General features: G+C 35.6%; 23 protein-coding genes, 1 long non-coding RNA gene and 5 pseudogenes across 28 annotated transcripts; 7 read left to right on the top strand and 22 right to left on the bottom strand.

Annotated features, from left to right (window-relative positions):
- The first annotated feature begins 881 nt into the window (after positions 1-881).
- LOC120161776 (60S ribosomal protein L7-2) lies at positions 882-2,884 on the top strand. 2 transcript variants are annotated; one of them, XM_039171984.1, is made up of 7 exons: positions 882-1,012; positions 1,367-1,545; positions 1,644-1,741; positions 1,821-1,878; positions 2,089-2,168; positions 2,260-2,362; positions 2,546-2,884. In XM_039171984.1, exons 2-7 carry the CDS (start codon positions 1,369-1,371, stop codon positions 2,759-2,761), a joined length of 732 nt encoding a protein of 243 aa, XP_039027915.1. In that variant the 5' UTR covers positions 882-1,012; positions 1,367-1,368; the 3' UTR covers positions 2,762-2,884. The 2 variants fall into 2 exon arrangements, with proteins under 2 accessions (XP_039027915.1, XP_039027916.1); XM_039171985.1 differs by lacking the exon at positions 882-1,012 and adding an exon at positions 1,080-1,101.
- A 542-nt stretch (positions 2,885-3,426) lies between these two features.
- LOC120162383 (epoxide hydrolase A-like) lies at positions 3,427-4,097 on the bottom strand. Its single transcript, XM_039172542.1, has 2 exons — positions 3,916-4,097; positions 3,427-3,676 (listed from the first exon to the last, which is right to left on the bottom strand). The coding sequence occupies exons 1-2, from the start codon at positions 4,095-4,097 to the stop codon at positions 3,427-3,429; spliced, it is 432 nt and encodes a 143-aa protein (XP_039028473.1).
- Positions 3,960-8,603, bottom strand: LOC120161946 (epoxide hydrolase A-like). The gene is given in 6 exon segments (XM_039172140.1): positions 3,960-4,147; positions 4,264-4,597; positions 4,599-4,719; positions 6,363-6,598; positions 6,794-7,026; positions 8,087-8,603. Coding segments are annotated over 6 exon segments (1,437 nt in total). The 5' UTR covers positions 8,558-8,603; the 3' UTR covers positions 3,960-4,105.
- Positions 8,604-12,671: 4,068 nt separating this feature from the next.
- On the bottom strand, positions 12,672-21,311 carry LOC120161945. Its single transcript, XM_039172139.1, has 8 exons — positions 21,209-21,311; positions 15,078-15,181; positions 14,811-14,878; positions 14,523-14,595; positions 14,153-14,265; positions 13,939-14,043; positions 13,573-13,672; positions 12,672-12,941 (listed from the first exon to the last, which is right to left on the bottom strand). Exons 2-8 carry the CDS (start codon positions 15,159-15,161, stop codon positions 12,831-12,833), a joined length of 654 nt encoding a protein of 217 aa, XP_039028070.1. The 5' UTR covers positions 15,162-15,181; positions 21,209-21,311; the 3' UTR covers positions 12,672-12,830.
- A 2,939-nt stretch (positions 21,312-24,250) lies between these two features.
- Positions 24,251-25,786, bottom strand: LOC120161944 (epoxide hydrolase A-like). Its single transcript, XM_039172138.1, has 2 exons — positions 25,050-25,786; positions 24,251-24,608 (listed from the first exon to the last, which is right to left on the bottom strand). The coding sequence occupies exons 1-2, from the start codon at positions 25,757-25,759 to the stop codon at positions 24,359-24,361; spliced, it is 960 nt and encodes a 319-aa protein (XP_039028069.1). The 5' UTR covers positions 25,760-25,786; the 3' UTR covers positions 24,251-24,358.
- Positions 25,787-29,476: 3,690 nt separating this feature from the next.
- Positions 29,477-33,619, bottom strand: LOC120161943 (cysteine desulfurase 1, chloroplastic-like). Its single transcript, XM_039172137.1, is given in 11 exon segments — positions 29,477-29,836; positions 30,102-30,260; positions 30,393-30,492; positions 31,168-31,231; positions 31,329-31,401; positions 31,478-31,623; positions 32,183-32,294; positions 32,296-32,370; positions 32,480-32,639; positions 33,184-33,317; positions 33,397-33,619. Coding segments are annotated over 11 exon segments (1,380 nt in total). The 5' UTR covers positions 33,583-33,619; the 3' UTR covers positions 29,477-29,665.
- Positions 33,620-34,561: 942 nt separating this feature from the next.
- LOC120161942 lies at positions 34,562-39,384 on the bottom strand (annotated as a pseudogene).
- Positions 39,385-42,732: 3,348 nt separating this feature from the next.
- LOC120162380 (two-component response regulator ORR24-like) lies at positions 42,733-73,193 on the top strand. Its single transcript, XM_039172536.1, has 10 exons — positions 42,733-42,877; positions 42,962-43,114; positions 43,197-43,319; positions 43,383-43,481; positions 43,741-43,823; positions 43,912-44,407; positions 44,500-44,627; positions 72,670-72,746; positions 72,843-72,948; positions 73,059-73,193. Exons 1-10 carry the CDS (start codon positions 42,733-42,735, stop codon positions 73,191-73,193), a joined length of 1,545 nt encoding a protein of 514 aa, XP_039028467.1.
- Positions 73,194-73,902: 709 nt separating this feature from the next.
- LOC120161655 (60S ribosomal export protein NMD3-like) lies at positions 73,903-75,420 on the bottom strand. The gene has a single exon (XM_039171871.1). It carries the CDS (start codon positions 75,418-75,420, stop codon positions 73,903-73,905), a length of 1,518 nt encoding a protein of 505 aa, XP_039027802.1.
- A 2,536-nt stretch (positions 75,421-77,956) lies between these two features.
- Positions 77,957-84,441, bottom strand: LOC120162538 (protein SMG7-like). 2 transcript variants are annotated; one of them, XM_039172681.1, is made up of 8 exons: positions 84,292-84,441; positions 83,034-83,138; positions 82,352-82,957; positions 82,092-82,214; positions 81,262-81,491; positions 79,235-81,177; positions 78,982-79,122; positions 77,957-78,553 (listed from the first exon to the last, which is right to left on the bottom strand). In XM_039172681.1, the coding sequence occupies exons 2-6, from the start codon at positions 83,103-83,105 to the stop codon at positions 79,287-79,289; spliced, it is 2,922 nt and encodes a 973-aa protein (XP_039028612.1). In that variant the 5' UTR covers positions 83,106-83,138; positions 84,292-84,441; the 3' UTR covers positions 77,957-78,553; positions 78,982-79,122; positions 79,235-79,286. The 2 variants fall into 2 exon arrangements, with proteins under 2 accessions (XP_039028612.1, XP_039028613.1); XM_039172682.1 differs by having other exon boundaries at positions 78,982-79,113.
- Positions 84,442-86,528: 2,087 nt separating this feature from the next.
- LOC120162458 lies at positions 86,529-101,359 on the top strand. The gene is made up of 3 exons (XR_005519551.1): positions 86,529-86,653; positions 88,356-88,361; positions 101,347-101,359. It is a non-coding gene; the product is annotated as an uncharacterized LOC120162458 (long non-coding RNA).
- Positions 86,626-111,295, bottom strand: LOC120162455 (annotated as a pseudogene).
- A 3,438-nt stretch (positions 111,296-114,733) lies between these two features.
- On the bottom strand, positions 114,734-115,372 carry LOC120162457 (splicing factor 3B subunit 6-like protein). Its single transcript, XM_039172603.1, has one exon. The coding sequence runs from the start codon at positions 115,260-115,262 to the stop codon at positions 114,888-114,890; it is 375 nt and encodes a 124-aa protein (XP_039028534.1). The 5' UTR covers positions 115,263-115,372; the 3' UTR covers positions 114,734-114,887.
- A 470-nt stretch (positions 115,373-115,842) lies between these two features.
- LOC120162379 lies at positions 115,843-118,329 on the bottom strand (annotated as a pseudogene).
- Positions 118,330-119,237: 908 nt separating this feature from the next.
- On the top strand, positions 119,238-121,789 carry LOC120162456 (RNA-binding protein Y14-like). Its single transcript, XM_039172601.1, has 4 exons — positions 119,238-119,582; positions 120,507-120,643; positions 121,016-121,167; positions 121,651-121,789. The coding sequence occupies exons 1-4, from the start codon at positions 119,315-119,317 to the stop codon at positions 121,694-121,696; spliced, it is 603 nt and encodes a 200-aa protein (XP_039028532.1). The 5' UTR covers positions 119,238-119,314; the 3' UTR covers positions 121,697-121,789.
- Positions 121,790-126,224: 4,435 nt separating this feature from the next.
- Positions 126,225-146,911, top strand: LOC120162368. The gene is made up of 10 exons (XM_039172526.1): positions 126,225-126,389; positions 126,524-126,766; positions 126,886-127,221; positions 132,133-132,378; positions 132,680-132,886; positions 132,986-133,192; positions 133,450-133,532; positions 145,901-146,171; positions 146,270-146,539; positions 146,744-146,911. Exons 1-10 carry the CDS (start codon positions 126,225-126,227, stop codon positions 146,909-146,911), a joined length of 2,196 nt encoding a protein of 731 aa, XP_039028457.1.
- Positions 146,912-147,482: 571 nt separating this feature from the next.
- LOC120161669 (mitochondrial fission 1 protein A-like) lies at positions 147,483-150,217 on the bottom strand. The gene is made up of 5 exons (XM_039171884.1): positions 150,010-150,217; positions 148,843-148,978; positions 148,604-148,725; positions 147,924-147,987; positions 147,483-147,592 (listed from the first exon to the last, which is right to left on the bottom strand). The coding sequence occupies exons 1-5, from the start codon at positions 150,100-150,102 to the stop codon at positions 147,507-147,509; spliced, it is 501 nt and encodes a 166-aa protein (XP_039027815.1). The 5' UTR covers positions 150,103-150,217; the 3' UTR covers positions 147,483-147,506.
- A 793-nt stretch (positions 150,218-151,010) lies between these two features.
- On the bottom strand, positions 151,011-152,725 carry LOC120162367 (polygalacturonase 1 beta-like protein 3). The gene is made up of 3 exons (XM_039172525.1): positions 152,682-152,725; positions 151,722-152,059; positions 151,011-151,492 (listed from the first exon to the last, which is right to left on the bottom strand). Exons 1-3 carry the CDS (start codon positions 152,723-152,725, stop codon positions 151,011-151,013), a joined length of 864 nt encoding a protein of 287 aa, XP_039028456.1.
- A 2,708-nt stretch (positions 152,726-155,433) lies between these two features.
- Positions 155,434-156,003, top strand: LOC120162364 (BURP domain protein RD22-like). Its single transcript, XM_039172523.1, has 2 exons — positions 155,434-155,446; positions 155,603-156,003. The coding sequence occupies exons 1-2, from the start codon at positions 155,434-155,436 to the stop codon at positions 156,001-156,003; spliced, it is 414 nt and encodes a 137-aa protein (XP_039028454.1).
- Positions 156,004-159,208: 3,205 nt separating this feature from the next.
- Positions 159,209-160,412, bottom strand: LOC120161985. The gene is made up of 2 exons (XM_039172185.1): positions 159,695-160,412; positions 159,209-159,488 (listed from the first exon to the last, which is right to left on the bottom strand). Exons 1-2 carry the CDS (start codon positions 160,380-160,382, stop codon positions 159,442-159,444), a joined length of 735 nt encoding a protein of 244 aa, XP_039028116.1. The 5' UTR covers positions 160,383-160,412; the 3' UTR covers positions 159,209-159,441.
- Positions 160,413-161,484: 1,072 nt separating this feature from the next.
- Positions 161,485-164,343, bottom strand: LOC120161653 (mitochondrial fission 1 protein A-like). The gene is made up of 5 exons (XM_039171868.1): positions 164,136-164,343; positions 162,960-163,095; positions 162,721-162,842; positions 162,041-162,104; positions 161,485-161,709 (listed from the first exon to the last, which is right to left on the bottom strand). Exons 1-5 carry the CDS (start codon positions 164,226-164,228, stop codon positions 161,624-161,626), a joined length of 501 nt encoding a protein of 166 aa, XP_039027799.1. The 5' UTR covers positions 164,229-164,343; the 3' UTR covers positions 161,485-161,623.
- A 687-nt stretch (positions 164,344-165,030) lies between these two features.
- Positions 165,031-166,208, bottom strand: LOC120162358 (BURP domain protein RD22-like). Its single transcript, XM_039172518.1, has 2 exons — positions 165,860-166,208; positions 165,031-165,728 (listed from the first exon to the last, which is right to left on the bottom strand). Exons 1-2 carry the CDS (start codon positions 166,206-166,208, stop codon positions 165,031-165,033), a joined length of 1,047 nt encoding a protein of 348 aa, XP_039028449.1.
- A 7,153-nt stretch (positions 166,209-173,361) lies between these two features.
- On the bottom strand, positions 173,362-175,666 carry LOC120161643. Its single transcript, XM_039171858.1, has 2 exons — positions 173,848-175,666; positions 173,362-173,641 (listed from the first exon to the last, which is right to left on the bottom strand). Exons 1-2 carry the CDS (start codon positions 174,533-174,535, stop codon positions 173,595-173,597), a joined length of 735 nt encoding a protein of 244 aa, XP_039027789.1. The 5' UTR covers positions 174,536-175,666; the 3' UTR covers positions 173,362-173,594.
- A 667-nt stretch (positions 175,667-176,333) lies between these two features.
- LOC120161641 lies at positions 176,334-177,762 on the bottom strand (annotated as a pseudogene).
- Positions 177,763-181,640: 3,878 nt separating this feature from the next.
- LOC120162349 (anaphase-promoting complex subunit 11-like) lies at positions 181,641-184,543 on the bottom strand. The gene is made up of 4 exons (XM_039172510.1): positions 184,436-184,543; positions 184,024-184,076; positions 182,945-183,063; positions 181,641-181,927 (listed from the first exon to the last, which is right to left on the bottom strand). Exons 1-4 carry the CDS (start codon positions 184,541-184,543, stop codon positions 181,812-181,814), a joined length of 396 nt encoding a protein of 131 aa, XP_039028441.1. The 3' UTR covers positions 181,641-181,811.
- A 3,319-nt stretch (positions 184,544-187,862) lies between these two features.
- LOC120162515 (protein CHROMATIN REMODELING 5-like) lies at positions 187,863-201,206 on the top strand. 2 transcript variants are annotated; one of them, XM_039172659.1, is made up of 31 exons: positions 187,863-188,133; positions 189,037-189,870; positions 190,064-190,131; positions 190,907-191,338; positions 191,693-191,917; positions 192,045-192,128; positions 192,952-193,011; positions 193,111-193,214; positions 193,377-193,428; positions 194,041-194,104; positions 194,282-194,375; positions 194,486-194,573; positions 194,656-194,790; positions 194,994-195,185; positions 195,317-195,384; positions 195,576-195,669; positions 195,772-195,896; positions 195,979-196,042; positions 196,271-196,483; positions 196,700-196,942; positions 197,041-197,151; positions 197,300-197,386; positions 197,560-197,739; positions 197,843-197,923; positions 198,044-198,286; positions 198,797-198,952; positions 199,070-199,247; positions 199,342-199,523; positions 199,856-200,209; positions 200,306-200,399; positions 200,550-201,206. In XM_039172659.1, the coding sequence occupies exons 2-31, from the start codon at positions 189,135-189,137 to the stop codon at positions 201,047-201,049; spliced, it is 5,307 nt and encodes a 1,768-aa protein (XP_039028590.1). In that variant the 5' UTR covers positions 187,863-188,133; positions 189,037-189,134; the 3' UTR covers positions 201,050-201,206. The 2 variants fall into 2 exon arrangements, with proteins under 2 accessions (XP_039028590.1, XP_039028589.1); XM_039172658.1 differs by having other exon boundaries at positions 187,863-188,228.
- Positions 201,207-204,081: 2,875 nt separating this feature from the next.
- On the bottom strand, positions 204,082-208,073 carry LOC120162549 (hexokinase-3-like). Of its 2 annotated transcripts, none has more exons than XM_039172690.1 (9): positions 207,398-208,073; positions 206,203-206,350; positions 205,926-206,102; positions 205,728-205,802; positions 205,305-205,463; positions 205,107-205,205; positions 204,898-205,025; positions 204,700-204,781; positions 204,082-204,620 (listed from the first exon to the last, which is right to left on the bottom strand). In XM_039172690.1, exons 1-9 carry the CDS (start codon positions 207,667-207,669, stop codon positions 204,237-204,239), a joined length of 1,524 nt encoding a protein of 507 aa, XP_039028621.1. In that variant the 5' UTR covers positions 207,670-208,073; the 3' UTR covers positions 204,082-204,236. The 2 variants fall into 2 exon arrangements, with proteins under 2 accessions (XP_039028621.1, XP_039028622.1); XM_039172691.1 differs by having other exon boundaries at positions 205,305-205,460.
- A 6,314-nt stretch (positions 208,074-214,387) lies between these two features.
- On the bottom strand, positions 214,388-220,418 carry LOC120161607 (annotated as a pseudogene).
- Positions 220,419-220,494: 76 nt separating this feature from the next.
- Positions 220,495-221,345, bottom strand: LOC120161606. Its single transcript, XM_039171830.1, has one exon. The coding sequence runs from the start codon at positions 221,203-221,205 to the stop codon at positions 220,579-220,581; it is 627 nt and encodes a 208-aa protein (XP_039027761.1). The 5' UTR covers positions 221,206-221,345; the 3' UTR covers positions 220,495-220,578.
- Positions 221,346-232,804: the final 11,459 nt, after the last annotated feature.

Raw genomic sequence — 232,804 nt, 5'->3', positions numbered from 1 at the left:
TTCTCTTTCTTCTTCACTGTCTTTTTGGCCAGCGATCACACTAACGCACACCAGAAAAGGAAATTTGACTAAACAATCACACTGGCAAAGCCGATAATTAGACTACTAATGTACAGATTGGAGCTAAGCCAAAACACAAGAATAAAACTACTTGAATCTCGATCCCACTCAATTTGTCTAGTTTATCTAATAAAACTGAATTTGATCATCGTGCTTCACTTCAAACTCTATTATCCATGCTTAATATTTACAAAAATATAAGACAAATTTGATTTAGTTGGTAGATTTCTAAAAATATAACTTAAATTCCAGTAAATGAACCTCAGCTATAGCAGAATGAGGTGGATCAACTTTCCCACTAAACCCCGACAGCTTCCCCAGGGAAGCTATAAAAAACCATTGAAAACAACATAAGCTTTTTGTTATGATAAATGGGAATATAACGGCAAGTAAAACAAGATAAAAAACAATAACATTAAGTTTTCCGGAAAATTCTAAAAAATAAAAAATCAAGGTAAAAAAATGATAAATTCATTATAATGTCGAAATCATAAAGGTTTCCATTGGATTCTAAGGTTTTAACCTACTATATAATCAATATATTCTCTAAATTCAATCAAAGTCTTTCATTTTCATTCTCCACCGATCATCACCGTCAATAATGATTCAATCTTAAATTTTCAATTCACCCATTTTTATATATTTTACCAGAAAAATCATAGACTCGATAAATTTATCATAGTACTATTCGCCTTAAAAAAATGAGATTGGGCTTAGAAAATGAGATTTTGAGTTGGATTTTGGCAGAAATATTGTATTCCTTCTTTAATTTATTTATTGCGTTTTTTAGCCCAAAAGCTTAAACCCAGCCCAAAAATGGTCGCCGCTAGAATCTCATACAGTACTTTTAATAACCCTAGAGTCAGGAAGCCTTTATACTAGTTGGCTTATATACAAAACCCTAAACTCCTCTTTAGCTGCCGCAGCTGAGATCCAACACTCTATAACAGAGGTACTCGCGTTGATTCATTCATCTTATTAACCCTTCATAGCTAGATTCAGTGCATATATTTTATTAACAATATATATATCTCTTCATTGGTGTTGCTCTATAGTTAATGAAATCACTTGGTACTCGCTCAATTTTTATTTTTTTCAATATAATTGCTTATTAGAAAAAGTGAATTTTTCCTCCGTTAATTATTTTGAAGATCTTATGTAGTGATAAGCTTTACTCAGATAACCATCTTCCTTGATTCTTGTTTGTGCTTACGTTTTTGAGGGCGTCCTTGTTTAGGGACTATCAGATATTATGTGGAATTTGTTTTCTGATTTGTTCTATTTTTTTTATATGATTTTTGGGTAGAAATGGGTGAGGAAGTTAAGGTTTTGGTTCCGGAGTCACTCTTGAAGAAGAGAAAGAGGAATGAAGAATGGGAGCTTGCCAAAAAACAGGGGCTTGAAGCTGCCAAGAAGAAGAAAGCTGAGAACCGGAAGCTGATTTTCAATAGGGCTAAGCAATATGCAAAGGAGTACGAGGCTCAGGTAAGAATTGTGACGTTCTGTTTCTGATTTATGGATATTGTTTTCATCGTATCGTAGAAGTGTCTGAATCATATTTTGTGTGGTCGTTAATGTGTCAGGAAAAAGAGTTGATTCAATTGAAGAGGGAGGCAAAATTGAAAGGAGGGTTCTATGTTGATCCAGAAGCTAAGCTTTTGTTTATTATTCGAATCCGTGGGTATGTGTTTATTGTGATGTTTTATCGGTTTATGAATCTAAATTCTAACATGTAATGTTTTATGAATGTTCGTTTTCAGTATCAATGCCATGCATCCTAGGACAAGAAAGATTTTGCAGCTCTTACGATTGATACAGGTACTTGTTGAATCTATGAAGAAATATGGTTTGTGAGAACCAAATTCCCATTTCCCCTGTGTTTGTTATTTGATTGAATTAACCTCAATTTTTTTAATATTTTTGGTATAGTTTTATGGCGTATTTCTTTCCAACACTGTAGGGTGATGGTTGTTAATGAATTTGGAAAATCTGAATCTAAATTGTTGTGTTTGTTCTTATCAAATACAGATTTTCAATGGTGTTTTCCTTAAAGTGAACAAGGCAACAATGAACATGCTTCACCTAGTTGAACCTTATGTGACTTACGGGTATCTTTTACCTTATGTGCATCCTTTCTTTCCATTTTAGTAATTTTATATGCTTGCCCTATCTTATTTCTGAATGATCGCATGGTTCTAGATACCCGAACCTTAAGAGTGTTAGGGAATTGATTTACAAAAGAGGTTATGGGAAGTTGAACAAGCAGCGAATTGCATTGACTGACAATGAAGTCGTTGAGCAGGTCAGTATCATTTTTGCTTTCAGGAATTTTATGTCATTGGGACTTGGATGCAAGTAGTAGGAGAGTTTATGTTTGAACATGTCTTCTATCCTTGCATCCATGTTTGTATGCGTAAAAATCGAGTAAGAGACAAAGTGACACGGTCAATTACTAAACAAGCTTTTGTATTGTATTGGTCATCAGGCTTTGGGCAAATTTGGCATCATCTGTGTAGAAGATCTCATCCACGAGATAATGACTGTGGGACCTCATTTTAAGGAGGCCAACAACTTCCTCTGGCCATTCCAGCTCAAGGCACCATTGGGTGGTCTAAAGAAGAAGAGGAACCACTATGTTGAAGGAGGAGATGCCGGCAACCGCGAGAATTACATCAATGAGTTAATTAGGAGAATGAACTAAAATATAATTTGGGTTTAATCCTGTCAGGACTAGTGGTTTTTGTCTATTTGGAAGGTGTCTGATCTTAATTTCTGTTGGAAATTAGAAACAGTTTTGTTTAAGAAAAACATGGATATTGCTTTGTTCTGCCATTGTTCTACTTTGGGATTGAGCTTTCTCGATGTTCTTTGCTTCTAGTTTTACTGTTGATACTTGATATATAGTATTTATTATGCTATTTGAATTTTGAAGAATTTTTTTTATAAATAAACGTTATAAATATTAAAATTATCCAAAAGGATAAAAAAAGTAAAAATTAGTTAAGATTTAAACAATAATTTACATCTAATTTGAGTTTCTTTTATTAAAAAAATCAATTAACTTCCTAAGAATATTTTTTCAAGTGCTTACGTGTGTAATTTTTTAATTTATTTTAAGTTGGATGATTATAATTTTGATTCTTATATATGTTAATGTATCAGGAGAAGATTCAGCAGCTACCGCAGCCCTGCTTCCTCAGGCGGAACTTCGGGAAGGATGCTAAGATAATGAAGACGAAATCTATTTTTTCCCTTAAAATAGTTCAGTTTTATTAAACCCGGTCGTCCTGCACTTCGATCTTAGCCAAGTTTCTATTACACAGGGCTTGAAATACATGGAAGGGAAGGGACCTTAAAATTACATTTTCAATCAAACTGGCGAAAGAAGTTATAAATGTGATTGTTAATCTCATCTGGTTTTTCCATGTTGATGTAATGAGCAACACCTTCCATTACCACCACTTCCTGCAACAACGGCACATCTTCTTTGAACCCACCATTGTGAATGTAGTCCTTCATCCCAGCCATATGATAAACCAGGTCCTTATCGCCTGTTATGAACTTGGCTGGTGTCTTGATCTCACATCCTGTCCATGGTGCCAACAGTTCCCAATTCCTGTCATCCAAAGTTAGACTTTTTATTATCGGATTAAAGTTTAGATCGATCGGATTGAATTTTCAAGATTAATCATAAACCACAAGTGTAGCCATATCCAAAATCAATGTTAATTTCAATGTTAAATAATTTGATCCCTCGTAGATCAATCATAATTCCGTACCGACATAGATTCAAACCCATATCAACGTTCTCGTGAATGATTAAAGTTGGAAAGGGAAATTAAATATATAAATTACCTGTTAAGGTTTCGGTAATAGTTTAGTGGACCAGTGAAGCCGGTTTTCTGGAATTTAGTGACATAGTAGTTAGCTTCTTCCTCAGACAGCCAAGAAGGTAGTTTAAGTGGGACAGCAGGTGAACGCTCGAAGAGTTTCCCTTTCGGTAACAAAACTGGGAAATCGATCAGGTATTCCTTCATAACTCTATCTATCCAATCTCTGCAAATTCAGCTTCAATTTCTCCAGGTGCCTGTAATATATATATCAAACAAGCTTCTCAATTCTGATTTATAGGTAAAATTCATACATATGTAAGCTCCGAAAAAGTTTAAACCTTGTTTCTAAATTGTATGTTTGATGATTTACCTGAAATCTAGATATGTAATGATCACTGCCATAATAAGATCTCCAGGCATCAATGGGCTTACTTTCCCGACTGAACCGAGAATACGGCACGCTCAAGTTCACCAAAGCTTTCACTTTATCAGGCCTAAACATGCACAAATACCAGGCCAACACAGCTCCCCAGTCATGCCCTACAACAAACACCTTGCGTTCATCGGGAGCCACCACGTTGACGAGCTCGACCAAATCGCCGACCAGGTGGAAGCAAGTGTAACTGTCGATTGAGTCGGGGGCGTCCGAGTCGCCGTATCCCCTCAGGTCGGGGGCCACGGCTCGGTAACCCATTGAAGACAGAGACGATTTGGTGACGCCATGAATACCAGAGCCCGGGGTAACCATGGAGGAAAAGAATCACTGGGCCATCCCCCTTTTCAGCTAAATGCATGTTAATGCCATTCACTTTAACTGTTATGTGCTCTATCCCTTCCATTTTTCTCAACTATTGACCTTGATTTCTGGCTTTCCGCGTGCTCTCTTGCTAAATAAAACTGATTATTGTATAAATTCATTATATTAAAAGATGATGCTCCGAATATTCTAATTTCATTGTTGAAAAGGACCGAACAACCTCTTTTATCAACGGTTCAATAGTCCACATCTTTACCAGCTTTTAGTATGCTTACAGAGTATAAAAATAAATTCAAAGAGGAAATCAAACCTTCTTTCTTTGCAACTCTCTCTACATCATATTCAAATCTTATCCAGTTCCATTTTCTTAATGAGTTTGTCAATACTAAATCAAATGGTTGTGTTTTTCATACTTTGTCCTATTATTTTTGAATTTTTTTCTTAATGACGACTTTAACTTCCTTAATCATCTAATTTAATCATTGTATATTTTTTAATATTCGATCATTGAATATCCACATTTTATATTTTTTGTCATTCGACTACATGACGTGAAATTATTTAATATCAAACTTTCAATAAATAATAAAATAATTTTGTTTGGTTCAATATAAATATTTGGGGTCAAAATCCCTGACGTGGAATTGACAGCTTCACCCTCTCATCGGCGGACAGTGACTCATCAATGACCTCACCTGTGAGATGGGTAATGATGGACGGTGGCTCCCGCTCCTCCTTTTTTTCTTCTTTCTTTTCTCCATTACTAAATTGTTTTGTAATTTGATGCTTTTGAATTCAACGTACATTTCTAATGCAAACAATGAATGCCCTTCTAAAATTTCAGTGGTGATTGATGCACTGTTTCTAATGCATTTCTAATGTTATTGTGTTGTTCGTGACTCGCGAGCACCATGTATAATTTAGGAGCCATGATGAGCCACGGCCGCCGGTGAGAAGGTGAGAGTACGGTGGGGGTTCTAATTTGGAATTTAGGGATTGATTATAATTTGGGATTTAGGGTTTGAGTGTATAATTTAGTATTTTTAAATTTATTTTTTATTATAATCTTATATAATATTAAAATATTAATAAAAACATGACATGTCATATGAAAAAGTAATAAAATAATCTATGAAATCATTTATGTATTCTACGTCATAACAGTGTTACTAAAAAATTAATGTTTTCCTCATCACTTGAAAGGCACACTAACACAAATATTAATGTTGTTCCGATAGCCAATCATTTTTTCTTGAAGATTCTGTGTCTGAGACATTTCCAGACACGGGGTATGGGGACATAAATACATAATTCTCTATGGACTCTCCAAACACATGGAAAAACATAGAAAATATTTAACCCATCCATGTCGGACGCATACCTATGTCCGATACTCGCATCTTAGATATAGTAACATAGAATAAGAAGAACGAGTAAAAAGCACATAAATACTCCTTTAGTCTGATTTGTCAACAGAGGCAATTTGGCATGTGATGCATTTGCCACACAATCTTGTTGAGGAAATTGAACATTGACTTGTTTTTTAACCTTAAGATACGAACAATTTTTAATATATATATATCTCGAGACGGGAAGAGTCTCTTTTACTCACGTTCAGCACTTGGATGTTAGCCAAGTTTTTATTACACGAAGGGCTTGAAATGCATGGAAAAGTATGGGACCTTAAAATTACATTTTCAATCAAAACTGGCGAAAGAAGTGATAGATATGATTGGTAATGTCGTGTGGTTTTTCCATGTTGATGAAATGCCCAACTCCTTCCATTACCACCACTTCTTGCAACAACGGCACATCTTCTTTGAACCCACCATTGTGAATGTATTCCTTAATCCCAGGCATATGATAAACCAGATCCTTATCACCCACAATGAATTTGGTTGGTGTTTTGATCCCACCACCTGTCCACGGTGCCATCAGTTCCCAGTTTCTGTCACCGAAAAACAACATCAACACGAGCTAGGAAACAACATACGGGTACATGAAAGAACACGGAAACTTATTCATGTTAGATGCATATTACATAATCGTATCCGACACTCATCTTCGAGGATAACGTAAAGGGTCACATATGCATGGATTCAAACCCGGATCAATTTTGTGAATGTTAGAGAGATATATATACCTGTTTAAGTTTCGATAATAGTTGAGTCCACCGGTGTAGCCACCTTTCTGGAATTTACTGACATAATAGTTAGCTTCTTCCTCTGACAACCAAAAAGGCAATGTTATGGGTTCATCTAATGGACGTTTGAACAGTTTCCCTCTAGGTAACAGTTCAGGAAAATCAGTCAGCAATTCCTTCTCAACTCTTTCCGTACCAATCTCTGCAAATTCAGCTTCTATTTCTCCAGGTTTCTGCAATACACATTATCAAACAATCTTCTTAGGTCTAACAATAACAAACCGTGTCAAATCCAATGCTAGATCTTAGTGAACTGAAACCTGGGTTTAAATTGTGGTTTAATTAAGATAAAACATCGATTCTGTAGCAAAAAAGTCCAAAATCACAAAATAAGGACCTTGTATCTTGTTGAGGGATCTCTCCATGAACAGTCGAAAACCCCAACAACAACAGGAAGATATTATTTTCCTGACTGCCCGTTGGCTGTTTTAGTTTTAAGATTTTGTCTCCTTACCCTACAAAGGGTCCCAGGAACGCCCTCGATTAAGGAGGACATGATCGAAGATTGTGTTGTAGTTATCTCATTTTTCGAGTCACTTAAGTGGTTCATTCTGATTGATTTAAACAAAGAGTCGTGAAGATCCAATTGAAGAATTTAGCAACTTGGAGTAACTTGATTGCTGAGATGACAAATCATAAAAGATCAATTAGCAAATTATTGAAGAAATAACCAAATTGAAGAACAAATGACCCTTAGGGATATAAACCGCGCCCTAAGGCCTAAAGTGCGGGTTACCTCGTCTAAGTCATTTGTTCTTCAATTCGGTTATTTATCCAGTAATTTTTTCAATTGGTCCTCCAAAATTTGTCATCTCAAAAATCAAGACCCTTTGTCATTAAATACTTCAATTGGATTCTTACGGCTGTCCGTCCAAATCAATCAGCTGCTCAGAATACAAGATGCTACACGATCTACAGACCATGTCCTCCTTAATCGAGACACTCGCAGGATTCTATGCCCTACAAACACAGTACCTTCTGATATTTGAGAGTTCCGACTAACCATGTAATCGGAGATCCCTCAACATATCTAGCCTGTTAAAAAATGCTTCTCAGTTCAAACAATAAAACCTTGCCGAATCTAATGAAAAATGGGATTGAAACACAGGATTTAAATTATGATCGCGGAAGCGAGAATATTGGTCAGTCTAGACAAATATCGATTCTGTAGCCAAGTAAATTTGAAACTCTAAAATAACGACGACTCGGTATCTAATATGTTAGATAGTATACCTGAAATCTAGAGATGTAATGATCACAGCCATAATAAGCTCTCCAGGCATCAACGGGCTTAATTTCCCTACTCATCCGAAGAAACGGCACACTCAAGTTCACCAAAGCTTTCACTTTATCAGGCCTAAACATGCACAAATACCAGGCCAACAGAGCTCCCCAGTCATGCCCCACAACAAACACCTTGCGTTCATCGGGAGCCACAACGTTTATAAGCTCAACCAAATCGCCGACTATGTGGAAGCAAGTGTAACTGTCCACTGAGTCGGGGGCATCCGAGTCGCCGAAACCCCTCAGGTCAGGGGCCACGGCACGGTAACCCATTGAAGACAAAGCGACGATTTGGTGACGCCATGAATACCAGAGCTCCGGGAAGCCATGGATGAAAAGAATCACCGGGCCTTCCCCTTTTTCAGCAAAATGCATGTTTATGCCATTCACTTTAACAATTCTGTGTTCGATCCCTTCCATTTTCTCAACTCTCTGAACCGTGATTTCTGGCTTTCCACATCCTCTGTTTTATAGTTCTAGGTACCGTAAACTAAGGGGCAGTCGGTTTCGATCGGTTTTGGGTTAAAAATTCATCTGCTGAAAATTTAAATGTTTACGGTTTAGATATTTTAAAAAAAATCTGATCTAATCCGATCTAATTAAGTGCGACGGTTTGGATTTATGCGAATTTTAGATTTTAATTTTTTAAAATAATTCTTGAATTTTTTCATTAAAAAACATGACATTTATAACAAAATCAAATTGTGAAGTTTACAAAAAAATATATATTTTAACAAATGCAAGTTTGTGAAGTTTACGCACATTAATAGTTTCAACGAAACATACAGAGTAGTGAGGACCAAGAATAGTAAGGACCAAGCATATAAAGAACTGAACCTGCATAAACGAAATTATAGTCTCAGATCTCGCATCACAGAGAAATTATTAATGCATAGTCTAAAGAGAGAAAAGAAAGAGTGACATACACTGCAACAACCATGGCGAAAACAGACTCCGAGTGGAGGGAGCAAAATCGTGATGAAGTGAGGGGTGCCAAATCGCGACTGGGCTGTGAGCCGAGGATGATGCGGAGGTAGAGTCGTTTGGGTTGTGAGTGAGGGGTTGTGCTCGAGGAGGATGAGAAGAGGCAGAGTAAATTGGGAATGAACGAAAGTAGGCTAGGGTTTTAATTTTTGGCCAATGAGTGAGTGCGAGCCAATAAAAGGGTTTTATTTTTTATTGAACTTGAAACGGTATCGTTCTTCGCAGGGAGATAGTCATTCATTGTAAGAGACTATCGGTTCGGTTTAGATCGGTTCTGGATTTTTAAACCAAAACTGAACCGATCGTTTTTAAAAAAACAAACAAACACTAAATCGTTTTCGATTTTTTTCGATTATCGATTTTTTAGATCGATTTTCGATTATTTTTTTGGATCGGATTAGATCTGAACACTCCTACCATAAGCTAGTTTTTCTTTGCCTTTTTTGTTTCATAGTACCTCAAACTAGTTTAGACTTTACAACGATAAAAGTCTCTTTCTCATAATATTGTTTTCTCTCCTCCCCCCCCCCCTTTCTTTCTAAGAATTAGGATGATCTACTTTTATATATGAACATAGAAAATGCTTTCTCATAATATTGTTTTCTCTTCTTTCCCCCCCCCCCCTTCTTTCTATGAATTAGGATGATCTACTTTTATATATGAACATAGAAAATGATATTTTTCTCCCGTTTTCTTTCTTGTTAGACATATTTAAAATTCATTTAACCTAACAAAAAGTAAATATTTCATATGAAATTTATTCAACTTATTTATTTTTAAACTAATCTTTGATATCCGATTTAATTGTACAATTTTTGGTGATTGTTCTTTATTTTGCAGCAGCTAATTAATTTATATGCGGAACTGTAAATCTTATGGATTTTTAATCTAACTTGTCAGATCTAATTATTTTATTACTAACAAAAATTGATTTAAATTCTTTACCTTTGGTACTGACAATCAGGAGACGATTACCAATATGATTTTGGTTGCTGCAGTTTTTCCAAGTGAAAAAATCTGCTTTTCCAGATTCCTTTCCCGTGGTTTGACTTTGATGTTTTGTTTTGTTTCTATTAAATTATATTTCTTCAATTTTCAAGTGATTGGTCACTGTCGATTGTCTTGATTGGTTTGTATTATTTGTAGTCATTGTTTTTATTTTAATTGAACAAAAAGAATCTGCTCACGGCTCATATCCGACAAAAATCAGCTTTGGGCACGGGTGTTGCGCTCCAAATACAATATTGAAGATATAGTTCCGGCAACCATTAATCGTAGGGTTGTGTTTGGATCGACGATCTTGAACCCTTAAAGGAGTTGTGTACATACCCGAGCTACTGCTTTACCAACGCAACAAAAGTTCGTGATATTGTGAACAATAATGGGGAATGAAACTGGAATTTGTTAACTACTTTGTTACCTCAATCGACCCCCTTTTACATTGCTGTCGTTAGACCCCCGTGGATAATGGAGAACTGGATACCCCGGTTTGGAAATGGGATAAACATCGACGTTTCACAGTTTAGAGTGCTTACAACCGGAGGATACATGATGTGGCGAATGACGAGAGAACACGGCGTTGGAACCCAATCATACATTACTGGGTCCTCCCGCCTGTTAAGATGCTCATTTGACTGTTTTATAAAGATAAGGTACTATCAAATGAAGAACGTAGGAGGAGACACATTACGATGGACAAGCATTGTGCAGTTTGTGGAGCAACGGTAGAGTTAAACTTACACTTCTTTAGGGATTGTGTGGTTGCTTGAACCGCCTGGTAAGGAGTGATCAATCCTTCACGGATTGAGGAGTTCCATAGTTTGGCGTTAAAAGATTGGATCGAAAGGAACCTCACCCAACATGAATACTTCCCCATTAACTCTGCTGATTGGGTCCTTTTGTTCAGATCAATTCTTTGGTGCATGTGGCTACGCTGGAATCGAATTTTGTTTGACAACAATTACATGATTGAGGATAGCATACTCGTACAAAGCAAGCGCCTACAGACTGAAGCAACTTCTGTGTTGGCTAATCGACAAGTATGTTTAACAGGGCGCAGGAGTATTGTTCCTGGCAACATCCCTTGGCAATATCCGCCTGATAATGGTTTAAAGTGGACTCGGATGCAATATCCGCCTGATAATGGTTTAAAGTAGACTCGGATGGAGCACGTCAGACTGATAATGGTTTTGCTGCATGCCGAGGAGTGATCTTGTATGACGAGGGGAGATGGATCATGAGATTTTCTAAAACCATTGCAAAATGTTCGATACTTGATGCGAAATTATGAGGAGTTTTCAAAGGATTATCCTTTGCTTGTAACCTGATTTTGCACTCAATTATTGCGGAAACAGATAGCAAAGAGACTCTTTATGAGGTTGGCGTCAGGACAGGGCCGAAAAGTGCTTTGTCGATGACCCCTCACACGAACTTCATCGGCAGAAACTGAAATCTAAAGTTCTCCTTTGCACCTCGGGAGATCAATAAGCTGGTGGATACCATGGCTCGACTGGCCTGATCTCAACCATTTGGTCTTCATACGTTTCACGCACCTCCGACTGAAATGGCTACCGCTCTCCAAGACGATATGTGGGGAGCATCTCTGCAAGCTATTGGCAGCTACTTCATACGTTCATCCTTCGTTTTAAATAAATAAAATATATATATATATATATATATATATATATAATCAATTTGATCTAAATTTGTAGTTTCCTTTAAGGTAAAATATGTTAGAGATCAATAAATTATATAAAAATGATTTTTTATCGATAATCTTTCCAACGTCAAATTACTTTTAAATATTTTAATTGACTAAAAGGAATCCATATATGTTAAAGTAATAAAAAAATCAATTTTATCAAAAAGTTTTCTTCTAGGGCAAAATAGATTAGAGACTAATAAACAATATAAAAATAATATTTTCCAAAAAAACAACACATTTATCATGAAATGATTGTAAAATAATATCCTCTAATGTTAAAATAACAATAAAATTTTAATAAATTTAAAATTTATTTTTATAATAATTGGATAAATTTAAAAGTCACTTTATAACAATATGATAAATTTTAATAATCGTTTTATAACCTCTCAAAAACGTTTAGTGATAATTCTATTAATATTTGAAAAGTCTCGCACCCAAAAAAATATTTTTATATAATTCAACGACTTCAAGTATTCATATAACATGGAATTAAAAAGCCGGTACACACGAATGCACCAAAGGCGGACACGGCTCAATTTCGCCAGGAATTTGGAGATGAATGCCGAATACAATTGACCAAAATCGATAGGCGATTTCAGTACCATCTCCACTAAAACCATTACTAGTTAAACCGAAATCAATTCACATTTACGTAGAACTCACTCTGAAAGGAAAACTTTCGTTGACGAAACACATTAATTTACAGATTTTCATAGGATCGTAGACGACATCATTATTAGAGTACAATAATATATACGACATTTTATATCTTTAATATGTAAATTTAAATGCTCAACTGCCATCAGCAACGAACTACATACAAAACTTCGTTCACTGCAACACATTGATAGAACATGAAAAGGAGATTGCAGGCATCATTTCAAAGGTAGAAGCATTTACCTCGTTGGTCTTCCCAGGTCATTCTCGAGAACTAGTTTATGCTACACGAATCAGAAGCACAACCATGATGAAAACACATGTCATGGCTAACAGCAGAAGCCACTAGAAACAACTAGTCTTAGAGGTTTCGGAATATATCTTCATTGCACGAACATTAGTATGTCCGGTGGTAGCAAGACTCTGCTCGATAGCCGTCTCGGTGGAATCAAGTATCTGCAGTACACCAGAATAAGTGTATAAGACAAGTAACAAGCAGCTGTAAAACACAACATGAACAGCAAGATTATTATATCTCGCACACACTCATAAAATACGTGTCTATGCCTGGATGTGAATCAGAATCCTCCATTTGTTGAACAAAATGGATGGAAGAGATGCATAAACTAGGCAGGCTTGGCTTTTGCACTCGAGACTTGATCAAATAGTGTATAGAAGCTTAGGATACTGAGACCCAATGGAAGCATTGAATGCAAATGCATCACTTCAATAATGTCATGCTATACCAAATAAGGAGAGAAAACACTGGGAGAAATAGACAAACAATTAACATGCAATTACAGCATCCTTTTACACCTTTAAAATGTAGAGTCAAAACCACAGTGGTAGTCATTTCTTAGAAATACCTATTTTGTTATAAATCTGAATTAAGGTAATTCCGTCGATATAATGTGACCTAATCTAGACTTGCACCAGGTAAAGAGGACAATCCTAACAGCTTCACAGGAGATATTCAACTCAAGCTCATATTCTCCAAAACATATAAAATGCTGAATCTCACAGCTTATAAAGAGTAAGAAATCAATAAGAAATCATGTAAATATTAAAAGTACATAATTGATCTTACATTTTCAGTGTTCTCCAAGGACCTGCTCATCATGAGACTACGCTCTTTAAGCTGCTGAGCCAATCCAACCATCTCATCAGTTAAATCCTCTTGAAGCTTTCTGTTTTCAAGGAGAAAATAAATTAACAGATACATTGGCAAAATAAACCCAGAAAGACATGGGGATATCCTCAAGCATTATCATTCAGGCTGACTCTAAAATAGCTTTGACATAACAAGTACAATTGACAGACGAACCATTTACAGATCTAGTCTTATTTGCAGTTCCTCCCAGAAGAAAGATATCACAATTTATACTTAAACAAATCTTAACTGTGTAGTTTCGACTCAAAAGTATCAATAGGCAATAGCAGTAACAAATGATACCTATGCTTCTGTATGTGCGCTTCTGCTGCTGCATCCAGTTTGATAGATGCAGATGTATCAGCCTCAGTGGTGTCATGAGTTCGTTCTTTGAAGCTTGAAGTAGCTCTGTTTATGGCTCAAAGCAATCAAAACAATCTTTATGAAATAATAATAAATTCATTATTCAAGAGCTAATATGAACTACAGTCACCCTTAGTACTTAAGATTCACTTACACAACTCTCCTTCTTAATCCAGGAGAGGAAGGCATGTGGTTTTCTGAATCCAATTTTGGACTCTGCTTAAAAGAGTTACTTGCGACAGGCTCCTCAGATACCTTGATGTTTGGCTAAAAATAGCCATACAAAAGAAGTTAACAATGATATAGTCTATGAATAAGAATCACAATTCACAAGTCAGTGGACAAACACGGACAAGCACACATGCATATGAGCAAAATGCATACACGTAGATGTTTCTATGAAGAAGAAAACCATTTCTCATACATTTATACTTCCTGCATTAGAAATTTTGGATTTCTATTTTACAAATTCTGGGAATTCTTTAGTCATTATAAGATAATCCTTAAAGAACATAAGAACACACCGTTGTGGCAGTTAATTCTGAAGCAATATCCTCAATCATTTTTGAATAATCATTGACCACAGCAGTTGAAAGTCTGGGGAAGAAAACAAAATTAAAATTGAAAAGTTAATTAGTTGCCACAGAAACAAAACAGTTAAACCTGTTGCGTAAGAGAAGTAAAGAAGAATCATTTATCAGAAAGCAACATGATCTGTTTTTCTTATATTATTGTGCTCCATAAAAATTTAAAGTGAAAACCAAGTAGCATCTCAATCAAATTGAAGTATAACAAGGGAAGAAAAAATCAACCTAGGTAAACCTTTTGGTGTTCTCTCTTCAGCTAACTGCTCTAAAAGCTCACGTAAAGTAGCAACATACTGCAAATGAAAAAAAAGGTGAATTCTTTACATCGTTTTCGAATTTAAAAGGAAAGAAAGAACCAATAGAATGGAAACAAGATTAAATAAAAAAATATCCAGTAAAGAAAACCAATCAGCAGTCTATTATAGACATGGAAGTAAATTTTCTACCAGATAATATAATTAATAATTAGAGTTGAAACATGAAAGGACATACATGAATGAGTTTAGCATGATTTTTTTGTTGGAGTGCAGCTGCAAGTAACCTTCGAAAATTCACTTCTGTTTTACTGATTCTCATGTCTATGCCTGTCCTGTAACCTGTTTTTAAATAATTGATAAAGAAAATAGTAATAGAAGGAACAATTAAAGAGCAGTTTTTTTCATCAGTCATCAGTGCACATTTGTACTGTTTCATTACTCTCACTAGTCAATACATGTCATCATATAACCAAAGTATTGAAATGCCAGCCAACAAATGGCCAAAGAAACTTTCGGTGCACATGCAATTAGGTGGCTAAAATTATTGATTTTTTTGGAAATAGTAAAATCATTTTTAGTCATTGTAATTTAGGGTATTTATAAATTAGTTCTTAAGTTTCAACTATAAATACTCTAACTCATTTAGCTTCAAAACCATCCCAAAGCATTCTAGCTTTCTTCCAATACTAGAGAGAATTTAGAGAGTTTCTTGAGAGTTGTTTTCTCCTTTTTATCAAGAGAGAATTATCATTATTCTCCTTGGTAGATCGAGAGAAGTTGTAATTCCTATTTTCTCATAGTGAAATTATTCTACCGTTACCCGTGGTTTTTACCCTATATTATTTAGGGGGTTTCCAAGTAAATTTTATGTCTCTTTTATCTTCAATTTTTATTTTCTCAAATTATCAGTTGTATTTTTGCTCTATCTGATAGCCGTCTTCCGCAACAATTGGTATCAGAGTCAGATTTGAGTGTATAATATCTGCTTATTGTTTTTGTGGTTGTCACCCAAAGGTGGATCCTCCAACATAAAAAAGTAAGAAGATATTACTCATTCTTTGAAGATTCTAGAGAACTATTCACGATAGTGAAATAGTGAGAGCTATCCGTAAAAGAAGCTATTACAATGAAATTTGATATTGAAAAATTCAATGGGAGAAAATTCTCATTGTGGAAATTGAAGATGAAGGCTATCCTGAGGAAAGACGGTTGTCTAGCAGCTATCAGTGAAAGGCCGGTGGATTTCATAGATGACAACAAATAGAACGAGATAGACCGAAATGCTATGACAAACTTTCATCTAGCATTAGCAGATGAAGTATTGTCAAGCATCGAGGAGAAGAAGACAGCTAAGGAGATATGGGATCATCTCACCAAATTGTACGAGGCCACATCGTTGCACAATAAAATTTTCCTTAAGAGGAAATTGTATACTCTCTTGATGTCAGAATCTACTTCAGTGACGGAGCACTTAAACACACTGAACACGTTATTTTCTCATCTTACATCCTTAAGATGTACAATAGGAGAACAAGAACGTGCTGAACTTCTACTTCAAAGTCTACCGGATTCGTATGATCAACTCATCATCAACTTGACAAACAGTAATGTCATCAGTCTAGTCTTCGATGACGTTGCAGCTGTTGTTCTACAAGAAGAAAATCGGCGTAAGAACAAGGAAGATAGACAAATAAATCTGCAACAAGTAGAAGTGTTGACAACGATGAGAGGGAGATCAACGGAACGTGGCCAAAGCAGCAGTCACAAACATGGTAGATCGAAGTCGAGAAGCAATAAGAATTTAAAGTGCTACAACTGTGGAAAGAATGGTCATTTGAAGAATGATTGTTGAAGTCTAAATAAAAACTCCAATCCACAAGGCAATACTGCAAACACTTCAGATGATGGAGATGCTCTATGTTGTGAAGAGTTAACCACCGTGGAAGGTAGAAAGAGATATGCATACATATGACTCATTGATTCGGGAGCAACATATCACATGACCTTAAGAAGAGAATGGTTCCATCATTATGAACATGTCTTAGGAGGATCTGTGTATAGTTGCAATGATCATGCCTTAGAGATCATTGGTGTGAGAACCATCAAATTGAATATGTATGATGGAACAATTAAAGTTGTTCGAGATGTGTGGCACGTGAAAGGCCTAAATAAAAATTTATTATCTTATGGATTGTTGGATAATAATGCAAGCAAGATTGAAACATGTAAAGAAATCATGAAGATAGCAGCAAACTTGTACATGCTGAAGGGAGAGACTTTGCTAGAAGCAGAAGCCTCTGTTGCCTCATGTAGTTCAGATTCTGCAATGCTATGACATCAGAAACTTGGACATTGTCAGAACAAGAGAACAAGGAATGAAAGTCTTTGTGGAGCAAAAACTACTTCAAGGCTTAATAAAGGTATAACTTCCTTTGTGTGAGCATTGCATAACAAGTAAGCAGCACCGGTTGAAATTCAACACATCAAATTCTAGAGGCAAAAGTGTTCTAGAATTGGTTCACTCTGACGTATGGCAAGCACCAGTTACATCCCTAGGCGGAGCAAAATATTTTGTCTCATTTATTGATGACTATTCCAGGAGATGTTGGGTGTACCCTATTAAAAAGAAGTCGGACGTGTTTTCAACTTTCAAAAACTTCAAAGCGCGGGTGGAACTTGATTCTGGAAATAAGATCAAGTGTTTCAGAACAGATAATGGAGGAGAATACACAAGCGAAAAATTTGATGAGTTTTGCAGGAAAGAAGGCATCAAAAGGCAGTTCACAGTGGCGAACACTCCTCAACAAAATGGAGTGGCAGAGCGGATGAACAGAACCTTGTTAGAAATAACAAGAGAAATGTTGAGGGATGCAAGCCTAGAAAAATCATTTTGGGCAGAAGCAGTCAATACCCCATGTTATTTGGTGAATCGAGCTCCATCAACTGCAATAGAGTTGAAGACACCAATGGAGATGTGGACTAGTAAACCAGCTGATTATTCAAACCTCCATGTATTTGGAAGTATTGTGTACGTGATGTACAACTCCCAAGAAATCTCAAAGCTGGATCCAAAATCAAAGAAATGTAAATTCTTGGGGTATGCTGATGGAGTAAAGGGGTATCGTTTGTGGGATCCCACTGCCCGCAAAGTAGTTATCAGTAGAGATGTTATCTTTGTAGAAGATAAACTACAAAGAAAAGAAGACGATGATAGCGCTGAAAAGTCAGAGACTACTCAAATATATGTGGAAAAAGAGTTTGAACAAGGAGATTATTCTGAAGCAGAACCATCACATGTTAAACAAGAACCAGAGAGTGTTGAAGCTCCAACAACTCGTCAATCAGATCGTGTGAGAAGACGTCCCAATTGGCACTCAGATTATGTTATAAAAAGTAATATTGCATACTGTCTTTTAACAGAGGACGGTGAGCCATCAACATACCAAGAGGCAATAAACAGCTCAGATGCTTCACTGTGGATAATGGCGATACAAAAAGAAATCGAAGCCCTTTATAAAAATAATACATGGGACCTTGTGCCACTACCACAAGGAAGGAAGCCATTTGGTAACAAATGAGTCTTCAAAATTAAGCGAAATGGTGACGATCAAGTTGAGAGGTATCGTGCAAGACTAATGGTCAAATGATATGCTCAAAAAGAATGTATTGATTTCAATGAAATATTTTCTCCTGTAGTTCGACTAACAACAGTTCGAGTAGTTTTGGCAATGTGTGCTACATTGAACTTACATCTAGTGCAACTAGATGTTAAAACAGTTTTTCTTCATGGAAATTTTGAAGAATAGATTTACATGCTCCAGCCTGAAGGTTTTGAAGAAAAAGAAAAGAAGAACTTGGTTTGCAGGTTGAACAAATCTCTGTACGGTCTAAAGTATGCGCCGAGGTGTTGGTATAAGAGATTTGATTCCTTCATTATGTGCCTTGGATACAACAGACTTAATGCAGACCCTTGTGCTTATTTCAAGAGGTCTGGTGATAATGATTTTGTTATATTGCTGTTGTATGTGGATGACATGTTGGTTGCAGAACCCAACAAAGATCATATTGAAAAATTGAAGACACAACTGGCTAGGGAATTTGAAATGAAGGACTTGGGATCAGCAAACAAGATTCTAGGGATGCAAATTCACTAAGGCAGAAGTAATAGGAAGATTTGGCTTTCACAAAAGAATTACTTGAAGAAGATTTTGTCACGATTCAGCATGCAAGATTGTAAGCCAATTTCTACCCCTCTTCCTATTAACTTCAAATTATCCTCCAATATGAGTCCTAGCAGTGAAGAAGAGAGGATGGAGATGTCTCGAGTATCGTATGCATCAGCAGTGGGAAGTTTAATGTTTGCTATGATATGCAAAAGACCAGACATTGCACAAGCAGTGGGAGTGGTTAGTCGGTACATGGCGAATCCAGACAAAAAGCATTGGAATACAGTAAAGAGGATCTTGAGATACATCAAAGGTACCTCAAATGTTGCATTATGTTACGGAGGATCAAACTTACTTATCAATGGGTATGTCGATTCTGACTATGCAGGGGATTTGGATAAAAGCAAATCTACTACAGGATATGTGTTCAAAGTTGCTGGTGGAGCTGTAAGTTGGGTTTCAAAATTGCAGTAAGTTGTGGCTACATCCACAACAGAGGCAGAATATGTAGCAGCTACACAAGCCAGTAAAGAAGCAATTTGGTTGAAGATGTTATTGTAGGAGCTTGGGCACAATCAAGAGCATGTTTCTCTGTTTTGTGACAGTCAAAGCGCCTTGCATCTAGCAAAGAATCCAACATTTCATTCAAGGACAAAGCACATACGGGTTCAGTACCATTTCATTCATGAAAAAGGTGGAAAAAGGAACGATAGATATGCAGAAGATCCATACCAAAGACAACATAGCAGATTTCATGACGAAGGCAATCAATGCTGATAAATTTACCTGGTGTCGATCCTCCTGTGGCCTGACAGAAACATAAGCAACATGAAGGTACAAGGTATAAAGAATGGTGTGAAGAAGAAAGAATGCATCAAAAGACAGTTCACAGTGGTGAACACTCCTCAACAAAATGGAGTGGCAGAGCGAATGAACAAAACCTTGTTAGAAAGAACAAGAGCAATGTTGAGGGACGCAAGCCTAGAAAAATTATTTTTAATCATTGTAATTTAGGGTATTTATAAATTAGTCCTTAAGTTTCAACTATAAATCCCTAACTCATTTAGCTTCAAAATCATCCCAAAGCATTCTAGCTTTCTTCCAATACTAGAGAGAATTTAGAGAGTTTCTTGAGAGTTGTTTTCTCTTTTTATCAAGAGAGAATTATCATTATTTTCTCCTTGGTAGATCGAGAAAAGTTGTAATTCCTATTTTCTCATAGTGAAATTCTTCTACCGTTGCCCGTAGTTTTTACCCTATATTATTTAGGGATTTTCCACGTAAATTTTATGTATCTTTTATCTTCAATTTTTATTTTCTTAAATTATCAGTTGCATTTTTGATCTATCCGATAGCCGTCTTCTGCAGCACAAAGTTGTACATGAAGGCTCTCTTTCATGTTCTCCGTTTGATGCTTTGCAGATGTGAACCAGTTCTACTGGGCTATTTCGCCCGGACACTCAACTCAGAAAATAATAAAATTAGAAATGAAATTTGAGCCAATGTCTGACACGAGTACTCAAGAAAAATAAAAAGTGGAAGCAACATAGATTCAACTATCATGTTGATCTCGACAAAAATGTAAGAATATGGACACACGTAGATTTCAACAAACAACGTACCAATTGCCAATCAAGCAGGCAAACACCAATTATCACAATTCCCATCACCCAAAATCCAATAAGGAAACATGATTAGTCAAAATAGTCACCCAGAAAAACAGCTGAAATGTTCATTCCTCAATTTGGGAGTTCCTCCTAAAACAAAAGACTGATCTTTTGCATACATAAATAAGAGCCCAAAAAGTCCTGCAGTGCGATATATGAACCTGGTTTTTAATTCAGTTTTCACAAACTACTAACACAATTACCAACGTGATACCATTTTGTATAATTGTAAGAAATAAAAGTTCACGTATAACCTTGACAATATACAAGTCAGATTACATCTTAGCTCAGAGACCATAAAAGAAAGCTTCCGTGAGAACACGGAAACTGTACTAAAAACGCAGGAAGCCAGGAAGCATTCTAGAGGGAAAAGATATGTATCTCCGACCTAAATACTGTCAACAAACGATAAATGAAGCTCGTTCTGCATAATTTATCAAAGATATCGAGGTTGGCAAAGAAATGCAGATTGATTTTCAAAATAAATAAAATTCAAGTATAATTGAACGAGTAGAACCATATTCAAAGAATACCTGGAAAAGGCTTAGATATTAGTTGATTTTCAATTCAGATTCCAACAGTTTCCCTTTTCTTCTCTCGCGGTGGAAACGCCTTCGCGTGCTCTCTTTCTCTTTTCTTTTGGTGTCGACTCGACCACAATATGAAACAAAACTCCTTACCATCATTCATTCCTTTATTGGGTAAACTACATTTCAAGTTTATCTTATTTTAATTATAGGTTTTGAAAAAATAATAATTTACGGACTGTTTGTTTGCTTTTTAATGGAATCATTTAGTGTTGAATGTTTCAGCGCATTTGTTTCGTACCTCTAAATGATTCAATGTTGACTGATTCAGCAAAACAGTGCTGAATGATTCAGCATAATGATTCAGAGCCAGTAAACAAACAACATGTCACATTCAGAGTTAATTCATCCAGAGCCTCTGAATCATTCAGCGCTTAATCATTCTGAAATAAACAAACAACCACTTAATCTTTTCTAATTTTTCATGTCTTATTTTGATCAATGAACTATTACTTCTCGTTAGTTGATAATATGTCAAACAAACAAAAAAATAATTGATTTTAAATTTAAATCTTAAACTTTTGAGAATTTATATTTTCACCCTCTTCAAAATCTACAACCCTAACCTTAACTATCATCATTATTTTTATCGTCATCTCAACCACAAATCATGTTATTTCCCATGAAAAGAAAAGTTTTTTTTATCATATACACCGATAACTGCAATAAAATTCATCTCTTTAAATGAGATATTTGGATAATATTTCTCTATTGTATTGTGAACTCTTAACAATGACATAATTTAATTCCTTAGGATACTCTCTATGATTGAAAGAAATGTCAATTTCTCATATTCGTTAATTAAACACTGTACTTGAGAAGAATACAATAAAGTCTACACCATTCTAGTATGATTGAATTTAGACCTGAATTTTAAAACTACTAACACTTTATAAATGATTTATAAGTTGATGAACATCCACATTATTTGTACAAAGATGAGCTTTAATCAATTTTTCATAGTCAATGTGAGTATGAACAAAGTCTTTTTGAAATATAGAAATCGTGAAAGAAAACGAAAACTAGACAGTTGTTGAGGTTTAAAATTATTAACTTCTTAGATTTAGTACGAATGTGTAATTGTCTGCACAATATACATAGATGTAAGTACAAGGACATTGAGATTTGAACAAAAGGTGTACTACGATTAGGGATAGAGCTAAAATATCAGTTTAAAAAGGATAAAATACAATTAATAATAGAAAATAAAGAAATAAAATCAAAATAATTGAAATCTAAAAGTATTTGCCTTGTATATATTTTATAAAAAAATTAAGAGGTCAATAGCTCCCGAGATAAAGTATGACTTTGTCACTGACGATGATAGTGTTTTGAAAATCGGATCGGTCGATTCAATCGAGAATTGTTGTCTTGTCCGGTTTAATCTAAATCGATTGAACCGCTATTGGTGAACCGGCCAGAACCGCTGAACCGTTCGAACCGGATCGGCTAAAAACTGGAAAAAACCAGAAATTTTGTTTTTTTTTTTAAAAAAAAAAATTAAACCAAACAACGTCGTTTGTTAAAAGAGCCAAGTTGAACTCGAGTATTGCTGAGCTCGACTCGAACTTGAAAACTTTAAAAGTAAACTCAACTCGACTCAAATTCACAAACTAAAAATTATCAAGTTCAACTCAAACTCGAAATATAATATTGAAACTTGAACTCAAAAAGGCTTGAACTCAACAAAAATTTAGAAGCTCGATTGAAGCCTAAAATTCGAGCTTGATTGAAGTGAAAGAATAGTTCACTCAATGCTCACCAAAAGGCTCCATGATTTTGAATGTCAAATTACATCTATTATTTATAGAAGTTAGTTGTGATGCTCTTCTATGTTTCTTAGCAATGTGAGATTGTTTTGTTATCATATTTTCTCTTTAGACTTTTAGGATGCTCTTCTATGTTTCTTAGCCATGTGAGATTGTTTTTTAAAAAAATTAAACCAAACAATATCATTTTGTTATGATTTTTTTAGCTCCAAATTTATTTTTTAATTATAGTTATATAATTATATTTATTATTTAATATGTTTTACCTTAAATATTATGTTGTAGTTAATTTGAATCATTTTGTTTCACTTGATTTTATGGTTTTTAACTTATATATGTTATGATTTGCTTTGAATATGATTTGTGATATAAAAAATTATTTTTTATTAAATATTTTTAGTATTTTTATTTAATTTTTTAAATAATTATGACGTCGTTCGGTTCTTCCGACCGATCGAATCGATTCGACCGGTTAAACCAGTGAACCGGTAGCATGACCGGTTCACTAATCGATCCGATTCTGAAAACCATGATGATATCAATATTAAAGTTGAGAGTTGAAACAAAGGTTAGTTGAAAGAAATATCGAGATAAAATAAATTTTAATCTTTTTTGTTTTGAGAGAGTAAAAAATAAAAGTTTAAAAATTTTATGATTAAATTAAAACTTAATACTTTTTATATATCACATCATCAAATTAATGAAAATTAATAATTTAATCATTAAAATATAATAAATCAATAAATAATCAAAATATTATCTTTTAAAATGACTGACAAAATAAAACATACCAAAAATAAAAGAAACCACTGGTATAATTTACCCTTATTTTATGATTTATTTTTTTTACCAATTTGTTCATTTAGACAAAAAGTAGATACATGGAAATCATAGAATAAATCCATTTGACAAATAGACTATCCATTTGATAACTCACCTATTCTCATATTTTTATTTTAATATCTAATTATTATTTTAATAAAATTAAAACAAGCTTTACATTTTATTTTTATTTTTATTTTGATACCCTTTATTAATTTTGAAGCTTACCTATTATTCTAAAAAAAATAAAATAATATTTAACACTAGTAATCCTAATAAAAAGTTTTCGTTTTTATGATAAAAGGGCAAGTATTCCGAATATTTCTAAATATTCAATGACTATTGGAGTGATTTATCCATAAAATTATAGATTCAATACTATAACTATAAACAATTATTAAAAAAAACACTCAAAAGTAATATTACTTTGAAATATCCGGAAAGAAAAATACAGAGCTTGAAGAATAATAAAAACAAAGTTATTTTGAGAATACAACACATGATTTCAATGGAATTTGGAGAAGAAATGGAACATGAGTTGATTGATTTGGTCAGGAATTTCTAGGTGGATCCAATGGGTAACTCCTTCAATCACTAGTGCTTCTTCAAGCAACGGCACGTCTCTTTTGAACCCTCCCTTGTGTATGTAATCCTTCATCCCCGGCATCGTGTACACAAGATCAAGGTCACCCATTACGAATTTCACCGGCACCTTTATCTCACTCTTCCACCATGGCGCCGACAGTTCCCAGTTTCTATCAACCCAAACCAAAACAAATAAAATCACTTCAGTCATGATAACTCGATTATTGAATCTTGACTTGTGCTAAAAGAACTTGAACTCCTTAGGCTAATTTGATTAAAGATCAATCTCAAACTTCTGAATTTTAAATACATACAAATCTTACAATATATTTAGAAAAAAAATATAAATATTAATATTATTAAGAATTAAATTTAAAAAATAAAATTTTAATATATTATTTTTCTATGTTAATGGCGAAAGTCGAATTTGAACTCAAATCTATTCAAATCAATATTGATCTAACTTTATCCTAATCAAATTCGAATATCTTAGGATTTATCTCGTATTATTTAGATTCCTAATTAAGAGCATAATTAGAAAACCAATTCAATGATCTAAATGTGTTTTAGACTCGAAATAGTTCAGGGAAAAATAGGAATGAAAGAGATACCGGTCAAAGTTGCGGTAATAGTTGAGAGCACCAGTGATGCCAGTTTTCTCGAACTGGGTGGCGTAGTAGTCGGCGTCTTGCTGTGACATCCACGGCGGCAAGTCAACCGGAGCATCCGGTGGATGTCCGAACAAATTTCCCTTTGGTAAAAGAAGTGGGTCGGGTACCCGGTACGATAGCAGATCCAACACTGCTCTTCCTACACCAATCTCTGCAAACTCCGCTTCCATTACTCCGGGTTCCTGAAACCGGACGATGTAATGGTCATTCCCAAAGAAAGCTTTCCATGTTTCGACCGGTTTAAACCGTGGATTGTAAGGGATGAACGGCACACTCAAATTGAACAAGGCTTTCACCCTGTCCGGTCTGAACAAGCACAGGTCCCAAGCAATGATGGCGCCCCAATCATGACCCACGACGAACACCTTATCCTCTGGCGCAACCGCATCCAGCAGCACGATGAGGTCCCCCACCACGTGGAAGCAAGTGTAGTCGGAGACAGAATCCGGCGCATCAGTACCGCCGTAGCCGCGGAGGTCCGGCGCCAAGGCACGGTAGCCGAGGGCGGCTAAGGCAGTGATCTGGTGACGCCATGAGTACCAGAGATCAGGGAAGCCATGGAGGAAGAGAATCAGTGGGCCTTCTCCTTTCTCTGCAACGTGCATGTTTATGCCATTGACGCTCACTGTTCTGTGCTGAATCCCCTCCATCTTAATCTCTTATTCACCGTCTATTACTTTCTTAAGCTTAAATATGAGCGGTGGTAGGGATGGTATACAGACGGATCGAGTGCGGATACCCCTTCTCATCCTCATACCCACCTAATATTTTTCAATTCACCACCTATCCACCATTTATGATGGGTACAAATTTTCAAATACACCCCGCTCACGCGGGTACATTTTCAAATCTATCCCCATACCCACTATCCACTAGCGACATACCCATCTATACCCGCCTGACAACAAACTAATGGGATGTTGGAATTGATTCCCAGACAGTTCGTGATGAGGTAGCAGCGTATGTTTCAATTTGTCAAAGGAGTAGCTCTACGAATGTTATGAAGAGAGATTGTAGGGAGCATGTAGTCGTAGAGCTTGATTGTTGTGTTACTTTCGATGTTAATGCTCATAGTGCATCTAATATGAGTTTTGAGGGACTAAAGAACATGGAAACTGCTGCTTTTGATGTTAATGCTTATAATACGGCTAATTTGTGTTTGGATTGACAGCATGAGCTAAAGAACATGAAAAGTGATGTGGTTAGTGGGATTATGAGTTTAATCAAAGAGCCGAATATTTCCTTAATTAAAGATTAAATATCCTTAATATTTGGATAAATTATATGTTATAAATTATACAATATTAAAATTTATAAATTAGTCTCTAAAATTACACCTAAATTTATAATGGTCTAAAATTTAATAGATATTTAGCTGGGTGGGCGGATGTGGGGCAGGCGGATGCAAGGCGGATGCAAGGCGGATGCGGGGTGGGTAATGTCTCAAACCCATTACCCGCCCACGACCCACGACGGGTACCACTTTATAAATCCACACTCGCCCACTACCCGCTAAAATTATGCCCATCTCCGTTTTAATTAGAACAGATACGATACGAAATCTATAAAATTATACCCGTTTACCATCCTAGTGTGCAGCCGATCCTTATCCTTTTAACAGTGGGAATTGGAAACCAAAGTGAAATTTGATTCTATCCATTTACAATTTTCAGAATAAAATAAAATAGGTAATAGTTTTGATTTTTGTGTCATTTTGGCCAAATTGCCGTGAACCGTCTATATAAGAAAAAGGAAAGAAGGAAGAGAAATTGTCTGAAACGTTTTCAGACGGGGCCTGCTTACTTTTTGATAGGCACGTTTTCTTCTTCTTCTTAGATTTTTGGGTAAACTACAAGTTTAGTACTCCAATTATAACTTTTATTTTATTTGGTAATCTAACTATTTCTTTTTAAAATTATACATAATAATTTTAATTTTATTTTGATCATCTGCTGTTAAAAAATAATCAGTGATCCTAACTTGTCACTATAATATAATGTTATATCACTATTAAAAAATAAAAAATGTAATGTCAGTAGTTATGTTAATTTTTTAACGATAGATGACAAAATGAAACTAAAACATAACGTTAGATGTGATTTAAAAAAATAATTAGGTGACCAAAATGAAATAAAAGTGATGATTGAGATATTAAACATATAGTTTACCCTATATTTTATTGGGGAAAAGGTTAAATTATATTTATTTTTTTATTTTAAATGTTTAATATTTTTAATTAAAATAATTGTTCAAAATTTATTTTATAATTATTTTAAGATTGATATGTTTAGTGTTAAAATAAATTATTTATTTAATGAATGTCTTACATATGTCTTAATAACTTTTATTTTTTATTTTATTATATTTTTAATATGAATTTCCTTTTTTTTTATACATTTCATATTCAATCATTCTCTCAAATAAATCTTAATCATATGTTTCATTTTTCTATTTGTTGAAGAAATCCTAATAAAATTTGTAACATTTCTATTTGTGGAGGCTTAATATAGAATTAATGGCTTAAATTATACTATTTTTTTTATTAAATTAGTGTATACTTTTTTAGACTGATCTAGATGTCCAACGTTACAAATATTATTTTAGATGTATCGACTGTAATAATCATTATAAAAGCCTATTAAGTGACATATCACATTCAAACAACTTTAATTTTTAAAAAGAACTTAAAAAATTATTATATTTAGAAAATTTTAATTTCTCTTAAATTATAAAAAAAAAACTCAAATTCCTAAAAAATTAGAACCCCTAACCATAACCTTAGATCCCTTGTTGGCTACGGTCATCGTCGCTGATGTAGTTCTTGCCAACTTCTTAGGGGACGTTTGGATGGGGGAATGTGGGATTCCTATGGGAATGAAATCCACATTCCCCGTTTGGTTAGTCTGGGAATCCCATTCCCGGTAATGTAAAATTACCAATAGTGGATTTTTTGGAATATATTACCGGGGATGTCATTACTTCCCTTTCCTTAGGTATTGTTGGATTACCGGCGTTTTAGACTAAAATGCCCTTAATTTTTTTTTCCAAAAATATCATTCTTCTGTCATTGAATAATAAAAATTTTACGAAGATTAAATTACAAATTTAGCCTTAAACTATTTTAGATTTACAAAAAAATCTATAATTAAAATTTTATATGAAGTTCAGGGGTTAAAATGAAATTTTACTCTTTCATTAAACCTTTTTATATCTTCAATTTTGTAAAAAAAATTATATAAATTTTATAAATTTAAATTTTTTAAAGAAAATATATAAATATTTTTCAACTTGTTAAAAAATAAATATATAATAAGGACAATTTGGTCAAATATACATTCCAATAATCTTTTATTTCTTTAACCAAACATAATAATCTTACATTCCTGCTAAGCCAACCAAACACAAAATACAACATTCCCAATAATCCTATTCTTTGATAATTTTACATTTTCACTGGTAATTTTACATTCCGTGGACCAAATGCACTCTTAGTTAAACATTATCATCCTTATCGTCGATTAAATGTCAAGATCGCGTGATGTCACAATTTGTAACTTTGTTATTTGTTGGGATTATGTGATTCGTCAGCTCCATTTTTGATTCGTTGACTAATGTTCTAGTGACTTTTTGTCAAGTAATTGATCGTCTAGTAGATGTGTGATCAGGTGAAAATTTGTCGACAACTAACATAGATTTAGAGATTGAAATTAGAATTTTTTAAATTAAATTTTTAAAAGTTTTCTTTGAAAATTTTGATATATTTTTTAAATATGTATATATTTAAAATTATATAAATGTGACGTGAGATTCTTATCCTTTTTCAAACTGAAAATTGGAAAGCAAAGCGAAATTGGATTCGATCCAACTACTTTTAGAATGAAGTATATTTTATGTATAGGGTTGGCAAAACTCACGTGAACCTTCGAGATAAGAGAAGGAAAGGCCGAAAATAAATAGTCTGAATCATATTCAGACGAGGCGCTTACTTTTTATTTATCTGTTAAAATAGATAAAATAATTATTTTGATAGGCGTTTACTTATAAATAAATAGTCTAAAACATTTATATTTAAAGTATTACCTTATTTAATAATATTTTTAATAATTTTAATAAAAAAATATTTCTCTTTTTTTTTAAAAAAAAAATGAAAAATTATATTGATAAAAATAAAAACATAATTTTAAAAAATCACTATTTTTATAGTCATTATATCAATAATCAATAATAAAATACTTTTTTATTAAAATAATTTTTTTATAATCATATTCAACACATTTCCAAACACAATCGTCTATAATTACTAAAAGAATCTCCAAATACATGAAATTATTGAGAGAGAAAAATTAAACTCATCCCTGTCGGACATTTAAAATGAAGAGATTGTATAGGTTCTGGGTATGTGTTTGACCGACTTGTTACACAATATTCTCTCAAACACCAAACAGACCGTACACTTATACATTGATTCACTGTGTAAAGATGTACTTGTTCATAAGCAACGTAATGTAGTATACAGGAATGGTTGACGCAACCCTATGTTGAAAACAAGAAAATCTCTACTTGAAAGAGTTAAAGAAGCTGACAGTGTCATCGAGGGATCGGATGAATTCATCGACATCTTCTCTGGTATTGTAGAAATAAAGGCTTGCACGTGCGCTTGCGTTGACTCCTAGGTGGCGATGGAGAGGCTGGGCACAATGGTGACCTGATCTGATAGCCACCCCATGCTGAGATTAAACGGAATATGTTATCATTCAATATAAAAACATCCTTTTTGAAATCTATTCTATATAAACTAAATTTGCATCCGAAAAGGGTGGTTCAAGCCATAAATTCTAGCCCTACAAGTTCTTTATGGGGTTTCCAATCAGAGTTTCACAATTCATAATATTTCGACGGCAGTTGTCGAAACTAACCACAATGCCAAACAAAACAGATAGGATAAGAAAAACCAGACTGTATTATACTTCTATTCTTTATATATTATGCTACCTGTTGGTCTAGAAAAGTTGCAAGATCTGTAGGATGAATATTCTCGACATTGAAAGAACAGAGAGCAGCACGGTGAATGTTATCAGAAGGCTTTGGACCATAGATCCGAATATTTGGAACAGAACAAAGTTTTTCGTATAAATAATTGACCAGCTCCATCTACAAAATTAAAACTACAACATAAGCACAGGAAAGAAAATGTCACAGCTTACCAGAAAGTGGCTTTTAAGTTGGTCTAGCTGCCTTATGATTAAGGAACAAAATGTGCAAACGGCAAAAATTGTAACTCACCTCATAGTCATGAATCTTCTGCATGCCAATCCCAGACAAGTAATCGATTGCAGCCCCTAATCCAATTGCCTCACCGATTGCAGGTGTTCCAGCCTCAAATCTAATCAGGTTGAAGAGCAAGAACAGAATAAGCCATTATATGCAACAAAATATAAAATACTTAGGATGACAACATTGTCTGTTTTTCATTTTTTTTTTCTTTTGAGTGTCTTCTCTGGACTTTTAAAAATTTGTTCACAGGTGAAGATACATTGGCAATATTTTCAGAAGTCAGAACACTCCATATTTTAGTTCTTCAACTTTGAGCAATCATGTGTATGTTGCAGTACGTTAGTCTCTTGATAATATGTTAAGCTCATTGCCCTTGATCTCTTTAAAGTTACATGTACAGTTCTCACCAGTCACCATAAATGGATCTTACCAGTTGGAGCACCCTAGAGAGGATTCATTACAGTGTGGAAAGTAGAGAGAGAAAAATCAGGTAGTTAAAAGTGAGATTAACTCAGACCTCATACTTATAATAATAATAATAAGAAGAAGAAAAGTCAAGGTATATCCATGACATTGATCTTAACGTATTTTTTGTCCATGTTCAGTGACTTTTAACGATGTAACAGTTTAATGGGAAGGGGGGAGGGGTATAGGACTCATATTCAGCTCTTCAGAAAGCCAATTTAACCACACATACACAACTCGAACAAATTAAAAACTGTCATCCTTGAACTCTTTAGACTTTATCAAAGAATACTTTTAAGATGAGGATAAGATCACTAACCTGGACGGGGGTTCTGCATATGTTGAATGATCTAAAAATACATCAGAGATCATTTCTCCACCACCTAAAAGGAGAAAAATCATTCAGGATCAGCTTTACACTACTTCCCGACCCTATTCTCATAGCTTTAGATACTCAGAACTGTTATAATAAGAACTTACCTAAGAATGGAGGCATGCCTAACAACAGATTGCTCTTCCCAAATAGGAATCCAATGCCTGTAGGCCCACACATCTGAAACATGTTTATTCCTTAACTATGTATACTTGTCCATATATGGCTTATATCATACATAAGGCAACACACAAACCTTGTGAGAAGAAGCAACAAGAAAGTCAGCATCAAGACCTTGGACATCAACCGCCATATGGGGAACACTTTGACAAGCATCTACAAGCACTTTTGCTCCAACTGCATGAGCCCAGATCACAATGTCTTCAATAGGAAGAACTGAGCCTGCAAGAAAAATAAAATTTTGGTCCAATAAATATAATCATGCTAATTATAATCCCATGTTTAGAAAACTGTTGATAATGATGAAAACGAGATCATCCATCAATAACTTTAGACGAACAAAGTATGATCAGATGATTTATTCCACAATAATCTACTTTTTTCTGTTAATTCCAATCTTATTACTTTTTTCAGCGGAAGGGGCGGCAATATGGCATTGCATGGGTTATTTGGGGATATTGGCCAATAAAAACGATTACATGGAAACTAGAAGCACCTCCAATAAGCTGCATTTCCATAAACTTGTTTTCCAACTCTCAACTAAAAATACATATTGACTTGATCTGATTGAGTGTTCTCAAACAGAAAGGGAAAATGCAGGTACTTCATGTGCATATCCAATTCGTCAAGACTCAAATAAAACTTGGCCAAGTTCAATTCACAAATGAAAATATTTATTAATGTCACCAACTCAAAAAACATGAGAGGAAGAAGATTAATTTGTATTCTTTAGAAGTATTCACATGCAAAACTGGGACAGCAGATGTAAACAGAAACCTACCAAGCACATTAGACACATGATGAATAACTACAAGTTTTGTTCTTTCAGAAATCATCCCCCTCAGCTCCTCTACATCTGGAACCTCGTTCTCATCTAAACTTACAAATTTCAAAAATAGCACCCGTTTTTTGTGCCACAATTTGCCAAGGAACAATAGCACTATGATGTTCAGCAATAGTAAGTATAATCTGCAAACATAAATTACCAAACATCATGATTCAATGAACACCAACGACTACCCTACATGAAAAAAAAAGAAAAGCTATATTTTTCAAAAGATTGATCACTTAACACAACCTCATCCCCATGCCTTAGATTGGACAAACCCCAAGAATAAGCCACTAAATTAATAGCCTCAGTAGCATTTCTTGTGAATACAATCTCAGTAGAATCTGATGCATTAATAAATGCTGCCACTTTCTTCCGTGCCAACTCGTACTCATCAGTTGCCTTGGCACTGTATTTATAATCAATGTAAAACAAAGGAAAAAGATACATATGTTTAGATCTTTGCTTCCTATAAAGTTGCTAGAAAGCAATCAACTAGTCTTACAAGAGGACATATAACTAAGATGCAACAAGGTTCTAACAAAACTGTTGTATTTGAAGTAAGATGTTAGTACATGCTACCTTGCACCCTTACAACATTTCTATTGCTAATCAATATGCTACAAAAATATTATTTTTGTATTAAATAAAATAACTAACCACTTCATTTATGATTCGAACGTTGAGAAAAGATAGTTAGTTTATATGGTATGATTTTGAAATAGTGTGCCATGTGGTACTTTCTAAAGATGCATTTGAAAACGACAAAGTAAATTATAAGCTACTGCAGTTAGTACAATGTTAGTGCAATAAATAGAATATCAACTAACGCCATAAGGGGAACAGTTAACAAAACTCCATAGTGTAACCTCAAAAATGCCCTATCCTATTCACTTGTTTCCTAGATTAGCTTCTGAAAAGAATTCATAAGAGAGGAGAGGAAAAGGGAGTACCTCAAATAATGGATTCCTCTGTGAACATTTGAATTGTAAGCTTCGTAGTAATTCTGCAGAGCTTTCAACACTGCCGTTGGTTTCTGAGAGGTTGCCGCATTGTCTAAGTAAACAAGTTTCGACCCATTTACTTCCTGCCAAATTTAAGAAAAACTTAATAAGCTGAAATTAACCAAAAAAGAAAAGAAAAAAAAAGAAGGAAAATTGAAGGACCTGGTGGAGTATGGGGAAGTCGGGTCGTGTTGAGTGGCCTAATGAGACGGAGCCTTTTTTAACGGCGGCGGAAAGCGAAGCCGAGAAGCGGCGGAAACCTAGACGACAATTCGAGTAAGGGGAAGAAGGTGAAATAGTAGGGCTTAGAAATGGGAAAGAAGGGAGTTTTACAACGACGCCTTCCATAATTGTATTTGTCAAAGACAAACTGCAAATTTTTATTAATGGCTGCCATTTGCTTATCTGTGTGTCCATTATATTCCACTCTTTTACCCGGTGAGAGAATTGGCGGCTTTAAATTATTGGGCTTGTTCAACTTAAGCCCTTAGGCCTGTTTTTTAATTTCTTCTCTCTCTCTTTTATAGTTCAATGCACAAAATAGAGGTTTTTTTCATTATATATCAAAATAAAAGTTGTTTAGGAAAAAAATAATTAATTATAAAAGGCTTAAAGGTGTAAAACGACCTTCAATTGTTTAAAAAATTAAATCAAATTTTTTTTTGCTTTGAATTGTAAAATATCATCAAATTAAATTTTTAGCATAATGAAAAAAATATCCTCCGACATTCGTACAAGTAATCATTTTGCTGTATATTCTTTTTTTAGAACATTTTAAACAAACATTTTAATTTTACATCAAAACATATATATATTGGATGAAAAACGGTTAATTAACTAACAGTCAACACATGTTGCTGACGTGACATTTTCACATGAATAAAAGGTTATCCTCTTCTCCAAGGCATGGGGAAATCTGGCTGGGACGGTTGACATCTCCGATTAAGAGCATTCACATGTATTATCCTAATTGAAATGGTTTAAGTGCTAAACCAACAATGAGATTGACACCAAATGGGACCAATTGTGGGATCAACGGACAGCGTAGTGGCTACGGCCAAAACTTCAACTGCAGGTTCACATGCGTGGACTTCACCATTTGAAGGGAAAGATCTATTCAGCTTTTCCAGGCAATTTGTTTCTCCTCCATCATTCTAGGGTTGTAGGGCAAAAAGGTTTTATGAAATAAAAACGAAAGAAAGAAATGACTTAATGTGCCTGTGGATTGAGCATAAAATGTGTAAAAAGCACGACAATAATTCGAAGGAGCAAATGATAAATTAGATGAGATTCACCCTTAAAAATAATACAACTATTTTTTTTTACATAAATATGGAACAACAATTTTTAACGACAATGTACAATGAACAAAATTGCTTAATGTTCCTACCAGTGTTTTCCAGTCAGCAACATGGAAGACAAACTTTTCTCAAGCTGTACAAAAGCAAACGTCAATATGGGTATCTACTTGAGTAATCAAAAGATAACACATTAAGCCTCACTGTACAATCCATTAACCATATGCATCACCGACCATCGTCAATCCGAGGACGAATCAGTTTCTGCATCTTCACTGAAGCTAGACGGTACATCAATGGAAGATCTAGGTGAGATAAGAAAAAGTTTCAAAGGTTGAAAACTACTATAAAATGCAATAAATATGGGACAGAGGGAAGACTGCAAATGCTTGGATTCAGACCCTGACCCGCTTGATACCATCATACCACCTCATAAGGATGGATGCATAAATCAACTAAGCTAAGCTTTTCACTAATAACAAAAATGTTCTAGTTTACAAGGTTTATGGCTGTTCTGTTTACGTTCTCAGCCTACGCGAAATTGGTTTTCGATAGGTAGGATGCTTAACTACGACAATTGGGTTACGTTTTCCTCATCACTTGAAAGGCACACTAACACACGTATTAATGCTGTTCCGATAGCCAATCATTTTTTCTCGAAGATTCTGTGTCAGAGACATTTCCAGACACGGGATATGGGGACATAAATACATAATTCTCTAAGGACTCTCCAAACACATGGAAAAACATAGAAAATATTTAACCCATTCATGTCGGACACATACCTATGTCCGAGACTCGCATCTTAGATATAGTAACATAGAATAAGAACTAGTAAAAAGCACATAAATACTAACCCTTTAGTCTGATTGTCAACAGAGGCAATTTGGCATGTGATGCATTTGCCACACAATCTTGTTGAGGAAATTGAACATTGACTTGTTTTTTAACCTTAAGATACGAAACAATGTCAAAAGCAAAACATCAGTACATGATATTCTTATTTACCAAAAGCCATCTAAAGCGTGAGCTTACTCTCAAGTCATTTTTCAGATCGGTTTTTACTTTAACAGGACACTCCTTTTTTGTCTTCCACTCTCCACCAAGTTTCTCAACCTGCACATTATGTGATACAAATCAATTTCATGACTAAACATTCTCCACATAAACTGCTGAATGATAAAAGCAGTGAGCAGAAATAAGCCAAAATATGACACCTTTGCAACCCTTGAAGATGACCCTCTCTCAGTGCACAGGGATACATTGTACCCATGTATTGAATTTGAAGTTCTATATAGGTTTCCATTCTTTAAGGCCTTATAGGTATGATTATCATCATCATGCAACCATGGCTTTTCTTGTTCACTGGAAGTTTCCACACCATAGGGGTCGGGATGATTAGAAAAAGAAGCCGGTCCTGACTTTTCAACAGCAAGCTTTGAGCTTGTGGTTCTTTTGCAATCACTGAGAGTATTTTTTTCGGCAGAACAGTTGTAGATATCTAATGAAGACTTGTATTTTAATTGATGACGAGATTTTCTGTCCTGCCTTTCTGATCCATGCACAGTTATAGACTTGGCAACCTCCATATGAGAATCCTGAGAACTAATCTTGGAATTATGTACATCTACCTACAAGGCCATTAAAAAGAAAAAGGACATATGACAAAAAATCACTTTGAATAACATTTCTTGAGAAGAAGATGATACCCACCTGGTTAAATACGAGTTTCTAACATAACTAAGATCGATATATCTTCTAATTGGATGGATTGGATCGACTTCCATGTATCCTTTACCAAGAATAAAGGGCACTCAATGCTCTTACAAAGCATCACAGTGAGCCATTTCAAGCTGCAATGTCAAAAGCTATAGCTGGAATTGTTTGTATTGCAGTTCAACTAAAAGATCTATGATATAATTATAGCTTGAGCGTCGATTAAGTATGCTAAAATGGGAAAATAAAGCATCGGAGAGTCCACTTACAATGTTACGGCTGGGCTGCTTTATAACGCCAGAGATATCAAGAGAATGGGTCTGTCGGGAATTTCCAAAGCATATTGGTTCTACCCAAAGCAATAAATTGAAGATACAAATGAGGTTTTGAATATTTTTAGATTAAAGATGCACGATCGACATTAAGCAAAAAGACCACACTCGCATGCAGACAAAAGGAACGCTTACAGAAGAAAGAAGAAAGAGTATGGCACAGATATTCCTAAGTAGCTATTGTCTCATTAGTGCAGTATGAAAATATGTCATGCTTTAGACAAACATGTTTTTGTTCACGCAAAGCCTCTACTTAAGATTCAAATATATCTATCCTATTTCATTGTCAATTCCAAGCTGTTAATTTAGAGATTTTTTCTATATAGCTTGGACTCTTCAATCTTCATTTTTCTTGGAGTACCCATGTCCGGCACATATTCAGACATGAGTACAGGGAAATGATCCTTCAAAAGTAAAGAAAAATTTAGGAAATAATTGAATATACCGGTGTTGGACACAGACCGGCATCCAACACTAACACCTGGGTCCCTATAACATGGATAAGAATCTTGAAAGCAAGCTAACAATATTTCAAATATAATAATGAAACACTTCTATTCTGCTTAATCTCTAGATTCCAAAGCTTAGGAAAAAGACTTCCATGAAAATAGTTGGTATAACACAAGTATCTCGGTACTGCACTTACCATGGACCGGATTGCTACTTGGGAACACAAACGTACGAGGTGGAAGTGGATCGAATTGAATACCAAGTAGCGGACCTTTGTCTTTGTAATGCCTCTCTAGCTGCCTCTTCACAGCAGTGATAGCAGGATTTTCAGTTTCACCCTTAACCTTCAAATATCCTGATGACTTATAACCAATGCTTTTAGCACCCCTGGAGTTTATTTTTGTAATTGCTCTATTTTCAGTAAGTTTAGAAGAAATTTTCATTTCACAAGGGTCCATACTTTCAGAAAAAGGCTGATCATGTAAAGACAAACTACTTTCAGAAGATGTATCCTCCATATGATCATCATATGGATTTTGATGACTCCTGCCCTTGTATTTGAGGTGAGCAGAAGGAAACTCTTGGCCATAAATCCTTTGACTTTCAACCTCTCTCGGATCAATATTCCGATAATCACCCTGCTTAATACTGCCACAAGAATCTTGCCTGAGCCCACTACCACGATCCTGAATAACACCACTAGAATGTTTTTTGTCACCCATTAGGGTAGGATTCATCTCTCCTTTTGTCTTTCAACCTTCTGTGACAAAACCAACTAGTATCTGCTTTTCTGTCAACCCAATCTGTACTGCCAGTTGTGCTTTCATTTCATCCGAAGGAAATTTTTGCTCTGGAAAAAGAACCAAACTCCTTCTGAAACACTGAAACCTAAGAAAAGAAACATTTAATTAACATGCAAAGGGAAGAATTAGTACCTTTGTAGGCATCCTCAAGAGCCGACACTTGGGCCGGTGTCTTGAGCGTTCTTTTCTTGTTCACAACATCTAGAGAAACTTTATTCTCTTCAGTCTGCAGTTCACCCAAATCTAAAATGATTGCAGAGAAGTCATAAAATATATTAGATATGATGACATTAAGCATGATAGAGATAAAAATAGTTCAAAAGTTCTCATAAGTTTTATGTCATGATACAAATCAGAGCCATCATGGATAAGTATGCTTGATAAATTTCTATCAAGGAGATGAAGTACAGCGGGTAAGAGCCAACTACATGAATTAGTGTAACACAAGGAAGAGGGAAATCCGATTAACAAAAAGTAAAACAAAAACAAAAACCTCATCTAAATTACTAGGAGTTAAACAGAAAATTTTCAGTATATTCCATCAGCCGTGGCCATTTTATTCACCTACACATTCACACGCAATGTTCTTGATATTTCACTCTTGTTTTTAGAAGTACCTCTGGTTATGGCACTTTTCGTAACCGGAAATTCCCTTGGATCGCCCTAAATCAAAACCTAAGCAAGCACAGGTTCTAAAAACAGCTAGCTCGAAAAGCCATGTCTATATATCATTAAAGACCACTAAAAATCATTACACCAGAAAAGCAAATGTTTCAAGGTTAAATCATTACACGAAAATTTATAGTTCCACAACTTACTACACATGCAAAGCCATTAGACAATCACACATTAGGGTTGTATTAGCTGTTGTTAACTTCTTGTACCTCCCTGTAATATAAGCCCAGTCCCCAGTTTCCACTTCCCTCTAATGTACCCTAAACAACATTAAATCATTAAAAATAAAACTTAAAAACAAAAAAACTCTAAAGCAAACAAGACTACAATTCAAGAAGAAAATCATAACCTTTTTGCTGGAAACAAAAATCACGGTTAGAATTTTACATTTCTTCATTTTCCGAACAACCAAACAACCCACCGGGGGCCAAAAAGCAAATTTACAAAAGCTGCTAGGTTTTTTGCCCAAACATTCCTCCATACATGCAAATTTATTTACATATTACAGTGAACTCACAATTGATGAACTTCAAAAAAACCTTAATACCAAAAAGCCAAAAGGGAAAACGTTAATTAACACAGATGTAAAAAAATCTCAAAATTTTGATCCGAGATTGAGGAGCTTAACCTTCCATAGCTTCTGATTTTTTTTTCTCTGGGTACCCTTTGTTTTTTTCAAAGCTTTGTCCTTCGATTAGAACTCAAAATAGGAACACCGATTTTTGCAAAGCAAAATCTGGGTTTTCCATTGCAAATGCTTTTACAAGTCATGAACATTTCCTGACTTCTTTCTTGTTGTTTTCGTTACATTACTGTTCTAATTAATTTGCTCAAAGAGAGAGATAGAGATATAGAAAGACAAAAGAGAGAGATAGAGAAATACAAAGAAGGAAAGAGAGAGGTAAATTCAGATGAAAGAATGAAAAGACAGAGGACAGGAAAACTGTTTTCTATTTTCTTCTTTTCCTTCTTGTTCCGTTCTAGTTTGCTTATTTGATTCAATTACTAGAATTTGTAGGTTGGGGTTTTGGTGTTCTCTTAATTAAATAAAACCCACTTCTTCTTTTTTCGTTTATTTTTTTTGTCTAGTTTTTTAGTAAATTGTAAGAGTAAATTGCTTTAATTTTGAGTGATTCTTGTAATCGTTTAATTATAATGTTTTTAAACTCAATCTTAACTTAGTCAAACCTTAAAAAGATTATAGTTAAATCTGCAATGGAAACATTGATTTACGTAGGATAATAATTTGATTCTAACTCGATAAATTTCGATTGAATTTAGTTGTATATAATATTTTTTTATTAAGCTAAAGTGATTATAACGTAGTATATGTTCTAAATATTTTCAATCATTTAATAATGAGCGTTAAATCATCATTTACAGTCACTGGTACTCGAACCTATGACCTCTAAGAATAACAACGATTTCTTTAACAATTAAGGTAAGTTGGTTCGTGCATAGAACCATCTTTTATAAATAGAAATTTGGTTTGAATACATGTTATATCTTACATAAAAATTTAACAATTATTAATAATCTTATGTCTCCAGTAGAACCTAGACATAAAAACTATTTGTGTATAGGGAGTCGGAGAAAAAAATTGATAGATTACTTTACGGACAATTCTAAATATATAAATAAACTGTCATAAAAAAGGATTTAATTATAAAATACTATCGACATTTTTTGATTAAGGGATACATATTAATGAATGTAACACGAAACGTCTGTTTATTATAATGATAGAAAAAATCGTGCTATAAAAGTATATGAGCAAATATACAGTAAAAGTAGATAAAAATTAAACTCCTAAAAGATATGTATATAAATAAAAAAAATTTAGGAAAAAAAAAAACAAGAAAGGTTATAACACTTGATATATCTTAAGTTAATAATCATAACATAAGAACTATAAGTATATAATTTTAAAAAATTATAACTTAAAATATCTATAAAGGAAATATAATATTGGATTAGATCAAAATCAACCTTCCTAATTCAACTCATTATATATTGGATAAGATATGTTTATGTTGGATTCATAAAAATAAAAATAAAAACAGACGTTTTAGTAAAACATTATACCGTGACAAATTATCCATTTAATATTATATGATATTATATTTTAATAAAATATTTAAAATAATATGATTCTTTTATTTTGATAAAATATTTAATGTAGTACTTGTACTTATAAAATATTTAATTTCATATCTTTACTTCGATAAAATGTCTAATGCAGTATTTCTCATAAGTTAATTTGATACTTGGTAATATTGTTAACTCTGAAAATAATCTTATGGTTAAAAGGAGTGTTGTTTTTCTTCGAGGTTTTAGATTCGAATAGATGTATTTGTAGGATGTGTGCACATTGTCAATTATTAAAAGAGATTCTAAATAGATACTACATTGTAATCATCCGAAATTATTAAAAAAATTATTATGGTTAACCTCAAGTATCATAATAATATAAAGAATGATAGTTCAAATATCATATCGAATGTTTTGACAAAATATACCACATTTGACATTTTAAAATTGTATATATATATTACATTAGACATTCTCTCAAAGTGTAATATCATATTGAACTTTTTTTAAAGTGTATGTATCAAAGGTGATATTATTCTTTAATAGTTAATGATACAAATATGAGTATATAAGATTATTATTTTTTAATAGTTAAAAAAAATTATTAAATTTTTAATAAAAGAGTTAGATTATAAAAAAATAATTATTTTGTTTTAATTTATTTAAAAATATAAATAAGTATTAACTTATAATTATTCTAGACTATTTAAAAAATAAGAAAAAAAATTAAAAAATAGATTTTACTTTCATGTAAATTTATCGTTCAATGTCATTGAATAATTATATAATTACAATTAGTATATATTGAATTTAAACATTAAATGTATTATCGGAGTAATTATTAACTCACCAACAAACTAAATTTAAACTAAATCAACTAACTAACCCGTCCATATATGATTTACATAAATCTAACATGAAAATTTTACTTAAAATTCTAAGTGCATGAGCTCTATAAATATAGTACGATTTTACGAGTACAAAATTAAATTATACAAATATGAGGCATATAAAAATTATAAATTACTTACATTAATACAGAAAATGGTTTCCATCTACATCTATAATGCCTCCAATAAGCAATCTCACCACCAATTGGTGGCAGAGTATTTCATTGACCTTAAATTAATGTTGAACTAGAACATGTATTGAACCTAAATTAGAATTATAAATAATAAATTATTATATATATTACTAAAATTAATCGACATATAAGGTTTAAAATTTAATATAACGAACAAAAAAAATTCAATTGAAAGTTATCTTTATAATATATCCCAATCAATGTATAAATGCCTACGATTGTGTTACTCCCAAATGTACGTCCAAGCCAACTTGATGGTTTGAACAAGGAGAGAATTATCCTTCAAATTATTCACAGCCTTTTATGGTTATTTTTTTAATAGATTATGATTCAAATTAATGTTAAGAAAGTAAATTATTTTAAATGTATTTAATGAGTTTTGATTATATGATAATGTATAATTAGTACAATAATAAATATAATATTTATTATTTATATATTTAATCGATTTAATTATAATTATATAAAGTAATCCTCAATGTTTATTGTACCTTTTTCACTTTAATCCGAATCATCATTTTTGTATCTCCATCCTCACCTCACCTCTTAAGGAAAAAAAACTAAAAAAACTGTCAAAAATTTGACACCCTTCCATGAAATCTTAGGGAATTAAAATCATATTGCAACAAACGAAGAATTTATTCTACAAATTTTATGTTTATTTCAAATGAAGAAATTATATTGTTTATGTTGATAATTAATTATATTTTTTTGAATAGAAAAAAATTGATAATTAATTATATAATAACCAACAAGGTAAACTTTACTCATCCCAACTTTTTAGGGAGAAATCTTAATTGAAAAAATTAAATAATTAAATCAAGGGTAGATTCTGTTTCCAAAATTAGGCCAACCGTGATTCAATAATTAATTAATTTATGGTATTGATTTTGTCACGCCGCCTTTAAACTCCGTTCTTCACATATGCTTTTCTTGAAACCCTAACACTATATAAAGCTCCCCTTGGCTTATAGTTTGTCGAAACGCGCTTTTTCATAAGATTAAATTTCTTCATCAGAGTTTCTTTCTTCTTTTGTAATAAGTTGCATATGGAAGATAATTTTCTTAACAAACCCATTGGATCTCATATTGATGATGATCTCACCGTCGAGAATTTACGAGTTCTTGCTTGTGATGCCGATATTAACAGCCTTACGTATCTTTGTGCTGTGCTCGTAAACTGCAAATATAAAGGTATGCTGATTATAAAATCCTAACACTAATATTATGTGTTGATTCGTTAGAAGGAGAGCAAGTTTAATGTATTTTGAAAAGCAGTTAAACATGCAACAAGTGCGGCTGAAGCAGTAGGGATACTGAATGCAAACAAAGAGGGATTTGACGTTGTATTTGTGGACGTTGATACTCATAGCTCAGATGCCTTTAAGCTTATGGAGACGATAAGACATGAAATGCGGTTACCGTTGATAAGTAAGTAAGCTTTATTTATAATTTTGTTGTAACCGAGTATATTAATTAAAGAGATTTTGTTTTCTTTCCTCTTGTAATGCAGTGGTGACAGGAGATGTCAGCCCAGAAAACAAAACCAAGGGTCTATCCCACGGGGCTGTAGATTGCATCAGAAAACGCCCTGAAAAGGAGGAAATCATGAACACTATTCGACACCATTTTACTCGTAATAAGACGACAAGGGATCACTAATATCAGAAGCGTTTGCGACGTTACAATTCTCCTACAGAGGATGGTCCGTCAGAAAAAGATGGGAAGAAAAAGAGGATGGTTTGGACCCCGGGGCTTGATGCAAAGTTTGTAAAAAGCGTTCAGACGTTAGAGAAAAGTAAGTACTTGGCTATTTAAATTTCAGTTGCAGTTGCGTTTTTGGCTATATCACGATTGAAAATATAGCGGGTGTTGTTGTTGTCATTGACGGTATTAAAGTTGTACAATGACGAATTTAGATGGTACCACTACCGCTATATAACGGCCACTTTTCTGATAGCGGAGCTATTTAAGACTTTGCTAGCTACTAATTGTTCCCGAGAAAGATTTCCTTTGATGTTACTGAAACTGTGATTGTGTTTGTATTGGATTTGTAGAAAATATGGCGCATCCCATGAGGATACTGGCCATGATGAACGAACAAGGACTCACTCGGAAACATGTTGCTAGCCATCTACAGGTAATTTTCAACTTTCTCCTACGCATCTTGCTACTTGCACATTCATCCCGATTCTTTCTTTCCTTATTCTTTGTTTTGTTTGTAATAGAAATATAGAATTTCGTTGAACAAGGCCAAAGCTGCTAAAATGAAGGAACAAGGTTCCCCATTAGAAGCAACTAGCTGTCGTAGAAGATTGGAATTTGAAAACTTCAATGCTGATCTCGGTCTACCTGTTAATGAGGTCCACTCCTTGAACTCTTCTCTCGGCCCAACAATGGGGGACACGGCAATGCCGTCGTCCGGAAGCTCATCGGTGCCGTTCCAATCCCATGATCTTCATAATTGCTTAGGTGGTCAAACGCCAGATGTTTTCGATAATTACTTGTTAGAAACGAACGTTCAACCTCATAATCTTGAACCGGAGGCTGTTTCCGGGACTACTTATCAGTCACAATCTCCATACCTTCAAGGTGAGGGCCCTGTGACTATCCTTCCTAGCGGTCCTGAGTTCTACGTATTCCCATATAAGTTTTTGAAACGAGAAAGAATTGCAGCTTATCGTCTTCCTCCTGCAGTTAGTCCAGTTTCATATAATCTTAATGGTACTAAATTGTCATCCTTTTCCTCAAATTTGATTATTTTATCACTTAGCTCAATGGTTAGTTGTTAACATTGGCATCTCAAATTATGCAAGGGATTGCAAACAATGTGCACTATCCAGTTTCCACAGTGAATGGCGTGACCGAACCTTCAGTGGGGAATGGAACAACCGAATCACCATCGGGTACAAGTTCCAGGCTTAATTCTGAGCCCAACAATCAAGTCTCTTTTGTGGATAACAACCATATCCACAATGGTTTGAGCGAGGAGAGCTTTGATTATTGTTCTTTTTTAAATGATAACTACCTTTATGGGATCTAACTGAAACTATTTAATTGCGTTTATTGATTCTTAACTTAGTTTTGTTAAAAGTCAAATAATTTAGGCGCCAAATTAGGCACCAAATGGTGCTTTGTCAAAGTCAAAAATTAGACACCTAATTTTTATTGAAATTGGGTAATGGGATAATTAATTTTAGTCATTGTAATTTAGGGTATTTATAAGATTAGTCCTTAAGTTTCAACTATAAATACCCTAGCTCATATAGCTTCAAAATCATCCCAAAGCATTCTAGCTTTCTTCCAATACTAGAGAGAATTTAGAGAGTTTCTTGAGAGTTGTTTTCTCCTTTTTTATCAAGAGAGAATTATCATTGTTTTCTCCTTGGTAGATCGAGAGAAGTTGTAATTCCTATTTTCTCATAGTGAAATTCTTCTACCGTTGCCCGTGGTTTTTACCCTATTTTATTTAGGGGTTTTCCACGTAAATTTTGTGTCTTTTTTTATCTTCATTTTTAGTTTCTCAAATTATCAGTTGCAATTTTGCTCTATCCGATAGCCGTCTTCCGCAACAATTGGTATCCGAGCTAGATTAGAGTGTGTAATATCTGCTTATTGTCTTTGTGGTTGCCACCAAAAGGTCGATCCTCTAACATAAGAAAGTAAGAAGTTATTACCCATTCTTTGAAGGTTCCAGAGAACTATTCACGATAGTGAAATAGTGGGAGCTATCCGTAAACGAAGCAATGGCAACGAAATTTGATATTGAAAAGTTCAATGGGAGAAATTTCTCATTGTGGAAATTGAAGATGAATGCCATCCTGAGGAAAGATGGTTGTCTAGCAGCTATCAGCGAAAGGCTAGTAGATTTCACAGACGAAAACAAATGGATCGAAATGGACGGAAATGCTATGGCAAACTTTCATCTAGCATTAGCAGATGAAGTATTGTCAAGTATCGAGGAGAAGAAGACAGCTAAGGAGATATGGGATCATCTCACCAAACTGTACGAGGTCACATCGTTGCACAATAAAATTTTCCTTAAGAGAAAATTGTATACTCTCCGTATGCCAGAATCTACTTCAGTGACGGAGCACTTAAATACACTGAACACTTTATTTTCTCAGCTTACATCCTTAAGCTGTAAAATAGGAGAACAAGAACGTGCTGAACTTCTACTTCAAAGTCTACCGGATTCATATGATCAACTCATCATCAACTTGACAAACAGTAATGTCACCAGTCTAGTCTTCAATGACGTTTCAGCTGCTGTTCTACAAGAAGAAAATCGGCGCAAGAACAAGGAAGACAGACAAGTAAATCTGCAACAAGCAGAAGCGTTGACAATGATAACAATGATGACAACGATGAGAGGGAGATCAATAGAACGTGGCCAAAGCAGCAGTCACAAACATGGTAGATCGAAGTCGAGAAGCAAGAAGAATTTAAAGTGTTAAAACTGTGGAAAGAAGGGTCACTTGAAGAAAGATTGTTGGAGTCTAAATAAAAACTCCAATCCACAAGGCAATACCGCAAACACTTCAGATGATGGAGATGCTCTATGCTGTGAAGTGTCAACCACCGTGGAAAGAAGAAAACGATTTGCAGATATATGGATCATTGATTCGGGAGCAACATATCACATGACCTCAAGAAGAGAATGGTTTCATCATTATGAACCTGTCTCAGGAGGATCTGTGTATAGTTGTAATGATCATGCCTTAGAGATCATTGGCGTGGGAACCATCAAATTGAAGATGTATGATGGAACAATTAAAGTTGCTCGAGATGTGCGGCACATGAAAGGTCTAAAGAAAAATTTATTATCCTACGGATTGTTGGATAATAATGCTAGCAAGATTGAAACACGAAAAGGAATCATGAAGGTGTTCCGTGGAGCGCTTGTGGTACTGAAAGGTGAAAAGATAGATGCAAACTTGTACATGTTGAAGGGAGAGACATTGCTAGAAGCAGAAGCCTCTGTTGCCTTATGTAGTTCAGATTCTGCAATGCTATGTCATAAGAAACTTGGACACATGTCAGAACAAGGAATGAAAGTCCTTGTGGAGCAAAAGCTACTTCCAGGCTTAACAAAGATATCACTTCCTTTGTGTGAGCATTGCATAACAAGTAAACATCACCGGTTGAAATTCAACACATCAAATTCTAGAGGCAAAAGTGTTCTAGAATTGGTTCACTCTGACATATGGCAAGCACTAGTAACGTCCCTAGGTGGAGCAAAATACTTTGTCTCATTTATTGATGACTACTCCAGGAGATGTTGGGTGCACCCTATTAAGAAAAAGTCAGTCGTGTTTTCAATTTTTAAAAACTTCAAAGCGCGGGTGAAACTTGATTCTGAAAATAAGATCAAGTGTTTCAGAACAGATAATGGAGGAGAATACACAAGCGAAGAATTTGATGACTTTTGCAGGAAAGAAGGCATCAAAAGACAGTTCACAGTGGCGAACACTCCTAAAAAAATGGAGTGGCAGAGCGGATGAACAGAACCTTGTTAGAAAGAACAAAAGCAATGTTGAGGGATGCAGGCCTAGAAAAATCAATCTGGGCAGAAGCAGTCAATACCGCCTGTTATTTGGTGAATCGAGCTCCATCAACTGCAATAGAGCTGATGACACCAATGGAGATGTGGACTGGAAAACCAGCTGATTATTCAAACCTCCATATATTTGGAAGTATAGTGTACGTGATGTACAACTCCCAAGAAATTTCAAAGTTGGATCCAAAATCCAGGAAATGCAAATTCTTGGGGTATGTTGATGGAGTAAAGGGGTATCGCTTGTGGGATCCCACTGCCCGTAAAGTGATCATTAGTAGAGATGTTATCTTTGTAGAAGATAAACTACAAAGAAAAGAAGACGATGATAGCGCTGAAAAGTCAGAGACTACTCAGATACATGTGGAAAAGAGTTTGAAGAAGGAGATTATTCTGAAGCAGAACCAGCACATGATGAACAAGAACCAGAGAGTTCTGAAGCTCCAACAACTCGTCAATCAGATCGTCTGAGAAGATGTCCCAATTGGCACTCAGATTATGTTATAGAAGGTAATATTGCATACTGCCTTTTAACAGAGGACGGTGAGCCATCAACATACCAGGAGGTAATAAACAGCTCAGATGCTTCACTGTGGATGATGACGATGCAAGAAGAAATCGAAGCCCTTCATAAAAATAATACATGGGACCTTGTGCCACTACCACAAGGAAGGAAGCCAATTGACAATAAATGGGTCTTCAAAATCAAGCGAAATGGTGATGTCGAAACGATTCTTTTCTTAAAAGGTGAAAAACGGTGAGATTTTAAAAACCACATTAATCCTTAATTATCTCTTTTTAATTTAAAAACAAATGTGATTTAAAAGACCTCTCGTTTCGAAAATTTTTTAGATTTCCTTTACGATCGAAAAAATACAATTCAAAGAGTCGCCACCAATCTTTGATTAGGGTGTGATTGGGCACCCAAAAATGATGTCATTTTAAATAAAAATTAATTTTAATTAAAACAACAAATTGAGGTATGCGTTACCAAAATCCGAGTTCGGGAGTCGGTTACGTGTAGGGAAGGATTAGCACCCCCACAACGCCCTAAAACGGTACCTAGTCGATTAATTAACGTCTTTGCAATGAACTTTACAAATTCGAATTTATTTTAATTTTTGATCCCATAAAACAAAAATGTAAATTTAAAACATTCAAAAACACCCAAACAAATTAAATTAAAATTACCAAGTCATTTTAGAAAGATAAAGAATGTTCGATTATTTACAAATATCGAGACCAGATCTTAAAGATATAACAACCTTTTCTCGATATATTTAAATAAACGAACATTTCTTTTTCTCTCGTTCCCAAATTTTAGGTGACGAATCAATTTTTTTGGTTTCACTTTCGGGATACACTTTTAATTTAAAATCATTAAAAGCGGACCTCAAATCAGTTATGACTGCCCACTTCAACAATTTTAAATTAAAAGGATATTACCCTTAGTTAAATTATGTAATAGGTCGAGTTATGCGCGTGAGGCTATCATGCAAATTATGCAGAATGATTTCAAGAAAACCTATACCTAGATAAATACACTAATGAATAAAAATGCCATGTCAAACAAACATAAGGACTGAAATGGAACGAGCCATAAATTTTAAAGTTAAAATCATAAATTTAGCATAAATAAAGTCCTAACATATAAAACCATCACATTCCGTGTACCAAATTTGAAATAAATACCTAAACATATGTAGGACTGAAATTAAATTCGCATAAAATAAAGGAACAAAATTACTAACATGAAAAATTCAGCCTAGGGATTCAAACGAAACATGCAAAAACATAGAAGCAAAATGCCTAAAATAACAAGAACTAAATGACACAACATTTGGGACTGAACTTAAATACGCATAAAACTATGAAGATCAGATAATAAGATACTCTATTCATGGATTAAAATGAACTAAACCGAATAAATGCATGACTAACTAAGAAATAAATCCACAATTACATGCTGGACCAAAATGTAGATTTACAAAACCACATAGCAAATGTACAAACCAAGAATAATTCAAAACAACTATGTTCAAGGACTAAAATAGAACGTGCAAACACTTGAAAACCAAATGTGCAAACGAAAGAAAATGTATACCATATCATTCAGGACTAAAATAAAATGTATATGAAAGATGAAGTCCAAATTACAAAACAAACAAGACTCGATTGGGACCAAAATGGAAATCAACGGCAGAGGTGTAGTGACCTTAAAGAAATTATCCCTAAAATTATAATATAAAACCTACTTTAAACTAAACCTAACCCTCATTCTTCATATTTTCTTCTTCCTCACAGCCGCAATGCTCCCTTCTTCTCCCTCTCCCTGCGCAGTTCTCACTTCTAACTCACAAACTCACACAGCCATCTCTCGACCACTCATCTCCTTGAACCACCGTGATAGTCACCGACGATGAAGCACCCGAACCGACCTAATGAGCCTAGACGCCTCTTTCCTCTCTAACCCTCAACCAAAACGAACAACCAATGCCGCCTATAGACTCCGATGAGGGCCTAAACCAGTAAGGTAAGCTAAGCTGAACCTTTCCTTTAACCTCTCTTCTGATTTTGCTTCTAGTCTAAACAAGATTTCAAACCGTACGAAACCAACATGATTTGGTGTTGAACCAATTTCAGACCATGAACTCGAGAATTTCGGACCCAAAAGAATGGCTCTTTGCTTGTTATTGCTTTCCTGAAAAACAATGATTGTTACAATGCTTGACCTTGTAATATGGAAATATTGTTTTCCCCTATGCTCGAATTTCCTCACTGAATATTGATGGAATTTCTCCTTGATTAGTTTTGAACCGGACAGTAGAACCCCCTTTCTTTCTTTTTTTTTTCTTGTTTCTGGTCGTTTTTTGTCTTGATCCCCCCCGTAATACTTTCTATCTTTTTTTTATAATCCTCTGTTCTGTTCCCGTGAAGTATCCCCTTTCTGATGGTTTCCAGTAGTTAAAAAAAACTGACCTCCCCTGTTCTTTTTTTGCGTGTCCCACGTTTCTGGTAGTTAATTGAAAACTGATACTTTACGGTTTTCTTGACTGCTCAACATATCTCTCTCTATTGCTAACGGTTCCCCTCACGTTTTGGTGCTGCCTTGGTTATTATCTTTGTTTGCAGTCCTTTCATTTTCAGTTGGCAAACCGTTCATGCAGAGGCTGGGAAACATTGTTGCTGGAAGCTGAGCTCGGTTCTTAGTTGTTGGGCTGCCAGTTTGGTTTTGATCTCCCACCAATTGAGCACTTTGAGTTGGACCGGACAAATCAAGCATCTACAGCTGCCACTCTTTACTTATTGTCGTGTAACGAGAATAGAGCAAAGATCAATAGATGATTGAGTTTGTCAAGTCATTAGAACTTTAAAAGATTAATCCATTCCACTGTTACTTCAAGAGAAATGATACTTGAAAAATCTTCAAATAACGGGTCTGCTCCCTTTTCTTTCAAGGAGTATAAGACTCGAACAATCCTTGGCAAACGTGTCTGCTCCCTATTCGTTCAAGGAGTATAAGACTCGAATAATCTTCGACAAACAGGTCCGCTCCCTATCCGTTCAAGGAGTATAGAACTCGAACAATCTTCAATAAAACGGGTCCGCTCTCTATTCCTTCAGAGAGTATAGAACTCGAAAAATCTTCAATAAACAGGTCCGCTCCCTATTCTTTCAGAGAGTATAGGACTCAGTCTTTAACAAACGTGCTCGCTCCCTATCCGTTCAGGGAGTATAGAACTCGAAAATCTTCAACAAAACGGGTCCGCTCTCTATTCCTTCAGAGAGTATAGGACTCAATCTTCAACGAACTTGTCCGCTCCCTATTCATTCAGAGAGTATAGGACTCAATCTTCAACGAACTTGTCCGCTCCCTATTCCTTCAGAGAGTATAGGACTCAATCTTCAACGAACTTGTCCGCTCTCTATTCATTCAGAGAGTATAGGACTCAATCTTCAACGAACTTGTCCGCTCCCTATTCATTCAGAGAGTATAGGACTCAATCTTCAACGAACTTGTCCGCTCCCTATTCATTCAGAGAGTATAGGACTCAATCTTCAACGAACTTATTTGCTTCACTACTCTTTCGTGAAGGCTTATAGATGATTTGCTTCAAAGGTCAAACCAGTTATCTTCATCTCGATGCTTTCATATCTTCAATCTTCAACTATCCCTGGGAAACCTGTAGATATTTAAGCCATCATGCGATTATGAATGCCATGATCCTACTCATGCCTAAAATGTATGCAATTATGCAATTCAATGTGTTTTCTTCTTTGTAGGAACTCTATCTCCTTTTGATCTCGATGGAACTCGGCTTCATCTTGGGCCCATAACGTTTAATCAGTTCACCCCAGTTGACAATCTCAATTCCATATCTCTCGCCTTAACAGTACCTTGACGTATTTCTTTCTTGAAACCCGTCAGTATCCCTGACCAACTTCTCGACCAATGATAACCTCCTTGGGTCATCTTTTAATGGCTGAGATTTTCTTTGAATTTGAGGATTTTAGTTTCCCATGGCCACACAAACTTACATGTTTAAACCATTGTCAACTTCAGAATACCTGCATTTTCCAAAATCTTTTGCACAATAATACAAAATGATCTCATGTACTTCAAGTTAAGCTATATGTTTTAACCTTTCAAAATAAGATGTTTGCAAAAGGGAAATTATCAAGAAAAGACATCTCTTTATTTATATAAATACAGAGAATTTTAGGCAACTAAATGGCGAACTTTTAACTGGAAACAGTAAAAGAACAAAAGAGTAGGCGTCTTCAAATATCAATAATGCAAATGCTTTTGAACTGGCACGCCGTTAGAATGTCTCGAGCGTAGCTTCTGTCAAAAAGATCTTCAAAATTATGATGCTTAAGAGTATGAAGCTACTTCTAAACTCCCAAATCTCTACCATTGGATGCCCTAAACCAGTATTGAATCTCATGTGCATTCAATATCTCTCCTGGTTATTTCAATCGAGACTCATTAATCTTTAGTCTCATTCCTGATCACCAACTGTCATTGTTACTATCCATATCAGGAGCTCTTTCCACTTCCAAAATTGATTCAGAACCTCCACCATGCACAAATTCTGAATTTCAAATTCAACTCAAGTCGCCCTTTGCGGGTTTTCAACTTGAGACTTCATTTGGTTCCAAGACGCCCTTTTCGGGTTTTCATCCTGAACCCTCCTTTTATTTCTTCTTCTTTTTTCATTTTTCATTTTTTCTTCCCTTTTCCATTTTCTTCTTTTTCTTTCTTTTTGTTTTTTTCATCATTTTTGTTTTTTCTCATTTTTTTCATTTTTTCTCTTTTATTTCTTCTTCAAGCAAAATATCTCTTAATAGCGTCGGAATTCACTGGATATGGTAATTCTGATCCGTCCATTTCAGTTAGGACTAGAGCTCCCCCAGAAAAGGCCTTCTTGACAACATAAGGTCCTTCCCAATTGGGCATCCATTTTCCTCTGTAATCTTTCTGAATAGGCAAAATCCTTTTAAGCACCAAATCTCCCTCATGGAATTCTCGAAGGCGAACTTTCTTACCATGTGCCCGTATCATACGTTTTTGGTACATCTGACCATGACAAATAGCTTTCAATCTCTTTTCTTCAATCAAATTCAACTGGTCATACCTAGCTTGGACCCATTCTGCCTCATCAAGCTTTACCTCTGACAAAATCCGAAGTGAGGGAATTTCCACCTCAATAGGTAAGACAGCTTCCATCCCATAAACCAAAGAAAACGGAGTTGCCCCAGTTGAAGTTCGTACTGAAGTTCGATAAGCAAACAGAGCAAAGGGCAACTTCTCATGCCAATCCTTATAGGTCTCAGTCATTTTCTCTATGAGCCTTTTGATGTTCTTATTGGCCGCCTCTACTGCCCCATTCATCTTTGGGCGATAAGTGGTGGAATTATGATGTTTTATTTTGAACTGTTTACAGACCGAGTCCATCATCTTATTATTTAAATTCAACGCATTATCAGAGATAATCCTCTCGGGCAAACCATATCTACAAATGATCTCTTTCTTCAAGAATTTGCATATTGTAGACTGGGTAACATTTGCGTAAGAAGCCGCTTCTACCCACTTGGTGAAATAATCTATGGCTACCAGAATGAAGCGATGACCATTTGAAGCCTTGGGCGAAATTTGTCCAATAACATCCATGCCCCACATTGAGAATGGCCACGGAGCTGTCATTACATGCAACGGATGAGGAGGAGTATGTATCCTATCTCCATAAATCTGACATTTGTGACATTTTCGGGCATAATTGATACAATCTGTTTCCATAGTTGACCAATAATACCCAAATCTCATAATCTGCCTAGCCATAACATGCCCATTAGCATGGGTACCACATATTCCCTCATGCACTTCTTCAAGAATCAATTTGGCTTCTTTCGCGTCCACACATCTTAACAAAACCTGATCCAGGCTTTTCTTGTACAGAGTCTCACCATCAAGCACATACCCTGATGCCATTCTTCTAATGGTTCTCCTATCATTCTCAGTAGCCTGTTCTGGATAACTCTGATACCTTATATATTGCAAGATATCATAATACCAGGGGTTTCCATCTTCTTCCTCTTCAATATTAAAACAATGGGCTGGATACTCATAAGCCTTCATTTCAATGGGCATCATATTTGAATGCTCGTTCATCTTAAACGCTGCTGCCAGTGTGGCTAAGGCATCTGCCATTTGATTCTCTTCTCTGGGGAGGTAATTGAAAGTTACTTCATCAAATTCTTCAACAAGTTCCATAACTAACTTACGGTATTCTACAAGCTTGGGATCTTTTGTCTCCCATTCTCCTCTGAGCTGGTATATTACCAAAGCTGAATCCCCATACACTTTAAGCATTTTTACTTTGCGTTCAACAGCAGCTCTAAGACCCAGAACACAAGCTTCATACTCGGCCATATTGTTTGTACAATCAAAATTAAGCCGACTGGTGAAAGGATAATGCTCTCCCTCTGGTGAGACCAAAATTGCCCCGATTCCATGTCCCAAGGCATTTGAAGCACCATCAAAGTTCAACTTCCAATATTTGCTAGTGGATGCCACTGCTTCTTCTACCGAAATAGCCATTAAATCTTCATCTGGGAAATCAAAGCTCAACGACTCATATTCTTCCGAAGCCCTGCTTGCAATGAATTCCGCTATAGCACTTCCTTTAATTGCCGTCTGGTTTACATACTGGATGTCAAACTCGGACAATAAGATCTGCCAACGAGCTAATCTTCCAGATAATGCAGGCACACCCATTAGATATTTCAAGGGATCAAGCTTGGATATAAGCCAAGTAGTATGATACAACATATATTGCCTAAGCCTTCGGGTAGCCCATACTAAAGTGCAACACAACTTTTCAATGGGTGAGTATCTTGTCTCACATTCAGTGAACTTCTTGCTGAAATAATAGATAGCCCTTTCTTTCTTCTCAGTTTGGTCACGTTGCCCCAGCACACACCCCATTGAATTTTCATAAACTGACAAATAAAGAATCAAGGGTTTGCCTGAGATGGGTGGTGCTAAGATTGGAGTGCTCGACAAATATCTCTTCACTGTTTCAAAAGCTCTTTGACAGTCTTCACTCCATTCCCCTGAGTTATTCTTGCGAAGAAGGCGGAATATGGGATCACACTTTTCCGTCAGCTGTGAAATAAACCGAGCTATATAATTCAATCTCCCCAAAAATCCTCTGACTTCTTTTTGTGTTCGTGGGGGTGGCAAGTCTTGAATAGCTTTTACTTTATCTGGGTCTATTTCAATTCCTTTTTGGCTTACTATGAATCCCAACAACTTTCCAGATGTCACCCCAAAAGTACACTTATTTGGGTTGAGTTTTAGTTGGCATCTTCTTAGTCTTTTAAAAAGCTTTCTCAAATTCACAATATGTTCTTCCTCTGTCTTGGCTTTGACTATCATATCATCGACATAAACTTCTATCTCTTTATGCATCATGTTGTGAAATAACGTCACCATGGCCCTTTGATATGTTGCCCCGGCGTTCTTCAGTCCAAACGACATTACTTTATAACAAAACATTCCCCACATGGTAACGAATGTTGTTTTTTCCATATCTTCAGGGTTCATCTTAATTTGATTGTAGCCAGAGAAACCATCCATAAAAGAGAACAAAGAATTTCCAGCAGTATTATCCACTAGAGTGTCTATATGTGGCAAAGGAAAATTATCTTTTGGACTAGCTCGGTTGAGATCCCTGTAGTCAACACACATTCGAACTTTCCCATCCTTCTTCGGTACTGGGACAATATTAGCCACCCATTCAGGATATTTGGCCACTTTAAGAAACCCGACATCAAATTGTTTTTTCACTTCCTCTTTAATCTTGAGTAGCATCTCAGGTCTCATTCTTCTCAGTTTTTGTTGTACAGGTTTACATTCAGGCTTTATTGGCAGTTTGTGAACAACCAACTCTGTATCTAAACCCGGCATATCTTCGTATGACCAAGCAAACACATCCTTGTATTCTTGAAGCAATTCTATCAAATCATGTCGACCTCCAACTGACAGAGTGGTACCAATCTTTATTTCTCTCTTATCTTCATCTGTCCCTAAATTCAAACTTTCAGTAGACTCTTTATGAGGTAGAATCTGCTTATCTTCATTCTCTACCATTTTCAGCAATTCAGAAGGTAATTCACATCCCTCATCATCATCACAATCTTCGATTTCCCCTTGACATATAGGCTTCTCAAAATCAATCTCCGGGTCAGAGTCATTGGCATTCATATTATTGATATCTGAGCTCCTGAAAAAAAATAATGAAAGAGAAGATATATATACATATATAAATATGGGAGAATCTTTTCCCATATAAATAAATAGAAATAAATAAATACATACATATATACAACAAAGAATGAATGAATGAAATGAATGGGAAAATGTTTTCCATTTGGAACTAACAGAATGCATCTTTTATTGAAAGCAAGAAAAAACAAACAGCTTAACCCTTTACATAAAATCACCTATTGCCCCAGGGTATGAACAACAGGGAGAAAGTTCCAGTGCATTACTCTGTAACAGATTTGTAAACTACAGGCAGTTCTTCCGCGGTCCAATTGTTCAACACGAAGCCCGGTGGTGCAGGATAAATGCCCATAACTCTCATTTCCTCGGATTCATCATCAGTTATACCATTAATGCCTAAATCTCCCAAGGCATTCTCAACCATCGTCTCAGTGTTCCTTGAATTCCCTTGAAACATATGCCCCCCAGACATGAAAATGCTACTCAACGGCGGGAAGGTCATGGGTTCCCAACTAAGGTCTTCACCAGCCAATCTGGCCTTTCTGATTTCTTGGCCCTTCTTAATTCCCCTCATCTTATCCCTCGAAGTTGGCTGATATCCCAAACCAAATCGATCTTTTTTAGTAATAGGGCATATGGGATTCACCGGTCCTTGCAACTGTCGGCCTAAACCCTTTCCAACTTTTGCTCCTCTTCCAAGAGTCAATCTAAGCCCCATCTTGGTACAGTTTGACAATCGAGGCTTTGGTATCTTCTTGCCTTCGGCCACAAACGTAGCATTGACAAACTCCAACGATCTGAAAGAACACTCGACGGCTTGCTCATCAACTTCAATATACGGAGCAGTAGTAGAAACAGAAGCAATAATGTCCTCTTCAGCATGAATACATACCAACCTTCCATCAATCACAAATTTCAGTCTCTGATGTAATGTGGACGGAACTGCACCGGCCTGATGAATCCAAGGCCTTCCCAACAAACAATTGTATGTAGGCATAATGTCCATTACAAGAAATTCCACTTCATAAGTTGCTGGACCAATATTCAGAGGAACATCAATCTTGCCCAATACTTCTCTTTTAGTCCCATCGAAAGCTCGAACCACACTTTGACAGGTCCTCATAAGTGTACTATCTAATGGAAGCTTCTTTAGAGTCACTAAAGGCATCACATTCAAAGCTGAACCATTATCAACCAAGACCCGGGACAACACATGCCCTTTACATTTAACTGTAATGTGCAAAGCCTTCTGACTACCCATCATCCCAGAAGGGATTTCATCCTCAGAAAAAGATAAAAAATTATCAGCTTGTATATTGGAAACTAACCGATCCAACTTTTCAATGGGCAACTCTTTCGGAACAAAAGTCTGGTTCAAAACCTTTAACAGAGCATTCCTATGGGCCTCTGAACTCAAAAGTAATGATAAAACAGAAATACGGGCAGGCAACTTGTGTAACTGTTCCACAACACTGTATTCACTGTGTTTCAGAAACTTCAAAAATTCTACCGCTTCACTCTCGGTTACTGGTTCATTGATAACATGCTTATCCTCTTCTATCTGCACATCCACTTTTTTCCCTTTATCAACTGCAACCTTCTTCTCAGACTCTTTAAGTGGATTAAGAGAATAACACCTACCGCTTCTAGTAAAGCGTCTCACCTCATCTACTTCCTCATTCTCTTTTGTTACATCTCCCATCTGGCAATCATATCTCCAAGGCACTTGTTTATTATCCCGATATGGGAATGGAGATGGAGGTGTAATAACCACTTTCGGGACTACCTTCTCAGCAACTCAATTTTTGGGAGTAATAATTAGGGGACAACTGGCATTGTATACCCCTTTAGACGATCCTTCTGAAGCACAAACTTCCGCTTCCTCTTCTTCAACAATCTCTCTAAAGAACTCAATTTCTTTACTGTCCATCATGTCTTGTACCAAAGATAGGAAGTCAGGACATTGCTGAATACTGTGTCCTTCACTGTTATGATACTGACACACCTCTCCACTGTTAAACTGTTCACCCATCAAACTGGGCTTCAACAATCCTACCTTGACCATCTGGCACCACACCCAACTCATGGGTGATACCACCTCACTAACATTCTTTACAATTATCTTTCTTTTTTCTTCAGTAATCGCATTAACTCCTGCCCCTGCATGGCTTGGCAACGGATTCTGAGCTATATTTGGCTGCTCACTGTCACCAAAGTTGATGACATTCCTCGTTCTCAAAGCTTGGACAACCTTCTTAAAAGCAGTACAATTCTCAATGGAATGCCCAGGGTTCCCTGCATGGTACTCACACTGAGCACTAGCATCATACCATTTGGGAAAAGGAGGTTGCATTGGTGTCACGTGATATGGTGAAACCACATGCCGATCATACAAAATCTGAAACAATTCCTTATAAGTCATCGGAATTGGATCAAATTGAGGCCTCTCTCTCCTCTGGTCCCTTGCCCCTTGTCTATTGTCATTTTGTGTTGATGACCCTGCTCCTTGAGGACGGGAAACAATGATGTTATTAGAATCGTACTGCCTCACATTACTGACTTCGTTTTCCTTTTTCCTCGTTGGTGGCCTCTTACTAGACTCTCCTCCCTCGAGCTTCCCACTCTTAACAGCCATTTCAATCATTTCTCCCGCCGTAACTACATCAGCAAAACTTCGATAAGGATTACCTATAAGATGCGAGAAAAAAGGAGCCTTTAAGGTGTTGACAAAAAGCATATTTGTTTCTTCCTCTTCCAATGGCGGGTGGACTTGCACTGCTACATCTCTCCATCTTTGAGCATATTGTCTAAAACTCTCGTTAGACTTCTTTTCCATTCCTTGCAACATCATTCTGTTGGGTCTAACATCCTTCACATGTTTGTATTGCTCAAGAAAGGACTTAGCCAAGTCTTTCCACGATTTAATATTAGCTTTACTCAGCTGGTTATACCACCGGATTGCCGAGCCAGTTAAGCTTTCCTGAAAGCAGTGTATCAACAATTGATCGTCCCCTATGTATCTGGTCATCTTCCTACAAAACATTGTGATATGTGCAGAGGGGCACCTGGTACCATCAAACTTTTCAAAGTCAGGAACTTTAAACTTTGGAGGCAAGACCAGATCGGGAACTAGACTTAACTCATTTGCGTCAAATCCATAGACACTGGTATCTTCCTTTATGGCTCTGACCTCTCTTTCTAACTGCTTCCATTTCTCTTCCAACAGATTGTTTTGATCCTTCTTGGCTTCTTCATCAAGGTCCGGAACTTGATGATATTGATGTTCTTCCTGATACGAACTAGATCCAGGCTGTACGTTAACAGAAGCACCGACTGGATTAATGTGCACCTTCTCGACATGAACAGGGGTCACTTGAACATTCTGAGATTGTTCTGGGGTTAACCCTGGATGATGAAGTGGGTCCTCAGTTACACCTTCTGGCATAGGACTTTTCCCATGTTCTGGATTTCTTCCTTCCAACATACTCGCAAACTTGGCAAACATCTCCTTTTGGGCATTCATCATATCTTCTTGCATTTTCTTGATATTATCTTGTAACTCCGACTGAGCCTTCTCAATTTGGGCAAGTTTGTCTTCCATAACTTTCTTCCTGGTTCTGTAGATATGCTTGGGATTTTCCAGTATTACTCTGTCACAGAGTCATTTTGTTATCGCTGATATTTATTAATGAATATGAAATATATGATTATGAATGAATAAAATGCGATGCAAAAATTAAATGCATTAAAAAATGCATATGCAAAATGCAGGGTGTTGATCCTGGAACGACTCCTTAGAACAACTCTTTATATTAGAACGACGTTCAATTACAAAGTTGAAACATATCACAAATAAATTTGCACCATCTCTCCTATTTCTTGTACATGTGCTAGTAACTCTACAATCTTCTGGTTTTCTTCAGCCTCAGGATCTAGTTCTTCAGTCACATCAGCGGCTTCCTCAGATAGAATGACCAAATATTGAGCTATTCCCCGCGCGTGTTCTAGGTAACAAGCAATAAAGTCTTCTCTTTGCTTAACTCTCGCCTGAGCTCGCTCCCATCGAAAACGCCATTGTATATCCCCCTCATAAGGAACTATCGATAACTCACTTGCTTGCCTCTGAAAATCTTGAACCATGGCTTCAAGCTCACTCACTTGTTTTTTCAGACTTTCAACCTCTCCCTGGCTCGAGCTACCTTCCTTGTTTCGATATTGTCGTAATGCAGTCTCTAAACTTGAAATTTTCTCCTTCAACTTTTCATTCTGGGCTTGACTCTTTTGTAACCGCTGCTCTAAAGAATCCTTTTCTTTCGATAAAATTTTCACTTGGTGCCTGCTTTGCTTGAGCTCTTCTTGACTCTCTCCGGCTACTCTTTTGAGGCTTGCCACCTCTTGCCTCAATTCGACCGACTTACTCGAGCTAGAACCTACTTGAGCTTTTACCATTCGCTGATAAGTTGACCGAAGATCGTCAAAGTTTAGCCGAAGTTGCTTCTCTACTTTTTCAATTCGATCTGCTCTACTATTCTGAATGTCAATCTCCAATCCCTTTTGATACACTTCATCTTCTAGCTTCTGTAAAGTCATTCTCCATTGTCTCCGTTCTGCTTCGAAATCGCGCTTGGCTAACTCTAATGGAGATGGCACCACTCTCAACTGTTCCTCCACCGGCTGAATATTTTCAGGATTCACCATCGGGATATTGTCATTTACTCGACCGCTTCTCCACTGCTCGTACTCTTGAGACAACTCGAGATCATAGGTAAACAAATTCACGCGACGAGTTTGCTTCCAAGCCTCAGCAACCCCTTTAACTTTACCCTTATACTGATCTCCTTTGAATGCAAAATCCGACCCTACCAAGTCCCATGTGGCTGGAATGAACTGCCTTGACCCATACTGTCTGGAAACTAGTAGCGGTGCATACCCAACAGAGCCCCATATACCTGGCAAAGGAACCCAATCTCGCTCTCCACATCGGTAAAGTATATCCGAAGAGGTATTCCACGAAGCTCGCCACAAAATATCTCCATCTCTGATATCCTTAAAGATGACCATCCATTTTTCTTCAGTGAAGCCCCCAGGCCATTCTTTAGAAAGAAAATCTTTCAAAGGCGAGAACCCCTCTAGAAACACTCGTCCTGGTGCTCTTTCAACATGTTTGAAATGACTCAGAATCCACACTAGCAGCAAAGGCGCACACACTATAAATCGTCCTTCTCCCTCGCGCCTACAAGAACTCAAAGACCGGAACGTCTCAGCTAGAATAGCTGGAATTGGATCCACACGCTTGTCTAATCTTTCAAACAAGTCAACGACTGATACGTCTACATATCCTAACACTTTTGGAAAAATAACGAGCCCATAAATCCCTAAAGCAAACAAGTCCAGCTTCTTTCTCTTATCAGGATGATGAGCAATTACTTCTTTCAGCGCAGCCCAAGAAATGCACTCGTTGTCTCCTTTCTTCTTAATGTTTCTGACTACCCAATCTTCACTCATTCCGGTCATCAATAGTAATTTCTTCTTAAATGAAGGAGTGACTGGCAGCTTGGTATATATTCTATCTATCTGGGACCTCGGACAACGGACCAATGCTTGATACTCCTCTATTGTTGGTGTCAGGTCTACTCTACCAAATGTGAAACAGCTATAAGCCGGATTCCAGAACTGTGCCAACGCTCTAAACAGATTTCGGTCAATAGAAACATCCAGAAGATAAGGAATATCGCCGTACAACTGATAAAACATCTCCTTATCGGCTGCCTCCCATCTTCCCCATATCTCTCTTAGCTCACTCATATCATTCTGGCGTACGTTGATGTGAGTGTAACCAAATAACTCTGACACATATCCAGGCATCACGCTGTCTCCATTGGTCAATTGGGAATGTTCCGACCACCTCAAAACATCTGCATTGTCCTCAACCTCTCTCTGAACCGTTCGTTCCATATTACTGGCCTTCTATATGGACATCGACCCCAAATCAACACCATGTAATGGATCGTGCAATGCAAAACATAAAAAAAACAAGGCAAATATAACAAAAGATCGGTTAATAAACATGAAGCAATTAATTCAGGATAATAATTTGTTCAAAAAATCCTACCCACATATGCTGACTACCCAATCATGCTTTATCAGATCCTACCCACATATCCGACGAGGGCCTAAACCAGTAAAGTAAGCTAAGCTGAACCTTTCCTTTAACTTCTCTTCTGATTTTGCTTCTAGTCTAAACAAGATTTCAAACCGTACGAAACCAACATGATTTGGTGTTGAACCAATTTCAGACCATGAACTCGAGAATTTCGGACCCAAAAGAATGGCTCTTTGCTTGTTATTACTTTCCTGAAAAACAATGATTGTTACAATGCTTGACCTTGTAATATGGAAATATTGTTTTCCCCTATGCTCGAATTTCCTCACTGAATATTGATGGAATTTCTCCTTGATTAGTTTTGAACCGGACAGTAGAACCCCCTTTCTTTCTTTTTTTTTCTTGTTTCTGGTCGTTTTTTGTCTTGATCCCCCCCCGTAATGCTTTCTATCTTTTTTTTTTATAATCCTCTGTTCTGTTCCCGTGAAGTATCCCCTTTCTGATGGTTTCCAGTAGTTAAAAAAAACTGACCTCCCCTGTTCTTTTTTTGCGTGTCCCACGTTTCTGGTAGTTAATTGAAAACTGATACTTTACGGTTTTCTTGACTGCTCAACATATCTCTCTCTATTGCTAACGGTTCCCCTCACGTTTTGGTGCTGCCTTGGTTATTATCTTTGTTTGCAGTCCTTTCATTTTCAGTTGGCAAACCGTTCATGCAGAGGCTGGGAAACATTGTTGCTGGAAGCTGAGCTCGGTTCTTAGTTGTTGGGCTGCCAGTTTGGTTTTGATCTCCCACCAATTGAGCACTTTGAGTTGGACCGGACAAATCAAGCATCTACAGGTGACGATCAAGTTGAGAGGTATCGTGCAAGACTGGTGGTCAAAGGATATGCTCAAAAAGAAGGTATTGATTTCAATGAAATATTTTCTCCTGTGGTTCGACTAACAACAGTTCGAGTAGTTTTGGCAATGTGTGCTACATTGAACTTACATCTAGAGCAGCTAGATGTTAAAACAGCTTTTCTTCATGGAAATCTTGAAGAAGAGATTTATATGCTCTAGCCTGAAGGTTTTGAAGAAAAAGAAAAGAAGAACTTGGTTTGCAGGTTGAACAAATCTCTGTACGGTCTAAAGCAGGCACCGAGGTGTTGGTATAAGAGATTTGATTCCTTCATTATGTGCCTTGGATACAACAGACTTAATGCAGACCCTTGTGCTTATTTCAAGAGGTCTGGTGATAACGATTTTGTTATATTGTTGTTGTATGTGGATGACATGTTGGTTGCAAGACCCAACAAAGATCATATTGAAGAATTGAAGGCACAACTGGATAGGGAATTTGAAATGAAGGACTTGGGATCAGCAAACAAGATTCTAAGGATGCAAATTCACCGAGACAGAAGTAATAGGAAGATTTGGCTTTCACAAAAGAATTACTTGAAGAAAATCTTGTCACGATTTAGCATGCAAGATTGTAAGCCAATTTATACCCCTCTTCCTATTAACTTCAAATTATCCTCCAGTATGAGTCCTAGCAGTGAAGAAGAGAGGATGAAGATGTCTCGAATACCGTATGCATCAGTAGTGGGAAGTTTAATGTTCGCTATGATATGCACAAGACCAGACATTGCACAAGCAGTGGGAGTAGTTAGTCGATACATGGCGAATCCAGGCAAAGAGCATTGGAATATTGTAAAGAGAATCCTCAGATACATCAAAGGGACCTCAAATGTTGCATTATGTTACAGAGGATCAAACTTACTAATCAATGGGTATGTAGATTCTGACTATGCAGGGGATTTGGATAAAAACAAATCTACTACAGGATATGTATTCAAAGTTGCTGGTGGAGCTGTAAGCTGGGTTTCAAAATTACAGTCAATTGTGGCTACATCCACAACAGAGGCAGAATATGTAGCAGCTACACAAGCCAGTAAAGAAGCAATTTGGTTGAAGATGCTATTGGAGGAGCTTGGGCACAATCAAGAGTATGTCTCTCTGTTTTGTGACAGTCAAAGCGCCTTGCATCTAGCAAGGTATCCAACATTTCATTCAAGGATAAAACACATACGAGTTCAGTACCATTTCATTCGTGAAAAGGTGGAAGAAGGGACAGTAGATATGCAGAAGATCCATACCAAAGACAACATAGCAGATTTCATGACGAAGGCGATCAACGCTGATAAATTTACCTGGTGTCGATCCTCCTGTGGCCTGTCAAAAACATAAGCAATATGAAGGTACAAGGTAGAAAGAATGGTGTGAAGATATTATTATTCCAATCAAATCTTCAAATGGGAGATTGTTAAAAGTCAAATAATTTAGGCACCAAATTAGGCACCAAATGGTGCTTTGTCAAAGTCAAAAATTAGGCACCTAATTTTTGTTGAAATTGGGTAATGGGATAATTAATTTTAGTCATTGTAATTCAGGGTATTTATAAGATTAGTCCTTAAGTTTCAACTATAAATACCCTAGCTCATATAGCTTCAAAATCATCCCAAAGCATTCTAGCTTTCTTCCAATACTAGAGAGAATTTAGAGAGTTTCTTGAGAGTTGTTTTCTCCTTTTTTATCAAGAGAGAATTATCATTGTTTTCTCCTTGGTAGATCGAGAGAAGTTGTAATTCCTATTTTCTCATAGTGAAATTCTTCTACCGTTGCCCGTGGTTTTTACCCTATTTTATTTAGGGGTTTTCTACGTAAATTTTGTGTCTCTTTTTATCTTCATTTTTATTTTCTCAAATTATCAGTTGCGATTTTGCTCTATCCGATAGACGTCTTCCACAACAAGTTTTAAGTTTTATATATTGAATTTAGACATTACAAGTATTGATGGAGAACTGGAAAACTCATAATTCAATTCTTTAAATGCTTTACCTTTTTCCATGGAAGTCGGGAAGGACATCTTTATTATGATTGGTGTAATTTACTATTGATTTAGTTTATTTATTTACTAGGGTAAATTACATGTTTGGTAACTAAATTTTACTCTCTTTCCTAGTTCACTTTCAATTGTTTTCAATCTAATCATTGAATTTTATACATTGAATTTTTTTCCATCACTCGACAGTTAACTTCATAACAATGTTATGATATGGCTTATTTTAATATTAAAACTAGCCACATGTTATTTATATTTAATATAATAAATATTAATACATGAAATTTGAGTTTTAGGGTCAAAATCCCTAACTAGCGTGAAAAAGGAAATTTGACTGAAAAATAAGAACATCTCCGCTCCATCGGTTAGTCCTTTCTCCGATGGAACTACTACTGCTATGTTCCATACTTCCTTCTGCATAGTTTTTGGCATCAAGTGTGAACAACCTCTCGGTTGTTTCAATGAGTAAAGAGTTCTTACAGTTGATGAAGTCTGAAGGGAGTTAACTTTGTGTTAGACGAAAAATCCTATTAAGCTTCTACCTATTATTTGACAATGCTTATATGGGTTTCTCTGATCCACTATAGTTTGCCATATCCGAGTAGCTAAGTTAGGTTTTTTATGAACTAAGCTAGTTTCCTTAATAACACGGAATGGAACGAATTCTTTTGTTTTTTTCATTGTTAGTTTGTGGTTAGCATCCTAGACTATACTGCAGAGGTGAGACACTAGTATTCAAAGTTACTTGTGTTCTACAATGGAATTACATGATGAGTAATGAGCTCTTTCATGTACATCATGAGTGAGCTTTAGGAAATTGAATGAGATGTTTCAATTTAAGGTCCTTAATAACACTAGTGTTCATTGTGGGAACGGAGATTAACGATGAAGCTCACAGCCGAAGCAAGATGGCAACATTTAGCTCTCATAACTGTCGTCCATGTGGTGGACGGCCATGTCTGTCGTCGTCGACTGTTCGCTTTGCCTGAGGTGGGGGACGAAGAATAAGTTATGATGGTGGCTGCAATGGCTACTACAACGGCCTAGAGGAAAATATAGAAGGGAGAACTTCAGAAAGAAATCTAAATTGTGGCAGATCGAAATATAGAAGGGGAAAATCAAGAACGGGAAAGAAAGATTTTAAGTGTTATAATTGCGACAAGAAGTGTCACTTTAAAAGAGATTGTCGAGCACCGAAGAAATATACCAGCGCACAAGAATCTGCCAACATGACAGAGGAAACAGGTGATGCCATGATTCTAAGCGTCAACAGTTCGATTGAATCATGGATCTTGGATTTAGGGGCATCTTTCCACGCCACCCCATGCCAGGAAATAATGGAGAACTATGTCAGTGGTGATTTTGGGAAGGTTCATCTAGCTGATGATGAAACCTTGAAGATCGTCGAAAAAAGAGACATCCTATTAAAATTGCCAAACCAGACCACCTGGAAGCTAAAAGGAGTGAGACATATTCCTACCCTCAAAAGAAATTTGATTTCTGTTGGACAGCTTGATGGAGAAGGATATTGTACAACCTTTTCAGGTTGTGAATGGAAGATTACCAAAAGAGCACTCGTCATTGCTCACGATAAGAAGAATGGTACTCTCTATGTAACCTCAAATATGGAGAATATCATTGCAGTAGCAGATGCTGATGGAAAATCAAACCTATGACACCAAAGGCTTGACCATATGAGCGAGAAAGGGATGTAGACACTTTTGTCAAAAGGGAAGCTTTCAAATCTAAAGAATATAGATGTCAGACTATGTGAAGATTGTATCTTTGGCAAACAAAAGAAAGTCAGTTTTGCAAAGATTTGCAAGACACCAAGGCTGAAAAGTTACAGTTGGTTCATACTGATGTATGGGGACCATCACTAGTTTCATCTCTTGCAGGCTCACTATATTATGTCACATTCATCGATTATTCTACAAGGAAGGTGTGGGTTTATTTTCTGGAGAAGAAATCAGAAGTCTTTGATACCTTCAGAAAATGGAAGGTCATGGTGGAAAACAAGACTAGTTTGAAAGTCAAGCGGTTGAGGTCTGATAATGGAAGAGAGTACAAAAATAGTAGATTCAGAGATTTTTGCACAAACAATGGGATCAAGATGGAGACAACAGTTCCCATGACACCGCAGCAGAATGGAGTAGCTGAGAGCATGAACAGAACTCTGAATGAATGTGCCAAAAGCATGAGGATACATGACGGCTTGCCCAAATTGCTATGGGCTGAAGCTATCAACACTGTAGCTTACTTGATCAACTGTGGGCCCTCAGTTCCCTTGGATGGTCGAATACCAGAGGAAGTTTGGAGCAGAAAAGAAATAAACCTTTCACACTTAAGAGTGTTTGGTTGTATTTCTTATGTACACATAAATTCTGCTGAAAGAAGTAAACTTGATGCTAAGTCCAACAAATGTGTCTTTGTTGGTTATGGTGGTGATGAGTTTGGTTACCGTTTTTGAGCCTATGAAAATCGAAAGATCATCAGAAGCATAGATGTCATTTTTAATGAGAATGTGATGTACAAAAACAGGTCAACCATAGAATCAAGTAGCTCCAAAACCGAAGCTGAAACAAATGATTTTGCTGAGTTTGAGGAGATTTCTGAAAATAATGTTCAGATCAGTCCTGAAGCAGTTCAAGAAGAACCAGGCAAACAGAACTGAGACGCTCCTCCAAAATTCCTAAACCAACCCAACGTTATTCGTCTTCTTTGGACTACTTGTTGCTGACTGACAATGGTGAACCAAAGTGCTATGATGAAGCAATGCTGGTGGAGTATTCAGTCAAGTGAGAGTGTTCCATGAAAGATGAGATTGACTCACTTATGTCAACAAAGACGGTGACTACGAACAAACTGAAGTTGTATTCAGCTTCAGTTGGCATGCTAGAATAACAAGACCAGAAATGATGCTGCATTGATCGAGGTGTGAAGACAGATTAAAATTAGTCTTCAAGTGGGAGATTGTTAAAAAGTCAATAATTTGCAGCTTTCAATGGTAATATTTTGCTGCAACCACCGTGAATTTGGTGGTTCAAAGTTGGCAGCGAGTTGGTTGAAAGTTGGCAGCTGAAATGGTGGAAAATTGGTAAGGGAAAATTAACAAATTTAGTCCATGTACTTTAGGGTATTTACAAGATTAATCCTTAAGCTTCAACCATAAATACTCTAACTCATTTAGCTTCAAAATCATCCCAAATCATTTCTTTCTCCCAATACTAAAGAGTTTAGAGAGTTTTCTTGTGAGTTGTGAGTGTTTTATAAACACCTGTAAATTTTCTCTCTTTAGTAAAAAGATCTGCAACAGTCTGGAGATGTAAGCATAATTGGTCGAACTCCGTTATCAATTTCGGGTATTATTTTTCGCTTTTATTTCGCATTCTCACTAATCTGGTTATATGGAAATTACTCATTTAATTACCCAACAGTTGCCGAAGAAAAAATTGAGACCCTGATCCCTTTGCTTGATATTGATGGCATGAGCGGCAACATCGTGCTTCAAAATGACATGCTCCAAGTAAAGAAAGTGCGACGGTGCAAAACATGCTGCCGTAGCCGCACAGAAGCCAACCCCTCCCCCGTCCGTCCGGGTTGGCTAGAAACCGAGTACAAGATTGGCACACGTGATCTCGCTGAACATACAGGACGGAATACAATTGCTCTAGAATCACTCCATTAATAACCTCTTTCTGAACTCTCAGCTTCACCTTGATTCTCTTAGAATGAGGCTCGGTCCAAATAAATTTTGCATCCACTAGCCTAACTTCTTTCAAATAAGACTGAAGTCGTTTAACACTATGTCAATAGCTCCTTCGATTCCGGCTGAGCTTTTAACCAAATTCTGGGTGGGCTTCAAGTAGCAAATCGCACTCTGGACAATGCACGATTGAGACATGCTTTCGTACACCTTCGGTAATGTCGACTTCAGACCTCAAACATGTAACGCACATGTTTTCGGGATTTGGCGCCATCAAAATTCCACATTTGCAACACGAGACTGTGCCTTGTGTCTGAGGAACCACGAACATATTTGCAGCCATAGCTACAAGTCCATGAAGAAGAGAACAAAATCAAATGAACCATGGTTCAACATACTATTCAACAAGACACTCCTATTGTTTTAGTGATCACAAACATATTTGCAGCCAGGAAGGAAAAAGAGAGAGCATGTATATATATAAACAGGTCAGAGGAACATAAATTAAAGCAAAACTCGAAATTTAAGGAATATTTAAAAAAAAATCGATGAGACAGTATCAAGCAGGGGAACCGAAAACAGAAAATCAAATATAGCAGAGAGCAAATAATACAAAACGAACCGTAACTCAGAATCTGATAACTCACGTAGAAATCAATCATCAAGTAGAGTTCAGAATTTAAAAAATTACCTGTATTTGATTCGTCGGAAAATCAGGGACTGGAGGAGAAGGAAAAGATTGGCTTGTTCGACGGCGGGAGAAGCGTTTAAGAAGACGAGTGGGTTGAGAGTTTTAAAAGAAAATTTCGTTTAAATATACCAAAGGGAATAAATTAGAGTTTTATTGTGAATAAAACTCGACTGACTGAACTATTTCAGCTTTTAATTTTCGACCTAAAATATCATACTATTTAATGAAATAACTAGGATTGAAAAAATACATATTATAAATTAACGTATAATAATAATAATAATAATAATAATAAGTTTTAAGTTCATTAAGGAGAAGTAAATACATAAATAGTATATATATATATATATTAAAATGTTGCATATATAATTGATGTTATAAAAAAATAAAACTATATCAGATATTATTTAATTTTGTTCGTTGATTAGTTTATATTATTAAATTTTTAATTTTATCAATTATAAATATTAAATTTTAGTTTTATATTTAAACATGTCACTCCTTTATTAAGTTACTAATTAGATAATGACATGATAAATCATTGTTGACACTATTTTTCAAACCAAAATAACGTTATTTTTATAATTATATCCATACTACTTAAAACGTAAAATTATATTCTTACTATTTAAATCACAAGGCAAGACAAACATATTAATATAATCGAATTAACAAAACCAATATGATTTTAATTTCATATACAAATCAACTATCATTATACATGTCATATAAAAATAAGTAAAAGAATATCATAAATCATTCGAATCAATTGCACCTGAATAAAGTATTTTCTTTTGTTACCATACATTTATATTATCAACACTTATAGAAAATATTTTACTAGGTTAATCTTATATAAAGTATTTTACTAGGTTAATCGTTAAAATTTTTGAATATAAATACATGTAAAAGAATATCAAAAATCATTTGAATCAATTGCACATGTACAAAGATGGAGCTCTGTTTGCGCTGAAAGGAGTCTCAACCCTTGTAAAAAATTTATATATTCGATAGTTTTTGATCTAATAGTATTTTAGTTAATGTAAAAAGTATTCAAATTAATATAAATACAATAATTTATTAAATATTTAATCAAATACTAAAAAAGGATAATCTCATGTTCTTAATTTTTTTTGTTTAATAACAATATAGGTCGTTGTAAGTTTAAATATTAGACAAATTAGATATTATCTTATGAATTTTGAGTTTAAATACCTAATAAATCATTTTATTTTTCTTAAAAGATTTAATATTTTTACCTCTATCAATATTTAATCATCAAAACACTCTCCTCAAACTTTAACGCATCGTATAATAAAGCAACTTATAAAAAAACATGGCCCTTCTAAATGGAATAGGTAATTGCCAAATCTACGACAATTGATCCCATCCTTCCCATTTTCATTAGATATTAGTGCAATATAGGCTGTTTGGGTAGTAAATAAACCATGGCCAGTATGCTTCCAAATATAAGAGTCATGCATATATATATATCCGAAAATTTCGGAATAGGGTATCCCATTATAATATTCGCTACATCCATGGGAAGTAGAGCAGATATTTTTTCTATATCCCACTTCTTATCTGATGTTATGAGATCACAGACCTTGCTCTTCCACAAAGTCAGGCGAAACGTCTTGAAAATGACAAACTGATTGCCCCCACCCAATTGCCCGTCCAAAAAAATAACTAGACAATGACATAATTAGACACAACTTGTCGTACAAAAATAACGTTATTTTTATAATTATAATCATACTATTTAAATCGTTTAATTATATTCGTATTATTTAAATCACAAGGTAAGACAAATATGTTCGTATTATCGAATTAACAAAATCAATATGATTTTAATTTCATATGCAACTCAACTGTCTTTAAACATATCATATTTTTTATTCTTATATATGTACTAATACCAAAAGTTCTTTTATTACTATACATTTATATTATTAACACTTATATAAAGTGTTTTCAAGGTTAACCGTTGAAAATTTTGAATATAAAGATAAGTAAAAGAATGTCATAAATTATTTGAATCAATTGCACATGTATCATAAATTTTAAAGCACTCTCCTCAAACCTTAACACATCTTAGAATAAAGTAACTTATAAAACACATTTTTTATTTTTAAATTCATATTTTTATGATTTTATATTAAGAATATTAAAATATAAAAAAATATTATTATATTTTCAGTTGAAAAATTAACTGATAAACAACATGAAATTTAAATTGATATGAGATGATCGATTTCAATAAGTACTTTCAAAATCTATAATTTAGTATAAATTGATTGACTTTAGTGATAAAGAGACTTGTTGTTATCTCTTCAGGTCTCTGGTTCAAGCACAAAAAATATCGGGAGAATGAGTGTTTATTGTTAAATGATTGAGAGTCCTTGAACATATATTGCATTGTATTTATTCCATATTTATCAATTTAAGATTGCAATATTACCTTCTTCTTTTCAAATTTTTTAATAGTATTTATAATATTTCATTTTATTTTTTTATATGTAATTGTTTAAATATTGTCAAACTAAAATATTAGACTTTAAATTAATATTTTGATATTCCTAAATACATTTATTAATACAATAATAATTTGAATGTCTTTTTTAACACTGAAAACGAAAATTTGATGTTTGTGCCCTAAAGGCTGAACGTGAATGAAGAATTGTCTATGCATCCATCTCTCGGGGAGCTGAAGTTGAAAAAATGATACAGAAAAAAAGCAGTCCCTGAAATGAGCAGCAACAAATTGTCCATAGATTTATTGATTGCATTGCAAGTAGAGAGTGAGACCCTAAAGGGGCAAAAGAAAATAGTTTTTGTGTTGCACCATTTCTTAACAATAGCATAGTGAATATGATGAACCTAAACAAGTGTCTTCGGTCCTTAAATATATGTAATAAACATGAGCACAAATCACAGACTCAGAAGCACCACCAGTCATAAATATATATAATTCCCGCCCAAAAGCGGTTACAGAACCTAAAACTGAAACATTTCTTCCGTTTCTCTCCCAAGAAGTTCCACTTGTTTTCCTTCATTTACGATGCCAGTTCCTCGAAACTTCATTACATTTGGACAGGACAATCAATTTCTGTGCTGCATGATATGTAGAAACCACATTCTCAACATCACCAACCGTGGCTACACCATTGTATCAAATCTCTCTCCTCTCTCGAGATATATATGCATGTGTGAGAGATTAAAGAATTCTTGAAAACTTTGAAACAAATTTTCAGGTAAGCCTGTTTGTTGATGACCCGGAGTCACCTATTGGAGTAACAATGCTACTGGATGGAATTTTCTGCTACAGCCCGTAAGATATCTCTAACTCAATAACCCAAACTGTTTTCCAAAAAAGAGAGTATAATAATCAACTACAATTTAATCTTCGTGCTTCATTAATATATAGGGTCAATGTGCGGTACGATGATATAGCAAATGCTAGGTATGTCCATGGTCTGCCGGTGGTGGAAGTCCATTGCATGCGTTGCCCTTCTGTCCTTGGCGAGCAATATGTATGTTCTTTACATTTTCCTTTTGGTTATGCATTGATACCTTGGCAGTGGAGCTGATGTCTGTTCTATATATATATATATATGATATGTTTGTTTTGTTTTATTTTCAGATTTTGCGTGGTCAACCCGGGACTGTATCACCGAGTCCGTGGGAAGGACCGGTCATATTAAATCATACCGCATTGCTGTATTGGAATGGAAGTGGTTTCTTTTTTGCAGATGACGGCACACCTTTGGATGACTGAGACCTAGTAAACGGAATCTATGCCACTGGTTTTTAAAACAGTGAGTTTACTGCCAAAGGTAACTGATTCAAGTGAGAATCTTAGATGTGCTTTAAAACATAGTTTTACAGTCTGTTTAGAATTTAAATGCTCATATAAAAGTCAACATGAATTTGTCTGAACAAGTCCATATGTCGGACACATACTTATGTCCGAGACTCGCATCTTAAATAGAATAACATTGAAAAATTTAACCCATCCGTGTCCGAGACTCGCATCTTAGACAGAATAACATAGATGCACTATCAACATTAAGCAAAAAAGACCACACTCACATGCAGACAAAAAGAAGGTTGACAGAAGAAAGAGTATGGCACCTATATGCCTAATTAGATATTCTCTCGTTAGTGCAGTATGGAAATATGTCATGCTTTAGACAAACATGTTTTTGTTCACGCAAAACCTCTACTTACGATTCAAATTTATTTATCCTACTTTATTGTCAAATCCCAGCTGTTAATTTAGAGCTTTTATCTATATAGCTTGGACTCTTCATTTTGCTTGGAGTACTCATGTATGGCACATATTCGGACATGAGTACAGGGAAATGATCCTTCAAATATATAGAAAAACTTAGGAAATAATTGAATATACCGGTGTTGCACACATGCCAGTAGCCATCAGTCACACCATCAGACAATTTGAAATAAATAATACTAGCTTTTTATCATCATTCTTCCATGCCATCTTCCTCGTATTCTTCTTCGGTCAACTCGAGATCGGCAAATAATTCTTCCAACGGAACAAAAGGCACACCTTCACCATCGGATGCCATTTCCGATGGTTGATAATCTTCATTGTGATACAACGATAAGTTAAACCTCAGTTCAGGGTTCTCTTCTAGATCTCTCAAAAACTCTTCATACTCTACGTTCATCTTCTCCACGTTGGATCTGCCTCTGGATTCATCGAGTTCGATATTAAGGGACTTAAGCTTCCAAGGACGAGGCTTCCCGCGCTTCCTATGGGGTTTCTCTTCATAACTCTTCTTCATCAATATTACTTCAGGAAGTATGAAATCTCTATATTTGTCTACATCATCGTCATTCAAATTGACTCCATAAAGGTCATAACCGAGAGCACGATCTCCGGGCTTTAATATATGACCCAAATGAGTTCTTACGTAGAAGAGCTTCCCGTAATCAGTTACACGTGCCACCTCGACATCAGCTATAACATATTTGAAGCTGTCGACATTATATTCTGGAGAAACAATTTCGACATTGAAAACATCGTATTCAACTAGCTGCCTACTACTAAGTAGAGACTTAAAGGGATACCTCCAATACTGGTCCTTGTCCAAGAAACATTGCCTCAGAGTAAATGGATCGAGCAGAGTAATGTTGTTCGTCACTTTCGTGCAGATCACGAGTGGGCCGAGATTCCCCAAACTAACAGCAACTCTCGGAGGCAAACAGATTAAATCCTCACGACAAATCGGAGATATTTCAACCGAGAATGTGTACTTATAGTTATAAGTATTATTCTTAGTATCATGTGAAACAAGCCGCTCGGAACGTTTACTTTTATCTGTTGGAGATACTTCACCCAAAAATCCAACAAATTTCAAGGCATGACTCTTGTTTCCAAAGAAAAAATCGATACCCTGATCCCTCTGCTTGATTTTGATGGCATGAGCAGCAGCATCGTGCTTCAAAAGGACCTGCTCCAGATAAAAGAAAGTGCGACGGTGCAAAACACGCTGTCGCAGCTGCACAGAGGCCACCCACTGGTCCGGGTTGGCTTGAAATCGAGTACAAGATTCGCACATCTGATCTTGCTGAACATACTCGACGACATAAGATTGCTCTAGAATCACTCCATTAAGAACCTCTTTCTGAACTTTCAGCTTGACCTTGACTCTCTTAGAATGAGGCTCAGTCCAAATGAATTCAGCATTCACTAGCCTGACCTTTTTCAAATCAGTCTCAAGTCGTTTCACACAATATGTCAAAAGCTCCTTCGATTCCAGCTGAGCTTTTAACCAAGTTCTAGGTGGCTTCAAGTAGCTATCACACTCTGGGCAATGCACGATAGTGACATTCTTTCGTAAACCTTCGGTAATGTCAACTTCAGACCTCAAACATGTCACGCACATGTTTGCGGGATTCGGCGCCATCAAAATACGACATTTGCAACACAAGATAGTGCCTTGTGTCCGAGTAATCAAAAACATATTTGCAGACATAACTTCCTGTCCATGAAGAAGAGAACAAAAAGGAAGATAATGAGTATATAAAAGTTCAAAGCAATATAAATCAAAGGGCTGAAAAGACTAATAAAAGTCTTTTAGACATAAGCAAGTTATCCCTTAGCCTTATGTTGTTCCAACAACACAGTTGACTCAAAACCTGCTGTTTTTAACAAAATCCCAAGTCAAAACAAGAGAAAATCAGATTTTTTTTTTAAAAAAAAGCGTAAAATAAAGATAAAAATACAATGAAACCCCTAAAGTTAAACATATTATTCAACAAGAAACTCCCTATTGTTTTAGTAACCACTAACCACGTACATATTTACAGCCAGGAAGAAAGAAAAGCAAGTTCATATATATAACAGTTCAGAGCAACAGAAATTTAACGAATTTTTTCAAAAGAAAAAGAAAAATGAGACAGTATCAAGCAAAAGAACCGAAACAGGAGATCAAATATAACAAAACGAACCGTAACTCAAAATCTCATGATTTACGTATAAATCAATCATCAAGTTAAGTTTAGGATTTTAAAAATTTACCTGCAAAAAGAGAGCTTGTATGAGAGACTGGAGGCAGGCTTGTTTGGCGGGAGAAGTGTTTAAGGTAGACGACAGTCGGGAAGTAGTTTTTAAAGAAAAAAATTGTTTCAATATGCTAAAAGAGCTAAATTAGGGTTTTAACAAGAATAATTTTTTAACAGGAATTTGATATAACTTTTTTTAAAAGTGACTTTTAAATATAATGTCATTTTTATTAGTTTCTAAAACTACTTTTAAAAAATATTATCAAACGGACTCAAACTGATTGAACTACTATAACTTTTAATTTTTAATCAAACATATTAAAATATTTAATATAAAAATATATTTTATATAATTTTATCTATTTTAATATTAAATCTTAAAATTTAAAATCATAAAATTTAAACATCAAAATTATAAATAAAATAGATAATATTATGCAAATAAAACTTCACATATCTTTTATCACATAGGTCAATATAGGATTTGTGCTATTATTTTTATAGATATTATATGGTCATTAGTTTTACAATAATCTTATTCTATCAAATAAGGGATAATATAAGATATGATATGTTTAAAAAACTCAATATTTGATAATAAATACTTATAAACCCATACTTATGAAATGCTTGAAGACAGAACTCCAAGGGATAACAATTATCTTTCACTGAGGTTGTCTGGTTTATACATTTTACAATAATCTTTAATATAAATAATCTCTTATTTATTTTCTCATCATTTATTTTTGTCAAAAAATTAATAGAGAAATAACATAATATTTAATAAAATAATAAATTTGTTTCTTAATTTTTATATTTTATTTTAAAGTTAATACTAATTCTAAAAAAATCTTAACATCAATGACAACACTAACCACTTCACGAAACTTCGAAAACAAAATCTTGAACGACTTCTTCAATCCCATTACCTTCAAACTAGTGTAAGGTAACCTGGAAAGTGTGGCAAAACTAGTGTTCCCTTTGGAAGGTGACCTTTGTTTGTCCCGGCTTGTCTCGGCACTGTTCGAAATCTAATTTTCGCTTGGGAAAATCAACCGATTAGAAAAGCTCTTAAAGCCACCTGGAAATTAGCTCTTTTTGGTATAATTTGGAGTATTTGGTTATACAGAAATGGCCTGCTGTTTAATAAAAGCTGCTGTGAATTACATCTAATTGATCTGATAGGATTGGATTTTGATGCAACAGTAAGTGGCCCGCGTTGTATCCTTCTATTTCCAATTTCTCTAGATGTCTTTGCTTTCCTGTTTAATCATTGTGTATGGCTGGATTTGGCGTGATTTATTGCTGACTTTCTGTTGAAGTCTGGATTGTGTTGGTGCGTTGATGCGTGCATGTATATATTGTGTTTTGTTGTTGGAGAGATGATATAATTTGCTCATATTTCAGTGGAATAGTGCTCGGGAAAGTGATTGGAGCAGGGGGGTGTCCATGCTTTTGTATTTCTGTGTGCTTTTTTCAGCCTGAGTTGTGGAGGTTACTGCTTGAAAGGCTCTTTTGTGTTAATCACTGTTTTAAAGTGGCTTGGTCAGGTTCTTACCATTGATCAACTGTGGAAGTGTGTTACTGTCTGGTTTTGGCTATTCCATGTACTATTGCTACTTGTTTCTGCTGGCAGTTTAATTGAATTACGGATGCTTTTGGCTGCTGTGTTTTTGGTGCCGACTTAAGTGGTTCATCGTCCAGTCGTGTCGCCTGAAAGAGAGGATGGTCGCCAGTTGTGGTTCTCTCAGTCTGCTCCTTTGTGCAATGTGTTGCAGTGGTTAATTTGGGGCCTTTGTTCTTTTATATGTATGTGTTTTGCAGGTTTATTTCTTTTAACCGTTCATTACCTTTACAGATATGTACCGAACCAATTGAACCACTAATTCTATACTGAACCGATTCAACGAGTCAGTATGATCTATTTTTTTTTTTCACTGATTTTATTCTAGTCACTGTAGTTGGTAAAACTAGAAGAGACTGAACGTCCATAGAAGCACTGCTAAATGAAAAAACTGTCGTTGCATTTCTCGGGAAGCTGAAGTTGAAAAAATTATACAAAAAAAGTCCCTGAAATGAGCAGCAACAAATTGTCCATAGATTTATTGATTACATTGGAAGTAGAGAGTGATACCCTAAAGGGGCAAAATAAAATAGTTTGTGTTACACCATCACTCAGTGAATATGATGAACCCAAACAAGTGTCTTCGATCCTTAAATATGTATAATACGTATTTATCAAACATGAACACAAATCACAGATTCTGCAACTCAAGAGCACCACCAATAACCCCAACCCAAATCCAAATGACCAACGATTGTATGCACAACATAATTGCGGTAGACACCACTCGGCAACACCTCTGAAGCTCATCTTCAAAGTAACTGGGTTGAGCAAACTGCCGGCTGCTGACTTTTAACAGCAATATAGGCAGAGAGCATTGGGTAGTTAATAGGATAGTAAACCAAGTTTTTTTTCCTCCACCAATTCCTCAAGAAATAGCCTCAAAACCGATATTAACACATCTTATCTCCGTCCCAGGTATCCAATCAAGGCATTTTTACTCGCGAGTTTCACATGGTTTCCTCAATCTTCCTTGAAATCTGCAAAATCAATTTTAAGAACTTCTATTGAGATAAAAAGGAAAACATGAATGCATCTCTAAAACCCCCCACTAACTTCCAGCAAATATCAATGTGTGCACCAAATTCAGCCGTTACAAGGACATTCTACAGAGGCAAATATTTTTCAGCACTTAAAATAGAATGGCTTATATTGCATCTATTGAAACCAAGTGAATGCGGACAAATAAATTTCAGTGACCAATATTGTTATGGAACGGCTTACAATAGTTATTGTTACCAGGTGCTTAATGTATAAACACAAACAAGAGAGAGAGTGGGTATCTAAAAAAACACACAAACAAGAGAAAGAGGGTATCTAAAAAAACACAAGTCCACATGAACAAACACAAAAAGGAGAGGAGAGTACTTGGTGAATAATCAGAGAAAGTAACTGAGTGCGTACTCACTTGCTTAGCATCAAATACCCACTAGAAACCAAGGCCAGCCATGCTCCAACAAAAACTCAATACCGAAAATGTTTCAAAGATGGAGATGAATTTGGCAGCAAACAGATGCAATACAACGGGAATCATTCTCAACTCAAGAACCTCCAAAACAAAAGAAAGTTTAGATGGAAAAAAGATTTATGAAAAGATATTTAGCAACAAAAAATAAATTATAAAATCAGGAGGCACAAACCTAGTAAAAAAGTGAAGTTACCAGTTTGATCTCACACAAAGTAACGACCTGTCCAGACTGACTGTCCTTGATACTATTCGGGCTGTGCAGTAAACTGCTGGTTTCCATTCATGAGTTGCTGTTGCTGCAACTTCAGTTCTCGATTTTTCAGATGCTCAAGCATATGGTAATCCTGCCAACCTTTTTGCTTTTCCATTTGAAACTGCACTGCTGGACCCTGTTTGCCAGGGATAGGAAAATTTGCTGTTCCATTCATGCCATTGCTGCTGTGATTGACATACTGGGGTTCTGCATGAGCCGCATGATTGAGGGAATTATCAAGCCCAGAGTTTTTCAGTGATGATGTTAACTGATATCCATCCAACCAACTATAATCATCCATCAGGGGGTTCTCCAATTGTAAAGCAGAAACAGATTCACTCGGTAGTTTTGAAGGAACATGGCTAAAACCAGGTGGAGGACCAAGATGCCTAACTGGGCGGCTAACTGGATTCTTCCGCATTCCAACTTGCAAAGCAGAGGAAGTCTTAGAAGCCAAAGCATCAGCAGTAACTCCAGATGACACAACAGCATCAATTCTAGATGACAACACAGTATCTAGCACTTTCATTTGACTGTAGTACATACCGCCAGCACCAGTACCGACTGGTAATTTTTGGATACCAACTGAATATGCAGCGGGATTAGAAAGGACTGCATTATCTTGCATCTCATGTTTTGTTAAATGGCCATTCTCCAACATTGTCAAACCTTTCAAGCTATTAACCAAAGAAGTAGCTTCTTCCACTGACCACCTAGATGATTGCAACTGAACAGCCTGTGGAATCCGAGGGGTGATACTACCAACGGATACAGACAGTGGAGAACTAGCCTCAAATGTATTATGCTGATGAAGATTAGCAAGAGGAGCAGACATGGCACTGCCATAAAATTTGGCATCATCAGCAGAGCTACTTTGAACAAGCTTCAAAGCGTCAGAGGGTGGCCGGTTAGGACCAATCAGTTTGTTTCTCTTCTCGCTCACAGCTGGCTGGAAAACAATCACTTCATCATCATCGTCCTCTTCCTCAACCATTCTAGGTTGTGGGATTGACTTCATATTTGCAACATTAATCATCCTTTCAGAAGAGGTTTCATGCCCCACACCAATTGTTGCCAGTTTTGTAGAAGAGCTGAATGTGACATCTTCAGAAGTCTCAACACCAATAAGAAATTTCTTGCTTTTTGAATCAAAACAAACATTTTTCTGATAAACTCTAATGACATTAACTAGAGTCTTCCCAGCTGCTAATACTCTCTTGAGACGTGCTTTCTTTTCCTTGTCCCCGTCGCTTAAAAAGGAACATTTTCTTGAGAAGTCCAAAATAGCGTGTGCTGGAACAAGTGGCAAGAACCCTCGCAACTCAAAGTCTTCCCACAATGCAAGACGGTTTTCTGTCTCGCCTTCGATGTACCTGCTCATATTGAAAAAGCAGGTCTCATCTTCACCATCATCAATGCCCATTGGTGCAATCGACAAGATCTTATTCAGAAATGATAGGCATTGTTTCCAGAATAGTGATCTAGTAATAGATTGTTTCTCATCCACATCACTGCCAGCTACTGAAACATCTGGGCAGCAAGCAAGCCACTCTAAAAAAACAAGACTAGCAGGTAAGGTGTAGCTTGATGAAACATCCTGGAGCTGTGAACATCTCTGTACTACATGTCGCATCAACTCAAAAATGGCAGTGAATGCATTTTGAAGTAGGGCAGCACGCGGCACAATTTCAGTATATGTTTGACCATCACTCTCCCTTTTCAGATTGTGAACTGTAAATATGAGAATGGAAACAAGCCTAACAAGGAAAATTGCATTCTGAGCGGCATCTGCACCAAACTTAAGTTCCTCTTCTGGCCCAGAAGAGAGAAGCTCACATAAATCACTACTAACCAGAGAGAGAACATCGGCAAAAGTCTCCAGGCTGCACAAAGGAAGCTTCAATAAAAACACAAAGCCAGGAAACTTGGTCGATAACAAAAGAGAATAAATTTCTGAGAAAGTATACCTTGTGCGTGTAAAAAGAATGCCAATTAGACAGACAAATCGAATGCAGAAGGACTTAAAAGTATCCTGGAGACCAGATACTTTCTCCCTGGGGCTCGTTTCCATGTTGTTATCTTTGGATGAAAGTTTTGCTTCCACTTTCTCTCTACCTTTTCCTGATAACCGTACAGCAGGCTCCTTGACCAAGGGAGCTTTAACATCACCAGGAAGTTGCGAGTAATTATGATGGTTCTGCAAATAAAAATGCACATATTTAACACAATTTCTATAGTCAAATACATATCCACATACTAACATAAAAATAATAAATCCACTCAAAACTCAGTTTTCAAGAAGGTGACATTTAACATACAAAAATCACACTCTTACCAGCAATTGCAGAAATCTTATGACATCAATAGTAAATTTCAAAGTTGTATTACCAATTAACATGTCAGAAACTGGACATGAAAAAAGGTGAAGTCTTTGCCATAGTTAAAAACCCTCCCAAAACCCCATAGTTGAAAATATAAAGTAACAGATTGACATATTTCACATTGTAGCTTTAGCTAATCTATACATAGCATTAATGAGCACCTTTGCAGAAAATCATCTGAGACATGGTGTGTTTATCTAAAATTTTCAAAAGACCTACAAATAATGCTTAAGAAAGTAAGACAAACATCAAAGTGTTCAACTAAGCCAGCGACTTCATGTCATAGATGCAAAAACATACATTAACCAATCATCCACAATACAGATCCACATGGCCAAAGAAAGGACAATTGCTACCTTAAATAAATAAAAAATAAACACGCATTTCAAAATATAAACTAAAATTTGAACTTATACCTTCTCAAAGGCCACAATCAAGTTATCTCTTGCAGTTGAAAAGGGATTATCCAGTGCCAAACTCCGGAAGTATCGATAAACAACCACCAGCTCATCTCCAGAATATGAAGCCAATATAGCTAGCTGAATAAGAAGATCATAGTCCATATTAGGAACCGGAATACAGTCGAACAGCTAAAATTCAAGGCAGGTGCAAAAAGATTACCGGGGCATAAAAGTTAAGGATAATCTATTAAAAGTTAAGGAAAATAAAGAAAAACCTGATGATGTGGATTCCCGCTTGATGGCAAAATTGATGCAGCTTGCAAGTAGTAACTTGAAGCTGCTGCATACTCGCGTGATTTAGAGTCTCCATCTCTATATAATCCTTTGTACCGTGCTAGGTCTCCCAAGTATATCAAACAACGGTGACAAGACACCAAACCTTTTCTCATGTCAGTAGATTTCTTTCCATCTTTATCCATAACAATTTGGCTTTCTGAATCATCAGAAAAGTAGCCAAATGGAAGTCCATATTTTGCTCTTATTTTCAAAATTAGATCATGATAAAATCCTGTTGCCTCTGAAAGGAAAGTCTTAAACTGCAATCTTATCTTTGTAAGTCGGTCAGGTCGTGGAGGAACTTTCACACCCTGAGACGTGTTTGATCCTGCAGAAGCTAGCGCAGCACTATAATGTGCTAGTAGTTCCTCAATCCGCTTGTAATGTAACTGCCACAAAGCATATTCAATATTTTTCTGCTCAGAAAAAGCATGATCCTCAAGAATTATAGCCTCGTAATTCTCACGCATCTGCTGCCAGGCATTGGGATCTAAAGGCACTCGTGCCTGAGCTGATCTCCTACGATTATTTTCCAACTCTATGTTCTGCAGAGTGTACCAAATAACATCATGAAAAAAATCTATAAAATGGAACCTCATTTCTAAAGAATAGAACATATACCTTATCATAAAGACGCTGTGCACGTTTCCTGGATGATGGAGCAGACACTTTATCCATCTCAACTATCATCATCCATCCGAAGTATTTTGTTAAAATTCATTCAATCTGCACAGTGCACACATCGCCAGCAATTCAAACTAAGCCATATATTATAGGATAAACAAAATTCAATTAATTGCAATAAGTTATAATGATAGGTGGCTGGGAAAGAAGCTGGTCTTCCAAAATTGAGTAAGTTACTAAATTCATTAAACTGCAACACCAATAAAACAGATAAAATTAAAGCAGATTATCAGATCAACGATAGGTTAAATTTCTAAGAGCCAGGATATTAATAAGAAGAGAGTAACAGTTCGTCTCAAACAATAAGGCACCTATTAAACCATTCGACTTATTGAAAAACAACTGACCAATATTGATAAAATCATCAAAGAATTTAGAGTAAACTCTCACGAAACATAACAATGCTCTAGAAAGTGCAATTAAGAACTATAAACCAGGATGTCTTCTTTGAATAAACCAGAAAGGGCTTCAGCCTCAATGGAAGCTTCATTCAGTCCAAAAACATCACACAAAAAAAATTAAATCCTTCCAAAACCATGTGTTGCTTATCCTCTCATGACCAGTTAAAGATTGTTCAAAATTTATTACAAAATCTATGATAATGCTGGAGCTTCTTCCAAATGACAATAACATCCTAAAACCAATATTAGCCCAAGCCTAATATACTAAAAACACAATAGCAAACCCAGACATTGCTTCTGTTCTTCAAAATAGCTAGCAAACCCACACATTTTACAAATCAGTAAAGGAAAATATCCAAACACTTACTTAAAACCGAACAATTTAAAAGCCTCAAAAGCATAGTATTTCTAATAATTGAAGTTCCCCTAGTATCGAGAAAACAAAGGAAAATCATGTCCTCTCTCATCATCCCAAATCAATTTATGAGGTAACTAACGGGAAAGCAAAGGAAAAAATAGTTCATTTCGATTGTGTTACATTTACATTGTTTTGGTCTTCCTTCCATTCTATCTCGAAGAGAAAAAAACCCACACAAAATTACATTAATTATTAAATTCCATAACCAAAGAGAGGGGGGAAATAATCAGAGCTGGTCACAAAACAAGATGGTTACGAAAATTACATCATCAATTCGCCAAAGCCGCCAGAAAAAAAAGGAAACCGAATAAGATAATATAAAAACCAAAATCAAGTCAGAAATAAATAAAGAAAATAAAAGAAAAAGGGAACTCACCAGAGGTGGATCGGATCGGAAGAGAAACCTCAAACTAAATCATCGCCAATAGAATTAAGGAGGAATAAAAGAAGTGTTGATTAGGGTTTGGTCGTTGAAAAGAGAGAGAAAGAAGAAGAAGAAGAAGAAGAGAGATACCGTTTTGATTTTGGTCTAATTTGGGATGAGGTTAGAATTTCAACAATTTCAATTTTTTATATATCATATTTTTCTTTCTTTATTTCTTGATCAGCAGTTGACGGCTTGGAGCGGTGATACCCAAACGGCACCGTTTCTGTTACTTTTTTTTTCCTTATTAAGAAAATTATTTCATTACCCTTTTAACAGCTTCGTTTATCATTCTAGAGAGGAGTGGACTTGACGCGCTAGGAAATCGCATTCTCAACCTTACTCGATACCAGTTTGGAAAACCATGTAGAATCTTATCAAATTAAACATATAAACTATCAGTTAAATTAATAAGATAAAATGATAATTTTTAAAACAAAAATAAATTTATTATTTAATGTTCCCTTTCTTAATTAAATAAATTTATATATATCATATATAAAAAATTACGAATCAAAATCAGTTAAAGAAGCCTACTAATCTTTACCACATTATGAGTATTTGACACGCGGGTTGCTATTGATTAGTCAAGCATTGGTAATACCGTAATAGCCACTCCAATCCTATAAATTTTACACCGGTGGTTCCATTTGTGTTGTGACACGCTAATGTAATAATCATAGCCATCCCTTTTGTTTTCCGTTTTATTTCAACGGTCAACGATTTCATGTTTTTCGCGAAAAATTTATCATCATCATCACTCATTTGTTAGGTAGGCCATCAACCCTCGTTTTAATGATATATTTGAAAAGATTACTTACGGAACATATTTTGATGATAAATACAGGTTAAGATCGTGTAATGTAATTTGAGAATTTATAGAAAATTATTTGAATAAAATAAAACTTAAGAAAGTCTTTTGATTTATATAATGATTATTTTATTTTTCATTTTTCTAAAAATTTAGTTATCTTTTTTTAATTAATTGAATAGGTATCATATTTTCAAGACACATATCAAGATTTAAATCTATACAAGATAGAAAAATATAAACATATTTAATAACTCGATCCATTAATTATCTTTTTAATTTACCACTGATAATTTCAAGGAAGAAAGTTATTTCTTCAAAGAAATTAGGAGTCGTGGTTATTGACAAGACAACATGGAAAGTGAAGGGACGATGTGAAATTGATGTTAACCACGCTCGGGGAGAAAGGATCTCCATGTCGAAGTAGGAAAACAGACCCGCTGTAATGACCCACGACACTGAAAATGAAAGAATCAACAGCAAACTCTCCAAAAGTCTAGTCGAGACTAGAGAAAACCAAATTTTTTGCCCTACATAACATTCGAGCTTGATGCTACTGATGCCAAAGAAGTGAAATTCCAAACAAGCAAGCCAAGCTCGATCCTACAGGCTTCGGAGAAGAAAAATCCCAAACGAACAAGCCAATATACAACTCTGAATGGCCGAAATCCAATGAAAGGTTATCCCTAACACACAAATGGTTACAACTTCGAGAGATAAAAGGAGAGGCAGATCAGCAGATGCTGTCATGAATAGAGAAATAAAACAGGAAAGGCAGAAGGAAAGAAGGGAAACAGGGAAGGAGTACAGCCGAAGAGCCAGCAGACGACAGTCAACCTGAACTAGTGCCACCGCAGGCGAAAAAGAAGAGAAAAGGAGGCAGGGGAAATGCTGCATACTAGGAAAGGGAGATGAAAGCCGGGGTTCTTTTACTTCTCGTGCCAGAACTCAAGCACATTTAAGAACACAACATCCTCCATTTTAATCGGAGGTTTGGAAGTTTAGATTAGTTTAAGAAATGAACAGTATAACCCCCTCCCCCTTCAAAATATGCATTAAATGCAATCAATTAAAATATAACATGAAAATAATAAATGAATTTTCCATAAATTAAATTAAGTAATGCATTAAAAGGAGAGAATACTATATATTTTAGCAGTGCACACTGCACAGATGACCATACATTGGTCAACAATGTTCGTTCAAATAATACAACAAACCTCCAGTTCCAAGCTCCACCAACCATTGACAGTCTCACTGCTTCTCTTTACAATGTGTCTGACAAAATTATCAAAACATTACGGTTATAAATCCACCTTTTCTCTTATAACCCAACTAAAAAATTGAAAAACAAAATAAATAAACTTGTAAAGAGATAAAAGAAATACATTTATATGCAACAACATAGTATGTACAACAAGGCACAAAGACAACAATGTTCCGTCAGATTTCACTACACTCCCGCTTCTTTTTCGGGTTATGGTTAGTTCCATGGGGGTGATGGTCCTGATTTGTATACAAAATCCTGAGAGGATGTCCCATAGTTCAGATCAAGGTTGTGGAGTTGTTCCATTAATTGGGAACGCCTTTCCTTGAAGAAATCGAGATGAGTTGTTAATTCCACCAGAGCAGAAGATGCTGTCGATGAATGTCTCTGATAATCAGTCACCTGCAAATTAGAACGCCATTGATTTCAGAGTTGAATTAAGCTAATTCGTACAAGAATTAATCAGGTTTGAAGTGATTTAAGATTCGGATAATTAGATTCTGGCGGAAGACAGATCTTTCAACAGCCAAAACAATCGGTCTTACCTCGGCTGCTCTGGAAGTGGAAGGGATAGAGGCAGAGCTGACTGCACCAAGCTCATTCATAGACATATTTGCTGATCCCTCAATACTTTTTGGATCACTCAAGCTCGGTGAATCCATAAACTGCTTTCGAGTAGGCGGCCTGCTGATGTTGCCACCTGCCAATCCCTGTCCTTTAACATTTCTCCAGTCTGGCCCTAACAAGTTCTCCTGCATAATAGTTTTAATAAGAATACTTTGAGTGCATAAAGTGAGGACTGAGCAAAAATATCTGAAGGGAGAGAACTAAAACGGATGCATAATTGCTTGAGTTCAAATGTAAGAAGAGGATCAGTTTGGCGGGAACAAATGCAGAAAAACTTGTGTATTAACTGATCCGATCATCATAAATTTACTGCTACCTACAGTCATTATTTAAAAGAAATACACTGAACACATACCTCTGTTCTTTGTTTCCTCTCATGATTACAAAAGGCAAGGGTTGTGTCAAAATCCTGCTGAAGAAACCTCCTGCAAGCATACCAAATATAACATTTTACCATTTGGGAGACAAATTTCAGACATCTATATTTTTCGATTTAAGGTAGTTAAAAAAAGCCCGGTAAAAAAGTGCATAAAAATGATGAAAACAATGAATAAATATTTGATAATTATAAATCCTTCAAAAGCATCCTATTACATGTAATAAATTTCATTCCAAGACATTAAAAACTGTTCATAAACATGTAGCAAAAGTTCGGCCCTCGGTAGACTTTGGTTGTAGAGTTATTGTAAATTAAGTAGTGATTTCCCATCCAAACCTTGAACCCTGTCCTTTTTAGCAGAAAATTTCGGCATTAATGATTTAGAAGCTACTAAAAAGATGGGTTTCCTCCCATACTCCACTTAAGAGCCAGCAATAGAGAAACCTGTTTTCAAGCATATTGCAAGAATTTCATCTTCTTAAGGGCTTGAATTCTATGTTACTCCAAGACTTCATTTTTCTTGAAACACCCGTGTCCGAAACATACAAGGTTATGATGATATGATCCTCCAAGAACCCCCCAAATACATGGAAATCTTGGAAGAAGTTGAATCAATGTCGGACACATACCCATGTCCAACACTACACTAGGATCCGAGTAATATAGCTTGATTTCACCTTGATAACTAAAAAGCTTCAAAAGAGTATTCGAAAAATATTTGTCGATCACCTGAAGGAAGCCCAAGTCTTGAGTTACCATATTATCTGAACAGTAACTGTGGGCTATGGCATACATGCATGACAACAGAAAAGAACAATATTCATGCATGTTATATTTTGGCTAAAATGATCATTTTAGGGTTCCAGAATGTTCCAGAGAAAGCTTGAAAGAAACTTCTGACACATGGAATCAACAGAAAGGAAAAAAGCCAGATGATGGTTTCGTGTGCCAATACGCAAAAAGATAAAAATGCATCAGAAAAAGGTAATTTGAAAGCTTAAACTAGTATTGAAACGATTCATTTTATTTGGTTCCTTGAGAACAATCATCATGACCTCGTTTTAATCGGCTGTGCAACTGCCTAATCAGTTTACTAGCTTAGACATGTTGAAACCAGTATGGAAAAGAATTCCATCAACTCACTGCTGAGAGTTCAGATTTTGGACATGTTGATAACGATCACATGCATCAGAGAGAGACCCGTAGTGGTGTTGCCGCTGCTGATTCAACTGATGATGGAGTTCAGCAACTTTTTGCTTCAATCTAGCCACATCAGCTTCAGCAAGAGCAATTTCCTCAAGCTCGGCCCTCGTCTTGGAATCCATTTCGTGGGAACTAGAAAATTGTCCAGATGACATACTCGATCCAACTTCTAGTGCTACTCTAAGATCCCGTTCAGCTTGTAACTGCTCTTGTAATCTAGAGACCTACAGAGTCATTTAAAGGTAAGTAGGAACACAACTGCAGGAAGATAATTCTTCAATAAAAGGTTAAATGAAAATTGTCCAGATGTTTCCTGTTAGAGTTTTGGCATAACTCATAATTCAGCAGGGATCAAAATTATGACCTCCCGTAGTTGTTCTATAGTCTGCAAAAGTTGCACAAAAGTTCAGCTCTGCAAAATTTTGTGTATAACTATTCAATGACATGTGCAAGCCACAAAGAAGATGCTTTAGAACTGCAAGAGACTGTTGGATTGTAGTTTCAAGAAAATTTTAAAACCTTTTTTTTTGTCAAACATGCCCAAGAAAGTTCAGAAACCAAAATCTTCAACATCAAATTGAAGAGTAAAACTAAATAGAATAATCAGACGCAGGCAGCCTAAGAAAGGCACAGTTGTGGTTTTGGTTATAGGAATAAATTTAGAATTAAAGGACGGATCCTTCCTTTTGCTAACTTTATTCCTCATTACATTAAAGAACAACCAATAAAATGTATAGAAACGAACCCAAGTAAACCATGTACAGGCATTTGAGGCTGATGTAAAATAAATAAATAAATAAATAAAAGAGGGAATAAGAGTCGGTAAGAAAGAAATACATCTTGTTCAAGTGCCAAACGACGTTCGTGCAGAGCTTGTTTTCTTCTTTCCAAGCTAGCTTGTAAAATTGCATTTCCTCTAGCCTACAACAAGTAATGAGCAATCCGTCAGCAGAAACAAAAAATATTTCGCCACTTGGGCCTGATTTCAGGAAAGTAGAGCTACCTCTTTTGCTATACGATGTTGCAGGTCATTCTTTGTAATCTCAAGCCTCTGTATAGCAAGCCTAGAAAAATTGAACAAATTGATTATGCAAATGTGACAGACATGAGATCAGAGCTATATTTTTTTTTTGATAGGAATAAAAGGCCTCAAAAACCCCCTTGGTGGTTAACGGAACTTAAAAATAGTTCCTTGACCCACACAAGGAGGAAAGGAGTGCCCTAGGATTCAATAAATTCAAATAAAACAAAGTATACAACCCATCTCCCTCAAGAGAGATAAAACCAAAAAGAAACAGCCCTTAACAGAGCATAATTCACCCAATACCCGCCTTAGCTAGGACATCCGCCTCTATATTGGCTGTCCTACTAACCCACCTAATAAAAACCTTCAAAAACACTAATCTTTTGAATAATGTCTTTAACTATTTGAACATAAACAACAGGACAAGAGACCACATCCTTAATCCAGTCAACTGCCACCTGACTATCACTCTCAATAATCAGTCTATCTTTAACCCTATGACGAATAGATTCAAAAAAATCTAAACCCTTTAGGATAGCCTTCAATTCCATTAAAGTTGGGGGCCCCGGACCAGCCGGCTCTTTGAAGGAACCAAGAATCGAACTAGACATGTCTTTCAAAATACCACCTAAGCCACTCCTCTTCCAATCACTCGAGGTAGCCGCATCCACATTAAGTTTAACAAAACCTTTTGGAGGTGGGGACCAAGGAAACACGGTTGAAACCCGATAAGAATGGGATGAGTAGGAATCCACTATGGACGGGTCAGCAATAATATCATCCTTGGAAATACTAACATGAGTTTCCTTAGCTAGAAACCATGAAGCAAGCCTGCACCTTGCAAGAAAGAAAATCTCTGCTCGATCAAGCTTCCCTCCTTCAAACACAATAAAATTCCTGGTCTTCCAAATTGTCCATAGAACAGCTCCAGGAATGAATGGCCAGATAAGAGAGTTGGACTTCAAGTCATTCCAAGCCAATAGGAATCTTTTAGCCTCTGTATGAAAAACCGATTGAAAATTCCAATATCCCAAGAATTTCATCCAAATTGGCCAAACAAACGAACATGAAAAAATAAATGCGATGAAGACTCTTCTTCAAGATTACAGAAAGAACACAAAGTATCATTTATGCCCTGAACACCTCTCTTAACCAGAGCTGTCTTGACCGCCAACTTCTTTAATATAACTTGCCAAAGAAAAGTCTCAACTCTTGGAGGCAACAGACCCCTCCAAACATTAGACTTCCAAATTTAGCTTCCTCTGAATCGGGAGAACCCGAATAAGATAGGTTGACACATGATTTCACTGTATAAACCCCTTCCCCATTCCCCTTCCAAACAATCCATCAGTGGCATCAGCAGAAATAGAGAAATCAGAGATCACAACCATCAAATTTGCCCATTGCTCAAATTCCCAGTCATTCAACTCTCTCCTCAACTGAACGTTCCAAATCCAACCCCTTGAACTGAACTCCCCAAACTGAGTTAATCTTCCTTCTTTATTTACTGCAATAGAAAATATTCTAGGGAACAATACCATCAACGGATGATCCATAGTCCAATTGTCTTGCCAAAACCGAATGCTCCTCCCATTGCCAATTTTAAAGCTATATTTACCTCTGATACTACAGCCCAACGAATCAGCATTATAATGGTTTCTCACCATATCTCTCCACATCCAGGATAGTTTAGGAGAGACTTTACTGTCAAACTGCATCAAGGAAGGATCCAATTTATATTTGATGCAGAGCAATTCCCTCCAAACCGCCTCCCTCTCAATAGCAAACCTCCAAGCCCATTTTTCCATGAGTGCCCTATTCACCACCTTTAATTAGGAACCCCCAATCCTCCTTCAATTTTAGGTTTACAAACATCGGACCAGCTTACCCAATGTATCCTCTTTCTCCCATCACCACCTCCCCACAAAAAATTTGACATGATAGAATTTAGAGTCTTGTAAACTGATGCTGGAACCTTGAACATTGACAAAAAGTAAATAGGGAGTGAGCATAGCACTGATTTAATTAGAACTAGCCTGCCTGCCAGTGACAGAGAGGAGCCTTTCCATCCCGCCAGCCTCTTATTAAAGCTTTGAACCACTGGATCCCATAGAATGTTGGAGTTCCTATGTGGACCTAGAGGGAGTCCCAAATATTCTGAGGGAAAAGAGCCCACTGAACATCCAATCATAGATGCCCAACCCTTAATTCCTCTTCCTTTAAGTTCACTCCAAATAATTTACACTTCTTTAAATTCACTGTAGACCAGAAATAATCTCAAACACCCGAAGAACCCTCTTTACATTCAAGATCTGTTTTTCCGACGCCCCACAGAACATAATAAGGTCGTCAGCAAATTGCAAATGGGTTAAATTAAAATTCCTCTCCTCCTTTCTAATGACCAGACCCGAAAAGAGCCCTCGTGAAACAGCCTTCGCTATTAATAGATTCAATAGTTCCCCAACTATATTGAACAACAATGGAGACAAGGAACAGCCCTGCCGAAGACCCCTCGCCATAGGAATTTCCTCAGTTGGGACTCCGTTCACCAAACTGAAACAGTCGCTGAAGTGACACATTTCGAAATCCAACCTATCCATCTAGAACCAAAGCCCATTTCCTTCATTATTCTGAACAAAATAGGCCAGTCAAGAGTATCATATGCCTTCTTGAAATCAGCCTTAAAAACACACCCTTTCAAACCATTCTTCCTCCAAAAGTCAATCCCTTCATTTGCTATAAGAGAACAGTCCAGGATTTGCCGACCGGGGATAAAAGCGAATTGACTTGGACTGATCAAATCTGAAATGCAGCTCCTAAGTCTTCTTGACAGACATTTCGATAGTATCTTATACAATCCACCAACAAGGCTAATAGGTCTAAAATCGTCCAGTCCACCAATGTTAGAAATCTTAGGAATAAGAGTGATGAAAGTGTGATTTACACCATGTTCCCATTCCTTCCCCAAGTAAAAATCATGAAAGAATTTCATAATATCTACCTTCAGGACCTGCCAAAACCTCTTAAAAAATCCCAATTAAAGCCATCAGGACCCGGAGCTTTGTTGCTGCCACAAGATTTCACCACTTCCCACACTTCCTCCTCAGAAAACTCCTGTTCTAAGAACTGCTTCTGCTCCAAAAAAATTCTGGGAAAATCCAGATTCAAATCATCAAGCTCTAAAGTAGTTCGTTCATTATAGATCTTAAAAAAATACTCTTTAACTATGGCCTTAATTGCCTTTGGGTCTTCCACTGTTTCCCCTTTGAAGTTTAAAGCAAGTAGAGCATTCCTTTTATTCCTAATCGTAGCACAAGTGTGGAAGTATTTAGTATTGCGATCCCCATCAACAATCCATTTAGTTCTCGAGTACTGAAACCAGATCTGCTCCTGAATCCTGTAAAGCTTCCACAATTCTGCTCTTAGATTCTTCAATTCAACTAATACCTCACTGTCAACCGTTCCTTGCTTCTGTTGAATATCATCCTCTATCAACGAAATTTTCTTCTCTAACTCAGAATCAAAGCACCTGGATATTTCACTCTGTTCCCAGACCACTTCTTAATTGCATGTTTGGTGTTCCTCATCAGACTAAAAACGCCTGCCTCGTTCTGACTACCCTTACCACTCTGAAAAGAAGAAACAACCAGATCCTCAAAACCCTCCTCATCCATCAAATAATTGAATAATCTAAAGGGTTTTCTGCCCCAGTCCACCCCTTTATTCTCCAGAACTATAGCATTATGATCTGACAAGGATCTTGGTAGAAGCGACTGCACAACGCCCGGAAACAGCTCTAGGAAGCGACAATCAACCAAAAAACGGTCCAATCTAACAAAAGTGGGATTATCTTGGTTATTACACCAAGTGAACCTACCCCCGTTCAAAGGAAGATCAATCAAACCCGTATGGAGAATGAACTCATTAAAGATCTCCATTGAACTCCTACTTTGACCCCTTCCCAATTTCTCATCTTCTTGTAAATATACATTGAAATCCCCTCCGACACAAATGGGATAAGTCTGTCCACTAAGAAAACTGCTTAATTCTTCAAAAAAACCAGATTTCTCCTCCTCCACTGATGGACCGTAGACATTGATGAAACCACACCCGGAATCAATACTCCGAAATTTACCGAAAGTAGCAATGAATCTCCTGCTAACAAACTGATTTTCCAGCTCAAAAACATTATCATCCCAACAACACAACAGGCCCCCCGCTGATCCAACTGAAGGAGATTCCAAAATTCCTTTAAGTTTATTAATTCCACTTCTCCTAAAAAAAGACTTCCTAAATTTCTCAGTCTTAGTTTCTTGCAGCCAAAGAAAAGTAGGATTAAAGTTGGAGACTAAATTCTGAACAGCCCTCCTTTTCTCGTTTTTCCCCAAACCCCTAACATTCCATGAACATATTACTAGCTTTGTCATCATCAAAAAGGAAATAGGTGCAGACACACTCCTCAAACAACCAATCCTTTATTAACCCCATTTACGCCTTTCTCTAAAGCTATGATTTTATCCAAAAAGGCTTCTTTCCCTTCCTTAAAAGACACACCCAAAAGCTTGCTAACCTCCCAAGTTTCCACCGCTTCTTTCAACAGAATCGAAAAAGCTGAGGAGGATGCTGTATCAATGCTCACCTTGTCAAGGGCTTCACGATACAGGATCCTTTTAGTTCTTCTCTTCCTTCTAATCAGCAAACCAGATTTGGACTTTAGGCCACCACCTTCTGAAAAGTAACCTTCAATCTCCCTTCCTACACTCCCACCCCCATATCCTTTGTCAAGATAAGGATCAAGACTCCCCTCAGCAATGTTCTCTGCTGATAAACAGAGCTGAATATTCGTACTGGAATCAACATCTAACTCCCTCTGCTTAACTACGGCATCCCCTGTTTCAGACGAGATGTTCAACAAATCCCCATACCAGTATCTTCTTTCCCTCGACCTGTTGTAAACCCTTTTACAATTGCTCAGACTTCTAGTTTCCAGCACATTACTCTCTGTTGTAAACTCCCTTCTAGACCGAATTAACTGCCTCCCCCTAGAGTTGTTATTTAAACCTGTTCCGATGGTCTTAAGTTTTCTTCTTCGGGGTCTATCTCCACACTGAATGGCTTCTCTACAATTGGACTCGATTCCATTCCCTTGGACACTCCCCTGCATTTTCCTGATAAATGGATGTTTTCAATAAATTCCCCAAACTTATTAATTGTATATGCTGGCCCAGAAATAAAACCCGAAAAGTATTTTGACCCAGTCTGCCCAGATTCTTCAGAATGGGCCTGAGATCCATCAGCCGAATAATTTTGACTCCTAATCCCCAAACCTGCATACTCACCAACTTTAAACTTTCCAACAGTCTGACTTTCTGACAGACCACATTTAATATCTTTCCTATCTAAGGAAAGTCTTGCTAGCTGTCTGTCCTCACTAGCTCCTCCAGAAACATGAAACACTCCCTGGTCAACCCAATTGTCCACTGACAAACGATTTTCCCCTGCTGCGCAAGTCTCACCTTCCCCATGAACTGACAACAATCTGTCTTCATCCTTCTCAGACATCCTCTCTTCAAAAAATATCTCACCGGAATCCTCCACCGGAAAATTACTGAAAAACGAACTAGAGTATTCACTTGCTGATCCAATCTTGATACTTACTTTGTATGATCTTCCATACGATCCAAGAGTAATAACCTCTGGAACATCAAAAGGACTTTCCACCTTCAATAAGATTCTTGCCATGGTGAGATCTTCTCTTTTCCTTGTACTATCATGGATATCTACCACACTGCCCCATCTACCAGCCAACTTCTCGAAGAAGGGTTCATTCCAACACAGCAAAGGAACACCTTTTAATTCCGCCATGCAGAAGGCAATTGGTTTCCCAGCTTCATTCAGTAGAGGTTCCACCCGCTCGAACCACTGTTTTAAAACTTCTTCCTTTCTTACTCCATAACTCCAGCATCTCCTCATGAGATTTGAGGATTATCACACAAGAATTCCAGACATAGCCCCATCTCGCAATTTGAACATCGTGGCCTTCTTTTAATAATGCCGTCCGAATGAACTCCGCTTGAAAGGAGTATTTGATAATCCCTGTTAACGACCTCTTCACCCAGTTGGCGCTGTCTGTTGGGATATGCATCTCAAATATAGAACTCAACAAAATCACCGCTTTAGTATATGGGAATCTTATAAAACAAACAAGTCAAAATAAGTTTCAAGATAGATACTAAAAGGTCAAGGCGAAGCTAGGGATATGCAGGAGTTCCAAAAGCAAAGAGGCTGAGTAGTAGTTTTGAAATGCAGACACTAGTTAAAAGGAATGCAAATTATAAAGAAGACTCAATGAGTATCTTACTCTTCTTCACCAGAAGAATCAACAGATTCCATTGATGGTGTCTTTCTAGCCTGTAACAAAGTCGATGAACATTAAAGTAATTACGGTTTTACTATGTGAACATTAAACAAGCGAAACATAACGAAAAGATGCAACAAATAAAGCCTTTAACTTAATTTTTAAGACCTCTCAAAATCAATTTCCTAATCCTCATGGTTGGAAAGTGTACCAAGGTCATAGATCTTATTGAATATAGTCAACAATATCTAAAATCCATTCAAAAGTGCGTGAATCAGTCTGACTATCTAATGCATCTGATGTGAGAGTTCCTTGCAATTAAACAGTGCATCAAAAAAATGGTAACTCACGTTGCTCCTCCCCCAAAATGTTGATTTCTTTGCATTAAGACTGGAGCCTTTAGCTTTACCAATTGGCTTCTCGGTAGAAGATTCAAGCCCAGGCGAAGATACAGGATGGCCAGGATCCATCGAAGACAGGATCTCACCCATTGATTGGTAAGATTCACCAGTAGGTAGCACACTTGGGACATTTGTCTCATCAATTTTATTTCCTTTATTCTGCTTACCTTGTTCCTCCAGCTGAGCATCGGGATCTCTCATCCTTGGAGGATCCACACCTAAGCTTGAACTCTCAGCACGAGTATTATTGTCTCTAGGGGATTCAACATCTGAACCATCAGCCTCAAATGCCTGTACAAAAAAAGGATGAACGTGCCAATAAGCTAGAGGGATCATCAATCAAGTTCTGCAACTCTTTTGAGTATGAAGGAATGTACAAATCATTGTTAAACTTAGCATCAACATAGTGAACAAAGTCTACATGGATGATTGAATGGACAACCTACAACACAAAAACAAGAAGGTTTCAATCATTCGATCTCAATCTCTTATAAAGCTATAGCCTAGTGTGCAGCAGTAACCTTAAACTAATGGGAAACATCTGTAAAAGCATGCTTATTATAGGATACTTGGAATGAAAATTTTGCTTTATTACATACGATTTTAAACTCAACTCTTTTCTTTTTCCTTCTTGTGGCTGCAAATTATTCAATGGATTTGAGCACAAAATGACACTATCTACATTCTACTCTGGTTCTCCTAATTACTCATCACTACTTCATAAAATGCAGATCGACCTCTTTTTCATTTTATGCTGTTTATATTACCATTAAATGAAAAAACCCATCTCAAATACACATTTAAACTGAAATAACTCAAATTCTATGAAATAGTATGGTCTACCAAGAATATCCTTCAGATGTAAATATGAGCCTAAATCTTCTAGTTCGCAGGACACGACTGTTATAGTTAAACAATCACAATGACAACACTCTGAAAGAATCAAAACATATAATGTACAACAGCAGAGCATGCGCAAAAGAGCAAGGAAATGGACTGTTGTTACATATGAAGCCTTTCAACCTCTCACATTTAACACGAGTACTATTCCAACAATTAAAAGAATCTTTGTCAGTTAATTAATCATGCAAAATTTGGGAGAGCAAAAAATGAGTGAGAGAGAGAAAAACGTAGAGAGAGAGAATTTTAAAAAAAAGTCAGTTCCCGATGAGTGTTGGTCGGCGTTTATCGACAACCTGAGTAGGAGGGTTTCTCGTCATACTCTTAAGGAATTATTCTTAGTCCATGGTCCGGTTATGAGAGTTTTCATTCCCAATCAAATTAGAAATCCTAAGTACAGATTTTCCACCTTTGCTTTTGTTCATTTTAAGAGGGAGGAAGATTTAAGGAGGGTTGTTGATGAGTTAAACGGGGTTGTGATTGATGGAAGGAAGATCTTAGTTAGTCCTGCCATATTTAAGGATGATCGTTCAAGGTAAAGGGTGGTGCATACTTCTTCAAACGAGGCTTCTGGTCAGATTAATGCAGATTCTTCGAAATCAAGAGAAAGAGAAAATATTATCAGAAGTAGAAGGGACGATAGAACTTATAGGGATGCTCTGATGTCAAATGGGATTACAAGGGGGTACAAAGAACTATTGTCTGAGGATGTCCAAAGGAGGAATGTCAAGAAAAACATTATGGAGATGCATATTCCATCAGAAAGTGCCAATTGGGTGAAGAGGTCGTTAACAGGGATTATCAAATACTCGTTTCAAGTTGAGTTCATTCGGAATGCCTTATTTAAGGAAGGCTATGATGTTCAAATTGCTAGATGGGGTTATGTTTGGAACTCTTGCGTTTTAGTTCTCAATTCCCATGAGGAGATGCTGGATTTGTGGAGCAAAAAGGAAGAGGTTTTAAAACAGTGGTTTGAACGAGTGGAACCTTTACTGAATGAGGCCGGAGTTCCCATGGCCTTCTGCATGGCAGAATTAATAGGGGTTCCTTTGTTATGCTGGAATGAATCTTTCTTCGAGAAAATGGCTGGGAGATGGGGCAAAGTGGTAGGTATTCATGAGAGTACAAGGAAAAGAGAAGACCTTACAATGGCAAGAATTTTATTGAGGGTGGAAAGCCCCTTTGATGTTCCAGAGGTGATCACTCTTGGATCTTATGGAAGATCATTCAAAGTAAGTATTAAGATTGGATCAGCAAGTGAGTATTCAAGTTCGTTTTTCAGTAATTTTCCGGTGGAGGATTCCGATGAGGCATTTTCTGAAGAAATTAGGTCTGAGGAGGATGTAGACAGGTTGTTGTCAGATCATGGGGAAGGGGAGGCATGTGCAGCAAGGAAAAATCGTCTGTCAGTGGACAATTGGATTGAGCAGGGTGTGTTCAGTGGTTCTGGAGGAGTTAGTGAGAATAGACAGCTAGCAAGGCTTCCCTTAGATAGGAAAGGTATTAAATGTAGTCTGCCAGAAAGTCAAAAGGTTGGGAGTTTAAAAGTTGGTGAGTTTGCAGGTTTGGGGATTAGAAGTCAACATTATTCGGCTGATGGGTCTCAGGCCCATTCTGAAGACTCTGGGCAGTCTGGGTCAAAAGATTTTTCGGGTTTCATTTCTGGGCCAGCATATATAGTTAATAAGTGTGGGGATTTTGTGGAGAACCTTAATTTAGCAGAAAAAAACAGGAAAACGTTTAGAGTATTGGAGAAGAGCCCAATTACAGAGAAGGTGGTTAATGCAGAAATAGAGGCTGAAGAAGAAAGTTTAAGGTTGGTTGAACCGGTTACAACTAATTTAGGAAACATCTCAAGGGGGAGACAGTTACACCGTTCTAGAAGAAAGGTCTCAACTGAGAGTGAGGTGCTGGAAACTAGAAGTTTGAGCAGTTGCAAAAGGGTCTATAGCAGGTCGAGGGAAAGAAGATATTGGTATGGAGATTTGTTGAACTTTACGAATGAAATAGATGGCACCAAGGTTGGGCAGAGGAAGTTGGATGTGGACTCCAGCACTGCAAAACAGATTTGTTTTTCAACAGAGCTCATTGCTGATGGGAGTCTTCTTCCTAGCTTTGTTAATGGTCTTGGGGATGGGACCGTAGAGCGGGAGATTGAAGGTTACTGTTCTGAAGGTGAATGCTTAAGACCCAAATCTGGTTTGTTAATTAGAAGGAAGAGGAGAGCTAGAAGGATCCTGTTTCGAGAAGCTCTTGACCAGGTGAGCATTGATACAGCATCCTCCTCAGCTTTCTCGAGTTTATTGAAAGAAGCTGTAGAAACTTGGGAGGTTAGTAAGCTTTTGGGAGTATCTTTTAAGGAAGGGAAAGAAGCATTTTTGGAAAAAATCATAGCTCTAGAGAAAGGCTTGATTGGGATTAATCAAGGTTTGGTTGATTGAGGGTTTTGTTTGTACCTTGTTCCCTTTATGAAGATGTCAAAGTTAGTAATATGTTCATGGAATGTTAGGGGTCTGGGGAAAAATGAAAAAAAGAGGGTTGTTCAGAATTTAGTCACTAGCTTAAATCCTACTTTCCTTTGGTTGCAAGAAACTAAGACTGAAAATTTAAGAGGTCTTTCTTTAGGAGAAGTGGGATTAATAAGCTTAAAGGAGTTTTGGAATCTCCTTCAGTTGGATCAGCGGGGGGCCTGTTGTGTTGTTGGGATGACAATATCTTTGAGTTGGAGAGTCAGTTTATTAGTAGGAGATTTATAGCTACCTTTGGTAAATTTCGGAATAAAAACTTCAGTTGTGGTTTCATCAATGTATACGGTCCAGCAGTGGAGGAAGAAAAAGCTGGTTTTTTTGAAGAATTAAGCAGTTTTCTTAGTGGACAGAATTTTCCCGTTTGTGTGGGAGGGGACTTCAATGTTTATTTACAAGAAAATGAGAAGATGGGCAGAGGCCAAAGTAGGAGCTCAATGGAGATCTTTAATGACTTCATTCTTCATACGGGCTTAATTGATCTTCCTATGAATGGGGGAAGGTTCACTTGGTGTAATAACCAAGAGAATCCCACGTTTGTAAGATTAGATCGTTTTTTGGTTGACAGTCAATTTCTAGCGTTATTTCCGGACATTTTACAGTCTCTTCTACCAAGATCATTGTCAGATCACAATGCCATAATTCTTGTGAATAAAGGAGTGGACTGGGGTCAAAAACCGTTTAGAATGTTCAACTATTTGATGGATGAGGAGGGTTTTGAGGATATGGTTATTTCTTCTATTTAGAGTTCTAAGAAAAGTCAGAAGAAGGCAGGTGCTTTTAGTCTTTTAAGGAGTGCCAAACATGCAATTAAAAAGTGGTCTGGAAACAGAGATAAGTATCCAGGAGACTTGATTTCTGAGTTAGATAAGAAAATTTCGAAGATAGAGGCTGATATTCAACAAAAGCAGGGTGTTGTCGATAGTGAGGTATTAACTGAGTTGAATAATTGTAGAGCAGAATTGTGGAAGCTGCACAAGATCCAAGAGCAGATTTGGTTTCAGTATTCGAGATCTAAATGGATTGAAGACGGGGATCGCAACACTAAATACTTCCATACCTGTGCTACGGTTAGGAAGAAGAGGAATGCACTGGTGGCACTTAATTTTAGAGGAGAAATAGTTAAAGACCCAATTGCTATTAAGGACATTGTGAAGGATTATTTTTTTAAGATCTACAATAACCGATCTACTCTAGAAATTGTTGAATTAAATCTGGATTTTTCCAGAATTTCTTTGGAGCAGAATCAGTTCTTAGAGCAGGAATTTTCAGAGGATGAAGTTTGGGATGTTGTGAAGTCTTGTGGAAGTAACAAAGCTCCGGGTCCTGATGGCTTTAATATGGGTTTTTTCAAGAGGTTTTGGCAGGTCCTTAAGGAAGATATTATGATCTTCTTTAAGAAGTTTTACTTGGGGAAGGATTGGGAACATGGAATAAATCACACTTTCATCACTCTTATTCCGAAAATTTCAAACATTGGCGGTTTGGACGATTTTAGACCTATTAGCTTAGTTGGTGGTTTGTACAAGATCCTCTCTAAATGTCTGTCAAGGAGACTTAGGAGCTGCATTTCAGATTTGATCAGTCCATGTCAATTCGCTTTTATTCCCGGTCGACAAATCTTGGATTGTTCCCTTATAGCCAATGAAGGGATTGACTTTTAGAAGAAGAATGGTTTAAAAGGATGTGTTTTTAAAGCTGATTTCAAGAAGGCATATGATACTCTTGACTGGCCTATTTTGTTCAGAATTATGAAGGAAATGGGATTTGGTTCTAGATGGATAGGGTGGATTTCAAAGTGCATCACTTCAGCAACTGTTTCAGTCTTGGTGAATGGGGTTCCAACCGAGGAAATCCCAATGGCTAAGGGTCTTCGTCAAGGCTGTTCTTTGTCTCCGTTGTTGTTTAATATAGTTGGGGAACTATTGAATTTATTGATACTTAAAGCTGTTTCAGGGGGTCTCTTTTCGAGTTTGATGATTAGAAATGAAGAGAAGAATTTTAATTTAACACATCTACAATTTGCTGACGACCTTATAATTTTCTGTGGTGCGTCGAAAAAACAGATCTTGAATATGAAGAGGGTGCTTCGAGTGTTTGAGATTATTTCTGGACTTCAGTTGAACTTGAAGAAGTGCAAATTGTTTGGGGTGAATTTAAGGGAAGAGGAAATTAAGGATTGGGCAGCTACGATTGGATGTTCAGTGGGTTATTTTCCCTCTGAATATTTGGGACTCCCTCTTGGTCCACACAGGAACTCTAACATTCTGTGGGATCCAGTGGTTCAAAGCTTCAATAAGAGGTTAGCAGGCTGGAAAGGCTCTTCTTTGTCACTGGCGGGCAGGCTGGTTTTGATTAAATCAGTCCTATGTTCACTTCCTATATACTATTTGTCATTATTTAAGGTTCCAACTTCAGTATACAAGACCCTAAACTCTATTATGTCAAATTTTTTATGGGGTGGAGGAGGTGGGAGGAAGAAAATCCATTGGGTAAGCTGGTCCAGCGTTTGTAAACCAAAAATTGAAGGAGGCTTGGGAGTTCCTAATATAAATACGATGAATAGGGCTTTACTAGAAAAGTGGGCTTGGAGGTTTGCTATTGAGAGGAAGGCAATTTGGAGGGAAATGATTTGCACTAAATACAAAATGGATTCTTCATTGATGCAGCTTGATAGTAAGGTTTCTCCTAAATTTTCTTGGATATGGAGATCTTTGGTGAATAATCATTTTAAAGCTGATTCGATGGGCTGTAGTATCAGAAGCAATTATAGCTACAAAATTGGCAATGGGAGGAATATTCGGTTTTGGCAAGACAATTGGGCATTGGATCATCCTTTGATGGTCATGTTCCCTAGACTATTCTCTATTGCAGTGAACAAAACTGGAAGATTATTTCAGTTTGGGGATTACAGTTCTGGGGGCTGGTTTTGGAACGTCCAGTTGAGAAGGGAGTTGAATGACTGGGAATTTGAACAATGGTCAAACTTGATGGTTGTTATTTCAGATTTTTCTGTTTCTACTGATGCTGTTGATGGACTGTTGTGGAAGGGGAATGGAGAAGGGGTTTTCAATGTTAAATCATGTGCCAATCTATATTATTCGGGTATTTCTGATTTGGAGGAAGCTAATTTTTGGAAATCTATTGTTTGGAGGGGCCTGCTGCCTCCAAGAGTGGAGACTTTTCTTTGGCAAGTTATCTTAAAGAAGCTGGCAGTGAAGACAGCTCTGGTTAAGAGAGGTGTTCAGGGCATAAATGATTCTATGTGTCCTTTTTGTAATCTAGAAGAAGAGTCTTCATCTCATCTATTTTTTTCCTGTTCGGTTGTTTGGCCAATATGAACTAAATTCATGGGTTATTGGAATTTTCAGTTTGTTTTTCATGAAGATGCAAAAAAATTCCTAGTAGCATGGACTAACTTAAAGACCAACTCTCTGATGTGGTCATTTATCCCTGGAGTGGTCTTATGGACAATATGGAAAACTAGGAATTATATAGTGTTTGAAGGAGGGAAGTTTGATCGAGCAGAAATATTCTATCTAGCTAGGTGCAGGCTTGCTTCATGGTTTCTAGCTAGGGAAACTCATATTTCTATTTCCAAGGATGCTCTTATTGCCGACCCGTCCTTAGTGGATTCTTGCTCATCTCATACTAATCGGATTTCAACTAAGGTTCCTTGGTCCCCTCCTCCAAAGGGTTTTATTAAACTTAATGTGGATGCGGCTACTTCTAGTGATTGGAAGAGGAGTGGTTTAGGTGGTGTTCTGAAAGATAGTTCTGGTTGATTCTTGGCTCCTTCAAAGATCCTGCTGGTTCGGGACCTCCAACTTTGATGGAATTGAAAGCTATCCTAAAGGGGTTATTTTATTATGAATCTATTCGCCATAGATTTAAAGAGAGATTGATTATCGAGAGTGATAGTAAGGTGGCAATTGGTTGGGTCAAGGATGTTGGTTCTTGTCCTGTCGTTTATGTTCAAGTTGTTAAGGAAATTATTCAAAAGCTTAGTGTTTATAAAGGTCTTATTAGATGGGTTAGTAGAACAGCCAATATAGAGGCGGATGTTCTAGTTAAGGCTGGTATTGGTTGAGTATTATGTTCTGTTAAGGGCTGGTTCTTGTTGGCTTTTTATCTCTGGAGGGAGATTAGACTTTGTATTACTTTGTAATGTTTTAAGATTAATGAACTCCTAGGGCACTCTTTTCCTCCTTCCGCTGATTAAGGAACTATTTTCAAGTTCCGTTAATCATGAAGGGGGTTTTTAGTGAGGCCTACTATTCCTATCAAAAAAAAAAGAATCTTTGTCTAACTTCAACATCAAACATATCCTCATGTTGTTTCCATACATTGATCACCACAACAGACGTCATAACAGTTTCTCATGTCAAGTCAATGCATGTGTCTGTTTATGTGCATGTGCAAAGGTTTCCAGCTGCAGGCCAGTCCCCAGCCCAGTGACACCACTAATGTTCAGTCATGGATGTATAAACTTTATGTTTATATATTTGAGAAAAGAGGTGATAAAGAACCTTGTAGTCATACAGATCACTGCCTGCATACCCACTGCTTTCACTTGATTTCCTTCTGAGCACACGTTCAGGATCGTCATCTGTGTCTGGATTGGCTTCATTTTCTACATCATGGTAGCCATTGTCTTTCATATCTGGATTTTCCTCATCAGTGGAATCTTCGCTGGCACTATTTTCAATCCGAGAACCGGCTGAAATAGAACATCTTTGTAGATTTTCATCCTGAAACAACACAATCATCACCATAAATAGCACTATACGAAAGGAGACCGCAAGCATTGGCCTCTGCTTATGCAAAGGAAGACAAACTTTTTAAAAAACTAGAATTATGAAAAATAAAGCTTCACTGTCATTATAGATATTAGAAGGGGGAGACAGATTGGAATTGCTCAATAATAAGGCATAAATGACATTATCATCACACTCAAAGCAGCTCTGATAGCTGATTACTAAATTCATCCAAATCAAAACAGATGTAAATCAATTTTAAGCTGAATTAATATTTATAGATAAATGTTATAATTTCAAGAATCCTAAGTTAATATAACATCTTCATGACATGCCATTTGAATACAAACTTCGGTATGAATAAAAATGTTTTTTTACGAAAGATACATTCAGTTTTACCATGTCTCATCATAACAAATCATAGAGATATCATCTAGACAGATACACCATATCAAGCAACAATGAAGGTGGGAGCATCTTACATCAAAAATATTCTCATATTCCTCCAAAAGAGTTGTAATGATGGCTTGAGCATTATTAGCAGCATTTGCAGCAGCAAGAAGCTGGGCCGAATTATCACCGTTGACATCAAAATCATCCTCCAATTCACATTCACCAGCTAATAAGGGGCGTAAAAGCAGGGGTGCCATGCAAGCAGCCACAGCAGATGCAGTCATTCGATTCACATGAGAATGAGATGAGATTGTATGCATCGTCTTAAGAATCCTACAAAACATGATGCATATCGAGTTATACAAATCAATAAATATTAATAAGATTCCTATCAAAAATAAATAAATATTAATAAGATATTCCACGTTTATTCCAGAGCACAACCAAATAAGATATCTAGATAGCTAATGGTATTCTTAGCAATGAATCACAACTTAGCACAACCATTTAAGTTTACCTTTGCAATAGGCGCCGGTTTGGTTCAGGAAATGTCTCTAATATAGCAGAGCGCAATGCATTTATTCGAGCTTTCTTCTGATCAATTTCTTATCAAATATAAACATAAATCAGTATCAGTTTATATAGACACGTGAAACAATTATTTTGCTAAAATGCAAAATAATTTTAGAAGATAAAAATAAAAAGAACGTGAAAATAATTAAACTGTTGGGACAGAAGCATGTATGTGAAGAATCATAACTTCATAAAACAAGGTTTTTTAAATACACACGCACGCATATAATGCAGCAGATTTTCACAGAAGCATGTATATTGAGGGTTTATAAAAACAATCCTCTAAAAGTTTAAAGATGTATTGTCCAAATTCAACATGAGACAAACTTGGGAAAACATGGGAAATAGAAAGAAAATAGTTAAACATACTGTAAGCCTCCAGCAATGCAGTACAGCAGGATGCAGAAACTGGAGATGAGGGCAGCTCTCTTAGAACATGCTGTAAATCAAACATCGTGACTGATTAAGGAACACTAACCTGAAAATTATAAATGGCTTAATGTACTAATAAAACTACCTTAACACAGTCTCCCACAACATGAGCATCCTCATCAGAATCAAATTCAGTCTTGCCTACCATTAGGAAAAGGAAAACAATTACACAGCTTAATTTTGGATGGCATGCTACATCATAACTCACCCGCCAGTTAGGAAATCCAAGTCAGCAAATATGTGGATATTCTAAAATAATCATCAATTAGAAATGAAAAAATACCTTGGTCATATTCTTGAATTCTACAGTCAACCTCCTCAACATCGGCAGACTGGCGTAGAATTCCTTCCACTTTAGTTCCTGCAGTAGAAACATCATACAATAAGTAAAAGCCAAAATAGTAACAAAGCATGAAACATTCTTCACTATATCTCCTCAACATCGGCAGACTAGAGTAGAATTCCTTCCACTAATGAAACATCCTAAATATCCTAAACGCGATGAATACCAGTAAAGCAATTGCTAATGTGGGATTGGGAAATCTAGCATATGTTATAGCTCGGAAGGTCAGACCAAATCTGAAGAAACTATAATATATGATCAAAAGGATCTCCGTTGACAGAAACTTTCTCCGAGGCTCATCACTATTTCAGATTACAAGCACAACATAAACCTCAAACTACATTGCTAGTGGTGAATCTTAATTTGCTTGAACCAGAAAGCCATAGGACCTTATGCTACAGAAATGAAAAAAAAAAATATCAGTGATTACATAGGCAGAAAAAAAAAGGACCAACAAAATCTTATTGCTATCTGCTAGTTTCATTTTAATCCTTAATAATTTTACTTTAAGCAACACCACACTTATAGTTGACTACCACTACAATCTGAGCATTTTTGCATGTTGTGTGTATGTGTAAGGCTACAAACATCCCCAAACTGTTTCTTTAAGTTACAATGTACAAAGAGAAAAAAAAAAACCAGGGATCAATACAGCAGAATATTGTTTTAATACAAAAGCCATGGATTTCAATGCTGTAATCAAATGGATGGTCACACATCTTCCCTACTATTATGTTACAAGTATAAAACCAATTTCGAAGATTAAAACTACAAAAAAATCTAGATAAGACAACTGTACGTGAGGACTCCACCATCTATCAGACCTAATGAAGAGCTCAATTGACGTAAGTAATAATCACAATTTAAAACCACAACTTACCAAACTTTTCAAGAAACTGCAGAGCTTTCTCTAGGAATGATGGGCTTCCATCAATATCTTCAAGCGCAAGTAAAATAGGTCTTCCAACAACCAGTGACTTAGCAGTGCGCTTGTCTCTCCCTAAGAAGTATTAAAAACCTAATAAAATAAGTTGAAATTTTGCAAAGAAAAAGAAGGTAGACAATGAGTGATGATCATCAAAATTTAAGAACTATGGGAAACAAACATTGATGGAATGCCCCTTCTATTGCATCAGCTGTGTCATTTCGGAAAATCCCATTGTGCCCCATGACAAGTGCAGCACTCGGGGGCTTGTGCAAGGGCGTGTTCTAGAGCTGTCTTCCACTCAAACAAATCCTCAGATGTCTCCGCCTGAATTTATAAAGCAACAAGATATTAGCTTATTTAACATTTTCTTGAGGAAAATCACGTAGTACAAGTCATTAAAATAAATTTTAAAGAAGGAAAAAGAAAGTACATAAAATAATAGCTGAAAACAATATTCAACTATAGATGATGCACCTTAAGAGTGAAAGCCCGTCCATCACGCCCATCAGGAAACAATACAGTCAACAATTTTTTATCTTCTCTAACAACAACACTGCGAACAAGACGAGCTATAAGCAAGACCACTGAGACAGCTATGACATAAAACATACAATGACTATCCATACCTTCCAGAATTATTCAAATCGATGCCCCCCAAAGTCAAATTAACTTCACCACCTCGTTGTGGTAGGGCATTCTGCAAGAAAATTAAAGCAGCTTGTTTCAATTAAATCCCGAAAAAAAAACTTTAAAATATCATTCAAAACAGAAAAACAAGACAATGATTAGATTATCCTTTTCTGTGCGGGAAAATAAATCAATAAGCATCTGTCTTCATGAAGTCCTGGAAATAAAATCTCTAGGAAACGTTTTAAGTGAAACATGAAAACTATCAGTCTCTCCCCCTTCCCCTCTCTCTTGAAAGAAATTGAGGCGAGGAATACATAGAAAGATCAAATCACAAAACCAATTGCACACTCAAACATTTCACCTTCTCTATACCTGCATGCAAAAGTTGACGAAAATCCTTTTTGCATCATAGTTGACTGATGTGAAAGATTGACTTCCATAATATGGTAATCTCAAGAAATCTGAAGCTTTTTCTCATCATTACCTAGGTAATACACCTCAGCAGGAATCTTTCGGCCTCTAAGATCCCCTCTAACAAATTGGATTTCTTAAATCCTTACCAGTTAGTACCACATGCAAATGTTAAGGGTATTGGTAAAGATATGACACAAATATTAACGAATGTTTATGACACAATTGCCTTTATACTTAGATTGCCCAATGGAAAATGCCATCCACGTATTTCTTTCTTTCAAGGCAACGCAAATACCAAGCCTCTGCTCATAAATTATTATTTTTCAAAAAACATAACCAAACATGTATAGAGGACTCATAAGTCATAATGATCATATCCCATCATTTAAGCATCAACAGTCCCCAGCAAGCTCATACACTACTACCAAATAAAAGCATATCACGTCAAGCAGTGAGGAGATATAGAGTGTTCCAGAACCACTCTCCCCAAATTGCATTGATGACTGCATAGTCTTGCACAAAATTAATCATTATCCTAGTCTATGTACAGCCACTTTGAATAATTTAAAGCATACTATTAAACCATTACAACAACTAAAGCATCAAAGGGACAATATATGCACAGAAGAACAGCAAGGTGAGTAAAAAAAGAATTTTGAATTTGATGCAGTTTTTCTTTTAATATGAAAAGTCTATAACCATTATCCTCAATTCCTGTTTTACAAAGCAAATAAACATCACATTATGAACTTAACAATCAATCAACAGATTACTCATACTAGCATGTCTTTGGCAGCACATAAAAGTTAATAATCAGTACAACAGAAATATATATATGGAAAAAGGAATAAGCTATGCTATAATTACTCATATAATGGAAAGGATGACAAGAACTAACAGGATCATTTTTAAAGAACACCAACGAAGTACGTGTGAGGATAAACCACCTCTTCTTCCAAGACTTCCAACCAATCCCTGCAGAAGCTTGAGACAAACTTATATAAGCTACACTGAAGTTGAATCAATGGAGTACTTAAGTTATGTAATGGCATGAACAAGCCCTACATATATGAGAGGTCATTTAAGGTGCATCTAAAAGAAGTAATGGAGGAGATTGCAATCCTTATCTCAATTTAACAAATATACTATAAAAGATGTGTGTCCTCCAAGAGTTTTGGATATAATAACTGATGGGCTAAACATGATTCTTCACTTCAGGTAAATTTTGTGCAAAATTAGTATTGTGACCATCAATAAAAGAACAGCAAAAAAATTATTTTATTTTTTTTTTTAAAAAACTGAACTTTACCATCTTGTTAAGATAAGTCTGCATTTTTATTACACTTAAATAAGCCCTTAACCTTCAACTTGTACCCAAATAAGCCCCTAACCTTTAATCCATACCTAAAAAGACCCTTAAGATAAACTCACATTTAAAACAGGGGTTTGTTTAGATCTAAATCAAAGGATAAGGGTTTATTTGAGTGCGATAAAAATTAAGTGATTAGTTAATAAAAGTGAAATAATTCAAGGGTCGTTTTAGTATTTTATTCATGAAGACACACAAGTATAAGTATACAGACACAGTCACAAACACAGAGGCTCATACAGAAAACAATTTAAAAGCAGGGAAGAAAATTAAAAGTGATACAAAAAATTGCGAACCTTTTGATGATATGAAAAGAGGGCCACTCTTACAAACCTGCAAAACTCACATGTCAGAAGTCATGGATGTGCACCAATTGACTTGTGTAAAAAGGTAATTATACTCTTGCAATAAGAGATTAATCAACTTAATGGTGCATATATGGCATATCATCACTGTAGGTACCACTAAAACCCAAATTCTAATTCTATGAAAAGTTAAATGATTGAAACAATGTTTATATAAGAAATGGCATAGGTGTTTTCTTGCTACCATTGAATAGATCAAACAAGAGTTATTTACATAATGAATTAGTTTGTTTTTCTCACGAATTATGAACTACCCCAAAGTTGTGGCAGTGCATGTATCCAACAGTTGACATTCAAATGTGACTACAGGCAGCGAATCAAATACCAAGCAGTGTAGATCCTGTGAATCAAAAATTGAGGCATCCAACATCTATAGGGAACTAAGATCTCTAGAATGCAATGGAAGAGCAGCTTACAGCTCTTAAATTTAAAAACTGTAGCAATGAGAATGGAATAAAATGTAGTCAAAGATTTCACAAAGCTTTTGGTCCGAATTTCCTAGCTCCTCCGAATATCTTTTCTTCTCTTTTTTCCATTTTTATGTGATCCTACTCATCTGGATTTCATTAAATTTTCTGTTCCGACATGACGCAATATTAACTTCGTTTGAATTAAAGTTCCCAACACTTCCAACATAATCCAAACAACACCGTTAATCACTATTTTGTTTTCAAGTTTTCAAATTTTTCCCTATTAGAGTTCTCTTAAAAGCCTTTCTTTCTTAGAAATTGGATGATGATAACATTACTAAGAGAAATTAAATTCAATTTAAGAAACTAACATTTTTTAAACTTCTAGCAATATAATTCTTTAATTAAAAGTTGAAAATTAAATAATCAGTCCAAGCAATTCACGATATAAAGATCCAAAACTTTAGTTTTCTATTCTCATCTTTCCCAGAAACCAAACAAATAAAAAAAATCTGAAAAACAAAATGGGATAAATAGATTTTACCGTGTTTGAGGCTCCCCCTCTAGGCCGCTCGAATGACGCCAGCGAAGCCGACATTTTCGCAGAATAACATTGAAATATTTAATCAATCAAAAAAAAAGTCGTCCACACTTCAACCTCTCAGCGGAACTCCCAGTGCTCGGCATTGACTCGACGCAGTAGATCGGTGAGTTAACTGGAATCGAAGTAAGATCTAAAGCTTAGAACAAATACTAAGTGAATCTTCAAGCTTAGGGTTTTTCTATAAATATACCAAACTGCGTTTCCCTCAAATACCTTTGTTTCTTTCTAATTTATCTTATTTTGTTTGCTCGGTTCCCCCCCCCCCCTTTTCATATATATTTTGTTCTATTTTAGAGTAGGTTGAAATAGAATGTGTGCTTTTTCACCTACTCACGTCAGCTTATGGGGATATTATTTTAAAAAATTATGAATTATATTTCATGATTTAGAGTTTGGATTTTTTTAATAGTCAATCTAATTTTTTATAGTAAATGTTAATAAATGAAAACAAATGGTAGCTAAGCAAATAAAATCCATTTAATTAATATGATATTATCGCACAATTTATATACATTAATGTCAATTGCTTCTATTGGTTAAGATTGAGAGAATAAATACAGTGGTTAGGTTAATGCATAAATTTATGTGTATGTATTCTTAATTGATATATATATATATATATATATATATATATTGAGATTTTATTTTCATCAATTTATATAAATACTTATATCTAATAATTCTTATGATTTTGATTTAACCTTAAATATAACAAATTCTAAATATTATTCTACGGTGATTTGATTGAAATCGCTATCTAACAAATTGGAGCTTCTGAACTGTCACAAGAGCCTATGCTTCAAAAGTACTTTGAATCCAATGATTTATTTGAAAACACGAATTAATTATATACTCGTTTCATTTTAAGATTTTTCTTTAACAACTCAAAATTATTATGCTTGAACATGAACTTCTCAAATTCACATTGTTTATATATATGTGTGTGTTTTTTAAGTGTTTGAATATAATGTTTTAAATATGTACTCATCAAGTGATAGAAGACAATGCTAAAACATACATGTTGTTCGTCTAGTGACCGTACAAATATTTTCTTTACAAACATCACGTGTGTTCTCTTTTTTTGGACAAAATCATATAATTTTTCACATTTTTAATATTTTTACTTTTCTTTCATTTTAGTTCAGACTCTTATAATATTTTATATTAAGTACACATAAGATACTCCCACGTATATCGTGACACCTTTAATATACGTGACATAAGATAACACAATCCAAAAGCAAATTAAAACAAACAATAATCTAAAAAATAATTTATGTCATTTCAACAAAAAGTTTATATAATTAACGTTCACGTCTGTGGCATTCTTAATTTTTATACAAATAATTTTTATTTATATATTTAAAATACTTTTTATTAAAATAGATACTTAAAATATATTTTCTTTTTATCAAAGTTAAATAAATATCATTAATTAAAAATATTATATATATTTAAGTAAAAATAATATACTTTAGATATTTATTTTAATAAAAAAACATTTTAAATATAGAATATACTTTAATAATAATTTTTGAATTAATCCAAGAAGTAAAAAATTTCTTACGGTCGCGGTATAGAAAACCTACGTTTCAGTTAATAACAGAAAGCACGCGCTATGATCACGCGCAAAAATCACGAGCGAGGAAACGAACAGTTGGCGGGGGACCACATTTGGAGCACTTATTTGCTCGTTCGAGGGGTTTTTTTCTTCCAGCTCACATGTAACGGTAACACTCTTGTTACGAGATAATAGCACAAATGCCGTAAAAAACTTACTCCTAGTAAATATTTTAATACGACCTGTATTTAATAAAATATCACTTTGATACAAGTTTCATTCCATTTTAGGAATAACAACAGGTTAAATGTTTACATTTTTATTTATCTGGATTCACAAATATAATTTTATGAATTTATGCTTGTATTTACTTACTAATGGTACCTCTTTTGTTAAGAATAATTTGTGAATTTAGATTCTGATGCGTGATAGGCATCTACGATGAAATTTTTATTTATTTTTTATTAATCTAAGGTGATTACAATGTAATATATGTTCTAAAGATTCTCAATTATTTGATAATAAAAAACTCGAACACCCTTGTAATCTCTAGAGCTAAAACTAAGGACTTTTAAATATAACAATCATTCATTTAATCGCTGAGGTAATTTATTTCATGCACGATAAAATTTCTTATTAGTTGCGGCTGGCATGGTTCCATCCGATTTCTAGATTGTAATATATCATAATCATCGTTTATGTTATTTTCTTATTTTTTATGACTAAATATCTATTTTTGATACATATTCGACATGGATGCAAGACAAACATTGAGGATACTATTAGAATCATACACAGTTACAACACTCACTCTTGAGTTTGAATATCGTAGGTGCTCATTACTCGAATTACATGAGACGGATGTAAAATTTTATGTAAATTGACAAATTTATAAAATTATAGAAGGTCAAAAACAGTTTTTTAATAAAAAAATACATAAAAATATTAAAATATATAATAATTTTAAAATTTCAAGGGACAAATGCCTTCATTCGGCCCCTTGATCCATCCTAGCATGCTTATACGTTATTCCACCACGTTTTTACTTCTAAGCTTTTGTTTTGTTTTTCAGTCGTGTGATGTGGTGCGTAAAGAAATATGGTGCCGTCCTGATATGTTCTTTTATTGGGATATGGCTTATGATGCTTTGTAGAGATATATTTGAGATAAATTCGATCAAAGCTCAATCAATACTTAAATCGAATAAACTCGACTCAATCTCGAATTCAGCTCGAATCCTTAACGAGTTAAAACGAACTACTTAATATTGCTCAAAATGTTCACTAACAATTCGAAAAAATAATATATTAAATCTTTAGATTTTTAAATTAAAAATATTAACATTTATATGATATTTTATTTAAATGCAATATAAGATATATTTGTACTTGAGATTCAAGGTAGATCTCGAGTTTTAATTTCAGCCGAACAAGATTTGAAAATGTTTGAGTTAAAAAAATTCGAGCTCAAGTCGAGTTTTAATTTTTTATTTCGAGTTCGAATCAAACTTGCTAATATTAAACCACGAATTTTCGAGTCGAGCTCAATTTTAAATTTTTTTAGTCGAGTTAAACTCAAGAATACTTGAGCTCGATATGCTTGTTTAAAGCCCTAATGCGTTGTCCGAGCATATCTAGATAGAGGCTACCGAAGGGGGGCAAGGACATATACGATGAAATGCAACGATCCCCTCACCTTCCTTTGTCCCCGCCTTTTTGAGTAATCCTTAAAATGGCTCATTCCTTATCCGGACTTGAGAGAGAAGATCAAAGATTGAATGCGAGTAGGGTTTGCTTATTGTTCAGTATGTTCAAAGGACTGTTTTGATCATTAAACTTTTAAATTACGAAGTAATTAGTATTGAGTTTATCAAGCTACTACAATTTAATCATTAAATTTTATTTAACTTTTATACTCAATAATAGATCATTTTATAAATTCTTTTATGACCAAAACCACAATGTGAACATAGGTTTGATTGACATCTATAAGCTATCTATCCTAGACATTGCATATACTAAGAACAAAACCTAAAAAATAAGCCTTTACTAGATTCTAAAACGCCAAGTAAATTAACATGCTGTAACTTAAGGTTCCATAACAAATACAAATTTCAAAGCTAGTTTGTAAACACATGCCAATCGTTAAGAAAACTTTAAACACGAGTCAAACAACATATGCCATGGGTTTTAGATATTAGGCTCTTCATTCGAATAGTTCATACAAATCCCTAAAATCCCAAATCAACCAACCATCCCCATGATATTTAGGTTTTCACTTATCTTTAGTAGATACGCCGTATTTTTCTTGCATCTTAGCGATTTCCTCTTCCTTCTTCTTCTGATCGAACTTCTTGCTCATCTTGGCCTGTTGATAATACAACACGATCAAGTACCTATTGGCGACGTTAAAACCCGAGAGATGATCCACGGCCGTTTTGGCATCGTATATGTCCTCGTAAACGACAAAAGCGGTGCCGCGCGTTTCTTTGCTGGTCCCGATGCGTATCTGGCGAATGGCTCCGTATTTTCCGAATATATCGTACATCTCCTCGCTCGATATGTTGAATGGAAGGTTTCGAACGTAGAGCACCCGGTTGACTTCTGGCGGTAGGCGGGTGTTCGCCTTGCGGAGACTAATTGATGCCATTTGGGCTGAAGAGAACAGCCAAGGTTAAGGTTGAGCAGAAGAAATTGATAAGATCGGCGAAGCAGAGAGGGCTTTATGGGCGGAGCTTGGAGGTTACAGGCGGAGGATTTATTTCATGGATAAATATGAGATTATTGGGCTAATAGTCCATGAAAATATGGGCCTGTAAAGGCCTCACAGTTTTACACGATACAATCTTTTTTTATTTATTTGTAAAAATCTGAATAATTATAACTAGAGTCGAATTAACAAAGTGTAATCGGAATATACAATAAATTTGACAATCCTTCATTTCACTCCAAAACTTTTGTTTTACATAATAAGGAAAAAGAAAAAAATCATTTAAGCCACCCCCTCAATATATGAACATACACTCCCATTCTCTTGGTTTTCACATCAGATTTATGTACGGTTAGTGAATATATGAAGTTATGCCATTTAATCTTTGTAAATACCCGATTCACTAACGACTTGCATAAAACCACACGTGTTTCATATAGATGGTTTCAAATGCATCGATGCATGCACATATCCATTTTGTACTGTTTTTTTCACTCTATTTTAACTGATGATGAAAAATTCAAATGAATATTCCACGTCGCTTCTTTAGGTGTGGTTCAGGGTTTCCTTTCCTCATCATTGCCACAAATTCATCATAATTTATCTTTCCATCCTGCAAAAATACCAAAACATTTGAACATAAACTTGTTCTTTTGTCCATACGTTTATCTAAGATTCAACGCATAAGATCAATACGCTTTAATATCATATTTACACATTCACAACAGATGTAATCAAAACATAGAACAAGTATAAACTGATGTGAATACTTTAACGTACGTTTGTATACATATTTAAGCAATGAAGTCTATGCATGTGTGTGCCATGAATTTATAGTTTGAAGTGATATATATATATATATATAGCTTACATTATCAGTGTCTACTTCAGAAAGAATTTTCTTGATGTCTTTATGATTGATTATGCCATATTCACGAAGAGCTTGTTCTAATTCTTCATTCGTGATGTACCTGAAACAAACACAAAAGTATATATATATATTGTGTTCAGATTCTTAGGAAAAGGGAAGAAGATAAATGTAATAATTAGGGTTTAGATAATAATGGGGTAATTAGTTTTATGAAGATTACCGACCCGCTATTGTCTTTATCGAAGTGCTGGAATGCATGGTAGAGATGTTCTTCTCTATCCATTCGGTTCATATGCATTGTTGCTGTGATGAACTCTTCGTAGTCTATCGTTCCATTCCCGTCTGCATCGGCCTATAATATTCGAATCGAATTAAAGTTAATCGGTTAAATCGATATATATATATATATGAGATTCGTTTGGGAAAGAAAGACTTACTGCTTCCATCAGCTGTTTAACTTCATATTCCGAGAGCTTTGTCCCTTGCTTAGCAAGTCCTTGCTTGAGTTCTTCAAGTGTTATCGTCCCACTGTTGTCGGTATCCATTCCCTTAAACATCACCTTCAATCCCTTTATTTCTTCTTCCGATAAACACCCTGCGATCACCTACGAATTTCGATTTTCGAGTGCGAGTGTTGGATACCAATATTTAAGTTTTTTAAAATACTCGTACGATCTAGTACCTTCAAAGCGACTTTCTTGAACTGGTTCATTGCTTTGAACTGCTTGAGCCTGCTTAGCACCTCGTTGTCGAGTAGCTTATCAGGTGCTTCACCATCTTCTTTCACCCATGGATGATCTAATTACCAAAGCATATGGCTCGACGTTATTTAACGAATTCAAAGCACAAAAAACATTGAGGTATACGTACATATACTTACTTAGAACCTGGACGGTTGTTAATCTCGCACTGGGATTTGAGTTTAGCATCTTTTTCACAAGATCTTTTGCTTGTGGTGAAACTGAAGGCCATGGCTTGCTCGAGAAATCAACGTGGCCTCGCAGTATTGCATTGAATATCCCGGTTTCCGATTCTATCAAACAAAATATAACCATGTAGTTTCAAGCTCCATGATTCTATTCATTACTATACATATGGAATATTGAAAAAAAAAACTGTTAGCTAAGACTGAGAATATCATTAACTTACCAGCCCAGAAAGGAGGAGCACCGGAAAGAAGAATATACAATATAACCCCAAGACTCCATATATCAGCTTCAGGTCCATATCCCCTCTTCAAAACTTCTGGTGCAATGTAATATGCACTTCCAACAATGTCTTTAAATACTTGTCCTGTTCGAAATCAAGATTAAATCTTAGGTTTACTCGCAAGGGTTTGCACGGTTGAAGTTTATAATTTAAGTTCCATTGATTCGGTTAGAAAAGTTTAGAGTGCAATTCTATTGGTTGAATAAATAAAATTATGAGACAATGAGAATCGATTATGGATGTGAAGATTGTCCGTTTGTCACGCCTTCGTAATCTAAAATTTCTTTATTATCTAATAATTAATTTTATAAATAGATTATAAGATTAAGGTTAATTCTATATTATATGTAACTTGTAACATAAATAAAATAATTAAGTGAAAATTAGGTCATGTGAAAGAATACCTGGCTTGAAAAAGATTGAAAGACCGAAATCCGTGGCTTTGAGGGGAGAGTTTTCTTCCTTGCTCAACAACAAGAAATTCTCAGGCTTGAGATCCCTATGGATGACTCCCATGGAATGGAAAGTGTGAACAATTTGAACGATCCTTCGTAGCAAAGCAGCCGCCGCGAGTTCTGTGTAATGTCCCTTAGATATGATCCGATCGAACAGCTCTCCGCCGCGGCACAACTCCATCACCAAATGAACCGACTGCTTATCCTCGTAAGCTCCTTTGAGATCCACGATGTTCGGCTGTCCCGTCAAATGGTGCATTATCTGAACCTCTCTTCGAACATCCTCCCTATCCTCCTCGTTAATCAGTTTCCTCTTGGCTATCGTCTTGCAAGCGAATTGCTCCCCCGTTGCTCTGTTCGTGCACAGATAGGTCACCCCGAACTGTCCCCTCCCCAATTCTTTCCCGATGCTGTACGTTGCTCTGATGTCTTCCATTGGCCTGCCTAACACCGGCCCGATCGCTCCCATCCTGGTCGAGGCTCCTCCTTGAGACGACGAAGGCACTGTTTTGTAGGAAGTCTGTTGTGAATTGGAACAGGTGGGGTTGTCGTTTCTAGTGCCGCCGAGCACGGTGGAGGAGTCTTTGTTATCACCCGATTCGCCTTTGCATTCTCGGCTCGAACAACAGCCGCCCATTTTGATATTCTGGTAGGGTTTAAAGAAAAGGTTACTAGAGGAAGAAGATGTATAGAAAAAAACTCGGACTTTGGTGTAGAAATTGTAGGTGATTTGATGGGGAAGGGTTCTAGGATTTTTAAAGAACATACATTGAGTTTTGTCATATGGAATCTGTTGGAAATGCAACGAAAAAATCTGTTGGCCAAGACATGTTTTGCTGTCTGTTGAAGAACATCCAACAAAGTTTAATTTCTACCAATTTCTTTGTTTGAGCTGATTTTATCAACGGGATTGCTGTTTTTTTTAAGATTTATACTGGGGTTATCCTTTTAATTTTATTTTTTTATAAATTTTTTATTTGTTTCATTTATAATATGAAAACTTGAAAAAATTGTCTTCTTATATTTAAAAGATTTAATATTTTATCGTATTGAATCAATTAATTATTAATATTGTGATTGTTGTCTTTACTTTTTATTACTTCATATCATATATTAATGTCTCATCTAACAAAATGTAGATATTGTCATATAATATTGTTATATTAACCTGATAAAAATATTTAAAAGATAATAAATAAGTTGTCGATAAGAAAAAAAGAGATGACGTGATTTTTTAAAATTATTATATTATTGTAGTTGTTAAATTTTGTTTTAAAAATTGATTTAATGACTAAAATAATAAATTAATAAGCTAGTGACTACCGGTGTGTAATTTACCCTTATTTTAAGTTGAGTTAAATTCTTAGAAAACTCAATCTGCTTAGGCTTCAGGGACAAAAGTACATTTACATCTTGCGAGAGTAATAAAGGGCAGAATCGCACGTTAAGATCTCGTGATGGCGAGTGCTGACGTGGAGGCTTTGGATTTCGAGCCGGAGGACGACGATCTCATGGACGAGGACGCCGGCGGCGGTGACGCCTCCCCTCAAGCCTCCATGCCTAAGCTCAAGTCAGCCATCACTGGCGGCGCTTCCATTTCTCTTTCTGGCCCTAAGAAGACTAAAGGCCGTGGCTTCCGCCAGGACGACGCCGACCGCCACTCCCATCTCGCCTCTCGAGACTTCGACTCTATCGGCTCTGATGGTGGCCCCGGTCCCCAGAGATGTTAGTTCCTACACTAAACCCTAAGTTTTCTTTCTCTGTTTATTTATGTTTTTTTAAGATTTTTCTTGCCTATAAGATGAGATAATTTTGAAATTGGTCAAAAATTTTGTTCATTGATTTTAGAATAATTTTGGTTGAAATTACTTGGGAGTTTTGGCAGTTTTGCTTAATGTTAAAGCTTGAATAGGTTTCTGATTTCATTTCTTTGTGTAATGGTTGTGAGTATCTTTACTCGAAGAAGTTATTTTTTAATTTTATGAAGTTATTTACTCTAAGAAACATTTCATTATAAATTACGGTGATTTGTAACGGGGAACTTAAACAGTTCATTTTTTATAATACTCATACAGCATTATTTTTTATTTCTCTAATTCATGGATTTGTTGGATGCTTCATGAATTTTCTGTCCATTAGTGAGACTAGAACAAGTTTAATGACAGATGCTTCATGAGTCCACATTAGATGAGCAACCGAAGAACTGTAAGGTGTGATATCATTAACCCTAAATTGATTTAGGGTGACTGTTGAGGGTTTGGGTTAGGGTCATTCTGTTGATTTATTCTATTGTTAGAAGCTTGGAGCAGGGATAGATCCTGTTTTCTTGATGGAATTTGGTTGGGACATCATTGTTGAGGTTTATAGATAGGCATATGCTCTTCCTTGAGGAAAACAAAGTTACCTGTTTCAACCTCCAAATTGCTTGCGTTAGACATTTTATGTTGTGTTCTGAGAAATCTTCTGCCTGTCCAACTGTTTTAAGATATGCAACCTTTTTGTGTACGGTCCTTGTTTTGTTACATGATGTCAATTTAAGACAAAAGCAATTGTGTCCCGATTGAAGTAGGATTTTCCATTTTTGTAAACTATTTTTCTCTCATTCTATGTAGTAATATTTCCTTTCATTTATCATTGATAAACTTGCAGCTATTGAAGGATGGATAATCTTGGTTACTGGTGTACAAGAGGAAGCACAAGAGGATGATTTACACAACACATTTGGTGAATTTGGCGAGATCAAGAACTTGCATTTGAATCTTGATCGTCGCACTGGATTTGTCAAGGTAAGCAACGAGTAAAGTGGTGTAGTTCTCTTAGTGACCATTGGTTCGGGGAACTGTGTGTTTCCTTGCACATGCATATATATATATATGCGTGTGTCTATGATTCTTTTGGAATGTTTTGTCTGTATCTGCATGTTTAACATTTTATTTTTTGTGTTTATAGTAAGATATTGAGCAGTTAAGTGTTTCTAACCACTTTCAGTTGTTACTTGGTGCTGGTTTGACACATTAGAATACTGTTATTTGATAGCATTGATTGAAGATAAGAAACCAAAGGGAAATTCTTGGACTAATTTTTGCCTTCTTTTTCAGTATTTTTTTATTTTTGTATAATTTTGTTCAAGGAAAACTAATGTGCGTGTTTCCACTTAGGGATATGCACTCATTGAATATGAAAAGTTTGAAGAAGCAAAGAATGCCATATCTGCAACGGATGGAGCAGAACTTCTTACACATACTATCAATGTTAATTGGGCCTTTAGTAATGGACCCAGTATTGGAGCCTCCAAGAGAAAAAATATGAGGTTTGTGTATTAATATGCTTTTGACTGTTGCATAATCTGTTAAATTTATCGTATAGAATCAGTGGAAAGAGGATCTATTCATTCAACCCAACTGAACTTGAGTTAAATTTATAACATTTTAAGCCTTTTACCGAAGCCATCCAAATTTGAATGACTTGAATGTAGATGGCATGTGCCAGCCAACCTAGTCTGATTCTCGAAACTTGGCCCAAGCATTTTCTTTTCCTTTTAAATTAATTTTATTTGAAAGGTAACAAACACAGATAACAACTTTGTGCAGAAGGCATGCTTGATGGTATTTTTTTCTTTGCTTGCATGTTTACATTCTCCTTTATACTACCCAAACTGATACATCTCAAGCCATAATGACCTGTCATTGCTGATTTGGTGCTAATGCCATGGTTTTTCTGTTTGAAAATAGATACTTTTAGCTGCTGAATGGAAACTGTTGTGCTTAATCTAACAATACTCTCTACCTTGCAGAGCCGGACGGACACATCGCTCTCGGAGTCCTAGAAGAAGATTCTAACTTGATCTCTATTTATGAAGGTGAATTTGTAACGAGAGATTTGAAATTTGGTGTTTGAAATTTACTGAGCTATGAAGTTTTATTTGTCTACAATGGTGTATGCATCAATCCTTTTTTTTTTATACGGTGCCGAGTGGTGAATGGTGCTTGTGCTTTAGTCTTCAGTCGCAGCTTTTTGTCTCTTATTTGTGATCATCGTTTCATTTGGCTCATATATCTAAGTCACAATGCTTGAAGCAAGGAATGAAAGAATAAAGGTGAGAAATGCTAAACACAAAATAAAATATTCGTCAGCACAGGTATCAAGTATGGCAGTCAAGAGTAAGAAAGTAATTCGCATTTTTGAAAAACTTAAAACTTTGACAGCAATTGATGCGATGATTAATGTAAATGCATATGAATCTCTACCCCAAGGCAAAGATGATAGACTGTTGAAAATATAGAAGAATTGGTAATACAAATGAGTCGCAAAACAAGCATTCAACCCGAGAGAGTATTGTGAACTGATTTTCGAAGCATTAAAAGATGGCTACTTTGAACGTGATCGGCGTGCATGGTGAAACTGGCATTGAGAAGACTGCCCTCATCAATCGAGTAGCTAAATTGGCTAAGGCAGTCAAGGTGTTCGATTGGGTGGCTCTTGCAGATGTTGAGAACAGTCAGAGAGATTGCAGAGTGTATTGGTCTCAAATTTCAAGAGGACACAGCAGCTGCAAGAGCACTACAGGCTAAGCCCCACACCGGGGAAAGAGAAAAACGTTCTAGTGATTTTGGATAATATTTGGACGAGTTTAAAGCTGGAAGAAGTTGGAATCCCTTTTGGAGATCATCAGCATAGTGGGTGCAAGATTCAGGTATCATCAAGAGATCCCGGTGTCTTATTCGAAATGAATGCCGATAAATCTTTCCCTGTTCATGTTTTAAATGGAGAAGTCTGGAATCTGTACTAATATATAGTGAAATTAACAATTATTCTTTTAAACAAGTGAATGAATTTAATACTTATTAAGATAAGAATAAACTCATGACTAACTTAATTCCTCCATTGGAATTCTCGATAAATCATAATGCATGAAGCAAAGAATGACAGAATAAAGTCTAGACATACTAAATACAAAATAAAATATTCGTCAGCCCAGGTATCAAGTAAGATTGTCAAGAGCTAGAGAAGAATTTGCATTTTTTAAAAATTTACAAAATAATGCGACGACTAAAGTAAAAGCAAGGAAATTTCTCCCCCAAAAGCAAAGATGATCGACTGTAAGAAAAGAACAATGGTAGCTTTAAAGTTACCGCAATTCTATTCTATATATATCTTGTTGCCTAATTAGTAGTTTGGGGCATCGCCCACAACATTATCTGCTACCGTTTTGCTTTCTGACATTGTCATTCGTTTTCCTTTCCATTTATTTGCTTTCTCACATTGTTTCTACGGGTTTTTTTCTCAAAAGTTATTTGTAGTCACTGAAAGAGTGGGGGATGGAGGTTGTTCCTGCTAATGTAGCTTTGAACGCTGTTCATGCTATCATCACACCCCCCAAACGTGAAATTAGTTTCATCTTTTCCTACAAGAGAAAGACTGAGAACCGTGACCTTAAATTTAAGAGGCTGAAAATGGTATGGGAGAGAGTGCTATATGCTGTGGATTTTGCTGACAGAAACGGAGAAGAAATCTTACAGGATATGAGATAGTGGCAGAAACAAGCAGGATCTATGGTTGAGGAGCTCCCGGAGATAGTGGCATACGAGGAAATGTACAAGAGATTAGACACCAAGGAAGGACAAAACGACATCTTCAGGCTTGCAAAATCTAGGGAGAATAGGAAAAAGGATCTAGGTAGCATTAGGTTTATTAAGGACAACAATGGTGTTCTTTTAGCGAAAGATCATGATATTATGAGGGTTTGGGGTAGTTACTTCTTTGACTTATTTAATGATGGTGCCTCTACATGTAGAGATAGTACCGTTGATGGGTCAGCCGACCATACTACGGCCAATGACTGCCCTACAAGTAGGATTGGGCTTGAGGAAGTCAAAATGACTCTTAGAAAGATGGGAAGGGACAAAGCTGTCGGTCCTGATCAAATTCCTATCACTGTGTGGTTGGCCCTAGGAGAAGAGGGAGTTAAGTGGTTGACCAACATCTTTAATATTATTTTAGAGACTGCCAAGATGCCAGAGGAGTGGAGAGAGTCTACGGTGATACCAATCTATAAGAATAAAGGAGATCCCCAACGTTGTGGTAACTACAGAGGTATTAAACTACTCAGCCATTCCATGAAGCTATGGGAAAGGGTGATAGAGGCTAGGTTGAGACAAGTTACTAGGGTTTCGGAAAACCAATTTGGCTTCATGCCAGGTAGGTCTACCACGGAGGCGATTCATCTACTTCGACGGCTTATGGAGAAATATAGGGAAAAGGCTAGAGATCTTCACATGGCGTTCATTGACCTTGAGAAGGCTTATGATAGCGTTCCCCGTGATACGATCTGGAAGACTTTGGAAACGAGACGGATCCCAACTGCTTATATCCGGGCAATTCGTGATATGTATTGTAGATCTACTACATACGTCAGGACTACAGTTGGCGACACCGAGGCTTTCCCGGTGGAAATCGGACTCCACCAGGGGTCGGCTCTTAGCCCATACATCTTCGCCTTGATTATGGACGACATCTTTTGTGCGACACCAGATGGTGTTCCATGGTGTATGCTTTTCGCTGACGACATTGTCCTAGTTGCTGAAACAAAATCTGAGTTGAATAGTAGACTGGCTACCTGGAAGACTGCTTTGGAAGAAAAAGGTCTAAGGATCAATATTGAAAAGACAGAGTATTTATGCTCAAACTTCAGTGGTGTCCAAAATGATGAAGATGTAGAAGTATGCTTAGAAGGACACGTTCTTCCCTCAAAGGATTGTTTCAAGTACCTAGGGTCTATGATACATAAAGATGGGGGTGTAGATGATGACGTTACACACCGTATAAAGGCGGGATGGCTAAAGTGGAGGGCCGCAACTGGAGTTTTGTCTGACAAGAAGGTGCCTCTAAAACTTAAGGGAAATTTTTATAAAATGGCAATAAGACCAGCGATGTTGTATGGATCAGAATGTTGGGCAACTAAGAATGATCACGTAAGGAGGATAGAGGCCACAGAAATGAGAATGCTTCGATGGACATGCGGTAGGACTTTGTGGGATATGACAACAAACTCTGCAATTAGGATGTCCTTGGGGGTGGTGCCTGTTTCTGAAAAATTGAGGGAGTGAAGACTACGGTGGTTTGGGCATGTCCTTAGGCGACTACCGTCGGATGCGGTCAGGAGGGTAGAGTCGATTACAGTCGACGGTGTTAGAAGGAGAGGACGACCAAGGCAGAAGTGAGAAGACTGCTTGAGATCTGATATGATGGATTTAGCCCTTTCCGAGGACATGACCTCTGATAGGAAAGTATGGAGACTTAAGACTAGGGTAGTCGAGTAGTGTGGGTCACATCTTTAGGGTGTAACATCTCTGTCTTCTTATATTACCTTTGTAGTAATTTTCATGACTTCTACTTTTTATACGTTTCTGTTATTGGTATTTATGAAGGCTTAGAACTGGGCTTGCTACCGTTGACTTCTGTGTATCATTCTCTTCACTTTTAAATTTAGTCGGGTCTTACTTTTCTATCTATATGCATAGATCTTTTCGCAGGGATTTATTTGCAGGGATTACTTCCCATTATAGACGCACATACGTTATTAATGATTGCATATGAATACTGTTCAATTATGTATTTATGTATTTAGTTATACATGCATTGCATTTTATCTATATTTTTATTTTTCTGACTGCCGGAGGTCTTCCACGAAAGCTACTCTCAACCTGGCGTTGGGGGCAGCCTACTACTCTACCTCCCCCTTACCCCATTGCATATGGGAATTGGGTTTTGTTGTTGTTGTTGTTGTTGTTACTTCCTCAGCAAGAAAGCAGATGAGGATGCACGTGTCCTTGATAAGCTTCTAGATCTTCATAGTGCATTCGAAGACAATGTTTCTCACCCTTATTATCCACAGGTGAGATGGGTCACACCATCAGAGAGTTACGTAGCCTTCGATTCAAGAGAGTCTATTTTGAATCTGATTTTAGGGGTATTCAAAGATGATACTTTGAAGCTAATCGGCGTGCATGGTGAAGCTGGCGTTGGGAAGACAACACTCATCAATCGAGTGGCTAAAATGGCTAAGGCAGTCAAGGTGTTTGATTGGGTGGCTCTTGCAGATGTAACCCAGACACCAGATGTTACGAACATTCAAAGAGAGATTGCAGAGTGTATTGGTCTCAAACTCTCAATTTTCAAGAGGACACAGCAACTGCAAGAGCATACAGGCTAAACACTACACTGGGGAAGGAGAAAAACGTTTTGGTGATTTTGGATAATATTTGGACGAGTTTAAAGCTGGAAGAAGTTGGAATCACGTTTGGAGGTCATCAGCATAGTAGGTGCAAGATACTGGTATCATAAAGAGATCCTGGTGTCTTACTCGAAATGAATGCTGATAAAGCCTTCTCAGTTCATGTTTTAAAAGAAGGAAAAGCTTGGAATCTGTTCAAGAAAATTGTAGGCGATCGTGTTAATGCCGACAGCGTCCAATCCACAACTATTGATGCGTGTAGGTCCTGTAGGACATTCCAGGGATTGCCACTCGCCATCGTAACAACCGCAAATGACTTGAAGAAGATGCCTTCGAATGGGAAACTGCTTCAAAACATCTAACAAGTCCTTCCTCGGCAGTAGAGTTGAGTTTTAATCATTTGGCAAATGATGAACTTAAATCTACTTTCCAGATTTGTAGTTTTATGCCATACAATGCTACCATTTTCGACTTGCTGAAATATGGTAGGGCCTTCGGTTTGCTGCGAGGAATCAAATCAACAGAAGACGCACGACAGAAACTACACAGACTGATACAACACCTCAAATCCTCATGTTTATCATTTGATGGTCGTACGCCTGAGGAGTTTGGGTTGAATGACGTCATTCGCAATGTTGCTGCATCAATAGAATCCAAGAGAGGGGGAATTTTGTTGGTGAGAAACAAGATCGGACCAAGAGAGTTGCCGAATGCGGAATGCTAAGAAACTACACTGCGATCTCGCTGTTTTACAATGATTTCATTAGACTTCCTGATCGGCTCGAATGTCCACAGCTTAAAGCTTTTCAACTTTACAACAAGAATCCTGCTTTGAGAATCTCTGATCAGTTTTTCTCAAAGATGAAAGAATTGAAAGTCTTGGATGTGAAAGGAATGCAGCATTTGTCGGTGCTGCCTTCTTCACTTGGCTTGTTGCAAGACCTTCAGACATTATGTTTGGAGTCGTGCTTGTTGCGACAAATAGAAATGGTTGAAAAGATGAAGAAACTAGAAATCCTTAGCTTCTACGATTCCTTCATAGAAGAGTTGCCTGAAGAAATCAGGCAATTGAAACAGTTGAAAGTGTTAAACTTGGATTATTGCTCCCAACTGAGCGTGATTCCCCCAAATGTAATATCTGTTGGGGAATAAACCAAGTACAAGCAATTTCCTTATAACCAGATTAGTGAGAATGCAAAATAAAAGCGGAAAAATAATACCCGAAATTGATAACGGAGTTCAGCCAATTGTGCTTACGTCTCCGGACTGCTGCAGATCTTTTACTAAGAGAGAAAATTTACAGGTGTTTACAAAATACTCACTACTCACAAGAAAACTCTCTAGTATTGGGAGAAAGAAATGATTTTTGGGATGGTTTTGAAGCTAAATGAGCTAGGGTATTTATAGTTGAAACTTAAGGACTTAATCTTGTAAATACCCTAAAACCTAGGAATTAATTGTGATTATCCCATTATCATTTTTCAACAAACATCTACCAAACTTTGAAAAACTATTTTTCAAAGAAACATTTACCAAACTTTGAAAACCATTTTTTCAAAAGTTGGTTACCAAACTTGAAAACCATTTTAATACTTTCAACAATCTCCCACTTGAAGACTGATTTTAATCTGTCTTCACACCTCGATCAATGCAACAGCTTTTCTAGTCTTGTTACTCTAGCATGCCAACTGAAGTTGAACACAACTTCAGTTTGTCTGTAGTCACCGTCTTTGTCAACATATCTGTCGGATTTTGAGCTCCACTGATCTTTTCAAGTTTTAAAATCTCATCTTCCAGAAGAGACCGGATAAAATGATATCGTAATTGTATTTGCTTTGCCCTGGAATGAAAAGACGGATTCTTTGCTAGATGTATAGCACTTTGACTGTCGTAATACAAGACATTGTTTTCTTGTTTCTTGCCTAACTCTTCCAAGAAACTTTGGAGCCAAACCATCTCCTTGCTAGCTTCCGTAACAACGACATATTCTGCTTCAGTTGTAGAGAGAGCAACTATCTTCTGTAGTTGAGAAACCCAACTCACTGCGGTTCCTCCTAGAGTATAGACATACCCTGTAGTGCTCCTTCTGATATCAACATTTCCGGCTAAGTCAGCATCTGCATAGCCTATCAGTATCGTATCTCCACCTTTGAAATAAAGTGCTTTGTTTGTGGTACCCCACAGATATCTTAGGATCCATTTGACTGCTTCCCAGTGTACCTTGCCCGGATTATTCATGTACCTGCTAACAGCTCCCACTGCTTGAGCAATATCTGGTCTGGTACAAACCATGACATACATCAGACTTCTAATCGCTGAGGCGTATGGCACCTTCACCATGTGTGCACGTTCTTCCTCCGTCTTTGGTGACTGTTCTTGGAGTATGAATGAACACCTAAAGGTGTTACTGGTTTAGCATCTGCATGTTGAACCTGGAGAGTACTTTGTTGATGTACTCAGCCTGTGATAATATCAAAGTCCTGATAATCTATGATCCTCAGATCCAAACCTGACTTTGCTGCTTTGTCAGCTGCCCATGATCGTCATAGCAAACTCTTTGACAATTTTTGCTTCAGTTTATAATTCTTGCATGTCTGAGCTTGTTTTAAACCATACAAGCTCTTCTTCAACCTGCATACCAGGTTTTTCTTGTCTGCCTCTATGAAGCCTTCTGGCTGCCTCATATAGATTTTTCCTCCAAATCACCATGAAGGAAAACTGTCTTTACATATAACTGCTCAAGATGTAAATTCTCTGCAGCTACAATTTTCAACACCAGTCTGATTGTAGACAGTTTCACGACTGGAGAGAAAATTTCATGTAGTCAATACCTTCTTTTTGCTGAAAACCTTTGACAACCAATCTCGCTTTGTAGCGTTTGCTCCCATCGTGCTCTTCTTTGATCCTGTAAATCCACTTGTTGTGAAACGCTTTCTTGCCTGGTGGTAATTCAGCTAATTCCCACGTCTGATTTGACAAAAGCGAGTCCATCTCATCTTTCATGGAAGACTCCCACTTGATTGAATCCTCCACTTGCATTGCTTCATCATAGCACTCTGGTTCACCATTGTCAGTCAGCAACAAGTAGTGCAAAGAAGGAGAATACCGTTGGGTTGGTTTAGGAATTCTGGAGGAGCGTCTTAGTTCCGGTGTGCATGGTTCTTCTTGAACTACTTCAGGACTAATCTGAACATCATTTCCAGAAATCTCCTCAAACTCAGCAAATTCCTTTGTTTTAGATTTGGTATTGGAGCTGCTTGATTCTACAGTTGACTTGTCTTTGTACATCACATTCTCATTGAAAATGACATCTCTGCTTCTAATGATCTTCCGATTTTCATAGTCCCAAAACCGGTAACCGAACTCATCACCGCCGTAACCAACAAAGGAACATTTATTGGACTTAGCATCAAGTTTACTTCTTTCAGCAGAGTCTATGTGTACATAAGAAATACAACCAAACACTCTTAAGTGTGAAAGGTTTATTTCTTTCTTGCTCCAAACTTCCTCTGGTATTCTGCCATCCAAAGGAACTGAGGGCCCACGGTTGATCAAGTAAGCTGCAGTGTTGATAGCTTCAGCCCATACAAATTTGGGCAATTCGGCATGTATCTTCATGCTTCTGGCACGTTCATTCAGAGTTCTGTTCATGCGTTCTGCTACGCCATTCTGCTGCGGTGTCATGGGAACTGTTGTCTCCATCTTGATCCCATTGTTTGCGCAAAAATCTCTGAATCTCCTATTTCTGTACTCTCCTCCATTGTCAGACCTCAACCACTTGACTTGCATACCAGTCTCGTTTTCCACCATGGCCTTCCATTTTCTGAAGGTATCAAAGACTTCTGATTTTTTTTTCAGAAAATAAACCCACACCTTCCTTGTAGAATAATCGATGAAGGTGACATAATATAATGAGCCTGCAAGAGATGGAACTGGAGATGGTCCCCATACATCAGTATGAACTAACTCTAACTTTTCAGCCTTAGGTGTCTTACCAATATTTGCAAAGCTGACTTTCTTTTGTTTGCCAAAGATGCAATCCTCGCATAGTCCGACATCTACATTCTTTAGATCCGGCAGCTTCCCTTTTGACAGAAGTATCTTCATTCCTTTCTCGCTCATATGGCCAAGCCTTTGGTGCCATATGTTTGATTTTCCATCAGCATCAGCTACTACAATGATATTCTCTAAATTTGAGGTTACATAGAGAGTACCAGTCTTCTTACCACGAGCAATGACGAGTGCTCCTTTGGTAATCTTCCATTCACAACCTGAAAAGGTTGTACTGTATCCTTCTCCATCAAGCTGTCCTACAAAAATCAAATTTCTTTTGAGACCAGGAATATGTCTCACTCATGTCAGCTTCCAGGTGGTCTGGTTTGGCAGCTTTAGTCGGATGTCTCATTTTTCGACGATCTTCAAGGTTTCATCATCAGCAAGATGAACCTTCCCAAAATCACCACTGACATATTTCTCCATGATTTCTTGGCATGGCGTGGAGTGGAAAGATGCCCCTGAATCCAAAATCCATGATTCAATCGGACTGTTGACGCTTAAAATCATGGCATCACCTGTCTCCTCCGTCATGTTGGCAGATTCCTGTGCGTCGGTATTTTTCTTCGGTGCTCGGTAATCTCTTTTGAAGTGGCCCTTCTTGCCGCAATTATAACATGTAAAATCTTTATTTCCTGTTCTTTATTTTCTTCTTCTGAATTTCGATCTGCCACGATTTGAATTTCTTTCTGAAGTTCTCCCTCTGGACTCCGTGTGCAAGGCTGAGGAGGTTGATGCTGCACCCGATTCTCTCTGTCGAATTTCTTCGCTCAGTACCAGATCCCGAACATCGTCGAATTTTAATTTGCTGTTTCCCGACGAACTGCTGACTGCTGTAACAGTAGCATTCCAACTGTCTGGTAAAGATGATAAGAGAATTAAAGCTCGAACTTCATCATCAAATTCAATTTCCACTGAACTCAACTGGGTTGTGATTGTGTTGAGTTCATTTAGGTGTTGTGCCACCGATGCCCCTTCCGTCATCTGCAAATTGAATAATCGCCTCATCAAATGAACTTTATTTGAGGCCGATGGCTTCTCATACATATTGGAGAGAGCCGTCATAAGACCCGCCGTGGTCTTTTCCTTTGCTATGTTGAAAGCAATATTGCGGGATAACGTCAGTCGGATAACTCCGAGGGCTTGTCTATCGAGAAGAGCTCAGTCTTCATTCTTCATGCCCTCTGGTTGTTTTCCTGAGAGGGGGTTGATATAGATTTTTCTGGTATAGAAAATCTTCAATTTGCATCTTCCAAAATCCAAAGTCCGCACCATCGAACTTTTCAATTTTCACATTCCCTTCGTCTGCAACCATCGCTCCCACTCGAACCTGGCTTCTTTTGGATCGTTTCTGACAATTTTTACAAACCGCCGTGTATTAGAACACCTCCGTCGACAAACTCGTATCGTCGACCGAATTTCACTATTCACGAAATTCACTATTCACGTGAATAGTAACCTAAATAGTAACCTCGCAAAAAATTGACAAAATTCACAACCCAAAAGCTCTGATACCAGTTGTTGGGAAATAAACCAAGTACAAGTAATTTCCCTATAACCAGATTAGTGAGAATGCAAAATAAAAGCGGAAAAATAATACCCGAAATTGATAACGGAGTTCAGCCAATTGTGCTTACGTCTCCGGACTGCTGCAGATCTTTTACTAAGAGAGAAAATTTACAGGTGTTTACAAAACACTCACTACTCACAAGAAAACTCTCTAGTATTGGGAGAAAGAAATGATTTTTGGAATGGTTTTGAAGCTAAGTGAGCTAGGGTATTTATAGTTGAAACTTAAGGACTTAATCTTGTAAATACGCTAAAACCTAGGGATTAATTGTGATTATCCCATTATCATTTTTCAACAAACATCTACCAAACTTTGAAAAACTATTTTTCAAAGAAACATTTACCAAACTTTGAAAACCATTTTTTCAAAGTTGGTTACCAAACTTGAAAACCATTTTAATACTTTCAACAATATCAAAGTTGTCTCAACCGGAAGAACAACTTATCGGTAACAGTTTTGCTCAATGGGAGGATGGACAAGGAGCAGGACGCCATGCTAGCCTCCGTGAGTTGAAGCAGTTGTCTGATTTAACCAGTTTAAACTTGCATGTCCTTGATTATCGTAACATGCCGAAGCGAGTTTTCTCTGAGAAGCTGCAAAGATATAAGATACTGATAGGAAACATGTGGGATTGGTCGGATAAGCATGAAGCCTCAAGAACATCTGTATCTTGACGAACTAAGGGCATTGGAGATTTCTTATGTGATCTCGGTGAGAGTAGTACAGGCTTTCCACAACTGAAGTATCTCTATATCCAAAATGGTTTGGACACGAAGCACACATTAACTTGGTTGAGGAGGTTACTCTTGTTTCCTTTCCTGTCCTGGAGTCATATCTTCAGAAGTCGATTAACTTGGAGAAGATATGTAATGCACAGCTCAAAAGGCAACCCTTCGCAAAGTTAAGAGAGATAAACGTGGGAAGTCGCTATCGATTGAAGAATTTGTTTTCATTCTCCATTGCCAGAGGTCTGCAACAACTTCAAGAAGTTCAAGTGGTGGATTGCAAAACATGGTAGAAATCATTACTGAGGGAAGAGGAAGTGATGTTGATGAAAATGAAGCAACAACCATAGTTGAATTTGAGCAATTGCGATCTTTGAAACTGCAACAATTACTGAGGCTGACCAGTTTCAATGCAAGCAGTACCACCGTAGCCCTTTCCAATGAAAGGGTATTACTTCTATCATTTTCTATTTATTTCAGATAGTAGTTAAGAACAAACGGGAAGTCGCTATCGATTGAAGAATTTGTTTTCATTCTCCATTGCCAGAGGTCTGCAACAACTTCAAGAAGTTCAAGTGGTGGATTGCAAAACATGGTAGAAATCATTACTGAGGGAAGAGGAAGTGATGTTGATGAAAATGAAGCAACAACCATAGTTGAATTTGAGCAATTGCGATCTTTGAAACTGCAACAATTACTGAGGCTGACCAGTTTCAATGCAAGCAGTACCACCGTAGCCCTTTCCAATGAAAGGGTATTACTTCTATCATTTTCTATTTATTTCAGATAGTAGTTAAGAACAGAATCCAAGATCATTGCTATGTGTCATGCACATGCTATCATATCATAGATATAGAAATAGAGAGGCACACGTGCACATGCGCACATATATATATATATATAGATTTGAAAGGATATATATTCTACTAATGTAAACTAAAGAAGGGGTTTTAGTTTCTTATTTCAGGTTACATTTCCTAAGTTACAAAAATTGAATTTGTCCTCTATTAGCGCATCACGGATATGGCAGGAGCAGCCATTTTCAGTGCCTACTTGAGTTCAAAATTTAACCAGCATCACAGCGGAGGGTTGTGGTAATCTGAAATTTCTATTATCATCCTCTATGGTGGAAAGTTTAGAGCAACTGATCCGTATGGAAATAAGTGACTACAAGCTACTCGAGGGAATCATTGAAGAAGTGACAACGGAGGAAAGAATGGAGAATATATTGCTCCCGAAACTTAACTCCTTAAAAGGCCTTCCAAAGCTGACCAGATTTTGCTCAGCAAAAGCAGTCGAGTTTCGTCTTTGAAACAATTGCAGATAGACCATTGTTCTAAACTAGGGACATTTATCTCCAACTTAGAGAAGAACGAAATTCAACCTCTTCAACAAAAATGTGAGCTATTTATTTGTTTTCCGCTTTCTGTTGCTATTTTTGCAAATGCACATCAAGTGATGAATTGTATGTCAAATGATTCGTCATTGTAATCAATCATGCAGGTAGCATGTCCTAGCTTGGAGAAGATGGTAATCTCCAACTTGAGAAACTTGAAAATGTTTTGGAATGATTAATTACCTGAGAATTCCTTCTGTGAACATAAAACAATGGAAGTTGAGTACTGTTCACAGCTACAGACAGTGTTTCCATTTAATATGGTTGAAAGATTTCAAAGGTTGCAGTCCCTGACCATAAAGGGTTGTGCTTCACTGGAAGAAGTTGTCAATTTGCAAAGGCTCAATGTCGAATAAAATGAAGCTGAGGTAGCAATCCGTTGAAGAAACTCTACATATATGACTTACCAAATTTGAAACATGTGCTGAGTAAGGATCCCCAAGAAATGATCACTTTCAAGAATCTGACATTTGTATATGCGTTCGGATGCGAGTCTGAAAAACCTCTTTCTGGCCTTCAGCAACTTAAAAGTGTTGATATAGACACTTGTGGGTTGGAACATATTGTTGCAATGGATGAAATTCCTCAAGCAAGAAACTGAATTTGTTTTCCCTAAACTTGCCTTTCTGTGACTTTGGAAGCTCATAAAACTCAAAAGTCTCTATCCCAGAATTCATTCAACCAAATGGCCTGCGTTGAAGAGAATATTGACCTACCATTGTGGTGATATGAATATATTTAGTTCAGAACTTCTCAGAAATAAGCGGATGAAGAGTGTTTCTCAGCCGCTCTTTTTGATAGAAAATGTAACATATACGTACGCGATAACTCCGTAAAAAGAGTATATTTTAATTCTTTTTACTTAATTTATTGATTGTCTAAAAATCATTGACAAAGCATTTTAGCTGCATCTAGTTGCATTTAGTACATATTTGCATGTGGTGGATAAATTTTGACGAGACAGTTTATTTGACTAAACTGATGATGCTGTGGAGAAGGGTTGTTTGTTGGTTGTGATGATGCAAGAAATAACTGAGGAAGAATTTATTTGCCGAGACAAATTAATTTGCTAGGGCTAATGGAACAGAAGACGACTACAGTGAAGAACAAATTTTCTTGCCAAGGCGAGTTTTTATCTCACAAGTCTAACACAACACAAGACGGAACTGCTAACGTCACTTGGCCAGCTGTCCAATACACCTCACGTGAAACCGTATCCCAGTTAAGGAATTTGGGACCACTACCAGCTTTCATATTATTCACACAATGGGCATGAAACCAATGGTATTTAGAGAATTTCCAAGGACACTAAACCCTAGAAATTCCAACTATGAATATCTCATTATACCACCCTAAATGAGAGAAAATACCCTAAAAGTGATGCTTGGAGAAAGACGACTGCAGAACATCCTTTTTCACCGTCCCCCACTCGACTATCATTGGTGTTCTCCATAGCCAGGCTTCGCTGGAGCAGCGGCCATGTCCTCGAGAGGGGATGGTTTCTGGAACAATCATGGTGGTGGTATGATGTTACGGTAGAGCTCTGTTCTGAGAGTTTTTTTCCTCTTGTTCTTCATTTCCATATCATTTAAGGGTTTGTATGTAAAGATTATTTTTGGGATGATGTTTGTCACAACATAAACTGTTTTATTTAGTGTTGGAAATGCTTGAATGATATTTTATTCAATTGTTAATGAATGATTAAGTATATTTTTGCTGAATGTTGTTTTGTTTACTATTTTAATATTTTGTCTTGGCACTCTAAGAGCTTTTGAAAGATTTCCTGGTGCCACGGCAAAACATTCCTAGTATTTGTAAGAGCTTTTGAAAGATTATTATTTTTCTAGGAGTTGATACATAATATTCGAAAGAGGTAGGTTAGAACTACGTGAACAAGGGAACTAATCCGGGATGGTGAGGTTCTAATCAGCCTTTGAGATAAGGAGAGAGTTTTATTCGACTAAGAAGGGTAAATGCTTGAGTAGATAGGCTAGAGTTATAGTTTACGCTGAGAGGTATTATCGCAGCAACAATTTGACAAACCAATGGTTGCAGTTCACGCTGGGTAGTCTTGTCGTAGCAAAAGTTCTAGGAACACTCTAGTAAATCTTGTTGGGCTGCATAGACATAGCATACTAAATCATCATAGACATAGAATAATTTATTACCGTAACGAATCCAACCCAAGTGCTCCGTTAGAGGTCTGATTGTGTGAGGTTTTTCAGAATATATTGAACTAAACATTTTTCTTTGTGTTGACAACTTTTATTTGTTTAACTTTGCATATTTTTCTCGCCACGACAAAACTTTTCTACTCACTTCACTTTACAATTTTTCTTGCATCGACCATACCTTTTTTCATATGTTTGTTACTACTTGTTTTTCCTTTGTGAATACCATTAGACAATAATTTTAGGACTAGTTAGTGACACCTAGTTCTAACTATAGCAATCATAAAAATTCTCATTGATCCTTGTGAAGACGATAACTCACTACTACTATATTACTTGTTTCAATTGTGTATTGTTAGGTATGTCTCATAAATATACTAGTAAAGAGAAAAATCTCGTAATGGGGGTTACGATTATGTGGGTTGGGGTGCGGAGTTGTGCCCTGTGGTACGGTATAGAGTTATTTTTGTAAATATATATCAGGGTTTATTTATTATAAAAGGAGATGTAACATAAACCTATGAGACATTGAATTGAATAAAAATTCTAGCGCCGCCTAGGGCACCAAGGACGTAAGCTCATTGCTGAACCTCGTTAAAATTCTTGTGTTATTTCGTTTTCTTTATCCAATTATTCAACAACTGATATCAGATGTCAGGAACCAAATTCGAAGTTGTGAAATTCGATGGTCATGGTAACTTCGGATTATGGCAAACAAGGGTGAAAGATCTGTTGGCGCTGTAACACCCTCAACCCGTATACGACTCGAATACGAGTTTGAGGTGTCACATTGACTTTTCAAACTTTGACTCTTGACAAAAATTCAAGGAAAAATTTAAAATTTTCATTAAAATAAAAACTGTGTATTTACATAAATTGACCAAAATCGATCAGAGCATATTCAGCTCAATCAATTAGTACATGCCAACTATATTCAGATTAACCATACACATTTAAATCATCTATTTTCTGATATGAAACTTTGTAAGGAAAATGCTGACCTGTCTTGCTCCTCTTAGCTCTTTACTCTTCTCACTTCTGTAACCTACGTGTAAAACAATCACACGCTAAGTCGTTGACTTAGTGAAGCATAAAACATATAATAAAACTCTAACTCGTAATCATGCTTGAACAATTTCTACTAACATATCACATACAAGCATCATACTCACATATATATGTAATAATTCCTACTATGCACCTTTCATATATATATATATATATATATATATATATATATATATATATATATAGATATATATATATATACATATACATATACACGCATACATATAATTATCTTCTTTCCTATCATTATCATATTATCACCTTTCATATTTCTATTCTCTTGTTTATATGATCAATTAAGCTCATATCATATATCTTATAGCATATACAATAATCACTAACACAAATGTATCATACACAGTACATTCCATGTTATCTCTTATTAGCCTATGTGCACCTGTGAGAACTGTAGATATGTGAGTCTATTGAGGTTGTGCACCACTATGCTATCACCACAGCTCATATAAATGTCACGAAAGACCTATCCAGAGGTCACAAAGACCCCGGTAACTATCCAGAGGTCATAAAGATCCTCGGTAACTGTCCAGAGGTCATAAAGATCCTCGGTAACTGTCCATAGGTCCCGAAGAACCTAGGTAAACTGTCCATATGTCTCGAAAGACATAGGTAAACCCTCGACTCTTGGCATGCCAACTATACCCCTAGCTCTCATGACACATAACATGGGCATTATCTTTTATATCCTTTTACATATTCATGTAACCATATCATATATTCATATAAGCTCATGGTTTCATTCACATATGCATGTAATCACGTAGTTCATGCCAATTCTCATATGAGTTCATATTCATATAAACATAGGATTCACCCTCATGTATCACATATACTTTCTCTTTCATATGGCTCATAACATTTCTCATGTGTTCATATGACATGTAAATCATTGTCATCTTATCATGTTATCACATAAACATATCATCTTATAATACATACAAAACACATCAATACCTATATTCACATATACCTATCATTTCATTATCCTTATTATTATTCTTATCATCACCATTAATCCCTTTTACTTACCATATTCATATCAATAACAAATACATACTTCTATGAGTTCATGTTTTTCACTATTGGAAATAGACTTATCACAAGTCTTATTTTCCCTTGAACCTCATATACTAGAGAAGGTGCACTCACCTTAGCTTTGCTTTGATTCGATTATAATCCTTCAATTGATCCGGAACGGGATCACGTTCTATATCTACATCATCATACATAAATCTATATTAGTATTATAACTAATATACTCTAATGGTTCACTCTTTAGACTAAGAGAAAAGACAATTTCATCTTTTAATGAAGGTATGCATCGATGCACTACTGATGCATTGGTGCATAAAATGCATTCGATGTTTGTTTATTACTGGGATGCATCGATGCATGCCTTATGCATCGATGCACTAATTGCATTCGATGTTTCCTTATTAATGGGATGCATCGATGCACTACTTATGCATCGATGCACGAATTGCATTCGATGTATTTATTTTAAAAGAGTGCATCGATGCACTAACAATGCATCGATACACCTTCAAACAATTTCTGGGTTTAACATTGATACATCGGTGCACTATGAATATGCATCGATGCACTCTGCCCAGAAACTCTTTTTGAACCCGAAAATTCCTTATTTTTGGATTAAATCCTTCATATTTCAACCCCTTTCATATTCCTAACTTTCATATACATATTTAAACTCATTAATATTCATTTATCTCATCTTTAACCTCTAAATTCCATCTTTCATATGGAAATTCAAGAATCATACTCAATTTCTAACATGTTCCAAATTCCATTCAATTGCTTCTAACTTCTTAATTAGACCCTTGACAAGTCAAATCCAACTTTAGAACTTCAAAAACCTTTCTATAACAAAAGTTCATTTATAAACCCTTAATAGAAATTCCTTTCTAATTCTCTCTCTTTTGTGTTTTAAACTTATATAAGCTTTCCTTAAGCTTATATAACCCTCAAAGACTCAAATCCAACTTAAAACTTTCAAGAAATCAAAAGCTAAATCAAACTTACCTTTGCTCTTGGCTTCCACGTAAAGAAGAAAAAGAAAAAAGAAGAGCACTCTGGAGAATTCTCTCCCTTTCCACGTGTATTTATCCTTACCAATCCCATTTTAATTCATTTCTTGGTCAATTGACCTTTTTACCCTTTATTTCCTTTAATAATTACTAAATAACCTTCATCATATGTATCCAATAATCATTGAACTATTTCATTCTTCTATTTTAGTCATCAAATTCTGAAACTTTACAATTTGGTCACTAACCCATAATTTGGGATGTTACAAATCTCTCATCCTTTTAAAAAAAATTCGTCCTCCAATTTTCACTGCACATCCTGAGAAGAACATATCTTTTAACGTTCTCATGCTGCTTTCTGAACTTAATCTTTTGTATCATCTTTAATAACTTGGTTTTTATCTTTTCAATTATTCGACTACCTTTTTACTTTATATCTCCTATCATGTCACTTATCAGATAGACAATAACATTAATTCTTATTACTCAAACTCATAAATCAATCAAATTCTTTGTCAATCTTCAATTGTCTTTCAAGAATCACCAAACTTTTATTTCATCCTTACTTGACTGACTCCAAAACTTCCTTAATACATATAAATCTTTATTCATTTCTCTGACTACATCCACTTGACCAAGAAACATAACCTTAAATCTTCATCATAACTGATTAAACATACACTTTGCACAACTCAACAATTTCTCATATTACCTGACATACCTTTCTTACTTCTGGTTAAACTTAACCTATCTCAACATAATCTTTATCACATCTAATTCTTTAAACTTCATCCTTTCATTTTCTTCATAACTCAAAATCTTCTTATACACCAATCATATCTTTATAACTTTACTAATCAACTTCACTTATTGAACCCATACTCTCATTTATATACAGTATTGTGCCTTGTCTCCTTTATTACCTTTCATTTCAATGATTAAAATACATAACCATATCTCAATCCACACCATACATAATTAGCTTACCCTGAATCATCTTCTAATCCTTTAACTTTAATACACTACTATTATAACTCTGTTAGTCACATCGATTCTTCCAATCTAAAACATAAACCTTCATGAACCATTCATATACCTTCTTTACAGTCAGAATTATTTCAACAATAGTTTACTCACTAATCAAATAAACATTCAATCTCATACACCATGTCACTTCCCACTAACTCTTTCCATCTTAATACAAAAACATTATCTACCTCACTTGATACATTTAAATACTTCTTATCCTTCACATTATTTAATTTCTAGCAAACACTTATCCATTCCTTGATATTTATCCATTTATCCTTTTATAATCCGCATTGTCTTATACATAACTAAACCATATCATGTTCTTCATACTCCCCATGCTCTTTTATATCACATATATTATCCTTAACTATCACTCCTTATCACATTTTCATTACTTGATAGTCAACTTTACTTGCACAAAACCTTATTATTTACCATTCTTATACTTATATTTTCTCCACTTGTTAAAAAAAATATCACCAGATTTCAATACTCATCTAATCCATTTAAAATACTTTTTCTGCTTCGATTTACATAACTTCTTAAAGAGCTTTTAACCCAATTCACCAGGGTTGTCTTTAACCCTGACTTCCTCAATTAACTCTTTGTTTAATCTTTCAAGATCAAACCTACTGTCAGAGTATGTCGAACTCTCATCATTGATTCTCTGATGGAGAATACAACTAATTCATGTCTGGTTTAAAGTTGAACCAGAATCTCTACCTTTCTTTAATGGTGCTAAAATTCTATGAAGCACTAATTCTCTTAATCATCTGAGATTTTATTTCTCCAAACTTTTTGTTCTGAGCTTTTTCTCTTTAAAGCTTTAACATAATTAACCATTTCTTGAAACGATAACAAATTCAAAACCAGTAACACTCTTTTAATTTAAGGCGCAAGTCCTAATAACAAATCACATGTATCATTTTCAGTTGGAATTAACTCAGCAGCAATTCTGCTTAGCTTAATAAACTTATAATCATACTCATACAAAGTGTAATTCCCTTGTTTCAAGCTCGTGTATTCCAGTTTCGTCTGTAAACTAGTCATCAATGCACTTATTCTTGAACTTATACAATTCTAATCACATCATTTAATCTTTTAACGTTCTTATGGTGACAATTGTCCACCATACTCTAACTTACCAAAGTAGTAACAAACTACTCAATTCAACATCTCCACTTGAAGAATGAAAACCTTTTATTATATCATTCAACCAAAAGTCTATAACAATAGAACCTTCCTCAAATCCACTCTTGAACTTGGGTGCTCGCAACTTTATCAACTAATTTGATACATTCATTCTATGAGTTAAAGAAATATAAATTGAAAACACATCATAACATTCTTCAACATGAAGAATAATTTTCTAAATTTTATACAGGCATTTCCTGAGGTGTTCGCTCTTCTCCCTGCCTGGCCAGGGCAGGTGAATGCTATTACCTTCAGGTTTATTACCTTTTTTCAAAACTCTTATTATCATACTTCTATTATCACATAATAATCTATTTTTATTAGCAAGACATCATACTCCTTACACTATCAGATCAGATTTTTGTTTCACTTTGAGTTTGCATGTATACTTTTTAAAACACTTCTGACTTCTATTTAAGCCTAGAATCGGCTAAACTGTAGCTCTGATACCATTAAATGTAACACCCTCAACCCGTATCCAACCCAAATACGAGTTTGAGGTGTCACATTGACTTTTCAAACTTTGACTCTTGACAAAAATTCAAAGAAAAATTTAAAACTTTCATTAAAATAAAAACTGTGTATTTACATAAATTGACCAAAATCGATCAGAGCATATTCAGCTCAATCAATTAGTACATGCCAACTATATTCAGATTAACCATACACATTTAAATCATCTATTTTCTGATCTGAAACTTTGTAAGGAAAATGCTGACATGTCTTGCTCCTCTTAGCTCTTTACTCTTCTCACTTCTGTAACCTACGTGTGAAACAATCACACGCTAAGTCGTTGACTTAGTGAGGCATAAAACATATAATAAAACTCTAACTCGTAATCATGCTTGAACAATTTCTACTAACATATCACATACAAGCATCATACCCACATATACATGTAATAATTCCTACTATGCACCTTTCATATATATATATATATATATGCTTCTCCCTGCCTGGCCAGGGCAGGTGAATGCTATTACCTTCAGGTTTATTACCTTTTTTCAAAACTCTTATTATCATACTTCTATTATCACATAATAATCTATTTTTATTAGCAAGACATCATACTCCTTACACTATCAGATCAGATTTTTGTTTCACTTTGAGTTTGCCATGTATACTTTTTAAACACTTCTGACTTCTATTTAAGCCTAGAATCGCTAAACTGTAGCTCTGATACCATTAAATGTACACCCTCAACCGTATCCACCCAAATACGAGTTTGAGGTGTCACATTGACTTTCAAAACTTTGACTCTTGACAAAAATTCAAAGAAAAATTTAAAACTTTCATTAAATAAAAACTGTGTATTTACATAAATTGACCAAAATCGATCAGAGCATATTCAGCTCAATCAATTAGTACATGCCAACTATATTCAGATTAACCATACACATTAAATCATCTATTTTCTGATCTGAAACTTTGTAAGGAAAATGCTGACATGTCTTGCTCCTCTTAGCTCTTTACTCTTCTCACTTCTGTAACCTACGTGTGAAACAATCACACGCTAAGTCGTTGACTTAGTGAGGCATAAAACATATAATAAAACTCTAACTCGTAATCATGCTTGAACAATTCTACTAACATATCACATACAAGCATCATACCCACATATACATGTAATAATTCCTACTATGCACCTTTCATATATATATATATATATATATGCATATACACGCATACATATAATTATCTTCTTTCCTATCTTATTACATACCTACTTTCATTATCCTTATTATTATTCTTATCATCACCATTAATCCCTTTTACTTACCATATTCATATCAATAACAAATACATACTTCTATGAATTCATGTTTTTCACTATTGGAAATAGACTTATCACAAGTCTTATTTTCCCTTGAACCTCATATACTAGAAGGTGCACTCACCTTAGCTTTGCTTTGATTCGATTATAATCCTTAATTGATCCGGAACGGGATCACGTTCTATATCTACATCATCATACATAGATCTATATTAGTATTATAACTAATATACTCTAATGGTTCACTCTTTAGACTAAGAGAAAAGGCAATTTCATCTTTAAATAAAGGTATGCATTGATGCACTACTGATGCATCGGTGCATAAAATTCATTCGATGTTTGTTTATTACTGGGATGCATCGATGCATGCCTTATGCATCGATGCACTAATTGCATTCAATGTTTCCTTATTAATGGGATGCATCGATGCACTACTTATGCATCGATGCACGAATTGCATTCGATGTATTTATTTTAAAAGAGTGCATCGATGCACCAATGCATCGATACACCTTCAAACAATTCCTGGGTTTTAACATTGATGCATCGGTGCACTATGAATATGCATTGATGCACTCTACCCAGAACCTCTTTTTGAACCCGAAAATTCCTTATTTTTGGATTAAATCCTTCATATTTCAACCCCTTTCATATTCCTAACTTTCATATACATACTTAAACTCATTAATATTCATTTATATCATCTTTAACCTCTAAATTCCATCTTCATATGGAAATTCAAGAATCATACTCAATTTCTACATGTTCCAAATTCCATTCATTGCTTCTAACTTCTTAATTAGACCCTTGACAAGTCAAATCCAACTTTAGAACTTCAAAAACCTTTCTATAACAAAAGTTCATTTATAAACCCTTAATAGAAATTCCTTTCTAATTCTCTCTCTTTGGTGTTTTAAACTTATATAAGCTTTCCTAAGCTTATATAACCCTCAAGACCAAATCCAACTTAAACTTTCAAGAAATCAAAAGCTAAATCAAACTTACCTTTGCTTTTGGCTTCCACGTAAAGAAGAAGAAGAAAGGAGAAGAGCACTCTGGAGAATTCTCTCCCTTTCCACGTGTATTTATCCTTACCAATCCCATTTTAATTCATTTCTTGGTCAATTGACCTTTTTGCCCTTTATTTCCTTTAATAATTACTAAATAACCTTCATCATATGTATCCAATAATCATTAAACTATTTCATTTTTCTACTTTAGTCATCAAATTCTGAAACTTTACAATTTGGTCACTAACCCATAATTTGGGATGTTACAGGCGCAGTAAGGGATCCTGAAAACTTTGCGACCTATAAAGCCAGCGTCGATAGAGGAGGAAGATTAGGAAGAATTGTCGCAGCGAGCGGCAAGAACTATACGATTATGTTTGGCGAATGAGGTCATGTATCACGTCATGCATCTGTCGTCTCCAGATGAAAGTTGGAAGAAGTTGGAAAGTCAGTTTATGTCCAAATCCTTAACGACTAAACTGTATCTAAAGCAGCGACTGTATGGGCTGATGATGCAGGATGATAATGATTTGGCGCAACATGTGAATGTCTTCAATCAAGTCGTTTCTGATTTAGCTCGACTTGATGTGAAAATTGAGGATGAAGACAAAGTGATGATTCTGTTGTGTTCGTTGCCTCCCTCTTACGAACACATGGTGATAACTCTTACATATGAGAAAAAGACTATCAAAGTTGAGGAGATTATTACAGCCTTGTTGACACACAACCAGCGGAAGCAGAATGCAGGGGAAAACTCTCAAGCTGATAGCTTATATGTCAAGGGTAATCGAGACCGTGGACGGAAGCCAGAGAAGGCATGGTCTAGGAAGCGGAATTTCATATCCAAATCTAGGGATAAGAAGACAATTAACTGTTACAAGTGCAAGGAGGCGGGACATATGAAACGAGACTGGCTGAAGTTGCAAAAGAAGTTTTATGGCTTACTGGTTTAGTGAAGGAGTTAGGTGTTTAACAAGGTGGAGTTCAGTTGCTTTGTGACAATCAAAGTACTATTCACTTAGTTAAGAATCAGATATATCGTGCTAGAACTAAGCATATTAATGTAAGGTTTCACAAGATCAGAGAGTTGGTTGCATCTGGATTTTGTTTCAGAAGGTACATACTGATGAGAATGACACTGATATGTTCGCCAAGCCAGTTACGACACACAAGTTCATGCGTTGCTTGGACTTGTTGAATGTTTCGAGTTGTTAAAGAAGTAAGGTAACCCAACCCACATTGAATGTTTCCTAAGGGGGCGGAATATTCGCCAAGGTGGAGATTTGTTAGGTATGACTCATAAATATACCGGTAAAGAGGAAAGTCTCGTAGTGGGGGTTACGATTATGTGGGTTGGGGGGGCGGGGGCTGCGCCCCGCAGTACGGTACAATGTTATTTTTGTAAATATGTACCAGGGTTTATTTATTATAAAAGGAGATGTAACATAAACCTATGAGACATTGAATTGATTAAAAATTCTAGCGCCGCTTAGGGCACCGAGGACGTAAGCACATTGCTGAACCTCGTTAAAATTCTTGTGTTCTTTCGTTTTCTTTACCCGATTATTCAACATGTATACTTGTACAGAATTATGTGCCACAACACACACTTATACATGCGATCAATACATTTCACATATCTACACTTCTTACTCAAAAGAACCTATGCAGTACTGATAGAGTCCTTACATGATTGTTATTTAATCTTACCCTGATTGTGTTCATTGACTTGTTTCTTTTCACACTTTCTGCAGGTTGTTGGATGAACTTACATTAGATAGCCGAGACATGTCAATGTTAAGTAGGAAGACTTGCCACCTAACCTTTTTAGCGACAATAAAGTTCTGTAAGTGCATTGTTACCATGAACCAACTATTTTCCATCATGTTCATCCAAAGCTTCACCAATTTAGACAAGATTTATGTTGGCTGTTGTAGATTCAGAGAGCTCTTCCCATCTGAAAGACTAATTGGTAATCCAAAGAAACCTCTCGGGACCCTTTCAAGAGTTCGAACCTTGAAGTTGGTTCTCTTTCGAATCTGCGTCATATATGGAAGCCAAACTCAGAACCGGACCCAATTCTTTCCTATCTTGAATCTCTACTCGTTTGGCATTGTAACAAGTTGGTCACTTTGGCTGTATTGAACTGCCATGGCGTGGAGCATATAATCTCGTCCTCTACTGCCAAAACACTTGTGCAACTCACCAAAATGAGTGTAAGAGAATGCCTTAAGGTGACTGAAATTGTTGCAAATGATGAAGAAGCAGTTGAAACATTGGGAGAAATCATTTTCCGCAAGCTCGTGGTTCTGGAGCTAAATGAACTACCTAGTCTCCTATATTTCTGCTCAGGGAATTATGCCTTGAGGCTCCCATATTTGGAAGAAATAAATGTGATTCAATGCCCAAGTTTGACCTATTTCCATGAGCACTCCAAAGTTAAACAAAGTTTGGTTGACAGAAGAAATGGATCGAAGTTGCTGGGAAGGTGACCTTAACAACTGTTCCAAGAAAACGTGTTTTTCTTATGCCCATAATTTCTTATATCCTTTTTACATTTATGAGATGGTTGAGAATTGCGCTGTGTATGATGACAGGCTTACTCAGAAGACAACGCATATAGAACTGAAAGGTTGCCGAGAAATGCCATTACTAATAATATAGCAAGTTATTGGATAAATGCTGTTCATGGATTACAAGACAGACAACTTACTGAGTACGATAGAGGTTGGGAGAATATAACAACATGGACAGTGAAACAATGAATATTTGAGGCTACACGAGAGAATGGGGGAAAACATTTAGATGAGCATCCAAAACCTCGTTTAAGCAACATGGTTAAAGATATTGATAAATAGGCAGAACCACATGAAAGAAATTGGGCGATGAGAGAGCTATTGATATTCTTATGGACCACAGCAAGGCTGAGTTCTTGCCTTTCACCTTAGAAGAAATGGATGCTGAACAGGTTAAAGATATTAGGAAGGCAATTGAATTATGTTCACTGCACTTTTCCAACTTATTGAATTATGTTTTATGTTTTGCGAGTAATTAAATCAATAGAGTATTTCTTTCATCTTCTATGGAGCAATATATATATATATATTATTATATATATATATAATATATATATATATATATATATATTATATATATATATATATAATATATATATATATATATATATTAAAAATTTAGCATACATCAGTAAATCTGAAAATATGACATTATGATCTTGCTCTTTTGGTACATGAGAGAATAACAAATGTATTTAGGTAGCATTTCTTTGCTTTTTGATCATTGAAAATATTTTCAAGATCTGTTCCAACATATATGATATGATAATGAGGAGATGGGGCCTTAGTTTTTGCGTGAAAGAGCAGCAGCGATGCCACCAGCAACCAGCCCAGCAGCAGTAACAGCAATGCCTATGCCAATCACACCATCTGCACCAAAAAGATTCATATTATTTGTGTTCTATTCAAGACAAAAACCAAACAATTTGAGCTAACTCGAGTTCCATTTTCAAATTTGGTTGTGTATTTGAACCTGTGCTCGACTTGAGAATTTTCCAATATTAACTAAAATGGAAAGAAACCTCGATAAAGCTCAAAAGATGCTTAAATCAACCATTAAGATATTCAAATAACTTGGTTGTTTTCAAAACTCAGGCTCAAGCTCAAATGAGTTATGATCATATCATTTCGCCGAATGAAATTCAAGTAGCTTGAAAGTATATGCGTCTACTTTGCACCCTAATCATAAGCGCTGAATCACCTTTTTTAATCCGCTCTTCAATTGCCTTCTTCAGACTTTGTGCCTGTCTCCATTCAGGTTCTACCTGCAAGATTCAAAGAAAAACCATGTCAATATACATGGACAAAGAATTACAATTTTCAATTTGTCACTTTGACTCTTCATTTTACATGAAGCACCCGTGTCCAACACATTCAGATACGGGGATGAGGAGATAACCATTCAATGATCTTCCAAATATATGGAAGAGGGGAAAAAAAGAACAAACCCACATCGAACACATACTAATATCCAAGACTTGCACCGAACGCAAGCAATATAGACTAGGATAAAAGTTTCTAGAAAATTTTTCTCTAAGAATACATCATCTTCAACAAAACCCAACATTTCAGGGATGAAGAAAACAGGTTTTTAGTAGAATGACCCTACATGTTTAATAAATACAAAATTAGTACAATAAACACGAGATGGAAGGTACAACACAAATCATCTTTGTGTTTAAAATTTGACACATTCAATCATTTCTGTTATGTTTATATTTATACAGGTCCACAGGAAAAAAATATGACATACGACATGCATACATGGATTACCATGTTTATGTTGAAGGTGCCAAATACAAAATAATGCAGCATGTGCAGCAATAAGAAATGTCATAATATCTAGAGTAACATTAGTGAATAAGGATAGTAAATATCAACCATTAAACACTGCTCCACAAGCTCCCTGCTCCTTGAATAATCACCCCTTCGGAAATGTCCAACAGCCAGAAGATACAACTTCTCTCGCATCTTCAGTGGATCGGCAGTGCTGGCCAATGAAGCTGCAAATAACAAATATTTTAATTCAACATAATTGGACATGTAAAGATTAATCAGAAATAAATCTCAACAGCAGCTTGCAACTGCTTTTGTGGAAAGTCTGAAGGAATCAGTTTGACCTTCGAGCATAGCTATCCCACGTTCTACATCTTCTGCTCGCCGCGAGTGAACAAGAGCCCATGAAAATCGAGTGAGACATTCATTTTTTAACCCTTCAGAACCTTTATCAGCCTTCGCAGCCTCCTTTTCACATCCCTGAGAATGGTTTTAAAGACAAACGAAAAAAATATCAAATCAATTCTAGTCTTTACCATTATGTACAAAGCCAGGGCATTTAGTCAGCTCATCAAACTACGAATCTACGTTTTAAACATTATTTCATCATGCAGGAGAAAAGATACATATATTATAAACAATTCGATGGGGTGAATATTAATGTACATGCCTCACATCAATAGTGAAATCCAAGAATTAAATCAGAAAAAGGGCAAGCCACAAAATAGTTCCAGTACCATGAAAACAACCATTATGATCCTTTTTCATCGGCTTAACCATTATGGATACTTTCTCTTTGCTAATTCACATATTATGTTTTTCAAGGAGAAGAAGCCACAACAAAAAATTAAGGCCAAATGGGGTTCCAAAATCCAATTCAACATGATACCGAGGTTTTCAAACAAAAACAGTCGGATTAAGAAACAAAAATGAAGGTCAAAGGGGGTTCCAATTCCACATGATACAACAGCCCTCAAGTATTTTTCGGACTCTCCCTCCTAGATGCTCTTATTTCCAACCCTGCAAAGCAGATGAGGCAAACAAACAAGGAGGATACCAATCACTCGATACGGGCAGCAATCCGAGGCATATGCTTTAAACAAATAATCAATCAGGGAACAATTAAAGAAACGGGTACATGAATTGCCTTATAATACAGAAATTTCTATCAGCTATTAATTAAAAGCTGCCTCACAAATCACAATAAATGATAGCACCAGATGATTCAAACTAAAAGGTACCCATATTCATCTAAAAGTTTAACAGTAAAGACAACTACAAATTTATAATCTACCGCAATTGCTTTGTTTACATGAAATTACTCTAAAATTGACAAAACCCCACACCCTAAGAAAACGAATTTGAGAAGGAATACGAATCATATTGAAAATTATTCCAAAGCCCAGAAATCCAAAAAAAGTCAATCCGTAGAATTCAAGGCAATCAATACAAAGATCTAGAAGAAAATCTGAAATTTAGAGAGATAAAAAGGGGTGAAGCACAGCACTTACTGCAATGATATCAGAATCGCACCAAGGAAGCTGATCTGAGCCGGAGAAGAAGTTATTCACCGACTCGAAGAATTTCCCTACCTTTGCTTCCATTTTTCTAGTCAAAGCTCGGTCTGTCGTGTTTTCCTTCTCTTTTTGGGTTGCAAAGTGAAAACCCTGTGGATTTTCTCGGGGAAATGGCCGTCACTCACAAGACAGCGTTTGGTAATTACTTTGGTTAAACGCTACAATGACTCAACGAGATTCTCAAAATAAACTCTGAAAATAAAGAAAATAATTAAGTATATTATTGTTTTGACATTTTACATAATATTTTTACAAGAAAAAATACTTATTTTAAAAAATATACTACCAGATACCAATCAAAATAAATTTTTACATAATATTAATTATATTGATTAAAATAATGAATGAATTTTTATTAAAACATTTATTCTTAGCGTTGGAGTGAGTCATTTTAAAAAAAAAATACATGTTAACATTTTGAGGAGAATAACCATCTACTTTTATATCTTTAATGTATAATCTATCTTTTAAGGTTCGAAATTAAATTTTTTAATCAAAGTATGGCACATCTTATTATTGCAGCTAACATATATATGATAAATAATTTAATTTATATAATTTATTAATAAAATCAGACGTACGGGATAACTATATCATGTATGAATAGATAATAGGTGATTATTCTCAAAATAATTAAAAATTGGAATATGTAGAACACTAACCTTAATTATATTAGTTTATCCAGGAACTAAAGGTGTCTCCAAGTATATAAACTTTATTCAGTTAACTGAATTTGAATCAATCTTTGTGTCCAACGTGACACTTATTGCAATTTTGACATTATTCAGTTAACCATGCATGTAATCTTTATACAAGCAACTCAGTTGGGGACCCAGACGAGTGTGTCACGAGCAAGGAAATGGCAAACCGGAACAGTTCCCGGCTTCACTTTAGTGTCCTGAACGCCATATGGTTAGGGCTCCAAGCCGACGTATCTAGATGGCAAACCGCCACGACGTTAGCCTTTGTCCCGTCGTCGCTTGCGAGTGGAACTTTATAAACCACGGTTTTCTCAATCGCATGGCATAATACACTGCATACGGGTACTTCATCTTGTGGCAAACGATATCGTTCTCTCCTATTTTCCGTACTTTACCGATCGTAAACGACGGGTTCTTCGTTTCGTCCCCAAGCTCATGCCAAATCAATCGAATGTTTTCCCCGAAGAGCGAAACGGCTAGATCGACGAAGGATTCTAATGATGAGGCGCAATACTTAGTCTCGCCTCTCATTTCATCTCTCGCGCAGTTCGTCAATGCTATCTTCACGTAACCCGTGCCCTTGGATTCGGCTTTCAACGAGAAGTTTTTCAAGATCTCCGGTAATAACTTATCGTCTGACATCGGCAGCGAGTCTGCAGTTTGCTGGGCAAGAATGTGGTCATGTCCCTCTTCTCTAAGAGTCTTGGTAAGTTCACCTTCGTACCGGGGAAAAGAGTCTCTTCAAGGAAATAAATGGTTTCATTTGTAGCTGTATTTTCTTGCTTACTCTGTCCCCCCAAAGCTTTTCTATTTACTACATTAGTGTTTAAAAAAATCATTAATTACAATTTTGGTCTCTTTACTGTACTCAAATTAAAATTTTAATCCTTATACTTTAATTTGACATAATATGATTATTGAAATATATAATGTTAGCACACGTACCATTCTTGTTTATCGGAGTATATTCTTTGGGATCATCTCTTACTTCTTTTGTCGGAGAATTCTCGGTGTTAGAATTTTTACCTGAATCTCCAGTTTTGGATTTTTTGTATGAATAATCGTACCAATAAGCACCAAATTCAGGATCATTGACTCCTTTGTTTGTCGAAGAATCTTCGGTGTTTGATTTTTTGTTTGAATCATCTTTGGTTTTGGATTTTTTGTAGGAATAATCATACCAATAAGCACCAAATACAGGATCATCAATTCCTTTGTTGTCCGGAGAATCCTCGGTGCTGGATACTTCATCAGAAACACTGGATCCTTTACTCCTTTTCGACCTGTATACATGATTTGTTAATAAAACTATGGGTTAATTAATTCATATACTTAGCGTTATGTTTTATTTCTGTTTTCATTATAGAAATATGAAAATAGAGGATTGATTAAATAAGTAGTTTATCATGATTTGGTTGGTTATATTATTCTCTTAAAAGAGATTGATATTGAAAATGAAACCAGGTATTGGCAGAATGTCTTGCAAAACAGCGGGCATTGGAGAGTGTGGAAACACAGACATCCAATGAAGCTCCTCTTTTGTCCGAATTGCATGCCTTCCTCCAAATCCAAACTGTAAATTTATTATTATTATTAAATGTAAAACGGATAATAATCAATTAACAGACTAATCCTATATATATATATATATATATATATATGTATAACTAGAGCAAAAGATGGTGAAGGCATACACAAAGTAAAACGACGATGAAAAGGGAACGAAACGCCATGAAAGACTGCAGACAAGCTGTCTGGAACTTTGGATATGTGAGGTATGCGATCTTCGAATTGAAATGTAACATAATACATGTATATATATGTATATACACACAGAAAGAGACGCACACAAAAATTGAAAGCTTACAAGAAAGAAGAAGCTGTAATGGTGTTTTAAGGATATACCGTGAGAAAATTCCCAAGTGATATACACTAGTGCTTGGAATCATCGCAGGCCACTACGTAACATACATAGTCCAGCACAAACTTGTCTGTAATTTCAATGACAACAATGAAATCAATTTCGTATATTAATGGTTATATACTTTATCTATTTATAGATACAAATTTAACTGGATAAATATTCTTTATAAACTACATACTTTTAAGAAAGTGCTTTCTTTCAAAAAATTTATCAAGATTTTTCTCGTATAATAAATTAATACCATCCAATAAGATAATACATGACATCATTTTATCATAAAAAAAGTAAGGAAAATATGAAATTTTATATTTTGAAAATTAAATACCACTATCCACCTATTGTACTTACTAGCACAAATCAAGCGATTTCATTGGTTAAAAAATTGTTGTTATCCCTTGAGGTTCCGGATTTAAACACCGTGTATGTAGGGTATGAGCGTTTAATATCAAATGATTGAGAGTCTTCGAACATTATCCATCTAATTTCAATACTCGAAGAAATCTAAAAGTTTGTCAATCCTTTTTTTTATGTGACATGAACGAGATCAATCCAATTTTGAAGATGGATTTTATAAAGGATTGCAAAAAAAGAAGTATTCGACGAGTATTGACTCAATTTGGATCGTCATGGTTATTTTTTTTATTTTATAAAATTTAAATTAGATAGTTATAAAAGTATCATTTTATGTATTTATACATTATTAATTAGGTTTTGATGAAAAAATATAAAAATTAACATATAAGATATTAAAATTATGATATTATATTAATTTCGTGTTATTAAATTGTATAAATTAACACTTTATTCAATTATTCTTTTTTGACAAAAAAATATGTTAGACTAAATTAAATTGAGTTAGAGTCGAATTTTTATTTAAATTTTCAGTGCGACTGTGCGAGTAAATTTTTTTTTTAAAGAGTTGATGTCGAGTCGGGTTCAATTCGACCAAAAACTCATTCCGATTCACCCAATTACCATTCCTAAGTGCGAAAACAGATTCATCAATCCAAGAACAAGTCTTAACAATTTTTGAATCGTACTCTCTTTGGTTCAGAAGTATTAATAGATAGAAGATTAACTTATTTCTTCAAATCAAATCTCGACGATTATCAAAACGAATCTCATCGACCCAAAATCAATTCTCGACCATGTCATTTTCAAACAATCTTAAGATCAGCTGTCGACCCAAAATCCATTTTTAAGATCAGTCCTAAAACTTAAACCTGCATTGTAAGTCAACTCCAAATTCAATTATTTGTGGGGAGGAAGAATAGGGACAGATGGACATTCTTTTATTGACAAATTGTCATTTTGGTTTACTCTTTAAAGGGCTATAAATTAAATCTTCTCTCTCTGACTACTGCTTCGTCTCCATCTCCCCACACCTCCAATCATGTCCTTATAAGCAATTATAATTAATGGACTAAATCCGCAAATTACGTTTAAAATGAGGTCTTTCTAGAAAATTGGACCCTGTATATATAGAGAGAGTTTCATCCCAAGGTTCCACAGAATTTCAATGGATCACTTCCGTTTCATTCTCTTCATCGTTCTATTTGTCAATGTAATAAAATATATTTTTCAGAGCTATTCATGTATTACAGATTAATATCATGGGTCGATGGATAGGGGTGTTAATTTCATATTCATTCGATGGATTGTATCTTGATTTGATCCAATATAACTGTTTTTTTAATTAAATAATTAATTTTGAGTTGGATCAAGTTGAGTTTTATAAATGGTGAAATAGGGTCGAGTTTTAGATTTAGTTTGAAAAATCTTTGACTTAACACGACTCCAAATAATAGTATAATTTTCTTTTATATATTTAAAATTAATTGTTATAATACTCTCTTTATATTTTTTAATTAGCTCCTTATTTTATCAAATAAAAAAATTTTTTATATATCTATATTGAGTCGGATGCGGACTTTATTCTAAAATTTTAGTCGGGTTTAAAATAAAATGAAATTTCCATAAACTCGGATCGGGTTCGAGTGGATGAGTTGTACTTCTAGGGTCATGCCAATACTTCTCGAGTCAGGTCGATTCAACCGATAATCTTATATAAAATTTTTAAATCCTCGTATAATTTAGATTCTTTTACACATATTTATATTAATTTTATAATTGTATATCTTAAAATTTTTAATATAATTTTTTATATACATACTTATAACATAAAATCAAATGCCTATTTTATATGGTTTGAACTTAATTTGTTGTAGCTGATGGAGGTGGTTAAATTTGGTTTGTTTGGATGCAGGTATCATTTGCAGGGAATGTAGATGCTGCTATTATGCCTCCACAAAAATAATGGGAATCTGTGTTCCCAAACACCCCAATGCCCAAGTCCCTGCAAATTCTCTTAAACCCTTCTCCGTCTGCAGTAACCACGAAAGCATTGGCGGAGATGGTCCATTCCAACACCAACATCGTTGACTTCCTCGGCATCTATTTTCATTAAAACAAACATCAAACATGACATATAATTCTAATTCTAGTCCTTAAAACTTATATATTACATCAATTTAGTCTTAATTCAAAATAGTTCATTAAATTTAGTCTTTGTTTAAACTTATTCAGTTGTTTCAAATTAGGGCTAAATTGGTATAGTTTATAAATTTAGAATATTAAAATTATTATTATGTCAAGTCATATCATTATTTTATCTAATATTTAATTGTCAGTGACTTATTTGTAACAATATTTTAATTAAACGACTCCAGTGTAATGTTTAGAAAAAGTGATTGGTTTGTTACTAAATACATAATTAAGAGACTCAATATATTTTACCCTAAATTTTACAAAATATAAATAAATTATATCCTATCACCTATCATCCAATCCCATATATATATATTGGAATACTATATGCTAAGTTGCTAACTGAATATTGTAGATAAAGAGGCTGAAGCAAATGGCAAAGCTATCTTTTTCTTGGAAAACCAACTACCCGTCGGTAGGACGTTGAAAGTAAACGAGATCTTGAAGACAAGGAACAAGGCTTCGTTCTTGCCTCGTCAAATTGCACAATCAATACCCTTTTCCAGCCGGAAGTTCCTAGAAACCTTCAAGTATTTCTCACTGGAACCAAAGTCCGGCGAGGCTAATCTAATAAAACAAACCATTCAAAACTGCGAAATACCAGCCATGAAAGGTGAACAAAGGTACTGCGCTACATCTTTAGAATCCTTGATCGACTGGACCGTTTCCAAACTCGGGAAAAACTTCCACGTTTTGTCCAACTATGTAGAGAAAGAGATCGAAAACCGAGTGTTTGCCCTCGTCGTGTTAAGATAGCCAAACAGATATCATAAGAGTGATCATAACAGAGAGGAAAGGAAAACTTCTCGGAAATTTTTATTAGAATTAAGAGTATTTTTCAAAGTCACACAAAAGAAATTTATATATACAAATCTACAGTCACAAGTCAAGACTGATAACTGACTCAAAACAACTCTGGAACAAACTCTTAACAGAAGACGTGCCAAACACCCAAACCATACAAAACCATGCAACGCACACTAAACTCCAACATTCTCCCTACGTTTCAACCCGTCGAAGACTTTCATTCTTCAACATTCTCCTTGCTGCTCAACACGTCGAAGACCAACGTGTCCTTGAGTTCAACAACCAGCAGCCTTTGTAAATGCTTTAGAAATAAAGGAGCATACAATGGTTTAGTCACTACATCGGCAACCTGCTCAACGGTTGGAACCTCATGAACCTGCAATTTTCCAGCAACTCGGTAAGCAAGGACGTAAGCCACACCATATCAGCCGCAGCACACCCAACACTCCGGTATTCAGCCTCAGCAGTAGACCTGGCTACAACTTGTTTCCGAGAACTCCACTAGACTAAGTTTCCAGAAAAATAGATGCAATAGCCAGAAGAGGAGCGCCTATCATCCACATCCGACCCTCAATTGGCATCGACGAAACCAGTTAACGTCAACTTTGAATAAGGTGAGAAGCGCAAACCAAAATCAATAGTACTCTAGAGATAACGCAGGATCCGTTTCACAGCTTGAAAGTGAGCATCAAGAGGAGCCTGCATGAATTGACACACTCGGTTGACAGCAAACGCCACATAAGGCCGAGTAATGACTACATAATGCAAGACACCAATTATACTTCTGTAGTGAGCAGGATCTTCAAAAGGAGACCCATCCTTAACCGACAACTTACAATTTGACACTATGGGTGTAGGAAGACCCTTAGCACCAACAAAACCACTTCGCTGTAACAAGTCACCAATATATTTCCGTTAGCACAACACAATAACGCCTGCTTCATAACAGACCTCGACCCCCAAAAAATAACTTAAAGAGCCAAGATCTTTTAACGAAAATTGTTTGTTCAACTTGTCAATAAATAGTTGCACTTCATCAACAATATTCCCAGTGAGAATAATATCGTCAACATACACCAACAAATATATTACACTAGAAGTCGATTTGTGAACATAAAGAGATAATCAGATTTTGCTAAAACAAAACCCTCGGATTCCAAATACCCTCGGAGTCGCTTAAACCAAGCTCTAGGAGCTTGTTTAAGCCCATAAATGACCTTGTGAAGTTTACAAACAAGATTACCATTACTCCGCTCGTAACCTGGCAGCTGAGTCATATACACTTCCTCAGTAAAAATCCCATTTAAAATGCATTATTAATATCAACTTGTCGTAACTTCCAACCACGAGTCAGAGCAAGCGAAAGAATAACGCGTACCGTGGAAGACTTAACTATAGGACTGAAAACTTCATAAAAATTAACACCAAATTGCTAAAGAAACCCCTTTGCTATAAAACGAGCTTTATACCTGGCTACGGAGCCATCTGCATTTCTCTTCACCTTAAACAACCACTTGCAAACGACTGCTAGCCGATTAACGGAAAGATAAACGAGCGACAAGGTCTCATTCCGAACCAAAGCATCGTATTCTGCTTGCGCAACAGCCTTCCAATGAGGATACAATAAAGCTTCATTTATATTTCGAGGCTCTCGATCAGAACTCGCAACCTGAAAATTTTTGGTTTCCAAATTCAACTTTTACTTCTAGTGAGCATGGGATGAACATTAATACACGTATCACTCGAAGCAGCTGGTAAATCAACACTATGACACGTATCTTCAATCGGTGGAATAATAAGAGCCCCGCAAGGCCGCAACCTCATTTTGAAGATAGCACAAAACATGCACATTGTCCAAAGCAAAAGGCACCTGTCTAGTCGAAGCAGCTGGTAAATCAACACTATGATACGTATCTTCAATCGGTGGAATAATAAGAGCCCCGCAACCTCATTTTGAAGATAGCACAAAACAAGCACATTGTCCAAAGCAAAAGGCACCTGTCTAGCCGAGGCAGCTGGCTCCTGCTCAGTCAAGACCTCACGTGAACACGACTCCCTTTGACCTCTAGGTAAAACCATCTCATGCTCCTCTGGTACAAAAGCATTATTATCACCAGCAATTAAAATATTATCATGCACTCTGCCCAAAGCAACCACATCATCTCTTACATTAACAGGTAAAATAGGACCTCGTTATTCTTGCATGAAAACTTCATTAACACCACTAGTCAACTCTTGGCCAGGTACAACATTCGGAGTGGGTAAAGACACTCGTTCATCAGCAGATAAAACATCACACACAGCTTGGACTGGAGTCAAACGCACTTCATCAACACCCCTGTCAACCGGATACATATCTTGCGAAACAACCACCACATGCAACATTCCATTAGAAACCCCATGCTCATCACCATGCTTACTAATAATCTTGAAAACGTTATACAGAAAAACGGTCCCATAAAAAATTACATGACGAGGGATAAATATCCGATCATTATCATCCAAGCATTTATAACCCTTATGAGACGAGTTGTACCTAAGAAACACGTATTTTCAAGATCGAAACCTCAACTTGTGCCAATTAAAAGGCCGTAGAAACGGAAAGCATGCACAACCAAACACTCTCAAATCAGAATAATAAGGTGATGTTTGATAAAACACTTCAAATGGAGATTTACCAGCTAGCATATCAGTTGGCAACCGGTTTATCAAATAAACCACCGATGTAAACGCATAGCTCCAAAACTTCAGAGGCAAATTTGCTTAAGCCAGCAGAGTTAATCCCATTTCAACCACATGCATGTGTTTTCTCTCAGCCTTTCCATTCTGCTCCGACGTATTCGGACATGAAATCCGATGTTGAATCCCATGAGTAAGAAACCACCCATAAAGTACCTGATATTCACTGCCACTGCCACCGTCACTTTGAACAGCTTTGATTTTCTATCCAAACTGAACCTCAACCATCTTATAAAATTTTTAAAAAAAAATTGCCCCACTTCAGATTTACGCTCAAGTATATAAAGCTAAATATGTCTGCTAAAAACGTCAATAAATGGCACATGATACGCAAAACCATCAAAAGAAGTAAAGGGTGTTGGCCCCCACACATCAGATACAACCAATTGAAAAGGTGTTGTATATTCAGTCAATGAATTACAAAACGGCAGCTTGTGAGTCTTGCCTTACAAACAAACTGTACAAACTTGGGACAAATTATTTGCATCAGAAAACACATTATAAGATTTCATAACAACCTTCACAGTCTTAATAGAATAATAACTTAAACGTCTATGCCACAGGTCCAAGAGAGTTTGCGATTTTGACATATTATTCACAAGACAACGAGGTTCCTTTTCCACACATGGAAGCAAATGATACAACCCTTCATCCGTGAGCTTCACTCACAACAGAATGGTCCGAGTCTGAGCATCCTTCACAAAACATTCAAAAGGGTGAAACTCGAGAAACACATTATTATCACGCGTGAATTGAGAGACAAACAACAATTTATTCTTAATGTCAGGAACGTGGAGCATATTTTGCAAAATCAAAGGCTTGAAACTATACTGCAAGCAACCTTGACCAATATGAGTAATCGTAACACCCTTACCATTACCCATAAGAAGTGTATTATTACCTGTGTAGGCAATACCTGAGTCAAACACCGAAAGATCATTCGAGACATGATGAGTTGTACCAGTTTCATGATACCAAAGAGCATCAACAAACTTAGACTGAGTTGGCACAACCGAAGAAGCACCGGGTAAGGCAGAAACAAATGATGTCGATGGTGTAGTCACAGTAGACGAACTAAAATGGGTATCAGCAGGTGAGGGTCCAAACGGCATCGCAACAAATGGATACGCCATCAAACCAGACAAATAAGGAAACCCATGGTAAAAGGAAGCTGACATACCTGGAACTCCATAATAAAGAGAAGCTGGGTATACCAAACCAGCCGGATAAGTAGAGTAATGATAAGCCACAAAATGAGTGTAAGCTTGCACTCTATTGGGATACGAGTGACTATCAACACTCAAACCCAACGACCGCTTCCAACCGTCACCATTCGAAACATCACTAGTAACGACCCCAATAAAATCCCTGTCAAACCGATGATAGCACTTTTGAATAGTATGACCAAATTTGCCGCACAACTGACATTGAAGTTGATTTGAGCCATTAAATCTTCCTTGACCTTGACCATGATAACCGCTACCTTGCTGCCCTCTCATTTGAGAAGATTGTTTCTCAGAATGACCACCTTCGGAGGAAATCTTTGCAGGCACATCACCAACACGAGTATCACTTGAATGAACTGTCATATCAGCCGAAATACCATCGCTAAGAAAAACTTTTGCTCAGCCTCACAAATGAGAAGCATATTAGTAAGCACATATACAAGACTTCACGAGATGCAATGGCAATATTTGACTCAAACTCCATGGATAACCCAGCAAGCACAACACTGACCTGCTCTTGCTCGATAACAACATACCTAGCCGCATTCAACATATCACATATAGACTTCACTTTCGCCAAATACTCGACATATCACAAGTTTGACCTAGTCTCCTATATTTCTGCTCAGGGAATTATGCCTTGAGGCTCCCATATTTGGAAGAAATAAATGTGATTCAATGCCCAAGTTTGACCTATTTCCATGAGCACTCCAAAGTTAAACAAAGTTTGGTTGACAGAAGAAATGGATCGAAGTTGCTGGGAAGGTGACCTTAACAGCACTGTTCCAAGAAAACGGTATGTTTTCTTATGCCCCATAATTTCTTATATCCTTTTTACATTTATGAGATGGTTGAGAATTGCGCTGTGTATGATGACAGGCTTACTCAGAAGACAACGCATATAGAACTGAAAGGTTGCCGAGAAATGCCATTACTAATAATATAGCAAGTTATTGGATAAATGCTGTTCATGGATTACAAGACAGACAACTTACTGAGTACGATAGAGGTTGGGAACAGAATATAAGCAACATGGACAGTGAAACAATGAATTAGTTGAGGCTACACGAGAGAATGGGGGAAAAACATTTAGATGAGCATCCAAAACCTCGTTTAAGCAACATGGTTAAAGATATTGATAAATAGGCAGAACCACATGAAAGAAATTGGGCGATGAGAGAGCTATTGATATTCTTATGGACCACAGCAAGGCTGAGTTCTTTATTGTAATGCCTTTTCACCTTAGAAAGAAATGGATGCTGAAACAGGTTAAAGATATTAGGGAAGGCAATTGAATTATGTTCACTGCACTTTTCCAACTTATTTGAATTATGTTTTATGTTTTGCGAGTAATTAAATCAATAGAAGTATTTCTTTTCATCTTCTATGGAGCAATATATATATATATATATATATATATATATATATTAAAAATTTAGCATACATCAGTAAATCTGAAAATATGACATTATGATCTTGCTCTTTTGGTACATGAGAGAATAACAAGATGTATTTAGGTAGCATTTCTTTGCTTTTTGATCATTGAAAATATTTTTCAAGATCTGTTCCAACATATATGATATGATAATGAGGAGATGGGGGCCTTAGTTTTTGCGTGAAAGAGCAGCAGCGATGCCACCAGCAACCAGCCCAGCAGCAGTAACAGCAATGCCTATGCCAATCACACCATCTGCACCAAAAAGATTCATATTATTTGTGTTCTATTCAAGACAAAAACCAAACAATTTGAGCTAACTCGAGTTCCATTTTCAAATTTGGTTGTGTATTTGAACCTGTGCTCGACTTGAGAATTTTCCAATATTAACTAAAATGGAAAGAAACCTCGATAAAGCTCAAAAGATGCTTAAATCAACCATTAAGATATTCAAATAACTTGGTTGTTTTCAAAACTCAGGCTCAAGCTCAAATGAGTTATGATCATATCATTTCGCCGAATGAAATTCAAGTAGCTTGAAAGTATATGCGTCTACTTTGCACCCTAATCATAAGCGCTGAATCACCTTTTTTAATCCGCTCTTCAATTGCCTTCTTCAGACTTTGTGCCTGTCTCCATTCAGGTTCTACCTGCAAGATTCAAAGAAAAACCATGTCAATATACATGGACAAAGAATTACAATTTTCAATTTGTCACTTTGACTCTTCATTTTACATGAAGCACCCGTGTCCAACACATTCAGATACGGGGATGAGGAGATAACCATTCAATGATCTTCCAAATATATGGAAGAGGGGAAAAAAAGAACAAACCCACATCGAACACATACTAATATCCAAGACTTGCACCGAACGCAAGCAATATAGACTAGGATAAAAGTTTCTAGAAAATTTTTCTCTAAGAATACATCATCTTCAACAAAACCCAACATTTCAGGGATGAAGAAAACAGGTTTTTAGTAGAATGACCCTACATGTTTAATAAATACAAAATTAGTACAATAAACACGAGATGGAAGGTACAACACAAATCATCTTTGTGTTTAAAATTTGACACATTCAATCATTTCTGTTATGTTTATATTTATACAGGTCCACAGGAAAAAAATATGACATACGACATGCATACATGGATTACCATGTTTATGTTGAAGGTGCCAAATACAAAATAATGCAGCATGTGCAGCAATAAGAAATGTCATAATATCTAGAGTAACATTAGTGAATAAGGATAGTAAATATCAACCATTAAACACTGCTCCACAAGCTCCCTGCTCCTTGAATAATCACCCCTTCGGAAATGTCCAACAGCCAGAAGATACAACTTCTCTCGCATCTTCAGTGGATCGGCAGTGCTGGCCAATGAAGCTGCAAATAACAAATATTTTAATTCAACATAATTGGACATGTAAAGATTAATCAGAAATAAATCTCAACAGCAGCTTGCAACTGCTTTTGTGGAAAGTCTGAAGGAATCAGTTTGACCTTCGAGCATAGCTATCCCACGTTCTACATCTTCTGCTCGCCGCGAGTGAACAAGAGCCCATGAAAATCGAGTGAGACATTCATTTTTTAACCCTTCAGAACCTTTATCAGCCTTCGCAGCCTCCTTTTCACATCCCTGAGAATGGTTTTAAAGACAAACGAAAAAAATATCAAATCAATTCTAGTCTTTACCATTATGTACAAAGCCAGGGCATTTAGTCAGCTCATCAAACTACGAATCTACGTTTTAAACATTATTTCATCATGCAGGAGAAAAGATACATATATTATAAACAATTCGATGGGGTGAATATTAATGTACATGCCTCACATCAATAGTGAAATCCAAGAATTAAATCAGAAAAAGGGCAAGCCACAAAATAGTTCCAGTACCATGAAAACAACCATTATGATCCTTTTTCATCGGCTTAACCATTATGGATACTTTTCTCTTTGCTAATTCACATATTATGTTTTTCAAGGAGAAGAAGCCACAACAAAAAAATTAAGGCCAAATGGGGTTCCAAAATCCAATTCAACATGATACCGAGGTTTTCAAACAAAAACAGTCGGATTAAGAAACAAAAATGAAGGTCAAAGGGGGTTCCAATTCCACATGATACAACAGCCCTCAAGTATTTTTCGGACTCTCCCTCCTAGATGCTCTTATTTCCAACCCTGCAAAGCAGATGAGGCAAACAAACAAGGAGGATACCAATCACTCGATACGGGCAGCAATCCGAGGCATATGCTTTAAACAAAATAATCAATCAGGGAACAATTAAAGAAACGGGTACATGAATTGCCTTATAATACAGAAATTTCTATCAGCTATTAATTAAAAAGCTGCCTCACAAATCACAATAAATGATAGCACCAGATGATTCAAACTAAAAAGGTACCCATATTCATCTAAAAGTTTAACAGTAAAGACAACTACAAATTTATAATCTACCGCAATTGCTTTTGTTTACATGAAATTACTCTAAAATTGACAAAACCCCACACCCTAAGAAAAACGAATTTGAGAAGGAAATACGAATCATATTGAAAATTATTCCAAAGCCCAGAAATCCAAAAAAAGTCAATCCGTAGAATTCAAGGCAATCAATACAAAGATCTAGAAGAAAATCTGAAATTTAGAGAGATAAAAAAGGGGTGAAGCACAGCACTTACTGCAATGATATCAGAATCGCACCAAGGAAGCTGATCTGAGCCGGAGAAGAAGTTATTCACCGACTCGAAGAATTTCCCTACCTTTGCTTCCATTTTTCTAGTCAAAGCTCGGTCTGTCGTGTTTTCCTTCTCTTTTTGGGTTGCAAAGTGAAAACCCTGTGGATTTTCTCGGGGAAATGGCCGTCACTCACAAGACAGCGTTTGGTAATTACTTTGGTTAAACGCTACAATGACTCAACGAGATTCTCAAAATAAACTCTGAAAATAAAGAAAATAAATTAAGTATAATTATTGTTTTGACATTTTACATAATATTTTTACAAGAAAAAAATACTTATTTTAAAAAATATACTACCAGATACCAATCAAAATAAATTTTTACATAATATTAATTATATTGATTAAAATAATGAATGAATTTTTATTAAAACATTTATTCTTAGCGTTGGAGTGAGTCATTTTAAAAAAAAAATACATGTTAACATTTTGAGGAGAATAACCATCTACTTTTATATCTTTAATGTATATAATCTATCTTTTAAGGTTCGAAATTAAATTTTTTAATCAAAAGTATGGCACATCTTATTATTGCAGCTAACATATATATATTGATAAATAATTTAATTTATATAATTTATTAATAAAATCAGACGTACGGGATAACTATATCATGTATGAATAGATAATAGGTGATTATTCTCAAAATAATTAAAAATTGGAATATGTAGAACACTAACCTTAATTATATTAGTTTATCCAGGAACTAAAGGTGTCTCCAAGTATATAAACTTTATTCAGTTAACTGAATTTGAATCAATCTTTGTGTCCAACGTGACACTTATTGCAATTTTGACATTATTCAGTTAACCATGCATGTAATCTTTATACAAGCAACTCAGTTGGGGACCCAGACGAGTGTGTCACGAGCAAGGAAATGGCAAACCGGAACAGTTCCCGGCTTCACTTTAAGTGTCCTGAACGCCATATGGTTAGGGCTCCAAGCCGACGTATCTAGATGGCAAACCGCCACGACGTTAGCCTTTGTCCCGTCGTCGCTTGCGAGTGGAACTTTATAAACCACGGTTTTCTCAATCGCATGGCATAAATACACTGCATACGGGTACTTCATCTTGTGGCAAACGATATCGTTCTCTCCTATTTTCCGTACTTTACCGATCGTAAACGACGGGTTCTTCGTTTCGTCCCCAAGCTCATGCCAAATCAATCGAATGTTTTCCCCGAAGAGCGAAACGGCTAGATCGACGAAGGATTCTAATGATGAGGCGCAATACTTAGTCTCGCCTCTCATTTCATCTCTCGCGCAGTTCGTCAATGCTATCTTCACGTAACCCGTGCCCTTGGATTCGGCTTTCAACGAGAAGTTTTTCAAGATCTCCGGTAATAACTTATCGTCTGACATCGGCAGCGAGTCTGCAGTTTGCTGGGGCAAGAATGTGGTCATGTCCCTCTTCTCTAAGAGTCTTGGTAAGTTCACCTTCGTACCGGGGAAAAGAGTCTCTTCAAGGAAATAAATGGTTTCATTTGTAGCTGTATTTTCTTGCTTACTCTGTCCCCCCAAAGCTTTTCTATTTACTACATTAGTGTTTAAAAAAATCATTAATTACAATTTTGGTCTCTTTACTGTACTCAAATTAAAATTTTAATCCTTATACTTTAATTTGACATAATATGATTATTGAAATATATAATGTTAGCACACGTACCATTCTTGTTTATCGGAGTATATTCTTTGGGATCATCTCTTACTTCTTTTGTCGGAGAATTCTCGGTGTTAGAATTTTTACCTGAATCTCCAGTTTTGGATTTTTTGTATGAATAATCGTACCAATAAGCACCAAATTCAGGATCATTGACTCCTTTGTTTGTCGAAGAATCTTCGGTGTTTGATTTTTTGTTTGAATCATCTTTGGTTTTGGATTTTTTGTAGGAATAATCATACCAATAAGCACCAAATACAGGATCATCAATTCCTTTGTTGTCCGGAGAATCCTCGGTGCTGGATACTTCATCAGAAAACACTGGATCCTTTACTCCTTTTCGACCTGTATACATGATTTGTTAATAAAACTATGGGTTAATTAATTCATATACTTAGCGTTATGTTTTATTTCTGTTTTCATTATAGAAATATGAAAATAGAGGATTGATTAAATAAGTAGTTTATCATGATTTGGTTGGTTATATTATTCTCTTAAAAGAGATTGATATTGAAAATGAAACCAGGTATTGGCAGAATGTCTTGCAAAACAGCGGGCATTGGAGAGTGTGGAAACACAGACATCCAATGAAGCTCCTCTTTTGTCCGAATTGCATGCCTTCCTCCAAATCCAAACTGTAAATTTATTATTATTATTAAATGTAAAAACGGATAATAATCAATTAACAGACTAATCCTATATATATATATATATATATATATATATATATGTATAACTAGAGCAAAAGATGGTGAAGGCATACACAAAGTAAAACGACGATGAAAAGGGAACGAAACGCCATGAAAGACTGCAGACAAGCTGTCTGGAACTTTGGATATGTGAGGTATGCGATCTTCGAATTGAAATGTAACATAATACATGTATATATGTATATACACACAGAAAGAGACGCACACAAAAATTGAAAGCTTACAAGAAAGAAGAAGCTGTAATGGTGTTTTAAGGATATACCGTGAGAAAATTCCCAAGTGATATACACTAGTGCTTGGAATCATCGCAGGCCACTACGTAACATACATAGTCCAGCACAAACTTGTCTGTAATTTCAATGACAACAATGAAATCAATTTCGTATATTAATGGTTATATACTTTATCTATTTATAGATACAAATTTAACTGGATAAATATTCTTTATAAACTACATACTTTTAAGAAAGTGCTTTCTTTCAAAAAATTTATCAAGATTTTTCTCGTATAATAAATTAATACCATCCAATAAGATAATACATGACATCATTTTATCATAAAAAAAGTAAGGAAAATATGAAATTTTATATTTTGAAAATTAAATACCACTATCCACCTATTGTACTTACTAGCACAAATCAAGCGATTTCATTGGTTAAAAAATTGTTGTTATCCCTTGAGGTTCCGGATTTAAACACCGTGTATGTAGGGTATGAGCGTTTAATATCAAATGATTGAGAGTCTTCGAACATTATCCATCTAATTTCAATACTCGAAGAAATCTAAAAGTTTGTCAATCCTTTTTTTTATGTGACATGAACGAGATCAATCCAATTTTGAAGATGGATTTTATAAAGGATTGCAAAAAAAGAAGTATTCGACGAGTATTGACTCAATTTGGATCGTCATGGTTATTTTTTTTATTTTATAAAATTTAAATTAGATAGTTATAAAAGTATCATTTTATGTATTTATACATTATTAATTAGGTTTTGATGAAAAAATATAAAAATTAACATATAAGATATTAAAATTATGATATTATATTAATTTCGTGTTATTAAATTGTATAAATTAACACTTTATTCAATTATTCTTTTTTGACAAAAAAATATGTTAGACTAAATTAAATTGAGTTAGAGTCGAATTTTTATTTAAATTTTCAGTGCGACTGTGCGAGTAAATTTTTTTTTTAAAGAGTTGATGTCGAGTCGGGTTCAATTCGACCAAAAACTCATTCCGATTCACCCAATTACCATTCCTAAGTGCGAAAACAGATTCATCAATCCAAGAACAAGTCTTAACAATTTTTGAATCGTACTCTCTTTGGTTCAGAAGTATTAATAGATAGAAGATTAACTTATTTCTTCAAATCAAATCTCGACGATTATCAAAACGAATCTCATCGACCCAAAATCAATTCTCGACCATGTCATTTTCAAACAATCTTAAGATCAGCTGTCGACCCAAAATCCATTTTTAAGATCAGTCCTAAAACTTAAACCTGCATTGTAAGTCAACTCCAAATTCAATTATTTGTGGGGAGGAAGAATAGGGACAGATGGACATTCTTTTATTGACAAATTGTCATTTTGGTTTACTCTTTAAAGGGCTATAAATTAAATCTTCTCTCTCTGACTACTGCTTCGTCTCCATCTCCCCACACCTCCAATCATGTCCTTATAAGCAATTATAATTAATGGACTAAATCCGCAAATTACGTTTAAAATGAGGTCTTTCTAGAAAATTGGACCCTGTATATATAGAGAGAGTTTCATCCCAAGGTTCCACAGAATTTCAATGGATCACTTCCGTTTCATTCTCTTCATCGTTCTATTTGTCAATGTAATAAAATATATTTTTCAGAGCTATTCATGTATTACAGATTAATATCATGGGTCGATGGATAGGGGTGTTAATTTCATATTCATTCGATGGATTGTATCTTGATTTGATCCAATATAACTGTTTTTTTAATTAAATAATTAATTTTGAGTTGGATCAAGTTGAGTTTTATAAATGGTGAAATAGGGTCGAGTTTTAGATTTAGTTTGAAAAATCTTTGACTTAACACGACTCCAAATAATAGTATAATTTTCTTTTATATATTTAAAATTAATTGTTATAATACTCTCTTTATATTTTTTAATTAGCTCCTTATTTTATCAAATAAAAAAAATTATTTTATATATCTATATTGAGTCGGATGCGGACTTTATTCTAAAATTTTAGTCGGGTTTAAAATAAAATGAAATTTCCATAAACTCGGATCGGGTTCGAGTGGATGAGTTGTACTTCTAGGGTCATGCCAATACTTCTCGAGTCAGGTCGATTCAACCGATAATCTTATATAAAATTTTTAAATCCTCGTATAATTTAGATTCTTTTACACATATATTTATATTAATTTTATAATTGTATATCTTAAAATTTTTAATATAATTTTTTATATACATACTTATAACATAAAATCAAATGCCTATTTTATATGGTTTGAACTTAATTTGTTGTAGCTGATGGAGGTGGTTAAATTTGGTTTGTTTGGATGCAGGTATCATTTGCAGGGAATGTAGATGCTGCTATTATGCCTCCACAAAAATAATGGGAATCTGTGTTCCCAAACACCCCAATGCCCAAGTCCCTGCAAATTCTCTTAAACCCTTCTCCGTCTGCAGTAACCACGAAAGCATTGGCGGAGATGGTCCATTCCAACACCAACATCGTTGACTTCCTCGGCATCTATTTTCATTAAAACAAACATCAAACATGACATATAATTCTAATTCTAGTCCTTAAAACTTATATATTACATCAATTTAGTCTTAATTCAAAATAGTTCATTAAATTTAGTCTTTGTTTAAACTTATTCAGTTGTTTCAAATTAGGGCTAAATTGGTATAGTTTATAAATTTAGAATATTAAAATTATTATTATGTCAAGTCATATCATTATTTTATCTAATATTTAATTGTCAGTGACTTATTTGTAACAATATTTTAATTAAACGACTCCAGTGTAATGTTTAGAAAAAAGTGATTGGTTTGTTACTAAATACATAATTAAGAGACTCAATATATTTTACCCTAAATTTTACAAAATATAAATAAATTATATCCTATCACCTATCATCCAATCCCATATATATATATATATTGGAATACTATATGCTAAGTTGCTAACTGAATATTGTAGATAAAGAGGCTGAAGCAAATGGCAAAGCTATCTTTTTCTTGGAAAACCAACTACCCGTCGGTAGGACGTTGAAAGTAAACGAGATCTTGAAGACAAGGAACAAGGCTTCGTTCTTGCCTCGTCAAATTGCACAATCAATACCCTTTTCCAGCCGGAAGTTCCTAGAAACCTTCAAGTATTTCTCACTGGAACCAAAGTCCGGCGAGGCTAATCTAATAAAACAAACCATTCAAAACTGCGAAATACCAGCCATGAAAGGTGAACAAAGGTACTGCGCTACATCTTTAGAATCCTTGATCGACTGGACCGTTTCCAAACTCGGGAAAAACTTCCACGTTTTGTCCAACTATGTAGAGAAAGAGATCGAAAACCGAGTGTTTGCCCTCGTCGTGTTAAGATAGCCAAACAGATATCATAAGAGTGATCATAACAGAGAGGAAAGGAAAACTTCTCGGAAATTTTTATTAGAATTAAGAGTATTTTTCAAAGTCACACAAAAGAAATTTATATATACAAATCTACAGTCACAAGTCAAGACTGATAACTGACTCAAAACAACTCTGGAACAAACTCTTAACAGAAGACGTGCCAAACACCCAAACCATACAAAACCATGCAACGCACACTAAACTCCAACATTCTCCCTACGTTTCAACCCGTCGAAGACTTTCATTCTTCAACATTCTCCTTGCTGCTCAACACGTCGAAGACCAACGTGTCCTTGAGTTCAACAACCAGCAGCCTTTGTAAATGCTTTAGAAATAAAGGAGCATACAATGGTTTAGTCACTACATCGGCAACCTGCTCAACGGTTGGAACCTCATGAACCTGCAATTTTCCAGCAACTCGGTAAGCAAGGACGTAAGCCACACCATATCAGCCGCAGCACACCCAACACTCCGGTATTCAGCCTCAGCAGTAGACCTGGCTACAACTTGTTTCCGAGAACTCCACTAGACTAAGTTTCCAGAAAAATAGATGCAATAGCCAGAAGAGGAGCGCCTATCATCCACATCCGACCCTCAATTGGCATCGACGAAACCAGTTAACGTCAACTTTGAATAAGGTGAGAAGCGCAAACCAAAATCAATAGTACTCTAGAGATAACGCAGGATCCGTTTCACAGCTTGAAAGTGAGCATCAAGAGGAGCCTGCATGAATTGACACACTCGGTTGACAGCAAACGCCACATAAGGCCGAGTAATGACTACATAATGCAAGACACCAATTATACTTCTGTAGTGAGCAGGATCTTCAAAAGGAGACCCATCCTTAACCGACAACTTACAATTTGACACTATGGGTGTAGGAAGACCCTTAGCACCAACAAAACCACTTCGCTGTAACAAGTCACCAATATATTTCCGTTAGCACAACACAATAACGCCTGCTTCATAACAGACCTCGACCCCCAAAAAATAACTTAAAGAGCCAAGATCTTTTAACGAAAATTGTTTGTTCAACTTGTCAATAAATAGTTGCACTTCATCAACAATATTCCCAGTGAGAATAATATCGTCAACATACACCAACAAATATATTACACTAGAAGTCGATTTGTGAACATAAAGAGATAATCAGATTTTGCTAAAACAAAACCCTCGGATTCCAAATACCCTCGGAGTCGCTTAAACCAAGCTCTAGGAGCTTGTTTAAGCCCATAAATGACCTTGTGAAGTTTACAAACAAGATTACCATTACTCCGCTCGTAACCTGGCAGCTGAGTCATATACACTTCCTCAGTAAAAATCCCATTTAAAATGCATTATTAATATCAACTTGTCGTAACTTCCAACCACGAGTCAGAGCAAGCGAAAGAATAACGCGTACCGTGGAAGACTTAACTATAGGACTGAAAACTTCATAAAAATTAACACCAAATTGCTAAAGAAACCCCTTTGCTATAAAACGAGCTTTATACCTGGCTACGGAGCCATCTGCATTTCTCTTCACCTTAAACAACCACTTGCAAACGACTGCTAGCCGATTAACGGAAAGATAAACGAGCGACAAGGTCTCATTCCGAACCAAAGCATCGTATTCTGCTTGCGCAACAGCCTTCCAATGAGGATACAATAAAGCTTCATTTATATTTCGAGGCTCTCGATCAGAACTCGCAACCTGAAAATTTTTGGTTTCCAAATTCAACTTTTACTTCTAGTGAGCATGGGATGAACATTAATACACGTATCACTCGAAGCAGCTGGTAAATCAACACTATGACACGTATCTTCAATCGGTGGAATAATAAGAGCCCCGCAAGGCCGCAACCTCATTTTGAAGATAGCACAAAACATGCACATTGTCCAAAGCAAAAGGCACCTGTCTAGTCGAAGCAGCTGGTAAATCAACACTATGATACGTATCTTCAATCGGTGGAATAATAAGAGCCCCGCAACCTCATTTTGAAGATAGCACAAAACAAGCACATTGTCCAAAGCAAAAGGCACCTGTCTAGCCGAGGCAGCTGGCTCCTGCTCAGTCAAGACCTCACGTGAACACGACTCCCTTTGACCTCTAGGTAAAACCATCTCATGCTCCTCTGGTACAAAAGCATTATTATCACCAGCAATTAAAATATTATCATGCACTCTGCCCAAAGCAACCACATCATCTCTTACATTAACAGGTAAAATAGGACCTCGTTATTCTTGCATGAAAACTTCATTAACACCACTAGTCAACTCTTGGCCAGGTACAACATTCGGAGTGGGTAAAGACACTCGTTCATCAGCAGATAAAACATCACACACAGCTTGGACTGGAGTCAAACGCACTTCATCAACACCCCTGTCAACCGGATACATATCTTGCGAAACAACCACCACATGCAACATTCCATTAGAAACCCCATGCTCATCACCATGCTTACTAATAATCTTGAAAACGTTATACAGAAAAACGGTCCCATAAAAAATTACATGACGAGGGATAAATATCCGATCATTATCATCCAAGCATTTATAACCCTTATGAGACGAGTTGTACCTAAGAAACACGTATTTTCAAGATCGAAACCTCAACTTGTGCCAATTAAAAGGCCGTAGAAACGGAAAGCATGCACAACCAAACACTCTCAAATCAGAATAATAAGGTGATGTTTGATAAAACACTTCAAATGGAGATTTACCAGCTAGCATATCAGTTGGCAACCGGTTTATCAAATAAACCACCGATGTAAACGCATAGCTCCAAAACTTCAGAGGCAAATTTGCTTAAGCCAGCAGAGTTAATCCCATTTCAACCACATGCATGTGTTTTCTCTCAGCCTTTCCATTCTGCTCCGACGTATTCGGACATGAAATCCGATGTTGAATCCCATGAGTAAGAAACCACCCATAAAGTACCTGATATTCACTGCCACTGCCACCGTCACTTTGAACAGCTTTGATTTTCTATCCAAACTGAACCTCAACCATCTTATAAAATTTTTAAAAAAAAATTGCCCCACTTCAGATTTACGCTCAAGTATATAAAGCTAAATATGTCTGCTAAAAACGTCAATAAATGGCACATGATACGCAAAACCATCAAAAGAAGTAAAGGGTGTTGGCCCCCACACATCAGATACAACCAATTGAAAAGGTGTTGTATATTCAGTCAATGAATTACAAAACGGCAGCTTGTGAGTCTTGCCTTACAAACAAACTGTACAAACTTGGGACAAATTATTTGCATCAGAAAACACATTATAAGATTTCATAACAACCTTCACAGTCTTAATAGAATAATAACTTAAACGTCTATGCCACAGGTCCAAGAGAGTTTGCGATTTTGACATATTATTCACAAGACAACGAGGTTCCTTTTCCACACATGGAAGCAAATGATACAACCCTTCATCCGTGAGCTTCACTCACAACAGAATGGTCCGAGTCTGAGCATCCTTCACAAAACATTCAAAAGGGTGAAACTCGAGAAACACATTATTATCACGCGTGAATTGAGAGACAAACAACAATTTATTCTTAATGTCAGGAACGTGGAGCATATTTTGCAAAATCAAAGGCTTGAAACTATACTGCAAGCAACCTTGACCAATATGAGTAATCGTAACACCCTTACCATTACCCATAAGAAGTGTATTATTACCTGTGTAGGCAATACCTGAGTCAAACACCGAAAGATCATTCGAGACATGATGAGTTGTACCAGTTTCATGATACCAAAGAGCATCAACAAACTTAGACTGAGTTGGCACAACCGAAGAAGCACCGGGTAAGGCAGAAACAAATGATGTCGATGGTGTAGTCACAGTAGACGAACTAAAATGGGTATCAGCAGGTGAGGGTCCAAACGGCATCGCAACAAATGGATACGCCATCAAACCAGACAAATAAGGAAACCCATGGTAAAAGGAAGCTGACATACCTGGAACTCCATAATAAAGAGAAGCTGGGTATACCAAACCAGCCGGATAAGTAGAGTAATGATAAGCCACAAAATGAGTGTAAGCTTGCACTCTATTGGGATACGAGTGACTATCAACACTCAAACCCAACGACCGCTTCCAACCGTCACCATTCGAAACATCACTAGTAACGACCCCAATAAAATCCCTGTCAAACCGATGATAGCACTTTTGAATAGTATGACCAAATTTGCCGCACAACTGACATTGAAGTTGATTTGAGCCATTAAATCTTCCTTGACCTTGACCATGATAACCGCTACCTTGCTGCCCTCTCATTTGAGAAGATTGTTTCTCAGAATGACCACCTTCGGAGGAAATCTTTGCAGGCACATCACCAACACGAGTATCACTTGAATGAACTGTCATATCAGCCGAAATACCATCGCTAAGAAAAACTTTTGCTCAGCCTCACAATCGAGAAGCATATTAGTAAGCACATATACAAGACTTCACGAGATGCAATGGCAATATTTGACTCAAACTCCATGGATAACCCAGCAAGCACAACACTGACCTGCTCTTGCTCGATAACAACATACCTAGCCGCATTCAACATATCACATATAGACTTCACTTTCGCCAAATACTCACTCAAATATGAACCAACCTTTTGTTGAGAGACTATGTCAAAGTGCAAAAATTTTAGCATTAGATCTAGCTCCAAACAACCGTGTTATTGCATTCCAAATAGTAAGTGAAGACGTAATACCCGTAAGATGAGGTAGAACATTCGCACTAATCTTCGTCAATAACCAAGATGCTAGAAATTTATCTTGTTGTCTATACACAACAAAGGTAGGATTCTCCTCAATCTGACCAAACTCATTCGTGATCCACTAACTCGGAACAACACTATCAGGAGTAATATATTTCACTAAACCATAACCATCAATAATAAGAGACACTTGATGCTTCCAAAGCAAATAAGTATTTTCAGCAAGTTTAACAGTGTCATGTTTAGGAATATGTTGAACACTTGATAAACTAGGAGAAAGAACCAAGTAATTCCCGATGGAATTCACCGGAGAGACAATCTGCGGATCAACCATGCCTCTCACCACAACAAACAAAAAAAAAACCATAAATAGTCAACCACTAAACAATTACTAGTTTGCTCATCTACCAATGAATCAACGCGAGACAAACATGTTTGCAATCAACATGTAGACCTCGTAAACAAATCAGAACAGAAAGAAACCAAGCATTAGTCGAAAGAGAATCAAAACAAGAAACAACACACCAGATCTGATTCATCTTGCTCAAGCGCTTGATTGAAAACTGCAACAGATGAGAACCGTTGAAACTCTACAAATCGCAACAGACAAGAATCAGCTCAACAAAACACACAGCGGACAACGAACCACCAGGACATGGCAAATGATACCATGTTAAGATAGCCAAACAACTATCATAAGAGTGATCATAACAAAGAGGAAAGGAAAACTTCTCAGAAACTTTTATTAGAATTATGAGTATTTTTCAAAGTCACACAAAAGGAATTTATATATACAAGTCTACAGTCACAAGTCAAGACTGATAACCAACTCAAAACAACTCTTTAACAAACTCTTAACAGAAGACGTGCCAAACACCCAGACCATGCAAAACCATGCAACGCACACTAAACTCCAACACGTTGGGGAAACGAAAAAGGTGGGGGGAACGAAGATGGTGTGCCACAAAATGAAATATGCATATGCTGTGTTGTTATGTCATTCAATCAAGAAAACAACGGCCTATACTGTTCCGTTGGTGATCGCCGACGGGTCAGGGAAGGCTAAACTATTGGCTATCTGTCACGAAGATACATCAGCTTGGAGCCCTGATCACTTTTCTTTTCAGATTCTTAAAAGTTAAGCCTGGAACTGTTCCCGTTTGCCATTTTCTCACCAAGGAGACCCTGGTTTGGGTCCCCCAAGTGAACAAATTTCATCAAATATCTGCAGAAAAAGATGGTGATATATATATGTGTGTGTGTGTGTATAACATGTAAAATAAGTTGAAACTTATCATAGTTTCAGCGGTGTGTGCTCAGTCCTACCTGATGTAAGCTTCGTTCCTCTGTTTTAATAATAATGTTAAGCGTCCAATTTAGAATCAATTAGCAAGCTGAAAATGAAAGCACATATACAAGGAAGTTCTACACGTTTTCATATGAAGTTTACTACTTCCTACACGTCCAAGCCCATACCGAGAACAGTAGTCGGTCTTACCAGCAATTCACGACGCATCCGTTCTGCTCCATCATTTTATACCCGTCACAGTTATAACCTTGCAGTAATCTCCTTGCCTGCAACATCCCGTAGCAGCTCAAAGGAACGTTTCCGAAGCCGGCTAAATCGAGCCTTTGAATCCACTTCTCCAGCTTTTAGTGTCTCTCCTTCCTCTCAACTCCCTCGCATGATATTATGTTCTTTATTTCATTCCCGAAACGCATCTTTTCGAGTTCAAGTCTCTCCAACATCGCTTTCGAGACTGTCGAACTCCATCCAAACTATCGAACAAGGCTGCGTACGAGTAAAGAAACTCCAATAGCCTTTCCATCATAGCAGATCCGTTGTGATTAGAATCTTGTTCTGTTATGACCATGAGTTTAGGAGACAAACCCCACAATGCATTAAGAAAGCTATCTACCTTAGCCGACGCCTATGAAGATAGCGGTGATGATGAGGCGGAATCTGGGCTAGGACTACATGCATTAACCGCATCTTTCTCGAGCAACTCTCCTTGGGTGTTCTGGTTCATTTAGAGGGATCTTTACATGTGAATTCCATTCAATTTCTTCGATGCTAATGTCGACTTATTCCGGACGAGTTCATCGTTGGAAGCCAAAAGGGAATGCAGTTGGAGAACAGAGCTGATTGCCAGAGCCTCCCCGGTTTTAACACGCAAATTATCGATGTCAAGATCTTCTAGTTTGCTAAGCATGGGATGGGATTAAACTGAAACGGGATATCCAATTTCTCAGCTTCTTCAGTCAATCTATGAGCCATTTGATCCAAAACTTCTTTCTGTTGATGGATCCCCGTAATCCTCAAATGTGGCGGCCCTTCAGGCCTAGCACTCAAAGCTTGAATAAGTGCGATCCACTGCATAGGCTCAGCTGTATTCAGATATGAACCATCTTCTCGCCTTTCATCGCTTCGATTATAGCTTGGTTAGTAAGAACAAACGCCACCTTCAGAAAGGGGAACATCTCAAGAAACAGCTTCCGAACGAGGATTTGTTCCGAAACGAAAGTCACACTAATGGAATTAAAGGCCTTGTGGAGACCAGGCTAGGTTTTATGGATTCGATCCGCAAGCGCCTCGGTGAAGTACGCAGCGATTCGTTGCATTGTATCGCCCACAGGAGAAGCAAGTTGGGATATTTGCTCCAGCGTGATATTTGCATTCTCGAGGCTACCATTCGCCACGTGATTAGCACAAGTTAGCAACAAATGGATCAAATACAAACCCATTTCTTCAGATTTCAGCTTTCTAAGCCATGGATACGGTGATCCTAAGTTAGGTGAGAGTGAGATCATGGAGAAAACTTGAAGAGGCGATGATTCGTCTTGGGACATTGGCACCATTAAAATACAAAGCTCAAAGCTTCTTATGCAAGATTCAGATTTCCATGAACTCAACAGTACCCAGAATTCATCGGAAAAGAAGGATAAAAGTATAGAAGCTAAGTAAATTAAGAAGAAGGGCTGAGCCAAACCCTTAATGGGTTTTGCAGTTGATCGTCATTCTGGGTTCTTTTGTGAGAATCAAGAAAGGGGTTTCAGAATCCGAATTAAAAGCTCTAAGCTTAGAGTTATGAAAAAGGAAGGGAAAATGCTTGGTTTTGGTCATTGCAACAACAATGGGCAAAACAAGAATTTGTCGTTTCATGATTTGTTGTCGCTCCCTCTATGAGTGGAATATGGAATTTTATCTAGGGTAAACTACTCAAATGGTCACTAATTTTTGGGTAAGTTTTTGTTTTCACTACTAATGTTTCAAAAGTTACAAATAAATTATTAATGTTATCGTTTGTTACAAATTAGTCACTCACCGTTAACAGGCGTAATGAAAAATACACATGAACTATTAACATTCGTTAATAGGCATACATGGATGCTATAATTACACAAATAATCTATATTATTTATATATTCTTTCAATTTGATCATAGTTTTAATAAATTAAAATAAATTTACCTACGAATTAGGAGGTGTTATATGTCATTGGTTACACACCTATCATGACACATGTTATCATTTGATTGGAATATTAAATTTATTTTAATTTATTTTTAATTTAATATATTTATTTCTACCAACCAAAGGGTTCCCTCTGGTTGGAATAAAATAAAGCAACAAAGAAGCAAGTAGAGGGATTCGAACTATTGAGCCGAGGCAACCATTTGACATATTTTGAACAACAAATGGTATATATCTTGTATCTTAGTATGTAAATGTTTTACTCAAAATTAATAATATGTTATATATCTTAAATTTTAAAATTATCTCTTTATTTTTGTTTTAACTTATTAAATATTTTTATTTTTTGTCTTAATTTATTAAATATATTTTATTTTTATTTTAATGTAAAAATATATATTTTATCTTTATCATCACTTAAAAATATTTTTTTTAAATATCTTAACTTGAAACATATTTAAATATTTTATTATTAATTTAATATAAAATATATGTTTTACTCTTATTTTAAATTAAAAATATATATAATATTGTATTCTTATCTTTACTTAAAAATATATTTTATTCTTATTTTAAATTAAAAATACATTTTATTATTATCTTAACTTTTAAAAATATATAAAAATAGTATATATATTTTAAATGAAAATAAGAGTAAAATATATATTTTTAATTGATGATAATGATAAAATATATATTTTTACATTAAAATAAAAACAAAATATATTTAACAAATTAAGACAAAAATAAAAAATTAATAAGTTAAAACAAAAATAAAGATATAATTTTAAAATCTAAGATATATATCATATTAATTTTGAGTGAATCATTTACATACTAATATACAAGTTATATACTATTTGTTGTCCAAAATATGTCAAATGGTTGCTTTGGTTCAATGGCTTGGCTTGCATTACTTCCTGAAGAGTCTTATGTTTGAATCCCCCCACTTGCTTCTTTGTTGCTTTATTTTATTCCAACCAGAGAGTGACATGTGTCACCTCTTGATTCGTAGGTAAATTTATTTTAATTTATTAAAATTATGATCGAATTGAAAGAATATATAAATAATATGGACTATTTGTGTAATTATACCATACAGGTAAGCCTGTTAACGGCTGTTAACACTCCACGTGTGTACTCTACGTGTGTTTTTCGTCACGCATGTTAACTGCGAGTGACCAATTTGTAACAAACGATACCATTAGTGATCGATTTGTGACTTTTGAAACATCAGTAGTGAAAACAAAACTTACCTAAACATTGATGACCATTGGAGTAGTTTACCATTTTATCTAGAACTGAGCCTTTTCTTTTTGGGTGAAGTACACAAATGGTCCCAAGACTACATATTACTATATTTTTAAATCTCTCGATTATTAAAAGTTATAAAATAATTTTCCGACTATAGGGTGTTACTTTGGTTAGTCTCTTAACTATTAAAAGTTACAAGATGGTCGTCCGACTATTCATTATGTTCCAAACTCGTCATTTTTCGTTAGAAAATTAATAGTCCTCTGAGTTGAACGTTAATATGGTGGTTGAGATATAATAACTTTTGAGATTATGAAATTAGATTTTATCATATCTCAATCAGCAAGTTAACGTCCAGCTCATATAAAAATAATGAGTTTATAATATAACGAATAATCAAATGATTATTTTATAATTTTTAATATTCTAATGATTCAACAAAATAATAACCTACAATGCGGAGACTATTTGTTTCTCTTTTCTACTTCGCTTTTGTCTTTTACATCCTTATTTTTTACCTTTTTCTTTTCTCTACCATCAACCCTACATTTTATTTTGTATTACATTTTTTTTTGAATTAATTGTATTACATTTTTTTGAAATATGATAAAAAAATTAAAATACAATACAAAATAGAAATAATGTTTTACATGTTTTGATCGTTTGGATGTGTTTCAAATCGTTGTTGACGATCTATACGATCCTTTTTGTAATTTAATTTTTTTTAATGCTCTTATCTTAATTGAAGTATATTTGAATCTAGATATACTTTATATAAAATATTCAAATAATACATCCAAATATATCGGTACCAATATGAATTAATTTAAAAACAGTACGAACCAAACGATCTCAATGGTTCAATGATTTATTATTATCTCTTGAGATTTTGATTTCAAGCACCGCATATATAGAAATATAGGTGTTCATTGTCAAATGGTTAAAATTTTTTGAACATATACTACCTTATATTCATCAAGATTTATCAAAACAAAAAAAATCAATTTGTCTGGTTATCAAATATTAACTGATTTTGATGAAGTGTCTCGATTCTCATTTTTTTATATTTTAATATTAATACACTAAAAATTAGTAAAATAAATTTTAGCCCAAAGAAACATTTATTTTATCTTTTCTATTCTAAAAAGAAATAAAATAAAATAAAATATATCATAAGTCGTTGAATTATATTTAAAAAAAATATTTTCATCATTAAATAAAATATTATATTTATTATAACATTATGGTAATTATTTTACAGTAATTTGATAAAGTTTGACGATCATATTATATTTTTTATCAGTTAAATGATAAAAATGTCATTTGAATATAATTAAAAAAATCGTAGTATATTTCATATAAAAAAAAAGTTTACACTAACTTGATAACTTTTGTCATGACATTAAGTGGACAGGAATCTAAAGGCAGGCCTCTTTAAAGACATTTTTATTTTTTATTGTTACCTTTAACATATTCCTAAAGGTTAGAAGGAGCCAAGCATGCCCTAACAAAGACAAAACAAAGGCCTCAGTTTTGTTTCATAGTGGGGTAAATGTGGGAACGGCAAGAAATCTCTCCAAAGTGATTACAAAACATCGTTTTGTTTGTTTTTGGTTTCAAACCAAACAAAAGAAAGACCATAAATTTGGTATTTTATCTTCATGCAACAAGACAGAGACAACAAATGTAAGCAAAGGAACATCCAAATGCATATAGATAGATCCCTATATGTGGAGTTTTAGGTGGTGTAGATAATTTCTCCAATCTTAAAACTACACTATGAGTCGATTAATCCTTTATCGAGTACTGTATAAGTCCTCCCAACCTAATTTTCTCTGTTCACAAGACCAAAATTCGAACTTTCGACTTTACTTAAAGGATCTAACATCTCTTCTTGTTAAGCCAACTGATAATTGATAAATCACACTTGTTCTAATACAATTTAAGTGTTGATAAAAAAACAAGATATTATATCACAAAAATACCTCCATGCCATAAATTGTTGATTAAACAAACCATTTATTCTCAATTCAAGCAGTTGGTCCAGTGTGTATTTTGAATTTATATTCCAAGAGTCAGAGTAATAGCCATTTGCCTAAAGGGAGGGAGTTTGAATTGAGTATATGTAGATCAAAAGGAGAAGAGTTAAGTACATGTTTTAACACCTGCAACATAAGCATCGATGAATGCATTGGGTGGTCATCCTTTAAACTGCCACTCCCGACGGCACATTGGACAATGTGCTTGAGCAGTCTGTGAGTTCACCCATTTCAGGATGCAATGAAGATGGAAAGCATGGTTGCATGCACCCCAAACTGCAATTGAACAACCAATAATCATTGTTGAGGAAACGGCAAACATAAAGAAACACTTGTTCAAGATAATGAAGTGATGAACTCCAAACATATACAGATAGAATAAAATAAGCAACCAATGATATAGAAATGAAATAATGGAGGAGGTAGAGATAATATATGTTACTTGGAGTTGGGAGAAAGTATCAAAACAAGCATGTCCATTTTTTCTAAGTTTTTCAAATTTCATGTATTTTGGAGAATTTTTAGTGGGTTACATACTATATTTGTATGATGTATCCTTGGATATATGTCAAATATGAATACTTCCAAAAAGAAAAATAAAGAGTTGAAGTAAAATTGGAGACAAATATGCGTCATATTTGACGATATATCATATATATGATCTATCATTATATAAGCAAACCATGTAGCAGGTTCCCCATTGAGCATTACTGCCTGCTATCAAATCCACGTATAAATTTCAAATCTGTGTCTCTTTCATTTGATCTATTCTCCTCGGACTTGGGTGTGAGTCTCAAGTATAGACATGTGTCCAACACGGATTTGTTCAATTTCTTTATATGTTTTCCATATATTAAGAGGGTTATCTTCATACTCAAATGAGCCAAATATGAGTATTGGACACACGTAAATCAACCATAATGAAGAATCAAAATAAAAGAGCTCTTGATCAACAAGGTGCTATAATCTCTTAAAAATTATAGTAATTCCTAAAAGGTTATATATTAATGAAGTATTCAAAGAAAGGCAACTAGACTTTTATATATTTAACATGAATGCTGTTTAGCAAATTTAGTAGAACTGTCCTCAGATTTTTTTTTTTTTTCCTTAAAGGAAAAAGGAATAGGAGACACTAACACATAGTAACATAGTCCTCAAGAACCAAAAGGTAAGAACTATTAACAAGCACAGCATCTCATAGAAAATCCATTAAGGAACTAAATAACGACTCAACAATATGAGAAACTATCGTAACAGTACCGCCAAATATGAAAACTCAAAGTAAATACTCACTCAGTGGGCAATCATCCCCAGGGAGTTTACAATCAGAACAGCAACCATCGAAAGCCATCCTACAAATTCCACAGGTCTCATCTTGGGCATCCCAAGTCCATGAAGCAACAGCATGCCATCTGTCATCAAAATGACAATAGTTAAGAGATTTTCATCATTAAAAAACAAGGAAAACCCAACAAAAAAACACGATCTATTTTTAGTAATTAAATTGAGATGCAATTGGTAAAGAGAGCTTACTCTGTTTATAGACAAAAGATAGAGGAAGAGAAATAGGTCAAGTGAAAACTGCTTCTTCTAGTAAAAAACAAATGTCATATTTAAACACAAGCAAGTCCGACTCTTTATTTTGCTTGAAATACCCATGTCCATCATGGATGTGGGAATATGACCCTCTAAATACATGAGAAAAAAAAACTTTTAAAATGAAAAATTGAGCATAACTATGTAGGGCACATACAAAACCAACACTTACGTAATACCAGTGTTTGAGTAACATAGCTTCGTACCATTTAACCCACATATGATATCAATCAAGCAAAAAGCAAGCTGCAAGCATTACTTACTTCCCCATGCATGATAAACAAAATTTTAGAAGGTTGAAGCCGAACATAAAAAATGTTTTTTGCCATAAATCGAAGGTATATACAAGAAAAAAACATAAACCACACTTTGACTCTTCAGTTTTCTTTAAATACCACATTTGACAAATTTCTCAACATGAGTATAAAGATACGACAATCCAAGGATCCCCCAACTACATTTTAAAAAGAAGAAACAAACTTGCAAAGTTGAACTTATACACGTTGGACACATAGCTGCATCCAACACTTGAAATAAATCATTTAATCAAGATTAACATGAAAGACCCATAAAAAATTCATGACAACCATTCTCTTGAAAGATCTGGCAATGGCATTGACGACCTTAGAGTTTGGTCACAGGATGTCATGAATAATTCTGTTAAAACCAATGTAAACATAATATCTAAGTTGCAACAGGTTCGAGTAAGAAAAGTTTTGACAGAAGAAGATTTTGAAGGGGTAAAAAAATAATATTATAATTCACGACAAGGATACGTAGCAGCTTGACTTTCATCTTCTCCTGCAAAACCAAGACCTATGTGAGAGAACTTCCCCCATATAGAAATTATAAATTCACATCAAAACTACTCAAATTTTAACCATCATTGATACTACAACAAAATCAGCAAGATTCGATCTTCGTTTTCTACTAATTTCTATTTGTTAAATTTTCTCAACGACCAAAGAGACATAAGAGCAGATAGTCAGAGTTTTGCTAGATGAATTCCATGTTTTCTGTTCATTGCCATAAATAAGAAATACTACATTAGGGCCATAAATGAAGACAAACCCGAACAGCTTTCATTATTATTATTTTAAATTGAGTTTCAAAATAACGAGAGTGTAGCGCCGCCGCGCTATTTCGCGGTAGTGCCGCCATGCACCGCTAAAGATGAACAAATTTTACATCGTTAGCAGCGGATCGCAGCCGCAGATAGCAGCGGTTACGGTCCCCTATTTCCGCTAAACCGGAAGCTTTAAAATGAAAACCATCCTTCTCAACAAGTCTACACATAGAATATGAGATGAAACAGTAATAGGCGGTAAGATCCTAAACATAAAATGAAATATAGCATATAGCAGCTAACTAAAAATCCCGTTATTCAAGTATAAATTAATCTTTAAGTTAAGTTTAGGGTTTCAAAAATACCTTTTTTAATTTCCTGCTCCGTTGGAAACTTGAAGGGAAGAGAGGGTAGGGGTCAAGGACATGAGGAGGACGATACGGGGAGGCTTGTGTCGGGAAATTTTAAAGGTTGTCGTTTGGTAATTTTAATTTTTTAATATACTTCTTTTTACATCCTAAATTTACCTTTATCTCGCCTCACTTACTGTAAATACTGTTATAACAATCTAAATCTAATTTGATGGGTTTTGATATAATTTAATTCTTTTAGATTTAATTATAGGGTAAAGTATAGTAATGGTCAATGAACTTTTGTAAAGTTTTCATTTAGGTCTCCCAACTTTTAAAACTTGCAATACAGTCCCCTAACTTTTAAAACTGTAATACAGTCCCCCAACATTTAGTCCGTTTGCATTATGGTCCCCGACGTGACACTGCCGTTAGTACATTTGTAATATGATCACTAAACTTTTCAGGTACTTGCATTTAGGTCCCCCAACTTTTAAAATATATAACATAGTCCTCAATTTCATTATAAACCCCAAATTCCTTTCCGATCTCGAATTTCATTTTTCGCTTCTCTCTTCTAATTTCCATCATAACTAAGTTTTGTTAGAAATGCATAGTTGACAAATACTACTAAGATGAACTAAGTATCATTGTTGAAAGTCACCAACAAAGCTGTAATTATTTTATATAAATGGAATATAATAATTTATTCGTTTAATCACTGTGGTTAAAGATTTTCCAACAGATGATCAAATATAATGAAATCTCAAACAACACATTCACCTCTCATCTCTTTCGCAACTCGAAAGGCATCATGAAAGGGTCAAGTAGCTGCTCCAAATATACTACCATGTCATGATGTCTTTCAAGTTGTGTGCATGCAGAATTGTCTTTTAAAGTTATAATTCAATACAATTCAATTATAAAATTTCCAAAACATGTAAAAAAAATCCAATTCGTTCATGATATATCAATCCCATAATCGACATGGACTTATTAAAAAGAATACGAGCTCACAAGACGTTAAAAACCACATGTAAGATCAATACAATTCCAGTAAACTAGTACCAGTAGTATCTCGTATTGAGCCTGGCGATTTCACTATGTCGATACTCACAACCAATTCCCTGATTTAAAGAAAAATCAAACAAGAAGATCAAAAAATTGTAGCCTAGGACCTTATTTCACTTCTATTCGGATGGACTGGATATATTTCATAAGGAGTAGTAAAAGTTTTGATTAAGAAGAAAGAAAGAAAATTAGATGGTTTTGGTTCAAAACTAACACTGAATATCCAGATCATTGACATGCAGTTCTAGAAACATAAAATTTTCAACAAAAAAAACACAATGCGAGTTGAAAATGGAAAAGTGCGAAAGAGGAAAAACTTACTTCCGGATAGCCCAAAAGATAAAATAAATACCTTATTGCAAGTGAGGGGAGAGGCTAAGAAATAAACGCAATCAATGTTGCGTTCCAACAATTCTTCCTCCATTTTTTCTTTGTAAATAAAAAGCTGAAAGACAAAACAATGCTTGGGTTTACAATTTACATAGTGGAAAATTGAAGAACAAAAACCAAACGAGAGTGCATGTGAGCGAAATAGACTGAGAGGTGAATGACCTGTTTGAGATTTCATTATATTTGATAATCTATTGGAAAATCTTTAACCACAAGGATTAAACAAAGAAATTATTATGTCATTTATACAAAATAATTTCAGCTTTATTGGTGACTTTCAACAATGATACTTAGTTCATCTTAGTAGTAGTTGTCAACTCTGCATTTCTAACCCTATTTTTTTCTCACAATCATTTCATCTAACATATATGCTTCACCTGAGATGACCTGTATCTAACATTACACCTTGAATCGTTGATGGTCTCGATAGTCCCTTAGTCGGGTCGTCTCTCAATGGACCCTTATTCAAGTCAACATCTCTACAAAATTCAAAGTTAGATTATATTTTTCCATGCATCCCCGACTAAAAAGTTACGCTGAAAATGAGAAGAGATAAGAAAAAAACGGAAATTCGAGACCGAAAAAGAATTTAGGCTTTAGAATGAAATTGAGGGATGTGTTACAAGTTTTAAAAGTTGAGGGACCTAAATGCAAGCACCTAAAAAGTTCAGTAATCATATTGCAAACGTACTAACGACAGTGTAACGTCGGGGATAATATTGTAAATGGACTAAATGTTTGGGGACTGTATTGCAAGTTTTAAAAGTTGGGAAATCTAAATGAAAGCTTTAAAAAAGTTCAGTGGCCATTACTATACTTTACCCTTAATTATATTTGAATTAGATCAAGTATTTTGAAGGTTAAGATCAATTTGGGTTTATGATAAAAAAAAAATATCTGACTCAATAATTATAATAATAGTTTTCTATATATTTTCTAATTATATTCATATTTTATCTAACAACATAGAACTATATATGTATGTATCGGGTCGATTGTAATTTTTATCGCAAAAATTATATCAAATATAGTCTTTCTAAACTTTGATAGGATCAGATGAAAAAAATAAAATACTTGAATCTAAATTGGATTAACTAAAAATGTGACCTAATTTATTCTATACTCATCCCCAATTGTTATTCAAATTCATATGCCTGCAAAAGAATAAAAAATTAAAATCATCAATAAAGTAAAAAAAAATATAATATTAGAATTATAATATAGTATTTGTACATAACTCTTTTAACAATTAACAATGCACATGCATTGTGCAACCTAACTGTTCGAATCTAAAATCTCTAGAAATAATGATTTTTTAGTTTACACATAACAAAGTGTCATGTTGTAACCGTTTTGGTAAATTTTTAATAATGAGATACAAAAATGAAATAAAAAGTAAACATTAAGTATGATTTTAAAATAAATAAAAGTTTAGGTACTAAAGTAAAATAAATTTGATAATTTATATACTAAATGAGTAGTTTATCCTATTATTATTTACGAGGATTTTTTTTTTGCTTAATAGTCTAGAATACCCCTCAACACACGACACTACTACCACCACGTGGCCTGATTGCATAGGCAGCACGCAAATTAAAAAAAATACAGAGTAAAAGAAACAAAAAGAAAATAGGGGTATACTTATCATTTAATTTTAGTTTTTTTACATTTTAGGTTTTATTAAATTCTATAAAACACGTTTATCGTAACTAGAAATTAACCTACCCTCTTATATTGCATCTCAATACACTTATTTTCCTAAAGAAAAAAAAAGGAACTTCTCTATTTTTCTCGATCGGACGATTAACCAAAAAAACGCGTTCTCTTCCTCCTTTGGAATCGGGGTTTTTCACCGGCTACTCAGCACATCTTACCCACCGGTGCCGATTCAAAAGTCCCGAACCACCCTGAAACCCGTAAAACCGGGAGAGACCCGAGTGAAAACGGTCTCTTCGTTTTCAAAAATATTTGGCGGCCGGTTGTGTTTGATTTTCCCGGCGATTTAAAAGGTGTTCGCGATTATTAACTTGCGCATTATTTCCAATTTTACCCAATGAATTCTTTTCCTTATTAGCCAAAAAGCTCTCATTTTATTTTCATAAAGGTCAGCTTCTTTGTTTCGATCAATAAGCGGGTTTCTTTGGCGCGCGATTTTTAATTTTTTAATATTTTATCCTTGAGGATACGGATTTAGGAGCTTGGATTGTGAATCGTTGCTTGTACTCTTCATTTTAGGGTTTGTTAATCGATGTATCTAATATTTGATTTTTTTTGGTTCCGTGTTTGGAGTGACTGATCTATTGTTCGCCTTGTTCAATTCTGGCCTTTCTTCCCTTCTTCGGGTTAGAGTTTCCTTATTTTGTGGCTAGTTTTGGTTAGAAATTTCATCCTTTATGTGTTCGAATTCATTTGACAAGTGTGTGTGAATTTGAGTTCATTTGGTTTGAAGTTTGACTTTACACTTTCTTGTTCCTAGTTTTGCATTTCTTAGTTATTTAGAATTGTATTTGATGCAACTGAGTAATTGTTATGTGAAATTTGCAGTTTTGTGTAACGAGTTATGAAGTTTTCATATGGTCTTTCACTCCTTGAAACGTCAATAATGACTTTGAATTGGCATTTAACTAAGTTATTCTCATTGAAATCTTTGCTTGCTCAGAAAATGTTGCAAATTGTAAAGGGTTTTAACGTAGGACATTGAATTGTTTAATTATTCAGCTGGGTAGGGATTGCCAATTTTTTTTAGTAAATTGTATTATTTAGTGAAATATTATATTTTCATTTGTCTCGAGGTTCTTGAACAGTACCTACTTTTGTTTTCCACCTCCTTTTATATTCCTCTCTGTCGATTGTGAGTTCCGGCTTATCTCAGAAGGACTAAAATTTTGGCCTTTGGCTGATTGACTATCCAGGTTTTCAGCAAATATTTTGAAGATGCTTTGTATTCCCTAATCTTTTTGCGGAGTTGTTGAAGACGGGAGTTATATGCCTAGGATTTTAAAGTGAGAGGATGGCATGTTTTAGGAACCATTCAAATGAAACAGTCTCACATGGTGTCTTGGAAGAGAAAAGAAATGGGCAAAACATTGGTAGGGTTCTGAGATCAGCAGAGAATGAGGACATAGATGGGACTGATAGTGAAAGAGAATTAGGTATTAACAAGGATGCACAATATCAAAGTGATGTGGCTGGCATTTCAAATTCTGAGCAGATTAGGCTGCATCGTGATATGGTTACTGATAATGGGGCTGGTATTTCAAATTCTAATTTTCAGCCAGCAGGAAGAAGAATAGCACCTGGGAATTGGGGTTCAAATTTTTGGAAGGACTGCCGGCCATCAGGTCGCCAGGGTAGATCTGATTCTGGGTTGGAGTCAAAATCTGACCATAAGAATTTGGAAGGTTCAATGTATGATTCATCAGATGATAGGGATGATAGATTAGAATCAGATGTTGACGAGGCACAAAAAGATGCTGGCAAGGCTCAAAGGGGTCACTCTGATGTCCCAGCAGATGAGATGTTATCTGATGAATACTATGAACAGGATGGGGAAGAGCAAAGTGATACAATGCATTACAGAGGCTTTGGCAATTCTACTGGGTTAAATATTAGATCACAATCAAAGCATGTTTCTGTCGGGCCCAATGTGTCCAGGAGTTCAAGACTGTTAAATAACCATTACTATGATGCTGAAGATGATGACGATAACAATGTTGATGTTGATGCAGATTATGAGGAAGAAGATGGTAATACACTTTCCCTTCCTGTATTCATTTGCTGCCTTATTTCTTAGTACAACAATTCTTATTGAGTGGTTAAGACTTAATAAATCAGTGTTTTTTGATTGATCGGTTATATATAATCCTAGCCTTTAAATATACAACAGTCTTTTTGTTTCCTTGATTTTGAGATGCCAAGCTTTTTCTGTTTTATTTGCAGAAGATGATCCTGATGATGCAGATTTTGAGCCTGACTATGGGCTTGCAAGTTCTTATGCAGGGAATAAGGTTATTAAATTAGTTTTACTTCTCACCTTCTTTTGTTCTGGTTTTAATTTTATGATTTTTATGTTATTCTCCTTCACGTTTGAAGCTTTCTAAAGGCATATTTTATTCAATCCTTTCTTTGGCATACGGGAAAGATAACCAGGAAGAAAGGAGAATGTGAATTATAGGATTTAGATTGATGTTACATGGGCTAGGGATAGAGTGCCAGCATAAGTATCTGCTTGATAAGTGTAAATTACGTTTTTTGACAATCTTTTACTTTAACTTTTAAGAACAAAGTGCCACATCATACCTGTATATTAGTGAAGTGTCCAAGAAGTAGGTATGTTAAAGTGAAGAGTCCATGTAACATATTGTAGATTCATGTCTAAGATGATTGGCTCTGGTGTACATTATTGCATTCAAGTTTTAGCTGCCATGGTCCTCTGGTAAAAAAGAAACCATTTTAACCACTTAAAGATGGAGCTTTTTAATACCATGAATTTAATTGCACACTGTAAGAGAACATATTAGTTATTATGCTGGGGCTGAGAGTTAGGAATTTCTTCCTCTTGTAGAATGTAGGAAAACAGGGTTTCACAACCTTTTCTTTTGTTTTACTGGAAATGGTGATGAATACTACAGTCTAACAGTATTCAATTATAGGGCTACAATTAATATTATCCATAATAAATTATATTCTTAGTTGGTCATGAAGCTTGACCCTTGATGGTTGTGTTGCTTATGCTTTACAATCTGCCTGATCTTTCTCCCCACTAATTTAGTTCTTAAACAGGATAAAGACTGGGATGGTGAATATTCTGAGGAAGAAGACAATAGTAATGGTGATGATATAGATGTTACAGATGAAGACGATTCTTATCATAGAAAAAAACCTAAGGGTAGGCAACATATTAAAGTTGAGCTTAATAATGCAAAACCCACTAGAGAACATAAATCCTCCAGTCGACAAAGAAGAGGGAGATTGTCTTTTGACGAGGAGGATTACACAGCTGAGGATTCTGACAGTGAAAGCGATGGGGATTTCAAGAGTATGACAAGGAGAAGTGGAAATCATCATAAAATTAATGCTCATTCTAATATGGCGACAAGCATGGGAAGACACAATGAGATTCGTACTTCTAGTAGGTCAGTCAAGAAAGTATCATATGCTGAGAGTGAAGAAAGTGAAGAAATTGATGAAGGCAAGAAGAAAAAGATGCGAAAGGTGAAGTCTGTTATTTTGTTATGGTTGATACCCTATATTGTTTTTTAGTAGGCATGTTTGATTTTCATATTTGATGTAATTGCTTGTAAATTTGAATTTTGTGATGTAGATCATGCAAGTATCTATTAGCTTCGCAGATACATTATTATATCGACTTAGCATTTTAGTTGTATATTCTTCATATCCATCTTATGTGATCCTGTCTAATTTGTTCTGCACCAACATTATTGTCACTTTTGCAACTTTACATTTAGATATTAGTTGGGTTTTTCATGTTGATGCAATTATTTGATTCTAAAATGCTCTTCAAGTGATTTTATCCTTCTTTTTAAAGTTTTATATATGCATGTTTAGGATGAAGCTGAAGAGGAAGATGGAGACACCATTGAAAAGGTTTTATGGCATCAACCGAAGGGCATGGTTGAAGATTCTATTAGAAACAATAGATCGACAGAACCTGTTTTGTTAAGTCACTTGTTTGACTCTGAACCAGATTGGAATGAAATGGAATTCCTGATAAAATGGAAGGGCCAGTCTCATCTTCATTGTCAGTGGAAATCATTTTCTGACCTACAGAATGTATGTTTTTATTATTATTTTTATAATGGTTGATATGTCTTTTAAGAAGCATAAGTTTTATATTGCTTTATGTTACTCTTCCTATTCTGATGACTTATACTTTGTGTTTTCTTATATGGTTTTGCAGCTTAGTGGTTTTAAGAAGGTTCTAAATTACACTAAAAAGGTGATGGAGGATGTGAGATACAGGAAAACGCTTTCACGTGAGGAGGTACATTTGCATCTGTTAACTTCTGTTTATGAAATTCTCATTTCAACTTGTTCATGATCATCTAAAACGCTTTGGAATTTCTACTCAATCTGTGTTGATGAATTTATTATTTATCTGAATTCTTATGAACATGCACTGTCTATTATTCTACCGTGCTGAAATTTCTTGGGTCTTTGTCCTGGTAAATGAACAGTAAGTTCACCTATAAATGCGGCACCTATATTTAGTTCTTTGAGGAGTAGCTATTTGGAAGAACAAAGTTGTTTTGGAATTGGAAAAATGTAGTAGGACAAATTTGTACTCTGTTCATTGTATCTTTTCTTGATGGTAGACTGTAATTCTACCAAGCTTTTAAGCTAGTCCTAAAAAATGGTTTATATCCTTTTGTAAATAGATGAGTTCCAGATTCTATAGATCAAGGGTAACCTATTAACTTTTTGTTTGCTGTGGTCATTATCTATATATTATATACATGAGAGCCTTCCTTGTTTGGAAACTGGGATTATTGCACTCTTTTATGGTGGTTCCTTTGCCAATACATATTCCTATCTAGCATATGGTGGAGTGTAGTACATTATGCTATTATCAATACCTAGCTCTCTTTTGTATTTTTTTCAAAATGGTTCTCGCTTCTTCAGAGATATCATAAATCTAATTGATCTTGTGGTAAATTGTCACTTGATTTAGGGTCCTTGACTATGTAATAAGTTCTTCCTGCTTTGGCTGGGAGAACATAATTATATAAGCTTGCATTACAGAAGTTCTATGACTACTGTTTTTCTGGTAGTAGCTCATATTTCCCCTCCCCCCTATTACCTGTTAGATTGAAGTCAACGATGTAAGTAAGGAAATGGACTTGGATCTAATCAAGCAAAATAGTCAGGTTGGTTTCCATCTATTTCTATTTCTTTCATTGTCATGTTTTGTTTTCTGAGTTTTCCTTTGCCAGTTTATTGTTATTGGTTGACCATGTTTGTTTCAGGTGGAGAGAGTAATTGTTGATCGAATCAGTAACGATGCCTTTGGGAATGTGATCTCAGAGTATTTAGTCAAGTGGCAGGGATTGTCTTATGCAGAAGCAACCTGGTAATGATCTGGATTGATAGTTCAATTAAATGTCACCAATTAAGAAAAATGTCTATCCGTGTGTGCTGCTGTTGAGCACTGTGTTATACCTTCTAGTTGTTGCTTCTTCTGCTTTGGGCAGCCACTGTATTTATGATTGTGGTTACATATTTGTTGTTTCAGGGAAAAAGATATAGATATTCCATTTGCTCAAGATGCTATTGATGAATATAAGGTAACACATCCTGCGATTTTTCTTTCTTTGTTTTACCTATTCTTACTTTTGTCCGTAATTATCTTCATAATAATTGTGATCTGGGTTTGTCTGCATCTGTGCACACCCTAGGCCAATTAAGTAAATTATTCAGTGGCAGTGTTTAAAATACCCTTGCCTTTCCACATAAAATGTCATTGTAGGCATTGCTGGCATGGTCCAATGTCCATATTAAACATCTTGCAGTTATGTATTAAAATTGATCTCTTAGTAGGTTAAAGCCTATGAATACAAGCTGTTCGTCTGATATGGAGGATGTGTTCATTGTGCACATATGTTCCCTCCTTTTCATGTTAAAGGATGTCACGATAGCTAAGTTGTATTAGAAATTCTAGATTTTGGTAAATATTCTTGGAGATAGATTTGGGGCCTATTAATCTAGGCAATCGATGAGTTGAGCATCAGGTGGTATATGTTAACTTATTATGTCCATTATAAACCAGCATATATTATTACATTGTCCAGTCATTTGATTTTCCTGTTTTATGTAAATTTTCTTGAATATGCTCAGATAAAAAGTAAAATTACCTCGTACTGTTATACTTAACGATGTGTTTCTCATTCTGGAAACAGGCTCGTGAAGCAGAAATGGCTGTGCAGGGTAAAATGGTGGATCACCAGCGTAAGAAGGGCAAAGGTATGCACTGCTACTAATGGTCTCCATATGCATTTATAAATTATGTCTTGCATCATACAGCCGCTGACCTCCTTTCCCCTTGAACTGGGTCTTAGTTTGTGCTGGATTTAATTTTATTAGTCTCACAATTAATCATGTAAATGGATCATTGAACTGGGCTACATTTTTCATCTTTAGAAAGTTTGCGGAAACTTGATGAACAGCCAGAATGGTTAAGGGGAGGAAAGCTTCGTGATTATCAGCTGGAGGGTTTGAATTTTCTTGTAAACAGGTCTAATGCTCGTCTCTGTTACTTTAGCTTAGCTTTTTTATTTGTACTTGAAATGATTGTTGAGAATACTTTTTATTTATTAATGCATGTTTTTCATATTCACATAACAGTTGGAGAAATGATACTAATGTCATCTTAGCTGATGAGATGGGTCTCGGTAAAACTGTTCAGTCTGTATCTATGCTTGGTTTCTTACAGGTACTCCATGGACTTTTAAGAATAGCTATCTTTTATGTTTTATTAAGTTTATGAGGTTTTCATTGATATATTTTTTTTTCAGAATGCTCAACAAATTCCCGGCCCATTTCTTGTGGTTGTACCTTTATCCACCTTGTCAAACTGGGCTAAAGAATTTAGAAAGTGGCTTCCTGATATGAATGTTATTGTTTATGTTGGTACTCGTGCAAGCCGAGAGGTGTGTAACATTTGTCTTGTCTATATGCTCTTTTTTTTTCTTTTTCTTTTTTTACAAAAAGGCTTGATATTTACATCATGCATTCACTTCAATATATATTTTATAAATTATCACGTTGTTTCCATCTATATATTTGATGTGGCGTGTAGCTCTTTTTAATCATTTATGTGCTTAACTGATATCTTTTCTTCAAATGTTGGCAGGTTTGTCAGCAATATGAATTTTACAATGACAAGAAAATTGGCAGACCTATAAAATTTAACACACTGCTGACTACATATGAGGTAGTTCTGAAAGATAAGGCGGTACTGTCTAAGATAAGATGGAACTACTTGATGGTTGATGAAGCTCATAGGTTGAAGAACAGCGAGGCACAGTTGTACACAACACTCTCAGTATGCCCTATTCTGTACCTTCAACTTTCTGCCTTGTATAATTGTATTGTTCTTTTTGGAACAAATTGTAATGGTCTTGTAGCCTTTGTTACTATGTTTAATAATTATATGATGCCTTTCTGTTTGATCAGGAATTTAGCACTAAGAACAAGGTGCTAATTACTGGAACTCCATTACAGAACAGTGTTGAGGAGCTATGGTATATTTCCTTTTCCTTGTACTCGTATGAGTATTGGAGGTTTTGCGCACTTTAGTAGCTGTTTTTTATTTTCTATTAAAAGAGGATTTTATTAAGGCTATTTTCTTGTTCATTATTTTATTTCCTTCTGGTATCAACATTATTTGCTTTACTTGGCTAAGTTTATTCACATCCATGAAAATATTTCACAGGGCTTTGCTTCATTTCCTTGACCCTGACAAGTTCAAAAGTAAGGATGATTTTGTTCAAAATTATAAGAACCTTAGCTCGTTTAATGAAATTGAGGTATGACATTATGATTCATTCCATCTTTTTATCATGTCTCCTAGGTTAAGATATTTATTTGACTTGATCTAAACAAAAGCCTGTATTTAATTTGCAACACAGCTTGCTAATCTTCACATGGAATTGAGGCCTCACATTCTTCGAAGGGTTATCAAGGATGTAGAAAAGTCTTTGCCTCCCAAAATTGAGCGTATCCTTAGGGTTGAGATGTCCCCACTTCAGAAACAGTAAGATTCATACATTTCTTTTGTTGTGAAATTGTGCTTTTTTTCTATTGCATAAACATGGATGCTATTTGTATTTTCACAGGTATTATAAGTGGATCTTGGAACGCAACTTCCATGACTTAAATAAAGGTGTTCGTGGCAATCAGGTTAGTATCTCTTATTGTTTTGCTGCTTGGAGATTTTATTTCTGCAGCTTGTATGTGGTGTTTGTCTTCTTTTGTTTAGTTTTTACTTATATTTATTACTGATAAACATATGTTGTATATAGACAAATTATGTAACTGTAAAAACAGTTTATGTTGTTTTCTTTCCTTTCTGTTTGTCAAGCAGTGTTACCGGTTTTAGAAGATGAGGTATTTTCTTTTAAATCACAGGTGTCACTTTTGAATATAGTAGTAGAGCTGAAGAAATGCTGCAATCATCCTTTCCTGTTTGAAAGTGCTGATCACGGTTATGGTGGGGACTCTGTCATGAATGATATTAGTAAACTGGAGAGAATTATATTAAGCAGTGGGAAGCTAGTTATACTTGACAAGTTGCTTGTGAGGTTGCGTGAAACAAAGCATCGTGTTTTAATCTTCTCCCAGGTTTGTATTGGATGCTTATACATAATTCTGAGCCCCATGATTGCTTCAATATTTTTATTCTCATCATGTATGGTTGGGTGAGTTTGACAGTTGTCCTTTGGATTTTAGGTTCTATGTGAATCTGAGTTTTTGTTTTTAATGGAGGATATGCCTGATTAAGATATGCAATCTGGTGTTTTACATGTTCATGTTCTGATAAAATGATATAAATTCCAGATGGTTAGAATGCTGGATATATTATCCGAGTACATGTCTCTCAGAGGATTCCAATTCCAGAGACTAGATGGTAGTACAAAGGCAGAGTTGCGACAGCAGGCTATGGATCATTTTAATGCACCTGGAAGTGATGATTTTTGCTTCCTTCTTTCTACTCGGGCTGGTGGTCTGGGTATCAACCTTGCAACTGCAGACACTGTTATAATATTTGATTCCGACTGGAATCCCCAGAATGACTTACAGGTGTCGAGCTTGGCACTGTTATTCCCTGCATCATTTTTCCTAGTTTCCTATGAAAATTGTAGTATTTTATTCATGCACATTGTTTTATTTTGCTTCAGGCAATGAGTAGAGCTCACAGAATTGGGCAACAAGAAGTTGTCAACATTTACAGATTTGTGACAAGCAAAAGTGTTGAGGAAGACATCCTGGAGCGAGCTAAGAAGAAGATGGTTATTCCCATAACTTCCATGAATTTGTCACATGCATATGCATAAATGCATTTATTAGTGTAAATTGTTTGCATGTGAAAAGAGCTCAATTTAATTTGTTTTGATTCTAAAGAGTAATTTTATGCCTTTTTTGTTGTGCTTTCTATAGGTGCTTGATCATTTGGTGATCCAAAAATTAAATGCAGAGGGTAGACTGGAGAGAAAAGAAACAAAGAAAGGGAGCTATTTTGATAAGGTAAGGAAATTTCTTGACTTGATGTGATTACTCAAGTTGTGTAGGCGGTATTAATATGTTGTTTGTGTCGGTTTTTGTTGTTGGAACCAAGCACATGATTGACCACTTCATTCCTGGAAATATCATGTGGTTTTTCTGTGAAATTTTTTGATAATTTCTTATATTTCTTCCAGAATGAGTTGTCAGCAATTTTGAGATTCGGTGCGGAAGAATTGTTTAAGGACGATAAAAATGAAGAAGAAAGCAAAAAAAGGCTGTTAAATATGGATATTGATGAAATCCTTGATAGGGCAGAAAAGGTTGAGGAGAAAGAGGGTGCAGAGGAAGGGAATGAATTGTTGAGTGCTTTTAAGGCAAGCTGCTATTATGTTGTTATAGTGGTGGAGTATTGTTATTAGGTGTACATATTCTTTCAAGTCTTATGAGATTGGTTTCTATTACATTTTTCGTGGTCAGGTTGCGAATTTTTGTAGTGCTGAAGACGATGGGACATTCTGGAGTCGTTGGATAAAACCAGATGCCATTGCTCAAGCTGAAGTATGATCCTGTTGTCTCCCGTCAATAAATTTCTTGAATGTTGCTTGTACATTTTAGGTTCTATGTTCCAATTAAACAATTAGTTGGATCCAATTGCCTAAGTTATTCTTTTTGCATTAGGATGCTCTAGCTCCTCGTGCTGCAAGAAATACCAAGAGTTATGCTGAAACAAGTCAACCTGAGAGGAGTAGCAAAAGAAAGAAGGGTTCTAATCTTCAAGAGCTTCAGGAGAGAGGTCAAAAACGTCGTAAAGCAGAATATTCTGCCCCTGTGGCACCAATGATTGAGGGAGCAACTGCTCAAGTGAGAGGATGGTCTTATGGGAATCTGCCTAAGAGAGATGCATTGCGATTTTCTCGAGCGGTATAGTTTCTAGTCTTCTGGAATTTGTCATATACATATAAGAGTATATTCCTTCACATCTCTTTCCGTAAACAGCTTTGCTGCATTTTATGGATATTGGTACTTGAATAGAATCTGTGGCACGTTTTCTCTCTTTAGAGCAATCCATACAGCATTAAAGTTCTCTAAAGTTAAATTAAATCTTAGATGTGTTCTCACCTACTTCTTTCTTTTTAACCAGTAGTAGCAACTTAATGTATTAGTTAATCAAAGCATTACTTATTTTTTATTTTTTCATAACTACGGGTTATTAAGGCATTCGGGTTATTAACTTCTAACCACTTAAATTTTCTTTTGAACCTCTGTTAACCATTTTTGCTTCATTAGTCCATTCCTCCCAATTAGATAACACAGATGTTATATCCTTCTGCATTTCTTTAATATTTAGCATTCGCCTCTTCAATTATTGTAAGTAGTTTTGACCGTTTTCTGTATTTGTTTTGGCAATTTCTTTATTGCTTCAAAATTCAGGTTATGAAATTTGGGAATGAGAACCAAATCACTTCGATAGCAGAGGAAGTTGGTGGTACTGTTGCAGCAGCTCCACTTGATGCACAGATTGAGCTTTTCAATGCCCTTGTTGAAGGGTGCAGAGAAGCTATAGAAGTGGGAAATGTAGAACCTAAGGTTCGTTGAAGGAGTAATGAATTGTATTTGGTTGCAATTCTGTACTTTCATACTTTATCCAATGTAATTCTAAAGCCTTTTAGTGATTCTTATATTTTATTTGGTAATTACCTTCAGGGACAATTATTGGACTTCTTTGGTGTTCCTGTCAAGGCAAATGATCTGTTCAATCGTGTCCGAGAACTTCAGCTCTTAGCAAAGCGAATAAGTCGATATGAGGACCCCATAAAACAGTTCCGCGTGTTGATGTACCTTAAACCCTCTAATTGGTCTAAAGGGTGTGGGTGGAGTCAGAGTATGTCTATTCCATTTATATTCTATGTTCTTGGAGGGTAACTAAAGGAAAATTGTTATGGACTTATGATATTTTCTCCTGTTAATGTCTCTAGTTGATGATGCAAGATTGCTTCTGGGAATACACTACCATGGATTTGGGAATTGGGAAAAGATAAGGTTAGATGAAAGACTTGGCCTCACAAAGAAGATTGCTCCTGCGGAACTTCAGCACCATGAAACCTTTCTGCCACGTGCCCCTAATTTGAAGGAGCGTGCTAATGCACTCATGGAAATGGTACAGCCCATACTTGCAATTACTATGATATGCAGAATAATTTTATTGTTTTAATAAAAAATGAATTCATCTTTTTCCCATCTCTTTAAAGGAATATTTTATTTTAAATTAGACTTAGTGGATTTGTTTCATTTTGGTTCTGTTGGAAAATTCCGTAATTGGTTTGTGTTGTTAGTGAATTAATGACTGCAAAGTTTTGGAATTTTTTTGTTAATGTATCTGGTTGAAATTTCTTTGATGGTTTTATTGCATATGCATCTGTGTTTTTTGCATGCTTATGCTTTTAAGCATCGTGCATGAGCCAGGCCTTATATTGGAACCTTTCTTCACAGGAACTTGCAGCTGTTGGTGGTAAGAATCCTGGTGTCAAATATGGGCGCAAGGCTTCAAAGAAGGAAAAGCAGAATCCTCTGAATATATCAATATCACATGTCAGAGACAAGAAGGGAAAACCGGGTTCTACTAAGGTCAGTTTTAAAATGGGTAGGGACAGATCTGAGAGGCCTCAGAAAGTTGAACTTTTAGTTAAAGAGGAAGGTGAAATGTCGGACAACGAGGAAGTATATGAGCAGTTTAAGGAAGTGAAGTGGATGGAGTGGTGTGAAGATGTTATGATTGATGAAATAAAAACCCTCCGTCGTCTCCAAAGATTGCAAACTACCAGTGCAGATCTTCCCAAGGATAAGGTTTAGCTATTTCTGTTCCCAGTCCCTTTACATTTCTTTGTATTTGTTTTTCTTTCTTTGTGATTGTGTCCATAAGGTTTTTCTCTTTTCTTCCAGGTGCTTTCAAAAATTCGGAATTATTTGCAGCTTCTTGGAAGGAGGATTGATCAAATTGTCTTGGAACATGAAGATCAGCTCTATAGACAAGATAGTATGTGGTTTTTTTCATACCGCAAGATTAAGTTTTAGTTTACTAATCTCCTTTCGAACCTATGTATTTTGTATTTCTGATGTACATATTCACAGTTTAGAAACTTAAAATAGGATAAATTATTTTATTTAATGTCAATCCTCATTGCAGGGATGACTCTGCGTTTATGGAACTACGTCTCTACATTTTCAAATCTTTCTGGTGAGAGGCTTCAGCAGATTTATTCGAAGCTTAAGCAGGAGCAGGACGAGGATGGAGGTGTTGGACCGTCCCATATCAATGGTTCCATGCGTGGTCATGTTGAGAGAGATGGTGATCCTAATTCCTTCCCTCCTTTTTCACGTTCTGTTGAGAAGAAACGAGGGTACAAGAAGAATGCAATGGCACAACAAACGTCACAACCAATTCACAAAGGCATTGATGCCGCAAAGTTTGAAGCTTGGAAACAAGGGAGAGCAGAAAAGGGTAGTCATCCCCAAATTCAGCCCCCAAGTCAAAGACCTCTCAACAATGGTACTCGTGTAGTAGATCCAAACTCGTTGGGGATTCTTGGGGCAGGACCATCCGATAAACGCCTTGTTAATACTGAACGACCATATCAGATGCGTCAAACTGGATTTCCACAAAGGCAAGGTTTTCCCTCAGGCTAAGCCCTTTAGTGCTGTGCTGGATGATAGTCGATAGAACGAGTTTTGCTGATTTGGTTCGACCGAGTGTGCTATTGACTGCTTCAGCCATCGAGTATTCCCTGTGATTCTTTTTTCACCATGGGAATAATAAGCTGTTATTTGAATCTGACTGTTTATCGCTGGATCAAAGAGGCTATCTGCTAGGTGGGAGTTGCATCGATGTAAAAAAGGTGGCCGAGGAAGAACACAAGAGATCGAACAACACGAGCAGGGAAGTGCGTGCAGTGACTTTGCAACCATTTGTTCCCGACGTTTATGTTTTTCGAAGTCAGTCCAGTATTTTTGTTTACGTATATAGCACAGGAATAGCTGAAAAAGAAACAAAAATCTCGATTCAATTTGGAAAATACATGGATGAGATATGTTTGCCATGGCAGAAGAAGTGTACATTATTAGGTATGTATTTTTGGTTTCAAAAGGATGCAAATTTTGTTAGCAATAATAATATAAGCATAAATTTGCGTCAGGTAAATTACCAAGTTTCACCATTCAAGATAGTATTGAAGCTCAGCATGGAGTTCGTATTTTTGATACATTATCGATGGAATTTAGCTTCGTGTTTGTATTTAATATACTAAGTTACTAACATAAAGAGTTTTTCTAATGATGTCTGGAGTTTGTTTTTGATACACTAAACGGAATATTTTTATAATGATGAAATATTATATAAATATGAATGTTTGACAAAGCACCAACTTGGCAAGAATATATGGTATTCTCTATATATTTTTAAGATTATATCTGGACAACATGGTCCTATAAAATTATAGGAATACGAAAAATAATAGGTTTAATGAAAAAATAAATTTTCAAACTATATCACTTGTTAAGTGTTTAACGTTTTCGACGTTTTTTTTAAGTGTTTACATCGTAATGATCGTTAAAAAAACATTGTTAATCGACATGTCATCTTTTTGTTTCTTTTTAAAGATTGTTAATTAGAATTTGAAAACGATATATCAAAACATATGTATATCCATACGAATATCATTAGTAATATTGGAAGGAGAGGAAGTTAATGCAGTGAGTGGTTGATAGCCGATTTGGTTTTTTTCTCTTATCTGCTAATGTCTTGAGCCACTGCCACTGACTCACCATTAACGTCCGTTGCCCTTCCTCTTTACAAAACTCTATTCTTCATTATAAAGAAGATTCTCTAAAAACCACATTTTTCCCCTGATTTTTAGTTGTTTTTAATATATCGAAACACATTGATATCCATCTATACGAGTTCCATCGTATTGGATGTTTTGTGAGTATCTTAAATATAATACATATCATCATCGTTGTTATTTTTCTTTTCTCCATCTTAAAGGTCAAATTAAGAATTTGTTTATGATACATAAACCAAAATAAATATTAAGAAATAAAATTTTAATGATTTAAATTTAAATTTTAAAAAATCGGCAATCAAAATACAAATGTCTGTAAAATTAAAAAAACTGTCGGTGTAGTTTAATGTAAAATTAGATTAGTTCAACATATATCCATAACTTATATTATTTATTTATTTATTTAGATAATTCAATTGTTATATATTTTTTAATTATATACATTTATGGTAGTTGAGTTATGAATAAATCGAAATTGAGTAATTATATATATATATAGGGATTAGAAAATGTCAAATGCTTTATTATTATTATTATTTAATTTCATTATTTACAAGTTTCCTTGTAACAAGTAGGGAGGTAGTTCAAGTTACCAGCGTCATTTCCCCGATACGAACAAGATGGACTATGTGTACGGACCAGGGAAGAACCATCTCTTTGTTCCGGGTCCATTAACATCGCGGAACCTGTTATTCGGGCCATGAACCGAACCCTTCTCGAGGATGTCAAGAAGATCTTCAAGACTACTACCGGAACTCCCTTTTTTTATCCCAACTACAGGTGTTCATTGGTTTCAACTGTGGTATTTTTCTCACTTCATCGTCACCAAATTTTGTTCTATAGCTGCTGCAGTACATTTCTGAACATTAGCCGATTTAAAATCTCGTTTAATCGACAAAATATGTGTGTGTGCCTTTTCAATTGCCTGGATGGAACAAGAGTCGATCTGAAATTTACCTAGGCTGTGGTGTTGGGTGCTTTGCAAGTTAGTATGGGTAAAATAATAAGTATAAATGGATTGGATCTCGCCTGTATTAATTCCAAAAATATTGAAATAATATATATATTATCAATACTCCATGAAACCCAAATTATGCCGGTTTCAGTTAACCTAGGATTTAATTGAGTTTTGCTCATCGTGTTGCTTGTTGCCTCAAGCATTCTCTGTCTAATTGCATTTCCTTGAACCAAACCCCACGTGGTCACTCAATTGTGCTGCAAACTGGATTTTTGACAGATATGGCCTCACATTGAAAAGTTGGACTTGGAGGTGTTCACTGAAGATGACCATCCTCTTTTCCGGAAAGCTTTTCATTCCGGCCTCCGCCGGCTGAGCAACGAGTTGTAACCTGCATGATGATTTGCTGTGACTTAATCCATTTTCGACATCAATCGGTACCACCCCCCTTTCACCCTTCAATTTTTTCTGTAAAGTAAAGAGAAGTGAGAAAATTCTGCTGAACTATGTGTTCATGATCGGTCACCGTAGTTTAATTTATTTCGTCGGAAGTAGATGCACATTTTCGATACTTTAGGGATGAAAACTACCTATTCGATGTCAAGATGTGACCATGAAATGTACCAATACGGCAGGCTAAGTAGTCGAGTAACCTGAAAGTACCTATTAATGATGACAATTTTATGTGTTGTGATATCATCTGATTAATTTTTTTTCCAAAATATGGATAAATTTAATTTTAATGAAATGATAATCTAATTCATTGATGTCATTAATATATTAAACATAAATTTGGTCAAATTATTTATTTTAATTTGAAACCCCCTAAAATCTCAAAATGGCGAATTTTTTAACAGACCTAAAAAAAATATACAATTTGGGCACTTTTCAATTAAGCCTTTTCAAATTGCCAAGCATCAATATACAATAACCTTGATTTTTTAAATAAAAAGAAAAGAAAGAAAGAGCCTTAGGGATACAAAGAAAGACGAACCCTTCTTTTTTAAAAATTTATAAGGAAATTGAATTCTACATTTACAGGGGCTATATCATATATGTATATTAGGTAAACATATATTTATACCGGCTGTATGTTATCCACACTTCCCGATGATGAATGCGAGGCAGCAAGGAGAGCCGCTCCAGTCCCTGACCCATCTTCCGTAACGTTAATCACAACATGTCGCGCAATATCCTCCCCCAGTATTTCGTGCAAGGCTTCGTGCAAGTACTCCCTAAACATCGTGCATTGTGTGTATAAACTCCCCTCCACCGCCACCACGGTTCTTCTCATCTTGATATCACTTCTACTTCTTCCACCCGTGATGCCACCGCTTCCATCCCGACCAATCTTTTTCAAGATCCCGACAATGCCTGCAGCTGCCAATCGAGCAGCCCTGCGGGTTACCACATCACATATCTTCACAACAAGCTTCCTAGCCTTCAAGGGAACATCTGGAATCTGCAAAAGATAAAATGTCATCCTAACAACGAACTATGGTTGTGTGGCCGAAAAAATGAACACCGAGTGAGTGAGTTACATCAAGAACATCATTTAAGATTCTCGCCACTTCCATCAATTCAGGGGAGTCATCCCCGTGCATTGCAGCCATCGCAGGCATCCTGATATTTGATGTGGAAATTGTTAAATTTAGTAAATGAGTAGGATATTTGGAAGCAGATCCCATGACAAGAAACACAAGTAATGGAAACCCGGAAAGGGGAACAAAGAAGCATACCTTAAGGCAAAGGGCAAGTATAAACTGGAAGAAACTGGTCCAAAAATATCCGACTGTTCTGACATTCTTAGAATCACTCTCCGCACAATGTCACCGAGATACATGCCTGATATCATTTTCTCAAAACCCTGGAGAAGATTTTAAGAAATTAGATCCGACCCTTCATTATTATCAGTCAAGAAAAATAATATAATTCGACCAGTTCCTACCTGATCATTCGGATTTGGACTCTCGGCATCTAATTTGATATCATATGAAGTTCTTGGCAGATGAGATGACCAAAAATTTCCCCATTCCATATTGACAACCTAGAGATGAGAAAAATAAAATAATGTAAATGATGATATATGCAAACGACTACTTCAGCAGATGAAGTAAAACGAAGCCAAAGACGACAGAAAGGATACCAAGCCTCCAGAAGTCGTAAGCAGCCCTTGGCACTTAATGATGGCATCGGTCCTCTCCCAATAGCAGGCATTTGTGCCTGTTCCAATTATCACTGCAGCAACAGTGTCCGCATCATGATAATGTCCAAGAGCTAATGTTCCAACAGTGTCATTCACCTGCTTAAGAAATCCATGAAATTTATTCAAACATGTAACTAAGTTCAAAGATATATATATATATATACATACATGTCTCATGAGCCATCACATGCTATAGATATTGAACAAATTATACGACTGAGAACTAAAATTAATGGTCAAATGATGTTTCTTTCTTTTATCAATTCCTTAGTATAATACAGCATGTGTACAGTAAGAAAAAGACACTAGAAATATCATTTAGTATCATACAAATTAACCCTACAATGAAGAATTAGCGCTCACCAGCACAGCAACTCGCATATTTAAACCTTTCCTGTCCAGTGCTTGTTGTAAAGCTCCAGCAACCTCTTTTCCCACCTACAACCAATTATGCCACAAATTTATATGAAACAAAACCCTGGCCTTAAATTCATACATAACTTCCAACCTAGTTACTAGAACTCAGGTACAAGTGTCGTAATAGAAAAAAACAGCACTAACCATGTCTTTGATTGCAAATGCCTTTGTCCATTTGATTAAAACCCCTGACGAAACAGATGTCTGTTTTACTGGAAAAGAAAAAGTAAATCCGAGTTCTTTTGTAACCAGAGATTGCACTGAATCATTTCCCTTTTCGACAAACTGATACAATGACGAAGCTATAAAATCGAAAAGATCCTGCATGAAAGCGAAGCATGTTACTAAGTTCATCTTGTATCGGCAGATGATAAGATTCAATACGTTTGCCAAGGATTGGCGAGCAGAAACCTTCAGTTACCTCACTTTTGCCAGTCATCAACTGCTCGGGAATGGGCTGTTGCACCACATCCGGATCCAAATCAGATCTTTGGCCTCCTAGTTCAACCCGTAAGACCCTAAAATTAGTACCTCCAAGATCTAGAGCATAAAAAATCCCTTTCTCACTCCTGACGGAAAAAAGGTACTTCTTTTACTAACATGACTTATGCAAGATAAATAAGATAAGTATATATAAAATCGATACGTGAACGGACAATAAAACCATTCTCAAGCCTAACCTGTAAATCTATATGAAAGTAACCACATTGCAAACATCATTCATATAAAGGCCGCTAAACGCAAATCATAAATCAGCACCCAAAATTCCACAACGAATCAGAAATTTCAAATAAAAGGCTAGTTCTAGTTCCTTCATCTATTATCATTCATTAACATCAGACCACATTTGACATATTAATCAATAGATTCCATCCGCTAACTTAGTTTAAACATGATAGTACCTCAAATAGTCGTTACACATCTATATGCCAAGAATAGGTAACCAAAGCAGAAACCACTAAATCCTATAAACTACCCGAATTAAGTTTAGGTACAGAATTAGATTCCCTATTCAAAGCAATGGAATGTTGAATGAAAAAGGTGAAAACTACATATAACACTATCTCAATGGTATTAAACTTCAAGTAGTAATCACGTATCGTTCATACACACACGAACCGGAAACAGGGCAAAGAAAAGCAAAAGGAGCAAGCAAACATCAAATAGAAAAGAAAAAAAAGATGTAACTTACAAATTTCATTACCATGGCAAAGAACAAAAACAACTCACAGTGGGCAAGTTGGAATAAGACAAAAACTGATATATCATACAATAAACAACAAATGAAGGAAACATCACCAACTATCATGAAACAGTGTCTTAAATTTGAGGAAGAAAAAAAAATTGGCATGAGATAATGCAACAGGCAAACCATAAATTCAACAAACATTTTGAGTGGAAATTTCGACAATCTCAACAAACCCCATTATTAAATCAGGCAAAAGCAATTATCAAAAACTTGGTACAGGCCAACCAGCATATACAATCTCAACAATGTACCAATAGCCAGACAGAAAAGAACCCATCTTTAATATCCACACAAATCTACAAAATCTAATCTACCCAAAAACCAAAAAAGAAAGCAGCAAAGAAAGAAAAGGTTGAGTCTTGATTACCCAGATGGTAGATCATCAACAAAAGTGAGCAGCATTTTGAGTTTGGATCCTCCTTCAGAAGCTAAACCAGCATGCATCTCAACAGCCATAGCATCCACTACTTGCCTTAATCTCCCGACTGTGGTCTCACAACTTTCTTCCAACTCTTTCAAAACCCCAACCACTCTCTTCCATTTCTTCCTACTCCTTACTCTCCTTCCAACCACCAACGCCGCCACCGCACACGCGGCCACCGCCACCCCTACTGCCACCCCTAATACCACCTTTCCCATCAAATAACAACGCTAAAAACAATATATAACTACCTCCCTTTCTATATATCCATTAAAACATCCACCCTATCATCTTTGCTCCATCGAAAAACCATGCTTTCTTTAGCTTTGATCGAGCAAACCATCGAAACGCCGCCGCTTAACATCTGGGTCCTTCTTCCATCTCTTTGCTGATCGATTTTCTTCCACTAAAAAGCCGTAAAATCAAAATCTTTGAAGATGTTCTTTTGATGGCTTAAATTCACAACTTTCCAAGCGTTTTCTTTTTTTTCCAGAAAGAATCGGTAATTAATTTTTTCCCCAAGAAATACAAAAGAATTCCTTTGTTTTCAAGAACATGGATTGCCTGGGGCCAAGAAGAAATTTTTAAAAGAGAGAGCTTTCTAAACAGAATCGGTAATTAAATTTCCTTTTTTTTAAGGGTCTGTAATTAGAGTAACACTGGGAAAGCGAAGGGTACTTATATAGGAAAGAAAATGACGGATTTGGGCTTGAGGAATTTCAGAAATGACGGATTTGTTAAGTAAGGGGTAATTATTTTACCGTTAATGAAAGATTTTGGTTTTGGTTTTTTTAATAAGGTTAATAAGAATTTTGACTTTTTGTCTGGTTTTTTTGGCTAATATAATTTGCCGTTAAAGTTGGTGATAATTACGGTTTTGGTGGGGAAATGATGACGTGGCCGTTTCCGCCTTTAAAAAAAAATTGGTTGGCTTAAGTTTGATTGATCTGATTAAGAGATTTTGGACATGTTTTTGTTTTAGAAATCTTTCTCAGTGGAGATGTGAATCACTAATTGGAAAATTAATCATAATTAATTTATTAAATTAACTAATACTACTATCTTTTAGTTATTTTTTAATAATTTTACTCGTAATTTTTAAGACTATCTAACTTGGTGTTGGGGTAACCTACTATACTACCTCCCCTTACCCCATTACATATGGGAATAAGGGTTAGCTAATTTTTTTTTTAACTTTTTAGATATTGTATTTTTTAAATTTCAGCTTTGGTCTAAATGGTAGGTATTAAATATATTAAGTTAATTTGAATTATTAATCAATGTGTTACGTGCATGTTGTATATTTATTTCATGTTCTTTAATTTAATTATATTCAATTTTTAATTTTTTCAATGAAAAATTATTTTGAAATTTTAAAAATAAAGGTTAAAAATAATAAATTTAAAGAATAAATATTAATTTTATAGTTTACGCGTAGTATAAGAACTGATAATAGAATTTGACCCTACTAAATTTAGATATTAAGTGATTTTTTTTGTTTAGAGACATTAAGTGAAATTAGATATCTAACAAAAAGAGGTTATTTAATTTGTATTTGGCAAGATGATATTTAAATTTAATGTGAATAAAATCATAAATTATAAATATAGAATGAGTATATGGTCGAGTTGAGTTGAATTTAATGAAAAATTTTAAATTTGTCTAATTGTCAAGTATTGTTTTAACTTTTAAATTTTTGTAGTCGGATCAGATATTGTTTTAGAGTTTTTATTCAAATTTTACTTGTAATTATTTATAATTGTATTGTACTAATTGATTCTAAATTAAATAACTAATTCTAATTATATATGATATACACGTATATTCTTCGTTATTTTCACATGTATAAGTAAGATTTTTTATTTAAATTTGACTTGAATTTGAAATCTAAACTATTAGTACGAATTTACTCATATTAAAAAACCGAGTCGAATCAAAACAAGTTAAATATATTTATTAGAGTTTTTGTTCAAATTTAGTTGTTCCAGTTTATGATCTAATTTTTCTCTGTTAATGATCATACTACTTATAGTAATGCTTTATTAAAGTGGCATTACAAACAATTTACAGAAAACTAGTGTTCCAGTTTCAATGGACAATCTGTCCCTTTGCCAAACAAGTTGAATTTCAATGGTGTTGTAAAGCAACTTGTCGGAAACATACATAAACTACATTTTGCCCAAATATTGTTAGTTAGGATCAACCACCAAACATTGATTAGAACCTAAGATTTCATGGTAATTTCATGATATTATAATTACTTTCGAATCTAAAATAAAATTAAATTACAAATTTTACATTAAATTACGCTCTCGAGGCTTTTAAAATTTATTTATTTTAATTCTTATTATGCATAGATATCATATGTAAATTCCTAATCTGAATTTTATTACATCTCAAGTCATATTACATGTAAATCTTTAAGTATTCTATTCATTCCTCTATCACTTAATCTAGATTTAGAGAGATTATATTTAATAAAAACTCGATCCGATATCTAGGTTAAAAACTCACAGCCTACCATAAATATGTATATAAAAATAAAATATGAAACTAATTGAAAAAAAATGAGATAAAATGGTATTGTTGTAATTATCCTTAAATACTAAAGGGATAATTATATTATAGATCAAGTCTAGTCAGAGATTTTTACTTTAAACTCGAACTTAATTTGTGATTTAAAAAAAATTAATTTTATAAGATAAAATCAAATTAAAACTTATTAGATCGGAACATATGTCGCTTTTATCCTTAATAATGATTAATTTAATTATAATAATATTTTTATATTATTTCTAATTAATTTTAATTGTGGTTATAACGAGTAAAAAGGGACAAGGCATTTAAGTAAAATAAGGATGGGAAATTCCCACATGCCATACAAAAACACCCAAATCATTTAAAAGCCTGACAAAATCCCACATAAAATCTAAGAGGACCCAATTGTCATTAAGTACAAAGAAAAGGGTAAAACAATAAACATCAAGAAGGGTGAATAAAATTTGCCTTGGATTTTGATTCCAAGTAAATAAAGAAGAGAGAGAGGTCCTTAAAAAAGGAAGGGTGCCCTTAGACAAAGACCCCAAAGAAGAATAAAAATTAAATAAAACGGCGACGGTAGCTACGTATTTGTTCCGTACCCTACCCCCCCCCACCCAAAAAAAAATGCCAGCTGTGTCCCGCTAATTCCAGCTGTGCTTCATAAAAAAGCTGTAAAACTGTACCATCAAATTTGCGTTTTTAACCTTTTGTTATTTAATTTTACAATGCTGTCATTTTTTTTTAGTTTTTTCATAGTACAGTTAATTAAAGGCTGTCAACCAATGAGAGATGTTTCGTTAGTATTTAAATTATTTATTGTATTTTTCAAACATTATATATTATGGTTATGTTTTCAAAAAATAAAAAAAAATTAGTTGTTCATTACATTACCGTTTTTCGAAATTAATAAAAAATAACATATTTGAATTTATTTAGTTTAATTTAGTTTATTGCAATTATTTTGTAAATAAATTTAGTGCAAGTTTAGGGAAATATTAATAGTAGGAAATATTTAAAAAATTAAGATATGTTACATAATATATAATAAAAAATTTCAGGTGCTAATGAATATGTTAAAATTATTATTTATTGATGATTTCATAATAGACAACGATAACTTTTTCGTAATTATATTAAAATGGGAGACATGAGAAAATAGATTTAAATGAAAAACAATAAAAAATGAAAATTGTATATATTTTATCCAACAAAATAAATAACATGAATATGACACATATATAAATTTTAACTTTAATCATTCAATAAAAAATATAAATATTATATTTAAACAATTAGTAAATACTAGTACTTGATCAATATAACAAAACTTTACTTTAAAAAATTATACAACAAATAACCATTTCAGTAATGTCCTCCGTTTCCAATAAGAAATATAGAAAATATCTCAAATCATTAAATACATTTTTACTATTTATATTTTTATTATTTTAAATTAGAAAATTAACTTAAATTTAGAATATTAATGTATTTAAATTATTTAAAAAATACCATTAATTGAAGCCCTTCATGTTCTCGTCCTGAGCCGACACATACGGCTTACCAAACTCCAATATCTCGTTACTCACGATACCAGTAGATACTTGTAAGGACTGAAATTTGATCTGAACCGTAAATTTTACTGTCAGTTCCCAGGAGTGATCTCAGCCGTACAAACCGGTTATATGTTTTAAAGAAAGTTGACCCGACTAGACAGTGAAAAGGTCGTCGTTTTAATATGTTTTATTGTTTTTACACACGTGCGTTTAACCTCTTTTTTCTTTTTAATCTCGTGGGGCTATTTATCTCACGGCATCGCTACTACAAAGACAAATTTATATGAGCTGGCAAATGTGGTTAGTATTGTCAACTTGCAAATTTATCACGAAAAAATACTATTATTTTGTATATTTAAATATCTGTTTTTCTCTTTTTAATAAGTATTACTTTTTTCTTATAAAATAGTGTAAATTTTTTATTTTGACTTGTATAAATTATAATATTATATTTTCAGTTTTCTCTCTTAAGATTAATTTTATGGTTATTAAGCTAGCTGATAGGTATTCAATTTAATTTTAACATTTTTATTAGATCCAATGAAATAAGAATAAAGCGGCTCATATCTTAATTATGGTAACCTTATTTAGAACATTCTCATAGTAATCTTATGATATATAAATAAAATTACTCATGTTGATCTAAATTAATTAAGATAAAATTTTGAACACTGAAAAAAAATTAATAATAATGATAATAATAAATTGAATAACGTTATATCTACACGAAATATTACAATTCAAATTATATTTCATTTTAAAAAATTATTCTTCCTTCTAATAATAGACATTGAGGTGGACCGACTTAATATTAATTTGAATAACACGTAGTATTAAAGTAAAGCCGTCCATATCATAATTAAAGGTTAAAACCCTAACAAACATGAAGCATATGGTCCAATCAATCAGGCCGAAAAAGGGTTTGACCATTGTATCAGCAGTTGCAACTTACTAATTTTTTAATTAAAATTGGCTAACACTAAACCCAGTCACAATTCACAATCATGGCTACTTATAGGATTAAAATGATTACTTCTGGTTCGTCTTTTTAAAATAAAATGGCAGAATTGTAAAACCCATCTTTCTTGGTTTTTAATTTTTTTTTAACTTTAGAGTATTGTTGTAATACACTTTATATATTTTTTATTTTGAAAATATTTAATTCATATGATATAAAAATAAGATTATCGAACTCTATGATTACTTGACGCATTTCTAATATCTTATTTTGGATTCAATGTCTTGTCCCTCTCACATTCATTACAAAACACAGATTAGAAATGCACAATGCATGCCATGCAATTCAACCCCTTTCTCTTTTTAAAACACAACCACTTGCTTCCCAATTTAAAGCTACCACAAATCAGATTCTTCACATTTCTGGTTAGGACCAATATTCAAATTTCTTTTTGAAAAAAAATATAAAAATGTAATATCACAATTGTAATTATGATACATGATTCCAATAATCATAATCAAAATCAATATTTTTAACGTACAATCAAACTGGAAAAATCAATACACTTGAATCGGTTGAATCAAATCTCCAACTAATTCCACTTTTGATTTAATTATTGAAGCATTGGCCGAGGTATCAACTTTACCGAGGTCTGGGTAAAATTTCTTTCTGTACAACTTAATTAAAAAGTTTAAAAAATATTTAATAAAATTTGTATTTGTTGATTAATGTTTTCGTTTTTAGTGTTAAGATATTTAAGGTTTAAATTTTATCACATATAATATTTTTTTCATACAAATATTAAAACATGTTTATAGATTTTTTAAATTTTAAATAAATAATATTGACAAGATTGGGGAAGTCCAACTGTAAATCATTAAGCTTCAAAGTGTTAGCCAGCAAAACCAACCTGGAAAATCATTAAAACTATATTAAAATAATATTGTATAATATCTCATCAGGCTTACACAAACAAAATTAACTCTAATAAAGGACATGTCCTAATTTTAATTTGTAATTTAAATTTGATAACTCATTCGGGTATTTTGCATTGGAAAATAGTATGAAAAAACTGGAGTTGTTATTGATGGGACCACAATGGGCTAGAGGCACGAAACGTGTATTTCCCCCCACATCGACAGCTCATCATAGTGATTTCTGTCTCCGGTTTTGCCCCCCTCGGTCTTTAAGTCTTCCTGCAGAGTCGTTCACGGTTTTCCGCGTGCCACGTCGGATTTTCCCATCCTCGACATCTTTAGTCACGTGATTCGCACACGTCATACCCCTCTCGCTTCTACCTTTCCTTTCAACCCATTCTTTTTCCTTTCAATTTCATGTTTGCTTTATTTATTGGGAAAAATAAATCAGACGTCACTGAACTCTGTTAAAATGGTCGTATTGATCATTTTTTTTAAACTACCGAATTATCATTAAATTTATTGAACTGTAATCTAACTATAATGAAATGAAATTTATCGAACTGTAATCTAACTATAATGAAATGAAATTTATCGAACTGTAATCCAAATGTAATGAAATGATATCTGTTTCGTAATAATTCAATAAATTTAATGATTATTTTATATATATTTTTTAAAATAATAATTAAAACGATCATTTAAGTATGTCCTAATAATATGTTAATTGTATTCTAATTTAAATGTTTATCATATGTGATTTCGTCCGGATTCTTTAATAATGATTAATTCTTGTGATAGTCGCATTTGTGTTATTTGCAGTTACTACTTGAACTTCCTTCAAACTTCGATTTCAGATGCTGAAACAAACTGTACACGATCAAAACATTTTTCACTTCAAAGCTTCACTCCACGAAAAACTGGCAAAGAAATCAAACAAATCAATCAAGAAATCAAAACTTGAACGCTCTGAGCTTGTGATCAATTTAAAAAAAGAAAAAAAGAAAAAGAAAAACTGCTCTCGAATTTAATGTCGGCCCAACGAAGAAAACTGCAAAACCATTGAAGCTTCCATGGTTGAACTTATTTCATCTCAATGGCTTCTATACTTTCAACTTTCTTAGTTCAAGTTTTGTTGCCATTCACAAGCTATTAGTTCATGCTGCTGGCATTTACCCATTACTTGCAGCAAGGCTTTCGATTGGTACTCCTTCCGTGTAAGAACACACACCTAGTTCTTGACAGTGGTCAGAATGAATTCCGTTCTGCGGAGTTCTTAACCCGTGTGCGAGTCTGTTAGCCATCGTTTGTATAACTTGGTCAGATATCTCAGGATTATCTTCCAACGCATGGCTCAAAATTGTCAATAGAATCTGTTCGATGTGGCTTCTGTTCCTCTGGAGGTTGAGTAGCCATACGCTCTTCTGATTTCGCTTCATGGTTGCCTACTTCCACTTCTATCTACCGAATAACTTTGAGCATCTGTAGCTGTTCTGGATGTGACTCCGGTATGTTTCTTCTGCACATTCCTCGACTCTTCTTCAAAGACGTACCTTGAGCGCTGCAAGAAGACATCATTGAAACAAAAGGAAAAAGAATAAGAAAGAACCTAATTCATTTAATGATATGGCACAAAAAAATTATTTGGAGAAAACATGAAATGGTGATCAAAAGAAGACAACGGTTTCACTATTTTATTCATAAAGGAATTCCCATTAACCAATGTTACTTGTATTCGGATGCATCATACACGGATATGTATCCGACAACATTTTACAAGTTTTACCTTGACAGGGTCGGAAAGTATCGCATATGCCTCTCCAATTATCTTAAATAGTTTGTCAGCATTCTTGTAGGCCTCTTCTCTTATCTCCTTCCAAAGCCTGTCATCTCCATTTTCATGTCTTACAAGGGATTGAACAGCCTACATAAATAAGTAATAATAAATTGTCAGATTGGCACCAAACTTCTAAAAATATACATATAAAAGATATAAGAAACCTTGCCCGGATGATGTCTAAGAGCAGCTCTCCGATACGCCTTCTTAATTTCCGCTGCTGAAACAGTTGGTTTGACCCCCCTGCCATTACAATTAAAAATAAAATATATGGTAGATCGTAATATAGTTCTTGATCCATAGTCCATAAATATGGCTCTGAAAAAGCTAAATAGGCAACAAAATATTGCAGAACTTGTTACTTTTCCTCTATTATATTGCCCAACAAAGATGACTAGAAAACTTTGAACTCCCTTCTTGAAATCTAAAATTTACGACCCAGATAATAATATTTGAAAAGGTTTAAAGAAAGAGGGTTGTTGTTGTTGTTGTTTAAAGAAAGAGCAAACAAATGAATATGTTTTTAAGCCAAATAAGTGGCCTCAAGAATCCATGTTCATATGAACCTCGATGCATTATAGACCCCAATTATAATAACAAATGAAAAAGAAACTTACAAAATCAGATAGAAATCCAGAGGGGCTTCCTTTTTGCCTTCTTCCTCAGTTTCAGAAAGCCACAAACGAGCTTGTCTCAAGTCATTTGCAAAGTTCTTTGGTCTGTCGGATGCTCCAAATTGACTGGTCTTTGTTTCCATTTGAATCATGAGAAGAGAAATAAATCTTTCAATATCAGTGGCTGCTTGCCATAGTCTCTAATCATCTGATATAAAGTGGCTCGTCTAGAAATCGCCTGCAAAAATGTGAACCCACAAATTAAGATTTACATTTCTTAATTCCATAAATCACTCTCTTAAGGTAGAACCTTAGTTAGTCACTACAATAATGCCATCCAGGTAGTCCTATAAATTAAGCTTCAGCATGTGCTTAGTAGCCAGGTTTAGATTCTCCGTTTTTATATTTACGTGCAATGACCATTTGATTTGAGATACTTTTAGTTTACTCTCTCAACTCAAATTCCTCCTTCCATTTCTTCTCAACTAATGCATATGTATGAGCGTAAAGATAACATCAGTTTTCAGAACCTTCAAATAATTTCCATCAAGTGCTATGGCAAGGCTGTAATCAGTGATTGCATCAGTGATTTGACCCAGAGCTTTATACGCCACGGCACGATTGCAGAAACAAATAGCTGCAAAAGGCCAGCACTCTATATTGCCGGATAAAGCAGCAGTATAATGTTCAACAGCTTCTAAGTGTCTTCCTGACTGAAATGCTTTATTCCCTGCAGCCTGCAGATAAAATAAATAACTGCATTATGATACCAAACTTTTTATCTATACATCATAAAGCAGACGAGACTTCTGAAAAAAAAAGCATAGTTGTAAGATGACACCAGTGTTCTAGGGACCAGTTGGATCTAGTTAAAAATTGTTAGTACTAGTTCCACTTCGGGATGGCAATGGGTCATTTTGTTATCAAAAAACAATTATGCTTGCCTTTTGGTTCTGAAAGAAAAGAAAAACAGTAGTGAAAGCAATTTCCCAATAAAAGCCAACTCCATGTAATTTCCACAAATTTAGGTAGCAATAAAGTTTTGGAAATCCTCTATAAGCAAGTGAAGAAATAATGCTTGTATACGTTCTTGAATGCTCAAAAGTCAATCCCACAGCCAAAAGAACAAAAAATGGCAACCACACGAGCAAAAACACAATGTGGTGCAGAACTGTACAAAAAGTATATCAAGGAAATACCTTATGACTCAAGAGCTCGCGGACAGTAGCAGCCAAAGGAATTGATGATTCCAAACTATTGTTTCCATCCCTGGACAGACCCAAATTGTATAGCAAAGTTGTATTACAGTGCATTAATTAATTAATATATTGAATGAGTGAAGGACAGTGATTTTTACCTATCGGTAGAGGATTGCTCTTGCTTCTCCAGCAAAGCAATAGCCTCTTCAAGCTTTCCCAGATGAAAGTAAGATTTGAAGATCATGAGACATCGCCAAATTCTAAAGGTCGAGTCCTTTGAGAAGCCAGAACTATCCAGATTGTTCATTTGCCCATTGCTATCAAATGATAAGGAATTCCTTTCAGCCAAATCAAATGTCTGCTCACACAGTTGAATTACCTCTTCATATTTGCGCAGCTGCAAGATTGCAAAAAATGTTATTAGGATTCCAAGAATCTTCCTGAGATTCAACATATGCTTAAATAAACAGTAAACTATCTACTTTCATATGCTCTTTTAGACAAATATATATGAATAAACATACAATGAAAAGGGCTTCTGCTTTCATTTCAAGTAATTTTTCTGAGTACAAGCTTATTTTGAAGGCCTCGGAAATCAGTTCCAGAGCACTATCGGCATCATTAGATGTTCTTCTTTGCAAAAGTTCAGCAGAGCGGTGCATGCATTCGAACAATTTCTGTAATAGAGGAAACCAGTCATCATCACCTCAAATAAACCAGCATTTAATCATTTGTGTCTATTGCAAACTCCAATAATCTTCATGCATCTAAAGAATAAACTGTAAATCCCAATTAATGTCACAATTAACATCAAGTTGTATCACCTGAACAAAAAACAAAAAGGGCCAATAGTTTATTAGTTCCTCTCAAAATAATACTAACAACAAGCACCTGTGACTTTTGCAGGCCATCAGAGGCTTCTAATGCAATTTTTCGGTCCACACAAACGCCTGTTCCAGATTGTAAGCACTTCCTGAAATATCGCGTCGAGTTCTCAACTTCACCAAGGGCAAGGTAGCAACTTAAAGGAAAAGATCAAAAAAGAGGCCCATGTTACGAGAGATAAGAGAAAGCCAATGACGAGCATGAATCAAACTAATCACCGGAACTGGATAACAACACAGGGAAGCATCGACTCCAAAGAGACACAGATATGTACAAAAGGAAAAACATGGCTGATAATTTAACTGCTTGGAAAAGCATATTTATACTACAAATAGGGCAATTAAAATGAAAGGTTAAGATTCAAATAAACATCAGAGAAGAAACTGTAAACAGTTTGAAAAAAATACTTAAAATATCTTCATACAAAAAAGACTTAAAAGCAAAAAGGGATTTCTCAATCTTAAATAACTAAAATGTATAAAAGAATTTATACAGCTGAAACAGAATCACATATAAAACCAGAACTGTGGAGACTCAAATTAAAGAAAATGAAACGAATGCAGAGTCTTACTTAGCTGCTCTAAGTTGAACCCTTGAAAAGTTGGGATCTATTGCGATGCCCATCAAGCAATCTCCTAGTGCATCTTTCATTCTTCCAAGAGACATACATGGATCTGTTGCTATGGCACAGCATCAATTCCCGAAGACAGCTTTTAGATGTCTCACTTGCAGGAATACAACTTATCCCCTGCGTATAATATTCCTCAGCTTTGGATGAATATCCATTTGCATATGCTTCGTTTCCCCTGGTATATATAAGATGGATTTATCAGTGGAAGGGAATCAAGCACAAACAGATGTCACATCATCAAATTACAAGATGGATCAAATACAATCTATAAGAGCACGAGGACCATTAATCTACTTAGAAACAATATGCTTTAAAAGAATGAAGGTAAATTATCAAAAACGAATAATAACCTTAATCGCCACTTTTTACATGATTCCTGAGCTGCAGCGCTTGCAGCAGTCAAATTAGGTTCATGCTTGATCTTTGGTCCTTTGTCCGCCACAGAATTCCCTCCAACCTTGCTTTGCAAAGTAGATAAATTTGTTTTCTGGCCTTGCCAGGGAGATAAATGTGCTGAAGCCCCAGGGTAAGGAGGAAAATGTACAGAGGATGATGCACAAGGAATTTTTGCACTTGAACTGCAATAAGGAGTATCAAAAGAAATTTTAGCCAAATTCTTCTTTCTGTGTTGGTGTTGATATTTGACTCTGAACTGAAGAAGATGCAGCAAAGGTGAAGTCAAACCCACTTATATGGTCTGGATTAGAACTGGCAGAAAAGTACATCTGGGTGTCACTATCTTGCCTCTCAATAGTTGTTCTAGAAGTAACTTCCTTTCAGCTGAGCTAAGAGTAATATCGATGTTATCATCTATCTCCTCGGCTGCGGATATAAAACTTTCAGTTTCAGCCCCAGACATAGAATCTTCCTGAGGAGCTTCAGTAGCAACATCTTTATCATAAGCATCTCCATGACCCTCCATTTTTATTTCTTCATCTTTCTCCTCACCTTCATTTATAATCATATGCTGTGTTGCAGCAACCAGATCCTCGTCAATTGCATCATTTGAAACCGCTTGTTGTGAACCACTGGATGCAGATTTAACACCAAGACTGAAAGACTCATCTGAAGCTACAGAAGATTCTCTGGAACATCGAGTATCAGCTAGGATTTCCTGATATGGTGAGACATCCATTGGTGAATATGACTCGGAAGCCTCTGCATTATCCTGTGCACCAGTTTTACTGGAAACAAAGTTTGGTCCATGCCATAGTTGGACTGGCGTAGGGTGTTTCAACTTTCCTTTCCTTTTCTTGACAGTTGTGCTTTTACCAGTTCCTTTTTTTGCACTGAATTCTAATTTCTTATTTGGGCCAAAGAACATATTTGCCTGTGACTGTGGAGTTTTGAATTCTACGAAGGGTGTTTGACCAGCATCTTGTCTAGCAGTAAAACATAACACCTTTTCTGGTTTATCAGAACTAAAGCCAGAGGAACTTACACCAGGCTGGAAATGCATTGCACTTGATGAAAGTGAAGTTGGTAATACTGCAGCTCCACCTGGTTCAATATTACTTTTTAGTTGATCAATATGAACTTTACTACTTGGATATAAACCCGGTGTTGCTGCCCGGAAAACATATTCTTTTTTAACTGAATTAACAAACACTTCAAGCTTCTTATCATCCAACTTTTCAATTCGCATATCCTTTCCAAAGATTTGCGAAGAATAAAATCCTCCATCTGTTTGACCAGTAGAATCTCCTGTTACACTTCCGATATTCAACTTCCTCTCCATATCAGTTGACAATACCTTTTCTCTTTCCCCGCCAAGATGACGAGAGCTTTCACCACTACCAAAGGCAAATTCATCTCTCTCATTGGTATTGTTATCATCAGACCCCTTTACATTCAAATTCTTATTCCTATCTTGAACTGCATCTGTCGAGTTTCCGACAGAAGAATCGCTACCTTTTCTGCCTGTAAATACCTTCTTACTCCCACCATTGACATCCTCACTGCTGTTAATATTCAACTTGCTCTGCAACTCATTCAGAAGTTTTCGCTTTCCACACCTCTTCCAACATAACTACCTACATTGCTATCATTCTCATTGCTCTGATCACTCTTAGAACCATCATGGATGTTCAAGTTCCTTATATCATCCGGAAGCTTCGAAACTAAACTTTGATCATTTAAACCAAAACTCTTCCCAATTCTCAAACTTCTCATTTCCTCCGCAACTCCTCCCTCTAACTCTAAGTTACCACCCAAATTACTCCCATCGGATGGGATACGGCCGGGAACATTGCAAACAGGCGGAAACGGATTGAAACCAGGTCCTACCCGAGTTTCTAAACTGCCTGAAGATTTCAAATTACCGGAATTCAATTGCTTTCTAATTTTGACAAGCCTTGGTCTAGCATGGCCGGCCGATGGTCGTTGTGAGGAAGGCGTATTGAAGCTAAAATCGGGATTATTCGGGGTCGAATTCGAAAACCCAGAATTAAAATCACCTCCAAAACCAAAAATAGAAGATGGGTTCATTGTTTCTAGTGAAGATTCCGATCGATGAACAGAAAAAGACCCAAACGAATTCAATGCAAAAGGAACATAAGAAACCTGACCATAAGGTGCTGAAGAAGCTGCTACTCCAGGGTCTATTAACGCCGGTGACATGTCAAAATAAGAGTCATCAAATCCAACGGCTATCAATCTGTTCGGACTGAAAGATGAGATTCCTTGATCGATCAAAAGGTCCGTTGATGGTGGGGTTGTTTTTTGGTTCTTATTTCATTGGATGAACAACAAAATAAATCAAATAATGCCAATTTTTAATCAAATATAATTAATAGCTTAAACAAATAATTATTTTTTAATTTAAATTTTCCATTTTAAAGTTTAATCCTTTAATGTTGCTTTGAAAAGCTTCTTTTGTTTCACTTTGATTTTTAATTTTCTTTCTTTTTTTCTTTTTGAAAATAGACCATCATTCATTCAATACCAATTGAGCTAGAGAGTGGGCTACTCGGTTTGCCTTCCGTGCACATACTAGACAGTGAAATTTGGATGTCTTGCAAGAGTATGCTGAGCTTTATCAAGGAGGAGACCTATCACCGAAAAATCCTCTTGAGATTTGGATAGTTTGTTGACTATCGAGATGACATCTCCTTCCACTATCACCCAGTCCCAGCCATGTTCAATAGCCATTCGGAGACCAAATGAGAAAGTCGTTGCCTCTGCCGAGACTGAATTGTGAGGAGTATCAAGTTTCCGAGCCATTCCTCCGATGACTGGCCAAAGTGATCACTCCCAATAATCTCTACTGCTGCCTCCCCCGTCTGAAGGCGAAACGCGCTGTCAACATTGATTTTCACAGTGCCTTCATTTGGTTTGCACCAACAAACCTTTGGTGGATTCTGCTGCAAAATGGAGTTGCGAACAGTCGAGTTTGCCACCGCATTGAAAGCATTTCTCAATTCCTATGACCTCTCTATCTCCTTGGATCACTTTTTCTTGAACGGCTTTGTTTCTACGATTCCATATGTTCCAGATTAGCGTGAGGAAACTGCTGAAGCCATCTTTGTCCAGGAAGGAAGCCACTCTCTCCAACCAGGTTTTGCATGAGTGAGCAGCATCGTGAACGAGTTCATTCCTCAATCCTGAGACTTCCAGAATTTTCCGAGAGTGGATGCAGTCTTTTAGAGCATGAAGGGCCGATTCAACTTCTTGTTTACATAAGGGGCGGAGACTCTCCAACGAAGGTTTTGATTTTGGGAAGGGTAGGAAGCTTACTCAAAATTCTCCAGATTCTAAATGGATCACGAATGGTCCCTTTCCTCATTAACAACCAATTGTACCCTGATTTAACAGAATATTTACCTCCATCGTTATGGCTCCAAAGCAATCTATCTTCCTCCACCGGAGAGATAAGGGTGTTGAGGACCTCTCTAGCATCCGCACAATCGAAAACCGTTCTAACTTTGGCATCATCCCATCGAGGGAGGCCTTCGAGCATAAAATTCTAAGCAGGGGCTGATCGGAGTTGCTCAAATAAGCTGTGGAGAAGACCACCGGTTTGGAGCCTCCCCAACTATCCAGGAGAATGTGAGCGTGTCCGTTGAAACCAACTCTCCAAAAGAAACCTTCACGAAGAGCTTCTAGGTCCTATCTTCGCATCAATAAGGCTAGAGCTAGGGAAATATTTAGCTTTAAAAACTCTGTACAGTAAGGAGTTCGGGTTTTGGATTAAACTTGCTTGCTGAGGAGAGCAAGGTTGAAGAGTTTGAGATCGCGAATGCCTAAACCCTGGTCGCGTTTGGCTCAATATACCTTGTTCCACGCAACAAGGGCCCAACCCCGAGAACCATGACGTCCTGACCACCAGAAAGCTCTTATCAGAGAGGTAATAGAGTCGATAATTCCGTCCGGGAGTAAATAGCATGACATGATATACGTTGGGAGGGCTTGCGCAACTGATTTGATGAAAACTTCCCTTCCTCCGAAAGACGAGATTCTTCGACAATCCATTGAATATGTTGCTGACTTTTCCTCTAATAAAATTGAAATCATTTAATTTGCTCCTGTCGGTAATGAGAGGAAGACCCAAATACATTCCAGGGGACTCTTGCTCTTGCACTCCAAGAATATTAATCTGCCTTCGATTATCGGGAGGGGTGCCGAGGCAAAAATAAACAATGGATTTTTTATAATTGATCTTTTATCCCGAAGAGATCTCGTACAAGCTCAGCACTTTTTTTAAACGCTCGGCTTCCTTGAGAGAATTTTTCAAAAAGAGAAGGCTATCGTCAGCGTGGAACAAATGGCTGATTCAGGGGCCGCTTATGCTCGCTCGGACACATTTGATCACACCATTGCATTGCTCTAAAAGAAGGGCCGTGGAAAGTCCCTGCGCACAAAAAAGAAACAAATACGAGGAAAGGGGTCGCCTTGGCGAAGACCTCTTTCCGGTTTGAAAGTTCTCGAGAGTTTGCCATTTATTCTAATGCAATAAGAGATCGTGATGATACATTTCATAATAAGATGAATAAAGGACGAATCCAAACCCATTCTCTCCATCACACTCGAAATAAAAGTCCAGTCGACCCTATTGTAAGCTTTCTCCATATCTAATTTTAATGCTGCCCCTTTGCTTGGGCCATTATTAGGGTTTTTAAGTAGTGGAGAAGCTCGTGAGCCACAAGAAAGTCATCGGAAATTTGTCTACCGGAAACGAAGGTACATTGATTATCAGAGATACAAAAAGGCATGACACTTTTTAAACGATTAACAATCGACTTTGACACGACCTTGTAGCTGACCGAGCAAAGGATAATCAGTCTAAATTTTTTCATTAATCTTGGGTTGTCAATTTTCAGGATGAGTACAATAACAATTAGATTAACAAAATCAAAATCAAAATCAACAAGCCCATTAAGCAAACCAAGACAAAGGGAAACAACATCATCTCCAATAACATGCCAGAAGGAACGGAAAAAAGGAACCGGACATACCATCTAAACCTGGAGCTTTGTGAGGATTGATTTGAGAAAACGATGTCTGCACTTCCTCAGCCGTGAAGGTCCGACAGAGCTGGGCGTTTGTTTCGGGAGTAATGCACTTGTCAATAGCGTTGAGGATCTCGCTAGCAAGTTCAAGATTAGAGGAGCGAAACAGATTGGTGAAAAACTCGGTGGCAGTGTCGAAGATCCCGTCCTGGTTCTCGGTCCATATTCCATTAGAAGCAACCAAGCCTTTAATCCAGTTTTTCTTCTTGCTCCTGTTTGCTATTGCATGGAAAAACCTAGTGTTTCTGTCCCCGTGCTTAAGCCAGTCAACCCTCGACCTCCGTCTCCAGTAGACCTATTCTTTTGCATATATATCACTTAGTTCTTTTTTAGCAGCTCCCAGTTGTTGTGCCATCGAGTCCGAGATGGCCTGAGATTCAAGCCAAGAAATGCGTTTGTTGAGGAGAGTCTCATTTTTTCTATCAAGTGTATTCTTCCTTTTTTGCCAGCTTGCCAAACTCGCGCCAACAGCCTGGATTTTATCACAAACCGACCCTTAAGCCCACTGATTTTTAACAATGACACCACACTCCTCATCATCAACCCAACACACTTTGAACAGTTGAGGCCACGTGCGTCACTGTTTTTTCCCTTCAATTTCAGCAAAGTCCTTGGGTTTATTTCAGTACGCAATGGCATCGGCATATGGTGGGTGCCATTCACTAGTCCTTACCGGTAAGTTTTTCATAGTAATCATGGAGGCCGACATTGTCGAACCTATTTGCCCAATACCCTTAGCCCACGAGCCTCATGTACTGTATATATATTTAACTTTAAACAAATTAAGGATATGATATATACATACATAAATATTCCAAAAATATTTTTGAGGATGCAAACATATGTTAATAATATAATTTTTTTAATAAGATAGAAATAAATAGAATTTTAAAATGAGTAATATCAATAAAATAGACAACTAATCGAATAAATTCAAATTGTAGGATCAATTCGAGAAACTGTAGATCCGTCACTAAGAGGAAAGAAATTTTGAATTTTTTAAACTTCACGAATTATTATTCTCTAATTTCTTTTATTGTCATGTTAAATGTTTTAGTCTCGTTGTTTTTTTATCATTTTGTCAGTTTATTTTTTAAATGTCTTTTAAATTCATGAAAGTAAAATATAAAAAATTATCATTTTTAGATAATATTTTTTTCAAATTTAAAAGAATGTATCTTGAATAAGTCTATTATAATAAAAAAAATCAAGGATGGTACAATGATTGAATGGGCCAATCATTAAAAAATTGAAATCATTACTTAATTATGTAGGAAATACTAAAGCTATAAATTGATTTGATAGGTTGGAAGTTCATATATTGTAAATAGTATTTTAAATTAAAATTTTGTAAATGGTTAGAAAAATAATTTAAAGTGAAAACTTTGTCTAAATATTGAATTTGATTTATCTTTTATAAAAAGAACATGCAACTAATGATAAGATAAGAATTAGATAAATAGCCCAAAAAACATAAATTATATTTCAAATATATCAAAGTTTAATACTTTAAATAAGAATTAGAAAATTACGAAACATGCTACTAATAATTAACTACTAATCACCTGAAGATCCAACTATTAATTTTGATTAGGACCACAGACAAAAACAACAATAATCACATTTCATATTTCCTCTCACATGAAAATGTTTAATGATTTTGACTTTATAATAATCTAATTTTTTTAAAATAATTTAGAGTGATTATAATATAATATAATATATGTTCATATTTTTTTAATTATCGATAATGTATACATCTTACAAATATAACTACTTAAATTTAGAATCTAAAAAAATAATTTTAACCACAAAATCCACTGTCATTTCATTTTATGATGTAAGTTAGGCGCATGCATATGATTTCCTATGTATATACATACATCAGCAAAGTTAGGCATCTATGTTGCATGAAGACTGATATGGACACTTTAATAAATGTTTGCTTTCCTACGTATGGACCCCATCATGTCCAGTAATGATATCCTGAACTCAAAAATAAATGTTCATTATGATTATACAATGAGTAAATTACAATCCCATCACTTAATTCTCATTTCATTAATATTTCAATCACTAAAAATTATTTAATTTTAATTTATTTATTAAACTTTTGCTTTGTTCCTATTTTGATCACTCTGTAGTTAAATACTTAATGACGTTATGAATGAAAAAATTTCTTTTAAAATCACGAAATGATCCTAAAGTTTTCTATTATTGTTTGTGTAAAAAACTCCTAATTTCGAATTTTCTTTGATTTCTCGATGATAAAAAGCTTCCAAATCTCAACATTGAATGAGAGGAAAAGGAGGAAGTGATTTTTATATTTTGATTTCTCATTGATCGGGTGATGAATATTATAGATCATAATAGTCTAGGGAGTTTTAAAATGATTTATATAAAAATTAAAATGATAGAATGACATGAGACAATGAAACAAATTCGATGGTATCTCAAATGATAAAACAAATGTCAGAAAATATTAATATGATACAAAGCTGAAATAATAAACTATACTAGATAATAGATTATATGATTATATCAAGAAAGAAGATAAAAACCTTCTATTATATATTAATTTCTAAATCAGTATTTTTAGAAAAGTTAAATAATAGACTATAATAAATAAATAAAACATGTAATAAATGTTGCAACCACCAACAAAGAAGTTAAAAGGACAAATATAAATGTGTTAATGTGGTAGGGGAAGCAATTTGAAACTAAGTTGGGTGTGTAAGCAGCACAAGCATTTAACACACATTATAACACGTAGACCAACATGATTCAAGACTATGCTTAAAAAAACAAAACATTAGGGCACCAACACCCATAAATCCAATTTTTTAGAATTCTCCAATAATGTCGTATTGATAAAATATTTGATTTTAGATCCCATTGATCAGTCCAATTATAGTTAATTTATCCATTAATAAATGACTTTTATATTAAACAATGAAATATTTAATAAGAATAACTTATCGTATTATAACATAGAAAAATAATTATAAGGTGAAATTTTTAAATAATTATTTTAATTATGGAATTTTTAAACCATTAAAAAAATTAAATTTTGAAAGTGAAAAGTGGGGGAAAGTTTAGGCCATAAAATAAAGAGAAAATCGCCTCAGTGATCAAAAATGCCTTATAATATATGATTTTAACCAATTTTTTTCAGATTTGCCAAAATGACCAACAAAATCGTAATGCGATCGCTAATTCCAACGCGATCTCCATTATCGCAAATTCGCGTTGCATTTCGCGTTGCGATAGTTGGAAATCGCGTTGCGATGGTCTACAGTGTCGTTGCGATTTTCCCAATTCGCAATGCGAATAAGTAAATCGCAACGCGAATTGGTAAAATCACAATGCGATACTGACTATCGCAACGCGATACTGACTTTCGCAACGCGATACTGACTTTCGTAACGCGATACTGACTTTCGTAACGCGATACTGACTTTCGTAACGCGATACTGACTTTCGCAACGCGATACTGACTTTCGTAACGCGATTCTGACGTTCGCAACGAGATAATACAGAATCGCAATGCGATTTTCAAAGTTCGCAACAGGTTTTAGTTTCGCAACACAAATTTTTTGGGTATATATCTACGCAGCAGCAACAACTCATAACCTAAATCCCTAAATCGCAACTCATTCCATCTCCATCTTTCACTCTCTCTGGCGACATCCGTTCCTATATCCATTCCTACATCATTCCCCATCCGGCAACAGGTCTTAGTTTCGCAGCTCGTTTATTTAGTAAATTAATTTACAACCATGAAATCATCTAATGTTGATCATGTTTGGATAGATTTGTATTTTGGAGGGTCATGAGAGAATGTTCATGGTGTTAGACATTCATTTGACTATCGCAACGCGAAAATGGCTATCGCAACGCGAAAATGGCTATCGCAACGTGAAAATGGCTATCGCAAATGTGATTTTCTCGTTGCGATTTTCATTTCGCATTGCGATTTTCATTTCGCATTGCGATTCTCTCGTTGCGATAGTCAGTTTCGTGTTGCGATAGTCTGTTTTGCCTTCAACATAATGCAGATTGAAAATCAACAAATCAACTATTACATTTCAATCAATTAAACAAGCACAAATAAGAATTATGTACACATCAATTAAACAAATCAACATTTACAAATCATCTTTTACAAATCAATTAAACAATCAAAAAATAATAATAATTCTTATTTCTTCATAAATAATTGAATCAATGAATCAACAACTTTGTGACCCCGTACATCCATTTCACGCAACTCACTTAAGGATTAACCTGCAGAAACCAAACATTTGCTCAAACAAGACTTCCTACACATCTAAAACCTACAAACAGCAAATTATTGAATTCTAGGTACTTAACCAAACATTTTCAAACCAAAAGGAGTATATATGTTAACAAAACTTGCATTTGACTTACCAATTAACAATGGGCACTTTCATAAGGCGGATGCAGGTAGGCAGCGTCTCGAATATATTGCTCTAGCCATATAATACCGAAACCACAAGCCTACTGCAGCTCTATCTTTATCGGTGGGAGGTAGAAACTCTGTGCTTCCCGTCGTCAAAAGCGCCAAGCACAAGCATACAAGAGGAGCACAATCCCCTATGGCTCCCGGCGATTGTTGTGGCGCGGTCTCGTCTCTGACAACTGTGACATTGAACTTCTTTGGCTTCTTGTGTCCAGAATGAGTCCAATAATTAATCCCATCCAAGAATTTAGCCAAATGAGAGCTCCATCCATTGATCATATCTCTCAAATCAGACAGTGATATGTAATTTATCATGCTGTCATACACTATTATCTTCAGGGATAGGAGCTGAAGTTGGATGAGAAGCCAATGACGACGTTCCAAAACAGGGATAAACACCTGCAATCATAAGTAATAATTCATTTATTTGCGCACTTATTTATGAACACCTTTAAAAAATTTAAAAAATAAACAATAACCTTATCGACCTCCTACCATGCAGGATAAAGTTTAGCTTGTCCATTGCCCAACGAAAATGATTCATCTCGTTGATTCTTCAAGTGAACTGCGTGAAAAGCCGCTGACATTATTGTATATCGCAATTTTTTTTTATTTTTCCTAAGCTTCCTTATTATTAGTAGACGTGACACCCACGCATCGATATGCTGTTTTACAAAAAAATACATATATTAGTGAATTACATTAATTTTAAAAAAAAAATAATCAAAATCATATATAAGACAAATATAAGACTTACCTCCCCATCGAAATAGCCACTGTCTTCAACCCCTAATAGCACACCCCACCAAGACCGATCAAGCAACAAAAACATTTCATCGTTGAGTTTACTTATGTCAATGTAACACCCTTGGCTCCGCTCATGTAGATAAAAATCAACTGCGGTCTTAGCCCAAAGGGTATTATCCACAATTGTTTCCGGTAGTTGTCTCCTCTCCACTTCAGATACCGGAAGGGTACTAGCCGGTAACTCATACGAGAGCCAACTCTCATCCATCATGTCCGGAACCGGTGGGGGTTTCTCAATACTTTGATATATTACCCCATGTGAATCGGACTCTGGAATGGTGGGAGGGATCTCTTCAACGATGACAGTGGCCTCTTGAACGGTGGGGGAGACTCTTTAGGGAGGATAGGGGCCTCTTGAACGATTGGAGGGGACTCTTGAGGGATGACAGGTGAGTCAGGCTTCTTCTTGCGGAGTCTTCGCACCATTGGGGTGAACGGAGACGTAATAGCACGTCCACGCCGTCTGATGCGTGAACTCCGTCGTGCAAGGAAAACCCGACGTAAAGCATCCACGTTATCGAGCCGCTAAAAAAATTAATACATAAATCAGTAAATAAACAGACATGATATTAAACAAAGACAAATATGTTTCAAACTAGCATTGTATTCACCCAAGTCATTATTCTATCATAGTTCACAAAATGCTCAGATAACATTCCAGAAGTAAGCACTTATATAAACATTTAAAAGGACAACATATATAAACATTCCAGAAGAAGAATAGTTTACTTTCGCAACACGAAACTTAAAATCGCAATGCGAAAATGACTATCGCAACGCGGAAATGGCTATCGCAATGCGAAATGAAAATCGCAACGACAAAATCGCAATGCGAAATGAAATCGCAACGACAAAATCGCAACGCGAAACACAAATCGCATTGCGATTTTCATTTTCGTGTTGCGAAAGTAAACTATTCTTCTTCTGCAAATTGAAACTTGAATGGATTGCATTACTTCAACCAAAAGACAAAAACAAAACCAAAAACAAATACTAACAAAAACAGTTTAGCAGTATTGGCAGCAACCGAATGAATTACGAGTATGAAAAATCTTAAACTTACCTCGTTGCGTAGAGTATAAACCTCATTCTGCAACGATGCTACCATCTCACGTAGAGCGACTACCTCACCGCGTAATGTAAAACCTCAACACGCCATGCACCATCGTCTTTGCGTAAAGTACCGACCTCCTCACGCAAGGCATTGACCTCATCACGTAACTCCCCTAACTCATCCCGTTGAGGTGGAGAACAGGGAGATAAACGTCGTGGTATCTTTGCCGGTCGCCTATCTTGCGGTGATGGTGGAGAAGAGGCTCGATGATGTGATAGAATAGGTGATGGTTGTCGTTGTGGAGGTGTATAGTCGGGTCGATCAGATGATGACTCTGGGTGAGGTGATGGCTCCCGAAGTGGAGGTTGCTCATCAACCGTTCCATCAAAAAAGCGCTTACTAGCTTGCCACCAATCAGTGGCAAGCTCAGCTTCCGTGGGTGTCAGCCTCTGTAGAGGAGTGTTGGCCTCCTAACAATATAAAAGCTCAAACAAAGTTAAACGTGTACTAGTAATAACTTGTTTATAAACATATGGTAGTATTTATGTTAACTTACATTATTTATTGTCGTATACCGTAGTAAATCTTCCCATTGCAAGGTCCGTTTCCTCTTCCAGGAAATAGCCCTGGGAATATCATTTGAAGTTTTTATTGCATATGTCTTCATGGCGGGAAAGGCCTCAAATATCCAAATCTACAAACAATATAATAACAAACATTAGTAATTGTTAAATAATTATTTATAATTTTGGAAACATTATATAAAAATTCTTACCTTAAAAGCCCAAATAAAGCCTGTCAAAGTGTATTTGGAACCATCGCCATGCAAACTTTTTCGATCATCCAAGGCAGACGATAACTTATTCCATGTAGCTTTCCATAAATACGAGCCCCACGGAAACAGGTTCCACGCATTTAGGTCTTCTACCAATTTTATTAGATCATTTGGAATAGGTTGTCTGGCCTCTCTGCCTAAAAAGCCAGCATGCAAAAGAATTAGAAGGCATACTCGGACAACGTCGACGTCATCCATCCGAGTAAAACCATCTTTCTTATTCAACAATCTTGTCAGGTCTTCTAAGTGTAGATTCGGCCTCTCCAGCTTAGGAAAAACCCGGGATAGCCATGATGGGCGGGTAATGTGTCTAGTGTACCGACCTACATCATCGTGTCCGAAGCGTAGACCGGTGATTAAGCAAAACTCTTCCGCCCAAAACACGTATACGCCGGTGGAAAATCAAACCATATCTCTTCATCACGACGTTGTATAGTCTCTGGTAGATCGCTAGTCATGGTTTGAAGAAACAGGTGTGTCAACATCGCATCTCCACCGGGATGTTGTACTTTCAGCCATGGCCCGAAGCATGTATCCTCAAACATTTTTCTTTGTGCAGGTGAAAGCTTCGACGCAATTGTTTTGGCCAGGCTGACTTTATTTCTTAAGGTCAATTGAGCCGAATAAAAGTTCTACAAAAACAATAAACATACTAAGTTAGATATACCAAAAACTACACTGTGAAGATATTCCAAAAACAATAATAAACATAAAGAGTAGTAGTTTATTCTTCAAACTTAAATTTGCAACACTGTGAATTTCGTATTTGTCTTTGTTTTTTGGTTGAAGTAATGCAATTCATTCAAGTTTCAATTTGCAAAAGAAGAATAGTTTCTGAAAATAAAAATCGCAACACGAAAATGACTATCGCAACGTGAATTTGACTATCGCAACGATAAAATCGCAACGCGAAACTAAAATCGCGTTGCGATTTTCATTTCGCGTTGCGATTCTCGGTTGATTTAATAAGCAATCTAAGTGAAATGGTTAATCTATTATTGAAATTACTAGTAAACTTATCATCAATTTCAATATGAAAAACCTAATAATAATGCAAAAATTTCAAAAAGAAAATAATTAAAAAAACTAACTCTCGTTGGTTGATTTTCTATTTCTGATTGTGAGGGTGACTCTGAGAGATGGAGATAGACGGATTTCGCAGGAGATGGGGACGCATTTCGTCGGAGATGGGTGAGAGAGTGAGAGATGGAGATGAGACTGAGTTGTGATTTTAGGTTTTAGGTTATGAGTTGCGATTACGGGATATACTGTGGACTGTTCAGTGTTCCAATATATTAATATTCGTGTTTGGAATTTAAAAATAAAATACTTGGTCAGGATACTAATGGCGCTTAGAAAATCGCATTGCAATTATGTATTATCGCGTTGCGAAAGTCAGAATCGCGTTGCGAAAGTCAGTATCGCGTTGCGAAAGTCAGTATCTCTTTGCGATTTTGTATTATCGCATTGCGATAGTCAGTATCGCATTGCGATTTTTTCAATTCGCGTTGCGATTTACTTATTCGCATTGC

The sequence above is a fragment of the Hibiscus syriacus genome, unplaced genomic scaffold, assembly GCF_006381635.1.
Source record: "Hibiscus syriacus cultivar Baekdansim isolate YM2019G1 unplaced genomic scaffold, ASM638163v2 tig00111402_pilon, whole genome shotgun sequence".
Taxonomy (NCBI): Eukaryota; Viridiplantae; Streptophyta; class Magnoliopsida; order Malvales; family Malvaceae; genus Hibiscus; species Hibiscus syriacus.
This window is presented reverse-complemented; position numbering and strand designations above follow the sequence as displayed.

Bases quoted from the DNA above. Each gene is read 5' to 3' on its own strand.
- LOC120161776 (XM_039171984.1), top strand. From the start codon at position 1,369: ATGGGTGAGGAAGTTAAGGTTTTGGTTCCGGAGTCACTCTTGAAGAAG. The intron at 1,879-2,088 runs GTACTTGTTGAA...TATCAAATACAG, and splicing joins AGCTCTTACGATTGATACAG to ATTTTCAATGGTGTTTTCCT. The intron at 2,363-2,545 runs GTCAGTATCATT...ATTGGTCATCAG, and splicing joins ACAATGAAGTCGTTGAGCAG to GCTTTGGGCAAATTTGGCAT.
- LOC120162383 (XM_039172542.1), bottom strand. From the start codon at position 4,097: ATGAAGGAATACCTGATCGATTTCCCAGTTTTGTTACCGAAAGGGAAA. The intron at 3,677-3,915 runs GTAATTTATATA...TTTGGATGACAG, and splicing joins TATTACCGAAACCTTAACAG to GAATTGGGAACTGTTGGCAC.
- LOC120161945 (XM_039172139.1), bottom strand. From the start codon at position 15,161: ATGAGAATCAGTAAAACAGAAGTGAATTTTCGAAGGTTACTTGCAGCT. The intron at 14,044-14,152 runs GTAAGTGAATCT...AGCCATAAACAG, and splicing joins GGATTAAGAAGGAGAGTTGT to AGCTACTTCAAGCTTCAAAG. The intron at 12,942-13,572 runs GTAAGATCAATT...GGTGTACTGCAG, and splicing joins CCTTGGAGAACACTGAAAAT to ATACTTGATTCCACCGAGAC.
- LOC120161944 (XM_039172138.1), bottom strand. From the start codon at position 25,759: ATGGAGGGGATTCAGCACAGAACAGTGAGCGTCAATGGCATAAACATG. The intron at 24,609-25,049 runs GTATCTCTTTCA...TTGGGTTGATAG, and splicing joins TATTACCGCAACTTTGACCG to AAACTGGGAACTGTCGGCGC.
- LOC120162380 (XM_039172536.1), top strand. From the start codon at position 42,733: ATGGAAGATAATTTTCTTAACAAACCCATTGGATCTCATATTGATGAT. The intron at 43,115-43,196 runs GTAAGTAAGCTT...CTTGTAATGCAG, and splicing joins AATGCGGTTACCGTTGATAA to TGGTGACAGGAGATGTCAGC. The intron at 43,824-43,911 runs GTAATTTTCAAC...TGTTTGTAATAG, and splicing joins ATGTTGCTAGCCATCTACAG to AAATATAGAATTTCGTTGAA.
- LOC120161655 (XM_039171871.1), bottom strand. From the start codon at position 75,420: ATGTCTGCAAATATGTTTTTGATTACTCGGACACAAGGCACTATCTTG.
- LOC120162538 (XM_039172681.1), bottom strand. From the start codon at position 83,105: ATGATGATAGTTGAGATGGATAAAGTGTCTGCTCCATCATCCAGGAAA. The intron at 82,215-82,351 runs GTTTTTCTTTAT...CTTCTTATTCAG, and splicing joins GCGGGAATCCACATCATCAG to CTAGCTATATTGGCTTCATA. The intron at 81,178-81,261 runs GTATACTTTCTC...TCCTTTGTGCAG, and splicing joins ATTCTTTTTACACGCACAAG to CCTGGAGACTTTTGCCGATG.
- LOC120162457 (XM_039172603.1), bottom strand. From the start codon at position 115,262: ATGGCATCAATTAGTCTCCGCAAGGCGAACACCCGCCTACCGCCAGAA.
- LOC120162456 (XM_039172601.1), top strand. From the start codon at position 119,315: ATGGCGAGTGCTGACGTGGAGGCTTTGGATTTCGAGCCGGAGGACGAC. The intron at 120,644-121,015 runs GTAAGCAACGAG...GTTTCCACTTAG, and splicing joins GTCGCACTGGATTTGTCAAG to GGATATGCACTCATTGAATA. The intron at 121,168-121,650 runs GTTTGTGTATTA...TCTACCTTGCAG, and splicing joins TCCAAGAGAAAAAATATGAG to AGCCGGACGGACACATCGCT.
- LOC120162368 (XM_039172526.1), top strand. From the start codon at position 126,225: ATGAATGCTGATAAAGCCTTCTCAGTTCATGTTTTAAAAGAAGGAAAA. The intron at 127,222-132,132 runs GTAATATCTGTT...ACAATATCAAAG, and splicing joins TGAGCGTGATTCCCCCAAAT to TTGTCTCAACCGGAAGAACA. The intron at 146,172-146,269 runs GTTCTCTTTCGA...CATTGTAACAAG, and splicing joins GAGTTCGAACCTTGAAGTTG to TTGGTCACTTTGGCTGTATT.
- LOC120161669 (XM_039171884.1), bottom strand. From the start codon at position 150,102: ATGGAAGCAAAGGTAGGGAAATTCTTCGAGTCGGTGAATAACTTCTTC. The intron at 148,979-150,009 runs GTAAGTGCTGTG...AACCATTCTCAG, and splicing joins GCGATTCTGATATCATTGCA to GGATGTGAAAAGGAGGCTGC. The intron at 148,726-148,842 runs GTCAAACTGATT...TGTTATTTGCAG, and splicing joins TGGGATAGCTATGCTCGAAG to CTTCATTGGCCAGCACTGCC.
- LOC120162367 (XM_039172525.1), bottom strand. From the start codon at position 152,725: ATGATTCCAAGCACTAGTGTATATCACTTGGGAATTTTCTCACG. The intron at 152,060-152,681 runs GTATATCCTTAA...TCATGTATACAG, and splicing joins CACTTGGGAATTTTCTCACG to GTCGAAAAGGAGTAAAGGAT. The intron at 151,493-151,721 runs GTACGTGTGCTA...CCCGGTACGAAG, and splicing joins TACTCCGATAAACAAGAATG to GTGAACTTACCAAGACTCTT.
- LOC120161985 (XM_039172185.1), bottom strand. From the start codon at position 160,382: ATGACAGTTCATTCAAGTGATACTCGTGTTGGTGATGTGCCTGCAAAG. The intron at 159,489-159,694 runs GTAATAATACAC...TGTTTTGTGAAG, and splicing joins CTCAGGTATTGCCTACACAG to GATGCTCAGACTCGGACCAT.
- LOC120161653 (XM_039171868.1), bottom strand. From the start codon at position 164,228: ATGGAAGCAAAGGTAGGGAAATTCTTCGAGTCGGTGAATAACTTCTTC. The intron at 162,105-162,720 runs GTTGATATTTAC...TGAATCTTGCAG, and splicing joins TTGTGGAGCAGTGTTTAATG to GTAGAACCTGAATGGAGACA. The intron at 161,710-162,040 runs GTGATTCAGCGC...TTTTTGGTGCAG, and splicing joins TGAAGAGCGGATTAAAAAAG to ATGGTGTGATTGGCATAGGC.
- LOC120162358 (XM_039172518.1), bottom strand. From the start codon at position 166,208: ATGTATACAGGTCGAAAAGGAGTAAAGGATCCAGTGTTTTCTGATGAA. The intron at 165,729-165,859 runs GTACGTGTGCTA...ACACTAATGTAG, and splicing joins TACTCCGATAAACAAGAATG to TAAATAGAAAAGCTTTGGGG.
- LOC120161643 (XM_039171858.1), bottom strand. From the start codon at position 174,535: ATGACAGTTCATTCAAGTGATACTCGTGTTGGTGATGTGCCTGCAAAG. The intron at 173,642-173,847 runs GTAATAATACAC...TGTTTTGTGAAG, and splicing joins CTCAGGTATTGCCTACACAG to GATGCTCAGACTCGGACCAT.
- LOC120162349 (XM_039172510.1), bottom strand. From the start codon at position 184,543: ATGTGTAGACTTGTTGAGAAGGATGGTTTTCATTTTAAAGCTTCCGGT. The intron at 184,077-184,435 runs GTAAAATTTGTT...ATATGGGGGAAG, and splicing joins TGCGATCCGCTGCTAACGAT to TTCTCTCACATAGGTCTTGG. The intron at 183,064-184,023 runs GTATCCTTGTCG...TTTTGATGACAG, and splicing joins GATGAAAGTCAAGCTGCTAC to ATGGCATGCTGTTGCTTCAT.
- LOC120162515 (XM_039172659.1), top strand. From the start codon at position 189,135: ATGGCATGTTTTAGGAACCATTCAAATGAAACAGTCTCACATGGTGTC. The intron at 191,339-191,692 runs GTGAAGTCTGTT...ATGCATGTTTAG, and splicing joins AGAAGAAAAAGATGCGAAAG to GATGAAGCTGAAGAGGAAGA. The intron at 200,210-200,305 runs GTTTAGCTATTT...CTTTTCTTCCAG, and splicing joins CAGATCTTCCCAAGGATAAG to GTGCTTTCAAAAATTCGGAA.
- LOC120162549 (XM_039172690.1), bottom strand. From the start codon at position 207,669: ATGGGAAAGGTGGTATTAGGGGTGGCAGTAGGGGTGGCGGTGGCCGCG. The intron at 205,026-205,106 runs GTAGGAACTGGT...AATCTTCTCCAG, and splicing joins GTCCAAATCCGAATGATCAG to GGTTTTGAGAAAATGATATC. The intron at 204,782-204,897 runs GTATGCTTCTTT...ATCAAATATCAG, and splicing joins TACTTGCCCTTTGCCTTAAG to GATGCCTGCGATGGCTGCAA.
- LOC120161606 (XM_039171830.1), bottom strand. From the start codon at position 221,205: ATGTCACCGGCGTTAATAGACCCTGGAGTAGCAGCTTCTTCAGCACCT.